A 225,290-nucleotide genomic window follows, 5' to 3' on the forward strand; every position below is an offset into this window, starting at 1 on the left:
AAGTGACACTGTAGCTTCTTCTAGATTAATGGCTCTGTTGAGAAAAGGTGGGGTGGGAGAAGTTTTCCCATGCTAATGTAAAGGGCCACTCACTTGGTTTTAGACTCTCTTTCCCAGAATGAATTGCTCATCTGCCCCAAACCCCTCCTACAGAAGTTCTGGAGTCATCACTGATTCAGTGGTAACCCCTAATAATAGAGTGGTGAATTAATAATGAGATGTGAATACTGAGAGTTTGGAGGAAATGGCAACATTTTATTTTATTTTATTGTTTTTCATTTTTTTAGCATCTTTATTGGAATATATTTGCTTTACAATGGTGTGTTAGTTTCTGTTTTATAACAAAGTAAATCAGTTATACATATACATATGTTCCCATATCTCTTCCCTCTTGCGTCTCCCTCCCTCGCACCCTCCCTATCCCACCCCTCTAGGTGGTCACAAACCACCGGGCTGCTGTGACAAAGTGAGAGATTGGCATGGACATATATACGCAACATTTTCAAATAATTGTAAGATGTGTTCCCCTCCCGCCACCCAACTGGTGCTCATTTTGCTGGTCAGCTACTTTTCTTGTCAGCCGTGTGGCCAAAGGGAGGAAGAATGTCTCTCAGACTTCAGCTCTGAGGAGGAAGAGTTCAGATTGCCAGAACTGGATTAGCACTTTTGAATTTCCCAGAATGCCACGTCGTGTGGTTTCCTCGGGAAGCTCTGCATCCTTTCGAATCCCCCTCGGACCCTGGGCTGCTGGAGGTTGGGGCCACTTGGGTCTGCAGCCCAAATCCCGCCTCATTGTTTGGGGCCAGGGAGGGTAGGGAGGAGTTGGGAAGAGGGCCCGGCAGGAGGTAATTGTCGCCTTTGCAAGGGGAAGGATGGCTTGCGCCCTGGGGACTCTGGGAAAAAAGCCCACTCTGGTGTCACGGATTGGATCTCCGCACGAACCTAATAAAGGTGACGTAACTAAAGATGTCATAAATAACGGGTGGAACGTTAGGCGGGGGAGGGGCGCGCGGTGGCTAACGTGAGCGCTGGTGTCGGCACTGGCATAGTGGTTCAGCTCGGATGCAGGATGTGGCTCCGGCTCCTCACTGGCCTGGGTCACTGCGCCTGGGAGCCGCCGCACGTTATGTCCCGGCTGCGCCTTTGGTTGCCACGGCTCTTCCTCACGTGGCTACAACTGTGGCTTCAAGTCCAAGCAGTTCAGCCTCCGGAGTGGGCCCTGGGCCCCGTCCAGGTGACCCCCAACCCCCCGCGGCTGACAGAGGCTTGGTCTTCATACGCCTCAGACCCCCCTCCCAAATTGCCCCATGCCCTTACACCCCTGGCAGAAGCCGGGGGCTTTAATTACTTGACGTCCTCGTCTCCAGTCCAGATGTTGGCCCCGCGTCATCAGGAGTTGACCGAGACTGAGGCTCCATACCCGGACACGGGTTCCGTTGCAGAGCTGCCTACAGGGCCACATCAGTTTGCTGTTCCACATCAGGATCTGAATAACAAGCAAACCCAACATCAAAAGATCCCAGAGGCGGTTCCAGTGCCAGACTGGGATCAGAATCAGCCCTTGGTTCTGCCTTCTCGACACAAAAGTAAGACTGAAAACATAGGTCTAGATCAGGCTGAAGGTCACCAATCAGTTGAAATACCTGTTCCACCTCTAGGTAGTAAGAGCTCAAAACCAATGAAGTTTATTGTTTCACCCCCAAACCTGAAGAAAGATCTACTTCAGCGTCAACGGCTTGCCAAAGCGTCAACAGGCCAATTTGAAAAACACCCTCAGGGTCTAGAACAACAGTTGCAGGGTGATTATTTAGATCCCAGTATGGATGCCTTTCATCCTGAGGAGAGCCTATCTAGGGCTTTTCTGGGTGGCCCAGATGAACCTCCAGAGCCCCCAGAGGAAGCTGAACTTTCTCCATCCCAGAAGGAGGCCCAAATTTGTCATCCAGAGCTCACTGAGGAGGCTGAATCTTTACGCCAGCAAGAGGCCCCTGCCCAGCATCCACAGACCCCTGAGGAGGTTGAATCTTTTTTACCCCAGGTAGAGAAACAGCCTCAGCAACCAGAGCCCACTGAAGAGGTAGAACCACCACCACTTCAGCAGGAGGCTCCATCTCAGCCTCCAAAGGCCCCCGAGGAACTAGAAACTTCAAGTCCTCAGGAGGCCCTCGCCCAGCTCTTGGAGACACATCAGGAGGTTGTAGTTCGACTAGTAGCACACCATGAGGTAAATGAAGCTCAGCAGTCAAACGTGTGCAATGTCACTGTTAAACCTCTGGATCTAACACTTACCATAACTCCACAGGTCACCAAAGAGGTTGAACCTTCTCCAGTCCAGCAGGACACCCCATCTCAGCCTCCAGAGAGCCCCGAGGAGGTTGAACCTTCTCCAGTCCAGCAGGAGACCACAGGTCAGCCTCCAGAGCCTCTTGTGGAAGCTGAGCCTTCTCCAAGTGAAAAGGAACAACCAACTCAGCCTTCTGAGCCTACAGAGCCTCCAGCAACCCAGCAGGAGACCCCAGCTCAGCTTTCAGAGTCTTTTGGAGAAGCTGAAGCTTCTGCAACCCAGGAGGAAGCCATAGCTCAGCCTCGAGAGCCTCTTGGTGAGTTTGAATCCTCTCCAACTCAGTCTCCAGGGCTCTCTAATGTGACTGTAGTTTTCTCTCCAGAGCATCCTGTGACAACAGTTTCTCCTCTAGGTCAGGATCAAGCTCAGCTTCTGCAGCGGCCCGATGTCACTGTTAAACCTGTGGGTCTTACACTTATCATAACTCCAGCGTTCACTAATGAGGCTGAAACTTCTCCACCCCAACAAGAAACCTCGGCTCAGTCTACAGTGTCCTCTGAGCAGTTGGAACCTTTGTTAGTCTGGCAGGAATTTTCAGATGAGCATCCAATCCCCTCTGAAAATGTTGAATTTTTTCCAGTTCACCGAGGACCCCCAATTCAACCACCATACCCCGAGGTGACATTTCTAAATCCAGAGCAAGTTCAGGCTCACCACCCAACCTTGATTGAGGTCACAATTCAACCATTGGACCTTGGACTGACCAGAAGGCCAGAACCCACTAAGGAGGATGAACCTTCTCCAGTCATGCAGGAGACCTTAACCCAGCCTGCAGAACCACCTAAGGAGGATTTTGTAGCTCAGCCTCCAGTATATCATAATCGAATAGTTCCAACACCAGATCAGGATCACACTGAGCCTCCAACATCACCCAGTATCACAGTTAAACCTTTGAACCTGGAGCTTACCACAACTCCAGAACCTACTACAGAGTCTGAACATTCTACAGCCCGGCAGCAGACTACAGCTCCCCCTCCAAAACACCCTGAGGTGACACTTGAACAACCAAACCTGTCTCAAGTCACAGTTCCACCTGTGGACCTGGGAGTTAACATATCTCAGCAACCAAGGCCATCTGAGACGGTTCTTTTTCCTTCGTCTCAGAATTCAGTATCCACAGGTCTTCCTGGTATAAAATATACCCCAGAAAAGAAGCAGCCGGAACAGAATGCCACCACAAACATCAGCATATGTGAGCTGTGTACCTGCAAAAATGAGACGCTGTCGTGTGTTGGTCTCAGCCCAAAGCAGAAGCTCCACAGAGTGCCTGAGCCAGAGCCTAATGCCTACAACGGCACCTTCACCATCCTGTAAGAATTACCCTTCCTCATTTGTTCTCTGCATCCTGCCTGAACTGGCAGCCTTTCTTCAGGTCTTCCTGGGTCCTCCTTATCTCCCCAATCCACATTGACTGACTTTGTGTTTCCACCTTTTGTTTGTCAATGATTCCTTATCTTCATTCTCCTTCTTACTATTTTTCCCCCTCCTCCAGTCTTTCACTTTTAATTGCCCTTATTTTTTCCTTTTCCATTTTTTTCCCCATTATTTAATTCCTTAAGATTTACTCTTCTCCCACCTTTACTCCATCCTCTTTACAGCAACATGTCCTCTCCCCATCTCATTGGTGGTAATACAACAATGTGTTTAAGAGTAGAGATTCCGGAGCCAGACTACCTGGCTTTGAACCCAGGTCTGTCATTTATTAGCTTTATGACTCAACTTCCTTATCTGTAAAATGGGGATTATGGTAGTCATCATCTCATAGGATGACTCCTATGACTGCTAAATCTCCCAATGACTCCAATCTCATTGGGAGATTTAGATGAGTTAATATAAGTAAAGCTCTTCTATCAGTGCCTAGCATATATTTTAGTGTTAGCTATTATTATTATTAAATCCCTCAGTTATATCTAGAACTCATCTTTGTCCCCTGGCTTTCTATATGTAGCACCCATTTTGTGCCCAACCCAGGGCTAAGTACTGTGGGAGGCACAGAAGTATATGTCATTGTCTCCAGAACATGACAATGACAAGTGGGAAGAAAGGGGATATGCCTTAAAAGGGAGGTAATATATAATTAAGTATTAAGAGAAATACAGATACGTGCTGTAATTCACCAGAACCTGTAATCACAGGGGTGTGGAGGTCACAGAAGGCTGCATGGATAAGCTAAATCTTTAGCTGGGACTTAAAGATTGGCTGTGATTTGTCAGAGAAATAATAGGCAGTACAGTCTAGGCAAAGGTGTGACTGCAGGGATGATCAGAATTTAATAGATTAGTCTGGCTGTAAAGAACTGGGTTAGGCAACAATGAAAGATAGGATCATAAAATATCTTGACTATCGGCAATGGGGGTTTGAAAGTTATGCTGTGAGATATGGGGAGCCACTGCAAGTATTCAAGCAAGAGAGACAAATGATTAAACCAAGAGGCTGATTTTAGATTTCATACGTAGAGCGATCTAGAGAGGAAAGCTTGATTCAGGGAGACCAAATAGAATGCTTTATCAAAATCTAGGAGTAAAGTGAGAAGGGGCCGAATTAGAGTAGTTGTGATGGAAGTAGAAAGAAAATCCTGAGAGTACTACAGAGGAAAACCTGACAAGATGTAGTAATTGACTGGAGTTGGGGGATTGTAGTACAGGAAAGAGAAAAATCACATGTGTTGATGGGCAGAATGATGATGGTATAACAGGTGGAAATACAGCAGTTGGGAAGCAGAGTCAGTTTGAGGGAGATGAGTTCAGTCTTAGGCATCTTTTATTGGTGAGCATAAAGCAACCAGAAGGCTCTGTTTGAGTGGAAATGTCCCTCAGGCAGATGGGCAGACAGGTATCCGTTTTGACTTCTTTCTGACTCCCGTGAAAAATGTGCATATAAACTGAATAGTTCCATTGTTGCTGAGGGAAGAGGACAAAGGTAAAGCGAAAGATTCAGTCATCCACTGAGTTAGTGGTTCAAACTGAACCTCAGGCATTTAACAGCTTCTTTTAAACATGTCTTATTCATGGATACATTCTCACTGTTTAAAAAAAGAAATGTCACAGAAGTATATAGGGTAAAATGTGAAAATTCCACCCCACCTTCCCTACCACCAATAAGGTAACTCCTGTTACTGTTTTGATGTGTGTCCTTCCTTCCGATCTCTTTCCTTTGCATTTTGTTCCCCTAATGAGGTAATAACTTTATTCCTTGCTCAGTGACTTGTGCTTTTCCCTACGCAATATGTTTAAGAGCTATTTTCGTATTAGTCCCTCTAATTTCTAATTGCCCGTATCCTTCTAACACCTGGAGAGATTCTGAGGGCACTGGGCCAAAGCTTTGGTGTTGCCATAGGATTTCTTAATATTTATTTGCTGATATTGATAAATGTTTGCCATTTTTCTCATTGATTTGCAGGAGTCATTTTAGACACATAAGTGATTTGGGAAAAAAAGTAATTGGCATTATGTATCCCAGAATTTGGACAGACAGGAAGTTCAGGTTCTGAGGGGATGCCTCATTGTTTGTGCCAGTGGCCTCACAGTATGTTTTTATTACTTGTACACACTGGGAAGCTGTGGGAATTAAAAAGCTGGTCTTTTCTGCATTTGAATATTCCCTACATGGTAGCCATGATTCTTTTCCTTATTCTCTACATTCTTTTCCTACCTATTCAAGCATATGAACTGTGTTTCTTCACAGAAATTTCCAAGGAAACTCTATTTCTTACATTGATGAAAGTATATGGAAGGCATACTGCTGGGCTGAGAAGCTGTGAGTATACTCTCCCCAAATATGAATACAAAAACCTAACTGCGTTATAAGATCCTTCTTGGTCCAGAATTTTGAGGTCAATACCTGTGAGCAAAGGTATTTCCCCTTCCATATCCCAAAGCAACCTAATGATTGAAATTCTGTGTTTATTTTAAAAATTAAATTTGGCAGGACCTCTTTAAAATCAGTAAGAGACAATTTAAACTTATTTTCCATTATACAAGTAATACATGATTATATTCTCAATATATAACAGTGAAATAACAGGTATAGTGAAAACCCTCCTTTTGCCCTAATCCCACACCCGCTACTTTGAGTTTAGTATTAATCCTTCCAGACTCTTTTCCATACGTTTGAGTACATACATATTTACAGATAGCAAAAGAGGTTTGTGTGTTTTTCTTATCTTTTTTTACATAATTAATATCCTGAAACTTGATTCCTTCATTTCATGATATGTCTTAGATTTCTTTCCTTCCCAGTACATAGAGGGTTACCCCATTCCTTTAAACTCCTGCATAATATTCCATAGTATGAATGTGTTATAGTTTAATAATGCCCCTGTTGAAGGAGGTTTAGATTATGTCCAGTTTTCTTGTTACTTGCACTGCTGCAATGAATATCCTTGTACGTGCATTTTTGTGAGCCTGGTCGTTTATTTCTATAGAATAGTTATCTAGAAATGGGATTGTTGGGGTGAAGACTATTTAGGTATAAAATTTTAATTGCCCTCAAAAAATTTGTGCCAGAAAAAAAAAAAAAAAGTTGTACCAGCTTATCCTCCACTCATCATGCTGTGATGACATTCATTTCCCCACACCCTTCCACCACTGGAGAGTCTCACTTTTTGGGTTTTTTTTTGCTAATCTGACAGATGAATAAAAGGGGTCCTGTCTGAATTTGAATTTTCTTATTATTTGCGAAATTAAATATCTTTATATGTTTACTGAACATTTGTATTTTATCCCTGAATTGTCTGTCCTTTGCCCATTTTTCTGTTACTATTTTTTTATTGATTTGTAGAAAAAGTCAGTTTAGACACATAAGTTATTTTGGAAAAAAAAACATTCAAAGTAATTTTCATGACAGTCTGTGGTCATATCCTTAGTTCAACTTGAATAGATGTCATAAATGACTTCTGAATTAATAACAAAAGACATAACAGTCAATCTAAAAACTGGTATTATGACCACCCTTAAAGATATGCCCCCTTAGTCTGATATCTTATTGGTAATGAAAAAAATGCTAGAACCAAGCACTTTTTTAAATTTACAGATTTCCTAAATACTATATGTAGTTTATATTTCCCATGATAGTACCTAACTTGGAGATTTTATTTCCCAATCTTGTAAGAAAAATGAAAGTCATTTGGCACAAGAAATAGATAACTTAATTTCCTCTGGGAGTGGAGGGGGGTGGTAGACTGAGGGACAGAGGTAAGAGAAAAAGTTTGAATTGTGTGCTACATATTTTTGGAATTTTGAGATGTGAATATATATTACATATTTTTTAAAGATAAATTCAAATTAAAAATTTAATTTTTAAAAAGCATGTGTTTGTGAGGCGGTACACTATAACATGAGTCTGGTAAGGTTTGAAGATTTCTAAGTCAGCTTGAGGTTTATACCTTATAAGCAGAGGTTCCTAACTTGAGGTCAGTGGTTCCCCAAAGCAGAATTTCTTAACCTCCCTCCTGCTCCCCCGTGTATAACTCTTTGGCAAGCTGCAGAAGCTTATGTTCTTGGGATAATGTTTTAAAATGTATAATAAGTCAAAATATATACAAAAACAAAGGAAACCAACTATATCGAAATAGTTTTCAGAATTTTTAAACTTAGTGAAATAGTAATAAATATGCTTCTCTTAACACTTTAAATAACAAGATATAGTGGTAGGTCTAATAAATATTATAACTCCAGGGTAGTGATGAGAATAAATGATATTTTGTGGTATCTGCAGCATATACGTGATATGAAGTGACCTGTGATTTCTATTGGGGACCAAATTAACTATGCTGCTGATCTACTGTGGTTCGTTGCCTACATTCATAATGGAAGGAAGTGCTGGTTTTAGTTAGAGATTTGTGAAAACTGAGATGTACTTTTATTTCCCATCCAAGGTTGGCACTCTGCATTCAGTCCTCTCTATTCACAGACCTCTGCCCTAAAAGGATGATCCACAAGTCGAAATTGCGTGCACACTTCTGCGTGTGTTCAAGAAAGTGCAGTTTTTTAGGGAAAAGCACCATTGCATTTATGAAATTCTCAAAGGATTCTTGCCTCAAAAGATTGAGTCACAAATGTAGGGGAGAAAAAAGACATTTCTTTTCCTGTAATTATCCTCATGAGTGATGATAAACGGATAACTTGTTTTAAATAAAAGTATCTGATAGTTGATAATTTGTCACTTTCTGAATTCACTCAATAAATATTTTTCGAGTATGTACTATATGCCACGAACTGTTTTACATGCTAGGGTTACAGACCCAAGAATGAAACAGCCCAAGTATCCCAGTTCTCAGGGGGTTTACAGATAAATAGAAATAAGTATATAAGTATAATAAATAGATAGATATAATTTCAAGCATTGCTAAGTACTTTGGAGAGAAAGAAAGGAGGGGAAGGAGAGTAAATCAGTTCCAGAAAGGCCTATTGTTTGCATTATATATATAGTTAAATCAATCAAACAAACAAACTCTGAGCCCTCTCAATTTCCTACAAGATTCGGAGGTGGAGAGAAGGTTAATTGTCAGTAATACAGAATCAAGAATGAATGTGAAATTCAGAAGATTGCCTTAGACCTGAACCCTGGTCTTTCTTAAATGTTACTTCATGCCTAGTTTTGATATTTTCATGGTGTGAGAAAGTTTTAGATCTGGCTTTAACTCTGATTCCCCATAGTTTTAAAATATTTTCTTCAGTCAAAATGAATATTTGAAGTTCTACAGATTAATGTATTTTATTTCAGTTATTCAGTTATTGCTTATTTGAAGCCCCCTTTTGGGTAATTTTTTGGTGACTGACTCATTCTCAGTCTAAACTTTACTTCCAGGTTGAATTTACCATTGTTAGTTTTAAAATTTCTACTGTCCTGTCATGCAAACATCTTCACAGAAAGAAACCCAATTAATTTGAAATACATACTGTTTGGTTAGCCCCTGTCCAACCATGATATTCAAACTCTAACCAATCTGATATGGGCATCAGCCAATCAGAGAAGACAGTGCCGGAGAGAGTTGAGGACCAGCCCCATCTCTTTGCTGTACTTACTGAATCCTTGTCAACGTTCAAAATTATAATTAGTATATATGAGCTCCACTTTTGTGTAGCCTTTCTTCATACACCGTCATTTCCTGTGATGTTTGTATATCATTTATGGTATATACATACAGTTTTGTTATGCGATATGGGGAGGCAGAGTTTTTTCCTAGCTTTGATGGTATGAAAAGGGTTACCATACATGTCGTTGGACATATTGATTTGGTTTTTTTCTTTTTGAATCATTTCCATGGAAATATGAAACCACTACTTAGAGGTGAGAAAACAATCTTAACATCATCTGTTGACCATTCCCCCTAACATATATTCTGACAATCACTGCGATTCCTCCTAAAATGGTGAATTTCAAATTGAGGTCAGGGTCTTTGAATCATGCTCAGGGCTCCAAGAGTTCTTTGTGGGAATTGAAGTCTTTTGTGTTTTTGTTTTAGTGATCTTTTAAAAATGTGTGTGACTATATTCTCTATAATATGAACCACCTTAATAACTGAGTTGCAGAGTTTCCAGGTAGTAATATTTTAATTCTCATAAGCTATGAGTAAAGAATTAATTTATGAGCTGAAATTAAGCTATGAGATGGAATTAATATAAATATATGACCAAAAGACACCGTGAGTGAAAAGCAGAACGTTTTAAATGCAGAATTCAGTGGAGATAGTTTCACAAGGCAACATAACCTGTGCTCAGATCCCCAAGCCTCCTGAAGGATGTACCACTGTGAATATCACCTGCAAGGAAGGGAATTCTTCCAGGCAAGAGAAACCTACCTTTGACATCTTATAGAGTTTCTTCCGTACTGGCTCTCTCTACCACTCCCTCACTCCACTCTTGGGATACAGGCTATGTGCCTTCCTGCTTATCAGATATAAGAAACTGGTGCAAACCACCACCCCCTCCTCCCCGCAGCATGTTCCTAGTCTTTAGTGTGAGACCAGGGGAAGCAAAGTGCTTAACATTCCTCGGGCAGACCCAGGGGTCAGGCTTGACGGTGAATCCTTCTTGCTCCCTTCGTTCTGCATTCTTGAGAAGTCATTGGCTGGATCTTTCAGTTTCCTAATTTATTCTTTAACTGTCATTTCTGCTGCTCATATACTGAGTTCTTTTCTTATTATTGCTAACACTTTTCATTCGTATATTCCTGAGTTGATTAATGGATGTATTATCTGCTTACATCTGTCTGAGGGTAATAATTGTGCTGTCCTAAGGTTCTCTTGTGCTTTGTTAACTCTGATTCATTGGCTATAAGCTCTTATGTTTGTTTTTGTTTTCTGTCCTTAATGGAGTTGGCTTTCTCACATTGTTTGGTCATTCCTGAGTGTAATTCATCTTTGTAGTTGAGATTCTACTGCGTTTGTTTCCCAGCTTTAGGGGAGAAGTGAAATGAGCTGTTGGGGCTTATTACTCCCAATGGGTTCCCCTGAGAATAAGGCAGAGGTGGAAGGTGCCTTCTGGTGGCTAGTCAGGGAGTGCATACCTTTCTTCCAGGGTTCTGGGACCTTGTCCCCTTTATAACACCAATTGCTCCTGCCTAGAGGAAGACACCTTTTGCTGCCTGGACCAAGGAGGGAAGATGTGGGGTTGATGTGTGCTGTAGGCTGCTCCTACCACACTATTCCAACGGCTCACCCTGTAGGTAGCTCCGGGCCGTTTCTGGTAGGGGGGCATTTGTGCAGCTGCCCCCACACATTGAGCTAAGGTTGTGAATTTTATGTTATATCTTTTGTATTATTCTTAGCGATTTTGGTGGAAGTTGAAGGGGTGGAGACCTGACATGTTTCAACCTGCCAGCTTGAAATAGCACAACTTTTAGGAAACAGTTTTGTATCCCTAATACATCCTAGACAAACTCAGACAAATATGTATCAGGATACAAATACAAGAATGTTCAAAGCAGTACTGTTTTTAATAAATAAAAACTAGAAAAATCTCAGTCTACACCAACAGTTGAATGAATGAAGTGTGGTATAATCATACTCAGAAGTCATACACTTCATCAGAAACATAATGCAAGCCACATAAGTAATCTTAAGTTTTCTGATAGCCACTTAAAAATAAAATGAAACAGATGAAATATATGTTAATTTCTTTTACTTAACCCTTATATCCAAAATATTATCATTTTAACATGTACTTATTTTATACATTATTAATAATATATTCTACATTGTTTTCATACTAAGTACTTTAAAATATCCAAAGTAATATCATATCTACATGTCTCAATATAAAAGTTAATGAGAGAGAGAGTCATGGACATATACACACTAACAAACGTAGTAAGGTAGATAGCTAGTGGGAAGCAGCCCATGGCACAGGGATATCGGCTCGGTGCTTTGTGACAGCCTGGAGGGGTGGGATAGGGAGGGTGGGAGGGAGGGAGACGCAAGAGGGAAGACATATGGGAACATATGTATATGTATAACTGATTCACTTTGTTATGAAGCAGAAACTAACACACCATTGTAAAGCAATTATACCCCAATAAAGATGTTAAAAAAAAAAAAAGTTAATGAGAGAATCTACATTTCTTTCCCATACTAACTCTTTGAAATCACAATTTGGTTTCTAAATTTTACTACAAATACTTGATCGGTATTTATATTTCATAAAATTTACAGTCGAAAAAGTAATATCACATATGCAAATTGTTGCTAACATATTTTCCAATAATTACATTGAGTATCAGTTTTTTTTAATTTTAGAATAATTAAAGTTAATTAAATTAAAAATTCAACTCCTTAGTCACATTAGCCACTTTCAAATACTCAGAAGCCTCAGGTAGCTGGACATGCAACACTACATACTACAGGCAAAAATGAAATAATTTTACAAAATAGTGTTGAATGAAAGAAGCAATGTGGCAAATAATACATATAATATGATTCCACTTATATAAAGTTCAAGAACAAGCAAGACTAAACTGTGTTGTTTATGGCTGATAGAGAAAAGGCAAAACTACATTTAAAAAGCAAGGAGGGCTTCCCTGGCGGCGCAGTGGTTGAGAATCCGCCTGCCAATGCAGGGGACGCAGGTTCGAGCCCTCATCTGGGAAGATCCCACATGCCGCGGAGCAACTAAGCCCATGTGCCAAAGCTACTGAGCCGGCGCTCTAGAGCCCACAAGCCACATCTGCTGAAGCCCACATGCCTAGAGCCCAGGCTCTACGAGAGAAGCCACTGCAATGAGAAGCCCACGCACTGCTACGAAGAGTAGTCCCCGCTTGCCGCAACTAGAGAAAAGCCCACACGCAGCAACAAAGACCCAACGCGGCCAGAAATAAATAAATAAATAAATTTATAAAAAGCAAGGAAATTATTATTAAAGTCAGGATAGTGGTTACCTCTAGGAAGTCAGAGAGAGGGTTGTGACTGGAAAAGGGCACACGGGGGGCTTCTGGGATGCTGTCAGGATTCTTTCTTGACATGAATGGTGTTACGTGGGGATCTGTTTTGTAATTATTAAACAGTTTAACAGTTGTTCAATTGAATTATTGAAGTTATGTATATTTTATGCACAGATTAGTTTTCAAAAAAATTTTAATGGGGGAAAAATTCAGATGGCTTCATTTGCCCTGATACAGTTCTGTGTGGGACTTCCCATTAAGGTTTGGGGAAAGAGAGGAGGGAAGGGCAGCTCTGCAACGTTGATGCCACCCACAGCTGGGTTCTAACAGAGACTTCGTGATCTAGAGAGTAGACATTAACTATATGATTTGGTAGGAAGAGTGGGTGGTGTGTGTGTGTGTGTGTGTGTGTGTGTGTGCGCGTGCAGGCACACGTGCGTGATGGAGAGAGATGGACACAAAGGAGGACGTGAAAAGAAGGTATAAGTGAAAACAGAGCAGAAATCACCATCCCTAAATTAAATAAGAATTAGGTTGTTTAGGTGGCATCATTACCCAGCTTTCCTTCACATATAGGAGTTAGTCCTATGTAGTACATAGTTGTAGTTATTTTGCATTTTGATCCAGAGATAACCTTTTCATCTTTCAGAAATCTCAGTGAAAATTATTTGACTGAATTACATAAAGACTCATTTGAAGGCTTGCTATCCCTCCGATATTTGTAAGTTAATCATATTTATTTATGAGTTCTTATCTATAAAGTAGATTATCTATAAAGTAATTAAGGGGTTCAAGTTAGATAATCTCTTCAATTTCTTCTAGCAATAAACTTCTACAGCTCTGTAAGTCTGTGTAGGGCCCCAGCCCATCACTAGCCCTAAATATCTCCTATTCATTTTTAATTTTTTAATTATATAGGCAAGGTATAGATAGAAAAATACACTTTAGTTGTAGAGGAAAAGAGGTAATGAGGTCTGAGCAATTATAGACTCCCATATGAACCTTGTTATATAAGTGTTCATATACTCTCCACCTGTATTTATATTTTGTTTATGACCTATGCATCAAATGTGGCCCACAGTCCGTTTTTATACAGCCCATAAGTTAAAAGTGATTTTTAAAGGGCTGTAAATGAGAAAAAAAAGAAACGAAGAAAAATAAGTGACACACACTGTATGTGGCCTGCAAAGCCTAAAATATTTACTTATCTGGCCTTTACAGCAAAGGTTTGAAAAAGTTGGTTTAGTGAAATGAGAGGAATTAAAGTTAACCTCAAATTGTCACCTACAGGACAAGAAAATATAGACCCTTTACATTAATATGAATGCCATTAACTCATAACTTTGATAATTTAATCTAAATTGAATTAACATTTAAATATTAAATATTTATGCAGATGAATTATGTAAACAGTATTGTCAAGGGACTTCCCTGGTGGTCCAGTGGTTAAGACTTTGCCTTCCAATGCAGGGGGTGCGGGTTCGATCCCTGATCAGGGAGCTAAGATCCCACATGCCTCATGGCCACAAAACCAAAACATAAAAAAAAAGAAGCAATATGGTAACAAATTCAATAAAGACCTTAAAAATGGTCCACATCAAAAAAAATTAGTATTGTTAAGAACACATTTAGTTACCAGAAGAACAAGCTGTTGTTGAGGATTTCAATTCAGGAATTGTGATGCCAATATTAAGAATGTTTAAGATGATGGTTAAGTGGTATATTTACAAATGTTTACACTAAATAAGCATATCAATAATGCCCCTAACAAAAATCTCTCCAGTCTTTTTTTTCTTGTTTTTTGTTTGTTTGGTTTGGTTTTGGGGCCACACCACAGGACTTGTGGGATCTTAGTTCCCGGACCAGGGATTGAACCCAGGTCCCCAGCAGTGGAAGCGCCGACTCCTAACCCCTGGACAGCCAGGGAATTCCCTCTCCAGCTTCTTTATCAAAGAGGAAATGCTTGCCTAGTATTTCTTTTTATTTAGGGATAAGGAGATAACAGTGTTTTTTGCTATAAAAGCTCAGTTTTTGTCCTTTGTCCATGGCATCCAAAGCTGTGTATGTCATTAATCCTTATTAAACTAATTAATGATCCTCTTTAGCAAATAGATTCTTCTTGCAAATGTTAAAGGCTTAAGGGAAGTGGGTATAAAGAGACTCACATGACCCTAAAAATAGTTCTTTTAATTATCAAACCTTCCAAGCCTTAAGGGACAATCACCTTTATATTCATCTCTTCTCTGCCATCTGGGCTCCAAACCTTACAAACACAGTTTGGAAAAAAACAAATAAGATAAGTGCTCAGTGGACAAGGCCCTTCATTACTTCTACTATGAAATACTTTATAATCTGATTATTTCACGTTAGCATAAGTATTCTCATTCTTAAAAAAAAAAAGCCAATCAATAAAAAAGCGAAAAAAGAATATGCTAATAAGCACTATGCCTAGTGTTGTAAACACGACGACGGGTAAGACAGGTTTCCTTTTAGCAGCTCATGATCTCACAGGGAAAATAAACATATAAGGTCAAACCATAATGACAAAGTGCTGTGGAGGCATCATGAAGTAATAAAATCACATTGCTTTTAAAACAGTCATTTCCTCCTTCTATCCACTCTCCAGCTATATTTTGATTTTATAAATATTTGAGTTTGCTTTATGTCCACGCGTTGGCTTTAAACATGATAGACGATGCACATAAGCAGGATCTAGTCCATACTTTGAAGGAGTTTATGCTCAGAGGAAATGGGTTGCAAAAATAGCTATATTTAAAGAAAGAAATGAATATGGGCAATGAGAGCTATAAGTTGGTACTGGAGCACAAAAGAGGGAAAGAAGACTTCAAATTGCATCAGGGAAGATGTTACTAGAGCAATGCTCTTTAAATGGGACCTCAAAGGGCCATTGGGTATCAATGACAGACATCTTGGGAAGAATAAGCTTGCAAAAGGAAAGTGGGAGAAAGGCAGAACACAGGAAAAATACTCTGAGTACCTGTAGAATACAAGTGGGAAGAGTAGGAGATGAGAGCCAGATCATCTAGGGCTTTGGAGGCCAAGCCAAGGATAACATGCCCAGCTACCATGTTACCACAGCAGGTCTTTAGGACAAGCTTGAGCCTGCAACAGAACCAACCACTGGGAGGGCTTGTGAAAACACAAGCTCCACCCCCATAGTTACTGATTCAAGAGGTCCCCAGTAGGGCTGAATATTTGTATCTTCAATAAATTCACAAGTGATGCTGGTATTTGAGAACAACTTCCGGAGAGTTAATCTGGGGATCGCGTGGAGCATGGCTTAGAAACGGAGAGCGAAGAGATGGAAACACCAGTCAGAAGACAGTTATACCCATCCAGGTGAAATGAGAGACTAAGCTGGAATCAATGGAAATAACATAGCTATAGTCAAGACTAGGTATTTTCGAATAAAAGTCAATATGATAGAAAGTGTAATACTGAATTAAAGTTACATATTAATTGAGAGGAGTAACTTCCTTTCAAGTTGTGTGAAAGGGTATCTTTTATTTCTTCTGGTAATGAATTGGCCTAGAAAAACAGAACTATACTGGGAAGTGTGTAAATATAAGAATATTTCTTTGAATATTAGAAATTATAATGATTATAGAGATAAAAACTTTGAGCTCATAATCTAGAATTTGATAAGACCACAAAAGGTGGAATCTAATCAATGCTTCTGCTCTCAGGAAAGATTACCTCCAAAATCTATCAAGATCTATAGTTGTATATTTAATTTATGAAGATCCTCAAGGTGAGACTCTTAAGAGAGGTAAAGGCAGGGTTAGGGGCTCTGGAAGGTTCAAATAATAATTCCTAAGGTTTGGAGTTTAGACCAAAGCTTCTTATTTATTATTATCATTCTAACCTCTACTAGTTATTCCTACTAATTAGATATCTAATAGCTAATTGAAGCAATATTCTCCTTTTACTTTTCCTAGAGATTTATCCTGCAATAAAATACAGTCTATCGAAAGACGTACATTTGAACCACTACCTTTTTTGCAGTTTATGTAAGTTACAACTATAACTTCATTATATTTGGAATTTTTATAAAGCTTAATTTTTATAAAATTAATGTTACTCATTTTGAAATATAATTAAAATTACTACTGAAATTTTGTAGCAAATCCTTTTTGTCTCTAGCAAAGATTAGTGTGAGAGTTATTACACAGATCAGAGTGAATCATTGTAGAGCAGTGGTTCTCAACCAGGGTGATTTTGCACGCAGGTGACATTTGGTAGTGTCTGGAGACATTTTTGCTTGTCAGAACTGTATATGCTCCTGGCATCTAGTGGACAGAGGCCACAGATGCTACTAAACATCCAACAGTGTACAGGAGAGCCTCCCACAGCAAAGAATTATCCAGCCCAAAATGTCAATAGTGCTGCCTTTCTAGAGAAATAAAGATCACTTAACACAAGTATTTAATGAGCATTTACTATTTTGTATCTAATGCACCACATATAAAATCATGAAAGTATAAATCATAGTATCTTCCACAGTGAGATTTCATTAGTGTATGGAGGGAGTAGAGATGTTATGTTTCATCATATGTAAATTAGAATTATTGCCAAACGATAACTGTTCTGAAAGAATATGTATTTTTCTTCTTCTTTTGCTTGTGTCTCTTTTTGTAGAAATCTTGGTTGCAATTCACTCACAGAACTGAGCTTTGGAACGTTTCAGGCCTGGCATGGAATGCGCTTTTTACACACGTTGTAAGTGAAAAAGAAGATGAATACATGTAAAAAACTGTGTGTAAAAACACCATGAAGTTATTGGTTAGCTGGGTGTAAGCCCAGTTTGAATTCTGGAAAGTATGTCTTGAGAGCCATTTATTTTTTTTTCAAATGAGGAAACTAAGGTACAAAGAGGCCAAGAGACTTGTTTAACCCATATATATGTAACGCTCTGCTTTCCATAGTACTGATCTTTGGCACGGGCAATAAAAGGCACCAAGCAAAAACGCTCAGATTAGCGTTGTCATGGAATCCCACTGATGCCTCTCCACTATGCGAGTGGTCCATGAAGTTCCGCTTTTGAATTTAACTTTGATTCCTGCTCTTGTGCAAAGTTCCTAACTGCTTAAAATGTATGCAACACAGAGCTGCAAAGAACCAAGTTTAGCACCCAGTTCTTCAGGGAGCAAAAGGTGTGGGTGCTTCCCCAACCATTATTAGCTCTTTTAAATGGTAAAGCAGAAAGAATTCCTGAACACACACCACAGGGCTCTCCCCAGCCACCCAGAACATTATTTTTCAAAAAGCATATATCTCTGAAGTGAATTATCTGTTGCCAGTAGGAACCTTTGCGGTATGGAAAAAGATGTTGTGTTCAGCTGTAGTGTGAAAAATATAAGGAAAATACATTGTTGTAGCCTAATTCAATATACTTTCTTTGCTGACTACTCTTCAATAAGAAGTGTGGGTTTTACACCCCTTCAGCTCAAAAATTCTGTGATTTCTCATGACACAAGGAAATGATAGTGGGTACGTTCAGTGGCCCGAAGGCGATTTTAGACTCAAGGTAAAGAGCTCTTCTACACCTGGCTTTGGAAAAGACTCTCTTACCTGTCTTGTGGTTCAGAAATCCAGTTTCACACAGTTCACACATTTTGGTTAATGAAGGTGTTGAGGCTGTGTCTGGAGCTGGATTAGCAATTCCTGCAGATGCCTATCTTTAGCGGCCTCCTTCCTTTCCCTTGTTAGTTTGCTGATGCCTACCTTGGGGAGAGAGCACCAGGGTCAGGTTTTCTTTTGCCAGCACAACGGAGAGCAGGCTCATGACACCCCTTCACCAGGAGGTTTTAGTAGCGTCAATACAACGTCTTAAACTCACCACCTTTCCTAAACATCCTATAACACCAAGAGTTCCTTATAAGCATCTGAGTTTCACTATAGTTATGTAGGCAACCCAGGAAAATACATTGTGGAAATAAATAAATAAAATAAATAAATAAATCACAGTTTAAAAATTAATGAATTCATTCAAAAACATTCCCTGAGTGCCATGCCCACTGTGTGTCACCACTGTACTAGCTGCTGGGGATACAAAGACGCATAGGGCAGGGACTTTGTCCCCAAGAAGCTTTCATGCTGGAAGGAGAAAGATGGATGTTGATGGGAAGACATATATGAGAGCCATATATGGCTCTTGTGGTCTTCTAGCATCTATGCAGCAGGGTAACAAGGTGAGGGAGGGGAGTGATGAAGTAGAAAATGGGTGGTAAGTTAGAAAAAATTTGTAATGGAAGAGGCACCAACTTGTTCCTTTGGAATTTGTGTGCCTCTTAAATGACAGAAAAAGGTAGTGAAAGAATCAGAACTATCTGGTGTTGGAAAGAAATTAGTACTCGACTCCTAAAACTCGTTCACAGTTACTCTCAAAAGATTGTCCCAGTATAGTCAGTCTTTGTTTGGGGCTAAGTCTTTCTAATAGAAAAAGCTAATTTGCTTCAGGAAACATTTGCCATGATGAGATATAAACTTTATTGCATCTCTTTCCAAAGGCAAGCCACCAAGGGAAGATGCCACCCTGTTAGGTCATTTTACTACCCTATAATCACATATTACTGGGGTGTTTATAAGTTGCCTGCATTAAATAAGTTTGGAAAAAGGCCCCAGCTGAGGTGGATTTATCACAAATTCAATGAAGCTTAGGTTTCCGGGCTCCTCACCTGCATAGCTCCCTTGCAAGGTCTTCAGAGGGGTCCTAGCAGTTTTTGTATTCATAACTTTGCATGTTTTTATTAGATATGATTTCCCAAAGTAGATGAGGTTCAGGCCCCACAAAACCTTGATTCATCACTGGGTTTCAGGTAATTGTAAGACAGTAGGTTTCTTGAATGAAGCCTCGATGTTATTGACAAGCTAAGGTGAAGTAGTTAGCAGTGTGGTAGTCTATTTTAAATCCGAAATCTACCTCAAAGATGAGCCAAGAGCTTATTCGTTAATAAAGTACCACTCTTTGAATGGTGGTAGTAATCATATCTCTTTCAGATAAAATCAGGAATGAAATATATTATGGAAAACCAGCAGTGGTTGATGATCCTAAATGTTAAGTATACTTTTTTTTTCCTGACTTTAAAGTGTTTCTCCTTCATTCACCTATGCAGGTGCAGACTGATGGCTTATTTTTAAAAATTCTTTTAGTCACTTCATTGGTTCTAACAATACAAGCTCCATGATTTTAGGAACTGAAGAACTCTACAATGTAGAAAGTCTATGTAACTTAACCAGTCAGAGCACATTCACATGCTGGCTTGTCTGTGGTACATCAATATTGTACCAAGAACATAAGCACTGTGAGAGAATAAGAGGAAAATCAAAGCCTTATTATCCCTATTGAATTATTTACCCCATTGTTGAGAATATCAGTGAGGGAGGTGAGGCCACACCATGAAGGCAAATTGAGCTGCGGTCACAGAGCCGCCCTAATGCTCCCCCATTCAGCTAGCCTTGGTTTCCTTTCGATAGCTATGTACACACAAAAGCTTACACACTTCAGGGTGCTGTCATCGCTTTTTGCTATGTACTAGAATCCTGGCTGCTTCTCAGATTTACAAAGGCATAAACGCTAAAAACAAAAATAACTTGGGTCTGCCCTTTGGGGTGATTCAGGGTGGCTGTTTTATTTGTAATACTTCAAAATTTTGAGATTTTCACACCTAGCAACTACTATACTTTTCTTCTCCCAACTGCATCTTATTCTTCCCACCTGTAGTATTTTCTCCCATGCTGTATGTTTTCTCACTTTCTTGATAGTGTCCTTGGAAGCACAACCTTTTTAATTTTTATGAAATCCAACTCATCCATTTTTCCTTTGGTTGTTTGTGCTTCTGGTGTCATATCTAAGAAACTGTTGTCTAATGCGAGGTCATAAAGATTTACTCCTGTGTTTTCTTCTAGGAGTTTTATAGCCTTAGCTCTTACATTTGGATATTTGATCCATTTGGAGTTAATTTTCATATACGGTGTGAAGTGTAGGATTCCAGCTTCATTATTTTGTGTGTGGATGTACAGTTGTCCCAGCATCATTTGAAAAGACTGTTCTTTCCACATTGAATTGTTTTGGCACCCTTGTTGAAAATCAATAGACCATAAATTGGAGGGTTTATTTCTATACTGTCAGTTCTGTTCCATTGATTTACATGTCTGTTCTTATTCCAGTACCATGCTGTGATTGCAGTAGCTTTGGACTGAGTTTTGAAACCAGGATGTGTGAGTCCTCCCACTTTGTACTTTACCAACATTGTTTTGGTTTATTCTGTTTCCTTTAATTGCTATATGAATTTTAGAATTAGCTTGGCAGTTTCTGGAAAGAAGTCAGCTGGGATTTTGATAGGAATTGCAATGGAACCATAGGTCGATTTGGGAAATTAGTGAAATTAGTGAAATTTTAATAAGATTATCTTCCAGTCCATGAATCCAGCATGTCTTTATATTTATTTAGATCTTCTTCAATTTCTTTCAACAGTTTTGTACTTTTCAGTGTGAATCTTGCACTTACTTGGTTAAATTTTTCCATAAGTATTATATTTGTTTTGATGCTGTTACACGTGGAATTGTTTTCTTAATTTCTTTTCTGGATTACTCATTGCTGGTGTGTAGAAATAATATTGATCTTATATCCTACAACCTTGCTGAACTCATTTATTAATGCTAACAGTTATTTTCCTAGATTCCCAGGAATATGTCTTGTGGTCTTCCAGTTTCCCAGGAATACATTGGAACATTTCAAAGTCTCTGTGGACATTTCATTCCTCAGCTTTTCTTTTTAAGCTTTTCGGTTGGGCTGTTTTTTGCCCCCAACTCTTATCCATTGCCTCATGCAACCACCATGTTAAAATATTTGCTTGAAAATGTTTTTCAGAAATGCCACCTGAGGAGAGGCTTTTCTCACTAGACAGCTCTGAGTCAGCTCAATGGCAAGCCTTTCAAGTGAGGTCTTCCAGGGGACCACCAGACATGTAAAACAATGACAGTTCTTTGGGAATGAGGCTTTGAAGGACCTCCCAGTCCATGCTGCTCCTTCTGGTACCAGGGATGTGGGCTGTTTCTCAAGGCTACCACTGGCATGGAAAGCAAAGTTCAAGGACAAGTTAAAGCAACACAGATCTCATTTTTCTTACACAAATTAATTTGTTTTCTTTGAATAAATTGCTCCCCAATTTGCTGCCAGCATGTTGGTTAAATTTCCAGAGTTCAGAAGTTGATTCTGACCATTTTTGCCAGTTTTGTTGTTGTAGTTATTGTTATTTTTGCTTCTATGGAGGGATGAATTTTCAGATGTCCTTCCTCCATCATTTTTACTGATTTTCCTGCAATTTAAAAAAAAATCTATAAAGTCTCAATGTCCATACACTAATTAAATATTTCTCATGAGAGATGATTAAGGTAAAAATAAATAAAAAGAGAAAATATAATTCTCATAGAGGCTTTCCCAGATGGGTAGATGAAGTTTGAAAAGGTATTTCTATATTTAGTGCTCTGCAAATTAAGGTTAAAGTAACAGATGTTTTAACACCCCCCCCCCCCCTTTTCTTTTCATTCAGGTTAAACACAGGCTTTAGAGTCAGAACTAAGTTCAAATTCTAGCTCGGCTTCTTACTAGCTTGATGACTTACAACAAGTTATGTAACTTCTCTGTGCCTCAGTTTCCTCACTTGTACAATGGTGTAATATATATATCACATAAGGTTACTGTGAGGATTAAATGTTAAGTGCTGATCACAGATGCCTGGCAACCCAAAATATATTAGTTTTGATAATTATCTTTATAATATTCTGCAAAACTACGCTAATAATTCTTGAGTAGAGTTAACCTAAAGTCAGATATTCTTTTCTTCCTGTTTCTTTTGGGTTTTTTTCCTCCCCTTATTTGTTTTAAAGAACTAAGAAAAAAAAAAAAGAGGGCTTCCCTGGTGGCGCAGTGGTTGAGAGTCTGCCTGCCAATGCAGGGGACACGGGTTCAAGCCCTGGTCTGGGAAGATCCCACGTGCCACGGAGCAGCTGGGCCCGTGAGCTACAAATATTGAGCTCTGCGCGTCTGGAGCCTGTGAGGCCCGCGACAGTGAGAGGCCCGCGCACCGCGATGAAGAGTGGCCCCCGCTTGCCACAACTAGAGAAAGCCCTCGCACAGAAACGAAGACCCAACACAGTCAAAAATAAATAAATGAATAAATAAATTTATTAAAAAAAAAAAAAAAAAAAAAAAGAAAGAAAGAAAGAAAGAAAAAACTGAGAAGAAAATCTATTCCAGGATTTTGGAATAAAATTTTGTTCCCCAAAATTAATTTGTTTATTTTATTGATATATAAACAAAATGTTATTTATTTATTCAGTAAACATTTATTAAATAACTAGTAAATACTAGGCACTATGTCAGTCACAGGAATAAAAATGACAATAAAGTGTGACCTCTGCTCTCAAGTTGCTGACAATCTAGGAGAGTGACAAGTAAACAGCTGATTGCATACACAGTAACAAAGGCTATGATACAAGAATACACACGGGACTATGTGATGGGAGTATGGCTTTCACCAGTTCCTCTTGGATTTATCTCTTCTTCTTTGGCTCCAGAACCAAGGAATTAGCCCTATTTTTGTCTTTAGCTGGGTAGTTTAAATCATGAAATTTTAAAAAATTTGTAGAGATGAGAGAAAAACACCTTGAATTATGGAAGACACTAGAAATAGTACTTTTTTACAGAGCAAGGGCTTCCTACCAGCATAGTCACTTCGAGGGTTTTTAACCTAAAAAGTTCTTTGGCATATTTTTTCTTTGCTGGCCACTTTTTTTCTATTTTATTGTTTGTTTGCTTGCTTCTCTTCTCCACTTTATCATCTAGAACCTGGGTAGTTCCCAGTGAAAGAGTGTTTTACAGATTCTAAGGGTGATTTATAGGTAAAGACAGAAAATGATTTTTTTTTAACCTTCAAGTTCCATACCAAAAAAATATAAGCTTATATGAATATAAGCTTTCATGGAAGTAATTGAAAATGCAGATAATTTTAATTCCACTCCATTTTTCAGAATTCTCAATCGTAATCCTTTGACAACAGTTGAAGATTCTCATCTTTTTAAATTGCCAGCATTAAAGTATTTGTAAGTATTGCAACAGTTTCGTGGCTCATGAGATAATTTCTGCTCCTTTTTACTTTCGTCAAAGATTGAGTACTTTAGCTAAAAAGTCATAATTTAGATTTTAACTGGGTTATTGAAAATAAGAGTTATTGGCAAAGAAAAGGATTAAGAAAAAATATATATGGATAAGACAGCCCCCAGAGTATGAAAACAGTGTTGAAGAACACATATAGATATGGAACATGTAGATGCATATAGGAATATTATTTATCCCAGAAAGAAAAAAGGAATAAGGGGTAAATTATTTTTTTTAAAGAGTGATCAAAAGAGGTAGATGCAATTGAAAATGAGAAGTTAGGATAACAGAAAATGATTGTACTGTTCAGCACCAAGGTCATTAATTTTATGATGCAAACTTAAATTTCTTCAATAAGAGCTGTTTTGGATTATCATCCATGGCAAGTAAGAAGCCAGAATTGAAGTAATCACATGTTAAGTATCTTTTTAAGTTTAGAACTTTTGTCTTTGGGTTTTCTGTCACGCCTGTTTGGGCTTCTCCTTCAGAGACATGGGAACAACACAAGTGTCACTTACAACAATTGAAAGCATCCTCATGATGACCCTTGAATTGGAAAAACTGTAAGTTGATTTTTCTTACATTTATTTTCACTCAGTTGTTTTTTTAGGTTTGTTTTATTATTTTCTTAAGTCAGGTCTATTTATGTATAATTTTCATTTAACAAAATTCACTATTTTTAAATATACAGTGTGATGTGTTTTGACAAACGTATAGTTCTGTAGCCACCACCACATTTAAGGTAAAGAAAACTTCTGCACTCTCAAAAGACTGCTCATGTCCCTCTGTAGTCAATCCATCCTCCTCTCTCTACCAGCCCCTGGCAACCACCGATCTGATTTTTGTCTGTATAATGTTGCCTTTTCCAGAATATTTTATGAATGAAATCATGTGGTATGTAGCTTTTTGTTTTTGGCTTCTTTCACTTAGCCCATCTGTTTGGAGATTCATCTGTTTTTTTGCACCTGTCAGTAGTTCATTCCTTTTTATTGCTGAGCAGTATTCTAGTTGACTGGATACACGGTTTGTTTACGCATTCGTCATTTGATGAACATTTGAGTTTTTTCTAGTTTTTTGGCTATTATGAACAAAGCCTCTGAAAACAGTCACATGTGTGTCTGAACATATGTTTTGTGCGAGCATATGTTTTCATTTCTTTGGGGTAAAATCCCTAAGGGTGGGATTGCTTCATCATATGCTAACTGCATATTTAACTTTTTAAGAAACTGCTAGACTGTTTTCTAAAGTGCCTGTGCCAGTTTGCTTCCCCACTGGCAGTCTATGAGTGTTGCAGTTGCTCCACATCTTCACCTGATTCTTATATTTAAAAAAAAAAATTTTAGCCTTTCTAGTAGGTGTGTAGTTGCATCTCATGGTTTTTGCCACATTTTGCGTTTCTGTAATAGCTGATGATGTTGAGGGTCTATTCATGTGCAAATATATTTTAAAATGAAGTGTCTGTTCAAATCCATTTTTAATTGGATATTGTTATTGAGATTTAGGAGTGCTTTATATAAAAAGCAATGGAGGGCTTCCCTGGTGGCGCAGCGGTTGAGAGTCCGCCTGCCGATGCAGGGGATGCGGGTTCGTGCCCCAGTCCGGGAAGACCCCACATGCCGCGGAGCGGCTGGGCTCGTGAGCCATGGCCGCTGAGCCTGAGCGTCCGGAGCCTGTGCTCCTAAACGGGAGAGGCCACAGCAGTGAGAGGCCCGCGTACCAAAAAAAAAAAAAAAAGCAATGGAAAAAGTCCTTTCTCTCAAATATGTGTTTAGTAAATATCTTCCCCCAGATTGTGACTTATCTTCATTATATTAAAGTGTCTCTGAAGACTAGAAGTGTTAAATTTTTGATGAACTCTAATTTAGCAATTTTTCTTTTTTTTCATATTTATTTAATTTATTTGGTTGTGCTGGGTCTTAGTTGCGGCAGACGGGCTCATTAGTTGTGGCTCATGGTCTTCTTAGTTGTGGCATGTGAACTCTTAGTTGCGGCATGCATGTGGGATCTAGTTCCCTGGCCAGGGATCGAACCCGGGCCCCCTGCATTGGGAACTCGGAGTCTTAACCACCAGGGAAGTCCCTTAGCAATTTTTCTTAGATGGTTTGTACTTTTTTGTGTCTTATCTAAGAAATCTTTCTCTGAGACCCCATTGTCTAACCCATAATGACAAAGATTTTCTCCTATGTTTTCTTCCAGAAGTTGTATAGTTACACTTAGGTCTATGATTCATTTTGTGTTAATTTTCATATATGTTGTGAGGGAAGGGTCAAGTTTCATATTTTTTTTGCAGTTTAAAAAACTATTTCTGTAGGACCCTCTTGTGACAGTTTATTACACAACTTACTGCACCTTAAATTGTGCCATCCCCCTTACAATATGCGAAGCTAATAGAAACTTTCTGTTATGCCCAGGCTAGTTGAGGGGATTGCATGAGATTAGTATGCGGAAAGGGCCCTGCATTTAGCAGTCTGTTCCAACCGTCTTTGTCAGGTCAGCTGACCAATGACTGTCTTCACCATGCCGTCACACGTTGGTCACTGCTCTAGCCTCATCTTCCTCAGCCTCCCACAGCATCTGCCACAATTGCGATCCCTGTCTTGTCAGCTAGATGCCCTCCTCTCTGGATATTAAAAATTATTTCCCTATGTAACGGCAATACTGTTCACACAGAGTACTAAATAAATTAAATTCCTACACAATAATATTACTTAATAAAGATTTGCTATTTAAATTTCCCCAATTGTCTCTCTCATATAATATCATTTCTTTTAACAGCTTTTTGAGGTATAATTGACATACAGTAATCTGTGTTCACACACACACATACATACACACCATGAAGACATCACCAAAATCAAAATGCCCATCACCTCAGAAAGTTTCTTAATGTCTCTTGGTAATTCTTCCTTCCCATCGTTCCTCGCCCTTCCCTGTTGCCATGCAGCCATTGATCTGCTTTCTGTCTGCATTTTCTAGAATTGTATGTGGATGGAATCATACAGGGTATACTTTTTTCTAACTGGCTTCTAACTCAGCATGATTATTTTAATCTTCATCCATATTGTTGTCTATATCAGTAATTCATTTCTGTTTACTGCTGAATACTATTCCATTATATGGATGTACCACCGTTTATCTATTCACCATTGATGGACATTTGGGTTGTTTCAGTCTTTGTCTATTACAGATAAAGTTGCTATGAATATTTGTGTACAAGTCTTTGTATGGATGTATACTTCCATTTCTCTTGGGTAAATACCTGCAAGTAGAATGGTTGGATCATTGGTAAGTGCATGTTTAAGTTTTTAAAGAATACCTATTTTCCATAGTGGTTTGATCATTTTACATCTCTACCAGCAGTGTATGAGAGCTGCATTTTCTTCACGTTGCGGCCAACATTTGCTATGCTCAGTATTTTTAATTTTACATAGTTTAATAGGTGTGTAGTTGTATCTCACTGTAGCATCCCTAATGATTAATCATGTCAAACATCTTTTCATATCCTTATTTTCCATCTGTATATCTTTGAATCTTTTATCTATATTTTTCTCAAGTTTTGAGAGTTCTTTATATATTCTGGAAATTAGTCCTTTATCCTATATGTAAGTTGCTAAGAATTTTCTCCCATTCTGTGACTCATCTTTTCATTCTCTCAGGAGTGTCTTTTGCAGGGCAGAAATTTTTAATTTTGATGGTGTCTAATTTATCTATTTTATTCTTTTATGGATTATGCTTTTGGTGTTGTATCTAAGAAATCTTGCCTAACTCAAGGTCATAAGATTTTTCACCTGTTTTCTTTTTTTGTTTTTTTTTTTTTGTGGTACACCGGCCTCTCACTGTTGTGGCCTCTTCCGCTGCGGAGCACAGGCTCCGGATGCGCAGGCTCAGGGGCCCAGCTGCTCTGCGGCATGTGGGATCTTCCCGGACTGGGGCACGAACCCGTGTCCCCTGCATCGGCAGGCCGACTCTCAACCACTGCGCCACCAGGGAAGCCCTCATCTGTTTTGTTCTAGAAGTTTTATGTTTTACATTTAGATCTTTGAACCAATTTGAGTTCATTTCTGTATATGGTTTGGATGGAAGTTCTTTTTTTTTTTTCTTTTTCACCTGGATATTCAATTTTTCCAGTATCATTTGTTGAAAAGACTATCGTTTCTCCACTTAAATACTTTTGAACCTGAAAGTCAGTTCTCCACATCTCTCTTCTTTCTATTCTGTTCCTTTGATCTTTTTGTCTATCTTTACACTACTATCACAATGTCTTAAAGGTGTAGCTTCATAAGCCTTGAAATCAGTTACTGTTAGTTCTTCAACTTTGTTCTTTTTCAAAGTTGTTTTAGTTATTCTAAATTTTATTTCCATATGAATTCTAGAATTAGCTTGTCAATTTCTATAGAAAAGCCTACTGGGATTTTGATCTATAAATCGATTTGGGGAGAATTGATGTCTCAACAATATTGAATCTTCTGATCCATGAATACTTTATATCTCTCCATTTATTTAGGTCTTCCTTAATTTCCCCCAGCAACATTTTACAGTTTTCAGTGTGCAAGTCTTTTACATCTTTCGTCAGATTTATTCTAAATATTTTATATGTTTGATTCTATTATACGTGGTATTTTAAAACTTTGATCTCTGATTGTTTGTTGATATAAATTAATCTTTTTGTATGTTGATCGTGTACCCTGCAAACTTGATAAACTCATTTGTTAGTTCCAGTAGTATTTTAGTAGATTCTATCAGGTTTTCTACATAATCATGTTATCTGCAAATAAAGATAGATTTACTTCTTCCTTTCCATTCTGAATATCTCTTTTCTTTTTGTTGCCCTATTGCACTGGCTAGAACCTTCAGTGCAATGTCAAATAGAAGTAATGAGAGCAGACATCCTTGCCTTTGTCCTGATCCTGGAGAGAAAGTATTTTGTCCTTCACCATTAAATATGATGTTAGGTATTTTGTAGAAGTCATTTATCAAGTTGAGGAAGTCTCCTTCCTTTCCTAGTCTAATGAGGGCTGTTCTTTTCTTTAATCTGGAATGGATGTTAGATTCTTTCATTCTTTTCCTGCATCTATTGCAATGACTATGTGATTTTCCCCTTCTTTTCTTTTCTTAATTTGTTTACTTATTTTTGGCTGCATTGGGTCTTCTTTGCTGCACGCAGGCTTTCTCTAGTTGTGGCGAGCAGGGACTACTCTTCGTTGCAGTATGCAGGCTTCTCATTGCGGTGGCTTCGCTTGTTGCAGAGCACTGGCTCTAGGTGCACGGGCTTCACTAGTTGTGGCACATGGGCTCAGTAGTTGTGGGTCACGGGCTCTAGAGCACAGGCTCAGTAGCTGTGGTGCACAGGCTTAGTTGCTCCGTGGCATGTGGGATCTTCCCAGACCAGGGTTCAAACCCATGTCCCCTGCACCGGCAGGTGGATTCTTAACCACTGCCCCACCAGAGATGTCCTGATTTTTCTTTTTTAGTGTACTAAGTTGGGTAAGTTGATTTTCAAATATTAAAGCAACCTTTCATTCTTGAGATAAACCCCACTTGGTCATGATGTATCATCTTTTTACATATTATTGGATTTGATATGCTAAAATTTTGTTAAGAATTTTTGCCTCTGAATTCATGAGAGATATTGGTCTATAGTTTTCTTGTAATGTCATTGTCTAATCTTGGTATAGTGAAAGTTGGCCTTATAAATAAGTTGGGAAGTATTCCCTTCTCTTCAAGTTTCTGGTAGAGTTTGTGTACAATTGGCATTATTTTATTCCTTAAGTGTTCGGTAGAATTTATCAGTTAAGCCACCTGGACTTGAAGCTTTCTTTGTTGGAAGGTTTTAAACTGCACATCCAATTTCTTTAATATCTTTATTCTTGAATAAACTTTAGTAGTGCATGTCTTTCAAGGAATTTGTCCATTTCATCTTGAATTTATTGGTATAAAGTATTCTATAATATTCTCTTATTGTCCTTTTAATATTTATAGTACTTTTCTATTTTGCAGTTTATTTATTTCTACTTTGATCTTTATTGTGTTCTTTCTTCTCTTACTCTGTGATTAATTTGCTCTCGTTTTTCCAGTTTAAGATGGAAGTTGAGGAAGCTAAGTACAGCATTAGCAATATCCCACATATTGACATAATATGTTTTCAGTTTCAGTGAGTTCAAAATAGTTTTTGATTTCCCTTTTGATTTCTTCTTTGACCACAAAGTTACTCAGAATTGTGTTGTTTAGTTTCCAAATATTTGGAGCTTTTTCAGCATTTTTAATTTCTAATTTAATTCCATTGTGGTCAGAGACATATACTGATTGACTAAAATCCTTTAAAAATTTTTTTAAAGTATTTTTTTAAGTTATTTTTTTGCTGCGTTGAGTCTTTTTTGCTTTGCCTGGGCTTTTTCTAGTTGCGGCGAGCAGGGGCTACCCTTCGTTGTGGTGCACCGGCTTCTCATTGGATGGCTTCTCTTGTTGCAGAGCACAGTCTCTAGGTGCGTGGGCTTCAGTAGTTGTGGCACACAGGCTCTAGAGTGCAGGCTCAGTAGTTGTGGTGTACGGGCTTAGTTGTTCTGCAGCATGTGGGATCTTCCTTGACCAAGGATTGAACCCGTGTCCCCTGCGTTGGCAGGCAGATTCTTAACCACTGAACCACCAGGGAAGTCCCAATTCCAGTATTCTTAATCTTTTGTGTAGATCCATATTCCAATCTGGTGTCATTTTCCTTCTGCTTAAAAATACTTCTTTTAACATTTCTTATAGTGAAAGTTTACTAGTAATGAGTTCTTTCAGCTTTTGTATGTCTGAGATAGTCTTTATTTTGCTTTTGTTTTGACAGATGTGGGTACAGAATTCTAGCTTGATAGAATTCAATTCACTACTTTAAAGATGTTATTCCACTGAGTTCTCGTTTACATTGTTTCCAACAAGAATTCTGCTGTCATTGTTATCTTTCTTCCTCTGTATGTAGTGTATAGTTTTTTCCTCTGGCTGCTTTTAAATTTTTCTCTTTATTGCTGGTTTTGAGCAATTTGATTATTTTTTGTGCCTTGGTGTAGTTTTGTCCATGTTTCTTATGCTTAAAGTTCATTGATCTTCTTGACTTTATGTGGTTTTTTGTTTGTTTTTTGCGGTACGCGGGCCTCTCACCGCTGCAGCCTCTCAAGTTGCGGAGCACAGGCTCTGGACACGCAGGCCCAGCGGCCATGGCTCATGGGCCAAGCCGCTCCACAGCATGCGGGATCCTCCAAGACCGGGGCACGAACCCACGTCCCCTGCATCGGCAGGCGGACTCTCAACCACTGCGCCACCAGGGAAGCCCACTTTGTGTGTTTATAGTGTTTACTAATGTAGAAAAATTTGGGGTATTATTTCTTCAAATTTTTGTATTTCTCCTCTCCTTCATGGACTCTAAGTACACATGTATTAGACCACTTGAAGTTGTTGCACAATTTGCTGATGCTCTATTCATTTGTGTTGTTGTTTTGTTTTGTTACACGTTTTGTTTCATTTTGAATAGCTTCTATTACTATACCTTAATGTTCACTGACCCTTTCTTCTGCAGTGTCTAATCTGCCATTAACCTCTTTCAATGTCTTTTTCATTTAGACATTGTTTTTAATCTCTAGAAGCTCAATTTGGGTCTGTTTTACATTTTCCATGCCTCTACTTAACATTTTGTGTTTCAGTTCAGTGTCTGGGTTTCTTAACAACTGAAATACAGTTCTAATAACTTCTCTTCATGTATAATAACTTTTTTTTTTTTTTTTTTTGTGGTACACGGGCCGCTCACTGTTGTGGCCTTTCTCGTGGTGGACCACAGACTCCGGATGCGCAGGCTCAGGAGAGCCCCATGTGTAATACCTTTTTAAATGTTCTTTTCTACCAATTCTAACATCTGCGTAGATTATGGGTTAGTTTTGATTGGTTGCCTTTTCTCCTCAGTATGGCTCATATTTTCCTACGTCTTTGCATGCTTGGCCATTTTTCATATGATAACAGATGTTGTGAGTTTAGTTTATTGTGTGCTATATATATTTATATACCTGTAAAATGCTTGGGCTTTGTTTTGTGTGAAATTAAGTTACTCAAAACAGTTTAATCTTTTACGTCTAGCTGTTAAGATTCGCTGGGTGGGAGTCCACATAGCCTTTAGTCTGGAGCTCATTATTTGCAACTACTGAGACAAGTCCTTTCTGAGTATCATGAGGTCTTCCAGTCTGACTTGTAGGAAGAGGTACTGTTCCTACAACCCTGTGTGATATCCAGTTCTTCGTATTATTAATCCTTTCTTGTGGTTCTTTTCCTGGCATCAAGTAATTCCTCACACAAATGTACTGACCAATACTGTGTTGAATTCTCAAGAGATCCCTCTGCATACCTCCAGAGTTCTTTGTCTGTGCACTTCTTTTCTCTCTGATACTCTGCTTTGTGAACTCTAGTTACCTTGGTTTTCACAGACCCTCAGCTCCATTTCCTCAGTCAGGGCGTACACCAGTCTCGGCCTGGACTTCTCTTCCCTGTACCATGACCTGGAAACTCTCTCAGAGAAGTAAGTTAGGGCTATTATACGTATCACTTCATTCATTTTCCATCTCCTGGGGATCACTGAACTGTATTGCCTGAGGTCCAGTTTCTTGAAAACTGTTGTTTCATATGTTCTGCCTGATGCTTTCATTGTTTCAGGTGGGAGGTTAAATTGGTCCTTGTTACTTCATCTTGGCCAGTAGCCAATAACATTCTGTAAGTCTGTTTTATTTTGATACAGGGTCCAATTAAAGATTAGTCATTGCATGTCATATCTTTGTTTCCTTTAATCTAGAATATTTCCCTACTATTTTTTTTTGGTCTTTTATGACATTGGCATTTTTGAAGAGTCTAAGCCAGTTGTCTTGTAAATTGCCCCATAATCTGGATTCGTCTGTTTCCTCATTTGATTCAAGGTAAACGTTTTGGGGAAGAATACTATATAGGGGATGTGTTCTTCATACTTCATCACTTCAGGTGGCCCAGTGCTAAGTTTGATCACTTGATTAAGGTGGTATCTTCCATATCTCTCCATTGTGAAGTTATTTTTCCCCTTGGTAATTGATCAATCATATGAGGTGCCATGCTTTGGGATCAGTGGAGATCCTACTTTCAAACAACTCTTCACCCAGCTGTGCATCAATGATGATCCTTGTCCGAATCGATTATTACATTGATAGTTGCAAAATGACACTTTCCTGATCTATCATTCCTTTTGCATTTATTAGCTGACATGATTCTATAAAGAAGAGCTCCCCCACTTTTCATTTGAAGTATCATTATGAGCTCATGTGCTTTTTTTAAAATTAACTATGTTATACCTTATTATAATGATCATGTTATTCTTTGGAATGTTCCTTTTGTCTAGATTTGGCCAATGTGATCTCTGTTATTGTTTAACCAAATGACGCTGTTTTATTACGAGAATAATTTCTAATATATTACTACTGACAAATAGGACCTGAGAAAGGGACTCCAGAAGGTGCGGCCTTACTCAGACTCTTCTTAGAAGTCTGCCTTCTTCCTGTGTACTCTCAACCCAAAGGCTTTTGGGTTGTAAGGAGATACTTCTGAACCAAATTACAGATCAATGTCACCCAATTCTAATCCCTATTCCCTTTTTTCTAGGAATGCCATACCTACTGCCATCCTAATCCTTCTGTTGGGCACCTCTCTCCTCCTCTATATTTATTTACAACAGTCAAGAGCAGCAATTGGCCAACCGACATCTATCCTTTTCTCCAGCCCATGAGCCCCAAGAACTCCTTTTTGCACTGGTCTGTGGTGGCCTTGGACTACCCCTTCTACCTACTCAAGTAACTCTTTTATCACAAATTTAATTACCAATGTTTCCATTTATAGGATCTTACCTAGCCGCATGGCCTGCTGCCTCTGCCAATTTAAAGATACTATTGAGGTTGTCTGTAAGACACTCAAGCTGCGTTGTGACAGTGAATGCCTGACAGACATGACACGCTGTGGTGAGTCTCAATTGTGGGATAATAAATTTTTAATTTAATTTTTTAATTTTTATTTTTAATCAAGGATGATAAATGTTAAAATTAATGATGTAATTGCATTATTTTAATTCATTCATTCAGAGTTCCAGCTCCCTAAGTTTCTAAGAACCACCCCCTTGCTAAAAATCAGATTCTTGGTTACATTATTAAGCTAATAAGAGCTCAGGTACCTTGTTAGCTTAATAATGTAACTGATCCGCATACATAAAGGAACGAGAGAAAGGAATGGAAGGGGGAAGGGAATTCACATCAATGACCACATATCCTATGCTGTGCTCTCTGCAAATGAGAACTTATTCATATAGCGCATCACATTTTGTAAACTGATTTATATACATTAAGTCTCAGGTACTCTTTGTCTCATAGGAGAGGTGTAAATATATTTTTGTTTATTTTGTGTGTTTCTGCAGTTTTATAAAGAGTACAGGTGATGCTGTTTTATGTCCTATTTGGAGCCTGAGATTTTCTGGTTCCATAACCAGAAGCTGCTACCTAGCCCTTCTAATGGATGGGAGAACTAGTTTATTCTTAGACTGTCTAGCTCTGAGCTTGCTCTGAATCTCAAGCTTTTCTATCCACAAAACACTCAGGGGGTTTCAACTATTTTTCTATATATTAGATTTATTGGCACTAACTTGATGACTTCCAAAATGTGCTTTCATGCCCAGGTAGCTTGAATACAAGTCTCTTTCAGTGATCTAGAGCACATCCTACAAATAACACTTTGCTACTTATATAAAGACAATATTGCTGATTTTTCAACACGTTTTTTTTTTTTTTCTGGCCGTGCCACACAGCTTGTGGGATCTTAGTTTCCCAACCAGGGATTGAACCCAGGCCACAGCAGGGAAAGTGCCGTGTCCTAACCACCAGACCACCAGGGAACTCCCCCAGACAACTTTTTTTTACTAATTATATTACTCCCTTCTCCCCCAGATGTGGGCAGAAAAGGCATTTTTAATCTCCTTTTACAGGTGAGAAAAAACAAGATGAGAGGTGTTAAGTGCTATGACCCTAGTGCCCCGATCTCCTGTCCCCAGTTTGGGGCTCTCTGCAAGCCCATGCTCCTCCTTTCTCATGACCCTCCCCTCCTCCTTTGACCCTCACCAAAACTACTTTTAATCCTTTTGGAAGAGAAGCCCAGCTACACAATGGTACACATTACCTTCACACAGTCAGAAGCTTTGGATGGTTCTCCAAGTAAAGCTGGAAATGTTAGAAGTAAAATGAAATGAAAGCAAAGTAGCCAGCTGAGAGAAGTTGCTTGTTCCCTTCTGCAGTTGAAGACCTCAAGTATTATTCCATTGATTTGTTGAACATTCCACATTGGCACATAATCTGGCAAATCTCTTAATTTATACCCCAGATCCCGCCCAAATTTTAGCAAAGAGCCAGGGCAGACATAGTGTTCTTTTCTGTATAGAGCCTTCTGTTATGGGCGCTGGGATATATGGAAGCAGGGACTGAGCAAAGGACTCGGTGGGCGGGTGGAGAAGGACATGTCCAGATGACGACCTGTTAGTGGCGGTTGTTGTCGTGGTCATCTGTGATAGCAGCAAGACCACAAGCACACTGAGGGGGTGGAGAGAGGAAGCCTCACCCTCCCCTGCCTCTGAGGCAGGACAGGATGGGGTATGTGAATGTGAGGAGTCACAGTAGATCTGCAGAGAGTCCAGCTGAGTAGGGGAATATTTGTCTTCCAGCCTTGCCTTTCCTTGAGTACTGGCCCCTGGGAACCAGTGGAGTAATCCTGAATATAGTTACTATATTTCACGCTACAGAATTTTCTCAGTAGATAGCCACTTTTTCAAGAGATATCTTTTTCATATTTTGTTGTTGCCAGTCATAGGCTTAAGTGCGGGTTTCTTTTTCTCCTCAGTGGCACTCAAACTTTGACTGATTCCTAATTCATTTGGCTGTGGACTGACAAAAAGCTGTCCCATTAGTTTTCGATGATCAAAAACAGTCCCTTCTTTTTTGACAGATGAAGAAACATCTATAGGGAATGCAGAAGGATCGTTGATGAAGGTGTTACAAGCCCGCAAGAAGAACACCACCCCTGAGCTGACTATTGAGTCCGAGAGGGCGTCGTCAGAGAACAGTGCTGTCAGCTTGTCAGGCTTCATGAATGAGCAGCTGGACTTTAATAATAAAAGTGATATTATCAGTGCACTAAATTACATACTGCCCTATATCCCAAAGGGAAATCTAGGAGATGTGGAATCAGCATTATTACCATTCATTCAACTTCTTTTCTCAAATACACCAGATGGAGATATGCCGCAGGGCCTTCTGAAAGGCAATACAAGGAGCCGTTCTGTTAAACCTGTAGCCAAGAATTCAACTAATAAAAACAAATCGAGGAAACTCCATTTTGCAGAAAATTTGTTAGCTGCAGAAACTCAAGAAAAAGTTGATGAGGTTAAAAAGGAAGAAAAACCTGCCACGCGTAGGCATTCCAACATTTCAAGTGCCATGTTTCATCGCTACATCTTTCAAAAGAAACTGCAAACTGCCCAACCACAGAAAGACAGCCTAGCAAAGATTGAGAGTACAGAGGAAAGGCTGCTGAGAGCAAACAGGGTCCTCAAGGGCCCAAGGGGCATACAGAAAATGCACCTCAAAGCAGTGGGAGATGAGAGCGTCAGGGGGAAACAGAATGCCCAGCCATCTGAGGCGAACACTGCCGAAGAAAGAAGCCTCAGGAGGCCATCCCCAAGAAAGCTGAAACAGCTTCTCATGGTGCAGAGTCCCAGGAAGCTGGTGGGAAAGTCCTCCAACGCAGAGTCTGCATTCCTAAAGGAACACAAGGCAGCAGGCTCCTCTTCCCTGAAACAGTCCTTCAAGGGCAGGCCTTCTGCCTCCATCCCTCCAAAATCCCCGTCTGAGGTTAAAAGCAGATCAAAAGACTTAGCCAACACTATTCATGTTTTAGAGGATGCGAAGGCTAGTGTTAGAAATATTAAGGACTTCGAACTAATCTCACATACTGGAAAAAAATACATCTTCCATAAAATTAGGTCTCATCGGGTCCACAGAAAACCCAAAGGCAAAAGGAGTCGAAAGTTCAGAAAGAAAAGTTCACTCAATAGAATTATGCTTGCAAGCCCTCCGTTCTCGGTACTGAGGAGTCTCATAAATTCCCCTCCACGAGAGGCTCTTTCATCTTCAGGAGAAGTGACTTCTCAGGAAAAAGAATTATTTTCTCTTTCAGACCCTTCTACAGAAAACACTACTTCAGGAAACAATACTGCACACAATGTTTCTGAACAAATTATTTCTCCAGGAAGCTCTACTCTGCCAGGAGGAACCGGCCCTGGAAACACTACCCATAGGAACGTGTCCCCTGCACCTTCTACTGTTGCTGCAGACAACAGTATGCCGACTGTTCAACACACCAACCAAACACGATGGGAGGACCACAACACGGGCACTGAATTATCCTCTAAGCCCACAGGCTTCGCTTTCCCAGGGCTCACATCCCCGGGTGATCAAGTTGAAACTCAGCTAAACCAGCAGCTACGGTCCCTCATCCCCAACAATGACGTGCGAAGGCTCATTTCTCATGTTATCCAGGCTTTAAAGATGAACTGCTCGGAGACCCACGTGCAGCTGGCCTGTGCCAACCTCGTCTCTAGAACAGGCCTCCTGTTGAAGCTTCTCAGCAAGCAGCAGGAAGCAAATGTGTCCGAAGCGGAATGGTATACGGACCGGTGGAAAGCTGACAGCTATATCAGTGAGAGCACAGAAGCCCAGAGTGAGCAGAAAGGGCAGGAGTCAAGTGAGGTGAGGATAACCCCCGACACATGGGAGCTGGACTTTTACTCAGTTTAGGACACGCCATTAACGTGCCCAAGCAGGAATGCCACGGGCTCCTAGTCTGTATCTTATCTTCAGCCATGAAACGGGCTAAGACAGTGATCTCCCACTTTGCTCATTTAGACAGTGTGCCACTCTTCCTAGGGTAGACGAGAAAAGGCATAACACAAGATAAATAAATTGTAGAAGAAAATGCTAATGATAAGATTAATAACATTAAATTTATAGTAGTTTAAGAATAGTTAGCTATTGTTTAGAATAGGTTTAAGAACAGTAAGTTTTCATCCCTTCTATCTCCTTGTTTTTAAAAAATTGTTATTTTTTTAGCTCCCAAAAGAAGTTCCAGGATATGGCTATAACAACAAACTCATCTTGGCAATATCCGTATCTGTAGTAGTGACGATTTGGGTTACAATTCTCTGTCTCATTGAGGTAAGGACAATAATTAATTCAGATTCAGAACCCACAAACTGAGAATTAAATCCACCTTTCCACCTACTACTACTTGATTCTTCTCTTTAGTCATGAGGACTGACATACACTTTGTTCTTTTACTGAAAAGTATATTCCTAGATGTTTTTTTGTGGGGTTTTTTTTTTTTTTTTTTTTTTGGCTGCGTTGGGGCTTCATTGTGGTGCACGGGCTTCTCATTGAGGTGGCTTCTCTTGTTGTGGAGTACGGGCTCTTGGCGCATAGGCTCAGGAGTTGTGGCGCACGGACTTAGTTGCTCCGCAGCATGTGGGACCTTCCCAGACCAGGGATCGAACCCATGTCCCCTGCGCTGGCAGGCGGATTCTTAATCACTGCGCCACCAGGGAAGTCCCCACAGGATTTTTAAAGGAACTGCACTCCCAGGAAATCTCTATGGAATTGGATCCATGATAACAAGCCATTGGACTATTTTGACAAGTTAGGTTTATAAGAAGGCCAGAGTTGACGTGATAGTAAAATTCCTTCAACTCCAAACACTATGCTGATTTGATGTACTCACCAGTCACTCTCATTCTACTTTTGATTTCTTTCCTTGTTGGCTGAAATGATGAGAGGTATACGATCTCCAAAGTCGTGGAGCTATTAGTCACCCTGGGAGCGGTAAAAGGACATTCCTAAAAGATAAAAGTGTGATCTTATCAATTCCTTAGGTTTACTTAGCATCTTTCTTCTCCGGTGTACTAGGAATTGTGTAGATAGGTTCCATTAAACCACTGCAAGTAAAATTCTGCAGCAGGCTACCCTAAAGTATGTCATATTTATAGTAGCCTATTCCTGGAGGTAGCCTGTCTACCTTTTGTTCAGTTACACAGTGGTTTATTACTTTTCCCCACAGGCAGTTGCTAACACTAAAAGAGTGGTTTTAATAAGCTGACAATCTTGATTCTGCCCTACGAATCCAACCTGCTTTATTGACCTTTTCTCTTGTAATGGCCTCCCTCCATTCCAGCCAAAGCAGCTCTTCACTATACGCTAGTTACACCATACCCATTCCTACTTTGGTCTGTGCCTTTGCCCATCTAAAATTCCTTTATTTTGCTTTGCCTGTGGAAGTCCTATGAATCTCTGAAAAGCCAACTCAAGTTCAGATATCTTTCTTCATAAAGACTTCCCTGAATACTCCAGCCCTCCTGATCCTAGTCCTGTGAGGTTTGTCACCATTTCTTAGGGGCCATAGCAAAGCAGTCCCCTCCCCTCAGAACTCAAAAAAGTGGTAAGCAGTTTTTTAAAAGGCAGCCCCCCAAGAGAGAAACACCAAGGTTAGCACATCACGGAGCTGAGCAGAGATGTGTAAGGACCAATGGCTTTCTGGCCTAGCAGACTTGAATAAAACCTGACATGATATACAAACTTCTAAAGAGAAATGTGTCTGTCTGCAGAAGGGTTGGTCAGTAGTGAAAGCATAGAAAAGATGAGGAGAGACCAACATGGGCAGTGCCCATCCTCACATTGCCCGAGAGTAGAGAGGGCACCTTAGGCAGCATAACTGAAGAGTCAGGCCCACTAGCCAGGCTGCGCCTGTTGAGGAGATGGACGGATCCAGCTACCTCAGGCCTTCCCATTAAATTCTCGATTCAGCTGATTCCTTTTCTAATTCTGTTCTCACTAAGTAGCCTTCGATTGTTTGATTGTGCTTTAGTGTGCCACGGAGTCCTGTCCCACAGAAGGTAATTCTCTCATCGTGTAGACACGGATGCCCTGTGTGTAGAACAGATGTATTTCTCATTGTCAAGTAATAATTTGGCATTCTGATTTTTGATCAATCCTGTGATATTGATAAAGTGAGACGGCCACAACAGGAAGACGTGAGTTCTCTCTTGGTGAGGAAGAGTATGATTTCTGAGCCAGGAGGCTGGGGACTGGCATGGGATCAGCTTGCTAGTCATTGGCCATTGCCCAGACTGTACCCTCTACATCTCCAGGTGGCATATGGCCTTTTGCTTTTTTAGAATTTCTGGAAAGTCCCCTTTTTATTGTTTTTAACTTCTATGTAGTTTAACCTTGCATTTGTTTTGTTTTGTTTTGGCCTGTGGGATCTTTGTTCCCCAAGTAGGGATTGAACCTGTACCCTCGGCAGTGAAAGCGAGGAGTCCTAACCGTTATTTCCTCTCCCCGCTTATATGATAAGCTTTTTGAGGACAGGGGCCATGCAGTGTTCTTCCTATGGTAGACAATAATGGGGTTCAACGGAAGAGAGATGAGGCATTATGTCAATTCCACAGTGAGGAATAATGCAGCCGAATATTTATTTGAAGTAGCATAGAGTCCAGCAATAGACCCATGTTTTCTTAAGACTTTTGAAATGTCATGTTTTAATATTTGAATCAGTGGAAAAAAATGAATTAATGGTGATAGAATAGCTGCCTAACTCTTTGGGGGGTAAATAATAGCAGATCCCCATTTTTCATCTTAAATAAACATATTTCCATAAATGTGAAGAAAGACCACATAAAGGTATTAGAAGAAAATAAAAGCAATATTTTTATAATCTTATGGTGCGAAAGAGCCTTCAGAGCCTGATGCCACAAGCAGAGCCTTTGATATATTCCACCATCTTGTCTGTGACACCAGCTTAGCACTGATTCATGCCAAGCATAAGATGAAGCGTTTTCCATATATTGTCTGATTTAATGCCCACAGTCCTGTAAGGATGATATTACTATCCCTCCTTCATAGATGAAGGAGACCAATGTAAGGCCCCAGTGGCCAAACCAAAAGCAGAAGCAAGTTTCACCCGACTGCAAAGCTTGTGCTCCCTACTCCACTCTTTTGTCGTGTCTCCTTAGAGACAAAAACACTGGAAAGATTCGAAACACTGAAATTCAATGAAAGCCAGTATTTCTTTACTATGAAGAGTTGTTTGTTTGTTTGGGGGTGGCGGGGTTTGACCATGCTCTGCAGCTTGCGGGATCTTAGTTCCCTGACCAGGGATTGAACCTCAGGCCACAGCAGTGAAAACGCCAAGCCCTTACCACTGGTCCACTAGGGAACTCCCAAGAGTTTCATAAGTCAACAAGAAGAAGACAAAGAGTCAAGGGGAAAAGGGGGCAAGGGCTGTGAAGAGTAGGTGTGTTGACAGTCTGCCACCATATCTGCCTGTCCTCTCCTCATGGCTCATGTGGGGTGGGTTTTGTTAGCGAGGCCTTTGTCACCTCATGACGTAAAAATCATCTCTAATATTTTCTTCAAGTACCTTTATAATCTGTCTAGAATTTGTTGTATTTCTTTTTTAGTGTGTTTGAGGTAGGGGATCTAACTTTTTCCCCCTACATGAAGATCTAGTTGTTTTCAAATCTTTCACTGAATGGTTTATTCTTTCTTCCCTGGTCTAATATACTATCTTCATCTGGACTCTATTTTGTGATCCAGTTATCTTGTCCTGTACCAGTACCAGTATCACACTGCTTAATTCTAGTTGCTCTATAACATATTTTATATCTGGTAGGGCAAGGTCCTACTCTTTGACCTTCTTTTTCATACATTTCACAACTATTCTTACATATATTCCCTACCAAGTGTCAGCTGGCTAGGTTTTATTTAAAAATTATTTTGGATATAAATGGATTGCATTGAATTTGTAGGTTAATTTGAGGAGAACTGACCTCTTTACAACATTCTAAGAGGATGGTATCTCATGCCATGTAAGTATTTCTTCTTAAGGTCCTTCAGAAAAGTTTTAATATTTTCATCACATAGGTCTTACAAATTTTTGGTTAAGTTTATTCCTAGGTACTTTATGCATTCTTATGGATATAGTAAGTGGGATGTTTCTTCTGTTTTTTAGTTAGTTATTTGTGTTATATGGGAAAGCTATTGAGGCTTATATGTTGATCTCTTGATTTTGTATGGAGCCATCTTCCTCACGTTACTTCCAATAAAATTTTGGTTGATTCTTTTGGTCTTTTTAGGTCCCTCATTTCATATGCAAATATGTTTGTCTCTTTCTTTCCAATACTTCATTTTTCTTATCTTACTGATGAAGACCTCCTCCACAATGATCAGTAGTAGCAGTGATCATGGGCATCCTACTCTTGTTCTTGACTTTAAAACAAAGTTTAGGGGCTTCCCTGGTGGTGCAGTGGTTGAGAGTCTGCCTGCCGGTGCAGGGGACACGGGTTCGTGCCCCAGTCCGGGAAGATCCCACATGCCGCGGAGCGGCTGGGCCCATGAGCCATGGCCGCTGAGCCTGCGCGTCCGGAGCCTGTGCTCCGCAACGGGAGAGGCCACAACAGTGAGTAGGCCAGCGTACCGCAAAAACAAACAAACAAAAAACAAAAACAAAGCTTAGGTTTCTGCTAGATACTTTTATTTTCTTTTCCTACTTCTAAGAGTTTTTATCAGGAATTATCTGTTGAACGTTATCTAAAACAGTTAATAAAATATATCGCGGGCTGCATGCAAGACCCTAAGTTAGGTGCTGAGGAAGAGTCAAAGGATTTTTAAACAGGGTAGAATTCCTTTCCTTAAAAAAGTTATCATCTCACTGGGTAGATAAGATTTAAAGTAAAAAAGGAATGAATAAGGATTTGGAAATCGTTGTAATGGATAATCACGATCATGTTTTCTTTCAAAACAGACTTATTCTCATAAAACTGCAAGAGGGGAGGATAAAAGAAGAAGCAGAAGGTAAATATTGGTCTTTGAAAGCAGAATTTTACGACTAGAGGAGAACTTAGCACTCATCTATTTCAATTTCCTCACTAAAGGCAGGAAGAATGTTTAATTACCCTAATGGTTTACCCTAATTTATGTATCAGCAGAATTAGCTCCCCAGCCCAAGCTGAGTTAGAACAGGACTGGCACAGAGTCATCTGCTTTCACTAGTCCTTCAAGGAAAGAGGGTGGACGGGCAGGGGTTTTGGTTGTACCTGTTCCTGCTGGCCTGACGCCTGGTTCCTAGGCATCAGGCCAGACCAGAGGCCTTCTAGGAGTCTCTGGGGTCGGGAGGGCCACATGGTTGGGGATTTAGGGGCTGGCCTCACTCAAAGCTGACGAAAGGTAGAACATATCAGTCTCTTCTGTAAACTGGCAAGAAAACTTCCCTTCTCATCCTACTGTTTTTCAGGCCCCTACTCTCTATTCCCTTTATCCAAACCTCATAGAATTTTAACCGGGAGAAACTTTAGACTGTAGTTTGTCTCATCCTTTTAGAATAAGGAACTGGAGAAAGAGAAAGGGAAAATATCTTGCCCCATGGTCATACTGCTAGTGATTATCAAAAAGAAGAGGGTCCCTTTCCACTGAGGACTTCTCTACTGATCACACTGTGCTTGGGCTGTGAGCTACGTTTTATGTCACAATTCAGTAGACACATACTATATGGACAAAAGTAGTTTCTGAAACACACTTATTGGGCACTCTGATTTTTTTTCTATTCTATTTGTATTCAAAAAGAGTATTTTGTGTTTCCCTGCTGGTCATGGCCTTTAAACTGATTTCACAATTCACTGACCCCTCAGTGACACCCTGCAGTGTGAAAGTCAGAGAGGTATAGATAACTTTGCTCGTTGGTTTCAGGTGTTTACTGGGTGTGATTCAACTTATAGGATAGAGCAGCCAGGACAGTAAAAGCACCTTCTCCCCACACCCACACCCCCAGCAAAGGCTGCATGTGCGACCAAGTCCGAAGCGGACTGGTGTGAAGCGCATCTAGAGAGTAACGTGTTTCTGCCCAGCGCCGTTGTGCAGTGTTTTCATCGCACGAGGGCACTTGGCCAAGGGCCAGGCAGGGTGAACGGGGCTGAAAATCCTGCCTATACTCCATGCTAAGCCACATGCAATGGTCTCCCGGAGACACTGGAGGGCCATTTTGGACAGACACAGAGAACTTCTGGAAGGCCAGCACACGTGGAATGATTTTCAAGATCCCGGGCCTGTGGTGATTTTGTTCATTGTGATTATGGACTGAGGTACCCGTTTAGTCCTAATAAGACCAGAGATAACACATTGTGAGAGAGGTGAAAAATGACATGTAACACTAACTGTGTGTGTTTTCCTCCAAGGGGCTTTTTTCGATTTCTGCTGTGTAAGAGAAGCTCAGGGGAAAGTGAAAGTCAGGTAAATTTGAGGAGGATAAAGAACTGTGGCCAGAGAAAGCAGGGGAGATGCAGAATTAATATTTCCCTTTCTGTGTTCTAGGAGGGCTCTTTCGGGAGAAGGCGGCCACTTTGGCTTAGGGATACGTATAGGCCCCTCAACGCCACACGCATGGAAAACATGGCACAAAAGCTACACGACAGGGAGTCTTCTGATGAGAATGAGATATTCTATAAGGATGCAGGGTAAATGATAGGGGACAGTATAAAATTCTCATCTAAAATGAGGAAATAAGGAAAACTGTATTTGTTCCTTTCAAAAGTAAAAGCCTTGGCATTACTCTTCTTACCCCAGGGAAGTCATCAAAGCCCACGCAGAGAAGCTTCTGGCTGCCGATTGGATCGATGAAGAGGCGGGTGAGGAAAGTTAGCACACGAGATTGCCGCAGAGTGAGCCCTGTTCTGCCTCAAGCCACCTGCAAATGTTATTTTCTTCTTTCTTTTTTTTTTTTTATTACTTCTTACATTGGCTTCTCAGCACTGCCTGTAAAAATACATATTTTATATTAAAATGTATATTAAAATGTATAACCAAGTTTAATCATGTGGTGAAGGAATTAAAATGTAAATAGTTGAATATTTACATACCAACAACAAGGGCCTGCAAGAAGAAGCAGGGCTGAAACTAGAATCCCTCATTGTAGCCAGTACTTCCACAAGAGGAAATGGGGGCAAAGGAGGATGAGTAGAAGGATGAAGAGGGGCTTCCCTCCCTTGTTTCCCCAGTATCATCAGTCCCTGGGAACTGGAAAACATACCATCCTCAAGGGGCATAGATCATTAAATCAAATAACAATTTATTCTGGTGCCCTCTCTCTCCTGGTTCATCAAGTACCAGTTATTTACAACATGCTCGACCTCCTGCCCACGGAGGATCATCTACTTCTGGCCCCTCACGTACGGTCACTGGGGATGCGAGAATATTTGGATCACTGGGCCTCCCTCCACTGTGGAGCCAAGGCCTGACTTTTCTCCCAAGTTCTCAAACTCAGGTACAAATGTGTACCCTGTCTTGGTAGGGGGTTCTCCACCATTTCAAGCTGGTGGAAAATTCCCATTTGGTTGTTTTTTTTCTTTAAAAAAAAATCCCAACCCTTGGATAACTAGCCGGGAGGTGCCAAAAAGACAGGGTAAAGAAGAACGTGTGAGAGCAGCCATTGCCCAAGACGGCCCTCCTCAGGCCCTGGCCTCTCCTGACCCCACTGCGGGTCAGCTGTGTGCTGCTCGGCTCCCTGCAGCTCAGCCCAGCACCAAACCTACCCACGTCCTGCCTCACCCAGCACAGGCCCCGGGCTGCACGATTCCAAGTGATTCTATAATGACAGTGCCACCCGCAGAAGGTGCAAAGGCTCTTCCACTCCTGCCGAGAAAGTCATTAATCACATTTATTAAGTCAGTGAGAGTTAAATACAGTAATGAGTAAAAGAAATTCTGGATGAACAAGATTTGATAATCTACCAAAATGACCACAGATAGTGCTGGTGGTTTAGTAATGTGAGGCGAAGAACGGTGCAAGCCATGGGGTGATAGCACACGGTCCCCCAGAGGATCAGTGGGCCTGGGAGACAGCCCAGAAGGTTCTGCCGGTTGGGTGGGGTTCCAAGTAAAGTGAACGGCCCATCGGTTCTTCTGATTTCTTAGTTTGCTAATGCTGCATGAGAGACATCTGTTCTCTCAGTGCCTGCCCAAGTCACCTCCCAAAGTCTCTTACTGAGAATGAAAAACAAGTGTTTTTCTCTGGGCGGTGACTTCAGTGAGGCAACAAGTATTTACTGTGTGTAAGGCCCATGACTAATACTAGTAACGATAGGAAGCAGCAGCAGCTAGCATTTACCACTCGCTTGCTTGGTGCCAAGCCCTGGGTTAGGCATCTTATGGTCTAATTTAGGCCAACAGTCCGTGGAAGCATATCTTGTTATCCTCGTTTGACAGATAGGAAACAGGGTTTAAAGAATGTAGGTAACCTGCTCAAGGGCCCAAGGCCCCACGTCCAAAAGTGTGAGTTAAGGTTGGAGCCCAGAACTGTTAGACTCCAACAGGGATCCAGAGAAGTATAAGCTGTGTTTGCCACCAGAGTTGATAACAATGATAATAATGAGGAGAAGGAGGCAGCTGCTGTTTATTGAGCACCTGCTATGGACCAGGTACAGTACTAGGCACTTTGGTTACACTATTAGGTCACAAGAGCGGAAGGTCCCCATGCCCGCTCAAACTCTGTAATGAGTGGAGGTCTGATTTCAATAAGAGAGGTGGTCACAAAGACAGGGAGCAGACGAGAAGCCAGGGGTAGAGATCCTTGTACTGCTGGGCTTCCCAAAGTGTGGACCAGCATTCCAGGTAGCTCCGGGTTCCTATTTTGGGAGATTTCCATTATTTCAAAGTTGGTACATAAATGAGGCTTAGATAATATTTTTGGTGTCTTACTACCTCAGATTTGCACAATTTTTTATTAGTCTCAAATGCTACCCTACCGTATTTGTAAATTAAAATTCCCAAGAGTAAGATTCTGCATTGCCCAGCTTGACCTAGATTGGGCAGTGTTTTTGCCAGAGCCAGAGACTTCACCTGGCCAGCCTGTGAGTGAGCTGTCTCTCCTTGGATCAGGGACTCATCCCTGGCTGTGGCCCAGAAGCAGGAGGGGTGCCCAGGGTCAGGTGGTACAAAACATGGCCGCCTGGGGCTGCCTCTGTCACCATCTTACGATGGACAAACTAGCTCAGAGCCCAAATCCTTACTGAGACCTGAGAGATAGAAGGAGAGAGGGAGATACAAGGCCAACAGCTACTAAATGAATGAAAATTCTGATTCTGATGAAATCTATCAGAGAAATGAGCCACTTTTTGAAAGATAATGAAATGAGACAATATATGATTAGGGCAAAAATGATACAAAAATGTAGGATTCAGAGGAGGGAAGGTTAGGAAACTGGGGAGGGTCCATGAAAAATGTAGAACTTGTTCTGGGCCAGGATTATATACCAGACACTGTGCCTGGTGCTGGGGAAAGAGTTGGTTAGGACAAAGTCCCTGCTCTTGTGGAGCCCTAAGACTGAGAGGAGGCACAGACACCTGAAGACATATTATACATAGAAGACAGTGTGTTGACATGACAATGGCAGTGTACCAAGAAGTGGTTCAGCTCTTGGTTCACTGGAAAGGAGTAAATGTGAGGGATGGCTTAGAGGAGGGGAAGAAGAAGAAAGCCAAACAGAAGTTTCTTGGGAGGACGAGATGAAGGAAAGGCATTCTAGACGGAGGACAGTACAGAGGCAAGAGGCATGAAACTTTGGGTGGGCTTGAAGCGTGTGCAGTCTGGTGTTCCCAAGCATGAAGCACAAGGAGGAAAGGGCAGTAGGTGAGGCTGAGCGGGTGAGCAGAGAACCAATCCCAAAGGGCCTGGTCAAGGCACATGGCCTTGAGCGAACAGAGCACAAACTACAACGTTTTAAACAGAGAAGAGACATGACCAAGCTTGAGTTTTACAAAGAGTACTTTGATGGTGGCCTAAAAGTAGAGAGGCCGAGAGGTCAACTTGGGTGTTTAGACCAAGTAGGAACTGGGAGAAAATGGGGCACCAGACCAGAGGTTTTGATGCAACTGAAGAGCATGTACGGTGGATACACGTGAATGAGAACTGAAAGGACAAGAGCTTATGTTCAGAGAATGAAAGATTGTACTTTTAAGATTTTTTATGACAAATTCCAGATGATGATAAAGTCCAAATGTAACCTGGGAATGGAGATCAGTGAGGTGTTACGAATCCAGGAGGTGATGAGAAATAATTCAGATAGTCCTGGACACTCATTCCTTTCCCGTTTCAGTAGCTCAGCAAAAAGCTAGCTCAGCAGCTACCAGCGAGCTCAATGGAAAAAATAGGCTCCCCCTCCTACTGCGACCATTTCTGTCACCAAGCAGTTGCCACTCTTAGTAGTACAGACGTTCCCTGCCTCACCATCCCTGTAACTGTGACGCACTCCCGGCTGTCTCCTCCTCTACGGGAACTCTACAGGTCATGGGACACACAATCCAGCTAAGTCTGATCTAATCCCCTTCTCTGAAAGCTTGGGGGATTGAGTGCACTCTGTTATTGTTCTGCTTATAAGTTCCCCCCGCCCCCGAACAATAAAACCCTACTGTACATTTGCACAGTAGGAGGTTGAGGAATTTTGTGTCCAGGAAAATCCGTGGGTTGTTGGCATAGCAAGTATTGTGGTAGAGGAAAAGGCTTGGGGTCCAGGACCAAAGTCCCCAATGGTTATGAGGGCATCATTCATTAATATGCCAGTTCGGGCTTCCCTGGTGGCGCAGTGGTTGAGAGTCCGTCTGCTGATGCAGTGGACACGGGTTCGTGCCCCGGTCTGGGAAGATCCCACGTGCTGCGGAGCGGCTGGGCCCGTGAGCCATGGCTGCTGAGCCTGGGCATCCGGAGCCTGTGCTCCGCAACAGGAGAGGCCACAGCAGTGAGAGGCCCGCGTACCGCAAAAAAAAAAAAAAAAAAAAAGTCAGTTCAATATATTGAGGGTCTCAAGTCTGTCTGGTTCAACCCTGAATCAGACAGTGTATTGATTATCTGGTGGTATGTAACAGATCACACCAAAATAGTGGCTCAAAACAACAATAAACATTTATTGCTCACAATTCCTGAGTCGAGCCTTTAGGAATATCTTGGGCAATCTGGCTCTGGGTCTCTCATGAGGTCCTCAAGATATCGGCCAGGGCTGCAGTCATCTGACAGCTGGACTGAGACTGCAGGGTCCACTTCCAAGATGGTTCACTCCCTTACCTGGCTGCCAGGGTGGTGCTGGTTGTTAGAGGGAGGCCTCATTTCCTCTCTGCATGGGCCTGTCTCTCCACCTGCTACTTGATTGAATGTCCTCACTACATGATGGCTGGCTTCCTCCAGAGGGAGCTGTCCAGAAGAGACAGAGGTCATTCCTCTTGTGGCCTGGCCTCAGAAGGCACATAGCACCACTTCTGCCACATAGCATGCTTAGAAGTCAGTCACTCGTTCCAGCTCACATTCAAGAGGAGGGGATTTAGACTCCACCTTTTGAAGAAAGAAGAGTCAAAGAATTTGTGGACATATTTTAAAACTACCACAGACAAGAAAATAGAAGGCACTCTAGATATTTCAAGCAAAGAAAAAGCCAGAGAGAGAGAAAGATTAGAACCAAACAGTTGGTGCTTATCCTTGAGGGGGCTAATGTTGGGGATGGGGGCATTGTAGCGCTAGCCTTCAGGTTACTCCACCCCAGCTGCTTTCCATAGACTCAAAACTGCTGCTGCCACTCAGAAGTCAGGAAACTTTGGGAAACCACTGATGAGGTCATTGCAGCCCCTAAGCCCCAAGGGTGGTGACTAGATGGGGAATATGGAGTCTGCTGCAGAGGAGGAAAGAATGATCTCCATCTGCTTTCCACCTTCCAAATCTCACACAAGTACATTTTATTGGCAGAACCCAATTGTCGAGGGGATCTGTGAAATATGGTTCCCAGGCTTCTAGCACCTGCAGAGAAGAGGGTAGAAATGGGTGTCAGGAGCCAACCAACACGACCCAACATGCGTCCGTATACAGGTATGGTGAGGAGGCACCACCTGTACTTGGAGAAGTCCTGGAGCCCTACTCCTTTTTTTTTTTATAGGCTTATGGGTGTCCAAGTCTTTGTAAAAGGGGGGTGGTGTCTACATAGAATAACATGGTGGAGAGCTAGCTGAGTCACAAATCTGGAAGGTGTCAGTGTAGTTGGGCAGCAGGTGAGTTGCTGGTGGCATGCAGTCAGCCCCAGAGGTGACTGGAGAAACACCTGGAGTTGATCCTTAGTTGCTCTCTGGAATGTTCTCACTGGGATGAAAGCTGGGTAGACTGCAGGCAGTGCAGCATCGGAGAGAACATAGCTGCCATTCAAAAGGGCTGCCAGAGGAAAGGTGTCCATAGGGAAATATCATCTCTCAAAATATGGTCTGTGGATCTCTGCACTCAAACATCTCTGGGATGCTTCTTTAAAAGGCTGATCCTGGGACTTCCCTAATGGTTCAGCGGTAAACAATCCGCCTTCCAGCCCTCCCTGGTGGCGCAGTAGTTACGAATCCGCCTGCCAATGCAGGGGACATGGGTTCGAGCCCTGGTCCGGGAAGATCCCGCCTGCCACAGAGCAACTAAGCCTGCGAGCCACAGCTACTGAGCCCTTGTGCTGCAACTACTGAAGCCCGCTTGCCTAGAGCCCGTGCTCCGCAACGGATTAATCCCAAGTATATTTGAGTACCTAATAGAGTATGAGTGTGCTAGGTACTAGAAAAAGGATGATAAATCTGTAAATATCGTTCATGAAGTGTTCATAATCTATCTGGAGAAGATTATGGATCTTCTCCATACACAGATAATGGATACAATGAATAAATGGATACATACAATGAATGCCATGGATAATGATATGGATAATAAATCTATAGTTATTGCTTTGAAACAGTATCAAGATCCAAGTAATTCCTCCAAAGTCAACAATTTTTGAAGTAAAAGAGCTCAGAAGTAGGTAATGGGTGGTCTCCGCTGAGAGGAATCTTAGTTCTAGAGCCGACCTGAGCAGTCAGCTCGCCCCCATAGATTTTTGAGAGATAGTTCCCAACAGACGGCATTGCCTCCTAATGCTTCTCGAAGCTTAGGATTTCAGAGGGAAACTTGTTCATAAAATGAGAAGTGTTTGGAGTTGCAGGCTCACCACAGTTGCCTGTGGCAAAGGGCTGGGGGAATATAAGGGAATGGGCGGTTTGTTTTCCTGGGCGTGAAATTTCCTGCACTTACTTAGCATGGGACCACCCTACAGCATTCTCTGTTCACAGTCTTCTCCCAGGTTGGCCTTCTGTATTCGGTCCGAGTCTTCCCAAACGCAGCAGTGGCCGGTCCTGGCTTCTATGCCATCATCAAGTTTTATTCAGCAAGGGATGCCCACAGAGCCCAAAAGGCATGCTACCAGAAGCAGCTTTTTCAGACATCTCCAGTGAAGATGGGTCCAAATGTGGAATTCCTCACTCTACTGGGATGAAGTGCTGAATTTAAAACTAATAGGCCATCGGGAATTCCCTGGCTGTCCAGTGGTTAGGACTCTGCACTTTCACTGCTGAGGGCCCGGGTTCAATCCCTGGTCAGGGAACTAAGATCCTAGGGGGAAAAAAAAAAAAAAGGCCAGCATTTGTACAGCACTGTGCTGTACAGAATGCTTTCAGATGCACTGCTCCACTGATCCCCCAGTTCCCCAGGTCTTTCTCTCTTTTTTTTAGATGAAGAAACTCAAACTCAGGATGGTTAAGTGACTTACTTAAGGTTCATGACAGTAAATGTGGACACTAGAGGCCAAACCGAAACTTAACTGATGGTAAACCCCGTGTCATTTTATGCTGCCCCTTACTTTAAGAAACCTTCACAAGAGTCTTCCTTATATTTACGTTTATGTTGATTGTAAATGTGTGAGGTTGACAAATGTTTTAATTAATTAATTAATGTATTCATTTATTTTTGGCTGCGTTGGGTCTTGTTGCTGCTCGCCGGCTTTCTCTAGTTGTGGCGAGTGGGGGTTGCTCTTCGTTGCGGTGCGCGGGCTTCTCATCGCGATGGCTTCTCTTGTTGCGGAACACGGGTTCTAGGCACGCGGGCTTCAGTAGTTGTGGCTCACGGGCTCTAGAGCACAGGCTCAGTAGTTGTGGCACACGGGCTTAGTTGCTCTGTGGCATGTGGGATCTTCGCGGACGAGGGATCGAACCCGTGTCCCCTGCATTGGCAGGCAGACTCTTAACTACTGTGCCACCAGGGAAGTCTGGAGCTTGACACACTTTTGTCAGATGTAACATAAAGGAGGCTTCATCATCACCATCACTCTCAAAATGCCTATTCAGAACTCCCTTCGGATTCCAGAGAATGGTTAAAATATTCTTTCATGCATTGTAGAAACCTTATTCCATATTAACATGCCATCCAATTTTACTTCCCCAGAATTAACATTTCATTATGTGCCTCCATTCAGCCACCATTCCTTTTTCAAGGACCTTTTCAATTCCTCTGAATAAGTGAGTGAGGCTTAGATTTCCCAGACCTTTCCCTTTATAATTGTGTGTCTTCTCTGATTGGCTTCTTGCTCTGGCTACTTCCTACTGACCTTGCTGCCTATTCTCACCCGTATTTCTTTACTCACTGATTTCACGTTTATTGAATCTGAGAACTCTCCTCAGATGTGACTCCAGGTACACTACCTCCCACTTCTGTACCCTGTTTAACATCCTCTTCAATCCTGGCTGTATTCCCTGGGATTGAAATGATTTTATGTCAGACATTCTTTAATTTGTGGACCCTGTGACCATTTCACATAACCACTCAGATACTACAGATGGTCCTGGAAAGATTATGAAACAGTTACTTGTATCAGTTGTGAGTAATGAGTTGTTTTCTTATATTGGACATTAAGACCATTGCATAAGCTTAGGTTCTGAGATTTTCACAGCATAAAGCCCATCACTGATAGAGTAATGAAGAAAATGTTCTACAAGTCACTGTAGAGTTGAGAGGAAAGGGCATTCGTATTAGATTTCTTTATTTAATGCACAGCCTTAGTTTACTACCCACACCCCCGAAATTGTTACCTACTTTAATTATGCGTTCTTTTTCAATTTTATTTATTTATTTATTTGGTTGCACTGGGTCTTAGTTGCAGCAGGCGGGCTCCTTAGCTGCAGCTCAAGGGCTCCCCAGTTGCGGCACGTGGGCTCCCCAATTGCAGCAGGCAGGCTCCTTTAGTTGTGGATTGCAGGCTCCTTAACGGTGGCGTGCAAACTCTTAGTTGCAGCATGCATGTGAGACCTAGTTCCCTGACCAGGGATCCAACCCGGGCCCCCTGCATTGGGAGCACGGATTCTTAACCACTGAACCAGCAGGGAAGTTCCAATTATGTGTTCTTTTATTCATTGGCAGGTATACATACTTCTTCTCTTGTTTCCCCTGTATTTTTTATAAATACAGAAAAGAGAATAACATCTTAAAATAAAATGAAGGAGGGTTTCCCTGGTGGCACAGTGGCTGAGAGTCTGCCTGCCGATGCAGGGGACACGGGTTCGTGCCCCGGACCGGGAAGATCCCACGTGCCGTGGAGCGGCTGGGCCCGTGATCCATGGCCGCTGAGCCTGCGCGTCCGGAGCCTGTGTTCCGCAACGGGAGAGGCCATGACAGTGAGAGGCCCGCGTACAGCAAAAAAAAAAAAAAAGTGTGATATGCTTAAGTAAAGATAGTAAATTGGGATTTTCACACAGGGGTGATGGAAGTATAAACTGATAAAGGTTTTGTAAAGCAATTTAGCCATATCTATCCATATTTCAAATTAATACTGGTCCCATGTGCTTCACAGGGTCAGGAGAAAACGAAATAATAAATGTGACTACAGATGGATAAGTGTGAAGGACTATAGAAACACAAGGTAAAGACAAACTCAGGCTGATCAAGCACCTCGTAAATGTCAGGGAGAGTGCTATACTAAGTCCTTTATACATATCATCTCATTGAACCCTTTATAATCTCTGTCAGATAATTATCATTTCAGATGTGGCAACGAAGGCTCAGAGAGGTTTAGTAACCTACCCAGAGTTACCTAGCCAACAAGTGAAAGAGCTTTCACTTCAGAAAGTACTACTCCAGAGGAAAAAGAATAGGGAAGCACTAGCATCTACCCTGACAATTCGTTGGACATCAAAGAAGAATGAAACCCAGTGCTTTCATTGAAGAAAATGGAATATTCTTGCTGATATATAAAAGCAAGAAGCCCAGAGGCCTTGGATGAGAAATAATCTTTTGTAGAAAGGGTAACAGTGTAAAAACACATTAGTATCTTTTCAGCAATATCATATTACAATACCTGTTATAAGAATTAAATGATTCTGGGCTTCCCTGGTGGCGCAGTGGTTGGGAGTCCGCCTGCCAATGCAGGGGACACGGGTTCGAGCCCTGGTCCGGGAAGATCCCACATGCCGCGGAGCAACAAAGCCCGTGCGCCACAACTACTGAGCCTGCGCTCTAGAGGCCGCGAGCCACAACTACTGAGCCCGTGTGCTACAACTACTGAAGCCCGCGTGCCTAGAGCCCGTGCTCCCAACAGAGAAGCCACCACAATGAGAAGCCTGCACACTGCAATGAAGAGTAGACCCCGCTCGCTGCAACTAGAGCAAGCCCGTGCGCAGCAACGAAGACCCAACGCAGCCAAAAATAAAAAAAATAAAATAAAATAATTTTTAAAAACAAGTGTTTTTAAAAAGAAAGAATTAACCGATTCTGCAGTTTTCAAATGCATAAACATATGATAGGTCTTATTTCAAGTGGGAGGGACTCGAAGTAATTCTACTCAGTAGACATCTAGGTGAACACCCAGCTGAAGGCTCAGTGCTCACACTGCATGGATGAACCCCACCAGCCTCACAGCCGCTGAGTGCCCTTCCTGGTCCCTCCTGAGAGAGACCTGCATCCCAGAGCCTCTGAGCGACAGGCAGAAGTTTGGCCCTGGGGTTTCTGGAGAAAGCACCAGGCAGAATTTTGGTAAGAGGAGGAGCAGCAGGAAGGAGAGAGAATTCACAGACATGAAAGGCAGGTCCCCAAGGGAAATACCACTCATTCCAGAGGCCACTCTGAGAACAGAAGAAGCACGGAACTCAGAGTCAGGACACCTGGGGTCCTGACTGTCATTTACTGGATTTGTGACCTCAGACCAAGTCATTTAACATTTCTGAAACTCAGCCTTCCCAGGGGCATAAAAGGGTCAATACAAACTGCCCTGCCTACCTCCCTGGGCTGATGAGACAATAATAACTGCTGGCATTTACTGAATGCTTGCCATATGCCAGGCAACAGGCCACACGTTTTATATGCTGCAGTACTTCTTAATTCTCCATCAAGCCTCTGGAGTGGCCTCTATTATTGCCCCTCTTTTACAGGTGAAGAAACTGAGACTTGGAGAGTGTAAATAATTTGCCCCAGTTAGGGCTGACATTCTAAAGCAAGTAGATTGACTCTGGGTTCTATGCTCTTAACTGTGATGCTGTACTGCCCCCTGGAGTACATACAGCATAACTAAAAGGACCCTGTGTCCTTAAAACTGTACAACAGGAAGACACACAGTAGGTACCAAATGCCATCTATAATGCAACATCTCCCCAAGCAAAGCAGAAGGGATGCTTCAAGGACACCTCCAAGTGAAGACTGAGGAATGCAGGGAGATTCAGGAATATGTCCTTCAAACCCTCAAGACAAGAGAGACTTGGAAATAGCAGGAGGGGGTGTTGTATCCTCTCCTACCCCACCCCCTTCCCTGTGAGACAGCCAGAGGTGCTCCCTGCACTGGAGAGAGGTCCTGGGAGTTTCCAAGGTTGCACAGGACAGTCCTCTTTTTGCAGAGGAGACAAGAGGAGGCTTCTGAGAGCACAGACTCAAGGTCTTCCGGTGAAAAGAGACAGGGAGCCCCACTGAGCATCCCCACGGAGAATGAAGAGCATGGGGTACTGTAGTAGAAACAGCATTAAAGTACAAGTCAGGACACTTGGGTTGGAGTATCAAAACTTGGATCTTAAGTCTAGCTCCAACATTGACAGGTTGTGTGCCCTTGGATAAATCACTCTACTGTCAAGACCAGATGACCTCTAAGGTCCCTACCAAACTTGATTCCTACAGCCCTATCTTCTCTGCTCTGCCTGGGCCATGGGGCCCTTGGATGAAGGAAGGGACTCATTACTTATGAAGTCCTTATTATGCGCAATGTACTGTCAGAGTCTTTTTAAAATAGTAATAGCATTAATAAGACATATATCAAGAATTTACTCTGTGCTTGACCCACTGCTAAACTGCTTTATGTTATGATAAGAAAAGTTATCCAAAACTTGGAAATAAGACAAAATGATTTCTCCATCCCTTTATTAGAGCATTGTCTAAGAAAAAAGAGAAGCTGTAGCATTCTCTCTCCCCAAACTGAGAGGGGGAACGAGGTGGATGGACAGATCCATCAAAGAGGAGACAGAGGTCCACTGGAGACCCAGGATCTTCAGGGAGAACCCAGGGTTCGAAATAAAGAGAAGCAGTCAGAGAATGCACAGGGAGTCTTCCCAATAGGATAAGAAATTCCACACAGCATAGTAGAGGTCAAGGCCTTAGAGAGAAATGGGGTGCGGTGACATGGAGGGACTGAGCTAACTCCTACTCACTCCTCCAAACTCAATTTAAACCTGGCTTCCTCAGGGAGCCTTCCAGGACCCTTCGGACCAGGTCGAGCTTCCCTGCTCCATGATCCAAAGCACTCTGCCCTTCCCTTCCAGTTACACTTGTTGAACTTGCAATTACCTGTCTAATGTGTGATTTTCCCTTCATGAGAGGAAGGCCTGTATCTGTCCATGACTGCTGGGAATCCAGCTTGAATGACATAGTACCTGACGTACACAGGAGCTCACCTGATATTCAGTGCGTGGATAGATGAATGGATGATCTGAAAATTCAGGTGAAGGCAACAGGAAGAGGGAGCAAGACTCTGAGGTAGAACAGAGTCTTTCATCTTCTGAGAATTTGATTTCCTTTCACAAGTCCATACATGCTTTCTGAAGGGAGGCAGGACCTACAAAGAGGGAATTCTGTCACCGCTCGGCTGTCTGTGAGATAATGCATTTGCCCGCTGCTGGCTGACTCAAAGTTTCAGAGTCTATTTTCAACTCATTACCTATTTTTAAAACTACTGACTTGAGTTTTGCCTCTGGCTCTCGGCAGTTCATCTCTCCTTATGCCTCAGCATTCTCTCTTAAGCTCTTTTTTACAACTTAACCTCCAACATAGTCCCAATTTCAAGTATACTGACCTGCTGTCTGTATAAACCATCAAAATACCTCAGAAGTTTCATTTCTATATTCATGTTATACCTCCAAGATGGCTTCCCACACCAGAAAGTGGCACAAAAATCCTTAGTTGGGCTTCCCTGGTGGCGCGGTGGCTGGAAGTCTGCCTGCCGATGCAGGGGACGCGGGTTCGTGCCCCGGTCCGGGAGGATCCCACATACTGTGGAGCGGCTGGGCCCGTGAGCCATGGCCGCTGAGCCTGCGCGTCCGGAGCCTGTGCTCCGCAGCAGGAGAGGCCGCAGCAGTGAGAGGCCCGCATACCGCAAACAAACAAAAACAAACAAAAAATCCTTAGTAAACCCTCGCATCTTGATTTGAGATGCAGAAAATGTGCTTTTAGTCATTATCAGTCCATATTTACCCCTTGTTCTCTCTGTAATCAAGTCAGATTTTCTTGAACTCATAAAATTACATATCTAATATATGAAGCAAGCACTGAACTAGATGCTGGAGATACAGAGAGTAATAAAATATTAGCAGGACAGAAATATATTAACAAATGCATGTCAAGGACAGGTTGAGGGGAGGAGGAAGACTGCTTTCTCTGAGGGACTGGTATTAACTTCTCTTATGGACAATGTGGACCATAGAACTTTGTTGTTTTGTTTTTCTTAATGGAATCAGAATGATAGCATAGGCAAAGTAAGATAATAATAGGTATCATTTTCCCTCATTAGGTTATGAACAGTAATATCCAGTGGTGAAATTTTATCCCTGTTTAGCTGTCAAAGAGAAAGAAGGGAAGGGGAATGTTCATCCTCATCAGTGGAAATGTCATTGGCATAAAAGCCTTTCTGGAGAGCAATTTTTATCAAACTTTTAAATCAAAAATTTTAATGTCTTTATCTAGCAATTCTATTTCCAGGTATCTCCCCTGGAGAAATACATATGTGTACAAAGAGCCTGTATAAGACAGTTAATTGCAGTATTGTTTAGTTTACAATAGTAAAAGACAGAAAACTTACCCTCAGTCAGAGATACTACGCAGTAGTTACAAAGGAGGTAAATCCATACGCACTGCCATATCGGCTGGGTAAGTGAAAAATAAGTGCAAATAGTGAGTTGGAGAATACTGCAGCTTGGGCCCATTGCTGTTTAAAAAATAAAACAAAAAATTTTAAAACATGCATGCGTGTATCTGCGGCAAGCACTGTTGGTTTTCTCCCAATAGTCATTCCCTCCTCCCCCTCCCTCCTTGCAAACAGAATGCCCAGAAGTTTTCAAGCAACAGGCAGATCGCAATGTGCTATCTGGGGCAAAAGGTCCCACTGCCAGCCCCTGGGATGAAGCATGATTGGTTTTATGGAAAAATCGGTCCTCTTAGACAGTGATTGGTCTAGAGGTGGGCTTGTGACCCTATTCTGCCAAGGAAACATTAGGGAAAGTCTGCAGGGAGACTTCTATCAAAGACTTTCTCCTTTCATCAAAAAGAAAAGCCCTTGGCGAGGATGTGGAGAAAAGGCCACCCTTGTACACTGTTGCTGGGAATGTAAATTGGTGTTGCTTCTATGGAGAACAGTATGGAGGAGCCTCAGAAAGTGAAAAATAGAACTATCATGTATGATCCAGCAATATCACTTCTGGGAACATATCCAAAGGTAACAAAAACACTGACTCAAAAAGATATCTGTGTGTTTATGGCAGCATTATTTACAATAGCCAAGACATGGAAACAACCTACGTGTCCACTAATGGGTGAATGGATAAAGAAGTTGTGCTATACACACACATACACACACACACACACACACACACACACATATATACACATACAAGCGAATGTTATTCCACATAAAAAAATGAGGAAATCCTACCACTTGCAATAAAATGGACCTTGAAGGCATTATGCTAAGTCAAATAAGTCAGACGAAGACAAATATTATATGATCTCACTTATATAGGGAATCTAAAAATAATAATAACCAAACTCACAGCAAAAGAGATCAGACTGTGGTTACCAGAAGTGGGGGTGGGGGGAAAGAGGGAATTGGAGGAAGGTGGGCAAAAGATACAAACTTCCAGTTGTAAGATACCTAAGTACTAGGGTGTACTGTCCATAATGTACAACACGATGACTATAGCGAACACTGCTGTGTGTGGCATATAGGAAAGATGTTGAGAGCAAATCCCTCTGCCACCTCCATCTATGTTATCTACTATTAATGGAATTTTGTGCAAATCCCTTTGGGTGTGTTGATAAACAAATCAATATGCAAGTCATTTGGGGGGATCTATATACTAGCTACAAATTTTCTATGCAGCAAACACGGTTTTTATATAAATTGTAAATCTATCCAACTAATCTGTTGAAATAATTCCAATGAATTGGAACTGCTAGGACTAAGGATATCCAAAATTTATAGTTTGAGTCCAAACTAGAGTCCCCCCTACTATATATAGATGGGACCTCATCAATCTTGTCCCATGTTTATGTGGGTCTGTTTCCTAAGGCTGTACAAATGTTAGATTTTTAATCTTTGGTAATATGATATTACAGAGAAATTGCTTTTCTTCTTATTGTTCAGCTCAGTCATCTTCATATATGCTTAATCCTTACTAGTCACTTGTGTTTTTTCATTTTGTTTTTTCATTTCCCTTGGTACCTCAATGTCTTTGTTACTGGTTTCTAAGAACTCATTTATGACTGAGGATGGTAACCATTTGTCATGCAATGCAAATGAAATACCATACTTTATTGCCATCAACTTACTATGGTGATTTGTATTTTGGTTGTATATTAAAATATAATCATGTTGTGTTTTATAAAAAAGAGTAAATCCCAAGAGTTCTCATCACAAATTTTTTTCCTTTATTCTTTTCTTCTTTCTTTTTATTGTACTACATGAGATGAATGTTAGCTGAACCTATCGTGGTGATCATTTCACAATATATGTAAGTTAAACCATCATGGCTGTATGCTTTAAACATATAGAGTGACGTATGTCAATTACTTCTCAATAAAACTGGAAAAAAGAAAAAGAAAAGCCCTGCCAGGGAAGAGACTGTTTTCTCCCTGTTCCCTACCTTCCAGCTTGGAATGCTCTTGGGTTGTGTGAGGATGTGAGACTTCAGGTACAGCAGCCATTTGGCAGCCATGAGAAACAGGCAAAGAGAACCCCAGACACACTGACCAAAGATAGGGCATTGCTGAGCCACCGAATGGATTCTGAAGCCAGCCTGCCACCTCTAGACTTCATCAACATTAAATGTCCTTATGATTTAAGCCACTATTGGTCAGGTTTTCTTGCATCTGAACATATAATTGACTCAATACCCCCCCTCAAAAAAACTACTAGCAAAATATACATCAAACTGTTAATAGAGGTTCCGTTGGATAGGAAGGGAAAGAGGACTTTCACTTTTTCTTGAAATATATTTTTCAAGAAATACTCAATACTCAAAAAATATATGAGTATTGCTTAGGTCAAAAACTGAAAACAAAAAATACAGTTCAACTTTAGTAACCACACATGGCCTACATATTTGGCTTCTAATTTCCCTTGTCTTATTCACTTTCCCAGGCTCTGATTCACTTCTATTTTCCCTCTTTACTGTGTGTTTTGGAAGGCCACTTCCAATCTTCTGTTGAAAGACTGTATTAAAAAAAAAAATGCAACAAAGGGTATAGGTACTATAATAGAAGTCCATCTCAGTCTTGTTAGATGTGCAGAGTTTGAAAGGCAGAAAAAGTAAAGGCAAGGAGGAAGCATCAGCAAGAACAAAGGCATGTGGGAGAAAAACAGCTAAGTTTATTCAGGGAAATCTCAAGTAGCTCAAGATTTCTGGAGTGGTGAGAGCTAGAGAGATGGAAAGAGGCTGAAATTAAGGGTCCTTCTACGAGCACAGGAGCTTGAATGTCAGCTTGAACCTGACTGTGGTCATGGTGATTCTAATGATGGCAGCTAACATTCACTGAGAACATGTTCTGGACCAGGTGCTGTTCTGAATCTAATAACTAGTCCTACAAAGCAAGTCAACTTTTATGCCCTTCCCATAGATAGGGAAACTAAACGGTTTGGGAGAGATGAGCTGTTGAAGGATTTTAAGAGTAGCATGTTGAGATTTGTATTTTTAAAACACATCTCTATACATACTTAAATATTTAGAGATGAAATGATACATCTTGGCTTTGCTTCAAAATAACCAGTTTGTGGGTGGGGATATAGATAAAAGTTCCCAGGAGCTGATCATTGTTGAAGCTGGGTGATGCGTAGAAGAGGGTGTATTATACCAACCTCTCTTCTTTTGTATACATCTGAAGTTTTCCATAATAAACGTTTTTTTAAAATCTCTGGCTGCAATATGGAGATCCAACTGAAAGCGTGAAGTTAGGGTATTAACAGGTGAGAGCTGATGAGAGTCGGTGAAGTGGCAGTAGGATAAAAAAAATAAGACATTTTGAGAGAAACTAGTCTTTGTGGTGGGGGGATGGAGTAGCGGAAAAACCTCAGGTTTAAAGTCAGTCTTAGGTGCCTAGCTTAAGTGACGCACTTAATGCAGCAGCTGTTAACATTATAGGGAATACAAAAACAGGTCTGGGAAACAGTGAAAGGAAGGGTGTGGAAGTGTGTTCAGTTTTGGATATGTCAAGTTTGGTATGGCAGTGTGTGGGGCATCTAAATCAGTGGCCCTTTCATAGAAAACCCTTGAGTACATACCTTCAATTCAATCAAACCTATTTGTTTACAAATTACCTAAATGATCTATAGTAATGTTATGTAACAAAGATAACTTTTTGCATGGCATAGAAGTTCTGGCATTTCCTACCCACAACCTAATGGGCTGTATTTCATACTATTAAGAGTATGGACACACTACCCTTTGAGGACCACTGGTCTCCGTAAGGGTGATGGTTTTAGGACTGGAATGTTCAGCCTCTCTGAACCTCAATTTACTTCCATGTTTATAGAAAATACTACTTTCCTTACAGAGGAACAATGAAAATGTCATGAGATACACATATATGCTGATGTGAGCACAAGTATGGTGCCAGGGGCTGCAAAATGCTGTTTGTACTCCATTCTTCCTTCTCCCCACACCTCTTCCCCCAGTCTCCATTTCCTCCAGATTAGAATAATAGAAGAGCCAATGCTTTTTGCTTCTTGTGTGAGGAATCTGGAGATGCATTTAGGTGGACTCCCGAGTGGCCTGAGAGCTGATTACAGGTGTGAGCAAGCACCTCATTTCATGGGCATCTGCTTGCTTACATCCCATCCCCAAGGTGAAGTGCAAAAATGCTGGTCACAAACCCTGCAGCTGGCCACTTCATTCTGCACAGGCTCAGAAAGGGTTACATACCCTCACCAGGAACACACCACACTTAACAGCTAGTACAGCAAGAGACTTCTCACAAATGAAGAAATTTTTCAAGAGGCTAATAATTCTTGAGTTCATTGAATATTAGCAGGGATTGGGTGAGAGATGAGTTGAATACACTGAAGGTCAATTCATTACTCCAAATAAACCCCATGTGGCTCTAGATGACAAAATATCACCTCACAGCTTGACAGTCCCCCCTAAAACACATATAAGCCACATTCATGCTACCTTAGCAACTGCCAATAGAGAAGTGGGTAAATAAGTTCATGACTGTGGCTCTTATCTCCTTGAAGAGTTCGCTTGGCACTGGTTACAAGAAGGATTTGAGCTTGACTCAAATCCTCTAATCCCCATCAAGGGAGTAAAAGAAATTAGAACTGGGAATTCTTTATCCTGCCCCTAGTAGAGTATAAATATGACCTAGAGATGTTAACAAAGTAGAATTAAAATTTAAACTCTGGGGGCTTCCCTGGTGACGCAGTGGTTGAGAATCCGCCTGCCAAAGCAGGAGACACGGGTTCAAGCCCTGGTCCGGGAAGATCCCACATGCTGCGGGGCAACTAAGCCTGTGCGCCACAACTACTGAGTCTGCGCTCTAGAGCCCGCAAACCACAACTACTGAGCCCACATGCCACAACTACTGAAGCCCGTGCTCCACAACAAGACAAGCCACCGCAAGGAAGAGTAGCCCCCACTTGCCACAACTAGAGAAAGCCTGCGCACAGCAACGAAGACCCAATGCAGCCAAATAAAATAAATTTAAACTCTGCTTCCATTATTATTTTCTAGAACGATAAATTCCTATAAGTCTTTCACTCTGAAAACCACATGCAAAATAAGCACATATAACGCTTAGCGTCCATTTCTGAAACAATGATTGAGCTGAAGCTTAAGATAAGGTGATGACAAAAAGCTACAAAAGCTTCAATTACTCACATAATCTATTGCTGCCCTCTAGCAACTCAAAAGAGAAATATGAATAAGCCTACTGGATCTAGGACTCTGAAATTTTTAGCCTTAGTATTATTTACGACAGAAGATGCTGAAAAAAGAGGCCACATAGGAAGGGTCTCCACAATTGTACAGCAATAACTCATCTTAATAGAAAATGTTCTTTTAGAAAGATGCTGGGATACGTTAACACAATCCAGTGGGCTGCTCGAGGTCATCACCCGTAGACCTGGCAGGACCCTGAAGACACTGAAGATACCCAGCACTGGCCTGTTTGTTTGTACAGTTAAGTGGGATCTATTACTTCTCTGGGCAGAGCCAGAACCATTTTTTGTCATTGGAGTAACTTCCTTTTCTAACCTGCCATTTCTTTCCCACATTTTAGAAAGGAGGTGGGGTGAAATACATAATATAACGTCAGTTTTTCCTAAGAAACACAGGGACTTAAGCAAGGTTATATTATGATTAAAGAATTACACAATCAACCGACAAACTTGGAACCTCAACTAAACTTTTAAGTTGGCGTCATGTACGTTTCCAGGAAGGGGAGTGGCTAGTAATTAGTAGGACAAGCATACCAGGTTTTCATATGCCCCCTTCCCCACAAAGTAACAGTGACAATCATTTGAAGTACTAAGCCCAGAAAAGTCTTTTCGCTTCCACAACTACCTTTCTAGGAAAACCTGAAGGTTCAAAATTTATACCATTAGATCCCACGGTTCTCATAAATGTGGACTGACCTCCAGCTCATCAGAATCTCTGTTAGCTGATACCCAGAAACACAGAGAAATCTATGCTGGGAAATGGGGAAATACTAATCAGGGTTAACTGTGAAACAGGAGACTAACTACCTGTATTATTTTTGGCTACAGACAGGTGTTTCCAATCTCTCATGTTGGGTCTTAAAAGAAATGCACCCAAATTAGCGTGTGTGTAGCTGGACAGGGAAGAACCACATACACTTAGTTTCAAACAAAAGTTACTATGGGTTTATTAAAACATTTCTGGTAACTTAAATAAGCACAGCTGGCTCAATATATCATTATCCTTATATTATCACTCATTCTGGAAAGTTTCTGAGAAGATTTATCAGGATGGGTTTCTCTTGTGGCTCAACTGGATCTGAGGAAAGAACAGAAGAAATTATATACTTGATTTACAGTCACTGGTCACCAACAAACAACATGCACTGGCAGTGCTGTTTTGGGAGGCAAGGCAGCTGGACTGCTTTCCCCTCCTGGCTAACGTTTTGCTCAAAATTCCACCACCTTCAAAAATTCTTTCCCCTAATTAAGTCTACATGCACTCCCAGAGTCTCTCCTCAACATTTATGAATCTCAGAGAAGACCAAATTAGTCAACTGTGATGAACAGCTGGTCGCAGCTCCACCTCAGAACCACCACCATATCTCAGGTGAAAAATCAAGCCATAGGAAGAGAAGCATGTCCTACTGTTTTAAATACCAAGCAGCAATTGGAGGAAGGCACAAACCTTGTACCTGGAAGTCAAAAGGTACAAACGTCCAGTTATAAGATAAGTAAGTACTAAGGATGGGATGTACGACATGATAAATATAACGAACACTGCAGTGTGTTATACAGGAAAGTGGTTAAGAGAGCAAACCCTAGGACTTCTCACCACACAGAAAGAAGTTTTTCTCTATTTCTTTAATTTTTATCTATACGAGATGACGGATGTTCACTAAACTTATTGCAGTAATCATTTCATGACGTATGTGCGTCAAATCATTATGCTGTACACCTGAAACTTATACAGTGCTGTATGCCAATTATATCTCAATGAAACTGGAAGAAAAAGAAATACATATATGGCGTAATTGTGTACATATATGCATATGCCAAATATATCTACTATACATGGCAGCAAAACTAATGACCAACCATTAACTAGCTACAAGGCAAGCCACTTATAATCTCTCAAGAAACATACAAAATAAAAGGGTTTGAGCTTACGGAAGCTATAATTATATCTGGAGATACTTATCTCTCTCAGTTAAGTCTCTTCTCCTTTGTGGATTAAATATTCAGTAATTATAATTTTGATGACCATTATGGACAAAATATTAAAGATCTGCCCTCAGAAGAACAGAGCCAGACTGTTGTGATTTGGGATAAAAAATTCCCAAGGAAGATTCAAGTCCAACTAGGCTCTTCCTGATCTATATCCATCCCACTCCCTTAACTGAAGACAGAGCAACCCAGAGGCAAAGAAACAAAAATCAGTTAATACGGCCCCTCTGCCAACTGACAGCAATGGGTGTAACTTTAAAACTTTGTAGGATGAAAAAAAAGTGAAAGATTTTCTTACTTCAAATAATCTCTTTAAAAGTCTGAGTAATGATGCAACCTGAAAAAGTAAAAGACAAAATCATCAAAACAATTTTGTGATTACCCAGGATACTGTCAATCAGATCACAGAATGACACTTAGGGAGACTTCAGGTGTGGGAATGGAATCACAATCGCTCTCCCTAGGCAGCCAGGCGACTCCTCAAGCTGCCATTCTGAAGTACCCTAACGCTAATACCTCAGATTTTAGATAAAAGCCATCAGCTTGCTCCAAAGCGCTACATCACGGTCTATGAAATACCCGATCAGCCACATGCAACAGAAATGCTGTCAGTCCAGCCCACATGCTAGAAACAGTCTCACTAGAGACCAATGCTCTGGTGAAAACTCTAATGAGCTTTGGGGCTTAAGAAAAGAAACAAATCAGTTATAATAAACCAAAGCTTTGGAAGAGAATTCCTAAGTTCAGTAAGAATCTGCATCCTTTTATAAAATCCAAACTGAAAGAACCACTCCAAAAATGAAGTGAAATGAGAATGACGGAATTATCAATTTTCCCGGTACCACCCAACCATTTTCCTTTCAAAGTAAGCAAAACTATAAGCCATATTATTGTTTGCTATGTTCTCTTTTCAAAACCAATTTGTATTCCTCCTCTTCTTCACCCCAGATTTCAGTTTCTTTGAAAGCAGGCCTTCCCTGAAGCATACAAACATAAACACAGGGTTCTATGCAACATTCACTGCCAACACATGGGAGCAAGGAAAGGTGGCTATTATTTTTAAGTCACAGGTTCTCCCCCAGAGCTACCTTGTCACCTGTATCTCCCAGCAACAATGTAATTAGATTTTATTTGTTCTTGCTTTATAGCCAAGTAGGTTGAGCACAGAAAAGAACCTGGACAGAGCACAGGCTTTTGGTATCTTTGTAGTTAACATCCTTATTTACAGCTTACAGCTGCAGGAAAAGAAATACCTCTTTAAAAAAATCACTTACATCTAGTGGAGTAAATAGAGCATTCAAGTCAACAAAGGCTAATCTAAACATAAGGCACCAAGAAAGTGGCAGTATTATTAAAGTGGCAACTTTTCCTCAATTTGACATTTTCAAAATATAGCCTCCCCTTCTCCCCCAAAAATTCCCCAAGTAAATTTTCTGCTAGAAAAATCTTATGGTAGAAAAATGCACATTTTTTTTAGATATGACGATGGGAGTGGACTATAAACACTCTATAATTTATCAGTTAATAATTCTTAATTATAATTAATAAACTACAGATCTAATAAATTATATATAATTATAGACTTGAGAATGCAACAACTTTATCTTCACATTTTCAAAAGAAGCTGAGACTTCTTTCTGACTTCTAAACATAAATAATACCTACCTATACATCAGGGCCTTGCCCTTTTCATTCCCCAAAGCAAAGTAACCACTTCTGGGAGAAAAATCCATAGTATAAACAAGAGAAATATTCTTCTTTTTAACAACTGGGAAGTTTGAAAATACCGTACAGGAAGGAAGGTGGACCTGCAGGAAATAATAAAAAGCTTTAAACTACAACAACTGGGAGCGCATCTTTCTTAAATTTTAGTCTTCATCCTGTCACTTTGCTAGAACAGAAAGTTCATTTTGATTGTAGCACACATCAAGTACAGTTCTCTTAATAAGGCAAAGTGTTCCAAAATTAAAATTTGATTCTCAATGTGCTATTAACTAAGAAGGAAGGGAAGGAAGAGAAGAAAGTGCTTTCTTGATGCTGCATTAAAATGCGGCATCTAGCATGGTGCCTGGGAGGGTCAAACGAGTAAGTGAATGAATGAAGTGAAAAGTCGACAGCAGAGCCCATTAATGCTCTGACTTAATAACCACAGTAAAGGGTACTAAAATGTAATCACACGGAACAGATTCTTCAAACATTATGAAGAGTTTGAATCCAAGACAAAGTCATACCAAATCTTCCAGTATCATCTAACTTCCCCTTTTCTCACTTTTATTTCTCAATTTTGTGGTATATTCTTTGCCTTTTGCAATCTCTCCTTGAGGAGGGCTAAACCATGAAAACCTAGTTCATCAAGTGAAACTGTGTTCTGACTGAGAAAGAGCCAAAAGCTCACCCCAAGGCCAGGTCTCTTTCTCCAGGAAAGTCTACTTGGGGGAAAACAGGCCCAAATCCAAGCTAGGCAAGACAAGTCCTCGTCCAATTTGTGGATAAATAAAACCCAAGCACGGAAGCCGTTACCTTAAGCAGACTAGGATTTTAACAAACTCTCGTTTTCACACATTCTCTAGCTCTTCCAAGAAATACAGCGCCTTAATACTCACATGCAGAATTATCATTCAGCTATTAATCATGGTAGTCTAATCATCCTTCACTTTTAGATGAGACTTTAAACCACCCAATCAAGGTGATTTTCATAGACAAGTACCAGGTAAAACCCACTGTTAGATACACCTGTCTATTACACTGGTTTCAGTCAGTCACTAGGCCCTACTCCCCCAATAAATGCCTATTGACCATTTTTTGTCAAGAAAGTAAAGTTTACAGTGAATCTCCAAGCCATTTTCAATTATTTTCCACTTCTCTGGGAAGCAGGCTCTGCCTGCACAGCCTAGCATCAATGCAAAGGCACTAGAAGTGGTCTTGACCCATTAAAGCTAAGAAGTTCACAAAAGTTGGGGCACAAGACACAAAGCAATTTTTTAAAGTTCATTTTTACCGGAAGGTAGCTGTGTATTTTTCTAGCTAAATAAACAGAACAATTCTGTTACCAAAATTATCAGAAATACTACAGTAAATACAAACACAAAGTTTATGACGTAAATGGAGTCTCTTTAGATGTGGTGCCTTGTGCAACAAATAACCTACACAACTGTACACAGCGGCCATGGTTTCACACGACAAGCTGATGTGTTCTTCCTGATGGAGGATAAATACCAACTTATGGGCAATTTAATTTTTTTTTTTTTTTTTTTTTTTGCAGTACGCGGGCCTCTCACTGTTGTGTGGCCTCTCCCGTTGCGGAGCACAGGCTCCGGACGCGCAGGCTCAGCGGCTATGGCTGATGGGACCAGCCGCCCCGCGGCATGTGGGATCTTCCCGGACCGGGGCACGAACCTGCGTCCCCTGCATCGGCAGGCGGACTCTCAACCACGGCGCCACCAGGGAAGCCCTGGACAATTTAATTTAAAATTTTATGTCCCCTACTGACTTGGATATCAGGGGCAAAAAACATGTTTATGCCCTCCTAAAAGACTCAACTGTAACTATTCCCCAGTGTTTTTAGTACACCTTCCCTCAGACCAATGACCCCCACCTGGTTAGAACTCAGCTGTGCTCTAACCTCTCTTTATGACCCCCGTATTAAAAGCTGTAATTGAACTAATAAGAAAAAGTCCCATAAAAACCCAACTGCTGGGCTTCCCTGGTGGCGCAGTGGTTCAGAGTCCGCCTGCCGATGCGAGGGACACGGGTTCGTACCCTGGTCCGGGAAGATCCCACATCCCGCGGGGCGGCTGGGCCCGTGAGCCATAGCCGCTGAGCCTGCGCATCCGGAGCCTGTGCTCCGCAACAGGAGAGCCACAACAGTGAGAGGCACGCATACCACCAAAAAAAAAAAAAAAAACAAAAAAAACAACCCAACTTCTTTAATTCAGAAAGTTCCCTTTATCTCCAACGTAATTTCTGTATTACATTTAAGGGTCCAGATACCAAAATTCAACAAATAAAAGGTCTCTCATCCTTAATTTAATGGATAAGGAGTTCCACAACTTCTACAACATCCAAGATTGTAGATGTAATAACAATTTAACTTCTGAGTCTCTGACTGGTGCAATGGCTTAGATTTATATTCACTGCTTTGTGCTGGAGTAACAGAGCTCTTTGGATCATTATAAGAGATTGCATTTAATGACACTACCAATGTTTCACTGAGGCATTCTAAAGCTATGCCTGGCTTCTTTCCATTAGATATTATGGTTGACTACCATTTAAAAAATGGGAGTTAAAAAAAAAAATGGGAGTTGGCTGTTACTAATGAATTCCTTGTGTGATTTTGCCACAGTAAAAAAACCACAAATGCTGCCATGATCACTGAAGCAAACTAGGCAGAACTAACTACTAGGTATCTTGCAGAATACATTATGTCAACAGAGATGGATCCCATGGTTTTCTAAAACAACTTACTACCATTAAAATGATAAAAGGTTAATATGTACTAGTCCACCACTACCATTACAGGAGCGGAGATTTTAAAGCTGACTTGAATTAGGATCCTCTCATTTATCAAATGATTCATTCAAGAGGCAATAAAACACAATGCTATATTTTCCAAACACTTTTTCCAGCAGAACTCTTTCTTCCCTCAAAGAAAATCTTATGCAGAATGCCAATACATACCACAAGTAATACTGAAGCTGCTCTATATAATACAGGGAGGAGCTTAGCCTCCTACTTGCCCTACTTACCATCTGAAGTCCTATACACATTCTAGGGCTCTGAGGAGTTTAGTCAGAAAACCATTAAAATGTTAGAAAGAATATGGAATCTAGCATCACAGTTCACTGCCCTTTACTAGCTGTTGACTTGGGGTGAGCCAATCCTCTGAGGACTGTTATTTGGCTCAAAATATTTCTGTACAATTCTTTATAAATCTTTGTAAACTATACACTATTAAACAAAGCTGATGAAGTGTGTACGGTTTATTTGCTGAGTAAGCAAGATAAAAATAAGAATCTCTGTGAAGTGCTTATGGTATACACATAACAACAACACAGTGTAATGCTGCCATTCAAAGTTCTATGCCATCTGTATACCTGGCCCACAGCAAATAACTGTTGAATGAATGAAGAAATTGCTTCTGCCTGAAGGGTAGGAAACTTCACACAGATGGAGTGACATTTAAGCTGAACTCTGAGGTTGGGCAGAGAAGAGTCAACACTGGCCTGAGGCTGCTATCCTTAGAAAGGCCCGCTTGCAAGTGGCTCCTAGATGGCGTCTGGGAACTTGACTGGCATACAGGTCCCTACACACATGGGAAACTTTCCCTAAATGATAAGGACAGCTCACTATGCCTAAATGATTTGTCTCATGTGGTTTATGCTGAACACTTGCCTTTACTTCTGGGAGCCTTTACTTTGGGTACCTCCTAGGCAGAGGGTACCTACATGATCAACCCCCAATATAAACCTTGGGCACTGAGTCTCTAATGAGCTTCTCTGGCAGAAAACACTTAACACATGTTGTCACAACTTGCTGTTGGAGGAATTAAATGTGTCCCATGTGACTTGCACTGGGAGAGGACTTGTATTAAACGTGTCCCATGTGACCTGCACTGGGAGAGGACTTGTATTAAATGCATCCTATGTGTCTTGCACTGGGAGAGGACTTGTATTAAACGTGTCCTATGTGACTTGCACTAGGAGAGGACTCTTGGAAGCCTGTGCCTGTTTCTTCCAGGCTTCACCCCATGCACCTTTTCCTTTTGCTGATTTTGCTTTGTATCCTTTCCCCGTAATTATTCTTAGCCATGAGTTTGACCATATTCTGAGTCCTGTGAGTCCTTTTATTTACTATTCTATTCACCAAACCTGGGGGAAGTCCTGGAGATCCCTGGCACAGAGCTATCTTCACAAGTAACTATCCAGCTATTTAAATTGCAATCTTTGTATACAATTTAATTTCAAGCTCAATTTATTTTCAAAAATTAAGAATTGCCTCTACTCCATTATGACACCAGGCCTTAAAAAGTAGATGAAGAAAGAAAACTAGGGATTTCCCCGGTGGCACAGTGGTTAAGAATCCGCCTGCCAATGCAGGGGACACAGGTTCGATCCCTGGCCCAGGAAGGTCCCACATGCCGTAGGGCAATTAAGCCCGTGCGCCACAACGTCTGAGGCTGAGCTCTAGAGCTCACGAGCCACAACTACTGAGCCTGTGTACCATAACTACTGAAGCCCACGCACCTAGAGTCCGTGCTCCACAACGAGACGCCACCTCAATGAGAAGCCTGCGTACCACAACTAGAGAAAGACCGTGCACAGCAACGAAGACCCAATGCAGCCAAAAATAAATGGATTAATTAATTAAAAAAAAACTATAGAGGAATGAAGTGTTTGCTTTAAACATATTCCTTCATGTATATGCCGAAAGAAACCTCTGAAAATGAAGACTACCACTTAAGAAACGCTAGGAATGGACAGCACAGCTTTCCCAAAAGAACTGACATAATACAAATTTGGTGGCTACTGTTAGTCATTTCTATAATAACACCCAAAAGCTACAATATAAGGAGTTTCTACATCAAAAGAGGCTACTCTTTTTAAAATAATCCAACACTTTCCTATTATCTTTCCATGTTTTCAACTTTAAATTTTAAAATTATCAATGCTAAAAGCAAAGGGTAAAGAAATATTACCAATCTGACTGCTTCTTTCATTTTTTCTGAAGCAATTGCCAAGATTTCTGTAGTAGGATTGAAGGTCAGAGAAGTAACACCTGTAACCAAGTTCATTATAGCTTTTATTGGCTTTGGGTTTGCTTCTTGGAGACAAGAATCTTGATTGTATATGTTTACCACTCCACAATTAGAACTGCAAAGAGAAAAAGGAATACAACAGATTAAAAACAAGCAAAAGGGTTTTCACAACCTAAGTGAATAAAGATCTAACCCCCCAAACTGATATTTACAGGAATCGTATCGTGTTACACAGGGACCATGGGCTGGAGAGTTCATCCCAAGGCAAAAGCTAGACACAGTCTGTCAGTTCTACTGTAGTCTTACTGAACTCTTGTTAACTCTGGCAGCTTTTTAGTTACGAGCCTAGCTAGAAAATCCTACAAAGCGTAAAATCTTCATTATTCATTCCTTCAATAAATATTTACTGTTCAACTCTATGCCAGGCACTATTTAATCGCCTCGGTTGCAAAGGGGAACAAAAGAGAGTAAGACTGCCACTCTCATGGTATTTATGGCCAACCTAACATCCTAATATGCGAATGAGAGCTGTCCTTCCCCTATCTAAATAGGTTTCCTCCTTTCCTTTTTTATTCTATCCTATTTATGAGAACTTCCAAAACAGTGCTGAACAACAGCTGTAACAGCAAGCATATTAATTTTTTGCTCTACCAGGAATATCTACAGTCAAGAGTTATGGAAATGATCATCCACTCCAAGTTAACTGAAACATTTACCAGCAATGAATTATACCCAATATTCATAAAAAGTAGATCTTAATGGCTTTAACAGAATCATCCAAAGACGAGAACTTTCAGTAAACTTTTTTGCCCTCAGTGTTCAGACAACCTAATGTTATGGGCATCATTTATAAGGAATAAGAATAAGGTACTTGTAATTCATAGATACTTAATTCGAACTTAATTAGCAAATGCAACATCAACCTGAAAGATGCAAGAAATTAAGCCTCAAACTAACAAGGGCGACACATATGTATTCCACTAAGTGTTCCCTCATTCCTGTACTCATTCTCACTTAAACTTACTGCCTACAGTGAACCAGGCACAGTGCATACACAAGACAAATTCAGTTCACATACAAGATTCCATAGCTTGAAATTATAGCCAACACACAAATAGTATGTTAGATTTAGTGCTTTAAAGTCTTCAAACTGCTTACATATACAGTTTCTGATATATATTTCATATACATTAAGAACGCCTTAATTTAAGGACAGCTAACTATATAGTCCATATTAACCACTCAGGAGAAACAATATATATCCTGGGTTTATATAATTTTGTTATGGACTGAACGTCTGTGTCCCACTAAAATTCTTATGTCGAAATCTTAATCCGAAACGTAATGGTATTAGGAGGTGAGCCTTTGGGCGGTAATTAGGTCATGAATGGGATTAGGGACTTTATACGATCTCTTTTTTTTTTTTTTTTTTGCGGTACGCGGGTCTCTCACTGTTGTGGCCTCTCCCATTGCGGAGCACAGGCTCCAGACGCGCAGGCTCAGCGGCCATGGCTCATGGGCCCAGCCGCTCTGCGGCATGTGGGATCTTCCCGTACCAGGGCACGAACCCGTGTCCCCTGCATCGGCAGGCGGACTCTCAACCACTGCGCCACCAGGGAAGCCCAGGGACTTTATAAAAGTGACCCCAGAGGCTCTCTCACTCTCTTTTCACCCTGTGGGGTCACAGCAAGAAGCCAGCCTATTGCAACCTGGGAAGAAGGCCCTCACCAAGGACCCAAGCGTGCTGGCAACCTGATTTCAGACTTCCAGTCTCCAGAAATGTGAGAAATAAGCTTCTGTTGATTATAAGCTACCAGTCTATGGTACTTTGTTACAACAACCTAAGACAAAATTTATATTTTCCTTATTTATGTATTTGACTTGGATCAAAATATCTATTCACTGTACTTATTTTATACTGAATCTCTTTTCTTGCTGAAAACTAATTTATGCCTAAATCCATCTTAATTAAAGATGGAAAGTTATAATCCATATACTCTCTTCTAAATATCAATTTTAGATCAAATCTTATCCTCGCGAACATCAGAGTACCCTTAAATATAGCCTATGTTGCTTAGATGTGTGGAACAAAAATGGTACAAGTTAATCATTTTGATATATGGAAACTTACAGTGGTATTTGTGCTAAAATATATTGATAACTGATTCTAATATGCTACTGAGAGCGGTTATTTATTGAATGATATCTATATAACCAGCAATATGCAAACTGTCACAGGAACACAGAATATCAGAAGGAATTTAACCCCAGAAAATTTAACCCCGGAAAAAATAACCCAGAAATACAGGAGAACATAAGCTAAGCTCTTTACGTGATCTAGAACCTCAAAGAAGGGAAAAATCAATATGAGGTGAAGTTGCTCCAGTGAAGCTCTGTGGAAGAGGTAGGTAAGACGTGAGATGGAGAAGGGAAATATTAGGTTAAAAAAACAAAGAACAACAACAACTAAAACCAGGTATCGTAAGTGGAAGAACAGGACCAAAGGGAGAAAGGAGCTCATCCCTGAAATCCAAACTAAAGAAACAGACATGACTGTTATCTTTCCACCCTCAACCACAGCTGATTGGACTAGAAGCAGGTTCTTGAATCAAGAAGCCAATCCATTAGCAGATCAGCAACCACGACGTATCCTGGTACACAAAAATCTTCCCCAACAGGAATGATGGCAATTAACCACATCAACCTACCTCTAGTGTCTCTCTCATCTCATTTACCCCCATGGACCATCAGTGTCTTTAATTCCACTCACTTCTAACTGCTTGTGGAACAGCCCCGTGACACGCCTATCTCTGGCACGCCTCCCTCCTCCACCCTCATTCTATGGACAACTCCACTCTTCTGGCTGTCTTGGCCTAGAGCCTGATAATGTCACTGCTTCTCTCCCATCCCAATTTTCTAAGCAGTTATGACATATGTTACAAGCATTGTTTACCTATCTCCCTATTACCATTCCCACCGTTACTACTTAATGCCTGGATTATTGCAATGACCTCAAGGCTCATTTACCTGCACCTCTATTCCCCTTCTAAAGGCTGTCATGCAAATTATCTACTTCAAACTCTAAAATTCAAATATCATCATGATTCTCCTCTGCTTAAAAACTCTTAACGGTTTCTCTTTCCACTTAATGTCCATATTCTTCGACACAGCATAGAACAACTTTCTACAAGTTATCCCCTGACTGCTTACCTTTGTAGCCTAACCTCCCTTAAGAGTCATCCCATCCAGACTTCTCTCAGAACACAAACCTGAATTTTCTCATCCTTTCCACTATCTGCAATGCCTTTCTCTGAACCCCATCTGGCCCTCAAAATGGCCAGCTCAAGTGCCAATATCCCCCAAAACCTTTTCCAGACATTCAACAATAACAGCCCTCACCATTCCTAACATTCTTAAAATTAAAACACTGTATCTCAACTGCAGCCCTTAAGACATCTCACCTTGTAAACAGAGATACATGTATGCATGTCCTCACATAAGATCAAAAACTATGAGGTGGGCTTCCCTGGTGGCACAGTGGTTGAGAGCCCGCCTGCCGATGCAGGGGACACGGGTTCATGCCCCGGCCCGGGAAGATCCCACATGCCGCGCAGTGGCTGGGCCCGTGAGCCACGGCCTCTGAGCCTGCGCGTCTGGAGCCTGTGCTCCGCAACGGGAGAGGCCACAACAGTGAGAAGCCCGCGTACCGTAAAAACAAAACAAAACAAAACAAAAAAAACTATGAGGTGATGATGCATAGTTCCATCTCACAATCTCCAGCTCAATGCTCAATAAATGTTTTTATCAATGAGGAAACTGAAGCAAAAACGTATCCCTGAATAAAACAGGTTTTCCTTGCATTATAAAGCATACATGTCCTGAACAATCTCTAGATGAAGCAAAATGAAATCCATTTTATATGTTCAATGAGAGCACTAAAATTAAAGAACTATTAATTCCAGGCCCTAAATCGTAACAAATTTCATACTTTTCTATAGCCCTGAATTATTCAGTATTCTTTTAAAATAAAATCAAAAATACTTGGGGGGTGGCAGTGTGGAAAGAACACAGAACTGGAAACTAGACAACATGAGTTCCAGATCCAGCTCTGCCAATAACTAGTCTGATGAGTAACAACACTTAAATTACCTAACTCATAGACCTCAGTTTCCTTATCAATAAAATGACTGGATAAGACAGGCACTACTCAGTATACCTTTCTGTGACTATGGAAATACTCTACAGCCGTGCTGCTCAACATGATAGCCACGAGACACACGTGGCTACTGAATACATCAAATGTGGCCAGTGTCATCAAGGAACTAGATTTTTTAAATTTTAATTAATTTAAAATTAAATAGCACATGTGGCTAGAAGTTACTGTGATGGATGTGCAGAATTAGACTAAGACACCAGCAAGAAATTAAAAACAGATATACAAACAAATGGAAAGATAACAGAAAAGGGACAATCATCATCAGAATAAACTAATACTGAAAATATCTTAGAAAGAGAAACTTTTTGTTAGCTTTAAGTTACAAAAGACTAGTTTCCACATTCTCCCAATCCAGGTAGATTACTGAAATCACAAAAATCCTGAAGCAAAGTTTTAAGCTAAGGGTTTAAAACACAGATTTAAGTAGGAAAAATAGCAATCTAAGGTATATTTAGACATTTTAAAAGATAAAGCTATATAAAAGCTGAAGCACAGAATGTTTGAAGCTGATTTTCCAAAGGGATTATATACATGGCACAAAAGGATTCATTCTAAAGACAAACTGGACTAAATGTTCTTTACTTCTTGTAAGACTCCTTAATTTGCAAAACTCCTAGTGATTGTACCATTTTATATTTAAACACATCAACACACAGAGATGTACCTTTAAAAAGGCAGTAGAACTCAACCATAAAAAACAATGAAATGTTGCCATTTGCAACAACATGGATGGACTTGGAGGACATTAAGCTAAATGAAATAAGTCAGAGAAAGACAAATACTGTATGACACTTACATGTGTAATCTAAAAAATATAACAAACTCGTAAATGTAACAAAAAAGAAACAGACACAGATATAGAGAACAAACTAGTGGTTACCAGTGGGGTGAGGGAAGCGAGTAGGGGCAATATAGGGATAGGGGTCTAAGAGGTACAAACTATTATGTATAAAATAAGCTACAAGAATATATTGTACAACACAGGAAATATAGCTGATATTCTAATAACTATAAATGGAGTATAAACTTTAAAACTGTGAATCACTATACTGTACATCTGTAACTTACATAATATTGCACATCAACTATACTTCAATAAAATAAAACAGTCCAGACAAAACTATAATTCAAAAAGATACATGCACCCCTATGCTATGAGCAGCTCTATGTACAATAACCAAGACACAGAAGCAACCTAAATGTCCGTCGACAGATGAATGGATACGGTATATATTTATATTCAATGAATATACTCAGCCATAAAAAAGAATAAAATAATGCCATTTGCAGCAACATGGATGGACCCAGAGATTATCATATTAAGTAAGTCAGAAAGAGAAAGACAAATACAGTATTATATCACTTATATACGTGGAATCTAAAATACGACACAAATGAACATACCTACAAAACAGAAACAGACTCACAGACATAGAGAACAGACCTGTGGTTGGGGGTGGTGGGGAGGGGTGGGAGTGTGGGATTAGCAGAGGCAAACTATTAGATATAGGATGGATAAACAACAAGGTCCTACTGCATAGCAAAGGGAGCTATAGTAAATATCCTGGGATAAACCATAATGGAAAAGAATATGAAAAAGAATATATATGTATAACTGAGTCACTTTACTGTACAGCAGAAATTAACACACCATTGTAGATCAACTGTACTTCAATAAAATTTTTAAAAAGAAAACAAACAAAAATTTTAAAGGTTAAAAGCTCCGGCTCTGGAGCCAGACTATTTGTAATCTTGGGTCTTCCACTTACTGTCTGACCCTAACCAAGTTACTTAACTCACAGTGCCTCAGCTTCCCCACCTGTAAAGCAGGGATCATAGTACCAATATCATGGAGTAGGAGATGAGAATTAAGTTAAATTATATATGAAAAAATATCTATATATATATTTGTATACACACATACATATGTAGCTTATATATATATACACACACACACAAAATACACATATACAGCTATATATGAAAAACAGTGCTTGGCAGATACTAAGTGCTGAAAAATTTTGCTATTAATATTATAAATCTTTTTATTGTAATTATTATTCAGAGCACAGTTTAAGACTATTTAGATGGAAACTAGTAAAAAGACAATCTTAATTTGTGTACTTTTAAGAAGGTAATGAAGACTAAAGTCAACAAGTATCTAACCACCTGATAGAACTTTGATGAGAAAATATAAAGAGGTATTTTTATGGCTTTGACCAACAGTTCTCAAAATACAAAGAGCCCGAAGTGGTTTATCGTTTGCACACCCCCAGCCAAGGCAGGAGCCCAAGCCAGTGATGTTCCATGACTGCAGCACAAGATGCTCCTGACTTCTTCACTGTAAAGCAGAAAAAATAAAGCAACAGCAACAAGATACAGGGGATTCTCCAAGTCACCTTATGGGGCCACCTGAAGTTAGTGAGCTATCTTCTGAAGTCTATGTATTCAAAGAGCTGTCACGTGCAAAGGAGAGAATATGCCAGGTCTCAACTTCCCATTCTTCAATATACAGTGCTTTGTAATACATAGCCAGCATTCAAATATTTCTTTTTCTTTTTTCTTTTTTACTGACTGACTTCTAGACTAGATACGAAGTCACAAAACACACTACTGCACATACAGAAGATGCATATACAGAAGGTACAATTTAACTAAGATTCTACCCAGTAGAGCGAGAAGGGCACTGCACCTGGAAAAGTAAGACTGCAGGCTTCAAGACCCCTCCTTATCAATGATTTCAGTTGTGTCTTACAGAACGCTTCAGGGCATCAGCGCCCCCCCCCCCCCCCCCCGCCCCGCTGCCGACCTGTAAGGAAGGGTTAGTCCCTAATGATTTCCCAAGTATGTTCTAACACTGATGTACAAATTAATGTGAAAACTTTCTAAAAATATGCAGCAATCCTTATATTAACCAAAGCCATAAAAAAAAGATACTGTAAACTAACAGACCTCTCTATTTACAACATTCTTAGCGTCCCTATTTCCCTATCAGAGCAAAGCTGTAAATCAAAAGCATCCACTTTATGCCAGGACACTGAGGAGAGTTAACAGACACTATCAGACAAATTCTGAGATCAAGGGAGGAGTTAATTCCCAGCAGCCAAGTCCAGGATAGAGAAATTTCACACCAGTACATGGAGAGGGGTAAGAGAGGGAGGTGGGAGGAAGGGAAGGAGCAGCCAGCCAACCAGTCAAGTGAGTTCAGTTTCTCCTACCTCTGCCCTGATTCCACCACCAACTCTTCCCCGCCTGTCTAATAGCATGGGAAATTCCTCTAACAAGGTAAGGCCTTTCTTTCCAGGTTTAACAATAAAAACCTAATAATGGTCTTTGACCAAGCACATCAGAATTCAATTACACTGAAAGGCAATTAAAATCAAATGAGTTTAAACAACTAATACTAGATTCTTTCCTCTTTGGGCCCTTCGAAGGCGATTCACAAAAAGTGATACAAAAAAGAGAGGCAAGGACTAGAAAAAGATTAACTTCACAGATTTGAGTGAAGGTTATGTTTGTGCAGTTATTCTTTCCCACATAAAGGCAAAAGCAGGCCTGCTTAAAATTATCTATAATTAATTTAAATACCAGTCTTCATTGTAAAGGAGCTTTAGTCTCAGAAGACCTGCTCATCATGCACTGCTGCCATAGTGCACAGCTCTAGCAACGCTGGGCTCAGGCTGCCCTACTGCCTATGCAGACCCACGTGACGTTAGCCTGGCCTCCAAGCTCCACAGCCTGCTTCCACTTTCCTTTCTTCCCAGGCCCCAAGGTAGCTGCTGACCAATTTCCAAATGGTGGTAGGGATATTTATAAGCAGTTTCCCCAATTTTAACCTCTGAAGGAGTGAAATGAAGAAAAAGTGGTGAGTATGCTATAACAGCAAGACCCACTGGACCTCCCACCAAGGCAGAATTTGAAATCTCTTTATGGATCAATTGTGTTTAGTCTAAGAAAGTCATAAAGATTGACTTCTGGAAGTTCTAAAATTACAGGTGCTGATTAGTGATTTGGTAGGTAAAATCGTTTAGAATTACAGGTAAGTATCCAATACCCCCTCCTCCCACCCTGCATCTTTAAAATCAAGTAGGACAATAAAGCCATCTTTTCCCCAGTGTAATAACCATTTTTTTCAGCAATGACACAATAATATGTTCTAGATAATATTTTCAAAGTCTCGAAAATACTAACAACAGTGTTCCCAAAAAACATGTTTTTGGTTTATACCACCTAGCTAGCTAAAGGCAAAAATGCTTTAAGTATCTTTAAGACTTAAACAAATATTTCAAACATAAGAAAACATACCATAACATAAGGTAGTCCAGTATTTTCATTGCTAAAGAGCTGAAACACTGCCATTAGTATTATTAAACACAAATATTAACAAGTATTATTAAGACAATAAAATGTAAGACCTGGATTTATTAATTTCATATTACTAGTTTATAAACAGAACTACTAGGCACCATTCAGTATACTCAATTCTTTTTTCTTTTTCTTTCTTTTTATAAATTTATTTATTTTATTTTTGGCTACGTTGGGTCTTCATTGCTGCACACGGGCTTTCTCTGGTTGCAGCAAGCGGGGGCTACTCTTCGTTGTGGTGCGCGGGCTTCTCCTTGCGGTGACTTCTCTTGTTGAGGAGCAGGGGCTCTAGGCGCTTCAGTAGTTGTGGGTCGTGGACTCTAGAGTGCAGGCTCAGTAGTTGTGGCGCACGGGCTTAGTTGCTCCATGGCATGTGGATCTTCCCGGACCAGGGCTTGAATCCATAACCCCTGCATTGGCTGGCAGATTCTTAACCACTGCGCCACCAGGGAAGCCCCTCAATTCTTTAATATTTTCTCATTAGCAAAAGGTGAGTAAAGGTTACCAGAACCTCAGTTTACTTACCCACAAGCCACATACTGTCCATTCCTAGATGTGGCAATGCTTAATCCATATAAACTGCCTTCATCAACAAATCTGTTAAGGCACTTCCTAGAGTTCACATCCCAAACATAAACGTCTCCATCCCCTGAATGAAACAGCCAAAAAATGGGTTTGGTTAATTTTGTTTTAAACTTGAAAGGCAAGTGAACTGACTATTCTCAGTCCCTCTTTAATAGTACAAGATACTACAAATAAAGACCTACTATATACTATAATTGTCCTAGGTCTAGAAAACTGGTCTAAAAATGTTTCTTGTATACATTTTCATATATAGAAAACTACATCCTCATTAGTCATTAATAAATAATATCTTTAGGTTTAGAGTGAAAATCACAAACTCTTGGCTTGAGTTGAACTTTCAGAAAAAGTTTCTACATTTCACTCAGATAAATTATTGGCACAAAATTTGAAAAAACAAAAAACCCACCAGCAAAGGTTTTCCCACATCTATCAAGAGGTATCAGAGTAACTAACATGTGAGGCTAGGTGATTTAGATACCAAACTGAGGATGAAGTTGACGACAGAGGAGGAAATGAAGAATGAACTGCTCCAGACCAAAAGGAATTTATAATTTAATTAAGGAGATATGGATAATTTACTGTAATAAGCACAAATAGTTTAGAGAAGGGAGAATGTGTGAAAGATAAAGGATATTAAATCTGATGAGAACACAAATATTTTCATGATAGAAATGGCCATCTAACTGCCAATATCAGTCCTCCTTTTTTCTCTCTCCTATACACTCAATATTGATGATCACCCCCTTCCTCACACCCATTACAGATGTGTATAATGACCCTATACCCATCTCAAAGGTGGCTCCTCACTCATGTATTTCATCTTTCTTTTATGTGGATATTGCTCTAACGTTCACCCTTCTATACTATTATCCTTCCAATGAGAATTCAATGAATCTCACTGTTTCAACTGTTTCATTAAGAAACAAAATTTCCCAGGCTGGCATAAGGGTTTAGGTTAGGTAGAAGTAAAATATGTATTTAGAAAAAATTTAATAGGCTCAAATTTTAAAAACTTACGTCTGTCTGTAGTGTAATGGTACGATAAAGGAAGGGGTTTAAAGATCAGCCTAGCTAGCAACAGACTAAAATGGGAACGGAAGGGATCAAGGGCAGGAAGACCATCTAGAAAGCAAGTGTATTAGATGGTCATAAGTTGATGTTGACTTAAGAAGCAATAATTAATCCAAGAGAAAACAAAAAGAAAAAACTGGTTCAGCTAAAAAGGTAAAAGGTAAATTCTTTCTTCAACACTCCTTCTATCAAAATATTCCTTATACGTATAAAACAATAAATATGAACAATATGGTGCCAATCACACAAATCACTCCTTACAGAAGAAGGAAAGGAGGAAGGGGAGGGGGGAGAACACCAATCAAAGTACAGGTAACCCCTAACTACCAAGGCTCAACTTTTGATTACCCCTTCTCTGATTTTAGGACCTTTCTTCTTATGGTAAATTAGACCTCCATGGTACTAACCTAATTTGTAAATATTCAACATCTATATCCAATTCATATAACCAAATCTCAGTATCTGTGCTGACCCTTCAACTCTTCTCCCCAACTCTGACTCTCCCAGGATCCAAGGGCCATTTCATTAGGAACATTATTTCTCTGAACCAATGTTTATTCCTCACCCCTCATAAAACCTAGCATATTAATTAATAGAGACTATATATGCTGCTGACATTCTTATATTATTGGATTAAAAACATACAAATGTAAGTAACTCAACCTTGTGAAAGTTTGATCCTGGGCCAAAACTAAAACAAAAATTAAAGTTAATGCTAAACTTAATCCTTTTTTTAAAAAAAGTTTTTGAATAGATTGAAGAATAATACTCACTGGCAGAACCACTCTAATGCCTCCCACTACCAAACAGCATGAGCTACGCTGAGCTTGTGATGGTCCCCAAGATCCTTTAGGGAAAGGGGTAAGAGTCACAGGACATTCAGAAAGGCCAGCAGAAAAGCACAAGATTAGAGACTGTCAGGAATGATAAAGGGTTGGTTGGTAGTACTAAAGAAATGCCAGGATGAGATCAGAATTGTTTTCAGTCAATAATGAATAAAATTCCAAACATTATCCAAGTCAAAAGAGGCTAAAAGAAGTGATGATTCTAAGTAACTTTCAAAAAGAAAGTAAGAAAGTCTCAGAATAAATCATCTTTTAAAATGCATTTTCTGGGGACTTCCCTGATGGCGCAGTGGTTAAGAATCCGCCTGCCAACGCAGGAGACATGGGTCTGATCCCCGGTCCGGGAGGATCCTACATGCCACGGAGCAACTAAGCCCATGCACCAGAAACTACTGAGCCTGTGCTCTAGAGCCCGCGAGCCACAACTACTGAGTTCGCATGCCACAACTACTGAAGCCCACACACCTAGAGCCCGTGCTCTGCAACAAGAGAAGCCACTGCAGTGAGAAGCCCACGCACCGCAACGAAGAGCAGCCCCCGCTCGCCGCAACTAGAGAAAGCCCGCGTGACAACGAAAACCCAACATAGTCAAAACTTAACTAATTAATTAAATAAAATGCATTTTCTTCCCATCTTTTCCCCAAACAGTGCATGTTAAGTGGTTAACCCTTCACCATTACTAGTTAGTAAATGAGAAGGCAAATGGCAATGAAAAATGAATTGTAAAAATAAAAATGATTTTCTTACTAACACAAAAGAGTCTCAAATCAAACCCAGTTTTGGTTAAAGTTGGTATTTAAACACACCCAAAGCTTCAAAGAAGCTTCGGATCATCTTATCATTAACTTAACTTACCTGAAGATGCATACACTTTCTTACTATCTGAAGAGAATGTGGATGCTGCAATCCTTCCATTAATTTTCATACTACCAAGTAGCTCTTTAGTCTGGAAGAACAATAAATATTATTTATCAAATTGTTAGGCGCTGCAGAGAAGAATCACAACGTGCAGAATAAAAGCAATCTAGTTCTCTCTTTTGTAGCACCTACTCAACTTTGTTTATCCCTACCCTCAAAAAAAAATTCTTCCCAAACTGCCCACAACTTCTCCCCAAGTCTCAATATGTTCCTCTACTTGAGATGCAGATTTAAGGACACCATGAGTTATGGTTCAAGACCATCCCTACACTAATGTCTTATCCTAGAAAAACAAGCAACAGCTAATAATGGTTCACCTTCATTGACAGCAAGTGAAAATATCCAGCGACACCATTTATAAGCAAAAAGGACCCATCTGGGGAGACTTCGAAGCTCCTCACTATCTTCTCCTTCAAACCTAAGAAAGGAGATGAATCAATAAGGATTAATGGTTTACAGTAAAGCTTTCACTGACAACTGAGTTTCTTACTTTTTAAGTGCCTTAAATAAAACATGGGCTCAGACTCTGAATAAGTCTGACCCCATGCATCACTGAGTATGACCGAAATACAAGGTCACTACAAAATGCTTAGCAAACTTCTGTTCTTTGTCTTGGTTAACATTCACCATTCTAATTACAGGCCTGAGAGCCAGCTCTCCAACCAGTAAACTTATCGATTAATTTTCCAAACGTAAACAGTAATACCTGTAAGTAACTAAAAGGATAAATTATACTTCTCTGTCAAAACGTTCATCACCAGAAGGAAAATACACTGCCACAGAGACAGCTAAAACACAGTAACATGCAGAAACTAGTTGCTAGCCACCTACTATACATCCCATGATGAATGGGAGTCTAATTCTTAACTTTGTGGATCAGAAAGAAAAAACAAAACAAAACCAGGTGTCAGTAGTGTATTCAAGAGTTGATGAAGAAGAAGTAAAGTTGTCACTGTTTGCAGATGACATGATACTATACAGAGAATCCTAAAAATGCTACCAGAAAACTACCAGAGCTGATCAATGAATTTGGTAAAGTAGCAGGACACAAAATTAATGCACAAAAATCTCTGGCATTCCTATACAATAATGATGAAAAATCTGAAAGTGATATTAAGAAAACACTCCCATTTACCATTGCAACAAAAAGAATAAAACATCTAGGAATATACCTAAGGAGACAAAAGACCTGTATGCAGAAAATTATAAGACACTGATGAAAGAAATTAAAGATGATACAAATAGATGGAGAGATACACCATGTTCTTGGATTGGGAGAATCAACATTGTGAAAATGACTCTACTACCCAAAGCAATCTATAGATTCAATGCAATCCCTAGCAAACTACCACTGGCATTTTCCACAGAACTAGAACAAAAAATTTCACAATTTGTATGGAAACACAAAAGACCCCAAATAGCCAAAGCAATCTTGAAAAATGGAGCAGGAGGAATCAGGCTCCCTGACTTCAGACTATACTACAAAGCTACAGTAATAAAGACAGTACGGTACTGGCACAAAAACAGAAAGATAGATCAATGGAACAAAATAGAAAGCCCAGAGATAAACCCACGCACATATGGTCACTTTATCTTTGATAAAGGAGGCAGGAATGTACAGTTGAGAAAGGACAGCCTCTTCAATAAGTGGTGCTGGGAAAACTGGGCAGGTACATGTAAAAGTATGAGATTAGATCACTCCCTAACACCATACACAAAAATAAGCTCAAAATGGATTAAAGACCTAAATGTAAGGCCAGAAACTATCAAACTCTTGGAGGAAAACATAGGCAGAACACTCTATGACATAAATCAGAGCAAGATCCTTTTTGACCCACCTCCTAGAGAAATGGAAATAAAAACAAAAATAAACAAATGGGACCTAATAAAACTTCAAAGCTTTTGCACAGCAAAGGAAACCATAAACAAGACCAAAAGACAACCCTCAGAATGGGAGAAAATATTTGCAAATGAAGCAACTGACAAAGGATTAATCTCCAAAATTTATAAGCAGCTCAATAACAAAAAAACAACTCAATCCAAAAATGGGCAGAAGACCCAAATAGACATTTCTCCAAAGAAGATATACAGACTGCCAATAAACACATGAAAGAATGCTCAACATCATTAATCATTAGAGAAATGCAAATCAAAACTACAATGAGATATCATCTCACACCAGTCAGAATGGCCATCATCAAAAAATCTAGGAACAATAAATGCTGGAGAGGGTGTGGAGAAAAGGGGACACTCTTGCACTGTTGGTGGGAATGTGAATTGGTACAGCCACTATGGAGAACAGTATGGAGGTTCCTTAAAAAACTACAAATAGAACTACCATATGACCCAGCAATCCCACTACTGGGCATATACTCTGAGAAAACCATAATTCAAAAAGAGTCATGTACCAAAATGTTCATTGCAGCTCTATTTACAATAGCCCGGAGATGGAAACAACCTAAGTGTCCATCATTGGATGAATGGATAAAGAAGATGTGGCACATATATACAATGGAATATTACTCAGCCATAAAAAGAAACGAAACTGAGCTATTTGTAATGAGGTGGATGGACCTAGAGTCTGTCATACAGAGTGAAGTAAGTCAGAAAGAGAAAGACAAATACTGTATGCTAACACATATATATGGAATTTAAGAAAAAAAAAAAAGGCATGAATAAACTAGGGGTAAGACAGGAATAAAGACACAGACCTACTAGAGAATGGACTTGAGGATATGGGGAGGGGGAAGGGTAAGCTGTGACAAAGCGAGAGAGTGGCATGGACATATATACACTACCAAACGTAAAATAGCTAGTGGGAAGCAGCCACATAGCACAGGGAGATCAGCTCGGTGCTTTGTGACCACCTAGAGGGGTGGGATAGGGAGGGTGGGAGGGTGGGAGGGAGGCAGACTCAAGAGGGAAGAGATATGGGAACATATGTATATGTATAACTGATTCACTTTGTTATAAAGCAGAAACTAACAAAAAAAAAAAATTGAAGCCCGACAAAATTTATAACATGGCCTTGAGAAAGAAGATACAGAGCTTTAAAGATGTCAGGTATAAATGTTTCTATGGATTAGGGAATGAGATTTTTTTGGCCACCCCACACAGCATGTGGGATCTTAGTTCCCAGACCAGGGATCGAAGCCGCGCCCCCTGCACTGGAAGCACGGAGTCTTAACCACTGGACAGCCAGGAAGTCCCAGGAATGAGATTTTTAGGTCAACTGCTGAGCAACTGATAGATAAGAAAAGAATGGCTAATTTAATTAGAATAGAGCCAAATTCCATAGGATGGAAAGTGAACTGGTACTTAGTTACAATCTTCTAAAAAATTCTTTTAATATTTTAGAACCCTTGAGCTTACAGAAAGAGAAAACTAGGCTTAGCAATGACCATATGCCTATAAATCAAAATGGCTGCCTGACAAACTAACTGAATTCCCAAATGGTCAAATTCTTTGTGTTTTCCTAGAACAAGACAGCTCCCTTAAGAACTGCCCTTCTAGGACTTCCCTGGTGGTCCAGTGGTAAAGAATCCACCTTGCACTGCAGGGGACAGGGGTTAGATCCCTGATCACGGAACTAAGATTCCACATGCCTTGGGGCAACTAAGCCCACGCACCCCAACTACTGAGCTCGGGCACCTCAACTAGAGAGCCTGCATGCTGCAAACTACAGAGCCCACGTGCTCTGGAGCCCATGTCCCATGCACCACAACTAGAGAGAGAAACCCCACACGCCACGACTAGAGAGAAGCCTGCACACTGCAAGAGAAGATCCAACATGCCTCAACGAAGATCCCGTGTGCCGCAACTAAGACCCAATGCAGCCAAAAATAAAATAAAATAAATAATAAATAAATCTTAAAAAAAAAAAAGAACTATCCTTCTAGGGACTTCCCTGGTGGTCCAGTGGTTAAGACTCGGTGCTCCCAATGCAGGCAGCCCGGGTTCGATCCCTGGTCAGGGAACTAGATTCCACGTGCCACAAATAAGAGTCCACATGCCACGACTAAAAGATTCCCGCATGCTGCAGTGAAGATCTCGCATGCGGCAACAAAGATCCCATGTGCCACAACTAAGACCCGGCACAGATGGATAGATATAGATAAAAGAACTGTCCTTCTAAATGATGCAACAGAAACTGCTTCTGAACTTTGAAATAGTAATCTGTGGTTCTTAACCTTTCTGTGTGCCAGTCTGGTGAAGTGTATGACACCCTTCTCAAAATAATGGTTGTTTAAAACTTTCGTAACCAAAGGAAATGCTAAATTTGATTTAGAAATTAGTGAAAATAAAGGTGGAATGTTTTTCCTATCCAGCTTCACAGACCCCTGAATTTTGAGAGTCCACAGACCCCACTTTAAAAGCCCTGACAGGTTAGTGGAAGGAACCATCAAAGCGGAATTCTTCAGAATGCATCAATTCTGAATTCTTCATTTTTCAGACTTGCATTTGCAAGAACCAAGAGCTCACATACATGTAAGGCTTGCATATCCTACTTGTCAGCAATTTTCCCCCTTGTTCTACTGTCCTTAATTAATTTCGAGTTATGAATACTGTTTTATAATCACGAGAGACTGAGAATTATATTCAATAACACCACCACAAGAAGAAATAAATGTGATTTACCATTACTATTATAATTATCATTATTACCAAGTTATGCTTATTGAGGAAAGAGAAGGAAAAATATTAAAAGGCAAAGATAAATGCCATGTCTTAGAAGAATCCGGTGATCAGATACACACCCCTGCACACCAGCAGATCCACAGTACCCATCACTAACTACTGGATCTCAGCCACCCCTGGTTTGCTTTTCCCAAGAGGATGCAAGGCAAGGAAGGACCACAGCACATTCCTTTTGATTAGTGGGATGACATTTAAGAATAATAACTACTACATGTTGTTTTCTATTTCAATACGGGGAGACAGTTAAAGGTTTTCCAACTCAAAGGGAAGTCCATGGACCAGTAGCATCAGCAGCATCTGAGAACTTGTTAGAAATGCAGAATCAGGCCCACCTCAGAACAACAGAATCAGAGTCTGCATTTTAACAAGATCCCCAGGTGATTCGTATGCACATTAATGTTTGAGAAGCACTGATTTAAAGCATAAATAGATAAATTAAAACCGCCCTTGGAGAGTTTCCCTGGTGGCGCAGTGATTGAGACTCCGCCTGCCAATGCAGGGGGCACGGGTTCATGCCCCGGTCCGGGAAGATCCCACATGCCATGGAGCGGCTGGGCCCGTGAGCCATGGCCGCTAAGCCTGCGCGTGCGGAGCCTGTGCTCCGCAACGGGAGAGAAAGAAAAGAAAAAAAAAAAAAAAGAAGAAAACCCCTTGGAAAGGATCACTGAAAGTGTCAGGAACACAGGAAAGACCAGACCGGAAACACTGAAAATAAACTTCATAAATGTTTCTAAAGTTGGCCTTACTCACTTTTAACCACTAGCAGGAAAAAGGCTGTACAGAGCAACCTGTAACCTTTACAGCCCCACATATGTGCAACTTAACAGGGAGACAGCCAGCAAGCTGTAGCATATGACAGCAACACCTCCCAAGATTTATAATGTTACCCCAACCAACTTCATTACAAGGACTTTGGTTCCCAAAGGATTCATGAAGGTGTCATCATATTTTTGAGGTAATGGGAGTAGGAGAATGCAGAAGAAGAGATAAAGCAGAGGAAAGATAAAGTTTCATCTGATAAAAAAAGATGTATTATTTAAGTAGTTCATTCTTCAAAATACATTACAAATTCCAAAAGCAGTGCTTTACTTCCTTTAAACATAAACCAAAATTGTATTATAACAAACAGCAGAAGAACTGGAGGGCACCCAAATTTCAGGTCAGAGGAGTGAAATAATTTGTCCAAGGAAGTAGAACCCAGGTCCTCTAGCTCCCAGGCTCATGTTCTTTCTGCTGCAGCAACTGCTAATTTTACAGCCAAGTGTTTGCAACTGCTTTTCTGGTCTAGGGGAATATATATTTGCAAATTATGATTTTCTTCCCATAGCTACTCAGTAAAAAGTCAGTTCACTTTTTTCATTCAAACATGTTATCTCAACAACATGACATTTTCCAAATACTAAAACCAAAGAAATCCTTATTCTTAATAACTCTATGGGGAGGAAAAAAAGTGGTTGTAAATACTGTTAAACAAACTCAACTATGGGCTGCGGGGGAGGGAGGTGCGTGTCAGCTATATGTTCGTTAAAAACCTTACCTCTTACTTGATGCACAGGAATTAGCTTTCCAGCCAGCATATCATAGACATAAAGAACCTTGCTGTGAGTACTCGTGGCTAAAACCTCTTCTCCATTAGCACTGAAACAAGCTTTAAAGATCGGAAACTTTTCCAAATAGATGCTCTGAATTTTAGGATTTGTTTTTCCATCAACCTATAAGGAAGTACAAAATATTCCTTTTGATTATTTCCACAGACCATGTAAGCTGACTGTAAACACTTTTCACTACAAGTCTTTTTTTAAAATTTATTTATTTATTTTTGGCTGCGGTGGGTCTTCGTTGCTGTGCACGGACTTTCTCTAGTTGCAGTGAGTGGGGGCTACTCTTCATTGCAGTGCACGGGCTTCTCATTGCGGTGGCTTCTCTTGTTGTGGAGCAAGGGCTCTAGGCACATGGGTTTCAGTAGTCGTGGCACGTGGACTCAGTAGTTGTGGCTCACGGGCACTAGAGCACAGGCTCAGTAGCTGTGGTGCACAGGCTTAGCTGCTCTGCGGCATGTAGGATCTTCCGGCACCAGGGATCAAACCCGTGTCCCCTGCATTGGCAGGCGGATTCTTAACCGCTGTGCCACCAGGGAAGTCCCTACAAGTCTTCATTTAAAAATGCATACCTGGGGCTTCCCTGGTGGCACAGTGTCTTTCCCTGGAAAGACATTTCTAGGGCATCAAGCGAGTAGAAAGGTGCCACTTTAGGTAAGATGGCGAGGAAAGACATTTCTAGGGCCTCATGTGAGCAGAAAAGTAAGAATGAGGGTTTCCCTGGTAGCGCAGTGGTTGAGAGTCCGCCTGCCTATGCAGGGGACACGGGTTCGTGCCCCGGTCCGGGAAGATCCCACATGCCGTGAAGCGGCTAGGCCCGTGAGCCATGGCCGCTGAGCCTGCGCGTCCGGAGCCTGTGCTCCGCAACGGGAGAGGCCACAACAGTGAGAGGCCCGCGTACCGCAGAAAAAAAAAAAAAATGCATACCTGAAATAGCGATACAGCATTATCTAGTCCAGCGACCATCACAACCTGTGCACGAGGATGGAACTGCACAGACGAGATCCGAGCAGTAGTAGGACGTTCAGCATTAGCATGCTTGCAGTGCTTCATCTACAGAAAAATAAAGCTGGAATTTTATCAGTTCGAATGGGTTAACATTATTTTCTTTAAAGCATGAAGACATTATAAAGTAGTTTACAATGCAGAAGAAAGTGCATTGGAAGAGTAACCAGAAGACCACAGCTCTGCTACCAACTAGTATTCTAGTACAGTGCTTTACCATACAAGAATCCACTTTTCGGGGGCTTCCACTATATTGAAAATGCAATTACATAAAAAACACAGTATCGTATGATGTTTTCTTTGTAACCCCTGAAGATAAATTTTTGTGGTGACTACATTTTCAATGGAGGTGAATTCACCCTATGAGGAGCTAAATGAATTATCTCCACAGGGTGGGGAGAGACAGAATCACTCTGTCTAATAATTTACCATAATAAGGTCCCCTCTCACCATCTAAATTCGCATGCTACCCTTTTATAATGGGGAAAATTATGTCAAAGAGAGAACTGTTCATTTGGCATATATTTAACTGAAGCAAGTGCTGGGTAGGCACTTGGTTACCACAATGAACAAGTGAGACACAGTGATGAGTTAGACAGTAACTAGAGTAAGCCACTTCAGATAGGATGGCAAGGAAAGACATTTCTAGGGCATCATGTGAGCAGAAAGGTGCCACTTTAGGTAAGATGGCAAGGAAAGACATTTCTAGGGCATCATGTGAGCAGAAAGGTGCCACTTTAGGTAAGATGGCAAGGAAAGACATTTCTAGGGCGTCATGTGAGCAGAAAAGTGAGAATGAGGGCTTCCCTGGTGGCGCAGTGGTTGAGAGTCCGCCTGCCGATGCAGGGGACACGGGTTTGTGCCCCGGTCTGGGAAGATCCCACATGCCGCGGAGCGGCTGGGCCCGTGAGCCATGACTGCTGAGCCTGCGCGTCCGGAGCCTGTGCTTCGCAACGGGAGAGGCCACAACAGTGAGAGGCCCGCGTACCGCAAAAAAAAAAAAAAAAAAAAGTTAAGAATGAGTTGGTCACTGGCAGTGCTTAAAGAACACATGGAGGGATGAGCAAGAGCAAAGGTTCAGGGGCAAGAAAGAACTTGGCATGTGCAAGAAACAGAAAGAAGGCCTGTGTGGCATGAGTAAGGAATAAGAGGAAAAGGCATCAGATGAAGTTGAAGACATCGGCAAAGGCCAGATCCTGTGAAGGGCAGTGTAGACTATGGTAAGGAATTCAGAAGTTTTCAAAGAGCAATGAAAAGTGACAGGACATGATATTTTATTTTTAAGAGAGCCCTCAGGCTACTATAGGAAGAATGGTTTAGGAAGAAGGAAAGTGGAAGTGGAGAGTCTAGCCACAAAGCTGTTGCTATGCGCTGGGCGAGAGATGAGAGCAGCATGAACAAGGCTGGTGCCAACAGAAGGAACAAGAAATGCAAAAGGAGGAATCAAATAACATTCCTAAAAAATTCCTGGGAACATAATTTAATCTTGTTTTTGCAAAAGGTAAAAAACCTAACACAAATATTTACCAAGGCAAAATGACAGCAAGCACATTTAATCCCACAGATAACAGGAATCCATACATTTGTAACTGGGAAGTATACTGGATTTCAGAGGTAATTAGTTGGATTGACCCAATTTTACTGATTCTCACCTTTAAGATTCCTTTAGGAAGAGAGGTTGATGTGGAGATGAAATTCCCAGTCCTTTGCAACAAATCATCTTCATCCTCTTCACTTTCATCTAAGTCAAACAAACCCATAGGCTGATCTTCAGAATCAATGAGATGGCCATTACCTATCCCAAACGTCTATATTTCAAACTTCAACTCCCCTCCCAGTCTCCCAACCTTAATCGTTTCACTTAAGCTGCAACTGGTAAAAGTAAAACAGCCAAACAAATTTGAAGGAGAGGAAAACGATGACAAGACCTCCATGTATACGGTTAAAATCAACGCCTGACTCTGGAACAAAAGACACGCATTCACTACAGTGACTAAAACAACATGAAATGAAGATGAAACGGAGTCAGCATTTAATTTAAAAAGAGAAACTCGTAACAGTGGCAAGATGAGCAACAGGATGAACAGCAGATCTAGCTTAACAACTCACAGGAAAAAGAACTAGAACTTTTAGCTGACTGAAAGAACAATGCCAGCAAACTGTGTATCAAAACTTCCAAGAGAGGTAATAGGGCTGCTTTTCCCCTGGAGATGACTGACGATTCTAGTAAAGAAAGCTGAGAAGCTAAACAGAGTGTTTAAAACACTTGTAGGGTTAAGAGAGCAAAAACTAGTACCAAAAGCCCTCTAAGGTTCCTAAGGAGTCTGGTAAACCACCAGGCTCTGGATTGTTGCCACAAAAGGCTATACATAAAATTAAAGGTGAAATCAAAGAATTACGAGAAAATCTCCCAAGAACAGAAACCCAGCATTGAATCCTCACACTCTCTCACTAGAATAAGATGCTCTAGGATTGCTAGTGCCCACTGCCCAACCACCTACCCAAAAACAAACATACAAATTCTCTGGAGAAAGATACCATTGTCCTAGACCTCTAGTTAATCAATACTATTTCTCATATACAATGCCCACCATTCAATGACATATAACCAGGTAAATATTGACAAGGTAAGATAACTTAACTGAAAACCTAAAGAAAAACAAACAATCCTCACAGGAGATCTAGAATGAAGTTATCAGACATAAAACTTTTAAATATTACATTTAAAACTCATAGAAAAAGAGATCAGGTCTGTGGTTACCAGAGATGGAGGGTAACGTGAGGGGAATTGGATGAAGACAGTCAAAAGGTACCAACTTCCAGTTATAAGAAATAAGTACTAGGGATATAATGTACAACGTGATAAATACAACTCTGCTGTATGTTATATATGAAAGGTGTTGACAGTAAATCCTAAAACTTCTCACCACAAGAAAAAATACTTCTTTTCTACTTCTTTAATTTTTATCTATTTTTATCATGAGATGATGGATGTTCACTGAACTTACTGAGGTAATCATTTCATGATGCATGTAAGTCAAATCATTATACTATGCACCTTAAACTTATACAGTGCTCTATGTCAATTATATCTCAGTAAAACTGGAAGGAGGGCTTCCCTGGTGGCACAGTGGTTGAGAGTCCACCTGCCGATGCAGGGGTCACGGGTTCGTGCCCCGGTCTGGGAGGATCCCACATGCCGTGGAGTGGCTGGGCCCGTGAGCCATGGCCGCTGAGCCTGTGCATTCGAAGCCTGTGCTCCGCAACGGGAGAGGCCACAACAGTGAGAGGCCCGCGTACCGCAAAAAAAAAAAAAAAAACTGGAAGGAAAAATAATAATAAAAAATAAATAAAATAAAAAATTTATGTTTAACATATTAGAGATAATGAAAGGCAAGACTCAGAATTAAGCCAGAGAACTAGACTATTAAAAAAAAAGAACCAAATGGAAATTCTAGAACTGAAAAACAGTAATTAAAACTAACACCCCAGTGGATGGTGTTAACAGGATATCAAAATTACCTGAAGAGAGAATTAGTGGTCTGGAAAAAGGATCAGAAAAAAATATCCAGACTAAAGTACAGAAAGCAGAAAGACAGAAGATACAGAAAGCAGAAAGACAGAAGATACAGAAAAGAACACAGTCTACAGCCATACCACCCTGAATGCACCTAATCTCATCAGAAAAGAACAAAGAATGTTTAAAAAAAATTTTTTAACATACATGTAATTGGTATCCCAGAAGGAAAGAAAGAATGGAACAAAAACAATGTGTGAAGAGATAACAGGCAAGAATTTCCAAAACTTAGAAAAGACATGTAGCCAGATTCAACAGCACCTATGAAGACCAAGCAGAATACAAAGCAAGCTAAAAACACTGGAATACTGCGGCAGGGGGCTGGGGGGTGGGGGGTGGGGGTGAATAAATTGACAAAACAGCAACAATAAAACTCCATAATATTAAGGAATTACTACTGATTTCTGAAGGTGTATGCTAATAGCATTATAGCTGTGTTTAAAGGGGGGAGTACTTCTCTTTCAAAGATGCTCAATCTAGGGACTTCCCTGGTGGTCCAGTGGTTAAGACCCCGTGCTTCCACTGTAGGGGGCACAGGTTCAATCCCTGGTCAGGGAACCTGCATGCCAGTGGGCCAGTGGGGGGAAAAAAAAAAAAGGTAATTCAGGAAAAAAAAAAAGATAATCTAGTATTTACAGATAAAAACAAATAATATGTTGGAGATAACTGTGAAGCTGGGTTGTAGTCACCACTCCGCCAATAAGTATACCTTGGACAAGTCACTTCTATCTTTTTGAACTTTACTACTGTCATATGTACAATTAAGGTATTAGACTTGTATATCCCAGATAGTAACAGACTGGCTAACTGTTGACCTAATTCATTTCCTTTTTCTCCTGGGCACAAAGACAAACTATATTTCCTCGTATTGCATGCAGTTAGTGTGGCCTCGTGACTGAGTTCTGGCCAATAAAATGTAGGTGAAAGTATCACGTAGCACTTCCAGGACAGGACAATAAAAACTTCCCTTGGTGAGTTCTCTCTCTTCTCCTATAAGTCAACTGGTGGTCAATATCCTAGGCAACATTGGAAGAGCCAGCCTGAAGATGGCAGAACGTCTATAAACTTGGGCCCCTTAAGTAGAGCATCACCTTCTCACCACCTCAATTGTACTCATAGGAAAAAAAACAATTCTACTGGATTAAGCCACTGGGATCTGGGAGATTTCCTGCTTCAATGTCAGCATAAACCTAATCTATATCTAAACTGCTGTAGTTCTATGAATCCAATATTCTAAAATGGATAATAAAATTATATTTCATCCAGGAAGGTAAACTGATGACCGAGGTTTATAATTATGCCATGTAAAAAAAAGTGACAGGATGGGACTTCCCTGGTGGTCCAGTGGTTAAGACTCCACGTTCCCAATGCAGTGGGCATGGGTTCGATCCCTGGCCTGGGAACTAGGATCCCACATGCTGCGTGGGGCAGCCAAAAAAAAAAAAAAAAGTGACAGGACAAGATGATTAACATATTTTTAAAAACCTGGAAAGACATTTCTCAAATAACAGAAGACTCTTATATGAAAGAGAGATAAGATTATATCTCTTCAAAAGGTAGGACTACAGTGTAGGGAGGCTAAATTTCAATAGTAAAAAAATTACAATTAGTTTTTAAAGAGAAGAAGAAAAGAGGAAGAAATAGTCTAATAAAGGGCACAACATTATTTGAAATATTTAAGCAGAGGCTAAATTATCATCTAACAGATGTTATAGAGAATTTTCTTGCAGCAGATAAAGTCGGGCTACATCACTAAGAGTCCTTCAACCTCTAAAAGTATCTGGTTGGAAACCAGAAGGTAAGTTTCTACTTAATAACAGATTGAGTTTTCTAACAGAGTTATATAAAACTGGCTCCTTGTAAGGGCTCCCTATATGTGAATACCATGAAGACTGACATGGGTGGGGAGATGGGAGGGAGAGGTGATGATGATAATCCAACAGAGGTTCATCAGATACCAAAGATGCTAAGAAAGGAGCTCCTGTATTACAATGGGAGGATATACTCTGGAGTTCCTCAAGGATTTCAGAAGTCAATTCCAAGGCTAAAATTTATAACTCCAAGAACTCAAATCAGATCTTGGCCAAACCATCCATATAAATAATATCTAAACTCAAAGACCTAAACAGCAGAAAACAGTTTTGGTACAAGTCAAACTTAAAATCTGCAGTTGAAAAATAGGTTTTTAGAAAGTGAATAATCATCTGGGCCTAACCTGACATGTGCTCCTTAGAAAGACATTCCATTTCCTAGTGGATAGCTAGATCAGCTGCTCATGTCTTTGGAAGGGGCTCTGAATCAAGAAATAACACTACTACTTATTTTTTACTTAATCTATGCCATAATGTAACAGTTCTGTTGAGGAAAAACATCATAAAATCCATCCATTATTGTCTCTACAAGTAAAGAATATGCTACTAAGTACCTCTTACACTATTGTAGAAGAGCTTCCTTCAGAGAAATGATAGACTTCAAAACCAGACATAAAAAAAAAAAAAGACATAAAAAAAAACACAAAAAAAAAACACACCAGGTTTTAACAAGCCTCGTGAGAAACCTCAAACAATAACAGAACAGGAATAGGAATCTATTTATCAACTTAAACAGAGGTGTCAACACTCACCATCTGAAGATGTTTTCCGCTTATTGGTTTCTGCCCAGGCAGGTACTCCCCCCATGGCATGCTGGAATCTAAGCAAAAATGTAAAAATAAAATTTTGTAGTGACCACTGTATTTATATAGAGTTTAATACATTTCAAGAATATAGGTCAGAGCATGAATAGAATCTCTTCCAAAGAAGTTATCTTTCAGAACAGAAGGGCTACTCACACAGGATAGTCCTAAATTGGTAATAACCACCTGGATACATATTTGTTGTTATTTATTTACATCTAGTTACATAGTTGTCTTATTTGCACATATCAACACACCAGATCTGGTGACTAAGTAAAGAAATAGAAATCTCTTTGTGGTTATAAATCAATGCTATAGTACACAGAGTACACAAAAGAATGCTAGAACATGTCTGAAAGAAAACCACCAGATTGGTAAAATAAACAAAACTTCATCATATATCCTTTGCATAAAATGGGAGCATTTCATCCTGGAAAAAGTAAGCTTCAGGAGAAGCATGACAGTTATATTCTGAAGGGCTGGTATTTGGAAGCCTGAAAAGAATCTTTCTGTTTAATGCAGAATCACAGACAAGTCCACCAAACTAAGCCCACTGGCCATAAGTAACTAGAAAACTGGACAAAATACGTGAAACTATTTTCAGAAATTGGACAACAGGCAACATAGGACTATGATCTCTAAGAGAAGAAAAATAACAAGGTGAGCAATGCCATTACTGGGATTTTCCCCTCAAGGCATTTTTATAAGACCCTGACACAGAAACAAGGAGACAAAGATCAGACTTGAAAGAGGCTGAAACAACACGAATTTGAGGGGCAGTCAACTGTAGAAGAAAAAGAGAAAGAGCTCCAGAAATCTGCACAGGGGTCCACAGACACTTCTTCTGAATACTAAACTGAACACTCATAGGATGAAACTCCATGAGGTCAAGCAAAGATCTACTGGGGGTCTGTAAGTTGCACAGAACCAAAACTCAGACATTTGAGTTCAACCAGTCAGAGGAAGGGTCCCTACTGAACACTCAGGGCATTCAGGAGAGATCCCAGGAAGGTCATAACTTAATAATGGGGCTAAACCAGCCTAGAATAAATGCTACTGTAGAAGAAAGCTAAAAACAAATCCTGAAAGGATCAAAGTGATTTCCAAGTCAATTAACTGCCTGCCAAGGCAAAGTTCAACACACATTAAAAGCAAAAAACAAAATCCAGACACTGAACAACATTCACACTGCCCAGAATCCAATCAAAATTACTAGATATACAGAGAAGCAGAAAAACATGAACCATAACCAGAAGAAAAAGCAGTCAACAGAAACAGAAATGACCGACCTGACAGAATTAGCACACAAGGACTTTAAAATAGCTAATACACATAAAAAGGAACAAAATTGTGCCATTTGCAGAGATGTAGATGGACCTAGAGACTGTCATACAGAGTGAAGTAAGTCAGAAAGAGAAAAACAAATACCCTATGCTAACACATATATATGGAACCTAAAAAAAAAAAAGAAGGTTCTGATGAACCTAGGGTCAGGACACGAATAAAGACTCAGACGTAGAGAATGGACTTGAGGACATGGGGAGGGGGAAGGGTAAGCTGGGACGAAGTGAGAGAGTGGCATGGACTTATAAATACTACCAAATGTAAAATAGATAGCTAGTGGGAAGCAGCCATATAGCACAGGGAGATCAGCTCGGTGCTTTGTGTCCACCTAGAGGGGTGGGATAGGGAGGGTGGGAAGGAGATGCCAGAGGGAGGAGATGTGGGGATATATGTATAGCTGATTTGTTATACAGCAGAAACTAACACACCACTGTAAAGCGTTTATACTGCAATAAAGATGTTAAAAAAAAACATCATTGATTATATTTAAATGGCAGGATTACAGGTTTTTTCCAAAGATTTTGTACTTGATTCCTTCTCAGACCCCCATACTAAAACTTAATCATGTCTTCCAAGAACAATGCTCTTCCAATTCAAAATGGAAATCTGACTACCCAAGAAGCCAAAGACTGAGCAAATCAAAATAAAATACTGGTTATAAATACATCTTGGCAAACCTATAAAAAAGGACACTTACTCTTCCTTAAGTCTCTTTTGAAGCTCATCTTTTGAAAGCTTATTTTCACTGGCATTTTTCATCATATCTTTCCGAAAACGATTGTTCATCATGTCAACCCTATAAAAAAAACAGAAAACAGCATGCTTTCAATAACTTAAAGAATCAACAGAAATAGTTGCTGCCTTTAGTATTTTGAGCAAACAACATAGGTCAAGATTTATAAGATGTGGAACATCTCCAATGCACATTCTCCATTCTTCCCGAAACAAAAAGGAATCTCCAATATTTTGGATCATCTAGTTTACCCTTTGAAGAGCTATTTCAAATTCACAATTACTTATCTAGACACAGCTTATGCCATTCACCAAAATAAATTCCAGGTAAATCAGAGTTAAATACAAAAAATCAAAAAACAAGAAAAACCAAAACCTTAAAATACTGTGAAGGAAAAATACAGGCAAATATTTCTCTCTCTCTGAAGAACTTTTACTAAAAACAACAGCAAAAAAAAAAAAAAAGGAAAAGTGTCATAGACTTCACTACATCAACATTAAAATATTCTGTGCATTAGACAACATTAAAACAAACTTAAAGGCAAACAAAAAGCTAGATAATGTGCAATAACTTTGACATATAAAGGTTCGAAATTCTCAATATGCAAGGAGCTGATATACTAAAATCATTAATAAACAGTCTCATCTGCCATTTGCAACAACATGGATGACCCTGGAGGACGTCAAGCTAAGTGAAATAAAACAGACATCAAAGAGAAGTACTGCATAATCTCACTTATATGTGGAATCTGAAAAGAGTAGAATACGTAGAAGCGAAGAGCAGAATGATGGTTACCAGGGGTGAGAAGGTAGAGGAAATAGGGAGATGTTGGTTAAAGGGTTCAAAGCTGCAGTTACGTAGCATGACTGCAGTTAATGACAATATTGTAGGCTGGAAATTAGCTAAGGGAGTAGATTTCAGGGGCTTTCACCACAAATAAAAATGGCAACCATCTGAAGAAATGGAAATGCTAATTAACTCACGTGACTATAGTAATAACTTCACCATGTATATATAGCAAATAATCATGTTGTACACCTTATGTACAATTTTTATTTTAAAAATAAAAACACAAAATGAAAGTCTCCAGTAGACAAATACGCAAAGACATAATAGAGACTACTTTTAAGAAAAACCAACGACTAATAGTTTTCTCAACACAAGTTAGATGTTTCCTACCCTAAACTATCACCCTAAACTGACAATGTCTGAAAAAAGAGAAATAATTGCTTTTATTTTTCTTTAAGATTTTTTTGATGTGGACCATTTTCAAAGTTTTTATTGAATTTGTTACAATATTGCTTCTGTTTTATGTTGTGGGTTTTTGGCCGCAAGGCATGTGGGATCTTAGCTCCCCCACCAGGGATCGAACGCGCACCCCCTGCACTGGAAGGCAAAGTCTTAACCACTTGGACCGCCAGGGAAGTCCAGAGAAATCATTGCTTTTAAAATGGAGTGAAATGGACACTTTTCAATGGAAAGGTAAATTAGCAGAACCTCAGGGTCAGCCTGGCAGTATTTATCAAGAACCTTAAAAATGTCTGCTCTTTGACTAAGTTCATCTACCTCAAAGAATCTTTCTTAAATAATTTTAAGTAGAAAAAGATTTATGCGTAAAGATGCTCATCTCAACATCAATCTATTAAAAGGAAAAATATTTATCCAACAATAGCTATGTAAATTATGGTTAAATCATATAATGGACTATAATACATCCATTTAAAAATGTTTATAAAGGTTTTTTTTTTTTTAATTGGGGAAAATACTTGCAATACAATACATTCTCATCTTAAGGTACATATTGTACATTATGGCTAACTTTTTTGGGTCTTTTCTCAATTTCAGGCATTGTGTTAAGAGCTCTACATACACTATTTAATCTCAAGAGCCTTCTGATACAGTTACTATTATCTCCATTTTACACATGAGAAAAGGTAGGTTCCAAACTTGCCAATGGTCAGTTAGGACTGGCCAAACTAGGAGGCAAACTCAGGTCTGACCCCAAACACTGTGCTCTTTTAGCTTTTCTATACAGCACAGAAAAAAGAGGGAGAGATGTATGCCAACATGTTAACAGTGGTTCTCCCTCGGTGATGGGATTATGAATGATCTTTGCTATACTTTCCAGTACTTTTCAAGTCTTCACGTACTCACATATTCAGAAAGAGAACTTTCTTAAAACCTGCAAAGTAACTTTTGAAGAATCCGGAGGGACTCCAGAAGAAAAATTAGGCAACCTACATCTCCTCATCTTCATCTTCTTCGTCCAACCAAACTGGCTTCTTTTGAGGTGGAAAATTATCTTTTGCTTCATTCTCCACTTCAGAGTCACCTGAGTCTTCCTGTACTTGAACCTAGAAAAGACAAAATACCCACAAGCACTGAGTCTTTCATACCCCATGGTGGCAGACTTTGCAGAATGGTGGCTTGTAGAATGCTTTGTTTTTATGGCCCTCTTATCAAATTATGGGACAGAATGCTACCACAGCAAATGCTGGAGATCGAACAGAAAATGAGGAGATTAGAGAATGGCACCAGCCGTTGGACACATGAGGTAAGATTGGAATAGTCAGAGTCAACTTGCTGAAAGGAAAAAACCAAGTAAGACAAGTAAAAAAGGTAAGTTGGGCTTCCCCGGTGGCGCAGTGGTTGAGAGTCTGCCTGCCGATACAGGGGACACGGGTTCGCGCCTCGGTCCGGGAAGATCCCACATGCCGCAGAGTGGCTGGGCCTGTGAGCCATGGCCGCTGAGCCTGCGCTCCGCAGTGGGAGAGGCCACAACAGTGAGAGGCCCGCGTACCGCAAAAAAAAAAAAAAAAAAAGGTAAGTTGACAGATGAATAAAGGAGCAGGGAAAATCACAGAACTACAGAAATCACAGGACCAAAGGCAGACACCTAGATAAAATAAACATGACTGAATGTCATAATTAAGTCATATTTCATATTCATAAACATACTTCTCCACTTTTCTTAACTGTTCTTGACCCCTTACCTCCTCAAGAAACTTTATACTACCCAAACAAATCTAAATCTAGACCACAGAATTTCACCTGAAGTGAGCTTGAGAGCTTTCCCAAAACCACATGATAGAAATGTCCAAATGATTTCTACTTGCTCTATTATTGGCCTATGATCCTTCAAAGCCCAACAAACCCCACCTCACTTAAACTGTTTCTTTTCCCGAATGGGAAACTGTCACACAGTTCAGCATTTTTCCAGTAGTATTTCTCTATCTCCCAACTAGATTCTGCAACCTCTCCCATAAGCACCCAAATGAGGTTCTGGCAATCAACTGATACTTGCTAGATCTGCATTCGTTTATCAAACTGAGTAATTCTCAGTAAGGCTTTGCTTGACTACCCTATGTAAAATTTCACAGGCCCCCTCGACACACGCTTATCTCCCTTTCTTGAACGCCTTTATTTTTTTTTTCCTTCAGCACTTCACTGACATAACTTGAATTTTATCTTCTGCCTCTGCCACTAAGTATCCAAGCTCCAAAAAGGCAGGGGTTTTTGTTAGTTTTCGCCCACTGCTGTTTCTCCTCCAGTGCCTAGAAACTGCCTGGGACTCCCTATATTGGAAGAAAAGACAGGTATAGGATTAAAAAAAAAAAAAAGGCAAAAAGCATGCAAAAAATTATAATCAATTAATCATGCAGGGTTTGCACTGCCAGAAGTATCTGGCGCCAAACTGGCTCACAAATATTACTTTAATAGACGAATACACGGCCACTCTCAAAAGCTGGCTTATCAACCACTCGATGTGGTTGTTAAAACAGACTCCCAGGCCTGTGCCCACGAATTCTGATTTCACAAACGAAGTGGAACCCCTGAATCATAGCAAGTATTGAGGCAGGCGATTGAATGACCAAGAGAGAAGAAACACTGAGTCTGGGGAGAAAACAGTGGAACTGAGCCACTGCCACTAATCGAAAGATGCTCACGATTAGTTGGCTAAACGAATATGTGTTGAGCGCCTGCTGCATACCAGGCTCAGCGGCTCCCTCCGGGGCGGAGAAAGGCGCGGTCTCCGCCCTCCCGGAACTTTCAGTCTGGCACCCCGCGGCGTCCGCATTCCCGGTTCCCTCCCACCTGAACGCTCCCCTGCGCCACAGGTCGCCCAGGCTCCGCCCTCGGAGGCACACCGCCCACCGAGAGCCCAGCCCGCAAGTCGCGGCCTCCCTCACCCGTGGGCCCCGCAGACGCCGCAGCAGCGCGTCCTCGTCGTCCTCGACGTCGCCGAAGACCAGCTCCTCCAAGCACCGCTCCACGGCCGGCTTGTCCTCCTCCAGCGTCTGGCGGTTCCGCTGCCGGAGCCGTCTCTCCTCCTCGGCCGCGACTACGGCGGCCGCCGCGCGCGGCCGGGCCGGCGATTTCCGCTGAAATGAAGGAGCAGCCTTTTGGAGCGGCCCGCCCGGCCCCGCAGCTCTATCGTCCGGCCTCATTCGGGTCTTCCGGTCTGGTCTCGCTCCGGCTCTCCGGTCCGGTCTCGTTCGGTTCCTCCGTTCCGGCGGCATGGTTCGGTTTGAGAAGGAACGCAGGTGCTCACGTGGATCCTCACAGCGCGTGCGCCGAGGCCCTCGCTTTCCGTAGCGGCTGAGGCCACGGGGGGCCGGAAAGAGGCTGCACAGCCCTGTGAGCACGTGACCAGCACTGTCCCCCTTGTGTAACGCCCATCCCCTCACGAGCCCCTCCCCGTGTGGGAGTTCCTCCGAGAGAACCAATCTTCCGGGTGGAGGGGGAAGCGGCGTGACTGGAGTGGAAATTTTTTTCCAACACAACTTCGCAGCTGCAATTGATTGAAAGGAGCGCAAGAAAGCCAGGGTATAAACTGAGATGACAGGCTAATACTGCTGCTCTTCTTCCTAACTTTTTAACCACTCGACTTACACGAGCCCAATCGCCTTTTCCACCCCTTCGTCTTGGTACGGCCCTTGGAGTACGGAGCCTGCAGAGGGTCCCACGCTGGAAGACAGACGGAGGGTATGTAGGGAAGTGGGCCAATCGGGGCGCGGGTCACGGCGCAGGCGCGTTGGGGAGGGAGGGCTATGCTAATGTTGTTGATATCCTGGGGCCACCCGAGTTAAAGGGGGGAAATCCGGGGGCTGCCGCCGCCGCCACCGGTCTGGGCCCAGTCGGGGCCCCCCTGTAGTCGCCGTAGTCCCGGGGAGAGGCGCCTGCCCCCAGCTCGGGAGGGGGCGCCGCGGGCCCGGGGAGCACGGACAGCCCCTACCCATGAGGCCCTGATGGAAAACACAAAGGATCTGGTGAGAGCCGAGCGCGGCATCTGCTTTGTGTGCCAGGTTGGGGGGACGCCGGCAGGCCCCCGACCCCAGGAACCCCTGCAGCCCCCTGACCCCGCTCCCAGGCCTGCTTCTCCATCCCACGCCCCCTCCACCTCCGGAGCCCCCCTCCCCCTACCGGCCGTTAAACGATTCGGGGGTTCCCCTCCCCCCACCCCCGGACTCATCAGGGTTCTTTCTATCCTCTTTACTTTTTGGAAGAAAAATTTTAGAAGAAAGTTCTCTTCGTTCCGGTCCCCCGTCCCCCTTCAGCTCTGGCTTGGGGAGAAAGGCTGGATTTGAGACTTCCTTTTTTGGCCGCCCAAGAATCGGGGAGTGGAGTCTTCACTTCTCCCAAGGGGACAGAGTTTTGGTGCTTTGCAGGGGAAGGCGCCTCTCCGCTGTGGGGCAGGTGCCACGAGGCGTTTCGCACGTGGAGGTGGAAAAATTGAAAGGGGGCGGGGTGGGCACGTGTGGGATGGGAGAGGTGGGAGTGGTGATTGGGAAGCCGCCGCCTATTTAAAAGGGTTCTAAGTCGGTGGGCTTTTACGACCGTTGCGTTCTCTTTTGTGAAATAAGAATCCTAACATTTCAGAGTCCGAAGAGACATTAGAGGTCACCCAAAGCAGCCGTCCCCTGTGCAGCCTCTCTGACAAGTGGTAGGTAGCCTGGCCTCTGCCTAAACCCCTGCAAACACTGAGCGCTCGCTGCTGCCATGGAAAGCCCTTGCCGTTCAGTTCTGATTGTTGTTTGCCTACCCTTATTAGACTCTTTAGACTCATTCATGTCCTTATTAAGTGGATTCCCTTTTTACTTCTCAAATTTTCTCTCACATTCTCCTCACCCACTGCTCATTGGCCTATATTTTGTGTGCCAGGAAAGAACAGCAGGGAAGTGGGGGAAGGAGGGCTTGAGAGATAGTGAGGGCCGTCTGAAAACTTTGTTTTGTTACATTCGTCAGTTCAAATGTGCTGGCTTCTATGTCTGAGAATGGTTGATATTTTTCTACAGGAAGTTTGGGAAATAGGATCTGGGAATTTCATGACTGTTTTCTCTCACTAGTGCATCTTTTTAAAGTTAGAAATTTCAGCATTCTATCTCAAAGCACATTTCTCGTTGCCTAAATCACTTTCCCTAAGGGATGCTAAATTGCCTCTTGGAGATAGTACCGAAGCTGTTAGAAGCATCTCCTGGTAGAGGGATGATCAGAAGAACTGCACTCCCCACCACCACCTCCTTTTGACCTGTGTTTTCCTTTCAAGCTGGGCTTCCTGCTTGGGGCCCCTCCTTCACAATACATTCTCTTTTTTGTTTCCAATTTTTAATGAGATATGAAATTTTTGCAACACTTTAATATTTGCCTAGAGTTTGCAGTATTTTTCATGTTTCTTGTATTAGTATACATCAGTAGTTATCACTCGGTGGTTTAGATAGTTCAGTTCTACTATTGTCACTTAGCATTTTCCTAATATTCTCCTTCATTTGGTGAGCTATGCTGCTTCCAAGAGAAGTTTTACTGGCATAGGAATCTTGGGGGCACATGTTTTCCTCTTCCTAATATGGTGAAGTGGGAGTCAAGATGTAACAGATAAAATGTAGAGGTAATGAATCTAGTATAAAAGCCAGAGAGTAAATTTTACTTTAAACTCCCAGTCCCCCGGTTAAAATGTCAGAGCACAGAAATTGTTTTCTCTCCCCCTTTTATGACTTGGAGACTGTTGGTTTGCTCTAATGTGCTTACACTGTATTTTTTTCCATTTGTTTACCTCTACACCGATGAGTGTTTAGAAAGAAAATAGCTGTCTTTTTTTGCACCACCTCCTTCCCTGAATAACAAGTAGCTTCTAATTATGTAGAACACCATACTCCACGCTTCTGGGTGCCTTGCATATTATGGCAAAAACTGTCTGAATAAGTATCTGTTCATAAGTATCTTATGTTGAACCATGTTTTTTAACTGTCCAGTTTTTAATTTTGTACACACTTTGACATGTGATATTTTCTCTAAATCTAGTCACTGAAAGTTAACATGGGAATGAATACTAGATACTGATAAAAGTTAATGGAGCTGCATAATTCTGTCTTGAAAGTTTTCATTAACGTGAAATTCCCAAGTTCCTGTTCACTTTAAACATGAACTGTCATGACTTAAGCTGACTGACTTTGGAGACGTTTGCATTCTAAACATACTAGACAGGAATGACTGGTTTAATTTTAAAGAAGACACTACTGTATATTTTTATGGCTGGTTATATGTTGATTTAATTAGTGTCTAAACCTTTTCTTAGATGTTCAGAGGCTTCAAACCCTCAGTTTCATCAGAAATTAAAACTATTTAAATTGTTTTAAATGTAACATAGTTGTCAAAGGAAGGTTAAACTATAGCTTAGAAGTGAAAACAACCTATTAATGTTATAAATACAAAACCACTAGATTACTGAAAGCCATGAGTTCTCAGTGATTTGAGTGACCACATCCTAAAATTAGACAAGTCACTATTCTTTTGGTTGCTCTTTGTTTCTTAATTTTTCATCTTTAAAATGTTTGCTAAGTAAGATTTAACTTTTTCATATTTATAATGTTAAGGTAAGCCAATTATCATTAGTTTCAGAGTTTCAGATCCAAAAGAAAGATAAAAACATCAGGATGGTAAAAGAGGAAGGAGTTAATAGTTAAACTAAGATATGCCTCCTAACACTAGGGTATTCTTAACTGTCCAAGGCTACTTTTAATTTTATACAAAAATTGCAGATTGTTTGATTTTAGTCATGAATTTTAAATAAACCTTTGTTTTTTTAGGATTTTTTTCCCACAAATTTAAAATTTCTTATTGTAACCCACAAGGAAGGGTGGAAAGAAAACAATTCCCATTTGAATAAACCCTAAATTTATGGGGATGAAGTGGTGCAGTATGAGGGACACTGGCAGATTAGGTTAGCATTTCAGTTCTGCCACTAAATAACTTCATATGCCTTGTTGGACAAGATTCTGTGCCTCAGTTTTCTCATCCTTAGAGTGGAAAGGTTGGTCTAGAATTAACATTATCCAATAGAACTTTCTGCAATGATGGAACTGTCCTATATCTGTGCCATCTGTATGGTGGCCACTAGCCACATGTGGCTGTTGAGCACTTAAAGGGTAACTAGTGTGGCTGAGGAACCCAATTTTCGATCTGATTTAATCAGGTGTAAATTTAAATAGCCACATGTCTGCCACACTGGACAGATAATAGAACAGTGTTTTCCAAGCTTAGCTCATCACCACAATCACCTCTGGGGGATCTTATAAAATTACAAAACCTCCCTCTTATGGATTATCAATCAGTAGGTCTGCAGTGGAGCCTTCTTCAGAAAGGTTTATCAGATTGGTTAGAGCAATACTGCATGAGAAGATTTCTGAGCTCCCTTCTAGTTCTCACTTTAGTATTGATAACTTAAAATGTAATGTAGTAGAAATGAGTTATGGACAAAGTTGGCAAACTGGCCAGGCTCTGCCTGTGCCACCTCCTGACCTGTGATCTTAACGCAGGTTGCCTAATCTCTTCAGGCTTCATTTTCCTCATCTAAAATAAGGGCCAGCCAGGGATCAGCTGTGCCTTCCTCCCAAGGTTTCCGTAAACCTCCAGTCAGATGTGATGACCACTGTATAAGAAAATGGGAGCTGCTATAAATGATAAAATGTTAAGATATCTATCCAGAATCCCCTTTTCTGATTTCCCTTTTCACTGTTATTATCTAATTCCTACTTATATTGTAGAACTAGTTGTATACAATATGCATTAATTAATTTAGTAATTTCTTGTTGTCTCAACTATTTGGCCGTAGTTTATAGTCTAGTTTTAGGATGTGCATATTAAGTTTAACACTTTTTTGTATTTCTGGTGCTTAGCATAATTATTTGTATATATTGCTCAGTAAATGTTGGATAATACCATCTATTACTTTACTATTAGACTTCAAAATTTTAATTAGCTAGTTTCAGATTATTTTATACACCAGAGAAATAACCCCCTTGTGTGCACATGTGTGTTTAACTCTATTTCAATTGTTCCATTATTAATACCCTATAGTGTTTATTGTTAGTGATTGTGTATATTTTGAGCAACCAGCTCCAAATATATTTTTAAAAGATAAACACCAAGAGACTGTCATCATTTTGCATCAGTATTTTTAGGTATATCAAATCAAGATGATGCTGAATAACCTATTTAACTTATTTTTGCTACATTAACGTTATAAATGCTCTTGTTTGATTACTCAAATTACATTTACACTTCAGCCCAGCCTTAATATGAATTCAGTTATTTGGAGTAGAATTGATAGCTGATAATGAATGATCTCAAAGACCCTCTCGGTTACTGTATTTCAGACTTAATTTTGATGAGGTCATCTTATTTTTAATTAGCTTTTCAGGTTCCTACTTAAGGATTCATAACTTTCTTCTGAAGAACTGAAAGCACATTCATGTGAATTATTTTATTTTTCAAACATCCTTCCTGTGTGGTAAGTGGTGTTTTCCTTATTTAGAAGAAAGGGAAACTGAGACCCAAATAATTGTTACATCCAAAGTCCTGAGTAATAGAACCAGGACTTGAACCCAAAGAGATAGAAATTTGTATTTTTTATATATCAAAGATAGCTTCCCTTTGCTCACTGTTGCTTTAAATCTTAGAGTATTGTTATGTAGAACATTGTCCTCTCCTGTCTTTCTCTGGGTACTTTTCACTTTCTCTAGGTGGGATATTCAGGATATTATTGCTTTCAGTTTCGATGACTGTATTATTGACATGGACTTACTCTTTCACATTGAACTTGTGGGAAACAAAAACCCAACAATCCCAAATCCTTACCATTTATTTTTCTCCTAATAGTAAGCTTAGAAAGCCAGAAGGCCCTTCTGTTTAGCCCAGTGAATTGTATCTTGACAGTGGTATGAGGAAGAAACCAGCAAGAGCTAAGTAGCTCTTGCTGAGTCCAGTCATCATAGAGTATCTGTTAATTCTTATTTTGAACTTTGTCAGTTCACACATACAACTTTCAGACTTAAGTTTCTAGGAAACTTATATTCCATGACTAAATATAAAACTGTGATAATTATATGGGTCACTGTACCCTGTTAGTGTGGATAATGGAGAATTGGTTAACTTTTGATTAGTTTATTCATGTTGAAATTATGCTATTAGTACTTGGTTGCATATTTATATGTGCTTGCATTTAGAATCTCAAATATTTTCTGTAAAATTTCTCCTGGAGAGGTTTACACTTTTACTGCAACCTGTGGGGTGATTATACAAATAAGTTAATGGTTATACTTTTTAATTCCTTTGTAGATTTTATAAGGAGGAAGGTTCATCAGGGTTACAGTCACGGTAGGAAAATGAAATTCTACTGCAATTTATGACTTCCTACATTTTGTCACTCTAAAAACCTCTTTTTTGTTTTATTTGTTTTATTTTTCATTATAGAAGTGTTACATATTTACTGTTTTAAAAAAAAGAAAATGAAAAATATGGAAAAGTTAAAATTATCCTCCCATCCCATTCTCACACTGTTAACAGTCTAGCTGTTCCTTTCTAAATGCATACATAAACAAACACAGATATATCAATCTGTGCATATAGCAGCATATATTGTTTCTTTTAATAAAAAATGAGTCATATTATTCATATTTGGCAATTTACTTTTTTTCAGTATTTCAAATACTTTTTACTCAGTATTTTACCCGTAGTAAATCACCCCCCTACTGATGGTTAGATTGCCTTCAGTTTTTCACTATTACATTATTGCTGCAAGAAATATCCTTCCACATGGATCCTTGTGTCCTGTGAGTATTTCTGAAGGACAGATTCCTGAAAGTGGAATTCCCTGGTCAAAGGCATGCTCATTTTTTTTTTAAGTTTTCATAAGTAATGCAAATTGCCTTCCAAAAAGATGGCATATATTTGCCTTCCTACCAAGTGTATATGAGTGCTTTTTCTCCCATACATAAATTTGCCAATGCCAGATATCATCAGTCTCTCAATTTTTTACCAATTATTGAATTTTTTAGAGGTAGTTGATACTTTATAAAAATTAACTTTTATTTTTATAAAACTAATGCATGCACTTGATAGTACCATGTAAACAATAATAGAAGTGTACCCCCAAAAAGGATCCCTTGCAGCAATCTTTTTTTCTCTTCCCAGTTCAGCTTTCATGAGACAAGTACTTTTTTTTTTTTGGCCGTGCCTCATGGCATGTGGGATCTTAGTTTCCTGACCAGGGATCAAATCCATGCCCCCTGCAGTGGAAGCACGGAGTCTTAACCACTGGACTGCTAGGGAAGTCCTGAGACAACTACTTTTAATTCTTTTATCTTTTTGATCTAATATCCATCTCCATAATTCTAAATATTAGACTTCCATTACCTGATGTATGAATTTTAGGTATTATATTTTGACTTCCTCTGTGCTAGTTGAGGAGTTACCATATATGCCCTAATATTAGGCAAGGTTTCACCACCTGCAGTCATCCCATCACCTTATATTCAAAGCCTTGAGTAGTCACCTAACATGGTTTTTCAGTTTTATTTTGAAGAGCAGTGTGTTCAGAATGGCACATTACCTGAAACAGTTTTATTTGATATTTGTTTTCTGTGCTTACAGAAGTTAGCTGATAGAACCATAATTAAGAAAGAAAGAGAAAGGAGGTTAAAATTGAACATAGATTTTAGATTATTCCCTTGATTCGTATTGCTAGTGTTCATTTTAGCTCTATGACCTTGGGCAAATTACTTAATCCGTTTGAACCTCTGCTTCCTCATTTGTAAAAAGGGAGTAATAATATTTGTAAGGATTAAATGCATTGCTACATATTAAGTGCTTAGAATGTCCCTAGCACATATTAAGCATCCTTTAAGTTGTATGACTTATATTAGTTGTATTACTAATCTTACCAGACTTTTTACAAATAAGGAGCAAAAGTATTTCATAAGGTTACTGCGGAATTTACAAATAAACTCCTGTAGAGAAAATGTGTTTCTAAACCAAATTAGATGAAAATGAACAAGACTTACTCTGGAGAACTGTCAAGTGATACAAAAAGTGAATCTAATGTGTGACAGGGGAAGTGTTTCAGAAAATGGCAAAAGCAGTATTTCTTAGATAATATATTCTAATATACTACTTAAATAAACATGTATGTATAGACTTCTAAGTCTGGAGAACAGTGGCAGAAGCCTGATGCAATTTTCCCACCCACCTACCTATAAACCAATAAAAAAGCATGTATAAATCACACACCACCCCTGCCTTCAGCATTAAGAAACAGATTACCACAACCTTCAAATTACTTATAAGCAGAGAAATCAGATTCCAAGAGCTCCTCCTGCCCATATGAAGAGTGGGAAAGGGAAGTCTTAACAGGTTTGTTGAAAGAGTTTAGGGACATGGAAGGCTTAGATGAAGCACAAAAGTACCACTTCCAAAAGAGAAATTCATCACTTAAGTTCCAAAATACTGAACACAGGTTTGAAATCTGATAGTTCACAGTTCCAGCCACAGAGAAGAGCTTGAATGCAAGCAATACCAGAATTGGTAAGCTGAAATTACCAGTGCTTCATAGGGAAGGAGGGAAGACATGGAGACTTGGAGTCATGGATAAAGAGACAGAAGGAAGAGGAAAAAATTAATAATCTTTCAGAAAAAGAAAGAGGATGTTCTTTAACTAGGAGCTCTGACCATGAAATGAATAGAAATAGAAAAGAATGGATCACATCCATACAGAAATTCTCTGAGAAGAAACAATGTGAGTCAAAGCCTATCAGCTGATGAATATCTCTCCTCCCCCAAAAAAGAAAAACGTGAGGCAGAAGAAAATTGACACAATAATACTGAAAATGAAATAAAACATCTTCAAACCATATTTGGAGATAAGGGTAAAAAAATACCTTCACTCAGAAATATAACACAGAACAGAAAGGGACAAAAAACAGGATGAAATAAGGTCAGATTAGATTAAACTGAGAAAGTAGAAGGAAAAAAATCATATCAGAAATGAAGACTAAGTTACAAGTTTCCCAACAATAGAGTCAAATGCAAATGTGATAAAAGACATAGAAGAAAAACAAAACTAAGAGAATGAAAATGACAGTTTTAGTGAAAGGTGGGTACAAAAAGTCTCACATGTAATTGGTGTCTCTCAAGAAGGCAGAGGAATAAAAGCATAACATTTAAACGCATAATCAAGAAAAGTTTCTGGAAATAAAAGATCTGAATCTTGAATTTTGAATATATGAAAAGTTCATACCAGAAGATAAACTCCAAGATATATTCTAGTAAAGCTATACAACTTTAAAGATTCAGAAAAATTCTCAGGGCCTCCAGGGTAAAAAGATGAAGTGACTTACAAGGGCCCGAGAATTAGACTGGTATTGGGTTTCTCAAAAGCAACATACACAGCAAGAAATAGTGGCGCATCGCCAATTAAAAATATTTTCAAATTGGCTTAGAAAAGCAAAACCCATTTTATAACGTACAAAAGGCCCTTAAAACAGTGAAAGTAAAAGAATGAACAAAGATATACCTGGCAAACAAATAATAAGAAAACAGGATTGGCAACACTGATAACAAAGTAGAAGTCAAACCAAAAAGCATTGAACAAGACAAAAGAGGACAGTTTATAATGCTACAACCACAATTCACAACAAAGATACAATAGTTGTATATATGAACCAAATAACAGCAACAATCTGTGTAAATCAGAAGCTATAAAAAATACAAGTAGTGAAAAGCACTAAAAATTGGAGACTTTAAGACTCTTAGCACAAGATAGGTGTTGTAGACAAAAAATAAGGTCATAAAAGATGTAAACCACATAATAAGGCAGATCATCAGGTATATCCATTGCTACATCCTAGTAGACACTATATTTCAAACACAGAGTATTCATAAAAATTGTTGCTAAATTAGGAAAACATCAGTAGGTTCCATTCAAGAAAACAAAAGCAAAACCAAAAAGCAAAAGGGCACTTCCATCTTGAAATTTAGAAACCTTCTATTATATGTTTGAAAGCCTTGTGCAAAAAAGTTCATAGCAGTTTTATTCATAGTATTCAAGTCTGGGTGGAGAATGGATAGACTGATATATTGATAAAGTTCAGTTTCACTCAGCAGTAAGAAGCGTTGAACCATTATACATGCAATAACAGATAAATCTCAAAATGTCCGTATAGTTTTATTCCATTTATGTAAAATCTTAAATATATGCAAAATTAAGCAATTGTGCTAAAACTGGGAGGAGGAGAAAAACTGACTGTGAAAGGACATGAGGGAGCTTTCTAGAGTGATAGAAAATTTCAGCATCTTGATTGAACTTGAAAAGTTCAGCATCTTTGATATGCATTCAAAATTATGCCTCAATTTAAAAAATCAACTTTTGGATAAACAGGGAATGCAAACAAATTACAGTTTCTAAAAAGTAATAATAATGGGGCTTCCCTGGTGGCGCAGTGGTTAAGAATCCACCTGTCAATGCAGGGGACATGGGTTCGAGCCCTGGTCCAGGAAGATCCCACATGCCGCAGAGCAACTAAGCCCATGTGCCACAACTACTGAGCCTATGCTCTAGAGCCCGTGAGCCACAACTGCTGAGCCCATGTGCCAAAACTACTGAAGGCCACGTGCCTAGAGCCCATGCTCCACAACAAAGAAGCCACTGCAATGAAAAGCCCGCGCATTGCAACGAAGAGTAGCCCCTCCTTGCTGCAACTAGAGAAAGCTGCACGCGGCAACAAAGAAACAAAGCAGCCAAAAGTAAATAAATAAATAAATTTATAAATAATAATAATGAAAATGCTACATACATACCAGAATCTGTGGAATATGTTTAAAACAGTGAGCAGAGGAAAATTCGGACTCCTAAATTATCAGCTGTTAAAGGAAAATTCAAAAGTAAATTCTAAAGATTTTATTGGCTTTATCAGCAGTTGATACATTGGGCAACATCCAGTCTAGCAGGTAGAAAGGGGCTCTGAAGAGCTGCAGAAGGCCAAGAGATTTTGATAGACCAAAGTGAGCAGGAGGAACAAGGAAGTTATACTGGGCATTTGCTGATTGGTTAAAATGGGGTTACTGGCCTTAATGGAGCAAAAGGAAGTCTTGGAGCTGGGTCAAGTAACTTGTGCTGATAGGTTGACTTAGGCTTATCTTTTTCTGGAAGAGCTGAGTGTAGAAAACTAACCACTAAATTTTGGCTTTCTGACTTGGGGCATAGCATGAGCAACTCCACCTTGGGCCTAATCCGGTTACTTTAGCATAGTAAAAATAGAAGATTGAAAAGAAATAATTCCCAACTCAGAAACAAAAAGAGCAAAGCAAAACACACACAAAAAGGGAATAATAGATAAAAGTAGAAGTTAATGAATTAAAGGACAGAAAAACTATACATAACATTGATGAGTCAATCCTGGACCTTTGTGGGAAAATTCACAAAGTATGTAAACCACTAGCTAGTTTAATCAAGGGGGAAAGGAGAATGCGCAAACATACAAAATAAGAAATAAGAAGGAAATGATACAGAAGAAATTGAGAAAATCGTACACAACTATTTTGCACACACTGTGCAAATAAATTTGAAAACCTAGATGAAATGGATTATTAGGAAAATACAGTTTGAGAAAATTGACCTCACTAGAGAGTTTCTTAAAAACTTAGGTAAATTTCTCTATTTCTTTTATGGAAATTATCAAGGAGCTATCCCACAAAACACCAGGCCTGAGTGATTTCACAAGGGAATCTGCAAAACCTTTAGATAGCATGTAGTCCCAATGCTACACAAATCATTTCAGACCATAGAAAATGAAGGAAAACTTTCTAATTATTTTTATGAAGGAAGACTAATACTGATTTCTGAACCTGATAAAGATGGTGCAAAAAAATGAAAATTAGACATTTATGAATATCAGTGCAAAATCCTAAATATTGTGCAATCTCTTAACACAATATTCAAATACATTATGACGAAGTGAGCTTGATAGTAGCAGTACAAGAATGATTCAGTATATGGAGGTTTGTTGATATAATTTACCATATTAATAGCTCTAAGGAGAACAGTCATATTCTCTTTTTAGATGTTGGGAAAGTCTGTGACAAATTCAACACCTATTCCTAATAGAAACTTTTAAGAAAACAGGAATGGATAGATCCTTCCTTAACATGATTTTTGTAAATGCACATGCACACTCACATACATACATACATCAAAATGTCTTAATCCTGGGGCTTCCCTGGTGGCGCAGTGGTTAAGAATCCGCCTGCCAGTGCAGGGGACACGGGTTTGAGCCCTGGTCTGGGAAGATCCCACATGCCGTGGAGCAACTAAGCCCGTGCACCACAACCACTGAGCCTGCGCTCTAGAGCCCGTGCTCTGCAACAAGAGAAGCCACGTCGGTGAGAAGCCTGCGCACAGCAACGAAGAGTTCTTCCCACTCGCCGCAACTAGAGAAAGCCCGTGCAGCAACGAAGACCAACGCAGCCAAAAAGAAAGAAAGAAAGCAAATGCAAAAAATACAGTTAGGAAAAAGAAAATTATAAGCTTAGTGGAAAAGAGAAAAGTTTCTTTGCAAGTGACATTATAGTGTATCTGGAAAGCCCTAGAAAATCAATGATAAAACTTTCCAAATAATTTAGCAAGATTGCAGGATATAAAATAATAAATCTAAGTGTACTCAGTCAATTCAACAATATAACAAAAGGGAAAATTGCATTTACATTGGCCATGAAAAATAAAATACTTAAATTCATAAGGATTTCCTTTTAACAAGAATTGTTCCAAAAAAAAAAATTGTTCAATAGCCTATATGATGCAAACTATACAACGTTTCTTGTTCTCAGTTAAGACATTTCAACATTATGAAGATTCCGAAGTTAGTAAATCTAATGAGGCCCTAATAAAAATACCCAACAATTTTTTGGTATAGAACTAAGCTAGTTAATACTGAAGTTCATTTGGAAAAATAAAACATGCAAGAATATCAAAGCATTAAAGGAAAAATATTGGGGGAGGGTATCTAGGCCTACCAGATTTCAGACTATACTAGGAAGGCTCTCTAATTCAAAAAGGAAGCTATTGGCACATGAATAGACAGACCAATAAGATAGTATAACGTTTAGATATGGACACAACTACATATGGAAATCTAAAACATAAAGTGGTATTTCAAAGCACTGTGACAAAAGGGACATTTTAGTAAAAAGCGATGGTACAACTAGATAGTTGGGAAAAGATAATATTAGAGCCACTGTTTATACCATACATAAGAATAAACTCTAGGGGCTTCCCTGGTGGTGCAGTGGTTGAGAGTCCGCCTGCCGATGCAGGGGACACGGGATCGTGCCCCGGTCTGGGAAGATCCCACATGCCGCGGAGCAGCTGGGCCCGTGAGCCATGGCCGCTGAGCCTGCGCATCCGGAGCCTGTGCTCCGCAATGGGAGAGGCCACAACAGTGAGAGACCCGCGTACCGCAAAAAAAAAAAAGAATAAACTCTAAATGGATCAGAGATGTAAATAACAATATGGGTGAATTTTTCTATACCATGGTATAAGGGAAATTTTTCTGTGACTCAAGGTACAATGAAAGAAAATACTGATAAATTTAACTACATTATAAAAATTTTATTTAATTGTATGGCAAAAAATTCCATAAACTCAAAATTTGCCATATATAACAGAGGTAAATTTAGGGTAAATTCCTAAATACAAAGAGTCTTGAAAAAAACATTTAAAAGATTAAAAACGCTTAAAGAATAAAGGGCAAGAGATAAGAACAGACAAGTCCACACACATATACAGAAAGGTACAAAAATGGCTTAGTGTAGAACTATACTGGTTTTTAATACCAAACCCCAATAAAAAGGATGTGAGATCTCCTTGGAGAAAAGGGTAATTTAGGAGCTGGAGCAGTGTAGGGTTTAAAACGATCCTAGAATATCTTGATATTCCAGAAAGTAAGGTACTGCTCAAAAATTGATGTGGGCATGTCAAAATGACATGGGAGTCAGTTCAAGGGGATCCTAGTAGCCAAATCTGGGATAATTTGAACCCCCAAATAATTAAAGACAGAAATGAATTATGAACTAGGGGGGTGGGGCGGGGAAATAGGAGTTAGTGAACTCATACTGATAATGAATAGGTAGATAGATATATAAAGGGGATGATGAGAGTTTCCTGCTGACTGCTAAGAGTGCTAACACTAGAAAATCATTTTGCAGACATCATAATGTTTGGTTCTGCAGGAGTTATTGGATGCCTAATTTAGGGATGAGGGGGGTAGAATTTCAGTGAGCAACTGTATTAGTTTGTTTTAAATGTGTTCCCAAGATTGCTTATTAGTTGCAAGGAGAAATATGGTAAGTATACTGGAAAAACTGGACAACACCTTGGCAGGGTGATGAAAATGAACATCACCACTGAGGGGCAGATATGTATCTTGTGCCTCTGGATGTAATACTCTTTAGAAGGAAAAATCACTTACATAGTATTATGGGGATATATAACCTGAAAATGAGGAAACTTCAGATGAACCCCAAATGAAAAGCATCCCATTAAAAAGAGGAGAGGTCTTCCCAGCATTGCTTGGGTCTGGATGTAGGTGTTTCCCCAATTGGTGCTGTATGCACTTTTATTTCTATCTATATATATATTGCTTGTTCTCCCAATTTGGTGATGTAAGTTCTCCAAAATTGGTGATGTATGTACATTTATCTCTGTCTCTGTCTCTCTCTCTCTCTCTCTCTCTATATATATATATATATTGCTTGTCCTTATATTGTAACTTACTACTAATATAATAAATTTCCTTATTTCTTGCTTATTAAAAAAAAAAAGAGGAGAGGAGGCCTACATTCTCCAAAAACAATCTTCTAGATTAAAGGAAACAAATACAGCATGTGATGCTGGACTGGAGGGAAGAAATTCTATAAAGGACATTGGGTCCATTGAAATATGGATGGTAAATTAGGGCAAAGTATTAACGTTAAATTCCCTGAAACTAATAACTGTGCTATAGTTATGAGAGAATGTTTATATTCTCAGGAAATGCACAGTGAAGTAGTTTGGAATAAAAAGACATGTATGGGACTTCCCTGGTGGTCCAGTAGTCAAGACTCCACACTTCCACTGCAGGGGACATGGGTTTGATCCCTGGTCAGGGAACTAGGATCCTGCATGCTGCTGCCAAAAAAAAAAAAAAAAAAAATTGTATGCAACTCACTCTCAAATGGTTCAGAAAAACACCTATATATTTCGAGAGAAGAATAAAACAAATGGAGCGATTTTTTAGTAATTGGTGAATCTGAGTTGAATACAAAGGATTTCTTCGTACTATATTTCCAGCTTTTCTGTAAATTTGGAGTTATTTCCAAGTAAAAAGTTTCTTTAAAAAAAAAAAGGGGAAAAAAGACTACACTGACATACCATTTTCATCCAGCATATTATGGCAAAAAAAAAAAAACCTCCCAGTATTGCTGGAGCAAATACAAAACGGTAAAATTTCCATGGAGGGGAATTTGGCAATATCTAACAAAACATTCACCATTCTACCCAGCAGTCACACTTCTGAGGATATGCCCTGAAGTTATACCTCAATTTATATACATATATGTGTATATGTATATATACATGTGTATATGTTCATTGCAGCAATATTTGTTATTGCAAAACATTGAAAGCTGTTGTGTCCAAATGAAATTGATTGAATAAACATGCACACAGTGGAGAACTGTGCAGCTTAAAAAGGAATGAGGAAGATGTCTGTGCCCTGAAATGAAGTGGTTTCCAGGATGTATTTCTAAATTAAAGGACAGAGGAATTTAGTATGTGGCCTTTTGTATATATAAGGAAGCATAAATATACCTGTAAAAAAGGAAGCATAAATATACCTGTTTACCTTTTTAAAACATACACACATAAGAAAGATGAACCAGAAAGCAATAAAGTTGGTTACCCACCTACAGGAGACAGTGGTGAGGTAAGGGAAGGAAATATTTCTCCAAGTTATACCTTTTTGTATAGCTGTTTATATTTGAAAGCAGGGTGATTTTTTTGATAGTCCCAATAAATGAAATTAACTCAATAAGGATGTCAAGGGAGACTAAAACCAAAAGCAAACCAAAACCAACTTATTTCAAACTGACAATTGAAGGAGGGAGAAATAGCTAATCCAAGTAACTCTAAAACTCAGTACTCTGTTCCTCAGTTTGAGGAGAAGGGACTACAAAGAAATTCTGAACTCAAAAGTTCATTTTTGTAGCAGTATGGATGTTATGCTCTGAAGCTATTTAAATATATAAAAGGATGGAGCAAATGAATAAATGTTAATTTTGTTGGAAGCCAGGGTTTTCAATAGAAGAAGAGAGAGACAAATACGGATGTGAGAAGGTAAGGAAAAGCCCTGTGGGGATGGATTCTAATTGGAGGTGTAAGTGTGAACTTATGATTTTGAAAATACATTGTATATACATAAGTCATATGTCACATACATGTGTGCATATATATTCCAACTCACATGCACTGAAAGGCTCCAGAAGCAAAGAGATACCCCAGTAGCAATGAACACATGGACCACCTAGATCTTTATTTCTAACATTCCTAGTAAAAGAAACCAAGGCTCTTTGGAGAAATGGTTGATTTCAGAGCTGAGACAGGAAAGTGAGATAAGCCTAGAATGTCTTGTTATGCCAGAAAGCAAAAAATTGTTCAAAAATGATAGGGGCATGTCAGAATGACACAGGAGTCAGCTTGAATGGGTTCCCACTGCCTGAATCTGTCATGATTTGAGCCCCCAAATAACAAAGGACAATAAAGAATTACAAACCATTGAAAAGTTGGAATCCAGGAGTTAATACCCATAAGAGAAAAAAGAAGGGATCTTCCTAACAAGAATGCCAACTGATGAATATGGAAGGAATTCTGGGATTGGAAAATCATAGTAAAAGATTGGGCAAGAATGATTGGATGCTAAATCTGGAGTGAAATTTTGATGAGCAGTATATTTGCATGGTCTTGAAGTGTCTTCCATAGGTTGCTTATTAAAAGAGGCAAAACAGTAAAACACCAGTGGAGAACCAGATCCCACAGCTAGACCAAGTCTTATCATCACCAATAAGGGGCAGATGAACATCATATAATCTGGGTTTACTACCCTGAGTAGCATGAGTTATGTAGTATTTCAACTGGGAATATACAGTCTGAATCTAATGATGAGAAGACTGCAAACCCAAAAGGGGGAAGTTTTTAAAGGAGAGGAAATCTGTGTGAAAGAATTCCAAATAATTTGTGTAGATAGTCCACACTCAAAGAGGGGGTGCTTGATGGCCTCTTGCTGATGTGCTTTCGCCTATGCTGTTCTCTGCCTAAAAAGATCCTCCTCTTGCCCATCAGAAATCTCTCAGCCTTTAAACAAGTCTAATTTGTGTGTGTGTGTGTATGTGTGTAATACTGAGTTGACCTGACCCCCTGTTTTTCTCTCGGAAATTTTCATTCCATTCATCCACATAATTGTCTTTGGAGCTGCTCTGTTCTTTTAGGCCCCTGACCCTCTGGTTGAATACCCCTAGGCATGCACTTAACCCAGGTGAAGACAACATACCCATTATTTGGGATTTTTTAAACTTAGGAACTCTGCTCTTAGAACTGTAAGATGGCAAATTTAAGAAATGAATGATAAAGAGATAATACCAGGGAAAAAAGCTAAAGGCTTTAAAAAAAAAAAAAAAAAAAAAAAAAGCTAAAGGCTTTGACTAAGATTTTGTCTGAGGAATAAAGAGGGATCCTCAAATATTCAGGGACAATAATGAGAGAATAAAATGGTTTCTGCTTATCTCCTACCAAATTCAGTTTGTTCATCAAATTAGGAACCACAGTTTAATTAGGTTTCTGTCACTTATAACCAAAAACATAAAGGCTCAGTTTAAATCAGGGTTTCTCACCAGTGGCACTAAACAGCGTTTTGGACTCTCCTGTCATGTTAATGCAAAGGAATGTGACTCTTTTCCTCCAGTCCTCTTAAGGGATATTGCCAAATATCTACCAGGGGGCTAATATCCACTGTCCCCAGTTGAGAGACAACAAATATTTGAGTCCTGCAATGCTGATCGCTGAGAATATTGTGAACAAGACAGAAATACTTACAGTTCAGAGAAGATAGGCAAAAAATTAAGTGCTCACAAAAATCTTAAAATCAAAATTCTCTGAAAGAAACAAACAGGATACTGAAATGAGAAATAATGGGGTGAAGAGTGCTACTTCATTTAATTAATTTGTTTAAGAGTGCTTTATTTTTTTAAATAAATTTATTTTTTTAAAAAAGAGGGGGTGTTTAATTCCCCACTCCTTGAGCGTGGGCTTCGAATAGTTACTTCCTTCCAAAGAGTACAGTATGGAGAGAGGTGAAGAGTAATTTTATAGTAGAAAAAACTGCCAAATAATTCTTCAGGCAAGTGGAACTTCCCTGATGGTGCAGTGGTTAAGAATCCATCTGCCGATGCAGGGGGCGCAGGTTCAATCCCTTGTCCGGGAAGATCCGACATGCCGCGGAGCAACTAAGCCCATGAGCCACAACTACTGAGCCCGAGTGCTACAACTACTAAAGACTGCGCACCTAGAGCCCATGCTCCACAACAAGAGAAGCCACCGCAATGAGAAGCCCGCGCACTGCAACGAAGAGTAGACCCCACTCGCTGCAACTAGAGAGGGCCCACGCGCAGCGATGAAGACCCAACACAGCCATAAATAAATAAATAAATTTATTTATTTTAAAAGAATTCTGGCAAGTAATCAAGGTAAACATCAACAGGGATAAGTTATGTTGACAGGATGTATCCCCAGTCTAATCATGAGGATATGAGACAAATTCAATAGAAGCGACGTTCAACAAAATACCTGACCAGTACTCCTCAATTGTCAAGGTCACCAGAAACCAGGAAAATCTGAGAAATTTTCACAGCCCAGAGGAGCTTAAGTAAATCTAACAACTAAATGTAATGTGGGATCTTGGAACAGAAGAAGAACATAGGGTAAAAATGAAGGAAATTTGAATAAAGTATATATAGACTTAGTTAAATGACATCAATTGTAGTTCATTAACAAATGTACAATACTAACGTAAGATATTAATAGGGGAAACAGGTATAATATGGGAAATCTGCGCTGTATTTTCAACTTTTCTGTAAATCTATTGTAACTATATACATTGTAAATCATTTGTAAGTAAAGATATTTTGCAAAAATAGCCATCTATTGTTAACATTCTTAAGGGGGGACATAATCTTATAATAAAGAGTAGTCATTTAGTCATTTAAGTTTAATAAGTTAAGCTTTATGGAAAAAATTTATAACCCAGGCAATAAATATAAGTTGACATTCGCCATTTTTATCTCCATCCTCCAAACTTTTTATTCAAGTTGATCAAAAAACTCACTTCTTATTATTTTTAATCTCATGGGGAAATGAGGAATCACTATATCTTTATACCTATCCACTTCATAAGTTAAATCATTAGTGTTTATATGATAATGTTTACTGCTGCTCAGCCCAGTCACTGGATTGAACCCGGGCTACGGCAGTGAAAGCCCAGAATCCTAACCACTAGGCCACCAGGGAACTTCCTTTGTTCCTTTTTGTTTGTTTGTTTTGTTTTTTTTTTGCGGTACGCAGGCCTCTCACTGTTGTGGCCTCTTCCGTTGTGGAGCACAGGCTCTGGACGCACAGGCTCAGTGGCCATGGCTCACAGGCCCAGCTGCTCCGCGGCATGTGGGATCTTCCCGGACCGGGGCACGAACCTGTGTCCCCTGCATCAGCAGGCGGACTCTCAACCACTGCGCCACCAGGGAAGCCTTCCCTTTGTCCTTTTTGATATAACTTCTTTTCCTGGAGTTAACAACTGTCTCATATTTTTTCGTTTAATCATTTAACACTATTAAAAGTGTCTATTGCCTTTTTCCTAAATCCTCCAACAAACTCTGTCAAACACAAAAGTTTTATTTTTATCCTGGAGCTGCCATCATCCATCCTCCTCCAGTATAGTCTGGTTGCTTTGCAGGCCTCCTGTACAGCTGTCATCCAAGGACATCCCTTTTATCATTGTCTTGGGAATTCCCTGTCCTCTGTTGGATCTTTCTCTTTCTTCATTACTTTGATATTATAATGAAGCACATCTGAGTAAAAGTGGGATCTAAGTTTTTTGAGACTTGGCATATCTGAAAATATCTTTATCCAGCCATTACACGTGGCTGATAGATTGACAGGATATAGATTTTTTTAACAGCTTTCTTGAAGTAAAATTGACACGAGATTTAAAACTTTAAAGTGTACAATTTAATAAGTTTTGACAAATATAACACTCGTGAAACCATCACCACAGTCAAGATACAGAAGCTGTCCATAATCCCCAAAAGTTTCTTCATGATCCTTTATAACCTCTTTCCCACCCCTGGCCCATCCCTTCCCCAGGTAACTTACTGATCTGTTTTCTGTCACTATACATTAGTTTGCATTTTCTAAAGTTTTATAAAAATGAAATCATGCAGCTTGTGTTCTTTTTTTTTTGGGTATGGTTTTCGCTCAGCGTAATTATTGTGAGATTATCGCTGTTGTGTGTGTCAAAAATTAATTCCTTTTTATTGCCAAGTAGCAAAATGGAATCATTGTATGGATGTACCACAATTTGTTTATTCATTTACTTTTTGATGGACATTTGGGTACTTCCAGTTTTGAGCTATTATGATCATTCATATATATGTCTTTGTATGGACTTAAGCTTTCATTTTTCTTAGATAAATACCCAGGAGTGGAATGGATCGTAGGCGGTGTATATTTAGCACATCTTATTTAACACTGTATTTAAAACTGCGTGTTCTCCAAAGTGCTTGTACCATTTTACATTCCCATCTTCAGTATATGAGAGTTCCATTTGCTGCACAGACCATAGAGGGCTGTGGGTTTGTTTGGCCATTCTAATAGATGCATAAGAACATCTTGTGACTTTAATTTGTAATTTCCTAATGACCAATGATGTTGAACATGTATTCGTGTCCTTATTTGCCATCCATGTAGCTTCTTTGTGAATTCTCTTTAGATCTTTGCCTGTTTTTTTTTAATTATGTTGTTTAAGTTACTGAATTTTGACGGTTCTTTATATGTCCTGGATACAAATCCTTTATCAGGTATATGATTTGCAAATATTGTTTTCCAGTCTGTGGCTTGTTTTATTCTCCTAATAGTGTCTTTCAAAGACCAGAAGTTTTAAATTTTGATTAAGTTTAGTTATCAGTTTTTCCTTTAATGGGTCATACTTTTGATGTCATATCCAAAAACTTTTTAATACCTAACCTAACATCGTGAATGTTTTTTTCCAGTTTTTTTTTCTGGAAGTTTTTAGTTTAAGCTCTTACTTTTAGGTCTGTGATCCGTCTTGTTTTTGTTTTTGGCCACGCCGTATGGCTTGTGGGACCTTAGTTCCCCAACCAGGGATTGAACCCAGGCCACAGCACTGAAATTGCCAAGTCCTAACCACTGGACCACCAGGGAATTCCCTGTGATCCATTTTGAGTTACGTTTTGTTTATGATATAACGTATAGATCCCAGTCTTTTTTTTTTTTTTTTTTTGCATATGGTTATCTGCTTGTTCCAGCACCTTTTGTTGAGAAGACTATATTTTCTCCACTGAATTGCCTTTTCACACTTGTGAAAAAAAATCAATTGACCATATATGTATGGGTCTATTTCTTTTGATCTGTTTGTCGGTCTTTTTTTTTTTTTTTTTTTTTTTTTGGCGTTATGCGGGCCTCTCACTGTTGTGGCCTCTCCCGTTGGGGAGCACAGGCTCCGGACACGCAGGCTCAGCGGCCATGGCTCACAGGCCCAGCCACTCCGCGGCATGTGGGATCTTCCCGGACCGGGGCACGAACCCATGTCCCCTGCATCGGCAGGCGGACTCCCAACCCCTGCGCCACCAGGGAAGCCCTGTTTGTCGGTCTTTATGTCAAAATTCCACTGCCTTGATTAGAGTAGCTTCAGCATACGTCTTGGAGTCAGGAAGCTTAAGTCTTTCAACTTTGTTCTTCTCAAATTTGTTTTGGCTATTCTAGGCCCTTGCAGTTCCATATGAATTTTAGATTCAGCTTGTCAATTTCTACCCCAGAGTCTTCTGTGTTTTGATTATGTTTTTCGGGGTTGGTTTGTTTGGCCACTCCATGTAACATGTAGAATCTTAGTTCCCCAGCAGGGATTGAACCCCTGCCCCCTGAAGTGGAAGCACAGATTCTTAACCACTGGACCACCAGGGAAGTCCCTTGATTACAATTGTGTTGGATCTATAAATCAACTTGGGAAGAATTGGCATTTTAACAATATTTATTCTTCTAATCTGTGAACACAGTAAATCTTTCCATTTATTTAGATCTTTCTTTAACCCTTTCAGGAACATTTAGTAGTTTTCATGGTATTGGTCTTGCACATCTTTTGCCAGATTTATCCCCAATTATTTCATACTTTTTGATGCTATTGTAAGTGGTATTTTTTTATTTCCAGAAATTGAACTCCAGAAATTTCAATTTCTGGAGTTTTGTTGCTAGTATATAGAAATGCAGCTGATTTTCCTGTACTGATATTTTGTCCTGCATCCTTGCTAAACACTTATTAGCCCAACACTTACTGTATATTCCATCAGATTTTCTACAATCATGATGTCTGGGAATAAAGATTTAGTTAAATTTACTTCTTTACAATCTGGATTCTTTTATTTCTTTATTTCTGTACTTTTTGTTTCTTATTGCGCTGGCTAGAATTTCTAGTACAATACTGAATTAAAATGGCAAAAGCAAATATATAAACTCCCAGTCTTCATGGGAAAACATCCAGATTTTCATAATTAAATTTCTTTTTTTTTTGGCTGGGCCACACAGCATACAGGATCCTAGTTCCCCTACCAGGGATCAAACCCGTGCCCCCTGCAGTAGAAGCATGGAGTCTTAACCACTGGACCGCCAGGGAAGTCCCCATTAAATTTCATGCTAAGTTTAGGATTTTCCTGAATGTTCTTTATCGGGTGAGGAAGTTCTCTTCTATTCCTAGTTTGCTGAGGGTTTTTTTTAAAAATCAGGAATAGGTCTCGGAGTCTGTAAAATGCTTTTTCTGTATCTCTTGAGATAATCATATGACTTCTGTTTTTTAGTCTATTAATATGATGAATTTATTGATTTTCAAATGTTGAATTAGCTTTGCCTTCCTGGGATAAACCCACTTGGCCATCCTATATTATTCTTTTTATGTAGTGTTTGATCAGTCTGCTAAAATTTAGTTTAAAATGTTTGCATCCTATATTCATGAGTAATATTGCTCTGTAGTTTTCTTACAATAGCTTTTCTGGTTTTGGGATCAGAGTAATGCTGGCCTAATAGAATGAATTGGACACTATTTCATCCTCTTCAGTTTCCTGGAAGAGTTGTTGTAGAATCAGTAGTATTTCTTAAGTAGAATTCTCCAGTGAAGCCATTTGGGCTGGCGTTTTCTTTGTGAGAAGGTTTGTAACTACACATTTAATTTCTTTACCTATTCAGGTTATTATAGTTATTTACCTATTCAGGTACTATGTTTATATGTGAGATTTGGTTTTATGTCTTTCAAAGAATTTGTCCGTTTCCTCTAAGTTGTCAAATTTATTAGCATAGAGTTGTTGGTAATATTCTTACTCTCCTCTTAATATCTCCAGAATCTGTAGTGATGCTGCCTCTCATCCATGATACTGGAAATTTTGTCTTTTCTCTTTTTTGCTTACCTCTAATCAGTCTTATTGATCTTCTCAAAGAACTGGCTATTGCTTTCTTTTTTTTTTTTTTTTTTTTTGGGTTTGTTTGTTTTTCAGTTAGTTGATTTTCACTTGGAGCTTTGAGTGTAGATTTTATGATAAGAATTTTTTTCCTTAACCAGCTATTGCTTTCTTTTTTTTCTTCTTTTTGTTTGTTTGTTTTTTAGTTAGTTGATTTTCACTTGGAGCTTTGAGTATAGCTTTTCTGATAAGAATTTTTTTCCTTTAGAAGTTTGAAGGCATTACTTTTGTTAATCTTGTCATTGAGAAACCCACTGATATCCTAATTCCCTTCTCTTTTTGTGTGATATAGTGTTTTTCTTGAAGCTTTTAGTATGGCAAAGTTCTGTAATTTTTATAAGGATGTACCTTGGTATAGTTTGGTTTTTTTTTAAGTCATTAAGCTGGGCTTGTGTGGTCCCTTCAGTATAGGAACTCTGTCTTTTGATCCTGGAATTCTTGTTGTTGTTGTATTTTTTTCTTTGTTCCTATCTGTTTTCTTTCTTCAGTATCTCTATTCTTTGGATTTTGTATCTTCTGTATTTAACTTTTCTCTTTTCTCTTTTATTATCTACCTATTTGTCTCATGTATACACATACACACATGCTTTTTGAAAGATTTCCTTGATTTTACTATCCATGTATTAATTTATTATTTTGCCTCTTCTGTTTTTTAAATTCCAAGATCTGTCTTGTTCACTGATAGCATCCTATTATTATATTTCTCTGAAGAATTTTTTTTTGAAGTTTTCTTTTGCTCCCTGTATTACTTCTATTTCCTGTAGATTCTTTTTTTCTGAAGATTTGTTTTGGTCTTTCACATTTTTTTAATTAATTTTTTTAGTTTTAAAATTAATTAATTAATTTGGCTGTACTGGGTCTTCATTGCGGCACACGGGCTCTTCATTGAGGTGTGCAGGCTCAATAGTTGCAGCGCAAGTGCTTAGTTGCAGTATGTGGGATCTTAGTTCCCCAACCAGGGATCGACCAGGGCTCGAACCCAGGCACCCTGCCTTGGGAGCGAGGAGTCTTAACCACTGGACCACCAGGGAAGTTCCTGGTCTTCCACATTTTTAAGAGGCTTTTCACAAATGACTGGTAATCCTTGCCTGTTTATTCATATTTAATGGTTAGTTACTAAGCAGCTGATGGGACTAAATGTGCCTAAACTGGGCTTGTTGACTAGTGAGATTCACTGTTGTGATTGGTTACTTTTAAAATCTCTCTGGTCTCCTGCACTTTTACTGTCATCTGTTTAGATGTGGATATCTTTTTGTTGTGCTTAACATATATTGTAGTGCTTAACGTATATTGTAGTTCTATCTGTGAATTCATGTTTTTGTTATTTCTTCAAAATTTTCAGCCAGTATCTCATTCAGCTTTACCTTTTTCCATTCTCCATAGTCTCTCCTTTGAGAATTTTTTTATATATATATAAATTTATTATTTATTTTTGGCTGTGTTGGGCCTTCGTTGCTGCATGCGGGCTTTCTCCAGTTGCAGCGAGCAAGGGCTACTCTTCGTTACCATGTGCGAGCTTCTCGTTGCAGTGGCTTCTCTTGTTGTGGAGCACAGGCTCTAGGCACGAGGGCTTCAGTAGTTGTGGCACTCGGGCTCAGTAGTTGTGGTTCGCAGGCTCTAGAGCACAGGCTCAGTAGTTGTGGCACACAGGCTTAGTTGCTCCGCAGCATGTGGGATCTTCCCAGATCAGGGCTCGAACCCATGTCCCCTGCATTGGCAGGTGGATTCTTAACCACTGTGCCACCAGGGAAGTCCATATCCTTTGAGAACTCTTATTGACATTTATTATTAGATCTTTACATTCAGTGCTCTTTTAACCTCTTAGTTTCTATGTTTCTGTTCTTCTTTGCCTTTTTGGGTTCTTTCTTAATGTTTATCTTCCATTTCCCCAATTATTTTTTAGGCATGTCTAATCCATTTAGGGTTTTTTTGGTTTTTTTTTTTTTAAATTACAGCAATTGTATTTTTCATTTACAGAAATAACATTTGGTTCTTTCTGATTGTATTCTCTGTTCATTTTTTAATAACATTTTTTATTTCTTCTTAGTTCTTGTACGGTTATTTTATATTCTGTCTCTGGCAATTCCAGTGCCTAACTATTTGGGATATCTAATCTATTTCTGCTGACGCTTGCGGTGGACCGCTTATTGTGTATTTGATATTTGATTGTGTACTGATATTTGATAAAAATCTGTGGAAATGCTGAAAGGCCGGAATTGTAGGTGATTATTTCTGAAATGATTTAGGATTGCTTTTTCTGGGTGTCAAGGGGCACTGGTATCCTAGAACCACTTTAATTTCTTGACATGGGAATTTTCTGACCATCTAGGGTAGGATAAGTTATAACCTCAGGTCTTTGGTTGCAAAATCCCAGAGAAGCCTCTCCACCCAGAGCATGGACAGAAAGGCTCCTTTGTAGGTCCCCGAGCTGTGCAGCTTGTGGGATCTCAATTGCCTGACCAGGAATTGAACCCAGGCCACCACAGTGAAAGCCTGGAATCCTAACACTTAGGCCACCAGGGAACTCCCTACATGTAGTCAGTTTTTTTCCCACCCATTTTACAACTTATATTGAAGTTGCAGCCCCCTCAGGGGCTTTGGTCTGATATAGAGAACATTTCTCTAGAACATTAGTCCTTAAAGATGCTTTGGGGGCTTCTCTGGTGGCACAGTGGTTGAGAGTCCGCCTGCCGATGCAGGGGACACGGGTTCGTGCCCCGGTCCGGGAAGATCCCACATGCCGCGGAGCGGCTAGGCCCGTGAGCCATGGCCGCTGAGCCTGCGCGTCCGGAGCCTGTGTTCCACACGGGAGAGGCCACAACAGTGAGAGGCCCGCGTACCAAAAAAAAAAAAAAAAAAAAAAGATGCTTTGGAAAACACTGCATACTATATATACCTCTTAAATTATTGTAATATTCACAAGCATCTTAAGGGTTCGAAGAGGGCTTTGAAGTAAGGAAAATTTCCCAAATGTATTTGACCATAATACGTTTTTTTAAATGTTAACAGCCTATACTTATTGAAACCAAAATGTTTGTAATCATTGGGTCCCTGAAATTTTAAGTTTATATTCTCTAACAAGTTGAGTCAGAATAAGATATTCTGTGTTGACATTTCAGGATCAGTAAATAGCGGCTAACCAAGCTGACTATAAAGTGGACGACAAACTTATATGAAAACTCTGGATGCAAAAGATCATCTCTGTATGGAGTCAGGGTGTATGAATTTATTCGGATTTAGAATTCTAGCCCGTGTTTACTAAATGTATCTTGCAGGCGTTGTGATAAATATTTCATAGTGTCTTTATGTTGCCCTCAGGAAGAAAATACATCAAACTTTAACCTAGCCTTCAAGGGCCCTGGTGATCTGGCCACTGCATCCTCCTCCAACCTCATCTCCCACACCTCTCACACTGGACACCAGCCACATTGGCCTTTCAATGCACCAAGTATGTTCCAGCCCAAAAGCCTTTGTCTTGCCCTTTCCTTCCAGCACCAGATATTCAAGTGGCTGCCCTTTTTGTCCTCAGGGTCTTTCCTCACCACCGAATCTCAGTTGACTACACTTGCCTTATTACTCTATTATCACATGGTCTTGCTTGGATTTCTCCCACCAGTAGACTATAACCTTATGAGAACCATTGATCTCTCTTAACCTCTCTTACTGTGAGGCACACAGATGCTTGATAAATAGTTGTTGAATGTTGAATGAATAAGAGAAAGAAAGTCATCACTTGCCCAAGTTCACAGCTAATAAATGACAAAACTAAGTCTCAAACCTGGGTCTGTCAGAATTCTGTGTTGCTAGTACCATACTTTATCTAAACAAGCATTATCCTATTCCCTGCCACCTTACCAGTTCAAAATATTGTTAGACTTTTCCTTTTGAATTGCGTTCAGAGTCTTTATTCTTTTGAAATCTCCTGGTGTTAGCAGATTTTGATTCTTTGAAGATACATGTAATTTATAGAAATAACAAAGCTATTCAGAACCAAATCTGCTAAATAATCAGGCTGGGGAAACCAATAGTGGGGGAGGGGGGAATATTCTAAAGTGACCTCAGTCGGCTTTTCTTTTTTAAATTGGGTCTAAAAGAGGGTTCTGAAAGAAGAATACTAAAAAAAAAAAAAAGAGTTTAGAAGTTGCGGCAATATTAGTAGAACATGTGTAGAGTCTCCCAAGGGGACTTCTTTAAAAGACAGTATTCATTTGAGTATATAATATTTCCATTGCGTGGATTAAGAAACTAGTTTTGTTGCTTTCATAGTTACACCTGATACAAATGAAAATCAGTTCCCCATCTCAAAGCAAATGTTTAATACAAGCATATCTGAAAATGACAGTTTATTCAATAAAACTAAGATATGCATTCGGATGGTTTTATCTTGTCAAACTTTGGACCACAGATTTCAGCTTTGTTATTGGTCATGTTAAGACGTTAAACTAGCCAGAGAAGAAATTGTGCATAAGGTGAAAGATGATACAAAAAAAATTATAACTGAAGCAAAATAATAAGATACGTACCAAACTCTAAAGATTTTTTGGTTGATGGTTTTCACTCTACTTGTAACTCACTGGTATGTTTAGTGATGGTTTGATTTTTTTTCATTTCAAATATTCCGTTTCTTTTTTCTCTTTGTTTTTCCCTGCTTTCTTTTAACTTTCTTCTCACTGAACTTGAAGTTTTGGAATTGATTTCAGGAGAAGTTGGAGTGGTGGTAGGTGTTTAGTTTGGGGGTTTTTGGGTGGCTTGAGTGAGGGAACATTTTTGGAGGAACATATGAGTAGCATTTGCTGAACATGATATGTAGTATCTTTGTGCTTTTTCTTTTGAAAAGGAAATAGTGTTTAGCTGGAGATGATTGGGTTTTTTTCTAATTATGTATGTTAAAAAAATGAAATAGTGTTACATGTAGAAATGCTGTCTTCTATAATTTTTGAAATAGGTATTTGTTATGTGTATTTCACCACAGTTGTTTTAAAAAAAGAAATCATCTGATCTAATCGCATTTTATAGAGAAGTGATATATCTAGTTTATGGCAAAACTTTAATTACATGATGATCTTCTGATTCCCATTTAATGTTTTTTCCATCATTATTGTTACTCCTTTTAGCTAACATGGTAGCTAATAGGTTTGTGCCTCATGGAAGTGGAGGGCTCCACTTGACACAAACATTTAGCTTTCCATTATAAAATAAAATTATCAATTCTCAGGGCTAGATTTTCATTTTTCAAATCTCATTTATCACAATTTGAACTAAGGTCTTTTAGGTAGTGTACATGAGTGCTGTGTCATGTGTTACTGATTTCTTCTACTTTTAAGACTGAACATTCTTCACGATCCGAAAGGAAAAGAAGAGACTCTTTCGGGATGTTTGACGGTTATGATAGCTGCAGTGAGGACACGAGTAGCAGCTCCAGCTCTGAGGAGAGTGAAGAGGAAGTTGCTCCTTTACCTTCTAATCTGCCAATTATCAAAAACAATGGCCAAGTGTACACATACCCAGATGGTAAATCTGGCATGGGTGAGTATGGAGATATATACTTCAGCTCAGGTGAACAGCCTTTACCTGTTACACACCTTTATACTTGAGGGTATGTTTTGATTCCATTTCTCCTGTCATTTCCCTTAGAATTTTTAAAGAACAGTTTGAAGAAACACAGTCTGAAACTTATAGTTCTAGATAAGATCACTGGGTTTGTGTTAGATCTCTTTATTTTGCATACCTACCACCTGCTGGTAGAAAACAAGTAGAAAAAAATGAAAACATAAGGCAGCTGAGAAACTTAATGGGACTTAAGTTCCATAATTAAATAATAAATCCCTATGTAATTGGAAGTGTGTAAGATAATAGACTTACAGAGTTGAAAGAGACTTTCAAGGTTAAGTCTCCCTTCTCTTTAACGATTCCTTATAAGTTTTCTGTTTTAACACTTTGGCTATAGGGTATCTCTAATTACCAGAATATCCTCTATATTGAACCAAAATTATCCTTGCTCTAACTTTGTCTTTTGGTCTTAATTTTGATTTTTAAAGGTACACAGAATGATTCTAATCCCTGTAACAAAGACATCTCTTCCCATCACATTACAACACTTATTTCTAGGGTGTCTCTAGGACACACTAAGTAAACCTAATTGCTTCAGTCATTTCTCAGCATCAATGATTTAATTCATCAGTATCCTGCTCACTTTCTTCTGGGAATACTTCAGATTATGTGGTAGTAGGGTGACAACTTGTCTTGCCTGAGACTGTCCTGGTTTTAGGATTAAATGTCCCACATCCTGGAGAAGGACCTCAGGCAAATAGTTGGTCACCCTGTGTGATTAGGACAGAAGGTAGTTCAGCTTTTATCTCCTTTTTTTACGACACTGTGTTTCCATTCAGGCCACCAAAATTGCTTTAACTTTTTTCAAACTAATACTGAATTTGCAAATAACTGAAACCACATGAACTAGACCAATTTAAATCAGTCTTGCGCTTTTCCAGTTGATTTTTTAAACCCAAAGTGTTAAGACTTTAAAACTCTCCATGTAACCTTTTTCTTACTAAATTTTGGTCTTAGAAATATTTTATTCCTAATTCTTTCATCTAATGTTGAATGCAGTGTCATCTGATCGTCATTTGCAGATTTGATAATAATGCCCTGTAAGTCATATTCTAGTCTTTTTTTTTTTTTAATTAGTTTCCTTTGGCCTTTAATGACATTGGTAACTTTTTTTTTGGCTGTGTTGGGTCTTTGCTGCTGCGCGTGGGCTTTTCTCTAGTTGCGGCGAGCGGGGGCTACTCTTCGTTGTGGTGCGCGGGCTTCTCATTGGGTGGCTTCTCTTGTTGTGAAGCACGGGCTCTAGGCGCGGGGGCTTCAGTAGTTGTGGCACTCGGGCTCAGTAGTTGTGGTTCACGGGCTCTAGAGCACAGGCTCAGTAGTTGTGGCACACAGGCTTAGTTGCTCTGCGGCAAGTGGGATCTTCCCGGACCAGGGCTCGAACCCGTGTCCCCTGCATTGGCAGGTGGACTCTTAACCTCTGCACCACCAGGGAAGCCCTATATTCTAGTCTTTTGATTAAAACGTTGAGCATCGAAGGCCCTGGTACAGAGTCCTGCAGATCATATCAAAGAACTTAACTTCACTTATCAGGACTCACTAGGTGTAGTCATCCAACCAGTTAAAACCTACCTAGGTGTTTTCTACTTCAGCTTGAATTTCTCAATCCTTACTGACAAAGCTACATGAGAGATTTTATCAAATGTGTTAACTCCTGTTAATATACATCTTGTCGTGGTTTAGTTATGATATACCAGTCTGGTAATCTTACAACAAAAGGGAGCTTTATATGTGCCAGACTCTGTTTTACAGATACAAATAGAAACAATATAGAATAAACTGCCTGGTGGAGCTTACATCCTGGTCATGAGAATTCTAGTTTGACGTGTTTAGTTCTTGGAAAAGATATACTGTCCCCTTGGGATCGCTTTTTTTTTTTTTTTTAATGTAGATGATCCACAAACCTTTTAAATAATCTGTTCTAGAATTTTTACAACAGAAAATCATTCAGGCTTTTTTTCCCTTAGACAGCCTTTGTTTATCTCTTATCCTTGGCTTCTTACATTTTTTCCATGATTTCTCATAATTTGTTATGAGAACTTACTGGTTAAACTGTAAGTTCCTCCAGTTATAACTGTTTAGATGGAGATTTGAACCCACTCAACCCACTCAACAACATAGTTGTTTGCTCTGTTATCTTTTATCCCCCCAGCTTTACTGAGGAATAATTGACAAATATAATTGTATATGTTTAAATGTATAAATGTCTATAAATGTGGTGGTTTGATATACATGGATACGGTGGAATGATTACCAAGATCAAGATAATTAACACATCTGTCACCTCACAAAGTTAACTGAGTGTGTGTGTGTGTGTGTGTGTGCGTGCGTGCGTGCGGTGTGAGCACAAGATCCCCTCTCAGCAGCTTCCAAGTATACAATACAGTAGTGTTATTAACTATAGTCACCATGCTGCACATTAGATCCTCACAACTTATTCTTTTTATAACTGAAACTTTGTACCCCTGGCAACCACCATTCTATGAAATGGGCTTTCTTTTTTTAAGTTTCCACATATAAGTGATACCATACACTATTTGTCTTTCTCTTTCTGGCTTATTTCACTTAGCATAATCCCCTCCAGTTTTGTCCATGTTGTCAGAAATGACAATATTTCCTACTTTTTATGGCTGAATAATACTCAATTATAATGAATAATATTCCAATTTAATGAATAATATTCCATATATATGGATACCATATCTATCTATCTATGGATAGATATATACCACATTTTTTTTTTTATCCACTCATCCATCAAAAGACGTTTAGTGTGTTTCCATAACTTGGCTATTGTGAATAACGCTACAGTGAACATGGGAGGGCACATATCTCTTTGAGATACTGAGTTGCAGTCAACTAATTTTTGATAAGGGCAACAAGAACACACAATGGGGAAAGGATAGTCTTTTCAGTAAATGGTGTTGGGAAATTTGATATCCACATGCAAAAGAAAAACTGGACCCCTATCTTATACCACTCACAAAAATTAACTTGAAAATGGATTAAAGACTTAAATGTAAGACCTGAAACTATAAAACTCCTAGAAGAAAATATAAGAAAGAAGCTCCTTGACGTTGGTCTCAGCAATGATTTCTTGGATAAGACACCAAAAGTACAAGGCAACAAAAGCTAAAATAAGCGGTGAGGTTACATTAAACTAAAGAGGTTCTGCTCAGCAAAGGAAACAGTAAATTGAAAAGGCAACCTACAGAGTGGGAGAAAATATTTGTAAACCATACATTTGATAAGGGGTTAATATCCAAAATATATAAAGGACTCATACAACTCAATAGCCAAAAAAGCAAATAATCCAATTTAAAAATGGACAAAGGACCTGAATAGACATTTTTCCAAAAAAGGCATGCAAATGGCCAATAGTACAGGAAAATGTACTCAACATCACTAATCATCAGGGAAATGAAGATCAAAACCACAATGAGATATCACCTCATACCTGTTAGGATGGCTAGTATCAAAAAGACAAGAGATAACAAGTGTTCAGGAGGATATGGAAAAAGGGAAGTCTTATAAACTCTTGGTGGTAATGTAAATTGGTATAGCCATATTGAAAACAGTATGGTGATTCCTCAAAAATTTTAAAATAGAACTGTTATGTAATTCAGCAATCCCACAACCTATGTATCTTTTTTGAGCTTCACTTCTTACTACCCTGTTCTTCTAATTCTGCCTTTCAAATTATTGTCCATTATGCTAGTTTACAAAAGAGACCCACTAGTGGTTAGAGTTTTGTTGCCCTCTATTATCAGTTAACAATAGTGCACGTACTTCAAGCTTTGAACCTATCCTGTTTCTCTCGTCTCCTGAATATAACTTGAGAGAATCCTCATACTGCCTTTGGCATTTTTCTGAGTTGGCCATTTTTATGTTTCAGTCTTTACAGTATTTTAAAGACCTGTGCTGCACTTTGTATTAATCTTCAGTTGTGTTGCACTTTTTTTAATCTTTTGTTTATAATCCTTTCAAACATCAGAGCTTATAATGTCTGGCACAAGGTGGGCACTAAGGAAATGTTAGTTGAATCTAACTTATATTTGTTTGTGAGTCTTTTGACCCTTTTTAAAGCCCTTTCAGACCTTAAGCTACTGTCAGACCTTCTGGAGCCTGTAGCTGTGGTATCATTCCAGTCTTTCCCCTACCTTTTATTAGGTTTTTATATCATTTATGTATCAGATAGAAGAAATTTTCTATCTGCTTTAAAGAAATGTTTTAAATTAAAACCTTTAGATAATTGGAGGAATTATTAAACTGTTAGATGAAAATTGGTTTTATTATATGATCATAACACCAATGTTTTTGTTAATTAGCTACCTGCGAAATGTGTGGGATGGTTGGTGTGCGAGATGCTTTTTACTCTAAAACAAAGCGTTTCTGCAGTGTTTCATGTTCAAGAAGTTACTCGTCAAACTCCAAGAAGGCAAGCATTTTGGCCAGACTTCAGGTAACGGTACAGAAACCTTCTTATTCTTTATATCTGTTATTTCTATGGCTTTCACTGTTTATCTGTCATTTGATTGTGATTCGTTGCACTTCACCTTTGCCCAATTGGCCAGTTATCATTTTATACCCCACATTTTAAAGAAATATGTTCATTCTATAAAATTGAGTAGCTGTTATAAATAGAGAAGGCATACTATCCAAAATAAACTATGACTTGTTTGTGTCTTTTTTCTAAATAAGTATAGATGTAATAAACATCTTTAGATATATATGAATTGAAGCCATTTTTCCCCCTAATTTTCTTTGGAGTTAACATCAAAGTAGAAACTTTCAGTGTTGGGAGGGGGAATGATTTACCCTTTGGTTTTATTTTTCCATCATCTTTGGTTTGTATTTTTTATTGTAACCCATTTGATACCTTGACCAAGTGTATTTGGTTAATCCAACTAACTTTTTGGAAAAATTCATAATACGAAAGGCAAATCATCTTTCTGTAAATGCACGTCAGTGCCTACAAAATGACTGGAGATTTGACCATTTGACTAAGTTATTACTATTGTAGCATATAAACTACTTTTTAAAGGCATCATGTAACTGATATTTGTAATATATTTTATTTGAATGATCACATTTTTCATATTCTTCTTTACCTTATTGTGATCATTACATAGCACTGAGAGGATTATTTAAATTCCCCAGATTAAGGAAATACATCACTTAGATGTATTTCTATATTTCAGATAGACAGTACCTAAAGATCCTGAGCAATGGTCTGTACCCAAATGGATGGCAGTTTGTCACACTGAATTTGGCCCATGATCATTTTGTCATTGATCTTTTGCGTTAGCGCTAAAGGTATAAACCTCAGTCACTTGCTCTTTAAGCATTAAATTATCTTTTCTTATATGAATAGCAATGCTTGGCAACCTGCATGAGTGAATAACCACTGGTTTTATCTAGTACAAGAAGGAATGAATTATCCACCACAGCCTATATTTTAACATCTTATGGGATATAATTTTTTATTAACATATTAATTTGCATATTGCTATTTTAGTCTGTGCCAGCTCTGCTACCCATATTACGTATCTACATTGTAGCAGAACTCCAGAAAACATTTCTCATGTTAAAATTCCTTGTATGTTTCCTCTGCTTTAATAATTTTCTAAACCCTCGATGTTTACTTAAGCAGAATGAGTAGTATGCAATCAAGTTAGTTTTCAGATTTGGGGGTGGGAGGATGAGAAAGAATCCTATTTACTTAACTCTTCTTGTTTTAGGGTAAGCCTCCAACAAAGAAAGCAAAAGTTCTTCAGAAACAACCTTTAGTTGCTAAACTAGCTGCATATGCTCAATATCAAGCTACCTTGCAAAATCAAGCAAAGACTAAATCAGGTAATATGGGTGAATGTAGTGGAGGTGAAATATTTGGTACTGATTCATCTAGTTTTAATTAATAACATTTTAATTTTGGATTCTGTTAACTAAGCTATTTGTGTACTGTATTTGCACATTATGACACTGGGCTTCCTGGTAGTGGTTTTGGTTTCAGTAAATTATTCTAGAATAGAATAGTGTTTGCAAGTTACGGTGCTATTAGGTGGTGGATACTGGATAGAAATCTCATTGAAGTGCACGGTAATAGCTGCGTGGGAATAAAACACAAGAGCAGTCAGAACAGCATTTGTTATCCTGAAGGTATCTGCTCTCTACTGTTCTTTGTTTCTTATAACTGGAGAGCCCTTGCCTCACTTCCCAAGGAGCATATGTTGTATATAGAAGAGTTAAACTGCCATTTGTTTGCAAATATGATATATGCTAAAGTTCATGTTTATTTAGAGAAGTTTTGTCTTTATAGAAGAAACTTTCTTTAGAGGTGATAAATTTATGTCATTTCACATTTTAAAATAATAGCCTTCTTACAAATTTGAGAACTGTAATATATCTAAATTTATTTTATTTCAGTAGCAGTCTCCATGGAAGGTTTCAGCTGGGGTAACTACATCAGTAGCAATAGCTTTATAGCAGCTCCAGTTACCTGCTTTAAACATGTGAGTATGGAATTTCTCAGTTTATGTTGAAATGCTTAGTCATTGTTTAAATCTGAAGGCACAATGGCATTTAATCATCTTATCCTTAGAAGGTCTTTATTTTATACGTTGTAATGGAAATGTTTCTTTTTTTATTAATTATTGTACTATGAATAGTTACATAACTTCTCTAAGTTTTATAAGTAAAAGGTTCCTATAAAGACATTGCAAGTTGAAATTGTTTCAAACGGGGAAAGCCACTAGTCTCATCCAATTTTCGTATTAAGTTGAACCATATAAAATTGCTGGTTTTGTGCATCAAAAATAGTTGTATATTGGCAAAGTCATATGGTTCAACCTCATAGAAACCATGCATTGTATATGTTACCTAAATTTTTGTGATTTGACCTAATAATTGAGAAAAGGAAGGATCTTCTAGTTTTGTTTTGTCTCAAATGTAAAATCACAAAAACAAAGAAGGAACTATTAGTAATACAGTATCGTGGGCTGAAATGATCTGTCGGAAGATGTTCTTTTTAACAAGTAGTGTCACAGAACATCTGAAGTAATTGAGAGTTATGTTTAAAATGTATCTAATGATAAATTCTTTCCTTTTGATTTCATTCCTTTTGATTCAGTTATCTGATTAATTCTCTTCAATACTTTTTTTAACCTTACTGTAAGCTTAATTTATATTTAAAGGTTCTATCTGCTACTGACCATGTATAAGAAGGAAAGAGAATTTAGAAAGTTAATGAATGAAGTTTTGTGTACACTTGTACACAAATTGTTAACTTAGGGCTTTACTGTTAAATAATAGCATGTGAACAAAACTGAGCTTGAGTTCTTGCTGTGGAAATCCAAATGAATTTTAATTCATTCGTGTCCAATAAAGGATGTTGATCAAGGCCAGACATATTAATTCAGTGGCAGAAATATGACTTAAAGCCAGATTCATTCATTTGCTAAGTTTTCTTTCTTAAAAGTCCAGGTGTTAAGCCCTTAGTCGGTGGCATGCTGACCATCTGAATCAGCCTAAGTGGAATCTTAGATACTTTACCTTAGTATACAGTAGCTGATATATTTTACTGTAGTGTTGATAGTAGTGTCACATTTATGAGATACATTAAATACATGGCAACAGCAGCTTTCATGAGAATTACAAAGCAAGTCTTTAACTCTCCTCTCTTGAGATAGTTCTTTTTGGTACTAAGAAGATAAGAATTAGATTAAATTCTCAGTTATAATAACTCTTTCATCCCAGATTCCTGGGACATTTGTCTGTTGTCTCCTTCTGAGTATCCTTTATCTCTTTTCCTATCTTTATTTTAATATTTTGTTTTTTTAGGTTTTAATATCATAAGCCATGTTCAGCTATTTTATATAAGTAGTCAGCATATTTTTAAAAATAGCATTTCAAAGTCCCAAAAGTATAATATTTTATTTCATGTCCGTATCTTTGAATAGTAATACTATGTTAAAGTTCTTTGCAAGAAAATCTCTATTATAATGAAACAGATTTTTTTTGACTTTGCTTTTTTAAGATTAAAGTGTTCTATCACATAGAATAGAGCAGCTAGCCTTAGCTGTATGATTAATAATGATACTGTGGGACCTCCTGTTTCTCGTTCAGAAGCAAGGTATCTGTCACCCAGTGCCTTCCTGCTCCACTCATCTTCCTTTACTGCCTTCTCCTTACCAAATAGGAAACATTTTATACTGCTAATGTCTTAATATACTTTAGTACAAAATGAGTTTGCTTTGTTGCCTTAACCAGCATTTTTATTTGAAGTCATTTGGTTTAGGAGGTCAGACTTTGTGCTGTACTTGATTTTTGTCCTTTAGAGTTGACTCTTCATGGTTCTCCCCCTTAGATAGTTTTTGGGGTCTCCAAGGAGAATTACTGGCTTTAGCTTTAGAAAACCTATTGCCAGGAGCAGCTGCAAGCACAAGGTCCTGCCTTGAATCATCAGTCTTCTAATCTTCTAACACTTGATGCCTGCTCTAACACTGGTTCATCTGTGGGGCCTCTTCCTCCACACTCTACACCTGCGTTGTCTCCAACTTGAGCGCAGGTTGGGAGCCTTTCCCTGCTCCTAGGGGATTCTTTTTTTTTTTTTTTTTTTTCCGGTACGCGGGCCTCTCACTGTTGTGGCCTCTCCCGTTGCGGAGCACAGGCTCCGGACGCGCAGGCTCAGCGGCCATGGCTCACGGGCCCAGCCACTCCGCGGCATGTGGGATCTTCCCGAACCAGGGCACGAACCCGTGTCCCCTGCATCGACAGGCGGACTCTCAACCACTGCGCCACCAGGGAAGCCTAGGGGATTCTTTTTTCAAGCATAAGTTTTTAACACATTCTATCTGTGGGAATTCCCTGGCAGTCCAGTGGTTAGGACTCGGCGCTTTCACTGCTGGGACCCAGGTTCCATCCCTGGTCGGGGAACTTAGATCACGAGGCTTGCAAGGCACTGGCACCGCCAAAGAAAACAAAACAAAAAAAAATTCAATGTGTACACGGAAACAGAGCTGTTCTGGTTGAACCAGGATTTGGGGGTGGGGCTGGTGTCACAGCTTTGACTGCCTTGCTTCTTTAAGGTAACTCAACCTCTTCTGCAGTAGGGACCCCAGGTAAATATATTTTCCAGCACTTAAAAATGATAGTGATTAGTTCTTAAACCATAGAATTTCAGTAGAATTCCTCTTTTCCACGGTCTGTCTTTAAATTTCTGGGAAGTTTCTGCAAAGTATATCATAGGACAATATTCTCTTTGAATATTGCTGTAATTGTGCATAATGGTTTATACTTAATCACTCAATTACAACAGTGTTTGACATTTTTTATAATTATCAGTGTAAATGGAGCTCAGTTGTCATTAAGTATATCTACTTAGAAACCTGTATATTATGATTGCTGTATATCTGATGCAACTTTCATTTCATCTAGGTGGTAGTTTTCAGACTTTTTTTTTTTTTACAGCATTACGATTCCCGCTTTCCCTAATAAACATAGCTAGCATAGGGGAAGTTATACTGATTGGTCTGGCAAGAGTAGGGTGGTATGGCTAGAGCCTTGGCCCCTGACCCTTGGCTTTCCCTTCTTTGACAATCTCTGAGGTTGGAAACCACTGAATTAGGTTAATACCATTTTAAAAGAAATTTTTATTGGAGTATAGTTTATTTACAATCTTGTGTTGGTTTCAGGTGTTAGGTAGTATCATTTTTAATTAATCCTAAATCATATGGTCACAAAGCTGTAAGTTATCTTAAAAATCATCTAGCTCATCTACTCCATCTCTTATTATAAATGAAGAAACTCTTGCTACATTTTTCAGTAGCTGGATTGAAATTTTCAACTTTGGGCTTTAACCTGCTTTTTCTCACGCAGTTTTTCTTATTTGTTCGGGTGTTAACATAGTTTTGAATTAGGCCCCTATAGGAAAACCCTCCTGTGCTCCCCCTTTACTTACACAACTCGACCACACAGTGCTGCTGATACCAGATGTGTGGGTTTCCGCATATCAAGCATTTCTCTGACACCAGCTTGGGTGTCCTACAGTTTAGTTCAATTCTGACACTGTCTGTCGGGAGTTAGCATCAGATCGCACGCTTACGGACTCAGTCCCACAAGACTGCCCCTACTTCAGACACCAGTTGCAAATCCCACATTGTCACCTCTACTTCTGACAGATAGCTGTAAATCAGAGTTCCCATGCTCCTTCCTTGGGTTTGATAATTTGCTAGAATGGCTCACAGAATTCAGGGAAACACTTAGGTTTACTGTTTCATTATTAAGGATATAATAAAAGAGATGAACAGTCAGATGAAGAGATGTGTAGGGCAAGGTATATGAGAAGGGGCATAATTTCCATACCCTCCAAGGTGCACCACTCTCCTAGCACCTTTACTTATCCACCAACCCAGAAGCTCTCCAAATCCTGTGTATTGGGATTTTTATGGAGGCTTCATCACATAGGCATAATAGGTCATTAACTCAGTCTCTAACCCCTCTCCCTTTCCTGGAGGATGGGTGATGGGGCTGAAAGTTCCAAGCTTCTAATCATAGTTTGATCTATGTGGTGACCAGCTCCCATCCTGAAGCTATCTAGGGGCCCACAAAGAGTTGCCTCATTAGAACAAAAGACACTGTTATCACCCAAGAAATTCCAAAGGATTTAGGAGGTCTGTGTCTTGGAATTAGGGTCAAAGATCAAATATTAAAATAAAAGATACCTCTAGTACTCTTATCACTTAGATAATTACGAAGGCTGTTAAGACCTCTGTGCCAGGAGCAGGGCCAGAGACTAATACATACATTTTTTTATTTCACAGCTTCTAAAAGCACCTTTTAGCCTTATCTTTACTAACCGTGGAACAATCTCCAAAATACTACTGCAGTATCACATGCCAGTTAGGTACTCTACATTAATGAAATTCACAGACTATTTTCTCCTATTGACAATTTATGTTTGAACCCAAGAGAGTTGTTCTGTGTATGCAGAACATTTAGCTTTAAAGCATTCTTAATTTTTTTAATATTATAGTCTTTTAAATAGAAGCACTTCTGTTCCCCATTATTTGCCTTATAAAATCAAGTACAGAGAGTTCCATGGTGGCCTAGTGATTAGAATTCCGGGCTTTCACTGCCTTGGCCCGGGTTCAATCCCTGGTCAGAGAACTGAGATCCCACAAGCCACATGGCGTGGCCAAAAAAAAAAATCAAGTAGAATATGTCTTTCCTAAGCATTACAGCACAGGCCAAAATGTGCTAATATCAAATGTACGTGAATCATAAAAAGCTAAAATCATATTCCTTTAGTTATGTATTTACAGACTTCAGATTTCTTTTGTTTGGTACCTGGACTATATACTCTGGTGTCTTGTTGATACTGTCATTGCCAAACCAGAAATGTAATCATCCTACTTTCTTCTCCCTTGAAAATAGTTGTAGTTAGGTATTTTTTAAAAAGGTCCTTTGCACACGTGCGTGCCATAACTTTAAAGCTGCGTTTACTATACTGTTTCATCCTTTCTCCACAGATATCACCTTGTATTGCTTACATGATGTTTTCTGGTTTGTTTGGGTTTTTTTTGCGGTACGCGGGCCTCTCACTGTTGTGGTCTCTCCCGTTGCGGAGCACAGGCTCCAGACGCGCAGGCTCAGCGGCCATGGCCCACGGGCCCAGCCGCTCCGCGGTATGTGGGATCCTCCCGGACCAGGGCACGAACCCGTGTCCCCTGTATCGGCAGGTGGACCCTCAACCACTGCGCCACCAGGGAAGCCCTACATGATGTTCTCTAATCCTCTCTTTGGTACCAGACCTGTATGCCAGCTATTTTGAAGGGGATAAGGTTATCCATATTTCTTTGCAACACATATTACAAGTATATTTTTGGATTTTAAGGACAAAAACAGAAACCTTTTTGTTTGTGTATGTGCGGTAACAGTAGCTTATAGTAAAACTCATGATTTATTTCTCAGGTCTGTATTTATTACTAAAATAATCTCTTTCAAATAAAATTATTCTTTGTTTTTTTCCCTAGCCTGAACCATGCATACGTAACTCCATTGAAAATTGAAAATAAATGTGATTTCACATCCATTTTAACTAAAGTTAGAATCTTCAGTATGTCAATCCTAGATTGCAAAACTTCTTTCTAATGGAAATAAGACTTAAATTAGTTTCTGGTACTTGTTAGTACTCCATCCAGTTTAGCTATTATGAGTGTTGCCACAAAATAGATTCTCTGCAGGAAAGCAGTGGACTCATATAATAAAACTCACCTGTTTTAAGGAAGGCCTGAATAATCTAGATTATTTTCATTTGATATGTTTTTTTAAATTATGGGCTGTTTATGCCTTTCAAATTAGTAACCACTGCTTCCTGTCTCTTTTTACATACACTAGCATTCCCTCATTCTTAATCTTACTTTCACCCCAGACATCCCATTTTACTTTTGAGCTTTCCTTGTACTCCCTATCCCCCTGCTACCACCACCCCAAAACGTATTGGGATGGCCAAAAAGTTCCTTCGGTTTTTAAGTAAAAATAAGGACACACATTTTTCATTTTCACCAAGAACTTTATTGAACAACATATTCACTCTTTTGTTCCACTACCTTCTGCCATTTTTTCAGGCAGCTTCATAATTCCATCTTCCCAAAGCTTTATCTTTTTGAGCAAAGAACTGTTCCAGGTACCTTTTAGTCTTCCAGGGAATTGAAATTATTTCCATTAAGAGAATTTTGTAAAGACCGAAGTAAGTAGAAATCCAAAGGTGCAGTGTCTGGTGAATACGGCGGATGAATCAGAACTTCCCAGCCAAGCTGTAACAGTTTTTGCCTGGTCATCAAAGAAACACGTGGTCTTGTATTATCCTGATGGAAGGTTATGCATTTTCTGTTGACTAATTCCGGATGCTTTGCCGATGCAAAGTGCTGCTTCCAGTTGGTCTAATTGGGAGCAGTCCTTGTTGGAATTAATCTTTTGGCTTTCCGGAAGGAGCTCATAATAGAGGACTCCCTTCCGTTCCCACCATGTACACGGCATCACCTTCTTTGGTTGAAGACCAGCCTTTGATGTGGTTGGTGGTGGTTCATTTCGCTTGCCCCATGATCTCTTCCATTCCACATTATTGTACAGTGTCCACTTTTCATCACCCATCACAATTTGTTTTAAAAATGGAACGTTTTCACTACATTTCAGTAGAGAATCCCATGCAGAAATACGGTTAAGAAGCTTTTTTTCACTTAACTTACGTGGAACCCAAACACCAAAGCGATTAACATAACCAAGCTGGTGCAAATGATTTTCAGTGCTTGATTTGGATATTTTGAGTATGTTGGCTATCTCCCGCGTGGTATAGTGTTGATTGTTCTCAATTAATGTCTCAGTTTGATCGCTGTCAACTTCAACTGGTCTACCTGACCGTGGAGCATCATCCAGCAAGAAATCTCCAGCACAAAACTTCGCAAACCACTGACACGTTCCATCAGTCACAGCACCTCCTCCATACACTGCACAAATCTTTTTCTGCGTTTTAGTTGCGTTTTTACCTTTCTTGAAATAATAAAGCATGATAACGCTGAAAATTTTGCTTTTTTCCTTCCATCTTCAATATTAAAATGGCTACACAAAAATTCACCAGTTTTGATAAGTTTTTTTTTTAAGTGCACACTGATACGACAGCTGTCACAATACAGTCTAACAAAATTGTTTCAAATGAAGTTAAAGACAACTAAGGGCTACTAGAGCCATCTTACGGAAAAACTGAACGAACTTTTTGGCCAACCTAATAGATTGTGTTATCAAATCAAAAGGTGAGTGGACTTTCTGGGGAAAGAGGGGTCGATTATTTTTTCTGTTTCTACTTCCTATCAGTTCTAGCAAATAATACTTAGGAGTTCTACTTTCTTTCTCGTTAATTTCCTATAATGTTTTCTCCCCTTTTTGGCCAAATAATAGTCTGTCTTTCTCTACTAGGTTCATTTTAGTCATCATAATGCCTATTAGTCGAAGTATTTTAATGGTGGCTTTTTGTATATTTGCCATATCATTATTAGGATCAATAATAGTTACCTATGTGCAACCTGAAGACTAACTTCTGCCCACTTAAATTCTTTGTCACTGCCGGAGGTTGTGATTATCAAAAGCTGTAGGTTGTCAGCTCTGTGGAGGGAAATCTGTATTTCTCCCATAAAGCATCACATGTACAGTGTGTCAGCCCTCTGAGAGTCTAAATACTAGCCATCTGAGCTGTTGGACTATCTGGGAATATTCTTAAAGCACAGAAAAGTAAGAATCCCACCCAATTACTTTCTTACAGATAGACAGTCAGGTGGAGGTTATCATACATTTGTGTTGGGGAGCCCTCAACATTTGGATCTGGCCATGTCCTGCAGGACCTGATGACAGCGTACCTTGCAGGGAAGGAGAGTCGCTCCCAGATAGCCCTCACGAGTGGCCCTGGAGCAGGAAGTGGTGAAGCAGATCTTCTTGGTTTGGGAGGAACCTGAGGTGGACCTCTCGTCCTGAGTCTGGAAGGTAAATTTGTTGTTACCTGTAAATTATGGTTCTGCTAGTTCATGCTATGCCAATCCAGACTTTCAGAGGTATCCCTCCTGCCAGCAAGAGAAGACAGATGACTTGGATGAAGATGGCTCTCAAGCCCTGGGTCATTTAGTCTTCCACACTTAAGAGTATTCATTTTAAACAAAAGGGCAGATATATCTATGAAATGACTTTATTATTTCAACACATTGAGCACATACTATGCAATGACTGTGGTGCTCGTTTTTGTTTTTGTTTCTTCATTTTTTTTCTTAGAGTGAACCATATGGATTGGTTTAAGAGGGCCTAGCAGAACCACAACCTTACAGGCAAGAACAAATGTCACTTTCTGCTACTTTCTCCTATACCAATCCAGACTGTAGGGAGCAAAACATAACATCCCCCACTAAAGTGAGCATTAACTTTATTTTCTAAGTGAGCATATTGACACATTCTCTTTAGTAAAATGTGACCGGAAGTTATTTTCTCCAAACAATGGTTAAGACTTAAAAAAAAAAGTCAGTATGACATTGTCACATCTAGCTCAAAAGGGAGCCAGTCCTGTATGCCAAATTCATTTAACAGTGTGCCCACCTAACACACAACTTGTCAGCATAACCATGCTTCTTCCTTCTCAGTGAAAAATAAAGCCCATTCCACAAGCTTTGGCAGCCAAACAAAGAGGAATGGATAGCCTACCTTAATTTAATGCATACATTTCACCGCATCTGTCTGCTCTAATTGGTTCATCCTCACAGAAATTAACACATGGTCTTTGTGTTAATATATGGTAGCTTAATCTGTTACCTATCTTCTTTCCAGCCTCTCCTTTTCTAATCATATCTGCTGGCAATAGGGATGGCCCTACAGTCTAGAATGATATAGGGGGAGATAGCAGAACCTGAAGAGTCCATTCTTTCAATTTAAAAAAAGCAGAAAGAGGTAGTCATAATAGATGTATTATTTTTTTGCACAGCTCGGGAAGATAGTTATGTGTATCCTTCCAGAATTACAAATAGTTGAGATAGGCCACTGTCTCCAAGTGATTGAAGTATATTCGTTGCTTGCTACTTTAAAAAATAGCCATAAGTTGATTCTGTGTTTGGTTTCTAGACTTATCCTAGTTCAGTGTTGTTTGACATTTTCTTCCTCTCCTTCAGAAATTCCTTAAACTATCGAGAGCATGAGGGTTGAGTACTGTTTTAAGCTAATCCTGTTGGGTTAGCATCCACCCAAGTGTGAGCAGCCTTGCATGGAAGACATTTGCCCAGTGTTCAGATGGACTAGTTTGTGTGACTCTTGGATATCTTTGTTTAGTCATCTTTGAGCTTTGAAGCTATTTTGTCTTTTCCTGATTTGTTCATATTATCAGGTCTTTTATAACCTTACCTAATCCTTTTTTCTGTGATCAAGGTTCTAAATTGTATTTAACGAGGAGCTGATTATCAAGGACCGCAGAAACTGTTTGGTATTATCAGCATTTAAATTCCTATATTCATTTATTTGGTTTAGTTAACCATTGCTAAATTCCAAATAATTGTAAACTGCCTCAAATTTAAGGATTAAAATATAATGGAAATTGTAATTTGGAAACATATTAGATTTTGGAAAATCCCTTCATGGTATTCGTTTAATAGGTTTTCTGAGTCCCCATCTTAACCATTTGCGTGGAGGCCATTGATTACCAGATCTAACACTGAAAGTTTTCTCTTTGTTTATGTTAATTCCTGCATGAGAAATTTTGAAATAATAAATTATTTAACAATTTACCATGGTACGATTCTCCAAAAACTCTTCCACTCCACCTTTTTAATAACGTTTATCTGGTGCTTTTGCCACAGGTCAGTTGTAACAGACTATATTTCTATTCTATGAATTTAACTGAAGTTGAAAATATAGATAACTAAGTTTTGTTTCTCTATGTTTCTGAAACCACGTTGCTGATTGGAATTATCTTTCTTTCTGCTCTTTGACCAGATCTTTTAAAATTAGAGGTTAAGGTAAAGTACATTCATTCAGTTCATATTAAAAATAATGAATTTCTTAAATCAGCTTTTTCCTTTGAAACCTACTGTCAAGTTTGTAATTTGGATTTTGCAAAAATTGCTGCTCAAGTCTTGTTTTAGGGCAGTTTTGAATTTTGAACTCGACATGGATCTATTCTTATATATGTGAATTCTCTTCATCTTGAGCTTGTCCCTGACATCAGCTTTTTCCAAATAGAATTCTGTGACACAGGGAATACCAATTATATTTTTAGAGAAAAATGAATGAATTAAACGGTATTTTTAGTTTAATGTTTCCATGATTGATAGTAGTGCTTAATTTTGAATGATGTGTTTTAGGCTTTATTTAATAAGATGATAATTTAATAATTTTTATATGACAGGCACCTATGGGGACCTGCTGGGGTGATATCTCAGAAAATGTGAGAGTAGAAGTTCCCAATACAGACTGCAGCCTACCTACCAAAGTCTTCTGGATTGCTGGGATTGTAAAATTAGCAGGTGAAAAGCATGTGTAATAATTTACTTTAAAAATGTCAGTTATATTTGTAACTTATGAGAAAGCATATTTGTAAATTTTCAAGTATTGCCAGATAAGTGTGATGTAGGGCAGAGGTTAGCAAATTTTTTTCTGTAAAAGACCAGACAGTAAATATTTTCAGCTTTGTGAGCAATGCAGTCTCTGTCACAACCATTTAACTCTACCATCATAGCATAGAGGCAGCCGAAGCAGTACGTAAATGAATAGGCATGACTGTGTTCCAGTAAAACTTTATTTATTGTTACGTGTCATAAAATATTATTTTACCTCTGATTTTTTTTTTCAGCTATTTAAAAATGTAAAAACCATTCTTAGATGGCAAACTAAAAAACATCAGGCAGTAGGCCAGATCTGTGGGCCATATATAGTTTACCAGCCCCTGATAGAGGGAGATGCTTTGGAAAGTAACAAAAAAATCGAAGTACTAAAAAATAGTGATATGGTCCATAATATGAGAAGTAAACTAGTGGTGAAAATTTCATCTATTTTGGGTACTACCTTTTTCTTCATTCCCACCTCTTCCAAGTACCCCAGCCCTTATTACATTGTTGCTCATGAAGTAAATGCATTAGGTGTCTGCTGTGTTAGACACCGTGGGCAGTTGACATGCAGATGTATAAGATTTGTTTTTTTCAGCGAGCTCACATCTGCTAAATATTGAATACGTTTTAACACAAGGTGCTTAGTGAGTGGTGCAGTAGGACACTAGTGCTTCAGAGGGGGAGCAGCCGCTCAGATGATAAAAGTTGTCCTGAGATTACTGGTAGAGGTATCTTACTCCTCCTACTCTTTCTGGGCTTATCTCCAGCCATTCTCCCCCATACACCCTGCGTATTGCTCCCTATGTACTGCTGATAGACTTAATTTACCTAAAAATGATCTCAATTCCATCTTTCTGTCTTTAATGGCTTCTTTGTCCTAAAGAATCAGGATGGTCAGCATTTACAGCTATTGATGAGTTTCACCATACACCACTGACAAGATTTTTTATTGTCCCCCAACATAAATGATCTGTTCTTGTGAGATTAGTTTTCCTCCTCTCTCATACAGCATGTTCTGTGTCACCTCCATGCCTTTACTCACTCTCACTCTCTCACTTACCGTATTTAACCCAGTTCAGTTCTCACCTTTTCCTTGAAACATTTCCCCAGCTATATAAGCATTCTCTAAATGCTTGTATTATGCTCTACACCTTAATTGAAAACAGCAGTATTTATTTTTTGCTTGATGTTTAAATCAGTTGCATTTAACTGGCTCTAAAGATCAATGTATTTAATATCCAAGAATTATTTCTATCTTCCATCTGGTTTTACATTTCTGTTTTATCTAATTGCAACTTATATCTCATTTTAAGCCCCTTTAATGACATGTTAGAAGTGAGCCTGATATTGATCCTGAACCCAGAATCAGCAACAGTTAGCAAAGTCATGAGTTGTTCTGTGAATTATAGAATTTTAAAACTAAAAGTTTAATGCTATAAATTTTCATCATAAATATTAACACATGAAAATGCTGACTGAACTTAGCTCCCAGGCTGAAATACAAGTTTATTGGGCCTTTTTTATTCCACTAAAGGCCTTAAATTAAACCTTAATCTATTATCAATACAAGGTTTATTAAATTATAAACTATATATCATATACTATTTGTTCTTTTCAGGAAATAATTCTTCCAATTTGTTTAGTACATATAGATTTTAAGTGATTTCACATATTTTATTTGTGTTTACGGAACTTTTTGACCTCGCATTTTCAAATCTTATTTCCAAATAAACAAGACAGAAAAGTTTAGGCTCCTAAAGGAGCCACATCCAAATTATCCAATAATAATTTGGTCACCTGATCACTTGGATAAAGCAGTTTCTTTGAAATGTACTTTAACTGGATTTCTGTGACTTAACAAGGTTATACTAACTTACCACAGTCTTCTTTATTTCCAAAACTACACATTCTAATAGAACTTTCCCACCCCTCTTTTCACTGAGAATTTCTTTTGTAGAATTTAAGAAACTATGGGTCAAGTTGAAATATATTCAGAGGAGTAGGCCGTGCTCTGAAAACAGTTAAACTAATGACATCGTTCAGATAGTTCTCAAAGCTTCATCTATACCATTAGTGACAGCAGCCTCTGGGAATGTGTTATAAATGCAGATTCTCAGGCCCACCCAAGATCTACTGAATCTGGATCTCTGGGGTGTGAGGCCCAGCTATGTGTCTGTTCACAAGCCCTGCACGTGAATCTGTTTCAGATGCTCACTGACATTTGACAACCACTACCAGCAACTATATCCTGTTTTATTTCATGTGGTTTTCTTATTATGCGGCAATTGCTTTGTTGGTTTCAGGCTACAATGCCCTTTTAAGATATGAAGGATTTGAAAATGACTCTGGTCTGGACTTCTGGTGCAATATATGTGGTTCTGATATCCATCCAGTTGGTTGGTGTGCAGCCAGTGGAAAACCTCTTGTCCCTCCCAGAAGTGAGTAGCTTCTTTACCCCTACTATAGAGTATTTGCACTTTAATGCAGTTTTACACTTAGTAACGTTAAAGTGACATAGAAATTAAAATAATGTTTTTTTGGTTTCAAGTAACTTACTTGCTAGTAAGGCATGCTTATTTTCCCTATTTTTGTTACTCTTCTTGAGAACTTTAATCGCAGGGAAATTTGTTACTTTTTTTATTTTAACAGTTTATGAAGCAATTCTGTTCTTTGCTAAAGTGTAACTGGTTATTTCTTTTGTTTTAGCTATTCAGCATAAGTATACAAACTGGAAAGCTTTTCTAGTGAAACGACTTACTGGTGCCAAAACACTTCCTCCCGATTTCTCACAAAAGGTAAAGACAGGATCTTAGAAAGGACTGAAGTGGCAAATGAGAACTCTAAAAAATGGAATAACTTCGAAGTTTTTTAAGGAATTGTTTCAATTAGTGAGTCAGATGACCTATGTTAACTATCGAGTGCGCTCGGTATTTTTATAGTACAATACTAAAATTATTTGTAGACCTTTGTCATGAATTCCCAACAGTTCTGCTTTTGTTTCAAGGTTTCAGAGAGCATGCAGTATCCTTTCAAACCTTGCATGAGAGTAGAAGTGGTTGACAAGAGGCATTTGTGTCGAACACGAGTGGCAGTGGTGGAAAGTGTAATTGGAGGAAGATTAAGACTAGTGTATGAAGAGAGTGAAGATAGAACAGATGACTTCTGGTGCCATATGCACAGCCCACTAATCCATCATATCGGTTGGTCTCGAAGCATAGGCCATCGATTCAAAAGATCTGGTAAGCACCTGTCACAAGAACTCCTGTTGAAAATATCATTGAGGCTAAATTGTACTACTTGGTTATTTTTCTCTGCAGAATAGCATAGATCAAAACTAGTTGCCGGGGCTGCTTATTCTACCTTAATTAGGAAAGTTTCACACCAGGATATTAATGTCCTAACAGTTCGTTTTTATTCCTTCCATTTGTGCTCAAGTAAAAAATAATGCACTTTTGGTCACAACTACATTTGTTTTTCTTACACTTCTTTATCCAGTCTGTTTGAAAGAACTGAAGATAGCCTTTCCCTTTCCATTCAATTTTAGTTGAAATAGTGAAATTAAATGTGGTTAGACTTAATAGTAAACACATTAAAACATACTTTCTAAAGTTGTAATTCCCTAACTAGGGAATTTCCAGCATTCTGATTGGCTGAATGTATTTAACAGCACATGTACTCTAAAGAGAGAAAGACTTTTAAAGAATATTATTCACCATAAATGTAGAAGGCATGTATTTTTGCCATGTTTTAGAGTATACATACCTTGTGAGTTTGAAACCTTCAAAGAAACGTGGTTTTTGGTCTTCCCACAAATGCTGACAGATGAGTATGTAACTTTTCCTTGTAGATATTACAAAGAAACAGGATGGACATTTTGATACACCACCACATTTATTTGCTAAGGTAAGAAGTTTTTATAAGAACTCTCATTTGTAAATTAGGTTTGAAATAGGGTTGTGGGTTTTTTCCTAATATTATGGAAATCGTAATTACGTATGTTCACCTAAAAGGATTAAGACCTTGTAATCCATATGTGTCACAACTGTTGATTATAATTATTCTTCAATTCTATTTGCCTGAATTCTCTCTATTCCCTAATGGAAGTTTGAGTTATAATATTAGGTAGGTAGGAGAAGACACTTGGTATTTTCATCTGGTAAACTTCTTCAACTTGGTATTATTTTAATTATTAAACTGTTAACACTTGTGACAGTAGATGTACTTTCATGTAATTCTTTAGGTAAAAGAAGTAGACCAGAGTGGGGAATGGTTCAAGGAAGGAATGAAATTGGAAGCTATAGACCCATTAAATCTTTCCACAATATGTGTTGCGACCATTAGAAAGGTAAGAGAATAGGTTTTAAAATATAGAAATGCAGTTGTAGGAGCTAGGTTTAAGGTAATAGGAGAAGGAGGCCCCTAACGTAGTCGTTTTGACATAAAATGTGTACATCTGCATCTTCGCTGGGGAGAACGTTGCTAGTAATTTCAAAATAGACTTGAATTCTCTTAGGGGCTTTTCTTTTTATATATCTTGTTGTCAAGATTGTTATCTTGAGTCTGCTACCTTTATTTTATGGAAGTATATCCTTAAGTTAGAGGAGGAATATTTATTTAACTTACTTCCTGGTCAAAGCTTGTCCAGCACAGAATTTGTAGCAAGGCCAAGTTTATCTTCAGTTTCCTATGTTTCCTTTGTGTGCTTTTTTTTTTTTCCCTTTTAGTAGTACTTTACTTCTTCTTTTCTCTTTTCTTCTGTCTTCTGAAACTGTTTTTATACAAAGATGTAGAAGAGTGGTTCTCAATTCTCAGTAGGCATCAGAATCTCCTGGGGAACAAAAAAAATACCATTGACTAGGCCTCTTCCCTGACCCTGCACCCCCATTCTGATTTAATCAGTCTGGTTTGGGACCCTAGCATTGGTTTTTTGTTTTTTTTTTAAGTCCCCAGGTGATTCTCAGGTGCAACCAAGGTTAAGAACCATTGATCCAGAATCTGCTTACATAAAGGTGTAACTAAATTGTGATTTGCATTTCAACACAGTTTTAAGCCTTAAGCCAGAAGAATTAAAAACAGTTGTGATGGCTGCCATGTCCCAGACACTTGTGTTCAGGTCACACGGCTAGACCAGACAGGCTCCAAACCCTTGTTCTTCTTCTTGACCTGACTAGTGATCCAGACCACCTGGTACTATTTTAAACATAGATTTCCATGACCTACTCCAGACCTACTCAATCAGAATCACAAGAATTATTGCCCAGATATCTGTATTTGTTTAAAAAATAAAGAAAATAAAAAGTTCTCTTGGTAATTCTAGAAATCAGCCAGGTTTGGGAACCAGCGCCATGCTCTATGTGAAAGGAAAATAAGTGTCCAGCGAGTAGAATACCCAGCTTCACTCAGAACATACTTTATAAATTCTTGCCATGCTAGGTTTGGTTTGGACTTTAAGAAGCTTACAGTCTTGTAGAACGAGATAAGATGTATGAAAATCAGTTTAACATACAAGATCAACTATGATTTAAGAAAGGTACAAGTACTGTTGGAATTCAAATAAAGAAGAGGTCACATCTTCTCAGAGGAATCAGGGAAAGCTTTATGGAAGAGAGGACATTTGAAAACTTTGTCTTGAAGGATGGGAAAAACTCTGCCAAGCAGAGATGCAGGAGGAAACTGTGCCATGGAAAGTGAATATGCACAAAAGCATCAAGAGTGGAAAGTACAGGCCACGTTTTGGAAATGGAGAGTGGTTCGCACACATTACACATCCGACAAGTTGCTTTGAATATTCTGGACCGGGCTTTTTGTTTATAAGGAACAGAAACCCACTCGAGTGAGCTCTAGGAAAGTTACTCTAAAGTTGCAATGGGCACGCTCACAGACATGCAAGGACACAGGGATGAGACCTGGGAGGGCATAAACTTAGTGTTATCCTCCACCTCTCGGGGGCCTCTTTATTCCACCTATGCTCTGTGTCTGCACCACTCTTCTTTCACTCTTTCTCTGTTGGTGTCCTGCTCACTCAGTCTGCACATGGTAGCCCCTGTCCCTGTCTGTGTCACAACCTTTCAGTGCCAGCTCCCACCGATGGCTTGACTACTGTCTCTGTGTCTGTTAATTCTAATTACTGAGAGAGAATCTAAACAACTGAGCCCAGGCTTTGGCCTGGTCCTCTGAAGGTTGAATACTAACCCCTGATCCAGTCAGCTGTATTTAGAAAGGGAGAAAAGAATCCCATGTGAGTGGAGGTAGTCCTTTCGAGGTCTTAGAGCTGTTAAGGTTGAGGAGAAAGTTAGTGTGTATATCCAATACAGTAGAAATAACTAGGAGAGAGGAATCTGCAGGCAAAGACAGACAGATGATGTGGGATTAGATTATGCAGTCTTCAATGCTTGGTCAGGCTGTCCGAGTTTTCTTTATGAACAGGAGAAGTTGGTAAAGGTTTCTGGAATGAACAGAGGTCATACCAAAGGAAAGTTTAACTGTGTAAGAGGGGAGATGTCCATAGAGGAAGGCTGAAAGCAATGATATCAAACAACATAATGAGGAGAGAGTTAGTTAATGGCAAGGATAAAGGGACTGAATGTTTAGGGAGAGCTGTGGGGACCCAGTGATTGATTGCCTTTGAAAGGAGCAGGAGAAGGAAGTTGTTGGTTTGATGCCCTGTACTAACTCTCAGAGAATATGTTCAGCATGCAGGTAAAATGCAGGACTGAGACACTGGGAGGGTGACAAACTCGTGATAAAACTTGAGAAATTGTTGGCATAAAAGTCAGCCATTGAAGAGTGGATGCCATCATGAAAACAAAAGAAAAGGGCTAAAATCAGAAACAAGAGTTGGAGGTGAAAGGGTGGCCACCAAAATAATGTGAAGGAATGAACACAGAGGTGGGAAGATGGACCAGTAGACTGTAATGTAATGAGAGTATGGGAATAAATGTTTCAAAAAATTGAGTAGTCAACTGGTATGGAATACTGTAAGGGAGGCTGAAGTGTTGGGGAAAAGGCACTGGATTTGACAAACTAGGAGGTCATCGGTGAATTTAGCAGTTTAGTAGGGTCAGGACAGAAGTCAGACTTCAAGGAGTTACATAGTATATAACTTGCATTGAGTCTCTGGGTGAAGAGTATATAGGAATTCATTGTATTATTCTTGTATCTTTTCTGTAAGTTTGAACTGTTTCAAAATAAAATATTTTTAATGTAATGGGAATTGGGAGACGTTGGAGTATAAGAGATGGTGTTTTAGGAGCAAGGTACCAGTGACAATAGGTCAAGATGGAGAAGTTTGTCTTGAGGGGCAAAGAAAGGACTACTAGTTACAACACTTTGAGGTGCAAAGGATGGACTGTGAGGCCCCTCACATAGTTTCTGTGATAGAGGAGCACGGTCATCAGAGCACGAGAGAGGTAAAGTTGGAGCTTGAGGAAGGTGGAAAAGGTTTAGAAAAACTTCTCTATGTGGTAAATCAGAAGGAAGTAACTGAGTAGGATTTAAAGCTTAGCTGAGACTAGATAGTTAAATTGTAGAAGAGCACTCAGCCCACTTTCATGTGCCACAGCGGCAGACAGCCTTGACCACTGGCAGAGGCACTGTTTTCCCTAGACCTCTGAAATCACTTCTATGGAACCATGCTGTGATTTCTGGTACACACTAGAACTTACACAGATTTTTTTCATTATAATTTCGGTTATTTAAGGTAATTAAATAAAGAAACATTTTTCAGTTTTAAGAGACCTTTATGTAATAGATTTTCTTTTCTTTTAGAATGTCACTTAAAGAATCGTTTTTATAATAGTGGTACCTAATTTTTTTTTTAACATCTTTATTGGGGTATAATTGCTTTACAATGTTGTGTTTCTGCTGTACAACAAAGTGAATCAGCTATATGTATACATATATCCCCATATCCCCGCCCTCTTCAGCCTCCCACCCCTCTAGGTGGTCACAAAGCATCGAGCTGATCTCCCTGTGCTATGCAGCAGCCTCCCACTAGCCATCCATTTTACATTTGGTAGTGTATATATGTCACTGCTACTCTCTCTCTTCGTCCCAGCTTCCCCTTCTCCCCACCTCCATGTCCTGAAGTCCATCCTCTACGTCTGCATCTTTATTCCTGACCTGCCACTAGGTTCATCAGTACCATTTTTTTTCCATATATGTGCATTAGCATCCGGTATTTGTTTTCCTCTCTCTGACTTACTTCATTGTGTATGACAGACTCTAGGTCCATCCACCTCACTACAAATAACTCAGTTTTGTTCCTTTTTATGGCTAATATTCCATTGTATATATGTGCCACAACTTCTTTATCCATTCATCTGTCAGTGGACATTTAGGTTGCTTCCATGTCCTGGCTATTGTAAATAGTGCTGCAGTGAACATTGTGGGTACCTAATTTAAAATACTTGGAATTCTGTTAATTTAAAAGGTGCTGGCTGATGGATTCCTGATGATTGGGATCGATGGCTCAGAAGCAGCCGACGGATCTGACTGGTTCTGTTATCATGCAACCTCCCCTTCTATTTTCCCTGTTGGTTTCTGTGAAATTAACATGATTGAACTTACTCCACCCAGAGGTACTTCTTCCTAATATATACACTGGGTTTTCATCCTTGCTTTCCTTTTACATGGTACCTGTTTACAACATTTACCACAGCCCTAGATTTCTTGCTGTATGAAAATATAGTATGTGTGTATACGTATATATAAACATATGCGTACATAACAAGAGCTGGGGGGTGCTCTGAAAACATAAAGAACTGTATCCTAAGTAGCTTTAATAAATTACATTGGTGTAGAATTTTCCCTTAGCATCTGTACATTTTATGATAAGAATTGGTATTCTCAAGCCCTGTTGAGATGTTGATGTAGGCTCAAAGAGCTACTGCATACATGAACTTTTTAAGAAAATAGGTACTTTAGCCTTTGAGAGGAAGCAAGTTTTCATCTTTAGATTACCATATGAGGTAATAATTCCCTGGCGGTCCAGTGGTTAGGACTCGGGACTTTCACTGCCGAGGCCCTGGTTCGATCCCTGGTCGGGGAAGTAAGATCCCACAAGCCAAGCAGTGTGGCCAAAAAAAATTAAAAAATAGAAATGATTACTATGTGACTTTTTAAAAGATTACATACCCTTAAATAGCTCATATGGCTTAACCAGTGACTTTCCTAATTTCAATATCTGAGCCTTGGATTTTTCTCTTAAGAAGGAGAAAAGCCAAACAGAAGACTATAAAAATAGTATTTGCCCAGCCGGTGTTCTTTCTTACAAAGAAAGAAAAATACTACTGAAAAAATATTAAATATTAGACTGTTCTAAGCCTAGGATTGAAAAGCAAAAGTCTGTAGTTCTTATACACTGAGGAGAGGAGAGTTACTTTGGCATTAGAATAAATGGGCGCACCTGTTTCTGCCTAAAAAAGAAGAATATCCATGTAACAGGGAGGAACTATTGTACACTGTACAGCATTAGCACTTGTGATTGTAGTGTGCACTGAATTACTTTATGTCTACATTTTAATATTACACTAATTTTAGGTGAACTCCTAGTTAAACCAGTTATCTTTTTCAGGTTACACAAAACTTCCTTTTAAATGGTTTGACTACCTCAGGGAAACTGGCTCCATTGCAGCACCAGTAAAACTATTTAATAAGGTAAATTTAAAAGATAGCATAATACTTATGTGGATTTCTTTTGATGCTTCACAAATGCAAATCATTGTTGATCAAAATGTCTTTGCCTTATGTTAGAATTTCTTAGTGGAGATTAATATAAACAAATATATATTAGTAAAACGATGTACATATTTCCTTTACATAGGCATTGAAGCTTGTTTCCAAACTTTGTTTCATTTTTAATCTGAGTAAAATAGGAATGAATACATTTCCTAACTAGTTCTTATATGCTTCACCTTCATATGTTTCAATAATTAATTATTTGGGATTTTTGGGGTCTAAACTGTTAATTGGTTCTGTTGCTTCTCTTTTGGCTTTCTTAGCGTTAGTAGAGTTATACATGCTTCTTTTCACCAGTGTTAATATTTTGCTTCTCCATGTTAGGATGTTCCAAATCACGGATTTCGTGTAGGAATGAAATTAGAAGCAGTAGATCTCATGGAGCCACGATTAATATGTGTAGCCACAGTAACTCGAATTATTCATCGTCTCTTGAGGATACATTTTGATGGATGGGAAGAAGAATATGATCAGTGGGTAGACTGTGAATCCCCTGACCTCTATCCTGTAGGGTGGTGTCAATTAACTGGATATCAACTACAGCCTCCAGCATCACAGTGTAAGTTGGTATACAGAAAAGGTGTCCTTTTGTAAAACTCAGCAATTCTCCGAGGACTATCTCACATAAATCATCTTGTGAGCTCACAGGACAAGAATATACCTATGTCTGATTGGTTGCCAGGTAAGATCTTAAGACTCAACAACAATATCACAGAATCAGACCATGTGTACCATGGCAGTGTGAACTCGATAGACAGTTGCTTAATGACTATAGAAACACAACATTAAGAGCACTCACCAAATTAAGCTAGACTTCCTTTAATGAGTTTAAAGTTATAGGCTAAAATTTATTGATACATAATAAGTGCTTATTGAATAAATAATGGAATCTGTCTGGTGTTGAGCTTCATGGTTTTGCAGGAACAAGTACCCTTATTTTCAAAGCATCGTGTACTTTTATAAACGTCATGGTTTTGGTGAAGATAGTTCATCTAAGTTGTACCTAGAGTTGTAAGCAATTATTTGATATCAATTTTCTCTTTTATTTTTCAGCATCAAGAGAAAGCCAATCAGGTTCATCAAAACAGAAGAAAAAGGCTAAGTCCCAGCAATACAAAGGACATAAGAAAAGTGGGTCACCACATGGTGTTTATATACATTTCCTAACTTGTCAGCCAACTGGGATCTTGGTACTGTTGCACAGAAATGGTATCCCTTGTGAGAGCTGATAACTGTGCATTCTGTATTATGCTTAAAGGTGCAGTATGCCGTAAAAGGCAAACCTTTTCAATAATGAGAAGCACTTACCTTTGATTGACATGAAAAATTATTACCATAATATTTGATACATGGTAAAGAATAGAGTCTGTGAATGATTCGTTTTTTGTTCTTTTGTTTTCTGTTTTTTGGTTTTTTTGCGGTACGCGGGCCTCTCACCGTTGTGGCCTCTCCCTTTGCGGAGCACAGGCTCTGGACGCGCAGGCTCAGCGGCCATGGCTCGCAGGCCCAGCCGCTCCACGGCATGTGGGATCTTCCCGGACCTGGGCACGAACCCGTGTCCCCTGCATCGGCAGGCGGACTCTCAAGCCACTGTGCCACCAGGGAAGCCTTGTGAATGATTCTCGAAGTAATATGTAAACCTTCTGAAAATCAATCCTTTTTTTAAAAATTTTTTATTAAAATAACTGTAAAAGCAGATGCTTGATGCTTACAATAGACTTGGAAACTAAAAAACCCATCCTTCTTATAAACCAAAACTCTCTTTCTAGAATGATACTTGTAAGAAATTGAAGTTAAAAAAAAAAAAGAGGGCTTCCCTGGTGGCGCAGTGGTTGAGAGTCCGCCTGCCAGTGCAGGGGACGTGGGTTCGTGCCCCGGTCCAGGAGGATCCCACATGCCGCGGAGTGGCTGGGCCCGTGAGCCGTGGTCGCTGAGCCTGCGCGTCCGGAGCCTGTGCTCCACAATGGGAGAGGCCGCAGCAGTGAGAGGCCCGCGTACCGAAAAAAAAAAAAAAAAAAAAAAAGAAATTCAAGTTGATAGGTAGCACAATCAGGCCTAAGAAACTCTTCTTCAATATGCTGTCTGTATTATATTTTATCTTACAATGAATGATTACTGACATTGATGCCAAAATAATATAAAATATATTGATAGCTCTGATTCTTTTAAAATCTCCCTCCCCCACCCCATAGTAAACTACAGATTTTTCTCTTCATGAAACCTGTCATGGAATATTTCATTCTGAGATAAGATTATTTTTACTTAAAGATTTTTTTAAAAGTAAAAAGTATATTAGAGGATTAAAACTAAAACAGATTTTTCCAACTGACTTGCCATATGTTCGACTAAGTGCTAATCTGTCTCATTAACAACCAAGAGACTGAAACAGTGTGAAGAGTCAAATATACCTTCACACGTTTGGTTATAGTTGACGTTAATTGTTTTTTCAGTGGGGACTTCTAGCAGCCACTGCAGTGGTGCTTTAGTTTCCTCCCCACATGAAACCCAAGTCAGCCTCACAATAGTGATAATCATCAGGCCTGTCTCTTACCCTCTCTTTTATATTATGGACATAAGCCTCCCACAGACCAAAAATTATTTTGCTGACTGGCTGTTTGATATTCACCTAAAAGAACTCTAGAGAACATTGCCAGACCAGGTAGATGAAAGTGACTTCCCACTTATCTGGAACTGATTAGCAAGAAGTCACGTAGCAACTTCATGTCAGTGGACTAACCGTAGCAGACGTGATCACTAAGCTTTCTCTAAGACAGGCTGCTTTGGCTTGTCTTTTCACTTTTTATTTATTATTATTATGAGATTTCAGAATTTTCTTTGCAGTGTGTCGAATTTAAGAATGCTTTTTATTACTCAGTGACTTTATGACATATATTTTTTAGGACGCATTTCTGAGCATTGTATACACAGTTCACATACCTCCTCAGTGTGACACTTACATGATTTGTTTATGGTTTATGGGGCTTAATTATTTTGAATTAATGGGCTGGGGACATGGGAAGAAATGTGAAATTAATGAAGTGATGATATCACTATCCCAGTTTTTAGTGACATTTAACATTATCAGATTTCTGGATTAGCTGAAGAAATGAATTTAGCTAAAAATATAATTTGTTCTTTAACATTTTAATAGCTCTTAATATTATGACATCATCTCTAATGCCTTTATTTTTTTTAATTTATTTATTTTATTTATTTTTGGCCACATCGGGTCTTCATTGCTGTGCGCGGGCTTTCTCTAGTTGTGGCGAGCAGGGAGCTACTCTTCGTTGCGGTGCGCGGGCTTCTCATTGCGGTGGCTTCTCATTGTGGATCACAGGCTCTAGGTGTGCAGGCTTCAGTAGTTGTGGCACGCGGGCTCAGTAGTTGTGGCTCGCGGGCTCTGGAGCACAGGCTCAGTAGTTGTGGCGCACGGGCTTACTTGCTACACGGCATGTGGGATCTTCCCAGACCAGGGATCGAACCCATGGCCCCTGCATTGGCAGGTGGATTCTTAACCACTGTACCACCAGGCCAAGTCCCTCTAATGCCTTTAAATTGTCCTTTGGACATAGAAAAGAAAAGAACTAGGGACTCACAGTCCCTTATTAGAAATCCTAGAGACCAAATGTGTTTTGGAATTTAGAATTTTTTGGATTTTAGAAGAGAAGTACAGTGTGTGTAGCATATATTATGTAACACCCCTTGCAGACTCTGCAGCTTTTTTTTTGTTTTTTTTTTTTTGCGGTACGCGGGCCTCTCACTGCTGTGGCCTCTCCCATTGCAGAGCACAGGCTCCGGACACACAGGCTTAGCGGCCATGCCATGGCTCACGAGCCCAGCCGCTCCGCGGCACGTGGGATCTTCCCAGACCAGGGCACGAACTCATGTCCCCTGCATCGGCAGGCAGACTCTCAACCACTGCGCCACCAGGGAAGCCCCATCTGCAGCATTTTTTGAAGCAAAATATATATAAATAGTTACATTTAATGGGCCAAATAAAGATTATAAATAGTATCACCAAGTGAGGTCTGATTTTGTTGCCAAAAAAACCTTTGAATTTTGGAATTGAGGATAAGGAATTGTAGTGCTTTGTGAATGAAGAAGCAGTCTTCATTGTAAGGACACTGTTCCTTTTATTTTTTCACATTACTCAGCAAATAATTTATTAGAAATTTTTTCCACAAAACTTTACCCACCAGAATAAGAAAGAAGTTGGGGTCCAGGAACCTAAGTCATCCATTGCATGCAGATTTATATCAGTCAGATAGGCCACAGAACCTTTTATTTGTTTTTAAGTTTGTCTACAGATTATTATATTCTGGCTCTGTTGTTTCATCTTATGGCTCTTTGGTCTTTTTGTACCTAAAGTCATCCATCGGTGTGTTCTTTGTTAGGGCTTATTTTTTACAGAACTAGACAGTTGATTGGCTTTCTCTAGTTGAGGCGAGCAGGGGACTGCTCTTCATTGCAGTGCGCGGGTTCTAGCCTATTTTTTAATTAGCTGTATTCATGCTGCAGAGGGATAACTATTAATTAGTGCTTCTGAAAAATAAGGGTGATGTTCTGTCGAGGGAATCATATAGACTGTTGTGTGCGCGTGATCTGTCCAATCTGAAAAGCCTTTTTTTCCTCAAGGCTTAGTAATTCTAGAGCAGGAAAACCAGCACTAATTTCTGTACCATCTTCAGGGGCTATTGTAAGTAGTAGAGAGTTGGAGATTCTCCTTGCATTTTTACCTCCAAGTGTGTAGTACATTAGACTTTTTCGTCTAAATGAATGCTGCAAGTGATTTTGGTTTGGCAGTTGAGAGTTGAATGTGTACTCACAGGAGCTTGGTTTCCAGATCATTTTACATAAGAATACTGTCTAACTTAGATTTGTCTTTTAGTTCTGATTTTGCAAAGGATAATTTCTGATTGCTCTTGCCTGAGTCATTTGTAAACTCTGGAAGAAAACAGATATAATTTATAGTCACAAAGATATGTAAGTATCCTTCAGCTTTCAATCAAATTAATGCAGTATGCTTGGTTGTTCAGTATTTGCAAAGCTTATTTTTTTGTTGTTGGTAAAAGCATTGTGTAAGTCTTTGAAAGCTTACGTGTGCTTATGAAACCGTAACCAAAGGGTGTTTCAAAAGAAATTAGGTTGCTGAAGAACTTGCAGGCAACAAACATTTAAATTTTAGAACTGCTTTTCAGAGTAAGAATTACAATTGTTTTCTAAAAGAGTGAATTATAGACCAAAAGTTAGGGGAGCACATTTCATATCAGTAAAATCCTGCCACTCATATAATTCATTAATTAAACTGTTTGATTTCTCCCTGAAGGACAGTGTTTGTTTGGGCTTATATGGGCAGTGAAATGCCTACAAGTAGGGTTTTAAAACCCTCTCTGCCATTGGATTGTCAGTCCCCCTCAAACTAAAATTTTTTTGAAGGTAATTAGCCAGCTGTTCTCCACACTCGATGCTCTCTGTAGTTCATTTTGCTTTGTTTTGTTTTAAATTGATTAGAGAGCCAAGAACCAGGATTACCAGACTCTGAGAGACTAGAAATAATCTCCCCCATCATCCACTTCCCAACACACACACACACACCCCTTGTTTTCGGAAATACAAACCTTGCATAGTTGGTTCTCTTTTCAGAGTATCCTGTGCAGCACACCTTTCCTAGTTATGATGCAGTTTTCTTACCACACATGTAAGTAAAAGCTTACTTTAGTTTAACTTGATATTTAGAGAGGAAGATGCCAATTGGGAAGAAGCCTGTCAGTTTGTCGAGCCTGCCCATGACAGGTGGGGTACGGAGGAGCTTCTCTGGTGGCGAAGAGTTGACTCCCCCTCTATATCGAGCCCTTCCAGCACAGACAGCCCTGGAGGCCTTCCCACCTCCCCGCACTAGCCGAGAGTTCAGTCCCAGCCTCAAAACAGGTAATTGGTCACATCAGCACCTCAGGTACTGCAGAGGGTCAAAGTCTGGGTTAGGGTGGTGGGAGACAGAAGCATGGTCTGGCATGACAGATGCTGACATTAAATTTTTCTTTTTCTTTCAACTAAAAAATTCATTTTCATTAGTCTTTGGTAGTCACTTCACTAAAATAAATCAGGGAAGGATTTTTATTTTGTTACAAGCCACTTTTGAGCTTCAAATTCAGGTAAAGCTGTGATTTCAGTTTATGGAATTGTGAGACAACTTGTACTGTTTCATGGTTTTGTTAAAATGGTTGAATGTTTTGCATTGCAGAATTCTACGTGACTTGACCTGAGGGAGAAATATGCCATAAGGGAGCAATCTGATTAATCAGATCCAAAAATGAGGCTTTGTTCATAGCATTCCATAGCGTCTCATTCAGTAGACAGGATGTGTTTTGTATTCCTGTGTGATTTTAGTTCTGGTAGTAACATTTACCACAGTCTTAGTTGAATAACATGGATTTGGAAATATAATACCTCTATAATTTTGGTATTGAATTTGAGTGAAGTTTATTTCTATAATTTCATGTTTATGTATGTACAGTGATGAAGTAAGTAAATGACATTTAATTTGAGTTGAATTGGTTAGGCTAAGCTGGTAGAGTATAAGGAAGACTGCCCTTTGTAAATGCTAAGAACAAACGTGTTACCGTAGAATGTCAGAGGCTTCACTTGCATATGAGGAATCTTAGACGTGAGTACAGATCAAATAGCCCCAAAGCCAAAGTTGTATCTACCTTGGCATATATTCTGCCATATCCTAACTATTGCCTTTAAACAATTTTTTATCTAATTTGCAGTCTTTAAAATGCCTTTTATATGTTGAAAACCATGATGGGACTTAGTACCTAGCTCTGTTTTCTTCTCATTTCTCTGTTTGCTAATATTTTTGCACCTGAAGTTGTCATCAGCCTTTTTTTTTGCATTTTAAAATGTGTTCTTTAGCTTTTGCCTTCTTAAACAGTATATTAGGTGATCTTGATCCTTCCTAGTCTGTTTCTCTGAAGATCACTCATATCTTTATATCTAGAGAAAATTACTATACCTCTCTTGTATAAGAAATGGATTAGGACTGCACATGCAAGTTTATCTGCTCTTTTATGGAAATACCTTCAAATGACTAAAGAGCCTTTCAGCTTCTTTTCTTGTCTCTGTAACTTTTTCCTTTTTGTACTTGTTACTATGAAAGTTTTCTGTAACCTAAGTGATTAACTATAGATATTGTGAGCTCTGAATATGTTTGAATTTTTATTGCATTTAAGGTGTATTTTCTTTAAGCATTAGACTGATTTTGAAGGTGTGTGTCACGTTTTGTGAGAGAACTTGACTTTTAGGATTGGCAAAACCCAGGAACTTGGGAGTAGGCATACAAGATGGAACCCACAAGCCCTCCTAAGTGACTTCCCTTTCCACTAGTGTCTATTGTGTGTATCTTCTGAGCTAGGGGCACATCTTGTGGGATTTAATGTGATTTTACTGTGGTGAAACTATGTAGGGACTACATTGCTGTCTTAACTCTGAAAGCTACGGTTTGCTTAGCTATTGAGAGAATTTATTATTTATGGACTTCTAACTAGGAAAATGTGATTTCTGTTAGATTGTCTTTTGAAATGTTAGTGAGTATAGTCAGCAAAGTAACTTCTTTTTAAAAACAGAGCCAAGAAAATGCATTTGTGTAGAAAGTGACATCAGCCACAGGATCTATTTTATTTCATCCATCATTCATTGAGAATAAGGCCTGTAAAGGAGAAATGATAAGTGTGAAGATACCAGACAGGCTTTATTTTAGGTTCCTTGAAAACACTGAAGCTTTGCATTAGAACATTATACATCTGAGTGACTGTTTCACCTTTATCTTGAGTTATTTTTTTTAAGAACATTGTTTCCATATTTTAACATGAGTAGAAGCATAATCCAGAACTTTCTTGTTAATAATAAGTGCAAATAGTTTCAGGATGTGCTTTAGAATTTCAATTTACTTTTCTTACATTTTAAAAAAACCAAAAAGCATCTGTTTGAATGGAACATGCTTGGTCTTGAAGCACAGTAATTCTTTTCTCATTCATTTAGCCATCTGATCATCATATAACAAGATATTGTTTTAATCAACCTTTTATTGTGGGTACTGCACCTTTAATGAAATTTGGGGTTTTTTTCCTTTTCCATGTGTTTATTTTCATGGTATTGTTCAAATGTCCTTAACAACGCATGTTGGTTTGACTTGAAGGATAACTGTTATATGTTTGATATCCTCCGTAAAAGCATTTTTATCATATTAACTAATTTTTTTAAAGGATTTTTTAAAGAAAGTAAGCACAGTCATGTTTGCTTTACCTTTCAGCAGTCTGATTGGTATGTGTTTTGCTATTGTTGTAGGCATAGTGTATTCACTTTTCAGTCTTTGGGCTGTTAAATTTTTTAACACCATTACCAAAACAAGTACCAAAGTAAAATAAAATGAATTAGCGTTATTTCAAAAGATTATTCTTTTTTTAAAATTTTATTTATTTTTGACTGTGTTGGGTCTTCGTTGCTGCACGTGGGCTTCTCATTGCGGTGGCTTCTCTTGTAGCAGAGCACGGGCTCTAGTTACGCGGGCTCAGTAGTTGTGGCTCGCAGGCTCTAGAGCACAGGCTCAGTAGTTGTGGCATACAGGCTTAGTTGCAACGCGGCATGTGGGATCTTCCCGGACCCAGGCTTGAACCCGTGTCCCAGGCATTGGCAGGCGGATTCTTAACCACTGCGCCACCAGGAAAGCCCCAAAAGATTATTCTTTAAATTATTAAATAAGCTGTCAAAGACCATTATTTTTGAAACTAATCTTTTGTAACTAAAATCAAGACACAAAGTATTTTTCTATTACTATTTGACTTTAAAAATAGCCATTTTAATATTGTTCCACGTGGTGTTATTGTTTCATGAAACTTAGTTGGCTTACTACTCATCTAAATACTGAGTCCTAATTCTCATAAATTGACCTTTTTCCCCCTGTATAAGCAGTTCCCAATTTACATTCCATATATATCTTCATCCTCTCACTCCAATTGTTATGAAAAGAGCCATAAAAAAAGAAACAAAAAAATTTCATCTTTCCTTTGGAGACAGTCCCTGCAGGAAGCAGACAGGTGGTTACTCAGTGGCTGAGCAGCCAGTCTGAGAGTCACAAGTTGTGCAGAGGGAGGCCTTAGGCTACATTGGTTCCCACTGTTAATAGCCCTTCAAGAATGCTAGTCTTATGTTACCAAGTCTCCCTACTTTTCATGGTTTTATATGAAATCTCCTGTTTCAGAATATTCAGTCAATTTGAAAGAACCACAGGGCAGAGGTGAGGGAGGGAAAAGCCCAGTTTGTGAACTCTGACTTAACAGATCTCTGTGCTGAAGAAATTGAAGAAGAAAGTTAGCATTACTCACCATGGGATTAGATTCCAGTGAGAATATAAGCATAAAAGATCACCTGTTCTTTAAATTATTTGAAACTTTACCAACTCAATTTTGGTTGAACAGTAACTTTTTAAGAAACTCAAATATATCTCTGAGAGGTTGGCAGTTACTAAGACTAGTGTTTGTTTAACACCTAGCTGAGATCATTTTCATTTAAAAAGTAGGAAAGTAATTTTTTTGAAGGGAGGTGTTCTATAGGAAGTAGAGGGTTGGCTTTGGGGAAAGGATTTAGGGCAGCCTGAAATAACTGACTAACTGCGTTGAGGTAACTTAAGAGATGTTTATAAAAAGAGATAGGAAAATCTCAGAATTAAACAACCTAAACTTTTGCCTAAGACCAGTGCTGGGACCAGCAAAGAAAACATTCCTCTTTTTCTTCTTGCTTGTCCATGCAGTAAGAAGAGCCCTCCTGTCACTAAAAATTATGACTAGCATGACTTCAGTGACTACCAAGAAACCTAAACCTCACTGAAAATACTGGAAACTGAAAAACAGTTGTCCATAAAAATAAAGACCTATTGGAACATGACCTGTTCATAAATTGAAGATTGCCTATACTGTTGTTTGTTTTCATTAAAAAAGAAGTCTTCAGGGCTTCCCTGGTGGCGTAGTGGTTGAGAGTCCGCCTGCCAATGCAGGGGACACAGGTTCGTGCCCCGGTCCGGGAAGATCCCACATGCTGCGGAGCGGCTGGGCCTGTGAGCCAAGGCCGCTGAGCCTGTGCGTCTGGAGCCTGTGCTCCGCAATGGGAGAGGCCACAACAGTGAGAGGCCCACGTACCGCAAAAAAAAAAAAAAAAAAGAAGAAGCCTTCAGATAAGGACTCAGACAGGTAGTACTACTGTTAAGTGATCCCATTGGTAATGTCAACTGTTTTTGTTTTTGTCTTCTTTTTTGGCCGCACTGCACAGCTTGCAGGGTCTTAGTTCCCCCATCTGGGATTGAACCCGTGCCCTTGGCATTGAAAGTGCAGAGTCCTAACCACTGGACCACCAGGGAATTCCCAAAGTTAGCTGTTTTTTTATACCAAGGATTTTCATGTTGCTGGTGTCAATCATTTTTTATTTTACCTAAAATGATTACTTAAGTTTTTCTTCATTTTAGTTTTAATACAGGTGTTTAATATTATCAGATTTATATCTTTTTTATGAAGAGAGTCTTTAGGTACTCCTTGGAGATAATAACATGTTAACGTCATTTGTTGTGTTACTTATTATTCAGAACTATCCAAGAAATATGCTGTTTATGTAGACATTGACATAAGAGTGAATACTTAATCATGAGAAAACTTCTAATCATTCTAGTCAAATTAGTGATCACTGTTACCTTCAGCGTTTCATTGACAGTGTCCATTTGTGCCGTGTCCATTTTGCAGTATTGTTCCTTTTTGGAACTCTTCTTAACTATGAATATACTTTGAAAATTAAAATTAATTAAGTGCTCTTCCTTCGGGGGGGTTAGTTTTAAGAGTTGTTGAAGACATGAAGAAGTCTTATTAACTGTGAAGCTGGTGGAACATGAAGCAATCTGAATATTCTAGAAAGACTTGATAACATCTTGTACATTTATTTCTTACAGTGACTACATTGCAGCTGAAGGAGGAGTTGATAGATGGAGAGGATTATAATTTCCTCCAAGGAGCCTCTGATCAGGAAAGCAATGGCTCTGCCAACTTCTACATCAAGCAAGAGCCCTGAGGTTGCTCAGAAACTGAGGGTGGGAGGGAAAAAGTTTTACACAGGACTGATTTATAATCAATCCGGCTGTACAGCGGGGCTATTCTACCGGGACATTTTGCTAAACATAGAAAATTTCAGTTCCAGATTTTTCAAGTGGGTAGGGAAACTATTTTAGCTGTGGGGGGAAATTTTTCAATTTATAAAGATGGACAATTTTTGTGTTGTATTTGAAGCTTTTGAAAGAATTTTGTAATATTTTCCAAGTTTGGATTTATGTGCATTGTTAACAAGAACTGAAATTCTAACTTTTTTGGTAAGATTAAAGTTTAGGTAGCAGGATTGAAGGAAATGATTTAAGAAGGATATAGTTGTAAATGCAAATGAACTGTCATTACAAATGAACCTTTTTGGTACCTGTTGGGAGATTTTGGGATTTTGGAAGTTAGGCCAGTCACATCTCCAGCTTCCTCTGCTACAGAATATGCAACTGAACCCCCCCATCCCCGCCCCATGGAGAGCCCATCCCCGCCCCATGGAGAGCCCATCCCCGCCCCATGGAGAGCTCATCCCCGCCCCATGGAGAGCTCATCCCCGCCCCATGGAGAGCTCATCACCACACAGATCACGGAAGGGTCACTAAGTCTGCTTGTTGGCATCTTATTGCAGCCCATTTTAAATATTTGTACAGAAGTGCTTTTCATTCTGTGAAAATTTCTTTAGAGTTCTGTATGAAACTGGAAGAACTCTGGATACTTTTATATGTTCTCTTTTAATTAAAAAATGAGTAAAATTATCCTAACACTAAAGTGTTAAACTGGAATGGTTGACAAGATATACAAGATCTCAGTCTACATGTTGAGGGGTTGGGGAAAATGCAATATTGTCCTAAGTTTATTTTATTTTCCTTACTAAAAAATACCCCACAAAAGGGATTCTCATCAGTTCTCTGCCATTTCTCTCCATCTGTGAGATAATACTTGGTATAACCACACCCCAAAACACATGTTCTGTATTACCAGGAGAATCAAATTAACAGTTGTTTAAAGCCAAGATAAGTTTAGATTTCAAAATCATTCCAGCTCTGCTTTTAACTATCCTGGACTTGTTAGAAAACTAATTTGAAAGAGAATTTAATTTTCTTAAAATTTAAAGGCAATTCATACTAATTATATATATATAATTAGTATGAATTGTCTTTAACTCTATTCAGAATTAATTTTAACAATAGTAATGGATTTGGACCATTTTGAACATTCCCTATTTTAAAATTCACATGGCTTCCTTTGAAAAAAGGATATAAAGGTAAATTGGTGAAAGGTTTGCTCTCTGCATTTTTTGACTTTCTGAGTTGTGACTGAATGAGAGAGCTTTAGCATTTACCAGTGAGGTTCATAAACTAAACTCTCAGGAATTACTTGCATCTGTTCTAGAAGTGCTTCTGGGTCTTAGCCTGGCCTCTTCAGAGTGCTAATATTGACCATCTCCTCTGGAATATAGGTAGGGCTAATTAGAAATTAATCAAAATGATTAACCTCTACAGTCCTTCAGCCTATGGAATGCTTTAAAAAATGTTAATGGAAAGCCCCAGGAGACCATTTTAGGTAAGATTTTTTTTGTTTGAATTTTAAAATGCATAAAACATTAAAAACCAGCAATTTATTTTCTAAAATATTGCTCTACTTTTGGGAATAATAGCATTGGTAATATGCACAGGTTTACCTCATTCTATGCAAGAGGGGTTAATATCATAAGGTTTTATAGTTGCTACTGGAAGTAAAATTTGTTACTTTATAGTATAAGAATGTATGGAATCGCATGTCAACATTTCTTAATACTGACTCTTTAGGGGCATAAATGCAGATCATATCAATGCCAAGTTGATTCTCATGTGTCAGATATATGTGAATTCAGCTGTTAAATTACTGGATATTTATCTTAAACAACATTACTGAGAGGGACCTACTGTAAATGTGACATCCTCACACTTCCCAAATCTTTAACTTTTAAGAATCTTCCTATAAACTTAAAGCCTGGAAGACTTCCAAAAAGCAAGGGTTACAACAATCTTTATTCTCAGGCTTAGTGAATTAAACCCAGGACTCCGATTCCATGATATGGGCACAAGAAGCCAGTTGTATCGTGTGCTCTAACAGTACCCTGGGCTTAGAGGCTCTATAGGGAACTGAATAAACCAGGAGGGATTTGATTTGGAGCCTGGTAATTAGTTCTGTGAAATGCTCATTTGTAGCCAGGTTTTATAAGCTTCCAGTTCTACAGCAAAGCCAGGCTCTGAGTGTTCTCAGATTTCCCACCTATTTATGAAGTGTTTCGTGTCTTAATCCCATGACCAACGTTAAATGTTGGTAAGGACTTCCTACCGAATAAACACAATCTGAAGCCCTCTTCATTGTTCAGACTCTAACTCCCTGCTGCCGATGAACAGAAAATGAGTTGATGCAGAGGAGATTTATGTCTTAGCCACAACTCCAGGTGTACAACTCAGTAGCCCCATTCTATTCTACGGTTCAAATGTACTGCTGACCTTGGGTTTGTTTTGTTTTTTTCCTGTTAGGATTATTTGGGGACTTTTGGTAGTTTTAAACTCTTTAACCTTTTCCTTGCTGTGTATGAGGAAAGCTAAAGCTGTTATCAACTTCTTATTCTACGGATACTAACACGGGTTTTCAGTGTTTGTTTGTTTTTATTATTATTAATTTTGTGTGATGTGAATACCCTCTCCCGTCAATATTTGTATTATGGTGCTATATATTTGGTAATGATCCTTTACTATTGGGAAGGGATTTTAAAAATACTGTGATTAAACTGGGTTTCTTCCTTTGATTTTCATATTTTAAATAAAGCCACAGTCATTTATACAAAAGAAAAGTATCTGTCCCTGGGCAAATCTTTTGAGGACAGAGGTCAAAGTAAACTGCATAAGGTTTTTACATCATTTCTGTATGTATTTGATAAATAGATCAATATCTGTACAAATTTAATCTTTTATTTTCTTGGTAACTTGTGATCATTGAGAAAGTGTTTGAAACTTTCTCGTAAAGTGTATATAATGGCGTGAAAAATTCCTTTGGAGAAATTTATGTTCCTTTCATTTTTACCAAATTGCAGATTTTCAGCATGGATGTGAAAAGCATTAAAATTATAACTTTGTGTACAAGATGAAAATAATTCACTAAATTTGCCCTTTTTTACACAAAATAAAACGTTAAAGTTAAGTTGTATATGAGCAATTCTTTAATATGCTTTGATATTTGAGGGATTTCCTTTTTTATTCAAAATATTGAGTGCCGCCCTTTATTTATTTTATTTATTTATTTTTTTTGGCCGCACCACGCAGCATGCAGGATCCTAGTTCCCCAACCAGGGATTGAACCTGCACCCCTTGCAGTGGAAGCACGGAGTCTTAACCATTGGACGGCCAGGGAAGTCCCTTGAGTGCCTTCTATAAGCAGTCGAAGGCACCTGGGAAAGTCAGATCAGTTCCTCCCTCACAGAACCTGTACTCTCATAAGGTAAGCCAGCACAAGTGAGGAAGGATTTACTGCTGGCTGACGAGAGGAAGAGAATATGGGTGGATATATGGCCATAGTTGCATTTGAGCCAGGATCTCACTTGGAGGGAATAGGCAAAAAACGGGAGGGGTGAGTGTGGACCCCCTGTGGGGAAATTAAATCACTTTAGTCAGAACATGGTGTTTCAGGGTTGGCATGATTGCTAGGAGACTTTTTTTTTTTCCAGCTCCGTTAACCTCAGCAACAAGGTTCATAGGATGTAAACGAATTATCCCGGCTTGCTCTTGCTGTTTACATTAAGAGGGAACGCAGACACCCTCCTTTATCAACAGCTGACTCTGTGGGAAATTATCCAACTTTTACTGCAGAAGCAGCTTGTAGAGAATTTTATGGATGTTAGACAGTAATGAGACGGATTGGGTATCTTTAGTAGTTAATTTCATCACTTTAGAAAAATATAACACACTCCAAGAGAGACAGAACCTAATTTCTGCCCTGCTTCCTACCTTAAATGGCTTGAAAACAGTTGCCCTAGTAAACTGGAATTCCCAGGTTGGCCTCAATTACTACCCCGAGCTTTGACATATACATTCTTCTTTAAACCCTTACGCGCCTCTTGGGAAACTAGTTTCCTAAAGTGCTTTATGCCCATGTTTTAAGAGGAACAAATGTTTCCCCAAAACAAGTAACTTTAGCACTGTGTTGTTTATCCAGCCTTGTGAGACGGGGAGAACAGCAACTATTTCCTTTCTGCAGACTCTTACTGAGGCTAGGTTAACATCCCTTTTTGGCCTGTTAAGAATTCCAAGCCTCACAAGCAGGCCAAAGCAGGGCTTGCCTATTAACAACAAATAATTGTATAAAAAGTAATGCATTTTTAAAAATGCATTTATTATATGTTTAAAGTACAGCTTTATGAAAGCATAAAAGGTTCTGAATTAGTTGTCCACTTTCACACACCCAACTGGTATATAGGATTAGGTCCAAAACCCAACCTTACTCCAGAGGCAGTGCTTTTGTCCTCTCCATAGCCTACCCTTCCTCATTCAGTTCTACCAAATTAAGTCCTAACATTCATATCCTTCCTCTCAGCTCTCACCACTCCAAATCTGACTTCATCACCCTCCAAACTCATGACTTTATCACATCACTTGGAAAACTATATAAAGGTAGTAAAGCACAGTGGCCAAGAGCAGAGTCTGAAGCCAGCTACTTGCATTGGAACTTGACTCCTTCACTTGTTAAGCTCTCTAACTTGACTCAGTTTCCTCAATTATAAAATAGGATACTAGTACCAACTTCCTAAGAGTTGTGAACATTAAATGAAGACATGTACGTGAAGTTCTTAGAACAACCCTGGCACAGAGTAAGCCTATACATAGTAACCGCTGCTGCTGCTGACAGGTACCTTAGCCACTGTGCATGTGGATCCAGGGTGGGCACCTCCACATTAGAATGCAGACCCCAGGCCTGCCCCAGGATCTAATTTCAGTAAACCGCCATTTAATGTAGTGAAAGCATGTAGCATATATAAACATGAGATTCACTTGAAACTAAAAAATAATTTAGAAAACGTTCAATTTCTCGTCAATCGTTGACTTGAAATTAGAATCCTGACACTTCTGTACCAAGCTGTTGATGTGTTTGTCATTGTCTTATAGTATAGCAACGTGCATAAAAAAATGTAACGTTGAGGGCGTTCCCTGGTGGCCTAGTGGTTAGGATTCTGGGCTTTCACTGCTGTGGCTCGGGTTCAATCCCTGGTCGGGGAACTGAGATCCTGCAAAGCCATGTGGCCAAAAAAAAAACAAAAACATGTAATGTTGAGTCTTTTATATGGAAGTGGCATGAAAAGCTTTCACCGGTTTCCTAAGAAAACAGGTATTCATAAACCCACATATTTCTATAATCTCATTTTTAAGGCAGACTCCAGATGCTAGTGAAAATTTATATTGATAGGCGCTCTTTGGCATCATTTTACAACTGTACCAATCCCGCAAAATTAACAGGCAATGTGGATTGTAACCACTTACTACTAGCCCAGGAAATAAGCACGATAAATATCTCATCCCAGGGTAGAGTAAGAAGGGAGGTAGGGTTGCAGGGAATATTTGTGTACCAGCTACGGGCCAGGCACTAGGTTAACTGCTTTACATGCATTGTTTCATTTAATCCTGCATTGCCATGGTATCATCCTCACCTGACAGGTGTCCTTAGGCTTCCATTTCCTCATACGTAACTTGCCCAATTTGCAATCAACAAGAATGTAAATCTGGACAACTTGACTAGTCTATGTTTCATTCTGCCAAGTTTCAACAAATTCTTTGTACAGAAATGTGCATTTCTACATCAGCTAAAGTGGTTGGGATCTTTATTATGTTCATTATTTCCTTATTAGTTTCCTCAGATACACAACCAGTGCCACACTTGTCCTCTTCAGCCTCACTGCTTTCCCTCCTAGAGTCTGGAAGTATACCAGGTGCTGAGAAGGATTAAATCATTTTTCCATAACAAGCAGGATTAATTTGTTCTGGATAACACTATGATAGCCAGGGAACCAAGTCACGTCTTCCAGCTTAGTAACCAGTAATCACCAGAGTCTGCACCCCGTTTTCAAAGGCTTTATTGGTAGATATACTTTAGGAAAGAAACATCCATCCTACTGCTTCCAAGTTAGTGGAATGAAGAGCTGTGCCCAGGGACACATCAGGTGGTGCCAGAGGGGACTGATGCTCCGTCCGCCTCTTATTCATAAATCCAGTCAAAAGCACAAGACTTGTACTCAACCAGTTCTTCAGGCTTAAACCACAGGCTGATTTCTTTCTCAGCACTTTTTACTGAATCACTGCCATGAATGATGTTCCTAAGAAGGAGAACAATTTCTAGTTACCACATTTTAAAGTACAAAAGTCTGTTTAATGGATAAAGCAAAGGACAGTCACTGAAGACCTTTTCAGCCAGTTGCTCCTTGAAGCAGCTGACCACCCCCAAGTATCTCCTCTTAAAAGCAACTATAAAAGTACTTAAGCCAAAAGCATCACTTGGTTCAACTTTATTATGCTTCTAAATTTTCAAAACAGTGCTTGTACCCAAGATTGCCACAAAACATTACTTCTCAAGTTTTGAAAAATACAGGAATACCCAGACCAAAACCCAAACTATATGTGACGTATTCATTACCAACAGCCATTGCTGCTGTATTTTCTTACGACACTAATGTGCAAAGTCCAGTCAAAACATTCGCGCTCACTGACAATCCCTTTCTTCCGTTTGAGTCTCATAACTATACAAATTTTTGCAGAGATTCTGTATGAGTGAGGGAACCAAAAAGGCTGAAAGTGACACACCCTTGGACACAGCACCACAAAGGGCAGAGCCAAGGCTAGACCCCTTCCTTGCTCCACTCTCCGCACTTTCTGCCGTCACGAAGGACCCACCGCAGGCAGCTCCCTTGTGCGATGCCTTGGCTAAAATTTTAAGTAGCCTAGAGAAGTAACTATTTAAGAGAGCATTCATCCAATGATAATTACCACCTAATTTAAACGTTCAAAATTTTCTAAAATTGGAATATGCCAAAAATGTTTGTTTTAAACCCAAGTTAAGTGGCTTTGAGGAAAAGTCATTAGTGTCCCTTGGAACTTACCTGCCAACTTGAACGCAGAAGTCGCCACGAATGGTGCCCGGCTTAGAATCTGCTGGGTTGGTCTCCCCAAGCATCACTCTCCCTGTCTTCACTACATTCAGGCCCTCCCAGACCTTGATATTAGGGAAGAGGAATTTCATCAGTTCTGCCATTCAGGACCATTAAAAACAAACATTTACCTCTACCTAACAGCACATATCGGTAAGACCAATCAGTGACGTGATTATCAGCCAACCCCAGTAGCAGTAGGGGCCGATGTAAAATACTCCATCCCAAGTATATTGCTAGGATACAGAGAAAAAGTCTGCCCAACTTGGGGACTTCCCACTCTGGCTGAGACAGAGATTAAAAAGACTGAAGAGGGCTTCCCTGGTGGCGCAGTGGTTGAGAGTCCGCCTGCCGATGCAGGGGACACTGGTTCGTGTCCCGGTCCGGGAGGATCCCACATGCCGCGGAGCTGCTGGGCCCATGCGCCATGGCCACTGAGCCTGCGCGTCCGGAGCCTGTGCTCCGCAATGGGAGAGGCCACAACAGTGAGAGGCCCGCATACCGCAAAAAAAAAAAAAAAAAAGACTGAAGAATCTTTATGCAGCCACAAACTCAAAAAATAGTGGTGAAAGGGTAAAGAAAAGTGAGCAGACTGGAACAGGATCAGTGGGAAGGGCATCGCAGAAGACTGTTAGAGCAAGATATGGCAAAGACTGACATGAAAAGGGAAAATGTATTCCAGGGAAAAGAAGAAAGAAGAAAAGGTCACCCTCAGGGAACAGGAAGTAGGGCTTCTTTCCCAACAACTTTATTAACTCCCTATTATACCCTCTACCTGTATTCACTTCATTTCCAATTGGACATTAATGCCACAGGAAGAAATAGACCAGTTCATTTCTAGCACAGGATCACAGAGAAGTCTTTTTAAGTTCTGATTCTCACTTCCTTTTTCCTCCCAAGTTCCCAGTTGGTCTGTAAACTAACTCACTCCAGCAGGCTGCCTTTGTAAAACAAGGCATTTGGGGGCTTCCCTGGTGGCGCAGTGGTTGAGAGTCCGCCTGCCGATGCAGGGGACACGGGTTCGTGCCCCAGTCCGGGAAGATCCCACATGCTGCGGAGTGGCTGGGCCCGTGAGCCATGGCCGCTGAGCCTGCGCGTCCGGAGCCTGTGCTCCGCAGCGGGAGAGGCCACAACAGTGAGAGGCTCGCGTACCGCAAAAAAAAAAAAAAAAAAAAAAAAAAAAAAACAACCAAGGAATTTGGAGTATCTGCGGAAGATGTCCAGAAAGGAACATGAAGACACTGAGCAAACCCAGTTACCTGTCAGCTGTGACTTCCTTGGTTCCCTCTCCTCCAGCACAAGCACTTACCATGGCCACAACCGGCCCAGAGCTCATGTACTTCACCAGCCCTGGGAAGAATGGGCGGTCTTTCAGGTCAATGTAGTGCTGTTTGAGGAGTTCCTCAGAGGCCTGGCATTGAAGAGGAGGGACCAGTTAGGAAGTAAACTAGAAAGGCTCAAATACCGCTCTATCCCATCCTCAGAACCCACCCACCTCCCCCCACCAGTAACATGGTAGGTTCTCTAAAAGTCTGGGTGTGTATTTTAGCTCACATTCATAAGGTGTGTATTTAAAAAAAAAAAAAACCCATCCAAACCATGAAACTGATGCTATCTTAGCGGAAAGATTGTTCTGATCATGAAGACACCGTCATGTCAACGACCTGACGGATGTTATAATCCTTAGAAAGAGGTGGTTAGGGAGTTAAGTGTTGGCTGCAATCAAAGGAAATATGCCAGACAGAGGTCATATCAAACCCTCTGGCCCATTCCCAATGCCCTTTTAAACATTTCAGACGTTAACTGAGAAAGCTTGGTTTAAATTTCAGTTCTTAGGTACTTATCCCCTAAGGTCCAGATCTGTACCCCAAATTGGAAGATAAAGTTACTGCCCTATGCCAAAGGGAGCCTGCAGAGAAAGGGCAGAGTAAGGCACACCCCACCTAAGACCTCAATCATCTCAGAGTTGCAAGCTGAAGCACAAAAGGATTCCAGCCTCCATCCCGTGCCTGGGTGGACCTGCGTGGGCCCGGGGCGCAGACCTCCTCCACTCCCTGCTGCCCCCCTGCGGCCCACTGCCCGTCGCAGCCGCGGGAAGGAAGCAGCCCTGGAGCCTGAGTCACGTCACCTCCGCTTAACTTTCCAAGGGCGTCTGTCCCCCCGGGCCTCGGGGAAGGGTCTAGCGGGCCCGTGGAGCCCTGGGTGTGGGGGGGGGCGGGGGTTGGAGGCCCAAAGCAAAGGGGTATTCGCGGGTCCGAAATCAGCCAAGGGGGACTCCGACTAGGAAAAGACACGCGGATCGACGCTGCGGGTAAGGAAAACCACCCGCGACCTCGCCGCCGCGGGGGGAGGGGAGCGGGGCGCGTCACCTGAAGGAACTTCATGGCCACAAGGCGGAATCCCTTCTGCTCGAAGCGCTTGATGATCTCGCCCACCAGGCCGCGCTGCACGCCGTCGGGCTTGATGGCGATGAAGGTGCGCTCCGCGTGGGCCATGGTCCTGCGGGAGGCAGGTGCGGTCAGGGCGTCGCGGCCGCGTTCACACAGGCCTCGAGGGGGCCCGGGGCCCGGACCCCGGGCCGGAGGCCACGTGGCTCCGGCGCCCGCCAGCCGCCACCGCGGGGACACGTGGGCTGCGGGACGCCTCAGCCCTGCCAGCGCCGCGCCGCAGCCCCTCAGCCGTCCCCGGGTGCCCGCGGAGGACACTCGGCAGGGGTCCCGGGGGAGCGCCTGGCCTGCGGGACCGAGGGGGCCCGAGGGCGGGAAGGGATCGGAGCCGCCGTCTTACCGGTAAGAGGGCGGGCGCGGGCGGCGATGCGGGCCTGAGCCGAGAGCTTAGCTACCGGCACCGCCGCAGGGAGCCCGCGGAGGAGGGGCCGGCGGCGGCCACACCCAGGACGGCCCTCCGCCCAACCCGCGAGGCCGGACGCTTCCGGACGACTCTGTCCACGCCCCGGGTTTGCAGAATAAGCCAGCGAGGGCTCCAGGGGCAGGAAGTGATTTCTACCCCACCTGGATGTGCCAGAAGTAGAACTGCGCGCGGCCAATCCAACTCCTGTCTTCAGTACCTCCTCACACGCGCGCGCGCAAACCTCTACTGGTCTTGAGTCAGTACCCCGGCCAGTACTATCTGCTTTTCCCCATTCACCGAGCACCCAGAGCTGCTTTCTCTCCTCCCCGTCTAGCACAAGTCCTTATCCTACCTGTGAAATACAGTTTCCCCTTCCCTCCCCTCTGCTTGAGCCCTGCTTCAAGCCCTCCACTTCCCTCATCCGAACTGGCGGCCTCCCAATGCGCGTCCACCTCACTTCTCCCCGCAAGGAGCCTCCCTCAGCACCCTCCTCAAACACCATCTGACCCTCGGCCCTGCTTTGATGACTCCCCCTGCCTGGAGGATGGCATCCAAGGCTGATTTAGCAAAATACCCCATACCCTGCTCCCTCCTGCCTGTCTCCCCACCCACCTTCCCAGCCCAATTAAGCTGCCCTGTTCCCACCCTGAGATGTTGATCTCTGCCCCCAGCATCATTGCGTGGCCAGGTTATTCAGTTCAGCCTGAGACACACCCTTGACAAGATTCTAGATTCTCTCATAGAAATCAGGCCTATCATACGTTTGCAGACAATCCCTATCTCTTCTCTGCCTGACAAACCACTAGCCACCCTTTGGTGGTGCCCAGCTTCCCTGGAGGAGCCAGCAAGCCCCTCCTCTCAGTAAGTGTACACTCACCCCCACCCCCACCCCCACCCCTCCAGCAGTGCTTACAGCCTGAGGCGGGCAGAGCCCCTGAGTTTCTCTCCTCAGGGCGGTGAGCTGACTACAGGAATCACGTGTCATCACCCTAGTGGTCCTGGCACTGCACTGATAACCTGTGTTAGATGCTGTGACAGTCCAGGCCTCTATTATACCTTGCTGGCTTTCCAAACTTCTAGTTGCACAGCATTAAACAACAGTACACTAGCAGTCTTCATTCTGGAGCAAGGACACCCAGTGTTCCCTTGGGCCTCAATCTGCAGTACACTTTTATTTGGGCTTCCTTTTCAGGGTTAGCAAATGTCAATTGTGGGAAAGAGTGGGAATTTCACTGGATATTTCTCCGCAGAGCCGTTTGCCCCTTGGTCTGGTCACTACCTTGCGGTACAGCCGACGGCAGCCCTCTGCCTTTCACCTCTCCTTTCCTTCCTGGGAAGACTGTCCTTAACTGCGGAAGGTATAAATGAAGAGGCAAGGGGGCAGGGCACAATCCTTAAAGAATGACACAGCCCTTGAGAAAAAGTGGATACATCAAGAACCGGTTAGAACCAACTAGGCCCAAGATGGTGGAAGATTCAACTTCCAGTAGAACCTGCGCCTCATTATACGCTCACTGTACTACATTAGCCTTAAATGACACACCCACCGGCACCGTGACAGTTCCAAGGCCAACCCTAAAGGCCAAAAAGTGGGCAGTGGCCCAAATCCTGGAAATCCCTGAGCCTTCTCCGAGGTGGTTAGAATATTCCTCCCACTCCTTAGCCTATGGAATTACCCAGCCCATGAAAACCAACCACCCCCGCACCTCAGGCCTGCTCTGCCTTCTGACACAGACTGCATTCTGTCTATGGAATTGTAACTGAGCAGGACCCCGTGGGGCCTTCTGGGGCAGACCCTTCCCCCATATCCTCTGCTCTAGCTCCTCTCTGAAGTACCCAGATAACAGTACCTGATGCACATTTCCTGAGTTGTTTTACAGATGTGAAAACCCCCCACCAAATGGAAGATATTAACTATTTGATGACCATGAACACATAGCCCCCAGGCCTCCCAGAGCCTAAGGACTGATTATGTTAACCCCTGGGGCACCACCCTGTTACTTCACCATCAACCCATTAGAGAACTGTACACAAGCTGATCACATACCCTGTGACACACACACCCTCTCCCCCACCCCACCCTCCACCCCCCCACACCCCTACCCCACCACCCCCACCCCCGCCAACCTGGTCTTTAAAAATGCTTTGCTGAAACCCTTTGGGGAGTTGGGGGTTTCAGGGGCCTGAGCCACCCGTCTCCTTGCACGGCCCTGCAATAAGCCTTGCTCTGCTCCAAACTCCAACATTTAGGCGTTGTCTGGCCTCACTGTGCATCAAGCACACGAACACAAGTTCAGTAACAGAATGTGTATCTCTCTCAGTCAGCCTCTTTGACTTCACCATGGCTTGCTCTTGAATTCTTTCCTGCGCAAAGCCAAGTACCCTCACTTAGCAGCCTGTCCCAGGAGCTCGCCCAAGACCTGGGACATGACCATTCTCTCGCACCCCATTTTCCTGCAACATCTTTACAAAGGAAGAGGAAGAAGGTGGTCTTCTCCCCTCCCCACTTTTCCTTAGATTATAAAAACGTAGCCCACTTAGTTCTCAGGGAAAAGCCCTCTTGCCTGCCCACTCGTATCCTTCACAAGTGTCCTCTATGTTAATAAATCTACTTCTTACCTATCACTTTGTCTCTTGCTGAATTCCTTCTGTGCCAAGACATAAACAACCCGAGCTCCATTAAGTCCTGAGATGAGCTGTGCAGTTTCATGACCCTGCTGCCTCGCTACACACATATTCATTCCCCCAAAGTCCTGGTACTCTATTTCACTCCCCACTCTTTGTATGAAACAGAAACGCATCTATTCCTCAGCTGCCCAAACAAAAGGTGGCCCCCCATGGGAGAAATCCTTCCACAATGTAACTTATAGCAAATCATCGTGCATGTTGTACATTTTAAATATCTTACAATTTTATTTGTCAGTTGTATCTCAGTAAAACTGGGGGGAAAAAATCTAAGCAGGTCCGGTACATAGAAGTGGTGATGGTGGTAAGGCTCTGATCCTTGAGGTGGTCCAGAGATTCAGTTCCCTCCAACCAATCCAGGATGGTTACCACCCCTATATCCGCCTTCCAGCACGTTGGGAAGGGAAGTATGATTATCCCTTCCTTTTCAGGGTACAACCTTGAATTTACCACCTTCACTTTTTCGTGTCTCTTTGGCCAGAGCTTAGTCCTGTGGCTGTATCTAGCTGCAAGCTAATACAATCACGCTAATTAACATAACAACGGCTTCCTACAGTTACCATTTCCTTTCCTTCTTTCTATCTACCTTTCTTTCTCTCTCTTCCTTCCTTCCTTCCCTCCCTTCCCCTCCCTCTCTCTCTCTCTCTCTCTCTCTCTCTCTCTCTCTTTCTTGCGATGAGAGCACAGATCTACCCTCTTAGCAAATTTCAAATATGTAATACAGTATTGTTAACTATAGTCACAGTGATCTACATCAGATCTCCAGTTTGAACTTTTAAGTAAATGATAAGTAAATTTCCATCTTGTCTCTATTAAAGCAACCAAATCAACATCCTAACTAATCAAAACTACTCACAAGATATCTTCTGCTTCTTTTGAGGACATCACAGAAATCCAGGCCCACTATCCACATAGCTTCTTGGCTCTGGAGTAGTTACAACTTCTCACACTCCCCCAGCCACTGAATCCATGAGAGCTTCTCAAGGGCAGGAAGGGTATCTTTTATTTCCAGGGAATCTTCGATGCACAGGACAGTCTTGGCAACCCAGCAGATCCCTGACAGAGAGCTGTTGACCGGCTCAGTGCCAAGAGTGGATGGAATGCAGGGGGAAGAGAGGGACAGGCAAAGAATGTGTGTGTATGTGTGATCTCTCAGGCCAATATAATTTATATAGTGTTTACACTCTCTATTAGCTTCGGTTAGCCAGAATATGTGAAAGAGAAAAAGGAATACAGAGCAATACAACAATACAAAGTACCTTACTCAACGACTCCTTCCTTGAGATGAAACATTTTAATCTGATGATAGCACATAACACTGTACAGGGAGCATCCACAGCTCCAAGAGTTTCCCTCCGGATGAAAAGCAAGTTCTCAGAAATAACTAGATTTGCTATGACCTGGCCCCTGCCCATGAGAGGGAGGGGAAGTGGGGTGGGACAAGCACTGTGGTCTGCTTCCATGTCACTCGTAGATCCAGTTCTGAGCACAGCTCTTGTAATTCACCAGTTCCTCAGGGTGAAACCACAAGCCGATCTCCTTCTCTGCACTCTCCACAGAATCACTGCCATGGATAACGTTCCTGGATGGGAAGAGAGACGGCCACATTACCGAGGTCAGAAGGATTAAACTGCCCAGAAGATCCCCTCATTCCCATTGCCAGAAAGTCTACAGCCACCGGAGCAGAAAAAACCAAAGCTCCATATACATTATTCCATGTCAGAAGAAAAAACCCATGACTGCCACTAATGTAAGGATAAAGAATGCCCTCTCCACGTCCAGCCCTCCTAGCAGCACTGATGCGAGCAGTGGGAGCCTCAGGAAGGACTCTGGCCAGCAAAGCGCATTGTACCAGGTTCTACTCTCACAACAAAGGCACAACCATAGTGATGTTGATGACCAAAGGCAGGGGGGCCTGCAAAGCCAAACACCAATTAAGAAGGAGGAAAACAATAAACTCTGATTACAAATTGCTCTGTATATGGTATCATGTCTACCCTCAGCTTCAGAAACCCAAATTCTTGTGGCACTTGGATTTTAGAAAAGAGTAAAATGCACCGACTCTCACCTGCCAACTTGGATGCAGAAGTCCCCACGGATGGTCCCAGGCTTGGAGTCCACAGGGTTGGTCTCCCCAAGCATCACTCGACCTGTCTTCACAACATTCAGCCCCTCCCAGACCTCCAAGGACAAAAGAAGATATGGTCAAGGAAGGAAACCAATCTCAGCAGAAAATCTGAAAACTATTAATTCCAAAAAAAAAGAAAAAGAAAAAGCACCCCCTTAAAATGACATTCATCCATTGAACAAATACTTATGGGGCATCTAAGTGTTCCAGCACTGGGAATATTGGTCTCCCTGCCCTCCTCTTGCCTTTCTACAATCCATTCTTGACACAGAGTGGCCTTTCTAAAACACAAAGTGTAGAAACCTCCCATAGCTTCCCAGCACTCAGGAAGTACAGGGCTGAGACAGCCCTACATAATCTGGCCTCTGCCTGTGCCTATGAATTAATCTCATCCAACCTTCCCTTTCACCCACCAGGCTTCAGTTAGGCCAAGCGTCTTTCTGTACCTCAAAAAGTCCCCCACCCCAGGTCCTTTGCACATGCTATTTTCATGGTTGAGAATGCTCTTCACTGTGAATTTGTACACGGCCGGCTCCTTCTCATCCAGATCTCAGCTTGAAAATCACGTTCCTTGACCACCCAGTCTAAAGCGCTCACTTGCTATCACATAATCCTATTTCATTTCTGTGCATATCACTAATCATTAGCTGATATATATATGTTTTTTGGTTTCTTTATTATCTGCCCATCCTCCCTTTTCAGGATACATAGGCAAGGAAAGCTATGAAAACAGTTACCTATTTTGTCTCATTCATGATTGTATCCCCAGTGTCTAAAAGAGCCTGGCACAAAGATGACAACCGATACACACTAAGAGAAGAATCACTGCAATAAACAAGACACCGTCTCCCTCACCTCCAGGAGCTTACAATCAGGCATATCTCTCCTGATTTCTCCCAGATGTGAGTCTTCAGTTCAGCAAGCAAAGGTATTTTGTCTTTGGTGAGCCAGAGAGCTGACTCATACCCTAAATGTCCAATGCCCTAGCCTCAGAATCCTCCGCAACAATGAGGACCTGGCATTAGAAGCAAGAATCACAATATTCACTCTTCACTCCCAGCTGAGTCATTCACATCAACATCCCACACGTGTTACACTCACCATGGCAACCACTGGCCCTGAGTGCATGTACTTCACCAGGCCAGCAAAGAATGGACGGTCCTTCAGGTCAATATAGTGCTCCTTGAGAAGGTCTTCAGAAGCCTATCCCACAGGATAGAGAAGAGAATTGATCCCAAAACTATCTTAAGAACCAGCAATTTAGTTATTTCCCACTTACCCATCCTGCCATTTAAAACGTGAGCTCTCAGCTCACTTGTTCTGTTATAACCCAATTCACTCTTGACTTTACCAAAGGGAAGAAGTGACAGGGACTAAAAGTGCTTCAGCTTTGTACCAGTTTTCCCCCTACTGTCCTTGATTGATCAGCATAAAATTACAGAACATTAGAATTGAATCCAGCCATGGTATTTTACACAGGAAAGCTAACAATACAATAAATTTCCACGCCCAAGCAAGCCTCAGCTAAAATGTTACAGGGAGGTGGTCTCAGCATTGGATGAGAAGCAAACTGAACCAGGCCATTTCTCTTCATATTTATTCAGAGAATAAAGGCTTTAATTAATTAATTAATTTAATCTAATGTTTTTTTTTTAAGAAAAAAAATTTAGATAAATAAATAACCCTGTAGGCTCATGGCAGCTATCCCTCCTCCCATTCTTCACCAAGTCCATGCCCTTGACAGGAAACTCAGTGTAAAGGACGAAATGTATGCACTTAGGGGTCAGAGAGACCTGGGCTGAAATCCCAGCTGCATCACTGACTGGATAACCACACATTACTGAACTTCTCCAAGCCTCAGCTTCCTATCACTAACAACCACGGGAAAAGGAATAAGTACCTCTCTGGGTTGTCATGAGACCTAGATGAAAAAACACATGTGCCCAGCACGGGGTAAATATCCGATCAACAATACTTTGATTTCACTTTACCTTCAGAACTGATGAACCTAGTTGCAAGGCAGGAATAAAGACGCAGACATAGAGAATGGACTTGATGACGTGGGGTGGGAGGTCGAAGCTGGCGCGAAGTGAGGGTAGCATTGACGTGTATACGCTACCGAATGTAAAATAGTTGGCTGGTGGGAAGCAGCAGCATAGCACAGGGAGATAGGCTTAGTGCTTTGCGTGACCTAGAGGGGTGGGATAGGGAGGGTGGGAGGGAGGCTCAAGAGGGAGGGGATATGGGGACACGTGTACGCAGATGGCCGATTCGCTTTGTTGTTCAACAGAAACTAACACGGTATTGTGAAGCAATTATACTCCAATAAAGTTGCATTAAAAAAAAACAACCTGATTTAATATACAAACTCTGGAAAGCACTGCTTGTCCAATACCTGGCTCTAATCATTCTGTCCCACTCTCCCCTCGGCATTAACATCAGTCTTCTCCCTTTTATATTAACACAGTTTTTCTAAAACATCACACAGGAACTAAAATGCAAATCAAACTAAATTTAAAATTCCCTGGCGACCCAGTGGTTAGAACTTGGCGCTTTTACTGCCAGGGCCCAGGTTCGATCCCTGGTCAGGGAACTAAGATCCCACAAGCTGCATGACCCACCCCCCACTCTTTTTTTTTCTGATTCATTCATTAAAGTTGACTCTTAATAGGAAAAAAAGATGATCCCCTAATGTACTTGCTTTGAGAATTTAAATTCTTATTTCCCAGGTCTGTTTGCAGATGGGTTCTTGGTCAACCAATCCTTTGCATTTTTTGAAATATTGTTTTGTAGGTATCTTACAAGTGTGTCTGCCCTCTGCTGTTTCAGGTGGGCCGCCCCAAGAGCAAAATCACAACTTTCCCCTACATGCCCTGATGGCGCCTAATATATGCTAGACAGTAGGCAGGTGTTAAACAATGATAGAAAGACTTCCTTGCTGAAAAACAACCTGCCTCAAACGGTGGGGACAGTGGGGAGGAGAGGGAGGGTCTCTAAAATTATCTGCTCAGGAAGCTCATGATCAGGAGCTCAAACAAGCCCAGGGCTTTGCGTCAGAAATCACAGTGCTGCAGTAATATGTGGAACCCTGCATTGCCACGAGGAAAGGGAGGCTACTTCGGAAAGTCGCAAATAACTTTTTTGCTCCAAGACTCAGCGGAGATGCCACCGAGGAGTTTCCGGGTTTTAGGACATTTGTGTTCACCCTAAATGGAGACGCCTAAAATGAGCTGAAGGGAGAAACAGAGAGGCTGACCTATGACGTTCTCCTATTTCTATGAAATAATAGAAATAGCAAGAATGAAGTCCACTTACCTGCATGAATTTCATGGCAACAAGGCGGAATCCCTTCTGCTCAAAACGCTTGATGATCTCTCCCACAAGGCCGCGCTGGACTCCATCAGGCTTGATGGCAATGAAGGTGCGCTCGCTATTGGCCATGGTCCTGGGGATAGACAGGTGGAGGGATGAAACAACACAACAAACAATATCCTGCCTACATCATTATCCTTCTCAAGAGGATTACCTCCATAAAGCTGGTTTAAATCTGCAACGTCAACTCCAGGACTCGACTCTCTGGTAAAACCTAATTCCTCCTCAGTCCCCTCATCTATGAACTAATACCCCAGAGTGGGGAAGGGTCCAAAAGCAGGGCCTATAATTTCTATTTCATTTGATTTAATAAGCTTCTATTAAGTCATGTCAAGAGGACATGATTGCCAGTTCACCCTCGATCTGGACTCAGGCAATCGGAGGCTCCTCACCCTTTTCCTGTCCCTGGAATATACACTCTGTACACTGTTCCCACAGTTGCAGTCATTACAAGGACACAGCCTTGGGAGAGTAAGGTGTTGTTGAGACCATCTGGACTGAACATGTGACTGAACCCAGTTAAACTATATAAGTTTATATAAACTATATAAACTTTAAGATTCTGGTGGGTGGGTACAATGCAGCCAGCCAAGACAAGCCTCATATGTATGTTCCCTTACTTATTAAAACTGCTACCTTCCAACCTGGAGTGGTCAACCTCTTTGGTCTCTCCTGGTCCTCTCTGTACAGGGGCCAGTGTGTGGACTAACAATTTGTGAGCCAGCCAGGAGACTGAAGAAATGGGCCTTGGGAAAGAGGCATCCCTGGGGGAAATCCCAAGCTGAACATCGACCTCTATGTGAGGAGGGTGGCCTGTATGTTTGATACTTGCGGACCACCACATGAAAACAAGGATGCCCCAAGAACACCGGCTGCTTTATTGCATTTATTAGAGAAACTACACAGAGCAGCAGAGAAGGAAAATGAATGGCTACCACAGTGGGCTGGCCTCTGCTGAGCTGAAGTTAGAGAAGAGCTGAAGTTAGAGAAGAACGCGCAGGTGTCCACTGCTCCGCCAGCTTTGGGGCTGGCGGACAAGATAAGAGAGCAGGATTATAAATCGGAGACCTTAGCTTGTCATGTGGCAAAGCTAGGAGAGCACAAGCTGCTGCAGATCAATGTCCAAGTGCTGTGCCAACGCCTGACTAGGACACTAGGAGACAGGAACCCCGGGCAAGTGAGGAGCACAAAGGGGAGGATGTTGTGGTGACAGAATGAAACAGCTGAAGCGCCCCATGCTGTCCAACCCCTAATACAAAGAAAAACTTTAAATATCTTAAGAGAAAACTAGCATTCCTTCTCTGTTCCTTGAAGTTATAAATCTTACCATGTCTTTGAAATGTAAACACCACAGGAAATAACTAAAACACTGCCCACAGACCAAAGAAAAGGCGGGGGTGGGGGCAGTGGTGAAAACACAGACTGCTATAGGAGCACCGTCACACAAAATCTAGTCCACAGTTTCCCTAAGATTATTCATCAAGGGCAAGTACCAATTTTTTTTTTTTTTGGCCACGCTGCGTGGCTTGAGGGATCTTAGTTCCCCCATCAGGGATCAAACCCATTCCCCCTGCAGTGGAAGTGTGGAGTCCTAACTACTGGACCACCACGGAATTCCCAAATTTTTAAAATCTTCTCCGCAAATATTAGTAAAAGGCTTCAGCCATGTGGGTGGATACTTGATTCATGGCTAAAGTTCTGGAGAGAAAGCTATGGATTCTCTGTTTGTGTCTGTCAGTATGTTCGTATGTCTATGGATCTGTTATATATAGGTGATGTTTTTCTATCTCCAGAGAGTATTGTCAAAATTAACTTGTAAAAGAGCTCTATTTAGTTGGCCTAAAGAAAAATAAGCTTTGATATCAGTAGTGTACTTATATAAAGCTGAAACAATTTTCTTTCATCTACTCAAAGGACAAAGTTTTGTTGGACTATCGGTCTATTCCTCATGGGACTGTAAGAGGTTTTTCTTTACCTTTTGAGTAACCTGCCCAGAAAAAAGATTCTGTGGTTTTATCCAAATAATTTCTTGTGCTTCATGTTGTCTTTATCACATCTTCAATTACTTAAGAAAACTGAATCTTCTCTATTAAAAGAGCTAAGTTTTTTTTTACAATTATGTAACTTTCTGTATTTGCCTTTGGCGTCTTTGTCACTTAAGTTAAATAGATAACTAAGTATTGTTTCACAGTGAGCTAAGATCCTATTTAATCTAGTGTTTTAAAACCTTTTGGTATTTTTGACAAGCTCCCCCAAAATCTAATTCTAAATAAAGTTATGCTGACCTAGAACTAACTTTGGGATTTTCCAGAGGGCCCCTGGAGCATCTCAAAAGACATATTCTCTTTCCTTATAAAAGAGAGATATTAAACTAATTAGCCTATTTGATATATTAAATTATATGGGAAACACTGTCAAATAAGAAGTGATGTTAGGGACTTCCCTGGTGGCGCAGTGGTTAAGAATCTGCCTGCCGATGCAGGGGACACAGGTTCGAGCCCTGGTCCGGGAAGATCCCACATGCCGTGGAGCAACTAAGCCCGTGCACCACAACTACTGAGCCTGCGCTCTAGAGCCCATGAGCCACAACTACTGAGCCTGCACGCCACAACTACTGAAGCCCGCGAGCCTAGAGCCCGTGCTCCGCAACAAGAGAAGCCACCACAGTGAGAAGCTTGCGCACCGCAACAAAGAGTAGCCCCGGCTCGCCACAACCAGAGAAAGCTCGCGCTCAGCAACAAAGACCCAAAGCAGCCAAAAATAAAATAAATAAATAATAAATAAATTAAAAAAAAAAAAGAAGTGATGTTAAACTTTCTTTGGGCTATATCTGTATGAAATTCCTAAAAATATGGTATGTCCTGGTATGATGTTATTAGTTATAATTTTAAAATGTATGTCACAAAAACAATCAAATTCCCTTGTCGACTGTATTATAATGAACTCTCATCAGATCTTTAACCATGGCCATTTTAAAGTCTTTTTTCATTTACAGTCATTGCTGTACTCTGATGGTTTTGCAAAACTGTTCCTGCAAAAGTGCTTCACATTCAAGGACTTCTATGGAAAAACTTTAACAAGCATAGGTTTCTGATACCTAAGATAAATTTGCCTTCATGTTGAGAGGGGCAGTACTGGACGTTTCAAGGACTTCCTCACGGCTGCCTGCACAGCCCCACCACATGTCATGGGATTATAGCCCAAGACCTGCACCTGTTCCCCTTCCCCACTTCAGTAAAACGGGCCCATTACATTGATGATATAATGTTCACATGTGAAGACTTGCCCCTGTTGCAGGACACTCTGCAGGCTTTGCTGGAACATCTGTGAGGGAGAGGATGGGCAGTGAATCCACAAAAAGTTCAAGGCCCAGGCACCTCAGTAAAGTTTCTGGCCGTCCTTCGTTTGGGTAAGATTCAAGTTGTCCCAGAAGTTGTCATTGATAATGTACAAGCCTATCCAACCCCTAAGAATGTGAAAGAGGTGCAAGCCTCGGTAGGAATTTGGGGGTTTTGGAGGACTTTTATTCCCCATCTGGCACAGTGCCTCCATCCCTTATACCACCTGGTAATGAGAGGGCATACGTGGGACTGGGGATTAGAGCAGCAAGCCGCCTTTCAGATGGCAAAAATATTAGTGAAGCAAATTTAAGTTCTGGGCATCTCCCAAGCCGGACTACCATTTGAGTTAGATGTGTCTGTGACTCCAGCAGATCTGGGTTGGGCACCGTGGGAGAGACAACAGAAAGAGAGTACCCCTAGGATTTTTGGTCCCTGGAAGGGGGCAGAAACCCAATACACCCCCACAGAGTAACAGCTTCTAGCAGTGTACACAGCATTCCTCCGGGTACAGCCTCTCACAAAGAAACAGCACATCATGGTAAGAACTTCCCTTCCTTTGAAGGGGTTGTTCAGAATATGTTCCATCTACCCACCTCTGCCACGGCTCAAACCCCCCACACTGACTAAATGACACGTCTATTTGCAGCAGAGGAGTACCCTACCACCGGCCCGCTGTCTAGAAATGTGGGTGCTCCTAGGCCCTGTAGAGAATGTAGATCCTCCAAATGTCCTGGCCCTGCTCCTGTGTGGGCCTGTAGAGAGGGAGTGCGGGAAATTGCCACTGATGCCTGATATACACATGCCTGGAAAGAGGAACAAACGGCAGCCTCCAGTGGGCTGGTGAGCCCTGGCCATGAATGTTTTGCACTGACAGTTGGGCTGTTCTCAAGGGATTAACCCTATGGCTTAGACAATGGAAAGACAAGAGGTGAATGATCATAAATAAGCCTTGTGGGGTCTGGATACGTAAAAAGACATTTGGGTTCACCTGCAAGAGTCTGAGGCACTCCTCACTGTCTTCCACACCCTGGCTCATAAGGCACTGACATCCTCTGGAAATCAGGAAGCTGATGCCCTAGGCCAGAAATGAGTCCTAGCAACTGACCCTTGGGTGCATAGGAAGAGGGAACACTGAAGTGCCCAGGGGGATGACATATTGCCAAGGATGCTGGACTGCCTTTGAAATACAGTGCCTCAATTAATGCAGTAATAGCATGTCCTGTGTGTTCTAAACAACACCCAAGGCAACTGCCAAAGGAGTCTGGGGCCACCCACCAGAGCTCCCAACTGATGTGAAATTGGCCAATTGATTATACCGGCTCCCTCCTTCCTAGTGAGGGTTCTAAATATGCTCTGGTGTTTGTGGACACTGCATCTGGCCCAACCCAAGCTGTCCCCTGTTGCCTCACAAACCAGGCTGCCGCTATCAGGGGATTAGAGAAGCTAAGACCACGTATGGATACCTTTGTTGAATAGACAGTGATCGGGGGTTATATTTCAAAGGTCATGACTGGGCAAAAGAATATGACATCAAATGGAAGTTCCATCTCCCCTATAACCCACAGGAGGCAGGAGGACTGGCAGAAAGGAAAAATGGAATAGTAAAGCAGCAGATTAAATTACTAACAGGCAAAACCACCTTGGCCGGGTGGACTAAAGTACTGTCCCAGATTTTGATGCATTTGAACGATCAACCAGTAGAACCTACGGCCCCAAATGCCAGACTGGGGACCCCTGACAAGACACCCAATGCCATACAAGTAAGGAAGTCTTGGGAAACAGCCACTGCCCCAACTTTCTCTGTGGATCAGTGTGCTGTACTGCTGAGAACACCAAGCCCCATCATACCTGGGAAAGGAGTTATCTACTGGAATTTGCAGTGGGATGTCTCACCGGGATGGGTGAATTCACACCTCCGGGTAAAGGAGACTTACTCAATCTCCACTGGGATCCTGCTGTCCTACTGCAAGCCGGACTGTTGAAATGTGCTATAGCTGGAATGAAACACGCATCTTTGAAAGAGGGGAGAAGGTGGGGTTCCTGGTCTGGCATATCCTGCCCCCAGTCCACCGCTGCCTGCCCCGGCCAATATGTATGGTACGTACAACCGGGTCAAGTTCCTAAAGCCACCAACCTCCCTCTCCTCCAGGCCAGATGGGCATGTTCCGTTTTCTACTGGTACAATCATTTAGCCACCATCTTGGTCCCCTCCATTGGCCTGGAGCACATTATAGCAAACAGAGAAGCCCTTACTAACTTCATCCAGCAAGCCTTAAATGACAGCCTGCAAAGCCTGTCTTTACCACTGAAATATCTTTCATGAGAAAAGCTGTCCTCCAAAACAGAAGAGCCTTGGACATTATTACTGCCTCATAAGGGGACGTAGGAAATCAATGGTTCAGATTATGGGGCTCTTCATAGAGAAAACTGTTACTTATTTTGGGACTCATCTTAATCCATGTTTTCTCTTGGATGTGCCTCTATACTGCACAGTATAGAGGTATAGGTGCCTCTATACCTCTATACTGCCTCCACTGCAGTCAGATAGCTGCCAAATGAGCCACTGCCATGCTGGCAGAACCCCTTGCTAACCTCTCAGGGCACACTTCTGACCCTGCAGAAGAAGGGGGTGAGACTGCAAGGGCCAGTCCCAAGCGGCGGAGTACTGGAGGAGGTCATAACTATCAGCTGACCCTCCAGCTGAACCCAGAAACTGGAGGCTCCTCACCCCCACCCCTGTCCTTGGAATGTACACTCTGCCTACTGTCCCCACAGTAGGGGCTGTTCGAAGGACACAGCCTTGAGAGAGTAAGGTGTTGTTGAGACCATCTGAACTGAACATGTGACTGTACCTAGTTAAGGCCTCTACGCATACTTTTAAAATTCTCGTGGGCAAGAGCAGAGATCTACTCATCTTGCAACCACCCAAGATAGGCCTCAAGCTCCGTTTCTCATTACACCTGTTACCTACCAATCTGGAGTGGTCTGCCTTTCTTCAGTCTCTCCTTTCCTTCTGTGTACAGGAGCCAGTTTTTGAACTAACATAAGCATCTACTGTGTACCCAATACTGTGGCAGAACTAAGACAGGGAATGTTTTTTTAAAAAAAAAAAAAGACACTATCTCTCAATTATCCAGATGAGGGACACCACAGTGATAATGTGAAAGTGATGTCTGGTACAGGGCAGTCTAAAATATGGTTTGACATACCACCACAGTCATGGTATTAGAACTAGCAGAGGTTTTGCAGATTATTTCATTACAATCCCCTTCTTTTACAAATGAGGAAACAGATCTAGAGCACCCGAATGAGGACCGAAGTCCAGATTTCCCAACCCTATGCAACTTATGCTATATCATGAGATGTAATGAATATTCTGACTAACCAGTAAACGGTGGACTGTGGAAGAACTATTGCCATGAGTAATATCTGATATGCGACGTCATACTGGAAGGAAGCCTAGAAAGTATCTATTCCAGACTTTTCCTTTTACAGAGAAAAAGATCGGGCTCAGGACCTGCTGTGTCTCCACAAGATGAGAAAGGAGTCCCTTCACCTTGAAAGTCAATCCCTCTGTGGGTAACAGCACCAAGTTCTGGCTCTATCTTCCTGTACTTTAGTTTACCTCTTATTTCAGCACCTTAACAATATGTTTGCATTTTCTGTTTTCTGTCTCTCCACTGGCCTGCCGCCTGTATACACGGATGGATAACTTCTGTGTCTGTCCCTGGTACCTAGCCACAGGGCCTAGCACTCAATAAGAGCAAAGAAAATGTCTTAAATGATAATCACCCTACACCTCCAAGAAAAAGAGACAAAGCCCAAGAACTGGCGGAGATCTCCCGGGGGAAGCTGGAGACAAGCATGGATTCCCCAGGAGAAAATGGAGCTAAAGAGCTACAAACAGTCCCTGTAAGTGTCCTCCACATCCACCTGACACACACCTGTCATTCATTCAGAGCCCAGCACTGCACTAGACAGAAACAAATAAGGCACAACCCCTACGGTCGCGTCCTGATGAGAAAAGCAGCCACGGACAAAGGTGAGTCCACGTGGCGTGGGACGTGAGCTGACAGGTTTGCACCTGTCGACAGGCGCTTCCCTCCCACCCCATCACCCTGGCCACCTCTCAGAGCGGAACTCCTCCGACCTCTTCACCTCCCCCTCCCCTTCCTCTCCCTTTCCTTTCAGTACCCCGAACCCTTCTCACCAATCCGGCTACTTGGGCTTCAACTCCTTCTGCTGCCACCGGCACCGGAAATACGCCCCCGCCCCTCGTGGTTCCCGGCACCCGCACGCGAGGAACGCTTCTGCCCAGATCTGCTGCGGGAGGGCCCATTTTTCAGAACACCACTCGCCTACGCTTCCTCCTGACAGTCGGGTGTCATTCTAGGGAGCAATTTCCGAAGTTAAACTTCCGGTACTGTTTTTCCCTGCTCTTCTGGCTGGCTACCGCCATCTTTTTTTTTTCCTTAAGATTCTGTGACTGTTTTCTCGAGCAAATTGACTTACCGAGAGGTGGCGCTCACACTTTTCATTGAGTCTGAACGAGCGCCTGACCTAAAAGTAGACGGTCGCCCTCGTTTTACATTTACTCATTCTTTCCAGCCTGTCAAGCAGATTTTTAATCGAGTAACTTCTGTGTGGCAGGTATTGTTTCAGGGTCTGGGGTATAGCAGTAAACTTTGTTGGAGCTGGTTATGGGGACACACAATAAATAAATGAGCAAATTAATATGAAATATATCATAGTATGCAAATGTTGTTAAGAAAAAGCAGGGCAAGGGCGGAAGGAAGATTGAAGCAGTAAACTACTTTAAAGGTTAAAGGAGGTGGCAGTAGAATAGACCTGCATGAAGTGAGGGAGCAACTCTGGTGATTACCCAAGGGCCAGTATTATAGTGGGCGTTGAGCACTAGAAACTGCGGTTGGAGAGCAGCAAGATTACGTTTTGGTGGGAAGTGATTGGAAAAATTTGAGTAGGGCGTCATATCATCTGATACACATTTAAAAAAACAAAGCATTCTGACTGCTGTAGGAGGAATGGATGGGGTAAGATACAAAGCAGAATCAGGAGCCTTTGCAACAAATGTGCGGGAGCAATGGGACACCAATAGGCAAAAGAAGAAGAAGAAAGAAAACCTCTACCTAAACCTCCCACTTTAAATGAAAATTCACTCCAAATGGGTCATAGTTTTGTAAGTGTAAAACTATGTGGACAAAAAAAAAAGAAAGAAAGAAAATGTTGCCTGCCATTTCAGTAAACAAAGACTGTTGCCTGACATCAAGCCATCAGCCACTGTAGCCTCCCCAGTGGTGCACACTGAAGGGAAATCAGGAGAGAAACAGGGTACTGGCCCTAGATAGTTAAGATGCGTATCAAGTGAATAATTTCAATGAGCGTATTTTTTTATCCAATGCAGCTTTTTGTGTGATTAGCAGTAATTTTTAAAAAATTTTATTGATGTATAGTTGATTTACAATGTTGTGTTAATTTCTGCTGTACAGCAAAGTGATTCAGTTATACATATAAATGTTCCTTTTCATATTCTTTTCCATCATGGTTTATCACAGGATACTGTATATAGTTCCCTGTGCTATACAATAGGACCTTGTTGTTTATCCATCCTATATATAATAGTTTGCATCTGCTAATCCCAAACTCCCAATCCTTCCCTCCCCCACCCTTCTCCCCCTTGGCAACCACAAGTCTGTTCTCTAAATTGATTAGCAGTAATCTTTTGATGTTCCACTAACATGTTTCTTGTTTGTTTTTTTCAGCAAAAACTATATATCCTGGTTTCTCCCTTACCTCTTTGGAACAGTTCCTCAGAGCTATCTGAGAGACTGTCTCCCAAGCTATAGTCATCAGTAGGGCCATCAAATAAAACTTACCTCACTACTTCTAGGCTGTGTGGGGTTTTTTAGTCAACACTGTAAAAAGTTTAGGAAAAAAAACATGGTAAAAAATCTTCAGGACCAAGGGCTAGGCAGAGTTTTTAGACTTGCCACCATAAGCACAATTCATACAAGGAAAACGTTGATAAACTGGATCTTATCAAAATGAAAACCTCTGGCTCTTCAGAAGACCCTGAGAAGAGGATGAAAAATACAAGCTACAGGGTGGGAGAAAATATTGGCAAACCACATACACAACACAGCCCTTGTATCTAGACTATATAGAGAATTCTCACAACTCAACTGTTAAAAAAATATCCAATTAGAGAATGAGCAAAAGACAAGGTATTTCACTGAAGAAGATATGCAGATGGCAAATAAGCACATGAAAAGATATTCAGCATCATTAGCCATTAGGGAAATGCAAATTAAAACCACAATGAGATATCACTACACACCTTTGATGATGGCTAAAATAAAAAATAGTGACAACACCAAATGCTCTCAAGGAGGTGGAGAAACTGGATCCGCTCATACATTGCTGGCAGGAATGTGAAATGGTACAGCCACTCTGGAAAAGTTTGGCTTCTTATAAAACTAAACATGTGCTTACCACATGACCAGCAATTGCACTGTTGGGTGTTTATCCCAGAGAAAATGGCTACGTTCTGTTCACACAAAAACTTGTACACAAATGTTTATAGTGTAAGTCGATAGGATAAGGGGTCCCCAGAGAAAGAGAACTGACCTTGGTTTTTTTTTGTTTGTTTGTTTCTTACTTTAAGAGAAGCCATTTTTGGCCTAAGCCACTTTGTGATCCAAGCCTGGCCACAATTCTTGCCCTCAAAGAGGTCTCAGTAATTAATGATTTAAGGGAACTAAAGAATGCAGGAACAAAGGGAAAGCAATCAGGAAACAATAGCTCAGTAATAAAAGAGTCCTAATTCCTCCCCTTAATTCCTCCTAGTTCTTCCTATATCCAAGGGACATACATAACAATCTAATACATATCTTTGAGTTCTGCAGGAACTAAGGCCACCACCCAGCTGGAGGACGGTAACTACAGGCTGAGATCCCAGACTGGTCAAAACGTAAGTAATAATAATATTGACCTTTACTGAACCTAATGACTTCAATCAACTAAAGCTTGGACTCTGTTAACCTTTGTCCCAATTCTATGCTAAATTCTCCTCTGCTCAAGCCCCTTCATGAATACGCATGTACCCTTAGCTTAAAACTTACACAAATTTGCTGTTGGGGAGATACTGCTTTGGGAAAGATCCCTGGTGTTCTTACTTGCTGTAAGTAATACTTCTCCCACTCTTTGACTTGGTTGTGTCTTTTGGCTTGCACCCACCAAGAGGCAAACCCAGTTTTCGGATAACAATAGCAGCATTTGTAATAGACCAAAACTGGAAACAACCCAAATGTCCATGATTCACTTTGCTGTACACATAAAATTAACACAACATTGTAAAACAAGTATACTCCAATAAAAATTAAGAAAAAAAAAAAAACTATGGTCCATCCATACCGTGGAACACTACACAACAGTAAAAAACGAAACTACTGATACATGCAACAACTTGGGCAGATCTCAAGAGAATTATGCTGACTAAAAAAAGCCAATCACAGGGCTTCCCTGGTGGCACAGTGGTTGAGAGTCCGCCTGCCGATGCAGGGGATATGGGTTCATGCCCTGGTCAGGGAGGATCCCACATGCCGCGGAGCGGCTGGGCCCGTGAGCCATGGCCGCTGAGCCTGCGCATCCAGGGCTTGTGCTCCGCGATGGGAGAGGCCACAACGGTGAGAGGCCCGCGTACTGCAAAAAAAAAAAAAAAAAAGCCAATCACAAAAAAATTACTTACTATATTATTGCATTTATATAACATTCTCTTTTTTTTTTTTTAACATTCTTGAGATAACAAAATTATAGAGATAGAGAATAGATTGGTGGTTGCCAGGAGTTAATGATTGGGGAGAGGGCATGGGTATGTCCTAAAAAGGTAGCACAAGGGAGTCTTATGGTAATGGAATCGTTCTGTATCTTGATTTTGGTGGCAGTTACATGAATCTGTTACTGAAAGCTTGGCCTCTCTGTACAATAGTGCTGAATCGAATCTCAGAGACAGAGTTTTGGGTGAAGCAGAAAAAGATAGTGGTATTGCTTTGCCAGGCAAAGGGAGACATGCTGGGCTTCTGCCTCAAAAAACTATGTGTTCCAACCCCAGAGGATTTGATGAAGGTTTTATAACTGTGGTTCAAGGGTGGGGTTTCTGAAGATCAGGGTGTATGTAGGGCCTGTACTCCTTTAATCTCATCTCAGGTAGCTGGTCTCCTAATCTTGATGAGCTTCTCTGGTCCCTTTAATCTTGCCTTGGGTGGTTTCTTGGCTGCTCCTCCCTTGATTAACAACTCTTCAAATCTGCCCTTTGGAACTCAGGGAAGGTCATGGAGGCTGGAGTCTTGCCTACAAAAAATGGAGGACAAAAGGGCTTCCTTGCTGAGAGCCCCACAGGGCCCCACTGGGTTTCAAATCTACACATGTGACAAAGTTGCACAGAACTATACACATGCCAAAAAAATGAGTGCATGTAAAACTGATGAGATTTGAATAAATTCTATGACATGACATATACCTATGTCAGTTTCCTGGCTTTGATATTATACTACAGTTATACAAGATGTTACCATTAGAGGCAATGGCTGAAGGATACATGGGATTTCCTCATACCTATTTTTTTGCAACTTCCCATGAATCTATAATTATTTCAAAATTTTAGCAATTTCTAAACAGAATCAGAAAAACTGGTTGAGACTACAGTAGTAGTGTTGCCAAGTCCAAGCTTGCTCTGCTCACCGCATGACAGGCCAATAAATTAGGAGATGAGCTGTTGAGGCAAGGAATAGAGACTTTATTTGGAAAGCCAGGCATCCGAGAAGGTGGCAGACTAGTGTCCTAGAGTACCATCTTCTCAGGGTATAGATGCTAGTTTCTTTTATAGAACAGAGAGGCAGAGGAGTTGAGGAAATAAAAAGGCCATAAGTCTTGCAAAACATCTCCTCTCCTGGTTTTGGCCAGCCTCGGCGAGGGGATGTGTTAATTTCTTCTTTTTTGCACCCGTTCACAGGTGGACAGGGTCAGGGTGTTTCCCTGAGAGCTGAACAAGGGCACTTTAGTTTAACCTTCAGGCAGAGGAGCAGGGTTCCCCAAGGCAGGCCATTATGTATGCCTATAGCTACAGACAGAAAAAAAGCAATGGAAAGCAAGGGTCAAAGTAAAAGAAACAGATCCAACATGGAGTCAGATTTTGTTCTTCCATGTTACAGTTCCCCACTGTCAATGTCCATTCTACAATCTTGCAGGATAAGGGGAAACGACCGCTCTAACTGCTTCCTGCTGTGTAGGGGGGTGATGAGGGGTGATCATGGAATGGAAATGATCAGTCTTGGGCAGGGAATAATTCTCAGAATTTTTAGTAAGTAGTACAACTCTCAGTTATTTGAACTTGATTCTGTGTTTTTCAGTAGAACAGGATTAAAGAAGTAGATTGACCCACCCTTCTCCAACTATAAGGAAATTACAGTCAAAATTAAGCCAAATTAAGGAATTTGGCACTTTTCTATGTATAGGAAGATGCAAGAGTCTGGGCTCACTGAAATCATTCCTTTGATATGCACCTCACCTATCTGGGGCCAGTATCCTGTGCTTTTACATCCTGAGTTTCCTCAAGGCTCACCATAGGGAGTGGCTGAAGTCTGATGGCTGCTAGATGGCAAGTACTTTTTCCTTCCTGAGTTCCCTCAGAGATCACCAGCTCACCATCGGTGGTGGCTGCAGTTTGCTGATGACTGTGACGTCCTTTGTTTATGGATATGGCAGGAAATATTCCATTTCTCAGATCCTCCTCTTGGTCAGGAATTTGACCAATATTTGGGAGACAATTCATGACCAAATTTTGTCCTGTGGTGCTGAGGTCATCCCAGATCAGGCGAAAATTCCTGTTGATATGCCACTCTACGTGCTGTTTCCGGATTAGGCCCTGTTGATAATTAAAAATTCTCTGGACCTGCTGTCTTACTAGTCTATTATGATCCAGGAAATGTTTTTCCTTATTGCTTCTTCCCATACTTAGAATCACACTATTACAATTATTCTATAAAAGTCATAAATATGATCTATTTCTTCGAGATGTTTAGCCATCATCAATTTTGTTGGAGGCCTGGTTACACACTGAGTACTGTAAGAGACAACAATCTTATAAAATAGACAGGATATAAGTAATGCAGCTGGTAACACTGACAAAGTCATAGTGCAGCAGGGAGACACAAAACATGAACAATTTGGAAACAAAGAACAAATTAAAACACGGAATCCAGTTACAATAAATCATCAAGTCCACAGGAGAGCCAGCTGGAGAAGCCAGATTCTGGCAGGATCAGGTAGAGAGAAAAAAGTAAATGTTTCATCTTTGTTTACAAAGGTATACTTTATCAACTTGTAGGTCATAGCATAAGAGAAAAAGTTTTTCTGGAAAACAAAGATTAAGGCTAGTATATTTCCCAAAGTCATAAAGTTATGTCATATTCATCAGTTCACTCAGTCCCATGTAATTAATTCCTGTTGATCTGGCTAAAGTAATCAGGTTTTCCATTAGTTTTGTCATATGTTACCCAGTCCAGTGGTATTACCTAAATGCTATCAGAAACTTATATTTGTTAAAAAAAAAAAAGTTCCTTTTTGTGAATCTTCTTGAAAATCTTCATTTTGTAAAAGCATCAAGACAAAACTTAAAATAGCATGGTTAAAGATTTGAGTACAATGCAATCAGCAAGAAACTTGGATATTTCTGTAACATAAAACCAACCAGCTCTGGGACTTCCTGGGTGGTCCAGTGGGTAAGATGCCACACTCCCAATGCAGTGGCCCTGGGTTCGATCCCTGATCGGGGAACTAGATCCCACATGCATGCCACAACTAAGAGTCCACATGCTGCAACTAAGAAGTCTAAATGCCACAACTAAGAAGCCCACATGCCGCAACTATGAGTGCACATGCTGCAACTAAAAAAAGATCCCACATACTGAAACAAAGATCCCGCGTGCTGCAACAAAGACCGAGTGCAGCCAAAATTAATTAATTAATTAAATATTTTTTAAAATGAAAAAATAAAACCAACCAGCCCTGAGACATACTTTGGGTTTTTTTGGGGGGGATTTTATCTAGCTATTCAATAAACTTCAATCACAAATTAGCATAACTCTAGAACTTGAAGTTACCAAATATCTGGAAAGATCATTTTTAAAAATTAATTTATTTATTTTGGCTGCGTTGGGTCTTCGTTGCTGCATGCAGGCTTTCTCTGGTTGTGGCTAGCAGGGGCTACTCTTGTGGTGCGCAGGCTTCTCATTGTGGTGGCTGCTCTTGTTGCATAGCACGGGCTCTAGGCGCACAGTCTTCAGTAGTTGCGTCACACGGGCTCAGTAGTTGTGGCTCGCAGGCTCTAGAGCACAGGCTCAGTAGTTGTGGCTCACGGGCTTAGTTGCTCCGCGACATGTGGGATCTTCCCAGACCAGGGCACGAACCCGTGTCCCCTGCATTGGCAGGCAGATTCTTAACTGCTGCGCCACCAGGGAAGCCCTGGAAAGATCATTTTAAGTAGCCATTTCTAAAATGTAATTATTTTTAAAGAGTTTACCCAAAGGTTCTTATCTCATTTACATTTACTTTAAAGTTTAATTATATCAAGTTATTTTCCTTGCAACAGATGTAATAAGGTCTTATTTGATTCCTAGGTACAATAAAGTATTATACTTAATATTAATGACTCTAAAGACATGTTTATATTAATTAGATCAACAAACAAACTTTAATACAGGTATCAACTTAATATTGAATATTTCCCAGTACCCATGAACCTGAAAGTCATTTTGGCTGGTTTCTTTATATTTAATTTGTAAGCGCTTACTTTTAAATTGAATAAAACTCTTTATAAACTCAGTTTTGATAATATTTTTCAGAGGTAGAGATATCTCATATGTATAATGTATACACAGACATGTAATATAAACAAGCCCCCTTTCTGTTCCAGCAAAGAAAGGACACGGTGAGGAACATACAGTGGTGGGTTGCCCCAGGGTAAACTTCTCAGCTTCCTGAAGTACCTCACAAGTAGCTGCTACAGCTCCAAGGCAAGGGAGCCATCCCTTAACAATCTGTTCTAGTTGTTTTGAGAAGTAGGCAATGGGTCGAGGGATATTCCCCAGAGTTTGAATTAATACCCCAAGGCTTCTGCCTTGTCTCTCATGTACATACAGTTTGAAAGGTTCCTTTAAGTCCAGTACTTCCAAAGCCAGGGCTGAGACTAACTTCCTTTTTATTGTTTCAAATGCTGTTTGGCACTCTTCAGTTCAAGTAAGGGGCTCAAGATCATGTCCCTTCAGTGCCTCCTAGAGGGGTGCTACTGTGAGTCCATAGTTTGGATCCAAATCTGACAGAGCCCTGACAGTCCCAGAAAACCTCTCAGTTGTCTGCGGGTCTTGGGTGCTCCCAAGCCTGCAGTTGCCTGCTTTCTGTCGGGCAAAAGATCCCGCTGTCCTTGGGAGAGGACAAAGCCCATACACATGACTTGCTGTTTGCAAATCTGGGCTTTTTTCTGGGAGACATTATATCCAAAATTGGCCAAATAGTTCAGGGTTCTGATGGTATTTTGTAGACATTTATCATATGTAGGACTCACTATGAGCAAGTTGTCCACATATTGGAGTAAGAGTCCTTCATCCAGTATTGTTTCTGAGATCTCCAGCCAACGTCTCCCCAAACAAGGTAGGCGAATTCTTAAATCCTTGAGGCAGGACGGTCCAACAATACTGTTGGACTACCTGTTTCTGGGTCCTGCCATTTAAAAGTAAATAGCTGCTGTGATTCTTCTGCAACAGGAATGCAGAAAAAAAGCATCTTTTAAGTCAAGGACTGAGAACCAGCCGTAGTCTCCCGGAATAGCTATGAGCAGAGTGTATGGATTAGGCACCACAGCGCGTAAGTTTTGGAGTACTTCAGTAACAGCCCTCAAATCTTGGACAAAGTGATACTCTGCTGAGTTTGGCCTTTTGACTGGGAGGATAGAGGTGTTATGTGGGGACCCACAAGGTTTAATCAGTCCTGTTTTCAAAAACTTTTCCAGAGTTGGCTGAATTCCCTTTTGGGCCTCTTGTCTCGGAGGATATTGTTTTAGATTAGGTGTCCCAGCATCCCTTTTACAAAGGAGATTTTGTCCCAAAAGGGGGATTGGACGCTCTGGATGGTTCAGGGTGAGGTCCCCTAGTTGGCATTCTAGAGGTGGTACTTCTCCAGAAACTCCCATGACTGGGATAGACTGAGATGTTTTCTGTGCCAACTTGGTATTTACCGCAGAATATGTACGCGACACCTATATCTATTAGAAAGTCAATCAACTTGCTCCCCACTGTCAGATTACCTGGGGCTCCTGTGGGGAAATTAGAATCGGACGCCTCAAGTCCAAGGGAGTCCCCAGGGCTCTTCATTTATTATCAGAGTGTTCCTCTCTTTCTACTATATGAGAAGCTCTTGTCTCCTTTTTATGATTTTCTTTCTTTTTCTTTAGTCTAGGGCAATCTTTTCTCCAATGCCCTTCCTCCTTGCAATAAGCACATTGTTCCTTCCCCAATGGTGGCTTACCTTCCATTAGGTTACTTGCCTTCTGGGAATTCAATGCTGCTGCCAGAAAAGCTGCATTCTGTTCTGCATCTTCTTGCTTCTGTTGTTGTTCCCTGTTGTTGAATACTTCAAAGGTAACATATACTAATTGAGAAGGGTTCATTCCAAATGCACCATCTAACTTCTGTAATTCTCTTATATCTGAGGTACTTTGCCCGATGAAGGTCATATTTATCATCCTTACATTCTCATGGGCCTCAGGGTCTGCATCCGTATAGCACCTATAAGCTTGATAAACCCTTTGTAGAAACTCTGATGGATCCTCATTTGGTTTTTGTTTTATCTCCTGAATTTTGTTTAAGCTCTTTTGTCTAGGTCCCCCCCTTGGGTTTTCTTCCAGACCACTGTACGATAAGGTGGCAGCCCTCTGACTCCTTTTTCTCCTGATGCAATAGCATAAATGCTTCTACACTGGAATTTCAACACTTTTCCCTGCTCTTTTGCAAAACACTTCTAATTGCAAGATCGTATTATAATTGAGTGAGCCATTCAGGGGCCATGGCTCCTCTGATCCTAACATATATTAGGTCCACACTCTATTACAACAGTATATCATCTCTTTGTTAGTCATAGGCTCATGGCTATGTTTTGCCCATTTATTTAATGTACGCCTCAAAGGGCTCTCCTTCAGGATAGAGGGACTATTTCCCATTTTTATACGTTTGATAACACCAAAACACAAAAGAGACAAACAAATTTTTTCTTTAAATGCATTTATTTATTTATTTATTTTTGGCTGTGTTGGGTCTTTGTTGCTGTGTTGGGTCTTTGTTGCTGTGTGTGGGTTTTCTCTAGTTGGCGGCAAGCAGGGGCTACTCTTCATTGCAGTGTGCGGGCTTCTCACTGTGGTGGCTTCTGTTGTTGTGGAACATGGGCTCTAGGCACAAGGGCTTCAGTAGTTGTGGCACAGAGGCTTAGTTGCTCCGCGGCATGTGGGATCTTCCTGGACCAGGGCTTGAACCCGTGTCCCCTGCGTTGGCAGGCGGATTCTTAACCACTGTGCCACCAGGGAAGCCCCGCCACAAGCAAATTCTAACGCAAAAAGCACAAACAAATTCCAATGCAAAAAGCACAAACAAATTCCAACATCGATGCACACAAAACAAAAAGCAAATGAACTGGTTCCCAAATCAGGTAGAGTCAAAAAACAACTCCCCTCTCCAACAGGGTACCCCAATCAAATGCAAAACAAATTGGCTTGTCCTGTAAAGGGAAAACCCTAATTGAGGGGAGAATCTGTCCCCCGTTGTACACACCAGAACGACTTACCCTACAAAGGTCGAGTCCATCAACTCGCAGAAGTTTGTCGATTCCTTGCTCCAACTGCCAAGTGCTGGGGTAGCCAGTGCCGCTTCAGGGAATTTTGAAGGGAAGATCCTCAGGACAAATGGTCCTGGCAGCTGCTAGGACCCTGCCCCAAAATTCCCTGACTAGGGCTGGCTAGCCACAAGCAGCAAGGCTCCTGGCTGGCTAAGCCAAATTTGTTACTGAGTCCAAGCTCACTCTGCTCACCACATGACAGGCCAATAAATTGGGAGATGAGGTGTTGAGGCAAGGAATAGAGACTTTATTTGGAAAGCCAGGCATCTGAGAAGATGGTGGACTAGTGTCCTAGAGTACCATCTTATGAGGGTGTGGATGCTAGTTTCTTTTATAGAACAGAGACGGGGAGGAGGTGAGGAAGTAAAGTAAAAAGGCCATAAGTCTTGCCAAACATGTCCTGGTTTTGGCCAGCCTTGGGGAATGTGTTAATTTTTTCTTTTCTGCTGCCATTCACAGGGGGACAGGGTCAGGGTGTTTCCCTGAGAGCTGAACAAGGGCACTTTAGTTTAACCTTCAGGCAGAGGAGCAGGGTTCCCCAAGGCAGGCCATTATGTATGCCTATAGCTATAGACAGAGCAAAAGCAATGGAAAGCAAGGGTCAAAGTAAAAGAAACAGATCCAACATGGAGTCAGATTTTGTTCTTCCCTGTTACAGTAGTCCAAGTGGGAGATGATGGTGGTTTGCAATAAGTGGTGACAAAAGAGAGAAAGAAAAGTAGTTAGTTACAGGGTGTATATTTAAGGTTGAGCCTGAAACAGGAGGGAAGGGGACAGGGCACAACCCTTAAAGAATGACATAGCCATTGAGGATCTGACATAAACTGGTTCAAACCAACTAGGCCCAAGGTGGTGGAAGATTCAACTTCCAGTAAACCTTGAGCCTCATTATACACTCATTGTAATACATTAGCATGCTAAACAACTCACCGACAGGCACAATGACAGTTCCAAGGCCAACTATAAAGGCCAAAAACGGGCAGGTAGCCTAATTCCTGGAAATCCCCACCCCTTCCCCAAAATAGTTGGAATAATCCTCTCACTTGTTAGCCTATGAAATTACCCAGCCCATAAAAACTAACCACCCCATATTTCCAGGCTGTGCTCACCTTTTGAGATGGACCGCATTCTGTCTATGAAATGTGTATCTCTCAGGGCCTCTCACCTTCTGAAGTGGCCCACACTCTGTCCATGGAGTGTGTATCTCCCTAAATAAACCTGCCTTCTCACTCAGTTCTCACTTAGCCCCCTTGCCTGCCCACTTATATCCCTCACAAGCATCCTATATTAATAAATCTACTCCTTACCCATCACTTTGCCTCTCACAGAATTCCTTCTATGCTGAGACATAAAGAACCTGAGCTTCAGTAAGTCCTGACACTAGGTGAGTGGTTTTAATTAAAAGACAGTGGATTTGAGTCCCAATCTGAATTTTGGCTGAGTAAAAGTCTCAGCCTGTGGGTTCAAGTCCCAATCTGAGTTTTGGCCGCATTCGAATCCCATATGAGTTGTGTGCTTTCAAGCCTATACACAGATCTTGCTGATGGATAGGATGTGGGGCATGAGAGAAAAAACAATAAATGTTGACGCCTAGTTTTCTTTTTTCTTCTTCTTCTTCTTTTTTTTTTTTGGTAGAGGGTACATTAAATATCAGCTCACTAGAGTTATTTATAAAGCACCTTTTTAGTGTTTGGGGTCCACTGTACTAGGACTTCTAAAACCTCTGTGTACAAATGAATCACTGGGAATTTGTTAAACTGCAAATTCTATTTCTTTTCTTTTATTTATTTATTTTTGGCTGTTTTGGGTCTTCTTTGCTGCACGTGGGCTTTCTCTAGTTGCGGTGAATGGGGGCTACTCTGTTGCAGTTCGTGGGCTTCTCACTGCAGTGGCTTCTCTGGTTGCGGAGCATGGGCTCTATGTGTGTGGGCTTCAGTAGTTGTGGAGTGTGGACTCAGTAGTTGTGGCTCACTGGCTCTAGAGCTCAGGTTCAGTAGTTGTGGCACACGCGTTTAGTTGCTCCGTGGCATGTGTGATCTTCCCGGACCAGGGCTCGAACCCGTGTCCCCTGCATTGGCAGGCAGATTCTTAACCACTGTGCCACCAGGGAAGTCCCCTCCCTTTTTTTTTTTAAGATTCCTAATGACTTTGAGGTAGATGATGCTGTTGTCAGATAATAAAGTAATTAGGTGTAAGATATAAAAATGATAAAACTGGGATTTCCCTGGTGGTCCAGTGGATGAGAATCCAGCTTCCAATGCAGGGGACGCAGGTTCAATCCCTGGTCAGGGAACTAAGATCCCACATGCCGGGCCAGCTAAACCCACGCACCGCAACTAGGGAGAAGCCCGCACACCACAACTACTGAGCCCGTGTGCTCTGGAGCCTACACGCCACAACTAGAGAAGCCTGTGCACAGCAACCAGAGAGAAGCCTGAAACGAAGAGCCCGCGCACCACATTTGAGACCCAGTGTAGCCAAAATTTAAAAAATAAATAAACTAATTTTAAAAATATAAATTAAAAATAAAACTGAGGGAAAGAAAGCACTGATTTGAAATTATCTTCCTTTAAGTTCGGATGGAAAATTAAGAAAACTTCCAATTCAAAGCTCTAAGCACAAAATCCAGGTATGTCATGTGGTGGACTTGCTTCTTCAATTGGACCTTAGTTCTGCAGCCAATGCAAAGAATCCACACTCTAATGAACAGCAAGCTACAAAATGATTGTCGGGAATTCCCTGGCAGTCCAGTGGTTAGCACTCTGCACTTCCATTGCAGGGGGCACGGGTTTGACCCCTGGTCAGGGGAACTAGGATCCCGCAAGCCCCATGGCGCGACCAAAAAAAAAAAGATGCTCCCCATGAAGAAGCCAGTGACTTTGCGTTTGATTTTTCCAGCTTGGTTAATTCCCAAAAGTTCAGGCTTTGGAGTCCTAAAGTCTTCTTTAGCGTTTAACTAGTTTTTTGCTGGTGGAAGGGGCTGGGACTGTCTCTCCACACGTAAGCTGATCTTTGTCATAAATCACTTTTATAATGAGAGAGCAGCTAGGGCACTTCACCACATCTTCCCCATTTGTCAAATCTTCCCAGGTGATGCAGAAGTTACCCCCACACGGGCAGGGGTAGGAGTACCTCTCTGAGTCCTTCTCATATTGGAAGTCCTCGATCTCTACCTCATCGTGAAACACCGCCATCATCGCTGGGGCCAGTAGAGGTCTGTCACCTCCCCCGTCCTACCCAGGCTGGGGTTGGTCCAACTTCTCAGGCCTGGCCTAGCTGGGCCTATTCTCATTCTTTAGGTGAGGAAACTGAGGCTCATGGAGGGTGGGTAACTTGCTCAAGGTCAGATAGCTAGAAGAGGTAGAACCAGGATTTAAACCAATCAGTACAGGGTCAGAGCCTGGGCCCTAACCACATGGGTGCTGCTTCACTCTGAAAAAGGTTTCATTCCCAGGTTTCACTTCCATGGTGGGGGGGATCACTATGGGGTCCAAAGAAATCATAATTCCAGACCAATACTCTAATACGGTGGAAAGAAAAGAATTGATTCAGGTCATGACTGTCCTGTTACTAATGATTTAAGGAATCAGAGCAAGTAATGCATTATGCCTGTGTATGAGAAACGGAAAGGCGTCTGAGCATGAAGCGCTAAGAGAGTATATTCATGACACTAATTGGGAATGGGCCCCCAGGGAATCTTCCCTGCTTATAAGCAAGAATGAAGTATGAACCCTTCCACCTTTGACTCCAGAGTCAAACTACAAATCAGATAGCAGGATCATTTGGTGAAGGTAATTGCCTCTGTTTCACAAAAACTATACGCAGATCATCTGTCTGCTTCTGGCTCTAGAGTGCGGAAGGAAGAACTACCTCCTCAACCTTCTGAGTGAGGCTCTGATCACTGAGGGAGGGAGAGGGAGAGTTTTTTGGGAAACCTGCATTATTTGCTGATTGGGGAAGGAAGTTGTGAGAGACTCCTCACAGTCTGGTGCAACAACCATACGAAGAGGGCTCTATTCTAATTTCTGTTTTACAGATGGGGAAACAGAGGCACCAGGAAAATTAAATAACTTACCCAAGGCTGCAAAACTAATTCACAGCAGAGCCAGGCTGTGAATCCATCTTACTCTTGCTCCAGAGCTCACATGCTTGATTACCATGCTATACAGCATAGAATACGATGTCTTCAGAAATCATAGACTTCCCTGGCCCAATGAGACCTTAGGGATCACACCCCAACCCAAATTACACCAGTCATCTTTGTCCTTCTGTTCATTTATATTGCCTCCCTTTGACGTCCCTGTGTTTTCTGCTCTTGCCTGTGAACAATGACACTAATACCATTGATCTTGTCTCCAGAAACTCCTCAGTCCCATATATTTTTACATTCTCTTACAACCCTCCTCTTGTCTCCATTTTGTTTCTTTCTTTTTTGTCTTGTCTCCAATTTCTAAACTTAGGTATAATAAAGCCTTTAGCAAAAACATGGACTTTGCCTATAACAGTCTTTCCACTTGCCTTGACCCTGATAGTTTTTCAGGCTAAAATTCTCTGGGGGAAGGATTATGTAGCTGAAGAGGCTCTGCATTCAGAGCAGTGATTTAGCGTTAATCTTTCTCTTGCTTTCATGTCCTCTGACTCTCCAGGACCCCCCCTGGGAGCCTGTGACCTGCACATGGTATCTTTGGTCTTTACTGTTGAAGATTACGATACTAGACTTGTTAGGCAGTAGCTCTCCTTCCTCCCTTCAGCCTCTTCAAGTTGCAGCTAAATGTAAATGTCTTATAATCTGTGATTTCTATAATGCTATGATTGTAGTGCCTTTTGTATTAGTCAGGATAGGCTGGGTTGTGCTGAAGAAAAAAATAATCACCGAATCTCCATGGCTTAATTTCTTAGTCCATTCAGATGTTATAACAAAAATACCAGAACTTCCCTGGCAGTCCAGTGATTAAGACTCTGCGCTCCCAATGCAGGGAGCATGGTTCAATCCCTGGTCAGGGAACTAAGATCCCACAAGCCGCATGATGCAGCCAAAAACAAACAAACAAACAAACAACAAACATTTATTTCTCATAGTTCTGGAGACAGGCAAATCCAAGATCATGATGCCAATAGATTTGGTGTCTATTGAGAATCCCCTTCATTAATAGCAGTCTTCTCACTGTAACCTCACACGGTGAAAGCAGCAAGGTCTTTTTTACAAGGGCACTAATTCCATTCATGAGGGTGGAGCCCCTCCCAAAGGCTTCACCTCCTAATAACATTATCTAGGGTCTTAGGATTTCAACATATGAATTTCATTTTGGCGGGGGCGGGGGTGGGAGGGGGGAGAACATAAACATTTTGTCTATTGCACTGAACAAAACCAGACGTTCTCACTCACCTGAAATCTGTTGCAGGGACAGCACCTCTGTGGTAAGTTCTCACTCACCTGAAATCTGTTGCAGGGACAGCACCTCTGTGGTTAGTTGGAAAGAACCTGGTTCTTTCCAACATGTGGTTCTGCCACCTTAATACACAGCCTACGTGCAGCACAACAGAGCAGAGAGAGCTGGAGGGTCATGCAGTCGCCCTTAAATGGTTGGTTTGTCCTGAAGGTGACACTTATCTCTGCTCCTTCCAGCCCATTGACTAAAACTAGTCAAATGACCCTGCCTAACTCTAAGGGAGCTAGGAAATAAGGAGGAACACAGGGCATTCTGTGAGCAGGAAATGTCTGCCTTCTTCTCATTATTGTATCATACACTGCAATCTTGTCTTTCTTTCCCAGTCTAGTCACAGCCTGTCCACTTGTACCGTGAACCTTCTACCTCTAAATCCACAAAGTATAGTTTAATCCAATTCTTGTCCTTTGGAGTGTTTCATCTCCTGCCAGATTACCCTGCCTTTGCTCTTTCACTGGTGTACGTCACAGCTGCAGAGTTTTCTCCCTCATCCCCATTCCTACATTCGCATCTAGTCATTTTCCAGGATCTACCCAGCTGAGAATAGTCTGAAAAGACCCCCTAAACTTTCTGCAGTTAAAATTGAAATTATTAAGAACAAGAAACACTCTCTCTAGAGTGGAGAGAAGAAAGGGAGAGAGGGAAAACACTGAAGGAAAAAAAGCAGGTTGAATAAATCTTCTGGAGGTCAGGTCCAGGAGCCACCCTGGTCCACTGTTCCCTAGGACAGTTTAATACAGGTCAGACAAAAAGATGTCTGGGAAAGGGCCCTAATGCTCTCTGCTCTCTCAGTTTTCCTCTTCCACAGTTTACTCATGTTCTGATCAAAATGAGCATTAGTGTCACGCTTTTGTTTTTAATAAACGTACTACAAGAGCAGTATTTAAGGGAATTTTTATAAAAGAAAATTTAATCCTGCCAACCTAAAAGTTATTGTTGTTTGCATACTTCTTTCCAATTGTAGGGGAGGAAAAATCTTTTCTTCTACCCATCTTCCATTCTCCAGCTAGGTCCCAATAAATTAGAGTGGCCAAAGACAGATTAACAAAAGAAGAACAGATGTTTATTAACATGTGTGTTGCACGTGCATCTATGGGAGTACCCAGCGATGAGCTACCCGAAGGGGTAGCTAGCATTTGGGCTTATACCCCATCTTAGGCTAAACAAAGGAGAAGAAATTTGGGGCTTCTGGGCAGAGGAGTACGTTATGGGAAGGCGACCAGGAAAAGTGCAGTAAACAAGGGTTGTTTGGTAAGGTTTGTTATGTAGATTTAAGTGGGTGCCTTCTCCTTTAATAAGAGTTGTTAAGGGAATGGTCCAGTGCTTAGGACTCTGTGCTGAGGGCCTGGGAACTAAGAAGATCCTGCAAGCCTCAAGGCACAGCCAAACAAAAAAAAAGTTAAGAGTCCTCTTCTTCCTGGTTAGGAAGAGGGAGACACACAAATGGACATTTCCTTTACGAAAAGAAAATCTGTGTCCTGTTTTCAAGCTTTTCCTAAGTCTGCTTGTTTTCAATGGCCAAATTGATCCATTTGCCAAAGAGGCATATTTTGGTAGCCTTCATAGCCTTTGTTTGTTTTAATATGTTTGTGATTATACCAAACAAGTATTTCCTTTTAAAGGGATGTATCCATGAGAAGAGAACACATAAAGTGAATGACCTCGTCATTTATATTTTAGTAAGAATTAGCTTGAGGAGCCTTAGCCTTTTTTTCTTTTTCTTTAGCAACTGGTTGGGATTAGTACACTAAAGCTTGTGTATAGAAGGAGCAACAGGGAAGCTGGTGGGCATGTGTACTTCGGGAAGAGACTTTGGGTAACCCATGGCAGCAAGCAGTCACAGGGGTAGAATATGAGAATTAGAAAAAGCAGCAGGAAAGGGGAGTGGTTGGCTCCAAAAGAAGCTTTGCCAGCCCAATGATTTTTTTTTTTTTTTTGCGGTACGCGGGCCTCTCACTGTTGTGGCCTCTCCCATTGTGGAGCACAGGCTCCGGACGCGCAGGCTCAGCGGCCATGGCTCACGGGCCCAGCTGCTCCGCAGCATGTGGGATCTTCCTGGACCGGGGCACAAACCCATGTCCCCTGCATCGGCAAGCAGACTCTCAACCACTGCGCCACCAGGGAAGCCCTGTCCAATGATTTTAAGATCACAAGTCTAGTGAACAGGATCTTGAAACTCACCTATTCCAACTCCCATCTTGTGTTTCCCTCGACTGCATCCTTGCCATTTGCTGCCAAAACTGGGCTTGACCAACTCCAGTGCTGGGGACTCCACTATTTCCCAAGATCCCCCCCAACTGTTTTAGACAACTCTCACTCATTAAAAAAAAAATTTTTTTTTTTAAATTTTAGCTTTATTAAGCGTTTAAAATAAAGATCTTGGGCTTCCCTGGTGGCACAGTGGTTAAGAATCCACCTGCTAGTGCAGGGGACACAGGTTAGAGCCCTGGTCTGGGAAGATGCCACATGCCGTGGAGGAACTAAGCCTGTGTGCCACAACTACCGAACCTGCGCTCTAGAGCCCGCGCACCGCAACTACTGAAGCCTGAGCGCCTAGAGCCCGCGCCCTATGAGAAGCCCGTGCACTGCAACAAAGGGTAGCCCCCCCTCGCTGCAACTATAGAAAGCCCACGTGCAGCAACGAAGACCCAACATGGCCAAAAATAATAAATTAAAAAAATTTTTTAAATAAATAAATAAAGATCTTATCTTGAGAAAAAAATGTACCTCCTTGAAGCTTTGATTATAAGCTGCCCTCTAGTCCTCCCCCTACATGAACTGCTATTTCAAGACGGCTTCATAATCTCCTTGGAGGCCCTCTTAAATAGGGTAATCATGTCCAGTTCAAGCATTCTTCTCATGTCAACACTTCAAGTCCCATTTCCAAACAGGCCACTTTCCCCAGAGTATACCTGGCATTTGTAGTTTTCAAGGGATAATATCATCTTGCATCAACCTTAAGAAGAAAATGCAGAATCCTTCTGAGAATGGAGACACTGCTTCAGACATGCTAGGTGTGATTTTTGAAACAGTGACTTGTAGTAAGAAGAGATCCCCATAGGAGAGGGAGGTGGGCTTGGCTCATTGCTAATAGTTCTATATCAATTAATAATCTTAGCTTACATTTATTGAACATTTATGTGTCGGTCATTATTCTAGGTGCTTTATGTTTGCTGTCTCATCAGATCCTCACAATAACCCTATGAGATGGGTCCTCTTATTCTCAACCTCATTTTATTTTTTATTTATTTTTTTTAAAGATTTTTTTTGATGTGGACCATTTTTAAAGTCTTTATTGAATTTGTTACAATATTGCTTCCGTTTTCTGTTTTGGTTTTTTGGCCATGAGGCATGTGGGATCTTAGCTCCCTGACCAGGGATTGAACCCGCAGCTTCTGCATTGGAAGGCAAAGTCTTAACCACTGGACCGCCAGGGAAGTTCCCTCAACCTCATTTTACAGATGAGGAAACTGAGGTACAAAGAGTAACTTGCCCAAGATGTCACAGCTAGTGAGTGGCAGAAGCACAATTCAGCCCCCAGCAGCTAATTCCAGACCTCTTGTACTCCTCAATCACTGTTGCTTACTGCTTCATGCCTGGTTAAGATTTTGAATTTTAACATTTTTTACAATGCAGTAAAGAAAACATCCCTCTGAGTCTTGATTTCTGCTAATTTGACAGTGAACAACAGAATGTTATTCCCTTATATGCAACATATACTTTACATCAGAACAGGACATCAGCCCAGGATATGTCCTCTTCTTTTAGACCTATGATCTTATGTCAAACATATGATATTATTTGGCTTTTGACCTAGGAGTTTGACAAAAGGGAGGTCGAATGAGTCACTGAGCTAAGAGTCCAGAGCTCTAGTTACTAATTCCAACACAGCCATAATTTTTTTTTACAGCCATAATTTTACATGTAACTATGCCATGATTCCTCAATTTTAAAATGAGAGAATTGGACTCCACTCCACTCTAAGGGACCTCCAAATGCTGAAATCTTGTGTCCAAAGGAATGACTTTCTCACCGGGAGTTTCCAGCACTGTGGCAGAAGGAAAGGACAAATATATATCTAGAAAGAGGCAGACTCTCTGGTGCCTCTTGAGTCACACATATCAAACTGAAATGAACAAATGAGCATCTGTTCCCTGTTTCTGATGTGTAAAGCTGTCAATTGGCAATAGTTACTATGCTTAGGTTTTCAACTGGCTCTGTTGCCCCTACTAAAAATAAGCCACTGGTGTTAGGGCTGAGTCATTTTCATACATGAGTATGTGGAGGAAAAAAGTGACAAAGGTCATAAAGGAACTGTGGGTTATTTCCCTTCCAACCAGACACCACACCTTGTTCCCAAACACTCCCTCTTTTTCTGTTTTATTTCAGATAAGCTGTATACCTTAAATAGAGAACACATTCAACAGTATGTTATTGTGTTTTCATTTGTTCATATCCTGTTCACTGCTTGTAGATTGGCCTTTTCCTCAGAGCTGGGTTTTGTACTTTTCTGAGGAATAGAGGTTGATGTTAACAATATTTGCAACTGAACTTTACAGTTTACAAAGTGATTACATATACATAGTTTCTTTGGTCAGCCACCCCCTGGTGATGTGGCAACCTGAGCATAGGCCCCCAGCATCCTCTCCAGGTAGTAAAGTCTTATGGGGACAAGACCCATCCTGGGCAAAATTGTAAAGTAAGTTTGCCTTGTTTTAAGGTGGTCTTTCTCTTTAGTTTTGGGGGATTATTTCTCACCTTCTGGGCTCTCCATTCCCCACCCTCCATTCCTGTGGCCCTTGCCCTCATTCTGCTTTCTGCTCGAAGCTTCTCACTTTTTCAGCCTTTTTCTCCTAGCTCTAAAATGGGAGGAAAGTTGGAGGAGGAAAACACTAAAGTTCTTTCTTAATCTAACTGCTTTTTCCAAATATGCCTTTCTAAGGAGCAATAACAAACTCTAAAATTATCTCAGGATTCTTTCCCTTACTCAATAAAATTCCCCATTCACTCAGGGTTGCTGGTTTCAACTTGGTGGAAAACAGTTGACTAAACAAAATATAAAGGGTGAATATTGGATCATGTATTTCATAAAACAATTCTTCCTGGGAGTATTATCCACAAACAAGGCTTAAGTACATTCATAAATTAATGACTTAGAATGGTTTGTCCAGCTACCTTCTTTCTTTGTGATCCATTCAGAAGCACCTCAAACCAAAAATGTCCAAAATGAACTTATTATTTTATTTTAAAAAGCTACTTTTCTGACAGCTACCCACCTGAGTCTGCCCGCTCTCCCCTTGAGAGTGTACTATCATTTAATAAATCCTTCCCGTGCTTTCTCGAGGAAGAAAAAAAAATTACTTTTCTTCTTGAATTAACTCTCTCTCTCTCTCTCTCTCTTTTTTTGGCTGCACCAGGCAGCTTGTGGGATGTTAGTTCCCTGACCAGGGATTGAACCTGGGCCCTTGGCAGTGAAAGCTCTGTGTCCTGACCACTGGACGGCCAGGGAATTCCCCTGAATTAACTCTCTTGATTGGTGATACCACCATTTACCCATTTGCCCAGACCAGAAACCTGTGGGTCCCCTTCTATCATCCTCTAAATCTACCAAGTTCTGTCCACTGGATTTCTAAAATATTTTTCACGCCCATACCATTGCCATTGCCTTAACATAAAGGATGGAGAGGCAGGGAGGGAGATTAGGCAGATACAGATGGAATGCGAAGAGCAAGATGTAAATAAGACCAATTTAAGTGCGTGCACCAAGACATTAGTCTGGCAAACCAGACAAAGTTCTTGACCCCTACCCATAGCACTCTATCTCCGCCACCACTTTTTTTTTTTTTTGCGCGGGCCTCTCACTGTTGTGGCCTCTCCCGTTGCGGAGCACAGGCTCCGAACGCACAGGCTCAGCGGCCATGGCTCACAGGCCCAGCCGCTCCACGGCATGCGGGATCCTCCCGGACCGGGGCACGAACCCGTATCCCCTGCATCGGCAGGCAGACTCTCAACCACTGTGCCACCAGGGAAGCCCTTCCACCACCACTTTATAACATATCGGTAGCCCAGCCTGCAGGGCTCCCAAAATGTAGAGAAAATACCTCTGTTCACTATTAAGATTTCACTTGGAGTTGAAGTTGAGATGGAGAAAGAATATATGGGAAAAGGCCTCACATTTCAGACTGAAAGATTGGTAAGAGGGGGGCAAGGAGAACAGGAATAGGGAATAAGACTATTAGACAGGCATCCATATTTTTGGAAGTCCAGGCTTTGTCCCAGAGAGTAGGAGAATTGTTGAATAAACGAAAGTAACATTGAGGGCTCTACCCTCCTCTTATCCGGGGCTTAGAATGATGCTGCCTTGGAGACCAGCCCATGTCAACCTAGGGAACAAGTACCTCAAGTTGGCTGTGTTGTGGACTTGTGTGGTGTGAAGCTCAGAGGTTTAACTTTCTTTTTTTTTTAAGTTTTATTTATTTATTATTTTATTTATTTTTGGCTGCATCGGGTCTTAGTTGCAGCATCCAGGATCTTCGTTGAGGCATGCAGGATCTTTCATTGCGGGATGCGGGCTCTTCGTTGCGGTGCATGGGCTTCCCTCTAGCTGTGGCACATGGGTTCCCAGGGCACGTGGGTTCTGTAGTTGTGGTGCACAGGTTCCAGAGTGTGTGGGGTCTGTAGTTTGCAGGAGGGGGGGTTCTTGTTGAGGCATGTGAACTCAGTAGTTGTGGCATGCGGGCTCAGTTGCCCCACGGCATGTGGGATCCTAGCTCCCTGATCAGGGATCGAACCTGCGTAGTCTGCATTGCAAGGCAGGCTCTTTATCACTGAACCACCAGGGAAGTCCCAGAGGTTTAGCTTTCTTAATCTGGCCTGGGAACTTGGGGTGGGGATGGGCAGTAGGCAGCAGGTAGCTCTGAGGTGAAGGCTGCAGGGAAGGCTACCATCATAGCCAGACCTCAGGGATGTCTCAGGTAACATCAGAGTCAAAGAAGGCCAAGTTAGATGGGGAGTGATGCCAAAAGAATGGACCCTGAGTTCCAGTAGTTCAAAACTTCAATCTTTTTTTTTTTTTTTGGCTTCGCCTCATGGCATGTGGGATCTTAGTTCCTCGACCAGGGATAGAATCTGCGTCCCCTGCAGTGGAAGCATGGATTCTTAACCACTGGACCACCAGGGAAATCCCTCAAAACTTCAACTTTGAAGGCCAGCTGGATATCTAGAGACTAGGCAAGCAAGGAACATTGCTTAGAGACCAGAAGAAAAGAGTGAAGGTCACTTCATGGATCCAAAGACCCCATTCACATTTATCTACCTTGATCAAGTGGCTGAAGAAATGCGTCTTCCCTATAATCTAAATACTCTAAAGGGGAGAGGTTAGCTGAAAAGACTCATCATTCTTATCCAAGAGAGACTGCACGTGACCTAAAGTTACTGTTTCAATAATCCCTTTAGACCAAGCTTTCCTTTGAACTTGGTCGATTCTGTGAGTGAGGTTTCAGAAAGTAGGCCAGATTAGGTTTAGACAAAACAAATAAATCATTTTTCTCTGCTTATCTGAATCTGTGAGTTAACTCCCAAGCCAATCCTCTGCTGAGATTACCTTCCCCTTGGCAAAATCCTCCAGGAGAACTTCACCTAAATAACCTCCAAACAGTTAACTACTCTTTCTTCTTTATCACTGCACTTTATACATATTTAGATTGTTGCACTTGTACTAGACTTATGCTTCCAAACCTGCCTCCTTCACTAGACTGCTTGTCTTGGGGGAAAATATTGTGCCTGACTCATCTTGACCTTGGCCTACCACCTTCAACTTGGGCCTCACACAGGACCAGCATCTAATAGGCAACAAGTGCTGGCTGAATTGCACTGAGTTCTTAAAGATGGTGGATTTCAGGTGCAGTGTTTTGGGTAATTAAGACCTTCCCCTCAAATCATATACACAAACTAATTGGTATTCAGAAAAATCAGACAGTTTCTTCTCATCTCCATTCCTTTCCCAGCATGACTGTTAAAAAGTATGTCAAAATTAATTTCTAAACTAGAATGGATTGATAGTGTCATCCCCAGTGAAATCTGTTTAAAGACTCTTTTGGAAATGGGCTCTGGGTTTGTCTGATGTTTCCTAAAAATCTAATGTATACCTTTCTCACCTAGGAGACTCAAGTGAGGGGTGATGGGGTGGGTGAACAAAATTCAGGTTTCTTGCTGGTGAGTTTCACTGGATGCTTACTTGCTCCAGACAAAGAGGGTCCCCTTGCACTCGACTCTTCTCCCACAAGGACAATGATTTCCTGGATCACCTTACAGATTGTTGAATATTAACCATGTGATATCTTGGAAATGGGATTTTCTGGGTGGTTTTAAATTTCTTTGTGCTTTTCTGTATTTAGCCAATTTTCTACAGTGAGTATACATTTTGTCTATAATTGGGGGAAAAAATCCAACTAACCCACTGTTTTGAATATATGTTATTCCCAGAGTGAACTTCAGCTATAAAAAGTATACCGAGGGACTTCCCTGATGGTCCAGTGGCTAAGACTCCATGCTACCAATGCAGGGGGCCCAGGTTTGATCCCTGGTCAGAGAACTAGATCCCACAGGAATGTTGCAACTAAGAGTTCACATACTGCAACTAAAGATCCCACATGCTGTAACTAAGGAGCCCATGAGCCGCAACTAAGACCCGGTGCGGCCAAAATAAATAAATAATAAATAAATAAAAATATTTTTAAAAAAGTATACTGAGAGGTAGGTGATGGGCCTTCTTTTCCACTTCTTCCACCAACCCAGGTCAGAAAGGGGTGGCGAGAACATAGACCTGAACACAAATATGACCAACAGACCTTGGTCCCATCTAAAACAGACTCTATAATGAGATTCTTGCTTCAGCCAAATGTTCAGCCTCCTCATTTTAGAGGCATTTCTGGTAGTCCGATGTTCTGGATGGGGGGTTGGAGGGTGTGGGGGGGTGCTACAAGGGAATAGGCCTTCTTGCAACTTCAACCTGGACAGATTTAGCCATCTATCCTGACACCTTAAAAGACTTTCAAAGGAAAAACTGAGGGCTCAGAAAAGTCCTCTGGCAATTTTCAAGAGCCCTGAGTTCCATAGTTGGACTGCCTCACCGAGCATGTTCTAATTTGTAAGGGGTAATAAATCACTTATTTCACACTGCCATAGATGGAGGGTTTTGTGCACTAGTAGCCCTGTCTTCTCTTCCTTTTCCAGCGACCCACTCTCCCCATGTGGGGAAATGTAGTTTGTGAAACCAGAGAAATTGAGTTACATAGAAACAACTGTAAAAGTTCCAGAAGTCTAGACAAACAGCAAGACCAGCAATTTCGCTCTTCCAGTGATTATAGTAATTGAGCTTAGGAGGAAGCTCCTCCCTTCCTTCCCTAGTCAGCTCCTCCTCTCTGCAGCTCCCATTAGCATCCTCACTATTTGTGCAAAGGCCAAAGAATCTCTTGAAATGGAATTTCCTTCCTTGTAGGAACCAAAAGTAAACATGTACTCTTTTTTTTTTTTGTCAGCGCTGCACAGCACATATGGGATCTTAGTTCCCTGACCAGGGTTTGAATCCATGCCCCCTGCAGTGGAAGCGCAGAGTTTTAACCAATAGACCGCCAGGGAAGTCCTGTAAACATTTACTCTAAATCTACAACATAACCTGTTTTCCTGAATGACTCTTAGTCTTTAACAATAATCTCAGTCCGTGGGGTTAGAGGTGGGTGCTGGAAATTTATCCAGGTGGTTGAGTATAGGAGGTAGTATTACTGCCTACAATGTTAGGAGTTGACTAAAGGGACTCAGTCTCAAGGCCCTCTCTCCCGTCTTTCACTCCCACCTACAAACCAGAATCATAGGATTTAAGAATTGCAAGAAGTCTTTACAGATTCTGTAACACACGTCTTCATCATACAGATGAAGAAGTTGAGGCTCACAGTCCTTACCACAGTGACTGGTACCCAGTAGGTATTCAGTAACCATTAGCTTTTTTTGTTTCTGGCCTAAGTTCTTCAAAATGACAAGTCCATACTAAGGGTATAAGGTTCCCAATTTAAAAACCGTTTTCTTTACATTCTATCACACTGAGTTATGTGGTTCTATTGGGTTTACTAAAAGTCATTATAGCCATAAATTTAGTTTCTAACAGCTTCATTGAGATACAATTCCCATAGCATATAATTCAACTATTTAAAGTATATAATTCGATAACTTTTAGTATATTCAGAGTTGTTTATCTATCACCATAATCAATTTTAGAACCTTTTCATTAGCCCCAAAAGAAACCCATGCCCATTAGCATTCACTCTTATTTTCCCTTGTTCCTCCAGCCAACCCTAGGCAATGCCTGATCTTTCATATGTGGTCCTTTGCGACTGGCTTCTTTTACTCAGTATATTTTCCAGGTTCATCCATGTTGTAGTATGTACTACATTTCTTTTTATTGCTGAATAATAAATATTCCTTTATATGCATACACCATATTTTATTGAAGAGTTGATGGATATTTGGCAGAATTTTATTTTAAACAAATGTGATCACTGAGCTAGCAGAAGCTTAAAATCAAGATAAGTATGTATCTCATATATTTCTATCTTGAATTTATACCTAAAGAAGCATACTTACTATGAAGACTTTATTATAATCTCAGACCTGAAAATCAACAGACATTTTTTCTCTAAATTTTCTGATGTGTATGAGAATACTGTGGAAAGACAAAGTAAAGCCTTGGCCTAAGTCTTCCTGCTCCTCTAGACTCCTAGGAAAATAGAGGCATATACATAGGTAGATTGCCCAAGTAAGCGCCCTCAGGAAGGGAAAAAAGAAGAGAAAAGAAAAGAAAGATTCAGAGTAAGACTCCTCTGGTTTTCAAATGTGAGATTTAGAAAAGAAGGGGCATTTGGGGCACATACCTAACCAGCTGATAGGCGAAACTAAGATCCAGACATATACACAAACAATATAAAGGTGACTGTAGGGTGAGGGTGAGAAACGGGGACAGTGCAGGCCACAAATTCAGTCATGTCTGACCTCATAAGGCTTGGTATTTTCATTTTTGGCCCTTGCCCAACCTCCATAATGCTTTTGTGGGTCTCCATGGTATTTATGATCCTGGGAGGTAGCTGATTCCCCCAGTGAACCCTTCTTTATCCAAATCTTGCCTTCCCCGGCCTTATTCTTAGAGAAGTTGAGGCCACAGTACTCCTGAGTCACCTACTGCGGAGATAAGGGGCTTTGGGGAGTGTCTTCTGCCCCATTTGCAGAGGCTATGATGCCAAAAGCACAGCTTCTCTATACATCGGTGCTGAATCAAATCTCAGAGACAGAGTTTTGGGTGAAGTAGAAAAGGATAGTTTTATTACTTTGCCAGGCAAAGGGGGACACAACGGGCTCCTGCCTGGAAAAACTGTGTCTTAACTTGGAGACGATAGTGAGAAGTTTTATAGTAATGTTTCAGAGAGGGTGTGATCAGCTTGTGGACATTCTTCTGATGGGTTGGTGGTGAGGTAAGTAGGAATCAGCATCATCAACCTTCAGGTTCCAACTGGTTTGGGGTCTAAATGCTTTTGGGCAACATACCATCGTTAACTTCTCCCACCTGGAGGAGGTTTCAGTATCTGCAAAACAGCTCACAGATATTGTTGTGTG

The 225,290-nt window shown here is 40.6% G+C and overlaps 6 protein-coding genes and 1 long non-coding RNA gene across 23 annotated transcripts; 2 read left to right on the plus strand and 5 right to left on the minus strand.

Annotated features, from left to right (window-relative positions):
* The first annotated feature begins 1,069 nt into the window (after nucleotides 1-1,069).
* Nucleotides 1,070-44,386, plus strand: LOC116746169 (leucine-rich repeat-containing protein 37A2-like). The gene is made up of 12 exons (XM_032617471.1): nucleotides 1,070-3,654; nucleotides 6,029-6,100; nucleotides 13,371-13,442; nucleotides 16,681-16,752; nucleotides 17,381-17,461; nucleotides 23,777-23,848; nucleotides 24,392-24,466; nucleotides 33,780-33,898; nucleotides 35,922-36,200; nucleotides 36,468-37,723; nucleotides 38,084-38,220; nucleotides 44,251-44,386. The coding sequence occupies exons 1-12, from the start codon at nucleotides 1,070-1,072 to the stop codon at nucleotides 44,384-44,386; spliced, it is 4,956 nt and encodes a 1,651-aa protein (XP_032473362.1).
* A 4,562-nt stretch (nucleotides 44,387-48,948) lies between these two features.
* Nucleotides 48,949-58,397, minus strand: LOC116745175. The gene is made up of 3 exons (XR_004347305.1): nucleotides 58,205-58,397; nucleotides 56,805-56,965; nucleotides 48,949-49,389 (listed from the first exon to the last, which is right to left on the minus strand). It is a non-coding gene; the product is annotated as an uncharacterized LOC116745175 (long non-coding RNA).
* Nucleotides 58,398-64,475: 6,078 nt separating this feature from the next.
* Nucleotides 64,476-104,572, minus strand: UTP18 (UTP18 small subunit processome component). Of its 2 annotated transcripts, XM_032615672.1 has the most exons (14): nucleotides 104,113-104,572; nucleotides 102,164-102,276; nucleotides 99,887-99,985; nucleotides 97,795-97,862; nucleotides 93,247-93,335; nucleotides 91,517-91,642; nucleotides 90,529-90,703; nucleotides 84,611-84,711; nucleotides 84,231-84,321; nucleotides 81,400-81,523; nucleotides 72,234-72,408; nucleotides 67,205-67,347; nucleotides 65,838-65,876; nucleotides 64,476-64,631 (listed from the first exon to the last, which is right to left on the minus strand). In XM_032615672.1, the coding sequence occupies exons 1-13, from the start codon at nucleotides 104,440-104,442 to the stop codon at nucleotides 65,852-65,854; spliced, it is 1,659 nt and encodes a 552-aa protein (XP_032471563.1). In that variant the 5' UTR covers nucleotides 104,443-104,572; the 3' UTR covers nucleotides 64,476-64,631; nucleotides 65,838-65,851. The 2 variants fall into 2 exon arrangements, with proteins under 2 accessions (XP_032471563.1, XP_032471564.1); XM_032615673.1 differs by lacking the exon at nucleotides 65,838-65,876.
* A 91-nt stretch (nucleotides 104,573-104,663) lies between these two features.
* On the plus strand, nucleotides 104,664-174,863 carry MBTD1 (mbt domain containing 1). Of its 13 annotated transcripts, none has more exons than XM_032615666.1 (19): nucleotides 104,664-104,908; nucleotides 105,803-105,866; nucleotides 109,612-109,709; nucleotides 133,393-133,594; nucleotides 138,004-138,143; nucleotides 139,417-139,531; nucleotides 140,102-140,187; nucleotides 150,603-150,720; nucleotides 153,105-153,239; nucleotides 153,508-153,596; nucleotides 153,806-154,040; nucleotides 154,649-154,704; nucleotides 155,042-155,146; nucleotides 159,233-159,380; nucleotides 160,376-160,458; nucleotides 160,864-161,098; nucleotides 161,593-161,670; nucleotides 166,276-166,467; nucleotides 171,530-174,863. In XM_032615666.1, the coding sequence occupies exons 4-19, from the start codon at nucleotides 133,441-133,443 to the stop codon at nucleotides 171,646-171,648; spliced, it is 2,088 nt and encodes a 695-aa protein (XP_032471557.1). In that variant the 5' UTR covers nucleotides 104,664-104,908; nucleotides 105,803-105,866; nucleotides 109,612-109,709; nucleotides 133,393-133,440; the 3' UTR covers nucleotides 171,649-174,863. The 13 variants fall into 13 exon arrangements, with proteins under 13 accessions (XP_032471557.1, XP_032471556.1, XP_032471558.1 ...); XM_032615664.1 differs by lacking the exon at nucleotides 104,664-104,908 and adding an exon at nucleotides 104,972-105,192; XM_032615665.1 differs by lacking the exon at nucleotides 109,612-109,709.
* Nucleotides 174,864-177,766: 2,903 nt separating this feature from the next.
* NME2 (NME/NM23 nucleoside diphosphate kinase 2) lies at nucleotides 177,767-181,784 on the minus strand. Its single transcript, XM_032616718.1, has 5 exons — nucleotides 181,639-181,784; nucleotides 181,221-181,350; nucleotides 180,161-180,262; nucleotides 178,804-178,916; nucleotides 177,767-178,023 (listed from the first exon to the last, which is right to left on the minus strand). Exons 2-5 carry the CDS (start codon nucleotides 181,344-181,346, stop codon nucleotides 177,906-177,908), a joined length of 459 nt encoding a protein of 152 aa, XP_032472609.1. The 5' UTR covers nucleotides 181,347-181,350; nucleotides 181,639-181,784; the 3' UTR covers nucleotides 177,767-177,905.
* A 3,874-nt stretch (nucleotides 181,785-185,658) lies between these two features.
* Nucleotides 185,659-197,544, minus strand: LOC116745719 (nucleoside diphosphate kinase A 1). 4 transcript variants are annotated; one of them, XM_032616720.1, is made up of 6 exons: nucleotides 197,438-197,544; nucleotides 195,076-195,221; nucleotides 189,830-189,959; nucleotides 187,616-187,717; nucleotides 186,455-186,567; nucleotides 185,659-185,968 (listed from the first exon to the last, which is right to left on the minus strand). In XM_032616720.1, exons 3-6 carry the CDS (start codon nucleotides 189,953-189,955, stop codon nucleotides 185,851-185,853), a joined length of 459 nt encoding a protein of 152 aa, XP_032472611.1. In that variant the 5' UTR covers nucleotides 189,956-189,959; nucleotides 195,076-195,221; nucleotides 197,438-197,544; the 3' UTR covers nucleotides 185,659-185,850. The 4 variants fall into 4 exon arrangements, with proteins under 4 accessions (XP_032472611.1, XP_032472612.1, XP_032472613.1 ...); XM_032616721.1 differs by having other exon boundaries at nucleotides 195,162-195,221; nucleotides 197,438-197,513; XM_032616722.1 differs by having other exon boundaries at nucleotides 195,121-195,221; nucleotides 197,438-197,510.
* A 13,583-nt stretch (nucleotides 197,545-211,127) lies between these two features.
* Nucleotides 211,128-211,543, minus strand: LOC116746170 (DPH3 homolog). Its single transcript, XM_032617472.1, has one exon. It carries the CDS (start codon nucleotides 211,377-211,379, stop codon nucleotides 211,128-211,130), a length of 252 nt encoding a protein of 83 aa, XP_032473363.1. The 5' UTR covers nucleotides 211,380-211,543.
* Between the last annotated feature and the right edge of the window lie 13,747 nt (nucleotides 211,544-225,290).

This window comes from Phocoena sinus, chromosome 20, assembly GCF_008692025.1.
Source record: "Phocoena sinus isolate mPhoSin1 chromosome 20, mPhoSin1.pri, whole genome shotgun sequence".
Taxonomy (NCBI): Eukaryota; Metazoa; Chordata; class Mammalia; order Artiodactyla; family Phocoenidae; genus Phocoena; species Phocoena sinus.

What these genes read in the sequence shown, in the direction of transcription:
- LOC116746169 (XM_032617471.1), top strand. Translation starts at nt 1,070, where the DNA reads ATGTGGCTCCGGCTCCTCACTGGCCTGGGTCACTGCGCCTGGGAGCCG. An exon ending in GACAGACATGACACGCTGTG is followed by an intron (nt 33,899 to 35,921) that starts GTGAGTCTCAAT and finishes CTTTTTTGACAG; the next exon opens with ATGAAGAAACATCTATAGGG. An exon ending in TCAACTTCTTTTCTCAAATA is followed by an intron (nt 36,201 to 36,467) that starts CACCAGATGGAG and finishes AACCACAGAAAG; the next exon opens with ACAGCCTAGCAAAGATTGAG.
- UTP18 (XM_032615672.1), bottom strand. Translation starts at nt 104,442, where the DNA reads ATGCCGCCGGAACGGAGGAACCGAACGAGACCGGACCGGAGAGCCGGA. An exon ending in GGCGTCTGCGGGGCCCACGG is followed by an intron (nt 102,277 to 104,112) that starts GTGAGGGAGGCC and finishes TGTCTTTTCTAG; the next exon opens with GTTCAAGTACAGGAAGACTC. An exon ending in ATGCTGTATCGCTATTTCAG is followed by an intron (nt 90,704 to 91,516) that starts GTATGCATTTTT and finishes ACTTCCTTATAG; the next exon opens with GTTGATGGAAAAACAAATCC.
- MBTD1 (XM_032615659.1), top strand. Translation starts at nt 105,172, where the DNA reads ATGGAAAACACAAAGGATCTG. An exon ending in CCATCGATTCAAAAGATCTG is followed by an intron (nt 154,041 to 154,648) that starts GTAAGCACCTGT and finishes TTTTCCTTGTAG; the next exon opens with ATATTACAAAGAAACAGGAT. An exon ending in CACCACATTTATTTGCTAAG is followed by an intron (nt 154,705 to 155,041) that starts GTAAGAAGTTTT and finishes GTAATTCTTTAG; the next exon opens with GTAAAAGAAGTAGACCAGAG.
- NME2 (XM_032616718.1), bottom strand. Translation starts at nt 181,346, where the DNA reads ATGGCCCACGCGGAGCGCACCTTCATCGCCATCAAGCCCGACGGCGTG. An exon ending in TGGCCATGAAGTTCCTTCAG is followed by an intron (nt 180,263 to 181,220) that starts GTGACGCGCCCC and finishes CTTCAATGCCAG; the next exon opens with GCCTCTGAGGAACTCCTCAA. An exon ending in CTGGGCCGGTTGTGGCCATG is followed by an intron (nt 178,917 to 180,160) that starts GTAAGTGCTTGT and finishes CCTAATATCAAG; the next exon opens with GTCTGGGAGGGCCTGAATGT.
- LOC116745719 (XM_032616720.1), bottom strand. Translation starts at nt 189,955, where the DNA reads ATGGCCAATAGCGAGCGCACCTTCATTGCCATCAAGCCTGATGGAGTC. An exon ending in CAGGGCCAGTGGTTGCCATG is followed by an intron (nt 186,568 to 187,615) that starts GTGAGTGTAACA and finishes TTGTCCTTGGAG; the next exon opens with GTCTGGGAGGGGCTGAATGT. An exon ending in TTCTGCATCCAAGTTGGCAG is followed by an intron (nt 185,969 to 186,454) that starts GTGAGAGTCGGT and finishes CTTCCCATCCAG; the next exon opens with GAACGTTATCCATGGCAGTG.
- LOC116746170 (XM_032617472.1), bottom strand. Translation starts at nt 211,379, where the DNA reads ATGATGGCGGTGTTTCACGATGAGGTAGAGATCGAGGACTTCCAATAT.